General features: G+C 41.6%; 1 protein-coding gene and 1 long non-coding RNA gene across 3 annotated transcripts; one reads left to right on the top strand and one right to left on the bottom strand.

The window, feature by feature from the left end:
* Positions 1-101,132: 101,132 nt before the first annotated feature.
* LOC112585688 lies at positions 101,133-274,092 on the bottom strand. 2 transcript variants are annotated; one of them, XR_003110218.3, is made up of 6 exons: positions 273,872-274,092; positions 270,821-270,886; positions 207,717-207,840; positions 108,258-108,398; positions 102,236-102,384; positions 101,133-101,590 (listed from the first exon to the last, which is right to left on the bottom strand). It is a non-coding gene; the product is annotated as an uncharacterized LOC112585688 (long non-coding RNA). The 2 variants fall into 2 exon arrangements; XR_006542575.2 differs by having other exon boundaries at positions 273,903-274,092.
* On the top strand, positions 208,301-210,976 carry LOC102399924 (U3 small nucleolar RNA-associated protein 6 homolog). The gene is given in 2 exon segments (XM_025273490.3): positions 208,301-210,105; positions 210,200-210,976. Coding segments are annotated over 2 exon segments (1,794 nt in total). The 5' UTR covers positions 208,301-208,365; the 3' UTR covers positions 210,254-210,976.
* Positions 274,093-288,358: the final 14,266 nt, after the last annotated feature.

The following is a 288,358-nucleotide window of genomic DNA, read 5'->3' as shown; positions in this document are numbered from 1 at the left end:
TGGCATGATTTCATTGTTTTGTGGAGGGGAAGTATTGTATTGCATGCATGCACCACACCTTCTTGATCCGCTCATCTGCTGACGGACATTAAGACTGTTTCCACGTCTTGGCTATTGTAGACAGTGCTGCTACACATGAACAAAGGGATGCGTGGATCTCGTCAAATCAGTTTCCTCCAGGTATACACCCAGGAGCGGAACTGCTGGGCCATATGGTAGTTCTATTTTTGAGGACCTATTTTTATCATGGGAGAAGGCAATGGCAACCCACTCCAGTACTCTTGCCTGGAAAATCCCATGGACAGAGGAGCCTGGTAGGCTGCAGTCCATGGGGTCGCTAGGAGTCGGACACGACTCAGCAACTTCACTTTCGCTTTTCACTTTTATGCACTGGAGAAGGAAATGGCAACCCACTCCAGTGTTCTTGCCTGGAGAATCCCAGGGATGGGGGAGCCTGGTGGGCTGCCATCTATGGGGTCGCACAGAGTCGGACATGACTGAAGCGACTTAGCAGCAGCAGCATTTTTATCACATGAGTTCTAATATTACAGTAGTTTCTTGAGGACCTTCCATACTACTTTCCACAGTGGCTGTACCAATGCTTTCTATGTTTGTATAGCATTGTATATACTTTCATCAAATGAAAGTATTCATATGGAAAATTTCTAAAGAGATGAGAATGCCAGACTACCTGTCCTGTTCCATGAGAAAACCGTGTGTCAGTCAAGAAGCAACAGTTAGAACCGGAGAAGGAAAAACTGGTTCCACATCGGGAAGGAGTGCATCAGGGCTGTGTATCATCATCCTGCTGATTTAACTCACATGCAGGAGACATCATGGGAAACACAGGGCTGGATGAAGCACATGCCAGAATCAAGATTGCCGGGGAAAATACCAACAATCTCAGATATGCAGATGACACCACTCTAATGGCAGAAAGTGAAGAGGAACTAAAGGGTCTTTTAATGGGTGAAAGAAGAGAGTGAAAAAGCTGGATTAAAACTCAACATTCAAAAACCTACAATCATGGCATCTGGTCCCATCACTTCATGGCAAATAGAAGGGGAAAAAGTGGAAGCAGTGACATATTTTATTTTGGGGGGCTCCAAAATCTCTGCAGATGGTAACTGCAGTCATGAAATTAAAAGACACTTGCTCCTCAGAAGGAAAGCTATGAAAAACCTAGACAGCATATTAAAAAGTGTAGATATCACTTTGCCAACAAAGGTATGTCTAGTCAAAGCTATGGTTTTTCCAATAGTCATGTATGGATGTGAGAGTTGGACTGTAAAGAAGGCTGAGTGCCAAAGAATTGATGCTTTCGAACTGTGATGCTAGAGAAGACTCTTGAAAGTCCCTTTGATTGCAAGGAGATCAAACCAGTCACTCCTAAAGAAAATCAACCCTGAATATTGACTGGAAGGACTGATGCTGGAGCTGAAGCTCCAATACTTTAGCCAACTGATGAGAAGAGATGACTCATTGGAAAAGACTCTGATGCTGGAAAAGATTGAAGGCAAAAAGAGAAGGGAATTACAGAAGATAAGATGTTTGGATGGCATCACCAACATGAGTTTGAGCAAACTCTAGGAGATAATGAAGGACAGGGAAGCCTGGCGTACTTCAGTCCATGGGGTTGCAAAAAGTAGGACAGGAATTAGCGACCGAACAACAACAACAAAAACAATTCATCTGCTAAGGGCTTTCCAGGTGGTGCTAAAAGAACCAGTTTGCCAATACAGGAGATGTGAGAGACACAGGCATCTCTTACAGGTTCAATCCCTGGGCCGGGAGGATCCCTTGGAGAAGGACATGGCATCCCACTCCAGTATTCTTGCCTGGAGAATCCCTATGGTAAGGGAAGCCTGGCATACTGCAGTCCATGGGGTTGCAGAGTCAGGCAGGACTTAGTTACTGAACAACAACAATAAAAACAAATCATGTATGTACATTTATTATTATCTTTTGCTTCATTTGTTCAATATTTCTCACCCCTATCTGCCCCATGCATAGTAATGTAGTTATGTGATAATTTCCCACCATTTATAAAGCCTGCCATAGTGCTTGGCAATTAGTTGTCCTCAAAAAATATATCTGAAATAAAGAAAAATATAATTTAGTGCTTGTTATTGAATGAAAATTCACCCATTCTATTATATCTACTACTGTGGGCAGGAATCCCTTAGAAGAAATGGAGTAGCCATCATGGTCAACAAAAGAGTCCGAAATGCAGTACTTGGATGCAATCTCAAAAACGACAGAATGATTTCCGTTCATTTCAAAGGCAAACTACGCAATATCACAGTAATCCAAGCCTATGCCCCAACCAGTGACGCTGAAGAAGCTGAAGTTAAATGGTTCTATGAAGACCTAAAAGACCTTTTAGAACTAACGCCCCCCTCCAAAAAAAAAGACCTTTTCATTACAGGGGGCTGTAATGCAAAAGTAGAAAGTCAAGAAACACCTGGAGTAACAGGCAAATTTGGCCTTGGAGTATGGAATGAAGCAGGGCAAAGGCTAATAGAGTTTCGCCAAGAGAATGCAGTGGTCATAACAAACACCCTCTTCCAACAACACAAGAGAAGACTCTATACATGGACATCACCAGATGGTCAACACCAAAATCAGATTGATTATATTCTTTGCAGCCAAAGATGGAGAAGCTCTATACAGTCAGCAAAAACAAGACCAGGAGCTGACTGTGGCTCAGATCATGAACTCCTTATTGCCAAATTCAGATTTAAATTGAAGAACGTAGGGAAAACCACTAGACCATTCAGGTATGACCTAAATCAAATACCTTATGATTATACAGTGGAAGTGGGAAATAGATTTAAGGGACTAGATCTGATAGACAGAGTGCCTGATGAACTATGGATGGAGGTTCATGACATTGTACAGGACACAGGGATCAAGACTATCCCCAAGAAAAAGAAATGCAAAAAGGCAAAATGGCTGTCTAAAGAGGCCTTACAAATAGCTGTGAAAAGAAGAGAAGCAAAAAGCAAAGGGGAAAATGAAAGATATAAGCATCTGAATGCAGAGTTCCAAAGAATAGCAAGGAGAGCTAAGAAAGCCTTCCTCGGGGATCAATGTAAAGAAATAGAGGAAAACAACAGAATGGGAAAGACTAGAGATCTCTTCAAGAAAATTAGAGATACCAAAGGAACATTTCATGCAAAGATGAGCTCCATAAAGGACAGAATGGTATGGACCTACCAGAAGCAGAAGATATTAAGAAGAGATGGCAAGAATACACAGAAGAACTGTACAAAAAAGATCTCATGACCCAGATAATCACAATGGTGTGGTCACTCACCTACAGCCAGACATCCTGGAATGTGAAGTCAAGTGGGCCTTAGACAGCATCACTACAAACAAAGCTAATGGAGGTGATGGAATTCCAGTTGAGCTATTTCAAATCCTGAAAGATGATGCTGTGAAAGTGCTTCACTCAATATGCCAGCAAATTTGGAAAACTCAGCAGTGGCCACAGGACTGCAAAAGGTCAGTTTTCATTCCAATCCCAAAGAAAGGCAATGCCAAAGAATGCTCAAACTACAGCACAATTGCACTCATCTCACATGCTAGTAAAGTAATGCTCAAAATTCTCCAAGCCAGGCTTCAACAATATGTGAACTGTGAACTTCCAGATGTTCAAGCTGGTTTTAGAAAAGGCAGAGGAACCAGAGATCAAACTGCCAACATCCGCTGGATCATGGAAAAAGCAAGAGAGTTCCAGAAAAACATCTATTTCTGCTTTATTGACTATGCCAAAGCCTTTGACTGTGTGGATCACAATAAACTGTGGAAAATTCTGAAAGAGATGGGAATACCAGACCACCTGACCTGCCTCTTGAGAAACCTATATGCAGGTCAGGAAGCAACAGTTAGAACTGGACATGGAACAACAGACTGGTTCCAAATAGGAAAAGGAGTACGTTAAGGCTGTATATTGTCACCCTGCTTATTTAACTTCTATGAAGAGTACATCATGAGAAACGCTGGACTGGAAGAAGCACAAGCTGGAATGAAGATTGCTGGGAGAAATATCAATAACCTCAGATGTGCAGATGACACCACCCTTATGGCAGAAAGTGAAGAGGAACTCAAAAGCCTCTTGATGAAAGTGAAAGAGGAGAGTGAAAAAGTTGGCTTAAAGCTCAACATTCAGAAAACGAAGATCATGGCATCCGGTCCCATCACTTCATGGGAAATAGATGGGGAAACAGTGGAAACAGTGTCAGACTTTATTTTTTTGGGCTCCAATATCACTGCAGATGGTGACTGCAGCCATGAAATTAAAAGACGCTTACTCCTTGGAAAGAAAGTTATGACCAACCTAGATAGCATATTCAAAAGCAGAGACATTACTTTGCCAACAAAGGTTTGTCTAGTCAAGCCTATGGTTTTTCCAGTGGTCACGTGTGGATGTGAGAGCTGGACTGTGAAGAAAGCTGAGTGCTGAAGAATTGATGCTTTTGAACTGTGGTGTTGGAGAAGACTCTTGAGAGTCCCTTGGACTACAAGGAGATCCAACCAGTCCATCCTAAAGGAGATCGGTCTTGGGTGTTCATTGGAAGGACTGATGCTGAAGCTGAAACTCCAGTACTTTGGCCACCTCATGCGAAGAGTTGACTCATTGGAAAAGACTCTGATGCTGGGAGGGATTGGGGGCAGGAGGAGAAGGGGACGACAGAGGATGAGATGGCTGGATGGCATCACAGACTCGATGGACATGAGTCTGAGTGAACTCCAGGAGTTGGTGATGGACAGGGAGGCCTGGCGTGCTGCGATTCATGGGGTCGCAAAGAATCAGACATGACTGAGCAACTGAACTGAACTGATTGAATGAAAAAAATCAATCTAGTTGTGCATTTTTGTGCCTTTATGAATCTTTGTTCTGGCTTTCTTAGAAAATTGATCTCAAATGCCAAAAGCACGGATGCCATTTCTCAGTAACATATAGTGAGTTTTAATTTGGTTGAACAAATTTGTTTTTAATAGGCTCATTACCTACTACCCTATTTTGGGGAAAAATAATTCAGAATCTCATAAACATGGAAAGCCGAAAGTCTGTATTTTCCCATGACTTAGAAAATTAGATGTAATTATATATTTTAAGAATCAATTGCTGTGTCAATGCTATATTAACACTTAACAAGATTGCATGGACTGGCGAGTAAGATAACAAAATACCCCAGCACGCGTACCAGCCACTGTGTTTTCACACCATGTCTAATGAATGTAAATAATGCCTTTGACACAAATCTAATGCTATTAGCCTTGGATTTCTTTCTGCAGACTGGGGGTGTGAAAGCAAAGCTGCAGGTTGTTTTCTTAAGAAGAAAGAAGGAATGTGTTTATTTGTGGCTAGCAGCAAAATGGCAGGGGCCTGAGCAGACATCACCTCTTCTCACTGCTGACTGGCAGGTGGAGGTGAGAAAACAAACCACAGGCCTTCCCTTCCTGGGGCGCCGGGGGGCCCAGGGACAAAGAGGCAGCAGCTTGTGTCCGAGCTGGGGAGAAATGAGCCTCCCAGAACAGAGGGTGAAATACTGGTCTTTAGCGTCATGGAACCCAACTCCAGTGTGATTGGCAATTCTTACAAGAGGAGAGCAATGGAGAAGTGAGAAGCGCTTCAGCCTTGACCAGGAGGGAGCCCTCCTCCTGCCTCTCTGGGCAGCTACACCAATGCCCCAGCTAAATGGGCAATGTGTGGCTGAAAACTCAAAGGACACCCAGGACACCCAGATATGCCAGGGCTGGATCAGTGGAAACCTGAAACGCTGGTTTTCCTAAGGTCTGCCTCAAAGAAGAAATTTGCACCTGGGATCACTCTAATGTCAGGTAGAAAGGCCAATATGGAGAGATTTGCTTATGTATTTTGAATAAATCACACATGTCCCTTTTTAAAAATAGCCCTGTATGTAGAAAAGTCATGTTTTGGTTCAGAGTTACAGTCAAGTGATAAGATACAGTAAAGTGGAAGTGAGGTCGCTCAGTCGTGTCCGACTCTTTGTGACCCCGTGGACCGTAGCCCACAAGCTCCTCCATCCATGGGATTCTCCAGCCAAGAATACTGGAGTAGGCTGCCATTTCCTTCTCCAGGGGATCTTCTGGACTCAGGGATCGAACCCAGGTTTCCCGCGTTGCAGGCAGATGCTTTAACCTCTGAGCCACCAGGGCAACAGCCGAATTGATTGGAAATTTGGTTTTATCATTATAAGATAAGGGTGCTAAGAACTAAATTATAATCCTGTAATGTCACAAAAAGATAAAAAAGAAAGCCTGAAATTGGATGGCAACATGGCCAGTCACAGCTGGTATAAACAATGGGAGGGGGGGTGAAGAACTGCCCACCTTACGTGCCAGCGTGACCACTAGATGCCCTGGAGAGAGTCCGGATGGTGTGCGGAATGCAGACAAGTCTCTGTCTGATTTGAAGACTCCTGGAGTTTTAAACCTTTTTCTCATCTCCTTATAAACACAGCCTGTTAGTTAGTGCATGGCATGGAGGATGGCCCAGACGTCCTCTGCAACAGGCATTTTCCAACTTTAGGGATGTCACAGCTTTCAGAGACAACACCAGTTTCCAGCGGAAGGCTTCCATCATCGTCCATTTTGGTTCTTCACTATTTAGCTTACTGCGATTTTATGTGTCCACTTGGTAGACTATGGTACCCTCCCAGTAAAGCACCAGTCTAGGTATTACTGGAAAAGTGTATTTTTTAGAGGTAATGAACATTTTGGAGAAGGAAATGGCTACCCACTCCAGTATTCTTGCCTGGAGAATTCTGTGGACAGAGGAGCCTTGTGGGCTACAGTCCATGGGGTAGCGAAGAGTCGGACATGACTGAGCAACTGACACACAATGAACATTTAAATTAGTGGCCTTTAAGGAGAGCTTCCCTGGTGGCTCAGACAAAGAATCTGCCTGCAATGCAGGAGACCTGGGCTCGACCCTCGGGTTGGGAGTAGGACATGGCAACCCACTCCAGTATTCTCACCAGGAAAATCCCATGGACAGAGAAGCCTTGCAGGCTACAGTCCATGGGTTCACAAGAGAGTCAGACATGACTGAAGCGACTTAGCACAGCACATAAGCAACAACAACAAAAGCCCCTGCTACGGAAGGAATTCTGCCTGCCTTTAAGCTGCCATTGGAGTCAAGACTACAACACCAACTCCTGCTGGGATCCCAGCTTGCCAGGATTTCAGACTTGCCATCTCCTATAACCATATGAGGGCTTCCCAGGTGGCACGAGTGATAAAGAACCCACCTGCCAATGCAGGAGACGCAAGAGACGCGGGTTTGATCCCTGGGTCTGGGAGATCCCCTGAAGGAGGGCATGGCAACCACTCCAGTATTCTTGCCTAGGAAATCCCATGGACAGAGGAGCCTGGTGGGCTACAGTCCATAGAGTCTCAAAGAGTCAGACACGACTGAACGACTCAGCACAGCACATAATCATGTAAGCCAATTATTTAATTATTTTATATCTATGAGAGAGAGGGGGAAAGGAAGAGAGAGGGTCTGTTGGGAAGACTCTTGAGTTGTTTGTTTTCATTGTACTTTGCTTTTATTTCAACATAACATGCAGTTAAAAAAATTAACATGATTTATTAGCATTTTCAAGATCTTTCTGTGTTGTTGGATATTGTCATTATAGACATGCCTGAACCGGCTAAAGCTGCTCCTGCCCCTAAAAACGGCTCTAAAAAAGCTGTGACCAAGGCCCAGAAGAAGGACGGCAAGAAGCACAAGCGCAGCTGCAAGGAGAGCTACTCTGTGTATGTGTACAAGGTGCTGAAGCAAGTCCGTCTGGACACCGGCATCTCATCCAAGGCCATGGGAATCATGAACTCCTTTGTCAACAACATTTTCAAGCACATCACTGGCGAGGCATCGCGCCTGGCGCATTACGGCAAGCGCTCGACTATCACATCCAGGGAGATCCAGACCGCCATGCGCTTGCTGCCACCTGGGGAGTTGGCCAAGCACGCTGTGTCTGAGGGCACTAAGGCTGTCACCAAGTATACCAGCTCCAAATAAATATAATATGCCTAGCCGCTGTTAACAGAGAAGGCAATGGCACCCCACTCCAGTACTCTTGCCTGGAAAATCCCATGGACGGAGAGCCTGGTGGGCTGTAGTCCATGGGGTCGCTAAGAGTCGGACACGACTAAGCGACTTTACTTTCACTTTTCACAATGCTTACAAAGAAAAAAGACACTAAAAGAAGGGATTTAGTTCAGATTTAAGAAATAGCTCTAATTACATACTTACAATAAATCCATTTCCAAATGTTCTGTTTGAACCAAAATTTAAGATTGCATTTGGTAGATATTTGTATCTGCTGTTTTTGCAAGATTTTTTATATAATCTCTGATCCACCCCCAGTTTACTCAAAGTTCTCTCTCTCTCTGAAGATCCTTGACTAATGCACTTAACTAACCAGCATTTGTATCCACTTCAGCTAATTAATTTTCAGCCTTTCTAAAGGTAGATTTTCTAAATAATTTAGATAAGTGGAGTTCTTCTCAAAAGGTGGCAACTGAAGTGCCACATGGATATTGGTGCATCCTTTGCCAAACCTAAGTCTCAGATTCAGTGACCTAAAATTGATGGAATTTCCTTTGTAGTTTGCACAGTTTTTTCTGATGGATTCAAATTAATATCAAGCAAAGTTCATTTGATTTGTTCTGCTGTTAACCAAATTTCATAAACTGAGATGAATATAAGAGCCTGGAACTTAAGTGACCTAATGAAGTACATCATTTAGCAAAGAAACGCATTTTGTTTTGTTTTGTTTTGTTTCACTTGAGTGCATTCACATATGTATACATATTTGAAACTAGGAAATTCCCTTTAAGCCAGGAGAACAATTTAAAAATTTGTCTTTAAAAAATTGGTTCAATCTACCCCTCAAAACAGCAGAGTCTGTTATATCTGTGGGGCCTGTAAGAGTATTTTGCCAGGTGAGATATCAAAGTTTGGTTTGTTTTTCTCTTCAACCCTAATTGACTTATACAATCTCAAGCAGTGCTCATAGACTTGTGGATCATGAACTACCTGTATCAGAAACATGAAGATGCTTTTTTAAGATGAAAGTTGTGATGATGGGACCCACAAATCTGCATTTTCTAAAAGTGGCCCCGGTGACTCAATGTACACCGAAGTCTGAAGACAGCTAAGCTAGAGAGAATATTTGGGCTAATTATTTTTGTAGAATAGGGATATTTCTTTAATCCACTATCTAGTGAACTAGATAAGCTCTCTTGGGGTTGAAATGGTGTAGAAATCCTCTCTGAAACAAATGCCTCATTGTGGTGATAGCGAGAGGACCAGAAGGTACGTGGGAAGATATTCAACACCTGGAATCATCAAAGAGACACAAGTCAAACCACAATGAGGTATCGCCTCACACTCGTGAGGATGGCTGTCACCAAAAGGCACACAGATCGCATATGCTGGCAAAGATGTGGAGCAAGGGGACGCTCGTACCCTGTTGGTGAGAACGCAAACTGACACAGCCACTGTGGAAAACGGTATGGAGGTTTCTCAAAAAACTTACAGTAGAACTACCAAATACCCCAGCAGTTCCACTCCTGGGCATACATCTGAAAAAGACAAACACACTAATTCGAAAGATACACACACCCCCAGTGTTCATGGCAGTACTATTCACAATTGCTGAGATATGGAAGCAACCTAAATGTCCATCCAAAGATGAATGGATAAAGAAGATATATATTATATATACATAACACACACATGGAATACTACTCAGCCATAAAAGAATGAAACTTTGCCATCCGCAACAACATGGGTGGACCTGGAGGGCATCATACTAAGTGAAATAAGTCAGATGGAGAAAGACAAATACTGTATGACTTCACTTATATACAGCATCCAAAAAATACAGCACACTTATGAATACAACAAAAAAGAAACAGATATAGGGAGCAAACTAGTGGTTGCCAGCTGGGACAGGGGAGAGGGAGGGATAGAAACATTGGGTATAAAATAGGCTACAAGGATGTATTGTTCAGCATGGGGACTATAGTCAATATTCTGTAATAACTGAAAATGGAAAGCCACCCTTAAAAATTGTATAATCAGTCAGTTCCAATATAGTTCAGAAATCCAAAGATCTGCAGGGTTTGTTGTGGAAATTCTAATGAAAATTTTTTGGAAATTCCAGTATTTAGAATTTCTTTGACTCAAGTGCTGAATAAAATTCTTTTTTCAGCTCACAGAGCCTAGTCTTTGGAAAATACAAACAGAAGCTCTATCAATGAAAAGAGAAAGTGTGGTCCTCAAAGAGAACCAGATATAAAAATCAGAGATAATATATAAACACACAATTTCTCACAAACCAATAAAATACCCTAATTTCAATAAAAATAAAAGTAATTAATAATAAACCAAAATAGATTTTCATCCTTACACAACAGTCCTGAAAATGACACAGTAGTTGCATATCTGGAAAAATGAGAGTTTAATAAAACTAGAAAAAAAATGCTGCTTATACATCAGAGTTGAGTGTTATGTAGTGAAGATAATCAAGAGATTTTTCGTTGAAACAAAGGGGCAGCTAGGCATGCAAATGTTTTGTGGGAGTAACAGTTATTCATTGTGTGGCCTCCCCCATGGTGTCAGACGTCTAAAGAAAACCGGCCCCCACCCACCACGTGCCGTTGCTAATCGTTCCAAGAGCGTCAAGGAGACCCTGTGTTCTTGGACAACGGCCACATCTCTTCCTTATAAAGTCCCTTTCTCCAGGCCCCAGGTCTCTAACAGGAAAGGGACCTCAAAGTCCACTTTCTTCCATCGAGTGCTTGAATCCCTTGTGCAGCAACATCTCCACCAAGTGGCTGTCTAACCCATGTCCTAAAGCTGCCTGTTCACATACCTCCATCACAGGATTTCAGTAATCCAACCCCCTCCTTTCTTGTATCCCTGACAGACATACGGAGGTGGATGTGGACATTCTGTTTACACAGGTCCGCACTAGAAGACCACATCATCTGAACTACCTCTATTGCAGATGGCTTTGGTGAAAATTTCAGTTGCCAAAATCTTGAAACGACTCTGGATATGCTTGAACACATCATATACAGTTCTGGCTGTTTGGAGTGGTAGATTGCCCCCCATGTATGAAGTCATGGGTTTGACTATTTTTTACATATTTTAGTAAACACAATTGTATAAAAAATTAAAAAATAAGCTATGTACCATCTAAAATATCCTGTAGCCCACACTTGGGTACCACTGGTCTAGTCTATCCTCAAGCATTCATGATGTCAACCACAGTTTTGTTAATGTGTTAACCTGAGGGTCTGGGTCCGTACTCTTAATTCTGCTTACAACGCACTAGGGCTGAGTTCATGTACAGACCTGAGGCTGACATTCTGGTGCTAATGCAGGGCCCCTCTCCAGCCCAACAGCCCTTTTCTACAGAGCATCTTACCTCCTGAATCTCTTGAGTCATAAAGAGATGACATCTCCTCCCCAGGCCTGTTTGGGACAGCTCCACCCTCATTTTGAAGGCTCTCTCCTCCAGAATCCAGCTGTTTCTTATGAAGAACATGGGCTCTCTCTGCTCTCTGGGATGGGAACTTTCAGCTCCTCACCCATCACAAGGGAAAAGATGGAGAAACATGACTGGAATTGCTACACAGAGGGACTACCGCCGAGCTTTTTTGTTTACCCCTGAGGCTGCACAGTCACACTGCTTGGATGTGAGTAGAAGTTCAGCATCCCTTTAATACCCGTGACCCTTCCACACAGTGGAGGCATGAAAGATAAGAAAAGCAAAATCTTCCAAATATTTTCCAGGCTTGATATTAGAGTCATGAACTTCTCAGTGATTATTATGTCTAACTGAGGTTATTGGTTAAAGTGGTAGCCGCCACCTTAAGCTCAGACCTCTCCTTAAAGTGTTTCCACTATTAGTAAGATCCCTTTATTGAGTAGTTCTGCTGGGGTGGTATCTTGATCTGCTTGGGCTACTGTACAGAATACTATAGACTGAACGGCTTTTTAACAACAGACAACGACTTCTTACAATGCTGGAGGCTGGGAAGTCCGGGCTGGAGGCATCAGCAGATTCGGTGGTTGGTGAGAGCCCGTTTGCTCACCGATGGCCCTCTCTTCTCTCTAACCTCATGAAGTGGAAAGGGCTAGGGAGCTTTCCGGGGTCTCTTTCACAAGGGCACTAACCCCTCTACGAGGGCTCTGTCTTCATGACCTAATCACCTCCCAAAGGTCCTACCTCCAAATGCCATCAGTTTGAGGGCTAGATTTCCAAATCTGGAAGGACACAAGTAATCAACATAGAGCAAGAAACCCTCTACCAAGATTGCTTCTATGGCGAAACAAGTATTTTTCATCACCAGGCAACATTTGTTAAGTGCCTATTGTATACACATCACAGCAATGGCAGTTGCTCCTCTGGGAAAACCAAAGCAGACAGAGCTTGGAGAAAATGTTTACACCCAAATTATCTGTGGGGGACTGGCTGCTCCTTCAGACATCTAAACAGAGTGGAAAGACCCAGAATACTAGAGACAGAAGAATCTGGGACTCAGGGTTGGGGGGGGTGGGTGCAGAACTCTAAGCAGGGCAGAGTGGAGGGCAGCAAGAAAAATAGAAGGTAGGGGTCACACGCATTCTCTGCAGGGTGGCCACTCATAATCAGAACCTTCCCCGAAGTGATGTGTGTATTTTCTTGAAACTCATGAAACACCTGTTATAAATGGATCTCTTAAGGAAATTATTGGCTTTTCCAGGTGGCTCAGTGGTAAAGAATCCACCTGCTGATGCTGCTGTTTCGATCCTTGGTTGTGAAGATCCCCTGGAGGAGGAAATGGCAACTCATTCCAGTATGCTTGCCTGGGAAAAATCCATGGACAGAGGAACCTGGCTGGCTACAGTCCATGGAGTCACAAGGAGTCAGGCATGACTGAGGGATGGAGCACGCACACACAAGGAAATTATCAGAGCCTCTGCCTTAAAAGCACCTGCAGTGATATGGGGCGAAATACAGACAATACTTACAGGCTTAGAGGCCAGAGACGGAAGTTGACCTAGGGACTGCAAATCAGTTCTTGCCTTAAAAGAGCTTAAAATCCAGCTAAAGGGAAGGGTATATACTCATGAACATAAGATATAATGAAATATATAATGCCAAAAGCACAACAGTGAAATTATAAGTGTTCAGTGATATTCAGAGGAGGAGGAGGGTCTCTGGGGCTGAATGGTGAAGAAAAAGCACCATGATGAAGCACCTGAGCTGGCTTTAGGATTGATTTCTTACTTTGGAAATCAAGGTCTACACCATAATGGATTGGTAGACTGGGGAAAGGGCTTAAAGTATTTAATAGAGTGAATTCTTTGTCTAGAATTATTTAAGTTAAATCATTTCTGTGACTGTGATTTGATTACTTTTTAATATTTATTTATTTATAGTTGATTGATGATTGCCTTACAATATTGGTTTGATTTCTGCCATACATCAACAGAAATGAACCGTAGGTGTTTGGAAGATCTATATGTTCATCACAAACACTAAGACATGAATGTACAAGGACATTTCAAAAAGGGAATTCTCCAGCAAGAGAAATGTTTCCATTTCTCGAGGCTTTCAATACATCAAATACATGAAAAAACTTGGAGAAATGCCCTATTAGATAAAAATAATACACCCCCTGGTGGTATATGTTAACTGCTTACACTTTATAAATTACTGCTTTTACTATAACATACAAATAGGAATAGTTTGTTGTTTCTAGCGCTTAAAAGGTATATTTTCATTGTATCCCCAACAGTTCCAAAAAGGTGCATGTTATTATTCTCCCTATCCTCCCGATAAAGATGAAAATCCTGTCACAGAAAGACTGCATGTGCCCGAAAGTTACACGCCACTGAGAGGAGGCCTAGAACTGGATAGCGGCAGCCTGACTCTAAAACCCACATTTTCAACTACTAAGCCACAAAATCACCTCTCTGTATATCCTTATTTGGAGAGAATATCAAAGCTTAAATTTAAGCTCTCTCAGGAGATGAAGCCACTTCCCCACCATTCCCCATCACTCTTTGTGATAGGCTTTGAAGACGCATGCGCACTCAGTCGTGGCCCCATGCACTGCAGCCCACCAGGCTCCTCTGTCCATGGGAATTCTCAGGCAAGAATACTGGAGTGGGTTGCCACTTCCCTCTCTAGGAGATCTTCCAGACCCAGGGATCAAACTGGTGTCTCCTGTATTGGCAGGCGGATTCTTTACCACTGAGCCACCTGTGAAGCCCCAGGCTTTGAAGAGACACACAAGCAAACAACTTAATATGCGCACATGTCTGCAAGAATCACATTCTTAGAGTCAGGAAGACAAGGAGTTAGGGACCACCCCTGGAGGTAGAGAAGCATCAGAAGAACAGCTTCTCACATCCAGAGAGCAGCAGAGTGTGCCTAAACTTCCTTCCCTGACCTCCCCTTCTCAGGCAGCAACTCCTACAGCCACACAAGCTTGGAATGAAATTATACCAACTAATTGCGTTCTGCAGCCCGGCATAGGTTACTGCAAGTGCAAAGGGACAACTTTCCTGATAATTAAGTCTCAAAATTAACTCCCCATCCAGAAAATGAACAAACATTTATCTCCTACTGAGATTATATTAGTCTGACTGCTGATTCAACAAAATTAGCAGAGATTAATTGACATTCTCAAGAAAGTGGGAGAGGGAGGTGGAAATGCCTCCTTGGAAAAGGAGGCAAATTTAGGTCATGGTTTGACATCTCAACCAAGTGAGCCAAAATATGGTTTATTTATGTCTGTTAACTCCCAATTGCTTAGCCTCTGACCTTGGCACGACAGTCTTAGAATCAGGAAACCTGGGTTGCATCCAGTTTCTGCCACTTAATAGTGTCATGACCCTGAAAAGGGCATTTGACCCCTTTGAGTTTCATTTTTCTCATCATTAAAATGGAGATCCCATGCCAACCTCCCTGTATTGGGAGTGGTGTCCCCATGGATATAATATGTGCAGAAGCCCCGTGGGGACTCCATAGGCCACAGATGATGTAACCTTGTTTATTCCATCATTAATATGAACAGGGCCAACCATTACTCCATTACTAATATTTCTTCCATCTGAATAATTCAATTCAGATGACAAATTTTACAAAGAGCTCAAGCCAAGATCTGAGGATCAGAGTCACTTGGTTCTTATTGCCAGTGTACTTCTGAGCCAAAATTATTAGAACTGAAGTTTCTACTCTTAGAACAAACTCTCCGGCCTTCTATTATCTAGATGAACATGAGCTTCCTAATTCAGACACTGAATTCATTCCCTGAAAGTTCCTTTATAGCTGATGAATATAAATATTTATGTGTGTCTATGACATTAATGCCATAGCAAGAATCAATATACAGTTTTTGAATTAGAAACAGTTTTCTATAATCCTATGCTGTCACTTCAATAATTATTTTACAAACCATGTGTTTACATATAAACAGTGTTAGTCACTCAGTCCAACTCTTTGTGACCCCACAGCCTGTAGCTCGCCAGGCTCCTCTGTCCATGGATTTATGCAGGCGAGAATACTGGTGTAGATTGCCATTCCCTTTTCCAGGGAATTTTTCTGACCCAGAGATTGAGTTCAGGTCTCCTGCATTGCAGGCATATTCCTTATCATCTGAGCCACCAGGGAAGCCATGAACAATACCTTTATACATAAATAGTGATAATCTAGTTTAATTACAACTTGGGGTTCTATTTGTGTATGTAACACTATATTATGCATATTTCCTGGTAAAATTTCTCCCAATAAAATTTAGTAATGGTCATGTATGAAGCAACAAGTAGATTAACCAGTTTTGGAATACTTAAGATACTTTCTTCTTCTAGGGTATTATTTTGAGAACCTGCTGTTGTTCAGTTGCAAAGTTGTGCCCGACTCTTTGTGATCCCATGGATTGTAGCACACCAGGCTCCTCTGTCCACCACTATCTCTGGAGTTTTCCCAAACTCAAGTCCACTGAGTTGGTGATGCTATCCAGACATCTCATCCTTTGCTGCCCTCCTTTCTTCAATTTAAATCTGAATTTTGCAATAAGGAGCTCATGATCTGAGCCACAGTCAGCTTCCAGTCTTGTTTTTGCTGACTGTATAGAGCTTCTCCATCTTCAGCTGCAAAGAATATAATCAATCTGATTTCAGTATGAACCATCTGCTGATCTCCATGTGTAGAGTCTTCTTTTGTGTTGTTAGAAGAGGGTGTTTGCTATGACCAGTGTGTTCTCTTGACAAAACCATGTCAGCCTTTGCCCTGCTTCATTTTGTACTCCAAGGAGAAACTTGTCTGTTACTCCAGGTATCTCTTGACTGCCTACTGTTGCATTCCAATCCCCTATGATGTAAAGGACATATTTGTGTGGGGGGGGGGCTGTTAGTTCTAGAAAGTGTTGTAGGTCTTCATAGAACCAGTCAGTTTCAGCTTCTTCAGCATCAGTGGTTAGGGCATGCTGCTGCTGCTGCTGCTGCTGCTGCTAAGTCGATTCAGTCGTGTCCGACTCTGTGCGACACCATAGACAGCAGCCCACCAGGCTCCCCCGTCCCTGGGATTCTCCAGGCAAGAACACTGGAGTGGGTTGCCATTTCCTTCTCCAAAGCATGACAGTGAAAAGTGAAAGTGAAGTCGCTCAGTCGTGCCTGACTCTTAGCGACCCCATGGACTGGAGCCTACGAGGCTCCTCCGTCCATGGGATTTTCCAGGCAAGAGTATTGGAGTGGGGTGCCATTGCCTTCTCCGGTTAGGGCATAGACTTGGATTACTGTGATATTGAATGGTTTGCCTTGGAAATGAACTGAGATCTTTCTGTCATTTTTGAGACTGTACCCAAGTACTGCATTTTGGACTCTTCTGTTGACTATCAGGGCTACTCCATTTCTTCTAAAGGATTCTTGCCTATAGTAGTAGATGTAAAGGTTGTCTGAATTAAATTCGCCCACTCCCGTCTGTTTTAGTTCACAGATTCCTAAGACTTCAGTGTCTACTCTCGCCATCTCCTGCTTGACCATGTCCAGGTTACCTTGACTCAGGGACCTAACATTCCAGATTACTATGCAGTACTGCTCTCTACAGTGTTGGACTTTGATTTCACCAGCAGACACATCCACAGCTGAGTGTCATTCCACTTTGGCCCAGCCACTTCATTTTTACTGGTATGAGTATGTGCTCAGTCACTCAGTGGTGTCTGACCCCATAGACTGTAGCCTGCCAGGCTCCTCTGTTCATGGAATTTTCCAGATAAGAATACTGGAGTGAGTTGTCATTTCCTACTCAAGGGGATCTTCCTGACCCAAGTTTTGATCCCTCGTTTCTTCCATCTCCTACATTTGTAGGTGGATTCTTTACCACTGTGCTAGATGGGAAGCCCCGTTCTTACTGGATTTGATAGTAATTGCCCTTTACTCTTCCCCAGTAGCACACTGGACACCTTCCAACCTGGAAGACCCATCTTCCAGTGTCATATTTCTTTGCCTTTTCATACTGTCTATGGGGTTCTCCATAGAACCATATGTTCTCCATACATACGGTCATGTATGGCAGAAAGTGAAGAGGAACTAAAAAGCCTCTTGATGAAAGTGAAAGTGGAGAGTGAAAAAGTTGGCTTAAAGCTCAACATTCAGAAAACAAAGATCATGGCATCTGGTCCCATCACTTCATGGGAAATAGATGGGGAAACAGTGGAAACGGTGTCAAGACTTTATTTTTCTGGGCTCCAAAATCACTGCAGATGGTGACTGCAGCCATGAAATTCAAAGACGCTTACTCCTTGGAAGGAAAGTTATGACCAACCTAGATAGCATATTCAAAAGCAGAGACATTACTTTGCCAACAAAGGTCCGTCTAGTCGAGGCTATGGTTTTTCCTGTGGTCACGTATGGATGTGAGAGTTGGACTGTGAAGAAGGCTGAGCACCAAAGAATTGATGCTTTTGAACTGTGGTGTTGGAGAAGACTCTTGAGAGTCCCTTGGACTGCAAGGATATCCAACCAGTCCATTCTGAAGGAGATCAGCCCTGGGATTTCTTTGGAAGGAATGATGCTAAAGCTGAAACTCCAGTACTTTGGCCACCTCATGCGAAGAGTTGACTCATTGGAAAAGACTCTGATGCCGGGAGGTATTGGGGGCAGGAGGAGAAGGGGATGACAGAGGATGAGATGGCTGGATGGCATCACTGACTCGATGGACGTGAGTCTGAGTGAACTCTGGGAGTTGGTGATGGACAGGGAGGCCTGGCATGCTGCGATTCATGGGGTTGCAAAGAGTCGGACACGACTGAGCGACTGAACTGAACTGAACTGAACTGATGGGGTTCTCCAGGCAAGAATACTGGACAGGGTTACCAGTTCCTCCTCCAGTGAACCACAGTTTGTGAGAACTCCTCACCATGACTCATCTGTCTTGGCTGACCCTGCACGGCAAGGCTCATAGCTTCAATGAGTTACACAAGCCCCTTCGCCACGACCAGGCTGTGATCCATGAAAGGGAATTTTGAGACATAGAGCAACACTAACAATAGCGACGGCAGCGGTAACAGCGTCGCGCAGAGCTGCCCTGTGTGCTTGTGTGGGTCAGAGGTGGAATGGCGCGGAAGGCCGCCACTCACACTTCTTCTAATCACCGTAGGTTTACCCTTCCTGTGCCAGCATTACGACAGAGTGCAGGCAAGTCTCAGTGATGGCAAGCTGCTCCTACCAGAACATTGGCACCGTGTGCCACGCTCTGTGCAACAAGCTTTCCCTGAAGCTTTCCCTCACGCGACCCTCTCCACAGTCTTGTGAACGTGGACTTTCTTATTGCCAACCAGCTGTCACAAGCACCGAAACCTTAGTTCGCTCGGCAAGCGGCAGGGTGAGAGTCCATTTCAGCACTTTCTGATTCCAGGGTCTACATCCACCCAAATGTTAAACGTTCTGTTCTACTTCATTGCACTGAATATCGATGATACCTGCATAGTCAAACGTTATCTACAAGCCGCAAGTGATTTTCTTCTCTGAGATTCTTTCCTCAAAGGTAGAATTACAGGGTCAAAGAGTAGATCCATTTTAGGGGTCATATGACTCTACTTCGTCCTTGACAATGTAGCTAAATTCTGCTGTGTCTTTTCGCCCTTCATTCAGAAAGTGTTGACTGAGCCCCTGCCACACTGCAGGCTCTGTTCTGGGATTTGGAGAAGGAACACTGGGTAGGCAGACCGCTTTCTTGTCTTGAAGCAGCTGGAAATGAAGCAGAAAGCTGACAAACCCACCTTGTGTGCTGTGGCTCTTATTTCTGTTTCCTATTTTGATCTGCAAATGTGTGAACTTTACTCTGTAGATTTACACTTTGAGTAAATGGTAATGGTGAGTGTGGATCCCCGTGAACTCAAGTGACTGGTGCTCAGGTGTGCGTGCAGGAGACGGGAAATTGAAGCAGGAAAGGCCAAAGGTTGTTCAGAATTATTTCCACCTTCCAAACACTCATACAGAACTTTGTTTCTACATCATCATGATTTACGATTTAGCTACTTGTAGGAGTGTCATATCTAGAATTCTTTCATGCAGCGTGTGAAACTTTAAAAATTACAGTTTTTTTGTGGACACTCAACAAATCTGTTAAATGAATGAAAACACTACATGAATGACCAGTGATATCAAAGAACTAAATAAAATGGAATAATTAGTAATTTATTCTACACACACACACACCGCACACACCATTTATTGGGTACCCACGTCTTTGTTTTAAAGACAGCCTCAGAGATTGTGACTCTACACATACAATTGAGTGTACCAAGTAGGCAATGATTTGTAATACTCTTTTTCGCTGTTTCCAAATCTCGCCTGATTATAAAATCAGTGTTGGAAAAAAGTCATTCCCAGGTTCCTTCTCATAGTATCTGATCTAGTTGGACTACTACTGCTACTACTAAGTCGCTTCAGTCGTGTCTGACTCTGTGCGACCCCACAGACAGCAGCCCACCAGGCTCCCCCGTCCCTGGGATTCTCCAGGCAAGAACACTGGAGTGGGTTGCCATGTCCTTCTCCAATGCACGAAAGTGAAAAGTGAAAAGTGAAAGTGAAGTCACTCAGTCGTGTCCGACTGTTAGCAACCCCATGGACTGCAGCCTACCAGGCTTCTCCGCCCATGGGATTTTCCAGGCAAGAGTACTGGAGTGGGGTGCCATTGCTTTCTCCGACTTGGACTAGGAATCTATTTTTTTCAAAACAATTTGCAGATGAATTTTATAATCAGGAAAAAAAATTAAACACGAATCTTAAAAGAAGTGAGACATGTCAGAATTTGCAACTGATTAAAAATATGAAGAGCAGAGAGCTCTGAATAGATGAGCAATCTCTACTACCTTCCTTAATGGGCTGTCAGTCCTGGAGATCACCTACGTGCCTCTTAGAGATTGATCGGACACTACATTGTTATGTTGCCACCCTTAGCTTTGAAAATGGGTTCATTCACAATGTGTCGGTATATAGAAGTAATCATTTAAGTTGCTTAACAAGGTCATTGTGATATACGATATACTATAATTAGCTTAGCATAAGGGGTTACCAATTAGCAAATGCTCTCCTGAAAGTGGAATTTGAATTAAATGATACCCAAGCTATGAGAGGGGACATCTTGCTTGTTTCAAGCAATCCTGTCCTGAGTTGTAAATACACAATTCTACTCATAAACATACAAATGCCAATAAAACTCTGTAAACCACAGCAATTTAATTTCTATGTATAATCCAGCAGAAGGTCTTTACATGTCCTAGAACGCAAGAATGCACACACACAAGAATGTTCATAGCAGCCATATTCCTCACAGCCCCAAGCCAAAAACAAAGCAAATGTCCATCCACTATAAACAGTGGACTAAATTGGAGTATATTCGTGCAAGGGAATATTTTAAAGCAATGAAAATATTAATAAACAAAGTATTGCTATAAACAACAACATACGAGGGAATCTCACCCACATAAAATTTGTGCAAAAGAAGCCAGACAGAAGAGAGGACACGCTGCACAATTTCATTCTATGAAGCAGGAGCCCAGGCTACTAATCTACAGAGTTAGGCGGTGGGCAGAGCGGTTGTCTGGGGAGGCTGCTCCCTGGGAGCAGATGCTCGGGGGCTTCTAGCTGCAGTTCCTGAGCTCGTGCTGCTCGCACGGGTGATTTTGTGGAAATATGTTGAGTTGTACACTATAACTTGAGCACATTTCTGAATGTATGCCATAGACTAATGTGCCACTTACTTTCAGGAAAAAAAATATGATTATGTTTTTCCCTCAGTTTTGTGGGGCAGGTAGATTTTTGCTGGTTATCTTCACTGATACACAGTCTCCCATCCTACAAGGAAGAGCTGCAGAGATTCCATACAGGAAACGTGTGGTGATGTTCGGTGCAAAGATTATGCCTTTTATCTACTTTCAGTCTGTTATTTACTCTGAATGTGTTTTCCAATAATGGCCCCACATTTGTGCTGATTCATCCTCTTGACCCTGCCAGATCCCCTGGAAGCAGACAAGGCAGAGAGAAGAAGCCATAACTCATTTAGGTCAGTAGTTCTAATGAAGTCTGGGGAAGGAAAAAAAAACACACCAGGGCTGGCTTCTCGGTCAGCCCCACCCAGGGCAGCCATCCTGAACAGCCGTTCTGTGGCGGTCTCACTACGGCTGGGGTAACAGGCCTCTGAGTCCAGAGAAGGACTGTGAATAACGACACGGAGGCTGGTGCAGGGATCCAGCTGAGGGGCGAGAGAGAGGTGATTACTGGAAAACGGCCTGCAGAGCGAACGACGTGGCTGTCCCTGGTCTCCATCAGTTCTTCTCTGCTGTTTTGGGTACCTGTGCCCCCAACCCTTTCCTCTGCTCTCCCATCCAACAGTGAGCTTCTACAGTTCATCCTCAGATGACCTGGGGGCCCCTAGAGCTGCTCCCCCAGCTTGTAGAGAGCTGGAAATCTGGAATGTCCATCTCCCCCTAAGGCAGCCCGGTGGGGACAGCCCCAGACCCTAGCCTCTGCTCAGGGGAGCCCCAGACAAGACTCGAGCAGGGTGAAAGGAGGGGGACACAAGTTAAGAAGCGCTGAAACACTTGGTCCTCAAAATAATCAGGATTTCCTGCAGTGTTTTTAGAAATCAGGGAGAGTGTAAAAATCCACGAGTCAAAAGAACAAAGTTGTACATAGAGACAGGCTCAACTGCTGCCTACTTTTCCCCTTGCCTCACCGGCCCAAGCGGTTCCACACACGCTCCTGAGGTGTAACGTGAGCAGCACTCCCCACTAGATGTGCTTCCCTCTTTGGGGGACAAGGTCTGATCTGGGGTTTTCTTTTGCCTCACGGAACTTAAACCCTTCCTGGCCCATAATCATGTTTTCAAACAGCTCCATCTGGTTTCCAAAGGGTCCTCTCCGGGAAGTGTGGCTGCCCAGGACACCTCCCAGGACACCTCCCAGGACACCTCCCGGAGGCCTCCCAGGCCTGGCCCCTCTCAGCCCTTCTGGCTCAGTGTGCTGATCCACCAGGACTACTTGTTACTGTCGTTGTACTTTTTGTGGTCTTTCTTTCTTCTGGTGATAATTTTAGCTCATTATCCTTCTTTTCTCTTTTACACAGTGGGACCCAACGTGAGGGAAGGTTTCTGTGGAAAGTGGTATTTAGTTTCCTATCCCCCAGGTAATACACTCAAGTTTTTTTACTATATTAAAGTCTTTGTGTGGATCACAAGAAACTGGAAAAATCTTAAAAGAGATGGGACCACCAGACAACCTTACCTGTATGAACCTTACCTCCTGAGAAACCTGTATGCAGGCCAAGAAGCAGCAGTTAGAACCAGACATGGAGCAATGGACTGGATCAAAATCAGAAAAGGGGTACATCAAGGCTGTATGTTGTTACCCTGCTTATTTAACTTATATGCAGAGTACATCATGAGAAACGCTGGGCTGGAAGAAGCTCAAGCTGGAATCAAGATTGCCGGGAGAAATATCAATAACCTCAGATATGCAGATGACACCACCCTTATAGCAGAAAGGGAAGAGGAACTAAAAAGCCCCTTGATGAAAGTGAAAGAGGAGAGTGAAAAAGCTGGCTTAAAACTCAACATTCAAAAACCAAAGATCATGGCATCCAGTCCCATCATTTCATGGCAAATAGATGTGGAAACAATGGAAAGAGATACAGACTTAATTTTCATGGGATTCAAAATCACTGTGGACAGTGACTGCAGCCATGAAATTAATAGATGCTTGCTTCTTGGAAGAAAAGCTATGACCAACTTAGACAGTGTACTAAAAAGCAGAGACATTACTTTGCCAACAAAGGTCCATCTAGTCTAAGCTCTGGTTTTTTCAGTAGTCATGTGTGGATGTGAGAGTTGGACCATAAAGAAGACTGAGAGCTGAAGAATTGGCACTTTCAAATTGTGGTGTTGGAGAAGTCTCTTGAGAGTGCCTTGGACAGCAAGGAGATCCAACCAGTCCATCCTTAAGGAAATCAACCCTGAATATTCATCGGAAGGACTGATGCTGAAGCTGAAGTTCCAATACTCTGGCCACCTGATGCGAAGAACTGACTCACTGGAAAAGACCCTGATGCTGGGAAAGATTCAGGGCAGGAAGAGAAGGGGACAACAGAGGATGAGCTGGCTGGATGGCATCACCAACCGACTCAATGGACATGAGTTTGAGCAAACTCCAAGAGGTGGTAAAGGACAAGGCAGACTGCAGTCCGTGGGGTCACGAAGGGTCGGACACGCCTGAGCGACTGAAAAACAATGCCTGAGCGACTGAACAACAAAATCCCCAGGTAATGCGAAGTTTGTTCTGCAAATGCATTGGACTTGTGTAATCTTACTTTTATTGTCGATCGGTGTAACCGTGAGGATGTTTGGAGAGATTCGGATTTACTCAGTTGCTATTATATTGGGCCCCAAGAGCTTTTCTGCCTCCACGTTCTGACCTCGTACAGAGGGTCTGGAGAATGCAGAGGCCCCACCCTGCAGCTGCCCCATTTCACCTTTCCCCTGAGCGTACTCTCCTGTCCCCAGGCTGACAACATCAGTAGTAGAAAACAGGCGAAGAAGAGCAGATAGACCTTCATATTCCAAATATTACACAGAAAATAATAACCCTCCCTGAAAACACTGCACAATTCATTACAATTCATGACGCTCTGCTATGAAAATCAAAACCCCATCATGCCGAAGCTCTAACTACACGTGTAAACAACTGCAGACTCTAAGTGAAGTTTAATGTCATATTCTTGCTTTTAAATTTATTTCATCATTCGCTGTATGGTGGCAAATGAAATGCTGGGACACCAGAGGGAGAAGGGATGCTGGTTCGTGAGGTTCATAATGTACATGTCAGATGCCATCTCCTGGTGAGAGTGTGCCTGTACCTCTGAGCCACAGATGCCTTTTATCTCTAATAGTGTGCTGGAACAGGCTGTGATAACGGTATCTGCCCTATTTATTTGTAGAAAACGTAATTTAAAAATTTAAAAGTCGTCCAGGTGTCTCAGTGGTAAAGAATCTGCCTGCCAATGCAAGAGATGTGAGTTCAGTCCCTGGGTCTGGAAGAGCCCATGGAGGAGGAAACAGCCCCTGCTCCAGTATTCTTGCCTGGAAATCCCATAGACAGAGGAGCAACAGTATATGGGGTCACAAAAGAGTTGGACGTGACTTAGTGACTGAGCACATTATTGAATCAGCGTCAAATAGGTGTCTTCCAAATAAGCTCTGTGATTATATGGATGTCAGTTTGCTGGATTTGATAGCATATTACGTGATATATGCTATGTTATCATTGGCAGAAGCTGAGTAACAGGTGTAAGATGCCTCTGTGTACTTATCTTTGCAATGACCCATGTAACTATGTCTCAAAAAGGCATGTTAAACATTTGAATAGCAACAACAAAAAAGGTTTCTTCTAGTTCTCCAGGAAAAGCTTTTGGTTTGAAAGCTAGGACAGTGCTCATTACCTGAGATAAGAGGCAGGCTGTGCAGGTACGTTGCCCAGCAACCTCAGTTCCCTGGCAGACAATGTCATCTATAAATGCCCTGTAAACAGAGCAAGGCTGCATGCACTTTGAGAACCAATCTGCCCTGATACCCACTGCTACCCAAACGGCTGCCTCAGTGCTTCAGCTGACAATCGCCCCGGAACCCCACGTCTAAAATCTTCCTGAGCATACCTCAGGAACTGCGCAAAACTGCCTGGCTGTGTGTGACAGGCTGAGTAAAAGCCCCCTAAGCTATCAAGTTTTAACTCTCAGGAAGAAAGGGGGTCTTTGCAGACGTAAGTACAGGGGGAGTGGGTAGATTATCCTGGATTCTCCATCTGGGCCCTACATGGAATCACAAGTGTCCTTAGAAGAGAGAGACTGGTACAGGTTCCATACAGACACACTCGGAGGAGAGGGCGATGGGAGGACAGAGCTGCCCTTGAAGACTCGAGGGGTGCGGCTGCGAGTGGAGGAAGGCTGGCAGTGACCAGAGGCTGGAAGAGGTATAGGTGTCCACAGGACGCCTCGATCTCAGCCCAGTAATAAGGATTGGGGAATTCCGGCCTGAAGAACTGGGAAAAGACACGTTTTTGTTGTTTTAAACCACTGCCTTTGTGAGACGTGTCGTAGAGTCACAGGACGCTAATACAGCAGGACAGGACGCTAATACAGCAGGACAGGAGAGATTCGCAGGAGCCGCCCTCAGGCTAAAGGTGAGCGGGGGGCCTCTGGACGCTGCGGAGGCAGCGCCTGACACGGAGTCAAGGGACTTCCCTGCTTGTTGCTCTCTGAGGTCTCTATCGGCAGAGATAACAGCATATTACCAAATCTTGCTTCTGTGTAACTGCTGTGCTCGGTAGCGGGGGGGAAAGCAGTCTTCTAAAAGCAAGTGTTCTTTTTTAAATCTCATATTGCAACAGGCACATTCAAATGCTGATCAAAGCCCTTCATTTTGTTCTATGATACCCTGTGTATGTCGTCTAATTTCCTCCCTTTGCTCATTATGTCGTGACTCAAAATGGGATTTGTAGTTGAGCACGGCTGTCAGCAGTTGGAATGGGTAGAAACGCAGAGTTTCAGGCCTCACCCAGACGTGCTGAATCCATAACTGTGCTTTGACAAGACCCTGGGTGATAGTACTGTGCACGTTAGAGTCTGAGAAGCTCTGCTCCAGGACTCGGAAAATCAGTACTATCTTACGATGACCTCACACAGCTAGTTCAGTTCACTTCAGTTCAGTTCAGTCGCTCAGTCGTGTCTGACTCTTTACAACCCCATGAATCGCAGCACCCCAGGCCTTCCTGTCCATCACCAACTCCCGGAGTTCACTCAGACTCACATCCATCAAGTTAGTGATGCCATCCAGACATCTCATCCTCTGGCGTCCCCTTCTCCTCTTGCCTCCAATCCCTCCCAGCATCAGAGTCTTTTCCAATGAGTCAACTCTTCACATGAGGTGGCCAAAGTACTGGAGTTTCAGCTTTAGCATCATTCCTTCCAAAGAAATTCCAGGGCTGATCTCCTTCAGAATGGACTGGTTGGATCTCCTTGCAGTCCAAGGGACTCTCAAGAGTCTTCTCCAACACCACAGTTCAAAAGCATCAATTCTTTGGTGCTCAGCCTTCTTCACAGTCCAACTCTCACATCTATACATGACCACAGGAAATACCATAGCCTTGACTAGACGGACCTTTGTTGGCAAAGTAATGTCTCTGCTTTTGAATATGCTATCTAGGTTGGTCATAACTTTCCTTCCAAGGAGTAAGCGTCTTTGAATTTCATGGCAGCAGTCACCATCTGCAGTGATTTTGGAGCCCCCCAAAATAAAGTCTGACACTGTTTCCACTGTTTCCCCATCTATTTCCCATGAAGTGATGGGACCAGATGCCATGATCTTTGTTTTCTGAATGTTGAGCTTTAAGCCAACTTTTTCACTCTCCACTTTCACTTTCACCAAGAGGCTCTTTAGTTCCTCTTCACTTTCTGCCATAAGGGTGGTGTCATCTGCATATCTGAGGTTATTGATATTTCTCCCGGCAACCTTGATTCCAGCTTGTGATTCCTCCAGCCCAGTGTTTCTCATGATGTACTCTGCATAGAAGTTAAATAAGTACAGCCTTGACATACTCCCTTTCCTATTTGGAACCAGTCTGTTGTTCCATGTCCAGTTCTAACTATTGCTTCCTGACCTGCATACAGGTTTCTCAAGAGGCAGGTCAGGTGGTCTGGTATTCCCATCTCTTTCAGAATTTTCCACAGTTTATTGTAATCCACACAGTCAAAGGCTTTGGCATAGTCAATAAAGCAGAAATAGATGTTTTTCTGGAACTCTCTTCCTTTTTCCGTGATCTAGCAGATGTTGGCAATTTGATCTCTGGTTCCTCTGCCTTTTCTAAAACCAGCTTGAACATCAGGAAGTTCACGGTTCACATATTGCTGAAGCCTGGCTTGGAGAATTTTGAGCATTACTTTACCAGCGTGTGAGATGAGTGCAATTGTGCTGTAGTCTGAGCATTCTTTGGCATTGCCTTTCTTTGGGATTGGAATGAAAACTGACCTTTTGCAGTCCTGTGGCCACTGCTGAGTTTTCCAGATTTGCTGGCATATTGAGTGCAGCACTTTCACAGCATCATCTTTCAGGATTTGGAATAGCTCAACTGGAATTCCATCACCTCCACTAGCGTTGTTTGTAGTGATGCTTTCTAAGGCCCACTTGACTTCACATTCCAGGATGTCTGGCTCTAGGTCAGTGATCACACCATCGTGATTATCTGGGTTGTGAAGATCCTTTTTGTACAGTTCTTCTTGCCGGTGTTTTAAAACACCTTGCCACATGTGTGGCTACAGCATCTACTTCTTCATCGGTTGGGACATAATACATCCCACTAAATAACATTGTAAACAAGTAGTTTCTTTAAGAAATAAAGACTATATCTTCCCCCTACATTTGCTAGAACACAGCTTTTATTTGGGGCTCCCTGACTGCCAGGCTTCCTGTTGTTTTCTTTTCTTTCTTTTTTTTTTTTTTTTAGAGCGGTGTTATTCTGGGCCCAGCTGGGAAGAGCAAGCTCAGCTCTGCTGGGTTTTTCCTTTCCTATTGTCGCTTACTAGAAGTCAACAGTCTCTGCCTCCTTTGGTGCCCAGTTTGAGAGCTACGTGGGTGTTCCCTGGGCTTATAATTGCACAGAGTTTTTTGGGAGCAGTCATGTTTCCATAGTTCCAACTGCTGTTTGTCTGCCTCTCCATAACCAATGTTTTCGATCTCAGGGAGGCTTGGGAGGCCAACTTGCTCCTACTGGTCCCCCTAGTTTACAGCAGTGTAGCACTCTGACCTGATTTCACAAAACCACGCAGTGCTCTTCTCCCCATGTTACCCTAATTCTTTAGTTTATATTATTTAGAGTTTGCCTGTTTTATCAGTATTAAAGCAAAAGAACTGATGCTTTTGAACTGTGGTGTTGGAGAAGACTCTTGAGAGTCCCTGGGACTGCAAGGGGATCAAACCAGTCCATCCTAAAGGAAATCAGTCCTGAATATTCATTAGAAGGACTGATGCTGAAGCTGAAATTCCAATACTTTGGCCACCTGATGCGAAGAGCTGACTCATTTGATAAGACCCTGATGCTGGGAAAGATTGAAGGCAGGAGGAGAAGGGGATGACAGAAGATGAGATGGTTGGATAGCATCACCAACTCTATGGACATGAGTTTGAATGAGCTCTGGGAGTTGGTGATGGACAGGGAAGCCTGGTGTGCAGCAGCCCATGGGGTCGCAAAGAGTCGGACACGACTGAGTGACTGAACTGAAGGCAAAAGTTCGACCCAGACTTTAAGCTATTCTAGCCTAAACTGCATTGACATGAAAGAGGCATTCTTGACGCTAATACATGTGGACACACTCATTTTTTTTCCTATTTGTTTTTAGAGAAAATAATTCTCTGGTCTGTATTTGTCCACAAGAATATCGTCAGTGATCACCAAGATAGAAGGAACCAAAAGAATAGCTAATTGTTCAGAGAAAATCTCTTTACTAATGATATTAAATAAAAGAAACACAGACCTCACATCAAACTGACTTAAATTATGCTTCTTTCCTTTGGAGTAAGTTCTCCTGAGGCTACAGACTATGCCATCAAACCCCAAAACAGCAAATAATCCAGGAAGTCGCTGGGCAGGAGGATAAATATGAGCCAGTCAAGTTTAATTCCCCTCTCTTGGCGAGAAAAAGCAGTTAGAGGAAAAAATCGGAATGGATTCAAATGCTGCCCATTCTTCAAACCAAATATTTATTTAAAATAACCATATGGCCAAAACTCCCCTTTTTGTTTTTTTTACTGATTTCATATTTGTCTCTGCTTTCTCTTTCCTCCTGGGCAAAATACAAAATGAATGGCTATGATTTTAAATAGAATAAAGTGACTTTAAATGGAAACTATACAGCAAAGTTAGATTTATTTCAATGTGAGAATCTCATGCGAGCAAATGAGGGCATTATTTTTGCTCAAAGGGAAGATTTCCTAGACACCAACACCTCTGAAGTTGCTATTTCCAATGAGCATTGCTCCTATTAGTATGATATTTCATAATATATATTGCCAGACACCAACTCTAACTCAAAATTAGGATAGATTCTATTATTCAGATGGTAATCAGCCATCATAAAAGTGAAAATGCCTTTATTGTTGCAGATGAGTATTGTCTTCAAAACAACACACGAAGTGAAGGATGATGTCTAAAAAGTTTGAGTATTTACAGAAAACTGTTAAAAAACCCTGGGGCAAATTCTACAGGACCCAGTTGAGATAAAAAGGAAAAAAATTATCAATGTGACCTTGTCCAGGTTGGAAAACCTTGGGTCAAGCAACCTTTCTGAGACTCTGTTTATTGCAGCATGAAAGTGTATTTTTATCCGCATGCCTGACGGAGTGCTTGAGCAGATGAAATGAGATTCCCCCAGATCAAGCACCCCGTCCTCTGGCCACGGTAGTTTAGTTCCTTGCTTGTTTGGTGTTCTTGTTGTCAGCAACTACAAGTTAAGAGCTTTCCTTCTAGTGGGCAAATTATATACCAATATTAAAAATAATTCTCCATAACCTGCTTCATTTCTATCCCCCAAATATCCACACACAATCCCAGTCCCCTAGGGGCCAGAGCAAATGTTTGCTTGAGTGTGACCGAGATTATCTCCTTTTCTCAACACTCTTACTCAGTTTTGCCCCACTGAGCACCCTGATTCTTCTGGTCCCCATCTCTGAAGGGGAAATCTCTATTTAGCCTGAAACAGAGAGACCTGAGGTTCTGGTCTTGACCAGGTCACAGGGGGCGACAGATAGCCTCATCCAGTGACAGGGTCTTCTGCGTGAGGTCCCACAGGAAACCTGAGCATCTCCGAGACCTACCAATAGTTTGCACTCCTTGTCAATGGGTGCAGTGAAGAACAGGTCACAACACCTTCTTGTGAGTTGAGTCAGTAAATGTAAATCAATGACTCATACAAATCATTTGCAGCTATAATTTCTTGTAGTTTGCATTATTTAAATCTTAAGTATCTTTAGAAACAAGATGCTATAATTATATACCAACTCAAAGTAGTAGCAACAGAAATATTATATACTGTCCCCAAGTAATGTATGCCATCCTATGCCAATCGTTTGATCAGCCCATAGATGTTATATACACATACAGTAAACTCGGATTTTTTTAAGAATTACTGGACTTGTGCATGTTACATAACTTTTTGGGGGATTTTCACTTGAAAACCAAGAATAATAATATCTTCTTTACAGGACTCTTGAGAAGATAGAAATAAGAAATAAAGGAAGAAAGAGGGAAATAAAGGAACTTATACATAGTGGTGGGTTTCCCACCACTATGGACTCAGTGGTAAAGAATCTGCCTGCCAAGGCAGAAGATGCCAGAGACTCTGGAGACATGGCTCGACCCTTGGGTCTGGAAGGTATCGTGGAGAAGGAAATGACAACCCATTCCAGTACTCTTGCCTGAAAAACTTCATAGCCAGAGGAGCCTGGCGGGCTGTAGTCTATGGGGCTGCAAAGAGTTGAAATGACTGAGCATGCACACAGGCATACGCCGTGGTTCTCGAGTATTACTTCCCATTTATTCCCAGTTAACAACTATTTACTGTGTGCCTATCATGCATTAGTTCAGCTTTTGGGTTACTAGGGCCAAGAGAGGGCTCACCTCACAGTAGTGCACATGTGCTTGGTCGCTAGGTTGTACTGAATTCTGAGACTCCATGGACTGTAGCCGCCAGGCTCCTCTGTCCATGGGATTTCCCAAGCAAGAATACTGGAGTGGGTTGTCATTTCTTCCTCCAGGGGATCTTCACAACCCAGGGATTGAACTCATGTCTCCTGCATTGGCCAGTGGATTCTTTACCACTGAACCACCTGGGAAGATCAGTTGACAGTGGTAGAGTCTAACAGATGAATAAATAAACACGATAATTTCAGACAATGATAAGACCTGTAAAGTAGTGACTGTATCAGTTAGCTATTACTATGTAGTAAAGTATCCTAAAATTCAGTAACTTGAAACAATCAGCATTTATTGCTGCTATATATCACCTAGATGACTCTCCTGGACTCAGTCAGCTTCACTTCTTTATCAGTGGTCAGCTTCATGTTGGGTCAATGACTCTGCTAATCTTGACTTCAGTCTTTAACATGTGTGATGATCAGCTGAACTACGCTGAGGGACCTGGGTTCTCCCCCACGTGAACCGTCACCCTCCAGAAGGCCATGCCTGCTCTCATGTCACTGTGGTTTCATCCTATTGGCCAGATCAAAGCGACAAGACCCCACCTCTTGATGGGAGGAGCTGAAAACTTAAGGGGAATGGATACAGACAGGGATGAAAAATTACTGCTACTTTTGAAATCAGTCTATTCTAGTGCCACTTTAAGGACAGCAGTCAGAGAAACCTCTTCAAGTAGCCAAGTTATTCTTTGAGTTAAGAATAACCTGGTTAGCATTACCCTGATACTAAAGCCAGATGAGGACATTACAAGAAAAGAAAATGATAGACCATTATCCCTGATCAATACAGATGTAAAATCGTCAACAAACTCATAGCAAATTGAATCCAAGGACGTTTCAGAAGGATTATACACCATGACCAAGTAGGGTTTATCCTTGGAATGCAAAGATGGTTCAACATATACAACTCAATAAATCTGAGGCACCACATTAATAGAATGAAAAATAAAATTCACATGATCATCTCAATAGATGTAAAAAATGCATTTGACAAAATACAACTACCTTACGTGGTAATAACCCTCAACAGTTTGGAGTAGAAGAAATACACATCAACATAATAAAGGTCACAGAGGACACGCCTACAGCTAACAACACACTCAGTGAAAAATTGAAACTTTTCTTCTAATATCAGGATGAAGAACTCAAGAGAAGAAGTGGAAGAGCTAAAGATCTAAGATTATAGGATCCACAGCTGAGTTGATCCTTTTGTCAAGATCAAAAGCAATGTTGCTGCTTCCACACAGGACCCCTATCTTGTAGATCCTCCCCATCTCTCAAAATCTACACAGGCATTCAAGGTTTGATTTCCATATGTGATGCAAACAGATCATTTGTTATTGCAGAAAACATTAAATATTTCTAAAGTAGATCACTTCCATCCCTTCTCCAAATACCATGGAGTCTTTCATTCTAGGGCAGGATTGTTGAATTTTCCTAAATAGTTGCATTTGATTATGTTTTGCTTGTTTGTTTTATCCTCACAAAAATTTTCCTTCCAGTGACTCAAAGTATAGAAAAGTCTTAACTCAAGGCGCAATGAAAATAGAAAAAGAAACTATAAGAGGTAGAAGGACAGGTCGAAGCAAAGCAAGATTTCGGCCCACCTCCCCATAGCATCCCCATGGTCGGTAGTATCGTAGTTGCTTTAATGTAAAAGAAATGGAGCATCTAAGCTAGGAGAAAGCTTGGTTTCCAACATGCTCTGCAATCTGAAATAGTCCAGCATCCTTCTAACAAATCCAAATTTCTTGTTTAAATTTCTATAAGCCACTTTAAGTTGGATTCTATAACTTGTGACAGAATTCTGGAAGCATGGGTTTTTCTGAAGCATGGGTTGCTGGGGCACAATGGTTTCAGTTCTCCTGGCTCATCGAAAGCTTGTACTTCTAAGATCCACCAAAGTGTGACCCTACTTGCCCTTGCCTCCTCCCTCCCTGTCTTTCCAGCTGCCCAGGCTTAAGCTCGCCAGCAAGGTCCTCACGCTCCCTCCCCAGCTCTGCCTGGATTTCCTCCAGCCCAAGTCCCTGTTCCTTGAGCCAGCTCCTGGGTTTATGATTATCCACACCAGGTCCCATCCACATAGGTAAGAGTCTTGGCTAAACTCGTTATCCAGGAAATCTTATGTTTTTTGTTTAGAAATAAATCTTGCTTATTTATTTAAATGTTTGTTTTATTTAATAACCAAAGTAAATCTTATTTTATTAACATTCAAAATAAGATTTATTTTGGTTGTTCAGTTATAATGGTGTTCTTAAAATTCATATTTTGGGGGAGTTATCAGTTTTCCTGTGTCTCTCTCGTGTATACATGTTATTAAACTTTTGTTTGACTTCCTCTTGTTAAGAAATGTTTTTCATGTAGTGTCTCCAAAATGAATACTCATGCCAAGAATATTCTACTCTGCTGGTAGGCTTTCAAAATTTCAGCAGAATGTTTCAGCTGCCCACTTTCTCTCTTTTGACTTCAGCAGCCCTTGAGTTGGGCGAAAGATATCTAATCTTTACTGGTCTTGATTAAAGAGGATAAAACTTAGGCTCAGGCAGCCAATGGACACAGACCTGGAGGAATCTGCCTCTTTTCTCTCACTAACTCCTACCATTCTTCTGGGAGCTCAGTGTAGATGCTGCCTCCCCTGGGAAGCTTCTTCCTGCCTCAAGACTGTTACTCCTGTCCTGCTGTTGTTCCCACAGCAACTTCTTCTGATCCTATTATAAACTGCTCAACAGCAATAAAATCACCTTTTTAATTTCTGTATGTTCTCCTCTCTCTTCTACACCCTAAGCTTCCTGAGGACATAGTTACTATTTCCCTGCTAACGTTGACAATCCCTTATCTGTTGTTCAGTTCACTTCAGTTCAGTTGCTCAGTTGTCTCCAACTCTTTGTGACCCCATGAACCACAGCACACCAGGCCTCCCTGTCCATCACCAACTTCCGGAGTCCACCCAAACCCATGTCCATTGAGTTGGTGATGCCATACAACCATCTCATCCTCTGTCGTCCCCTTCTCCTCCTGCCCTCAATCTTTCCCAGCATCAGTGTCTTTTCAAATGAGTCAGCTCTTTGCATCAGGTGGCCAAAGTACTGGAGTTTCAGCGTCAACATCAGACCTTCCAGTGAACACCCAGGACTGATCTCCTTTAGGATGGACTGGTTGGATCTTCTTGCAGTCCAAGGGACTCTCAAGAGTCTTCTCCAACACCACAGTTCAAAAGCATCAATTCTTCAGTGTTCAGCTTTCTTTATAGTCCAACTCTCATATCCATACATGACCACTGGAAAAAGCATAGCCTTTACTAAATGGACCTTTGTTGAAAAAGTAATGTCTCTGCTTTTTAATATGCTATCTAGGTTGGTCATAACTTTCCTTCCAAGGAGTAAGCGTCTTTTAATTTTATGGCTGCAATCACCATCTGCAGTGATTTTGCTGCTGCTGCTAAGTCCCTTCAGTCGTGTCCGACTCTGCGTGACCCCAGAGATGGCAGCCCACCAGGCACAAAGTCAGCCACTGTTTCCCCTTCTATATGCCATGAAGTGATGGGACTGGATGCCATGATCTTTGTTTTCTGAATGTTGAGCTTTAAGCCAACTTTTTCACTCTCCACTTTCACTTCCATCAAGAGGCTCTTTAGTTCCTCTTCACTTTCTGCCATAAGGGTGGTATCATCTGCATATCTGAGGTTATTGATAGTTCTCCCAGCAATCTTGATTCCAGCTTGTGCTTCTTCCAGCCCAGCGTTTCTCATGATGTACTCTGCATAGAAGTTAAATAAGCAGGGTGACAATATACAGCCTTGACGTACTCCTTTTCCTATTTGGAACCAGTCTGTTGTTCCATGTCCAGTTCTAACTGTTGCTTCCTGACTTGCATGTAGGTTTCTCAAGAGGCAGGTCAGGTGGTCTGGTATTCCCATCTCTTTCAGAATTTTCCACAGTCTATTGTGATCCACACAGTCAAAGGCTTTGGCATAGTCAATAAAGCAGAAATAGATGTTTTTCTGGAACTCTCTTGCTTTTTCCATGATCCAGCGGATGTTGGCAATTTGATCTCTGGTTCCTCTGCCTTTTCTAAAACCAGCTTGAACATCTGGAAGTTCACAGTTCATGTATTGCTGAAGCCTGGCTTGAAGAATTTTGAGCATTACTTTACTAGCGTGTGAGATGAGTGCAATTGTGTGGTAGTTTGAGCATTCTTTGGCATTGCCTTTCTTTGGGATTGGAATGAAAACTGACTTTTTCCAGTCCTGCGGCCACTGCTGAGTTTTCCAAAGTTGCTGACATATTGAGTGCAGCACTTTCACAGCATCATCTTTCAGGATTTGAAATAGCTCCACTGGAATTCCATCACCGCCACTAGCTTTTTTTGTAGCGATGCTTCCTAAGGCCCACTTGACTTCACATTCCAGGATGTCTGGCTCTAGGTGAGTGTGAGTGATCACACCATTGTGATTCTCTGGGTCGTGAAGATCTTTTTTATACAGTTCTTCAGTGTATTCTTGCCACCTCTTCTTAATATTTTCTGCTTTTGTTAGGTCCATACCATTTCTGTCCTTTATCGTGCCCATCTTTGAATGAAATGTTCCCTTGGTATCTCTAACTTTCTTGAAGAGATCTCTAGTCTTTCCCATTCTGTTGTTTTCCTCTATTTCTTTGCATTGATCGCTGAGGAAGGCTTTTTAATCTCTCCTTGCTATTCTTTGGAACTCTGCATTCAAATGGCTATATCTTTCTTTTTCTCCTTTGCTTTTCGCTTCTCTTCTTTTCACAGCTATTTGTAAGGCCTCCTCAGACAGCCATTTTGCTTTTTTGCATTTATTTTTCTTGGGGATGGTCTTGATTCCTGTCTCCTGTACAATATCACGAACCTCTGTCCATAGTTCATCAGGCACTCTGTCTATCAGATCTAGGCCCTTAAATCTATTTCTCACTTCCACTATAGTCATAAGGGATTTGATTTAGGTCATACCTGAATGGTCTAGTGGTTTTCCCCACTTTCTTCAATTTATCTGTTGTAGGTATTCAAAAATATTTATTGAGCATTGTAGAGACATAAAATTTATCAAGTTCTGTGTGTTAGGGAGTATGATAAGCACTAGGTAGAGCTTGTTTTTGCCTACCCAGCATCCATTTCCCCCTTCTGGTAAATTCACCCTGGGATTCCTTTGGTAAAATAATTTCTCCCAGACTTTTGATTGGTATGCTTTGAATAAGGCAGAATCCACTGTAGGCTCATGAGGAGCAACATATGAACCAAGATTGGTATTTTAAGCATCTTTCACCAAGATTCAGTATAAATTTTCTGCCCAGCTCTAATTAATAAAATGGTTCTCTCATGAAGTATTGAAGTGAGCAATAAGAATTCTCAAAGGGGGTTTTCAACAAAAGGCCTTTATATTTCTGCCCAAAGAGAACTGTCACATAGCCTGAGTCCAGAAATCCTCTGTGGGACGTTTATCAGCCAAATGTTCTAAAAGCTGGCACACCTGGCCAGTTATAAAGCGCCATCCTTCTGACCACAGTGAGTGGTTTGGGAATGGAAATGAGACCCGAGGCTGAGAACTTAGTTGGAACTCTCGGCAAAAAAAGACCCCTCTTCCCACAGAGTTGACTAAGCCTGGAGCTGCCGCTGGCCACCCTTGAGAGGAGCTGGCCTGGGAACTGGAGTGAAAAAGCAGACTGGGAGGAGAAAGATCCTGATGAAACCCTTTGAGCACCTGGATCTAACTGTGTTTGAAGTGAGACTGATCTTAGACTTGTTAAAACTTCTTTTTTTCGTTAAGCCAGTGTGGTTTCAGTTTCTGTTATTTTCAACTGGGAAGTCTTAGCAAATGCCATGTGCAGAATCATGTTGAACATCTTCAGACAGCTGTTGCTAACTTTCTAGTTTAGAGGCTTAGCAACTGGGACCCAGGGACTGACTGCCACTATGTGACCTCTCTCAAGGTCACACCCCAAGGTCACACAATTCATAAGTGACAGAATCAAGAACTAGGACATGGTTCATCATGGCTACAAATGTCAGGTTTTAACCACTGCACACACTGCCACCCACATGGCAGGGGGCGGGGAAATAAAACAGAAAGGCCAGCAAAACCATGAAAACTGTCAGAACACACAGCTTACTAAGAGAACTCATTCTCTGGATCCACATGGTTCCATATGCAAGGTGCAGTCAGATGGAGAAGGGGAAGGCTGGGGGGGTCTGGCATGTTTCCTTGCACAGGCATTCACTGATAGTGAAACTTGAATTTTTACTTACCATGGCCCAGCTCCCTTCTTGGTAACTTTTTGTCCTTCTTGAGATTTCACAGAAGCGTTTTTGTGAAATACTCTCCAACTATTTCTGGGAGACTTTTAGAGATTCTATTCTTATCCAGTTGTATCATATGTAATGAGGGGGCCTAGAAAAGGAAAATGAATTAGTTGTTGCAGGCCACACCAGGAACGTTAAAAAGGGGCCAGGTCTGGAATTCTCCACCCTCCCTGTTTCCAATATGGTTCAGAATCAGAATAGCCATGATTAAAAAATTCTACAAACAATAAATGCTGAGGAAGGTATAGAGAGAAGGGAACCCTCATGCTCTGTTGGTGGGAGTGTAAACTGATACAGCCACTATGGAACACAGTATGGAGGTTCCTTAAAAAACTAAAAATAGAGCTCCCATAAAGTGAAGTCACTCAGTCATGTCAGACTCTTCGAGATCCCATGGACTGTAGCCTATCAGACTCCTCTGTCCATGGAATCTTCCAGGCAAGAGTACTGGAGAGGGTTGCCATTTCCTTCTCCAGGGATCTTCTTGACTCAGGGATCAGACCTGGGTCTCCCACATTGCAGGCAGATGCCTTACCATCTGAGCCACCAGGGAAGCCCCCAGTGATCCAGCAATCCCACTACTGGGCATAAGCCCAGAGGAAACCAGAATTCAAAAAGATACACGCACCCCAGTATTCACAGCATCACAATTTACAATAGTCAGGATGTGGAAGCAACCTAAATGTCTACCAACAGAGGAATGGATAAAGAAGATGTGGTACATATGTTTAATGGAATGTTACTCAGCCATAAAAAGGAACAAAATTGGGTCATTTGTACTGACATAGATGGATCTATAGAGCGTCATAGGGCAGAAAGAGAGAACTGGAATCTAGAAAAATGGTAGAGATGATCTTATTTGCAAAGCAGAAATAGAGACACACATGTAGAGAACAAACATATGGACACCAAGGGGAAAGGGGAAGTGGGAGGAGCTGGGAGACTGGGGCTGACACAGATAGACTGTTGCTCCTTGGAAGAAAAGCTATGACCAACCCAGACAGCATATTAAAAAGCAGAGACATTACTTTGCCAACAAAGGTCCGTCTAGTCAAGGCTATGGTTTTTCCAGTAGTCATGTGTGGATGTGAGTGTTGGATTCTAAAGAAAGCTGAGTGCCAAAGATTTGATGCTTTTGAACTGTGGTGTGGGAGAAGACTCTTGAGAGTCCCTTGGACTGCAAGGATATCCAACCAGTGCATCCTAAAGGATATCAGTCCTGAATATTCATTGGAAGAACTGATGCTGAAGCTGAAACTCTGATACTTTGGCCACCTGATGTGAAGAACTGGCTCATTTGAAAACACCCTGATGCTGGGAAAGATTGAAGGTGGGAGGAGAAGGGGACGACAGAGGATGAGATGGCTGGATGGCATCACTGACTCGATGGACATGGGTTTGGGTAAACTCCAGGAGTTGGTGATGGACAGGGAGGCCTGGTGTGCTGCAGTCCATGGGTCGCAAAGAGTCAGACACGACTGAGTGACTGAACTAAACTGAACTCTTCCTGTGGATAAACTAGACAACCAGTGAGAACCTGCTGTATCTTACAGGAACGCTACTGAATGCACTGTGGTGACCTAAATGGAAGGAAAGCCCACAATGCAGGGGATGTATGTATACGGGTGACTGATTCATTTTGCTGTATGGCAGAGACTAACACAACACTGGAAAGTGACTATACTACAATATAAATTGATTTAAAAAAGGGTTCCTGTTGGATGGGCTGATTCTGGTTGCACTGACGGAGGATTGCTAAGGAAGCTGTACCACTGAGGCGTGGTAGAACCCCTCACCAAGGCACAGGCACACAGGCACACTCAGTCTCTCCACCTTGTGCCCTACTCCTCCCAGTGCAACTCCTAACACGCTCTTTGATGAGACCGTTGGCATAAACTTAACTGCCATCAAGGTCATTGGTTTCCAAACTGTAAAGACAAGTCGTCCGAGAAATCTATCTGTGGGCTTGGGGACCCGGGGGATGGGGGAAAGCAGGTCGACAAGGGAGGGCCTAGCCGGTTGGGTCCTTAATTTGGCCCTGAGACATCCAGTTCACTTCCCACGAGGCACCATGGTATAGAGTGGATCATATTTACACACTGGTGTCTGTTAGGCTTAGGTGCAAATGCTTGCTGTGTGACCCTGGGCAAGTTACTTCACGTCTCTGAGCCTCAATTTGCTGAAGCCTAAAATGAAGTAATAAAAGCACCTGCCTCAGAGTAGTGTTGCAAGGAGTAAATAATTTTCTGACACATAGTAAGGACTCGATACAGATTAGCCATTGTTAGCATGTGTGCATCTCCTGCACATACATGTTGACTGACAGGTAACAAAAGGAGTATCTGAATTATTGGTACCCAAGAGACCATTGTTCCCTGAAATGTCTGAAATTTTAGTAACACTCTGTATCTTTACCTTGTTTGTTAGGGACTTTTCCTCTGTAGATCCAGTCTCTAAGATCCCTCAATAATTTATTTTGTGTTTACTTTTCCCTTTCTTTACTGAGAAAACACACAATAATTGCAGTGACCACTTAAATGCAAATGTGTTTACATGTGGAACTGGCCACAACATACATGAATGCTAGTTAGACATTACTATATCTGTCTGCCTTCCTCCATTCTGCCCAAATTTTAAACCTTACCTATATTCTTCTGGACATTTGTTATATGCTAATCTTGCTTGTGAATCTTTAAATTACTCCTCTGTATCTAAGATGGTGGAATTTTCAGGAAGACCCTCCTACCCCGAGGCCAGCTCCATCCTTTGTGTGATATTGTGATTAATAATATCTGGTCTCTATCCCATTTCGAGAGAGATGAAGCTGTCTTCTGTTATGCTAAAGAGGTGACTTTTAGACCATGCCTAAGGTTTGGAACTGATTGCCAGGGGAACCAACCATGTGACTGGAGGACTGGGACTTTTAGTTCTGCCCTCTGAAAGGGGACATGGGTTGAGGTTGACTTCATCGCCAGTGACCAATGGTAAACCGATTGTGCCTATGTAACGAGGCCTCCATAGAAAACCAAAGGGAAGGGGACCAGAGGGCTTCCAGGTGAGCAAACATGTGGGGGTCATGAGAGGGTGGTGCCCTTGGAGAGAGCGGGGGACTCTGAACCCTCTCCATACACTTTTCCATATGCATCTCTTCCATCTGGCTGTTTCTGAGTTATGCTCTTATCAGCTCAGTTCAGTCCAGTCACTCAGTCATGTCTGACTCTTTGCGACCCCATGGACTGCAGCACACCAGGCCTCCCCGTCCATCACCAACTCCTGGAGTTTACCCAAACCCATGTCCATCAAGTCGGTGATGCCATCCAGCCATCTCATCCTCTGTCATCCCCTTCTCCTCCTGCCTTCAATCTTTCCCAGCATCAGGGTCTTTTCAAATGAGTCAGCTTTTCGCATCAGGTGGGGCCAAAGTATTGCAGTTTCAGCTTCAACATCAGTCCTTCTAATGAACACCCAGGATTGATATCCTTTAGGATGCACTGGTTGGATATCCTTGCAGTCCAAGGGACTCTCAAGAGTTTTCTCCAACACCACAGTTCAAAAGCATCAATTCTTTGGCACTTGGCTTAAACTGCTAATCTAATGAGCAAAATATTTCTTTGAGTTATGCGAGCCACTCTGGAAAATTAAAGGAACCGAAACAACAGGTATAGCTGGTCTGTCAGAAACCCAGGTGACCTGGGCCTTCAGCTGTCATCTGAGGTGGGCTGGGGTGGGGGCAGTCTTGTAGGGCTGAGGGCTCTGTTTGCGGGCTTCACTGTGGGCTCCAGTTAGACAGTGTCAGTATGAGCTGAATTGCAGGACACACAGCCAGTATCCAAGAAAGACTTGTTGGCACGGGAAACCCACAACCCCTCCATCAAAACTGGGTACAGAATCTTTTACTTTAGTAATTTGTCTTAATACAAATACCCTAGCGGCAGGTAATACCGCTTTCAGGCATCACTGCTTTGGTGCAAATAATAGGCTACACAGAATCTAAAAAGGTCTTTTGACTCACTGATCTTACAAGTTTGCTTAAGACCATGAGATATCACTGAAAATTCTATAAAGCAGAAAATAAATAACCTCGAATAGCAAGCTAGAACTTCCAAAGATACATTCCTGGTCCTGGTTATGTATGAGCAATTTTATTTAAATGATATTGAGGCTTCCAGAAAATGATGATGGAGTTTAAGTCTCTTCAAACACTAAGAAATGCTGGTGATATACAGCTTCATTCTCCTTACCCATCATTTTCACTTCCCTTTGCTGATGACTTTTGTAGGTTGTAAACGTCTCTTCCATGTTTTTGATCCTGTAGTATAAAGTCCTTCTCTTGTGACGGCCGCATGCAAGTTACTCTCTTAAAAGCTTGTACAATTTCATTAGAACTAGAAAGGGCTTTTGGAATGTTACCAACCTGGCAGCATTCATCTGGCAATAGACCTTGGCCTTAATAGGACAGGATTGGATTGAATTAAAAGACGAAAACTTCTAAGTGAATGACCCAAAACTTTTGGAGGGGATAGCAAAAGTGCCGGTTAAACTGAAACAGATGCCTGTGGGTCCAGGCAGGTGAAAGGTCCTTTTACTCTGTTCACTTTTTTTTTAAGTAAATGCCGTTTATTGGGTTTCTTGGCTGTGTGTGTTTTTTTTAAGAAATATTTCTTTTTGGCTGTGCTGGGTCTTCATTTCTGTGCTCGAGCTTCCTCCAGTTGTGGAGAACAGGGGCTGCTCTCTACTGGTGGAGGGTGGGCTTCTCATCGCAGCGGCTTCTCTCATTGTGGGGCACGGGCTTTAGGGGCACATGGGCTCAGGAGGTGCAGCTCTCGGGTTCCAGAGCACAGGCGCGGTAGTCGTGGAGCACAGGCTTAGATGCCCCGTGGCATGCGGGATTCTCCCAGATTAAGCATTGAACCCGTGTCTCCTGCATTGGCAGGTGACTCTTTACCACTGAGTCACCAGGGAAGCCCCACTCTAGGCATTTTTATTTGTACATTACTTATTTCAGTGGGAGCCTCATCAAATGTCTTCTTGAAAGGGTTATTACTTGACTTCAGAAATGTCAAAATTGTCATCCAGCCCTCTTGCTCAAAAGAATGATAATGTTGCCTGCTTTTTAATTTTAAAATGCTTTCTTTATCTTACACGGTTAAAACTCAGGGTGTTTTCTGCATCATACTTGCTGAGCCCTGAGAGCAGTGATCCTCAGCTAGGGGCACTTTGCCCTAGAGGACAACTGGAAACAGCTCTGGTTGTCATAACTAGGGGTGGGTTCTCTTGGCGTCTGCTGGGTAGAGACTAGTTCAGATCAGTCACTCAGCCGTGTCCGACACTTTGCGACCCCATGAACCGCAGCATGCCAAGCCTCCCTGTCCATCACCAACTCCCAGAGTCCACCCAAACCTAAGGATGCTGCTAAACACTCTTCCCAGGACATATCCTAACAGAGAACTGTCTGGCCCAAAGTCCGGCAGTGCTGAGGTTAGGAAACTCTGGTGTGGAGCCTGTAGGCTACCAAAAGTACAAGAGAATATTCTGGTCTTGGAGCTCCTTAGGATCAACTTGAGTAAGTCCTCTCAAGGCGTGATGCTTGTATGTGAGCTGTGGAAGCAGTCTCTTACGCTACATTTGTCTGTCCCTATGGATTGCAAACCCTTTGAGGCTGGACCGTCTTTACCATTTCTTTGTCAGAGGTGGTGGTTAGTTAGCTGTTCTCTGGCCTTGGGGGAGACCTGAACAGTAAGGATGTAATTAACTCTCAAATGCTCAGCACGATAAGGAGAAGCAGAAGATCCAAAATCATGATCGAAAATAATGCTCAGGTTTTATGTTAATGTAAGTAAAGTCCTATTCAGTAATTTTAAAAGTACTTACCACTCTAATATGCTCATAAAGTAAAGGTAATCAGTAGCCTTAACAATTAAGAAACACTAGGAATTTCCTGGTGGTCCAGTGGTTAGGACCACACTCTCAGTGCTGGAGGGCCCAGGTTCAATCCCTGGTTGGGGAACTAAGTTCCCACAAGCCTCACATTCAAAAAAAAAAAAAGAAGAAGAAGAGAAAGAAAGAAACACTAAATATAAATTACTTGGTAAAAAAACATTGCCCTAAGTTTACTGAATATTAAAATAATACAGTATCCCCTACTTTTTAGGTGGCCATATCAACCTCATTCCACACCCAGACATTAAAACAGAAGCACAAAGAAGTCAGCAATACAATCTCAAGTATTTGTTCCTTTCCTTCCTCACCTAATCCCTCCACTGCCTGCTGCAGCCGTAGCTCTGATGTTACAGGAACGTATACTTCTCTGCATTCCTCCTTCCCTTCTCTACGTGGCCAGCCTCTGCTCTGGTTTCAGGAGAAGCTATAATCAAAAACAGAAGTGGTACTCTGCCTGATTGTAGAGCTGAAGGCATATCCACAAATTATGGTGCCTACCTTGGACATTGATTATTCTGAATTAATTGGTATTTTGCAACATGGAATTTTTATTTTTTGCTGATTTGTAATACTAACGTTCCCCAAGGTACTTGCCTACCTAAAGATAAAACTTATATTCTTCTTTTACTAAACTTTTTTATTTTGTATTGGGGTATAGCCTATTAACAATGTGAGAGTTTCAGGTGGACAGCAAAGGGACTCAGCCATACGTATACATGGATCCATTCTCCCCCAACCTCTCCTCCCCAAAACTTATGTTAAATTACAAACATATACACCTTCCCTGTATCATCAAAACATGATATCTGTTGTCTTGGGGACAAAATTAATTTAGTTTTTATGTAAAAAAATATAGATATATAACCAGCTGAGAATAAGCTATTAAATCCTGAGAAAAGCATCCTAAAAGCACTTATTAAGGAAATTTCCTTTAAAAAATTCAATAAGCTAAGTTAGGTCCATATTTGTCTGCATGATTTAAAACTGAAGCAGTAGGATGATACACAAGAAAATAAAACACTGCCCCACAGTTCCACAGTTCCATGAACCTCTCTGTGGTTGCTTTGTACAATAATACCACCATGAACCTCCTGGAGCTGCAGTCAGGGCCTGCTGTTGGCTTATTTACCCCTGACCAGAAATGGAAATATTACATTGAGGTAAGATAACACTGTCTTATGAAGAGGAGATGACATATCAGATGCTCCAAATCCCTATCCAAAAAAGAGTAGAATTCCTCTGATCTGAGAAGCTTTCACCTGGTTATGAGTTAAATAACAAAAGCACTGTCCAAATCCAGTCTCAAATCACATCTGTTTAATCTCCCAGTAATGACTTTTGGTAACTTATCCCACTCCGTATAAAGATTCCCAAGAGAACTCAGAATTTTATAATCACATGGAAAATGTCCAATGGGAAGATGATTGTTTGTGAAGAAGACGGGAAATCCCTTTAAGAGAATTAAAACTATGCATAAAAATAGACATTACAGTCAGTTTAAAATGCTTGGGAACATTAACTTTTGCAAATAAAATTAAGAAACTGAACTTCATACCAACTCAAACTTTAACATTTTAAATAATTTTATAATAAAAGAACATAGCTTTAAAATAAAATTTCAGGGCTGTGAACCAAATATGTAATTTCTTATAATGGAAGTTCAGAGGAAAGGCGAGAGAGAATGGAACAAAATATATATATAACTGAAGAACCAGTGAAAAATGTTTTCAAATTGGTGAAACACATAAATGTATGGCTTCAAGAAGTTCAGGAAAGCCAAACAAGATAAATACAAAGAAAATCACCACAGTACATCTTGGTCAAATTGTTAAATTCTAAAAAGAAAAGAAAAATCTTAAAACCAGAGAAAAGTGACATTACATATAAGAGTTCAAAACGTTGCTGCCTTTTCATCAAACATAATTAAAGTCAGAAGAAAGAAAACTTTAGGAGCTAAAAGATAAACTATCAATCCAGAATCTTATGTTCAGGAAAAATATCCTTCAAAAATGAATGTAAAATAATGATATTTCCAGACAAAAGAAAACTAAAAGATTTTATCACCAGCAGACCTGACTGTACTACAATAAAGGGTAAAACAATTTCTTCAGGCTGAATACAAATGATATCAATAGGAATGCTAACTGTCAGAAAAGAAAGAAGCACTCTGGAAATAGTAAATGTAATGTGTTTCTTAAAAACAATTCCCCCTTAATAACTTTAACTTTAACAGGGAGTCCTGGCGTGCTGCAGACCATGGGGCTGTGAAGAGTCAGATACGACTTGGGGACTGAACAACAGCAACAGTTTAAAGCCACAATTATTTATAGAGTGGACTTCTAATGTAATGTGATGTGGTACATATGAAAAACACACAGTAAATGACTGGAAAGGGATAAATGGACATAAAGTTTTGGCATTTTACATAAAAAACTGGTACCACACCAACCCTAAATTGTCTAGGTCAAGTTAAAGCTGTTTATTTTGATCTCTAGAATGACCAACAAAATAAAATTCAGATGTAGTTTAAAAATCAATGACTAAATTAAAGGAGAATAATAAAAATGTTCAATCAATCCAAATGAAAGCTCCAGGAGAAACAGAAAAAAAAAGACGGAGGAGATAAATGAAAGTTAAACTATAAAATGATAGACTTAAATTTAAACATGACAATAATTAGCTTTAAATATCAATGAAATAAACACTAAAGAAAAAAATTTCAAATGAATTTAAAAAGCATGACCAAACTCTGTGCCTCCTACAAATGGGAAGTAAATAGATGGAGAAATATGTACCTTGAAAACAGTAACTTTAAGAAGACTGAAGTGATGGTGTTAATATCAGACAAACTTTTGCAAAGAAAAGAAATAATGATAAATGGGTCAATTTATCAGAAAGACAAAACAATTTTAAATATGCATGTCCCCAATAGCATAGCATCAAAATCCATGAAGAAAAACTGATAGAAACAAAATAAGAAGTAAATAATCCCATCATTATAATTGGAGATTATAACACCTCTTCTCAGAAACCAATAGAACAATTAGATAAAAACATCAGAAAAAAATATAGATCTGAACAACATTACTAACCACTTTGTCCTAACTGTGTTGATAGAACACTAAATCCCAAAACTGTAGAAGTCATACTTTCATTACAAATGTGCACGGTGTATTTCCCAAGACAGACCACCTTCTAGACCACTATATAAACTCAATACATTTCAAAGGACTAAAATCACAATAGTTATGTTTTTTGACAATAACATTAAACTAGAAATGAATGACAATAAGATAGCGAGAATATCCCCAAATATTTGAAAACTAAACCACAAGTTTCTAAATAATCTTTGGGTGAAGGGAAAACAATACAATGGAAATTAAAAATATTCCAAGTTAATGGCAATTAAAATTGTTGTTGTTTAGTCGCTAAGCCATGTCTGACTCTCTGCAACCCCATGGACTGTATCCCGCCAGGCTCCTTTGTCCACAGGATTTCCCAGACAAGAACACTGGAGTGGGTTGCCATTTCCTTCTCCAGGGGGATCTTCCTGGATCAGGGATTGAACCTGTGTCTCCTGCATTTGCAGGCGAATTCTTTGCCACTGAGCCACCAAGGAAACCCTATGATTAAAGTACCGCATATCGAACATGAGGAACGCATTTTCAGTGCTTAGAGGGAAATTTTGAGCAGTAAATGTTTGTATTTGAAATGAAGGCAGATCTAAATTCAAGGATGTGAAGTGCTACCTTATGAAGCTAGGAAAAAGAAGAGCAGAGTGAACCTAAGGTAGGAGGGGGAAATGCTTAAAAAAAAAAATAACAGAATTAATGAAATAGAAAACGGAAAAATAGTGGGGAAATTAGCAAAGTCACACGTTGCTACCTCAAAAAGATGAAAAAAACTTAATAAACCCCTGCCTAGAAATAAAGAGAACACAAGTTATCGCTATCAGGAATGAAAGTAATTTGCTTATTAAAAAGTAAAAGAGCTGAGGACATAAAGTATGATGAATGGACTTCTAATCGCTCTCAGAGTTTGAAACCCTGAAAACATGACGAGCTAGGGCTGCCGTAACAAAATACCATAGACTGTAGGCCTGGTGGCTCAGACAGAAATTTGTTTTCTCGCTGTTCTGGAGGCTGGAAGTCTGAGATCACGTTACCACCATGGTTGGGTGCTGGTGAAAATGGTTTTCCTGGCTTGCAGACAGCTGTCTTTTCGCTGTGTGCTCACATGGGCTTTCCTGAGTGTGTGCTCTTGGGTGGAGGGGGTGGAGTGGGTGGAGAGGTCTCTCTCTTTCTCTTCTTATAAGGCCACCAATCCTATGGGGTTAGGACCCCACCCTTATGACTTCATTATCCAATGCCTGTTCAAGGTGCTAGCTCCAGAGGCAGTCACACCAGGGCTTAGGGCTTCAGCAGATGAACTTTGAAGGGGTCACAATTCATTCCGAGGGGACAGGTTGAAGGTTAACATTCTCAGGAAATAGATTCTGATATGGTACATAAGACATTTCTTAGGGATGCCCTTGGGGTCCACGTCTGTGAGAAGGTGAACAAACGGGGTTGTGTGGAAGAGTTGACTATGTTGCAGTCCCAGCAAAGGCCCCCACTGACCTCATGGGGATCTGGAACTGGATGGCCCTTCAGAATTGCTCCCGGTTAGGACAAGAGATAGTTTACACACAATATGATGAAGGGCCTTTCTTCTAGGACATTGACTGGTCATTGATTGTGGGCTCACTCAGGCAAGGTGACTCTCTTCAGCAGAGACAATTCCTAACACAGGTGAAGGATGACAACCTTCCCAATGGCCGGGTGAATAAATCACTGTCCTGATGGAGGAATGTGAGGCACACATTATGCTTCAGCAGGGTCGTCCCTGGGAAAAGTGGACTGCACACCCTTCTGTTGGTGACATGCCCTCAGCCTAGCAGACTTAAAAGCTCCAGTGCACCAAGGTTGTTCTAACCAAGGATAGAAACGCGACCACACAAGGCTCACCAAGGCTGGTGTATGTAGTTTCTATACTAATTAATTCATTCACAAGGACCTATATATCTGTCAAGGAAAATGGGCGGGTTGCCAATCTATAGCCAGATATTTCTTGCTTGGCATGGGAAGAGGAAAAACCACCAGTCATATAGTTTGGATGCTGAATGACATCAGACCCTGATAACCCAGTGTCCACAGAGGAGAACAGACTCAGATCCGCACCAGGGCTGTACTGAAAGAACAGAGTCACGTTTGCCATGTTATGGAGCCGTTAAATTTCTTTCTCCTCTATTTTAGGCTTTCTCACTTCCTCCTACTTGTCTGCAGTAATTAAAGTAAAAATATTCCATGACCTGACCCTGAGGGACACTCAACACAGTGTTCCCCTGAAGAAATCAAACCAAACGATGAAACCAGCAAAGCAGAAACAAACGACTTCCTTTCCCCCTTAGGGTACCAGGAAGCCCTCGTTCTGGACTCACGAGGATTTCAGTTCCCAGGGCTCTTTCATGCTCCCTGCTAAAATCTAGAGCATCACTGCTTTTCTGCTAGCACCACAAAGTGGAGTCAGAATTAGATTCTGTAATTATATATTATCAGCAGTCTGTCCAAATGAATCATGCATGTAATAAACAGAATAAAATTATTCAGAAAGGACACAAAGAACTGTGTAGAACATGTATATAAAGTATGTTTAGGGGAAATGAATAGTTTCAAGGGGTGAATGTGGTGATATTTTTATTTCTAAAAATAACTCATTCCTTGCCAAGTTCAGGACTATGCTTTAAAATAACATTTTTTTTTGTTCATGTAAAAACTTGGATAAATTTCATCTGCAAAATAGAACATACTGTATTATTCCACTCTATGAAATGTAAAATCTGACTAAATTATTTGATGGAAATTGAGGCTAAATTAGTGACTATTTGTGAAGGGAGATATTAACAGGGATGGGGGCACAAGATCGAGCCATCCATGGTACAGGGAATGAATGGTCACAAGACGAATTAGAAACAGATGCATCACGCTATGAACTTAAGTGCACCTACGAACTGTGCGCTTTCTGCTGTATAACACAGGGAGCTCAGCTCAGGGCTCTGTGGGGACAGAGGAGGAGAGACGGGGTGGGGTGGAGGGAGGTTCAAACGGTGGGAGGGGATATACCTACACTTACGGCTGAATCGCGCTGCTGGATGGCAGAAGCTAACACAACATTGTAAAGCCATTATCCTCCACTTAGAAACGAATTTTAAAAAAAGAACCGTGCACTTTTATTGTGGATAAGTTATACCTCGAAAGGAAGTAAAAGTGAATGAAAGGTTTAATCTATTCTTGTGCATCATGAATAGTTTACAAATTTAAAGGAAATAGCAAGCTCCATGTAAAATTAAGGATAAATGCTCGTATTGGTTTCATAACAACCACAGAGCCCTAGAATCAGAGAATCCGGATTCTCTAGATCATCCATCAGGTGACTGGTGTAGGCTGACTTTCCAGGACGTGGTAGCATTTTGCTGTAACTTACTTGAAAATTCACAGTTATCATCTTCAATTTACAGTTAAAAAAAAAAAAAAGCTCTGCTGTCTCAGCTACTGATTCACAAGGATCCTGCCACCAACCCGATCAGTGACCTCAGTCCACAGTGGTACGGCCCTGGGGTTGTGCGGGAACAGAGGGCCACCCAAACTCTCACAAACATTCATGTGACAATGTGCTTAGACAGACACCTTACAGAAAAGCAGCAGCCACACCATGGTAGCAGATGCTCTGATAACGGGTTTGTGCCAAGGGAGAGGAGGTAGAAGAGAAAGGTTGAGGGGAAGGAGAGTCCCACTGTGCTTTAAAAGGCAGACATGGAAGTTACAGCTGAGATTACCGTGGGTTTAGGAGATGGAAGTATTTGGGGGACTTCCCTGGTGGTGCAGTGGATAAGAATCTGCCTGCCAGTACAGGGGACGTGGGTTCAATATCTGATGCAGGCAGATTCCACATGTCGGGGGCAACTCAGCCTGAGTGCCGAAACTACTGAAGCCCATGTACCCACTGCCCGTGCTCAGCAACAGGAGGAGTCACTGCAGTGAGGAGCCCGAGCAAAGCAGTGAAGACCTGGCACAGCCAGAAAGAAACAAAGAAATATGGTTTTTAAAAAGACGCATTTTTATCACTAACGTCAGCTTGCCCCAGATCCCTCACCAACTTTTAACAAGGATCCTGTTCAATCGCCCTACAGAATTTTCTCTGGGCACAGTTCCGGGCTGGGTAATCCTCACCTGGGATTTCTCACATGGCAGCAGCAAATGACTTTTGAAACGGTGGTCTTCTCAGGGCCCCAGCGGGCTGGACACCCAAGGAGGAGCACCTGCAGGGCTGGCAGTTTCTGCTGCTGCCGGCTGGGGCTGAGCCGGCTCAGCCTCGGAGCCTCCGCGGCCTCTCCAGTACGGCGGCCTCTTCAGTACGGTGGCCTCAGCATCCTTACTGTCGTGGCAGTTGATTCTCACAAGCCTCCTCTGGGTTTCCAGATCTAGGGCCATGCTGTGCTGTGCCGAGTCGCTTCAGTCCTGTCCAGTTCTTTGCGATCCGATGTAGCCCACCAGGCTCCTCTGCCCATGGGATGCTCCAGGAAAGATTACTGGAGTGGGTTGCCATTTCCTCCTCCAGGGGATTGTCCCAATCCAGGGATCAAACCTGCATTTCTTAAGTCTCCTGCACTGGCAGGTGGGATTTTTACCACTATCGCCACCTGGAAAAACTCCAATCCTTTGGCCACCAGATGCGAAGACCTGACTCATTGGAAGAGAGCCTGATGCTGGGAAAGATTGAAAGCGGGAGAAGAAGGGGACAACAGAGGATGAGATGGTTGGAGGGCATCACCGACTCAATGGACATGAGTTCGAGCAATGGACAGGGAGGCCTGGCATGCTGCTGTCCATGGAGTCACAGAGAGTCAGACACGACTGAGCGACTGAACTGCAGGCAATAAAACCCAACTGTCCATAACTGGGAAATGACTCTGATTGTTTAATAAAGGGATGAGGGGAATGCGATGGAATGGGGGCAATATGCAGTTTTGCATCAAGCGCAGAGGACAGGCTGCAGCACGAAGCAGGGGGTATTCTACAGAAAGCACAGTGCGACCTACCCCCTCTAAGGTGCCGAAGAACCCGAACCAGGAAGCACAAGATTCATATTCATATTAGGCAGAAAAATAGATAGCTAAGCTTCTTTGTTTGACTGGAAAGGCTTTTATGTGTCAATAAAATGCTGGTTTGTCAGCCTTATGTGGCAGGTAGGCCCATAAAGAACAGTTGTGGAAAGTCTTTGCACATTTAGGTAAAAATAAAACTGCTGAACAAAAGCTACATTGTACATAGGTCTAAACTTGAATAGCTAGAGGGAGTTTTATATGAGACTTTTTAGTGACACGCACTGAGAACATACCTATCTCTGGTTCAGTGCTTACTGAAGAGCCAGGAGTTTTTACGAGCAAATGTATTTGACTGAACTCTGTGTATTTTCTAAAGGATTGCTTTCTACTTTCAACTGCATTAAATTCATATGTAAAAGCCCAAAAAACAAGTCAGTGAAAAAGACAAGTCATTTAATGTCTTACTTTTTAAAACATTATTTTTGTCCACCAGTCATTTAATGTCTTACTTTTTAAAACATTATTTTTGTCCACCGAGTCAAAAATGCATGTGGAAACCAAGGGCTTTGGTGAAAGAAGAACTCACAGCTTCAATCTGTCCCTGATCTCAATCCAAATCCCAGAGACTTGGAAAATCCTCATTTGACATTATTTTAAGACATCAGATGAAAAAGGCAATGTTAAAATAAAAAGTTAGAAACGTATACGAATACTTCCCTGGTGGCTCAGATGGTAAAGCGTCTGTCTACAATGTGGGAGACCTGGGTTTGATCCCTGGGTTGGGAAGTTCCCTGGAGAAGGAAATGGCAACCCACTCCAGTACTCTTGCCTAGAAAATCCCATGGGCGGAGGAGCCTGGTGTCCATGGGGTCACAAAGAGTTGGACACGACTGAGTGACTTCACTTTAAAAAGAATAACCCATATACAAGATCCCCCTTTATCCACAGAGACGGACCACTCTGAGGACCTCAGAGTCAGGCATGTGCCCTTCCCAGCTCCTGGCCATGGGTCTCCCCAAGCACCCTGCCCCCCACATGCTCCAGAAGGGCGCTGCCACATTTGGGGGATTCACCAGGTAGGTGGCTGGGATCTCTGGATCTAGTGGTGCATTCACAAAGATGAAGAAGGTGTTCAACCCCAGAGTCACTCCCTTAGAGGAGAGTTTCTGCCACCTTCCCGGCCTGCCGATGCTGTATCTTAGGGAACCAGTTTATAAATCACAGCCAGACGTGTGTACCCAAGCAGTTTCATGAGAAATGGGCTGATTTTAGAAGCTGACTTTGTGCCTCTGTAGATGATGAAATTAACACTGTTGATTGTGTCTGAAATCCCTGTAACGCTGTGAAGGGCAGTGGGCCCGGAAACAGAGACCGCAGACCTGGAGTCTCTCTTTCCTTAGTTTTTAACGCCTGCATCCTCAGTTGTGTCCAACTTTTTCCGACCCCATGGACTGCAGCCCGCCAGGTTCCTCGGTCCATGGAATTTTCCAGGCAAGACTAGTGGAGTGGGTTGCCATTTCCTACTCCATTCTTAGCTCTTATCTTCGGCAAATCAAGACACTTTTGTCTCTGTTTCTTGTCCTAGGGTAGATGAATTTTTTATCTAGTTCTAAAATTATATGATGGTAAGAAGGAGAAGGCAATGGCACCCCACTCCAGTACTCTTGCCTGGAAAATCTCATGGACGGAGGGCCTGGTGGGCTGCAGTCCATGGGGTCGCTAAGAGTCGGACACGACTGAGCGACTTCACTTTCACTTTTCACTTTCATGCATTGGAGAAGGAAATGGCAACCCACTCCAATGTTCTTGCCTGGAGAATCCCAGCGACGTGGGAGCCTCGTGGGCTGCCGTCTATGGGGTCGCACAGAGTCAGACATGACTGAAGCGACTTAGCAGCAGCAGCAAGAAGAAGAAAAACAATCCGTTGGCTCTCAACCTGAAGAAACAGCTTCTGCTTAGGAAGCTAGAAGCTTTGGAATAAGGCACTACAAAAACATATTGCCCAATAGCACAGAAAGAACAGTGGTAGCAATTATTCCAATGCCATCAAGGACGTGAGTATGCTGCATTTTTTTTATTCCATCTACACCAATTAGGACTGAGAAAATGAGTTGGAAATTCAGAGTGGGAAAAAATAACACATATAAGGTAAAACTAACAATTTTCAAGCATTCTGTATTCCTTGTCTTCTTTAATGAACTAATTTTGTTTGGTTTTATTTTAGCATGCATAGTTTTCAAGCATTTCCACAAATTTTTTACTAACAATACTGCTACTGCTACTGCTAAGTCACTTCAGTCGTGTCCGACTCTGTGCGACCCCATAGACGGCAGCCCACTAGGCTCCTCCGTCCCTGGGATTCTCCAGGCAAGAATACTGGAGTGGGTTGCCATTTCCTTCTGCAATCACTAACAATAACGACATTTTTAAATGTCTTTTTTCAACTAAGGCTTTTCAAATTAATTTCCAAGCCTTTAGTAGTCATTGTCGCCTTTAATCAAAAATCACGCTCAGGTTTCTCCTGTGTACTGGTTGCTGTTGTGTGTTGAGAAAAAGCACGAGTTAATTACATGTTGACATTCAGTAAATCAAAATGTTCAGTTAACTCTTCCAAGGCGTGCCTTTTACTTTCCTATTCATTTTTTAAATTGCTGGTTTCACTTGAAGACAGGATTCAATAACAGGGAGTCTCTTTTGGCCTTGGTAAATGTACATACTGACTTGTTTCTTTAGGTCTCAGTGGGTCCCAGTTGCAGCACAAAGGCTCTCCGGTCCCCACTGCTGCACGCGGGGTCTTTAGCCGCAGCGTTCAGGCTCTTGGTTGCAGCAAGTGGAATCTAGTTCTCTGACCAGGGATTGAACCAGGGGGCCCTGCACTGGGAGAGCAGAGGCTTGGCCACTGGACCGCCAGGGAAGTTCCTCCTTTGGCCTTCCATTCATTATTTATAATTTGGTATTTGATTTTTCTATGACAAAATCTTCCTCCACTGCTCTGCGACTTGGCCTGAGTTCAAGTGGCAGTGTAATTGCCTGATCAGAGTTTCAGGAGGAAGAGAGAGGACCCTTCTCTGGATCCCTTGGGTTTCCCTGGGTGGCTCAGATGGTAAAGAATCTGCAGGAGACCTGGGTTCGACCCCTGTTCGGGAAGATCCGCTGGAGAAGGGAATGGCAACCCACTTCAGTATTCTGGCCTGGAGAATCCCATGGACAGAGCAAAGAGTTGGATACGACTGAGAGACTAACATTTTTCACTGGGATCCCAAAGGCTGAAGCTCTAGAGATACAGCCTGTTTCAGGGAAGCTGGTGGCTACAGGAGCAGGCCAACAGTTGCCAGATTTTCTTATTTCTTCAGAGAAGGTAGAGATCTGGAATTGTATATAAAATCTCAACGGCTGGGTGGGAGGGCAATTTTTAAAAAATCAGAGTATTTAAGATATGGGTTTAATTTAATTTTTAACAATATAAGTGAGCCTGAATTCATTACATTAATTCCAGGTGTCATAATGGTAATGACCTAATGATACTAGAGAATTAGCCACAAGCTTCAGTGGAGAGGATTCATGTCAAAACGCAATTTTAAGCAGTATTTTCTTCTCTCAATACCTGATTTCAGAGCAACTAGTGATTCCTATGTTTAAATAAATATCCAGCTTCATAGAATTGCGGGTCCTGACTTTCTCTTATGCTTAAATCAAAGATTTGTACACATTCACAACGCCACAGAATTAGCTCAAATTTTAGAAGCAAACCAGTTAGCACAAAGGAGACTCGCTGGTGTATAAAAATAATCATAAGTTGTCACTCTGACCTGGAACTCCAAACAAAAATTTCCAAATTTCTTGCGAGTCTGACTTGATGATTTGAGTAGTAAAGACCTGGAACACAAAACAAACGCCGTGGGAAGGACAGCTGGGGTCCGGGACCCTTGCAGGGACCCGTGTGTGGAGCTCACCACCAGGTGGCAGGAGAGGACAGGGAATCGCAGGCTCGGGCCGCCGCTCCGCTTGCAAGCCAGAAGGAGATGATTTTTAAATAAACATCTGTCTGCTAAGACGTCAGTCCGCGTAGTCTTTCCTCCCTCCTGCCTGCCAGGCGTATGCGGCCCCCAAAGTTAAGTCAAGGCTCAGGGCCTCCTGCAAAATCCTCGGCGGTGGACACAGGACGCCGCTCTTCCTGAGCTGTCCGTGGGAAACAGACGCCAGGAGGCACCACCCCCACGGTGCCGGTCCAGCTGCACCCGCCGGAGGCGGCCTAGGTTTCCGGGGCGTTTCTTTTTAAAGCAAAGAGATCCAGTCCGACATGACGTTTAAGAGGTTACCATTTTAAAGTGAACCGGGGGAGTCTTTGAATACCTTTGCCCCCTCCTTTAAAGCAATATTTTTCCCCAGGCCTGGGCTGCCAAGCAAGCGGCATGAACCAGTGGTGCTCAGGCAGGCTTCGACACTGGCCTCAGAACACAGCCTGCACGGGGCTCCCCAGGAGCTGGTCTCAGCTGCCCCTTCCTGCGGATCGCAGGCCAGCAGCTTTAGTGAGCCAGATTCTCCGAAAGGCTTTCAGATAGCCCCACACTGCTATTCCTTTACAACTGACCTTGGGATTTTTTTTTTTTCCAAAAAGCATGGTGTGTGTGTGCGCGCGTGGGTGCATGCATGACACATACATGACATTGACTTAGAACATCAGAGTGAGTTCTTTACCCCTTTCTTTGCTGAGAGCAGATGAAAGCTGATTACTGAGATCCTGTGCCTCAACTGTGTCCTCTACAAGGTGGAGCTGACCATCATTTCTGCCCTTAAAGTTATGGCGAACATGGATGGGACTCCCCGGGGGCCCAGTGGATAAGAAGCTGCCTTCCATGCAGGGGACAAAGGAGCAATCACGGGTCTGAGAAGATCCCACGTGGCACAGGGCAACCAAGTCCATGAGCTGCAACCACTGAAACCTAGAGCTGTGCTCCCCAAAAGAGAGGCCACAGAAGTGAGAAGCAGGCCCCACTCCCCAAACACAGAGCATCCCCACCTCACTGCACCCAGAGAAAGCCCCCACACAGCAACAAAGACCCATGGCAGCCAAAAATAAATAATAAATAGCTTTTTTAAAAGTCACAGTGAGCAGGGCCATCCAAAGACATTCCTAGCCATCAGCCCTTTGGCAGTCTTACCTTAGGAAAGAGTAAGCATATTTTTCAAAGCCCTAAAACTCATTAAATATAAGAAATCATTTAAAACTATTTAATAAGGTTTATAATTTTATTGTCAAAATGATTACTGTTCATTTCAGCTGTTCAGTTTTTCTTCTGTGCTTTTGAGCCAGTATATTTCTGCCAAGACTCAACCACTTTTACAATTTGCTGCAAGGCCATAGGCTCTAGACATTACTCCTACAGGGGTAATGGACAATACATCTCTTACTGTGAGGTTCAAAGAGACAGTCCACATGAGGTGATTCAAACTGTGCAGACCCATCGAAAACACTTGACAAGTGTCAGCCGGGTCTGCTGATCATCTTGACTGCGTGTCCTCTGAGGCTATCCCGACTCACAGGCAGAGACCAGCCAGCACTGGAGTGCTGACCGCCAGCCACAGCTCTCATGTGGTGTGTCTGAGCCACCCCGCGGGTTTACATCCTCAGATCCAGGCTGCTTGCCTCTCTGCCAGACTGTCCGGGTGGGGGAAGGGACTAGGCATTGGTATTTTTACCACTCCCCAGGTGATCCCAGTGTGCACAGCTGACACGTCTGAGTCAAACAGAGGTGAGTATTCTTCATGTGCCTCTGCCATCATGAATTAATCTCTTTACAGAATTTTTGAGATGGTCAGATGGCATCACTGACTCGATGGAACTAGATTTGAGCAAGCTCTGGGAGGTGGTGATGGACAGGGAAGCCTGGCGTGCTGCAGTCCATGGGGTCACAAAGAGTTAGACACGACTGAGCGACTTCACTTTCACTTTCACTATATATAAAAGTGATAAACAAAAGTCTGCTATATAGCTCAGGGAACTATACTCAATATTTCATAGTCACCTACAATGGAGAAGAATCTGAAAAAGTATATATAAAATCCGGGTCAGGAAGATCCCATGGAGGAGGTCATGGCAACCCACTCCAGTATTCCTCCCTGGAGAACCCCATGGACAGAGGAGCCTGGTGGGATACAGGCCGTGGGGTCACAGAGAGCCGGACACGACAGAAGCAACTGAGGACACACACAGCACAGTCTGCTGTGCACCTGAAGAGAACATAACACTGTAAATTAACGATACTTCAATTAGAGTTTTAAAAAATCTACGTGCTCAGGGTGCAGTCAGACTCTGGACAGATAGTATCATCACAATTGTCTTTCCCCATAGATTCATTAAAGTCTCCCGATCCGTATTCTCTTTTCTCAAGAGCTGAAGCTGTGGTGAGTTGAGTCAGAAGTTCTCCTCCCTCCATAATCGTTTGATTCTTTGATCCGTAAATTCTCCTTCCACAAGACTCTTTAAAAACCTCTCTCTGATCATTCATTAGAATCAGGGCTCATGGGCAGCTCCCTGGACCTCCTTAAACCTACCCCTCTCTCCTTCCTAAGAGTGATACACCCCTCAAAGGCGTTCCCAGACCCCACTGGTGGGGAGGGTGAGCTCTCTGGGCTCCTGGAGGGCGGAGACGCGCGCCCCAACGTCCGCTCCAGCATCACTTCTTGTGCTCTGTTTGCTCTACACACAGCAGCTCCCCTGCCCTTGGCTTCGCGTGAGGACGGCAGAGGCCCTTTGAAAGAACACTGATGCTTGACTCCCAGCTCTAGAAATTCTGGTTTAATCAACCTGCGCTTTGACTAGGATGTCAGGAGCTTTAAAAGGTTCCCCAAGTGTTTCTAGTGTGGAGCAAAACTTAAGAACCACTGGTCTAGAGAGAAACACATGTGACAAGGTGATTCCCATGCCTGTAGACCCGTCGGTCTGCAGGCCCAACTGCCTAGCTCTTTGCTGCCCTCTGCTGGCCTCTCTCAGCCTCACCTGCCACAGAACCCCCTGCTTTAAGAGCTTAGAAAAATAGGTTGCCGGTATCCAAGAAATCCACGTTTGAAGTCCTAATCTCCAGCATCTCAGATGTTTTGAGACAGTGTCCTTAATGAGGGAATTAAATTAAAATGAGGTCATCAGAGGAAGCCCTGATCCATCTGACTCACGTCCTTATAGAAAGAGGGCATGTGGACACAGGTGTGTCCACAGGGAAGATGGTGTGAACACACAGGGAGAAGGCGGCCGTGTACCGACCGTGGAGCAAGGTCTGGACAGACCCTCTGCACGGGGTCCTCAGGAGGACCCAGCCTTGCGGACCCTTGATCTCAGACCCCCAGGCTCCAGAGCCGGGAGAAGTACCTTCCTGTACAGAGCACCGAGTCAGCAGTCTTCCTGACAGCACCCTGGCGAACACAAGGTGATGCCCCAGGGTTCAGAGCCGAGCCTGACCAATTTCAAGCTTTTGCTGAGTCAGCCACACCACACGCATAATCCTTTAGACTATACACTGTTTTACATAAGCTAGTACTGTGGGTGAGCGTGAAGCCTTGTGTCCTTATTTTTATTTCTCATATAATTCCTTTCTGCACCTCGAGGTGGAATTGCCTTTATATAGTACATACTTTCCACTGTACCTTTATATGTATATGTTTTAAATGCTGGCTTTTTCTTTCTGGCTGTGTCACAGAATTTCCCTTTCAAAGCTTGAACTTCTGCACCCCTCAGGTTCAATTCAATCTAAAATTGTTTTCATTTATCTTCCTGAGACCCCTGTTTTCACCTCTATTATCTGATTTCCCTTCCACGGTCACAGTTTCAATAGTTCTTCCCTATTCATGAGAATTCCGAATAACTACCTGTTTTTCATATTAAGAAACAGATAAGCATGTTCCACTGAACTTTTTTCCAATAAACAACTAGATAATTCAAGTTGCCCATGTTAGCCAAGGCTGTGATTAGCTAATAACCTCACAAGGTGCTCAGGTAAGGAGTCATCCATTTTTCTGCTAACTTAAAAACGTGCCTTTTTTGCCTCCTTCTTATATAATAAGCTCCTTGTTGATTTCCACTCTAAGGAATCAATGAAACCCCTATCCACCCTTCTATCTTTTTCACCTTTGTGTATAAAATAACACCTATGTCTTTCTGTATGTCACTTCCTTCTACTTAACCCCTCTCTGGTTCACTGACTTGTGTTTTGAAAAGCTTATGTTAATGCCTCTTTGGCATTTTGAGGCCAGCAAGCAGGATTTATAGATCATGTTTCTATTGCATCATCAGGATGAAAATGCCACAAACATTTCCTGACCCCCACAGCGCACCTGAGGTTTCCTAAGACTCCAGACACCGAGACAGTCTCTGTGAATGATGTCAGCGGGCAGCCACAGGACAAACCTCAGTCCCCACCTCGGAGGAGCAGCTGTCTAGAGGCGCCTCCTCTACGCAACCAAGCAGGCCTTTCCACGGGCTCTGCAGTGAGCTGGGTCCGGGGTTCCTCAGGAGGTGTAGCTGGAACTGCACACATGTGTGGGTTCAGAATGCCCAACCCTCGGAGATGGCGCTTGAAGTGGTATTTGGGATTAATGGATACATACTACTTTTTATAAAATAGATAACCAACAAGGGACTACCATACGGCACAGGGAGCTCTACTCAGGATCTTGTAATGATCTGTAAGGGCAAAGGGGCTTCCCAAGTGGTGGCGCTAGGGGTGAAGAATCTGCCTGCAATGCAGGAGACCCGGGTTGGATCCCTGGGTCAGGAAGATCCTCTGGGGAAGGAAACAGCAACCCCCTCCAGTATTCTTGCCTGGAGAATCCCATGGACAGAGGAGCCTTTCGGACGACGGTCCGGGGGGTCATGACGAGCGGACACGACTGAGCGACTGAGCACTAAGTAACTCTGAATCACTTTGCTGTACACCAGAAACTAACACAGCTGAGAAGCAACGCCACTCCAATTAAAAAAGGAAAAGAGTGCGCCTGTAGGTTCCTTGGTGTCGAATGCAAGCCTCTTGGTTGGAAGAAACAGAAAATGACCTTGGATGATGTAAACAGAAAAACAGTCCATTGAACAGATATTAGGGAACTTCCAGGATTACCATGCAGGCCAGGGAACCGAGCTCAGAAAGTGGCAGGAAACGCGGGCCAGCTGGCAGCGGGCACACCACACCTTGGCACCGACCCTGTCTGGAAGGGGTCGCTTCACCTCAGAATTGAACAGTGTGGCTGCCTCTGGGTGCTGCTTAGCTGCAAAACTGCTTCTTCACCAACTTGAATCCAGACCAAGCAAGTGTGACGGGCCACACCAAAGCCAGGTGCTTGCCTCTTGGTGGCCACGAACGCTGTACAACAGAGCACCGAACCTTTTCAAATCCTAAATAGAAATAGAATCTGCTTCCCATCAGGACCCATACAAAGGGACTTGCCAAACATAGAAGCAGGGGTTGAGGTGCCAGGTAGCTGAGAGCAGAGGTGACCTGCACAGCCCTCTTCTTCAGCAGCTCAATACTCTGCTTCCCAAACTGGATCTGGGTTTTGTAACTGGAGAGATGGCTGAGCTCCATCTCCAAAGGTTCTGACCATCACAGGAAGACGCCGGGTACCATGCTCACTCCTCCAGCTCTCATTACATAGGAGCAGCCCTGTATCTCCTTGATAATCAGTATTAATTATCAAAGCCAACACTGCAACCAACTTTGACCTGTTCACTCAAAAGTCACAGAAGCCGCAATAGCCAGGTGGGCAGCCTCAGTTTACAATTCAAGGGAAGCGTTTGGTATAGAAGCTTTCATTTCTAAGGCGTTAAAACATCTAAACTGTCAGATCTTAGAGAAATAGGGAAAGACAGAACATCTCTTCCAATGGATTCATTAGGAAAAACAGTGATAAACCCACCCCCTCTTCCATCACTTCTGTTGTATGGGTTCTTGAGCCCATATGCAGGCTATGAAGAATCTCTGCATTCTATATAGGTCAGCCACACATACCTATCTTACAAGACAGCACACAAATCCGATAGTGTGTGGCCTCCTGGTTGCTGTCATTAACAGTTCTCAGCAGACCATGCTATCATTCCATTAAGGGCACATTTTCTATACGGAAAAAAGTGTGCATGATCAGACCAGTGATTCTGACACCCATCAGCTCATTGCTTTTCTCCTCTCGCTATAAGCAATTCACACAATGTCACGAGGGTGCACGGCATTGAGGACGTCCTTGGACAGTTAGTGGCGGGGGTGGCGGGGGTGGGGGGGACTGCATCCACCGACTCCACGACACAAAAGGCTGCACAGTAGACCCTGCAGCAGGTAGCGCCCACAGCGAGGGCCTTCCCTGCTGGCCCGGTGGTTAAAAGCCGCCTTGCAACGCCAGGGATACTGGTTCGATCCCTGGTCCAGGAAGATCCCACATGCCAGGAGCAGCTAAGCCCGTGTGCCACAGCTGCTGACTCTGTGTGCCCTAGAGCCCGTGCCCCCCTCCATGGGAAGTCAGCGCGATGAGATGCCCACGCACTGCAAGGAAGGGAGCCCTGGCTGGCCACAGCTAGAGAAAGCCCATGCAGAGCAACGAAGCCCCAGCGCAGCCAAAACATTAAATGGATAAACCAATCTCATACACGCACACAGTGAAAGGCCAGACCCAACACTGGGGCCAAACATTCTTGAATCTGTGGGAGTCACAATCCAAGAACAAAAATAAAACTGCATGCATTCAGATAGAAGGGGAGCTAGGTCCAAAGGTTTGGAGTCCATGGAATGTGCTTAAGATGGTTTGTTGTTTCTCTTGTTTTCCCCCAAGGTGGGATTCAGAAACATGCAACCCATCTGTTCACTTATTCATCCACTCATCACTCATGAACGACGAAGCATGTATCAAACCAGCCATCGTACAGGTAGGGAGGAGCTCAGAGAGGGTCTCAGGGTAGAGAGGACAGCGTGCGGAGGTCAGCCCACCGTGAGGAACTGAATTGTCAGGTGCGAATGAAATGGCCTGGAGAGAAGATCCAGGTGAGAAAAGGAGACACTCTAGGTTCAGACTTTGAGAAAATCCAACAGTTCATGAGATAAATAGAGCTCTGCTGTCTTCCATGTCCCCAGAAAACATCTAAACTAAATATAGCTGATGAACATGGAAAATAGACTGCAAAATGGAAAATATGACACTAATTGAAGGATCAATGTAGAAATGTGGCATGTGCGCATGCGCGCGCGCACACACACACACACACACACACACATTGCTAAAATAATTCTGGGTACCTCCAGTACTACCCAAGGAGAGTCAGTCAGTTTTGCAAGCAATTTGGAAAACATTTTTGCTCACATGGTGCACTTTACAATATTTGATAGAAACAATGGGTAAGGCTTCTAACCGTGTTTTCTGTAACACTAGAGCCAGAAGGGTGACGATGCAAAGATGGGTTTGAAGAGAAGGAGAGACGCACTCCTCCTTTGACCCTGGAGGGACAAAAGGAGGAATACACGTGTCTAGAAGAGTGTGTAGGCCTGGGGCAGACAGAGGAGGGAGCCCACACACGAGGAGCCCACACACAGGTGGTAAGTCCTGATGCACAAGATGGGCGTTGGTTGAATTAGGGGCTTAAGAGGAATGAGGAAATTGTGTTCTTTGCTAATTAAGTGAACAGACAATTGGCAGAGAATAAATAAGGAGTCAGACAGGTGCCAATGAGGTTTCTGTTCAAGTAAATGGCCATGGATTTTTAAATAGGGTTGTTTTATACAAATCCAGGGCTTCCCTGCTGGCTCAGATGGTAAAGAATCTGCCTGCAATGCGGGAGATCCGGGTTCAGTCCCTGGGTCAGGTAAATCTCCTGGAGAAGGTAATGGCAACCCACTCCTGTATTCTTGCCTGGAGAATCCCAAGGACAGAGGAGCCTGGCGGGTTACAGTCCATGGGTTTGCAAAGCATCAGACATGACTGAGAGACTTGGAGAGAGAGAAAGAGAGGTACAAATTTAAAACTGCCTTAATAACTTCAGTAGTATCTTGAAATTGGTAATTGACACCCAAGCAATCAGGTATTTCCATTTTTTAAAACAGGAAACTGAGAATTTGGTGACTCACAGATGACATTTTTGAATTGCCAAAATCCTACTTTGGAGCCAGTTGTTTTGATGGTGAAGACACTCCTTATTTTTCCTCCCACCAAACTAAAGTAATGAATGTGCTATTTCATTGATCCTCTAAATAAGTCATAGAGAGCCAGGTAGAGGCTGGGAAGGCTCCCCCCAAAAAGCCTTTGATATGAAGGATATCCACCCGTTAGAACAGATCAGATTCAGTAGCCAGGAAGAAACACTCAAGACCTTGCCCTTCCAGATAATTAAACCATTGGCCTTCTCACTGTCTATCTGGAGGAGTAACTTAGCCTCAGCCCTGATTTTATAGGAACACGTGTGATAGAGGCTAAACAATTACTTAAGTTCTATCTTCTGTAGTGAACAATAACTTCATGCACTTTGTGTGTGTGTGTGTTTCTTCTATAAAATAATTTTGCCAAGTAGTGCACTGGGATTACATTTTCTTTCTTAAAGAGAAAATGTTCATTGTTTATTGTGTCTGAAACACATTTTTTTGCCACATTTTTTTCATTTCCTTAATTGTTCTTGATTTGCAGGCTTAGTTCCAACCCCTCTGTAACATGCTGCTTAATAAAATTGTCTGTACAATTAAAAAAAAAAAAAGAAAAGCTAAGACTGCCTACAACTGTTTCACCCCTTTAGTCTCTTGTCTCCCTTGCCATGGAGCTGACTCCAGGGGGTCTCCACTCCCTCGCGCCCCAGCAGCCACACTTCCCGGCTCTGGAGGGTGTGTTGTGCTCAGTTATGTCCGACTCTTTCCAACTCCATGGACCATGGCCCATCAGGCTCCTCTGTCCATGGAATTTTTCCATGCAAGAATACTGGAGCAGGTTGCCATTTCCTTCTTCAGGGGATCTTCCCGCCCCTGGAATCAAACCAGCATCTCCTGCATCTCCTAACATTGCATGTGGATTCTTTACCCACTAGCATCACCTGGGAAGGTCTGAACTAACCACAAAGGTTTAATCAACAGCCAGATTCTATTACAGCCCACCAGGGGCATCTTCCCATTCTCCAAGAAGGTTAATGAAGTCAAAGCGAAGAGAAAATAATGATCTGAGTGTGATGAATGGGTAAGAAAAAGACCCAGACTCCATCCGCATTGCATGCCTTTTTCTAGGTAACATGGACTTCTTCCTGTGGGTCTAAATACTGTCCTAGCTTCTCTTGAAACTGGATTCCCTTTTTCTAAAGAAATGTTACTGGATCCCAGAGACACAGGAACATTTTTCAGGATATCAGTGCTGTCCATTTTTGTCAAATACACATTAAACAAGCAGTAATGAACCCATTTTTTGAGTGATTTGAGTGCTATTTTGAGAATGTTAAATAAAAATTCCCTTTTCCAGATATGCATTTCTCCAAAATGCTTTAGAGGAAATTATTGAATTATATCAGTACATCGTGTTTTCTACACAATCTTCTAGCCAGCCTCTCCATTAGGGAAATCAACTTGAAAGCCAATGAAATATTTCAGTGAGATAGGAGAGTTTTAATATCAGCTAATGAAATGAATTTCTCAACTCATCTATTTATTTTCTGAGGGCACCTAACAAAACAGGCTTTCAAAAAATTTAATATGTTGTCTTTTTTAAATCAACTCTGAGATGTTGCCCAAAAGCATTCTGGAAGAGTAATGCAGCTCTGCCCTCTAAATTCTGCTGTGTAACCTGACTGAGTCCGATGTTCAAGACTCATCAGAAGGCAGCGGCCTCATTAAGATGCGTGTGAAATCTTCCAGGAAATGGCATATCGCATGCTTTTCACTTTAGTACTGATTTGCTCTCAGTTAAGCTTTATGCTCTTGGTTTCCCTTTTTGAATTGGTAAGTGTTCACATCTTGTCCGAGCAGCACTCTTAGCAAACTGGCTACTGCCGTGTGTGTTCTTTTAAATTTCATAAAGAAAAAGTCTGGGACTTCCTGCTCACTGCCGCACTCTGTCTCCAGAAACGTTGTTCTTAACTTTTTAAAATAGAATTGTTGCATGTTTGTGTGCCATGTGGTTAAGTCGTTCAGTCGTGTTCAACTCTCTGTGACCCCATGGACTGCAGCCCACCATGCTCCTCTGTCCATGGGATTCTCCAGGCAAGAGTACTGGAGTGGCTTGCCATGTCTGGCCCCAGGGGATCTTCCCAACCCGGGGATCAAACCAGGTCTCTTAACGTCTCCTACATTGGCAGGCAGGTTCTTTACCACTAGCATCACCTGGGAAGCCCTGCTATATGTGTATTGTTTATTTTATATTTTTATTGTCGTTTAGAAAACAGCATGCAATACTTACGAATGAAAGTTAAGAACAGGTAAGCTAGTTACTGGGAGAAGGCAATGGCACCCCACTCCAGTACTGTTGCCCGGAAAATCCCATGGATGGAGGAGCCTGGAAGGCTGCAGTCCATGGGGTCGCTAAAAGTCAGACACGACTGAGCAACTTCACTTTCACTTTCCACTTTCATTCATTGGAGAAGGAAATGGCAACCCACTCCAGTGTTCTTGCCTGGAGAATCCCATGGACAGAGAAGCCTGGTAGGCTGCAGTCCATGGGGTTGCACAGAGTCGGACACGACTGAAGCGACTTAGCAGCAGCAGCAGCAAGCTAGTTACTAATAAAATTGCTATATTCTGTCCCCACATTTCTTCTCATATCTTTCAAATGTGTCTGTCGTGCTCTTTCCCTCTGGCCATAACCATCATTCTCTCTGGCCCCGTCTCCTGAATTCTGGATTACTACAACTGCCTTGTGGGGACACAGCGCTGCCCTACCTAGATCCCTGCGGCCCTTCCCCTGTTTTGTGTGTCCTCCAGCATCTTCGTGTTTTCTTGAGACTGCAGTAGCGTGCTGTCTTCAGAGGGCTGCCCTGGCCTGCTGAAGCTATGTCACCCACAAACGAGGAGAGCTGGCAGTGTCCGGGGGGCTACATCTTCCTGGGGATGACCCACAGCTGGTGGGATGACTGGCTAGCCGGGGCATGAGGGCCCAGATGCTTGACTCAGAGGCTGATCACAGACGACAGCAGAGTTTGGTCAAATACCAAAGTAGCTCTCAAAGCTCCCATTGGGATCAGACTGCACCGGGGACTCTGCCTGAGAATGCACCCTCTCAGGGCTCCTTTCCCCTCCTGTCTTGCTTCCCCCACTTCCTTACAGGTCTCCTCAGGCAGCAATGCCTTCACAAATCATTGATACAAAGTCCTCACCTTCCACTTAGCTTCTGGGGTCCAGACCTAAGATAGAAGTAGCATTTTGCAGCAAACTGCCCTTTGCAAGAAACCCCTCTTTGTCTTGTCACCTTAGCAAAGCTATAGTGTCACTAGCTTTTAAATAAGGTGTCTGCACTCATCTCCAGCCCTAGCACAGCTTTCAAAACTTTGCTCACACAATATCTTGCCTAACCTGTTGGTTCTTTCTGTAGATCAAACCAGTAGAAATAAAGAACAAGTAATTAAGAGATTAATTAGAATTAATTATAACTCAACATTCAGAAAACTAAGATCATGGCATCTGGTCCCATCACTTCATGGCAAATAGATGGGGAAACAGTGGAAACGGTAGCAGACTTTATTTTCTTGGGCTCCAAAATCACTGCAGATGGTGACTGCAGCCATGAAATTAAAAGACACTTGCTCCTTGGAAGAAAAGCTATGACCAACCTAGACAGCATATTAAAAAGCAGAGACATTACTTTGCTGACAAAGGTCCATTTAGTTAAAGGTATGGTTTTTCCAGTAGTCATGTATGGATGTGAGAGTTGGACTATAAAGAAAGCTGAGCGCTGAAGAATTGATGCTTTTGAACTGTGGTGTTGGAGAAGAGTCTTGAGAGTCCCTTGGAGTGCAAGGAGATCCAACCAGTCCATCCTAAAGGAAATCAGTCCTGAATATTCATTGGAAGGACTGATGCTGAAGCTGAAACTCCAATACTTTGGTCATCTTCTGTGAAGAACTGACTCATCTGAAAAGACCCTGATGCTGGGAAAGATTGAAGGTGAGAGGAGAAGGGGACACCAGAGGATGAGATGGTTGGTTGGCATCATTGACTGGATGGACATGAGTTTGAGTAAACTCCAGGAATCGGTGATGGATAGGGAAGCCTGACGTGCTGCAGTCCATGGGTTTGCAAAGAGTCGGACATGACTGAGAAACTGAACTGAACTGAATTAAGAGATGACCAGATCTCTTCTCTAGTTTCCTCTTCATAAGCTCACCAACAAACTGTGAACTACACAACATCTAAAGAAAGAGCACAAGTCAGCACACAGTGGGGCCTGGTGACCACTGACCCCCCTCTCAGTGGTTCCCTGTGATTATTTCCCTTATTCCCTTTAAAACTTTTCATGGCCAAGCAGAATCATCAGAGTTGGTCTTTGGGGACAGGAGTCTGCCTTCTCCCCAGACTGCTGTGTTTTGAATTAAAAGCAACATTTTTTTTTTTCTGTTTTTACCAACACCTGCCTCTCAGGCATTGATTTTCAAGTGTTTTCTGAGTCTGGTAACAGAAACAGTCTCCAGAGGCGGCTGTCTCTCTAGCGTTGCCGTCTTATGCTCTTGTTCACTCTGTAATAAGAGCAGCCCTTCGAAATGCAGCGGGTTCCCCAGGCCTTTCAGAAACGTCCCCCTACTCTCAGGGCCATGCTGCCGCCTTAGCAGGGGGGTTGCGCTCCTAGACCTTGCCCTGCACAGCCCTTCGCCCCCGTCTCCTCCCGCCTCTTAGTTCCAGCCCCTCCAGCTCTCCTGCTCCGGCCCTTCCTCGGCTATTCCCTCTCCTTGGATCAGTCCTGCCATCCCCTGCCTGGCCCTGTCCTCTTCTGACCAGGTCAGTGCTCCCAGCTCAGAGAGCTGGACACGCCTGCGTCCGTGCCTGCTCCACTGTCGGCCTCCTGGGCTTGAGTGCCAGCTCTGTGTGCGGCTGAGCCGTGGCTGCCCCCAGGACCTCTGCAGCACGTGGCACAGAGGTGGTGCTGGGTGAGAATGTGCTGAGTGAGTGCCTGCAGTGGCAGATTAAAAGGCAGGCTGACTCAGCATTCGCGTGGAGAGCCGATCGATACAGGATGCTCAGAACCTAGCAAGAAGGAGAGAGTCTCTTTGGTCAGAATCCCCTCAGGAAGAACACTGTGTGTGCCTGGGAGAGGTCCCTGGGTAAGCAGCTTGTTGCCTGCTGAGATCTGTAAGGGTCAGACTCCGTCAGCAGCGGGCGAGTCCACATGGCTTTCCTGAGACAGTGGGTCTTGGGAAGGGCAAGTGGTTGGTACAAATTTGCAGCCAGAGCTGAAAGACTGGGGTCAGCAGAAGATACCAAGAGGCAGCCTCTAGGGGGCCTTCCTCTGCCCTCTCTCTCTCTCTTTTTTTTTTTTCTCATTTTTCATTGTTCAGTCACTAAGTCGTGTCTTACTCTGCGACCCCATGGACTGTGGCCCGCCAGGCTCCTCTGTCCATGGGATTTCCCAGGCAAGAATACTGGAGTGGGTTGCCGTTTCCTTCTCCAGACGATCTTTTTTCTCATAGCTTTTAATAAAAGTTGCCCAAATAAGGAGCATTCATTTGCGAATGAAGCATCAAAATTATTAGCCTATCCAGGGATCCTACAATCTCCTTTTAGATCTGAATAAACAAGTATATATTTTTTCCTAAAATGAAACAGAAAGCCTTTTCCATAACAAATTCTAGTCCTCATTGTAGTTCAGATCCTCAGTCTTCGTTTCTATTTCTGGTGTCACCATCAAAATGATGCTCCGTGACGATAGGACAGCAGCAGCAACCTCAAAGAATTTTTAGCAAGGAGGAAATGTAAAAGAGATAATCCAACAATAATTCAAAAGGTGGGAACCATCTCCCATTCACGCTCAGAACCGGCTGGAGAAGAGATGGTAGAGGTTTCAGAGGAGTACAGTTTCACAAACTGATAAACAAACCGACCCATTTCCCGCTCGATTACTTTAATTCATTCCTGACAACCTTGCCATTAAGTGAAAAGCTGTTAAATTTTAATAGGAGGAAAGCAGAATATGTTCCATCACAGGCTAAGATAACCTAGTAATTTTATAGATGCAATGAAAGCAAGTGAATTTAGGTTAAAAATAATGTAAGTAAGTTGTACATTTTGAGTAAAAAGAGTGATCTGACTAAAGTTTATCATGCTCTTTCTTTTTTTGACAACACTTTCTTCATTAATTTTTTAACTTTTTTCTTGCTAAAAATTATCTTGAACTTAAGAGTAATGTTCTCTCACAGGTAATTACCTTTACAGACAAATGTAAGCTAAACACAAGTGAGCCCTCAAAACACGGGGAAACAGCCATCAAGTGGCAGAGAGATGATCCCCATTCACCGTTCTGCTTGGCATGTAAATACAGATTAAGATATTGGCCAGCATCCAAAGACTGGAGATAGTTCAAATTGCTTAATCTGGTAGTTTCTGACTTGAAATTGTTCAGTCAAGAAAACTGGTGAGATTTCTTCACCAGAAAATCTAACATTACAATATTACTTCTTATATGTATTTAGTGTGGTCTTGGATGAAAACAATTCACCAAAAAAAAAAAAAAAAAAGTACTCGTTGTTCAAAGAGTAGTGCTATAGACTGAATACTTGTAAATGCCCCAAATCAGTTGCACCCTGATCCCCCAATCTAATGGTATTTGGAGGTAAGCCCTTTGGGAGGTAGATTGAGGGGGGTCATGAGGATGTGGCCCCCACAATGGGATCAGTGCTTTCATACGAAGAGGAAGAAATTCCAGACCTTCTAGTCCCCTCTGTCCACCATTAGTACCTTGACCCTGGACTTCCCATCTTTTTTTCCCAGAGAAGTAAAAGTTGTTGTGTACATCAGCCAGTCTGTTGCATTGTTACAACAACTGAACAGATTAAGACAAGCACTATAGCTCTTCAAGCGCCATTACAATAGACGTCATCAACTGAGTCTTCGTGTGACATGAATCTGAAACACACAGTTTACTTTCTTTTTTCTATTTTCTTGGCAGCAAAGAATTCTGACTTCAGACTACACTGCAAAACTATCGTAATCAAAACAAAAATACGAATATACTTCAATGGAACATGATAGAAAGTTCAGAGATAAACCCATGCACCTATGGTCACCTAATCTATGACAAAGGAGAAAAGACAGGCTCTTCAATAAGCAGTGCTTGGAAAACTGGAAAACTTGAAAAAACTGAAACTAGAACATTCTCTAACGCCATACACAAGAATAAACTCAAAATGGATTAAACACCCAAATGTAAGACCAGATTCTATAAAACTCCTAGAGGAAAACATAGGCAAAATACTCCCTGACATAAATTGCAGCGAGATCTTTTTTGATCCACCTCCTAGAGGAGGGAAAATAAAAAACAAAAACAATTTGGCTTAATTAAACTTAAAGCTTTTGCACAGCAAAGGGAAACATAAACAAAAAGACAACCCACAGAATGGGAGAAAATAATCTGCAAATGAACCAACTGACAAGGGATTAATTGCCAAAATATCCAAACAGCTCATGCAGGTCAATATAAAAAAAAAAAAATCAAAACAACCTAACCAAAAAAATGGATGGAAGATCTAATTAGACATTTCTCCAAAGAAGACATACAGACAACCTCAAAAACATGAAAAGACTCTCAGCATCACTAATTATTAAAGAAGTCCAGATTGAAACTGCTGCTGCTGCTGCTGCTGCTAAGTCGCTTCAATCGTGTCTGACTCTGTGTGACCCCAAAGACAGCACGAGGTTATTACCTCACACTGGTCAGAATGGCCATCATTAAAAAAATCTACAAATAATAAAAGTTGGAGATGATGTGGAGAAAAGGAAACCCACCTGCAATGTCGGTGGAAATGTAAACTGCTGCGGCTACTACGGAGAACAATCTGGAGGTTCCATAAAAAACTGAAAATAGAGCTACTGTATGATCCATCGGTCCCACTCCTGAGCACGTATCTGGAGAAAACCGTAATTTGAAATGATGCAGGCGCCCCAGTGTTCACTGTAGCACTATTTGCAACAGTCAAGACACAGAAGCTGTGTGTCCGTCAGCTGATAAAAGGATAGAAACGTGATACATACGCACAGTATAGTTCAGCCGTTAAAGTGAATGAAGTCATGCCATCTGTAGTGACGTGGACGAACCTCGAAATTACCATAAGGAGGGAATTAAGTCAGACAGAGAAAGACACTCAGTTTGCTTGCCATTCCCCTTCCCTTCTCGAGGTTTTCCTTGGAGGTGTTGACTGTGAGATGGCCTGGCAGAAAGATGGAAGGGAATTCCCTACTGACTTACAAAAAACTCTCTGGTAACAAATTTGATGTCTCATCGTTTTCAGTGATTACAGTTGCTTACTTTCTTATTATTGGGTTTCAACGTGTGTGTGCATGTGCTAAGTCGCTTCAGCCGTGGCCGACTCTTTGTGACCCCATGGACTGTAGCCCAGCAGGCTCCTCTGTCCATGGGATTCTCCAGGCAAGAGTACTGGAGTGGGGTGCCATAGCCTCCTCCAGGGGGTCTTCCCAACCCTGGGATCTAACCCCGTCTCTTTATGTCTCCTGCATCGGCAGGCAGGCTCTTTGCCAGTAGCATCACCTGGGAAGCCCATTGGGTGTCAATACTAAACACCACTAGTCTGTGGAAGTTACTCACGTCCATCAAAAGTGAAATTTCAGAATGTCAGTCCAAAGTTCTATTTCTCTGTGGCCTGAACCATCTAAGCAAAGGATCTATCTGTACAGCAAACAGCCCTGGAAGCTAGAGATAATACATTCCTCTGGAGAGACCTGGAGACACCCTAAGACAGAAAAGACTGATTGTTTCTCTTTCCTCTCTGGAGAGATTTGCTTCTATTCCCAGGGGTTGAGTAAGCTTTCTCTCCAAACGGAAAGACGGGCAGATGTGCCGGCAGCCCCATAAAAGCTTCAAGTCTCCTAATTTCAGGCTGTTCTGGAGATCCGCGCCTGACAAGCACCACGTTGTCTTGCGGAAATCAGGGCAGGGACATGGGAAAGGCTGCTGGGTCAGTGGGTGTCTCGGACTGACTGACCTGAGCATGTGGTCTCCTCGGCAGCAAAAGTACACAAAAGCATGAGGAGCTAATTTGTTTGCAGTTAGGGCAACATCTCAGACGCTCCACAGTATCTGCTTTACCACCCAGTGTCTAGGAAAAAGTCTAGGAAAGTGATTAGGCGTCATTCTGACACATTCTCCCACAAACATAGCTCTGGGATATGATATGGACTATAGTGAAATATACTCTTAATTTTAAAATAATGTCTTGTATTGAGAAAAATGTGTTTCCCTGGTGGCTCAGTGGTAAGAACCTGACTGACAAGGCAAGAGAAGCGGGTTTGATCCCTGGGTTTGAAAGATCCCCTGGAAAAGGAAATGGCAGCCCATTCCAGTATTCTTGCCTGGGGAATCCCATGGACAGAGGAGCCTGGTGGGCTACAGTCCACGGGTTTGCAAAGAGTCCTACATGACTTAGTGGCTAAACAACAATAACTGAGAAAAATACAGCATCAAATATCACCAAGAGTTTATTCAAGACTTTTTTTAAAATGGAAACTGGCCAATTTAGCTTTAGCGTCATTTTATATAGTCTTAGTTCAGGATTTCTTGACTGATGCAGACTAATGATATGATTTATCTTTTATAACAATCATTTGGTAAGATGTTATCTCTTTACCTATTTCCTTTTGTTTGCAAGAACAAAAATGTTACGTTTCAAACTCCAAGCGTTTGGCAAGTATTTATATGAATCTATTTCAACAAGGAAATGATGCTCTGATTCAACTGATATTCTAAATCCCTTAAAATAGGTTTGCCCTTTGTGGATGATGGTGTTTATTGCTCACAGCCACAGCACCACTTTTATGTTGATGGAGTGGGTGGAGAATTCTTGATCCTGGGAAGCGAAGCCTCTCCCAACCTCTGGGGACAAAACCAGAGATGATGATTCCTCGTTGCCAGTGATGGGCTGGAGAGACAAGTGATCCACTTCTGGCTAAAGAGATGTAAGGAAAAGTTTACTGGGAAGAGGCATGCAATTCCAAACCGAGTGAAAAGAGCCAGCCTTCTCAGGAGAAGGCCTTTGTGCTTTTGATCATCCTTTGGAATAAATTAATAACATATTAATAACATAATAAATAAACACAGACTTGAGGCTGTGTTTGTCATGGCCACGTGTGGACAAGTGTTCAGCATGTGAGAGCAGAGTGTTAGGAAGAGCTGAGCTCCCGAGAGCCCTGTGCAGTGGCTGAGGCAACCGAAACAACCCTTACCAACCAGCTTCTCACTCTACAGAAAATATAAACTTTTGCTTATTGAAACCACCCCCCAAATCAGAGTTTCTGATTAGCAACTGAACATGTTCATAATTGATATGCAAAGAGGGCTTATGGACAAGATATTTTGGTAAGAAAATAACCCAGTAAGTAATTTACTTACTACCTCAGCATTTTCATTTTAAAGTATTATATTAGTATAAAATAGTTTGTAATATTGATTTTTTTTAACCCAAATCTGACACAAAGACACATTTAACTGTTCTTTTGTTGCAGGGTTATCACTAATGAATCTAAAACTTGGCTTTTCAACTACGTGGGTACATTTTATAAACAAGATTTTTATGCCAATTTTCCTTCAGATGCAGGAATAATATTGTTCCTTTACATAGTCTTCATTGTCTAGTGGTATTTGGAATAAACAGATCAACCTGCTTCTCTAAATAATTAATGAGTTCTAAAAGAAATATAGTTAAAAAAAAACTAGTAGTTTACCAAGGCCACTTGCTCTGAGCAAGACAGAGCCTCAGTTTTTGTTTTTCTGAAAAATATAACAAAATAAAATTTTAAATCTTCCTATTGCAGACAGCTGCCACCACCAATCAAATCTGGCACATACTATAAAACATGTATAACCTTCATCCTGTGGTTTAGAAGTTAATACAAACTGGATTATTTACCTTCACTTTAGTCAATTAGCAGTTAATTTAAGCATGAGCCTTTTATTTCCCTTATGATCTCCAGGTAAAAAAGTTAAATAAGGCCACTACTGCTAACAACTCATTGATGTCATAATCACACTGATTCTATGACCACACAACAGAAAAAGCTTTCCATAACACCATTAATTTACCAGCTGAATAATAAGTTTGCTACTTAATGTCTTTTGCTATAACAACTGCAAATAATTAACTGAAGATGCAAATAATTTCAATTGACTTATTATTTATATATTTGAACGTATATGTATTCATGCCTTCCCAGGTGGCGCTAGTGGTCAAGAACTCGCCTGCCGCTGTAGGAGACATAGAGACACAGGTTTGATCCCTGGGTCAGGAAGATCCCTTGGAGGAGGGCATGCCGACCCACTCGAGTGTTCTTTCCTAGAGAACTCCGTGGACAGAGGAACCTGATGGGCCACAGTCTCTAGGACTGCACAGAGTTGGACATTACTGAAGCAACTTAACACGTAAGCATTCATACACATATATGTATGTATGTGATCTTCATATACAAATGTATATTATACATATACATTTTCAAGCTCCTGAATAGCTCAGAGGAAAGGAAGATAAAAGAAAAAAAAAAGTCTTTTCAGCGATAATTTAGAAACTGGCAATCAAATGTGGAGCTGATCAGTGCGCAAGGATGCAGGGGCAAGAATGCCAACTTTGCAGTTGGATTTGAGACCTGAGTTATGATATTTAACTTTATGGAGTTACCATGAGGTTTAAGCAACATCTTGTTAGCTGCCAGAACATGACAGACCCTCAGTAAAGGCTGGTTCCCTTTTCTTTCTAATAGAATGAGACTGTAAACTCTTAAGGGCAGCAATTATTCCCTGACATCTCTATATCCACAGACTTCAGCATACATACAAAACAAATGTTCACAGTTAATAAAACTAATGGTCCATCAGCCACTTTGAAAGGGCAAGGGTGCTATGACTGGCCGGCAGTGCCCGTGATGGACAGACTTCCCTCTCGGCAGGCTCTGAAGCGTGCCTCTCGGGCGCCTCCAGACTATGACACGTGGGAGGAGACGGAATGAAACGCCCACCCATGATGAAGACCACTGGGGCGGCGGCACTGTCAGCTCTGGCAGCAATGTTCTATATGCCAACCCCCAGAATCCAGCTCATTTTCAGACCTCAAGGTGAAATTTTGCCTGGAGTTGAATAAACAGAAATACCTCCTCTGAGGATTTTTTAAAAAATCTATATACAAATTCAAGAAATGGTCTGGTACATTTTTTCTTCAGAATTGCTCTGAATGATGCAAATGCTATTAAAAGAAAGAAGTAGAGACAGTGATTTCTCATTTGACCGTAGAGGCAACCTCATGAAGGAAAATGCTTTATTCTTTGACTTGGATGCTAAACACAGTATAAATACCTGTCCCAACCTATAGAAGAGTGAGAAGTAAGGAGATTCTAAGCCTCTGCAGCACAACTTTGAGAGGAAAGGAGAGAGAATCTGAATCCTTCAGATCTTTTGGATCTGGGTCATTCATTTCATCTACCTTCATATTCTGTCTATGCTTCTCTATGTGTGTGTGTGTGTGTGTGCGCGCATGCATGTGTGTGTGTGTGTGTATGTATGCATGTGTAATCTTAGCTGCTATAATCATGGCAGCAACCTCTGCCATAGCCCTGGGTGAAGGCTGGGGGCTAGACAGACAGCAGTCTGCCTGCCTTGGTCTCTTTTCAGCAAAGCTGGTGGGAACTAATCAGCTTGCCAAAGGCTCCCTCAGTATGGACATGAGTGTTATCACTTGTCACCTCTAATATTTTTAGTGACTCATATCTGAAATTACATCAAAGGCCTGACTCATTTACCTCTGGTGCATTGCTGGCAGCTGAGACTTGATAGAAAACTCGCAGCTTTGGCTTATTGCAGTGGGCTGATTATCACGATTATGTAAAAGTCACGATGCAAACGATATTAAATATTGTCTTAGAATGAAGGAAAGTGTATAAGGCACATTGTGATTATAATAACCGTATAGAGAAAGAGATTGTGATGTATTAAGAAAAAAAATTACTGCCAATAGAGGAAATATTTTATAAGTACTTTTTAAAATATTGAACATTAGATTTGCAAGCATTTTCATTTCTGGAAGGATATTGGATTAGATATCTAAAATGTTCTTTTACTAAAGAACTAAAATGCTGGGGGAAAAAAGTTCAAGCCTTCTAGGACTGCCCTGGTGGTACACAGACAGGAATCCACCCGCCAATCTGGGGGACACAGACAGGAATCCACCCGCCAATCTGGGGGACATGGGCTTGATCCCTTGTCCAGGAAGATTCCACATGCAGCCCAGCAGCTGAGCCCACATGCCACGACCACTGGAGCCTGCCGTCTCCAGGGTCCCCACATGTCAACCACTGAGCCCCCGTGCTACAACTGCTGAAGCCCACAAGCCCTAGAGCCATCAAATTGCAACCACTGAAGCCTGTGTGCCGAGAGCCCGTGCTCAGCAAGAAGAGAAGCCTTCACAGTGAGAAGGGCATGCGCCACACCTAGGGGGGAGCCCCTGCTCCCCGTAACTAGAGACAAGTCAGAGCATGGCAACGAAGACCCAGTGCAGCCATAAGCTAATCAATTAATTAAAAAATTTAAGCTTTCTAAATGTGTCATGGAACTAGCAAAATAAATAATAAATTAAAAGGAATCCACAAAGCAAAAGCAGAAATTGGGGAAATCAGTGGCAGGGGTGGTTAAGTAAGCCCCCAGGTCTGCTACTGACCTTGGCAATCTGGTGTTTCATGAGGACACAGGAGCCTGAGGCATAAGCAAGGACCTCAAAGGGCTCATGTCAGTGAGAAACACATCTGCAACACAGAGGAGGCAATGATGCTCGCCCGTCTCCTCTTGGCCCCCCGGGAAAAGTCTTCCTTGAGGATTAGTAACACGCCAGCCAGGTGTGGACCCAGACCTGTGGGGCCCCAAGCTTTAGTCACTTATAGGAGGAGGCCTCTTTAACAAAAAGATCACAAGATTATAAAAGTAAGGTTAAATATTCAAAACCTCTACTGAGGATAAGAAATCATGACAAAATATAAACTTTCAAAAGGTGGCAACTATCACGAAGATCAGAGAAATCCAAGACTTCCCTGGCAGTCCAGGGGTTAAGAAGCCACCTTCCAATGCAGGGTATGTGGGTTCCACCCTGGTCAGGGAGCTAAGACCCCACATGCCTCTGGACAACTGTGCCCAGGGCCCACAGTGAGAGAGGAGCCCATGCGCGGCAACGGAGAGCCTGCACATTGCAACTAAGACCCGGCACAGCCAAAAATAAATATTTTAGAAAAGAAAATCCAGAAACATATCAGATGTTCTATTGAATAATTGCTTAACACATCACTTTAAATGTTATTTTCTGACATTTTTTTGGCAGCAAATATCTTGATCTCCTCTTTATACAACAAAAGTTTTGTCTTATCAATTCTATTCAGAGATTAAAAAGATAATTTAGTGTTTTCCAGCATGTTTGATCAAAAACAAAGTTTTTAAAATTAATGCTCTAGAAAATGTCTTCTGTTTCATAATTTGTCATTGATAACATGGAAATTTTTAAGATCATTGTCAAGCATGGGAAAGCTTCTCTTGTTTCTTTGTTTGTGAGGTGGAAGTTTACAGGGCATTTTACATTTTCATATGCAGTGACCAACCTTAGACATTCTTTGAATTGATGAGGACCGTTAAGAAGTTTGTCAGCTCTGGTATTACACTGACATATTATGAGTTTTATGTTTTCACCTTCAATGTTAATATCTCCTGTCCAAACAGCAAGGAGCTTAAAATTTTTCCCAATCTGTTTATATGTCTCATTTCTTCCACCTTTCATCAGTTAGATAATAAAACAACTTAAGATTCTATTCTCAACTTCTATTTGAAATTTACCTGTGCCCCTTAATGAAGTACTGCTACTGCTTCTGCTACTGCTTAGCAGTAGCTAAGCGACTGCTAAGGCGCTTCAGTCGTGTCCGACTGCGCGACCCCATAGACGGCAGCCCACCAGGCTCCGTCGTCCCTGGGATTCTCCAGGCAAGAACACTGGAGTGGGTTGCCATTTCCTTCTCCAATGCATGAAAGTGAAAAGCGAAAATGAAGTCGCTTGGTCGTGTCTGACTCTTCGCGACCCCCTGAACTGCAGCCTACCAGGCTCCTCCGTTCATGGGATTTTCCAGGCAGGAGTACTGGAGTGGGCTGCCATTGCCTTCAAGTACTACCTTGGGTTTAAGGGCTTCCCAGATAGCTCAGTGGTAAAGAACATGCCTGTCAACTCAGGAGATATAGATTGGATCCTTGGGTTGCGAAGATCCTCTGGAGAAGGAAACGGCAACCTGTACCAGTATTCTTGTCTGGGAGATAACCATTGACAGAGGAGCCCCGAGGGCTACCGTCCACGGAGTCGCAGAGAGTCAGACACGGCTTAGAAACTAAAAACAAGAACAACTTTGGGTGTGATAGATTTCTTTTTTTTAATTGTTACAATTTACTTCTTGATGTCAGGACAATTTCTTTTGATTTCTTTGCTCATCTTTCTTACTTTTGTTCAAATTTAATTTTCTAATCTGAATTCTATCTCACTTCTTTAGGAAATAAATTTAAAGATGACAAAACAAATCTAACTAGAAGCCCATAATTAATGACCTATTTTTACTAAAGCATTTCAAAATATCTTCTCAAACGGCAGTGAAAATGTTACATTCTCAATTCACTTCTTACTCAGATCCCAAAAAAGCCTGAGGCTACACCATCACCAATACAAAGGGAAGTGTGACAGGTAAGGTGTTGAAAGGCAGAGTGCCAGCAGTCCGCAGTGACTCCAGTTTGAACAGCACAGTTTGACAACACTGAGAGAACGTACGCCCGTGATCACCGTGCAAGGTCCCCTCCTGAGTCTGGAGGAATGCTGGGCAGGCGAGGAGCACCGCAGGAGACTGTAACTAAGCTTCATTATTTTTCAGGAAAATCCACTTTCCGGGCCAACGTCTTATCCACTGAAAGCTGGGCTTCCCGCTACATGTGAAGTACAAAAATACTCAAGTGCAGATTTAAAGTAGCCCCCAAGTGGTCATGCCCCCACGCAACTGAAAGGAGGTTTAAAGAAATTTCAAAAGTGTATCACAGAGAGACTAAGAGAAGAAAAATACGAAATGTTGTGAGGTACAGAGGCTTTATTGAGAAGGGATACATATGTTGAATAAATATTCCAGAATAGATTACAGAGAGAATGTTGAAGAAGCACTACTGAAGATGGGATGGCTGAGAACATTCCAGACTTGCTGGTAGGCAAAAGTCCTCATACTTAGAAAGTCCAATAAATCCCAGAGAGGACACAAAAAAACATGTACGTAGACAGAGCAGAGTCAAGCTGTAAAACAGACATGAAAACAAAGTCAGAGAAAGAAGAAGATTACCTAAAAAAAGAGCAGTAAGCACCCTGATGGCCAAGTTATCAATTAGAACAATAAAAATCAGAAAAAAATGTAAAACTACATCTTTGAAATCTTGTGAAAAATACCTATCAACTTAAATTTAAATACCCAAGGCAATTACCTTTCAAAAATGATGATGAAATAAAAATACTTTAGAGAAATAAAAACTGTGAGTTTACCACTAATAGCAGTAAGCCTCACTAAAGTAGAATATCTAAAGCATGTAGTTCAGGGAATTCCCTGGCAGTTCAGTGGTTCACTTCAGTTCAGTCACTCAGTCGTGTCCGACTCTTTGCAACCCCATGAATCGCAGCACGCCAGGCCTCCCTGTCCATCACCAACTCCCGGAGTTCACCCAGACTCACGTCCATCGAGTCAGTGATGCCATCCAGCCATCTCATCCTCTGGCGTCCCCTTCTCCTCCGGCCCCCAATCCCTCCCAGCATCAGAGTCTTTTCCAATGAGTCAACTCTTCGCATGAGGTGGCCAAAGTACTGGAGTTTCAGCTTTAGCATCATTCCTTCCAAAGAAATCCCAGGGCTGATCTCCTTCAGAATGGACTGGTTGGATCTCCTTGCAGTCCAAGGGACTCTCAAGAGTCTTCTCCAACACCATAGTTCAAAAGCATCAATTCTTTGGCACTCAGCCTTCTTCACAGTCCAACTCTCACATCCACATATGATCATAGCCTTGACTAGGCGGACCTTTATTGGCAAAGTAATGTCTCTGCTTTTGAATATGCTATCTAGGTTGGTCATAACTTTCCTTCCAAGGAGTAAGGGTCTTTTAATTTCATGGCTGCAGTCACCATCTGCAGTGATTTTGGAGCCCAGAAAAATAAAGTCTGACACTGTTTCCACTGTTTTCCCATCTATTTCCCACGAAGTGATGGGACCGGCTGCCATGATCTTCGTTTTCTGAATGTTGAGCGTTAAGCCAACTTTTTCACTCTCCACTTACACTTTCATCAAGAGGCTTTTTAGTTCCTCTTCACTTTCTGCCATAAGGGTGGTGTCATCTGCATATCTGAGGTTATTGATAGTTCTCCCAGCAATCTTGATTCCAGCTTGTGTTTCTTCCAGCCCAGCATTTCTCATGATGTACTCTGCATATAAGTTAAATAAGAAGGGTGACAATATACAGCCTTGACGTACTCCTTTTCCTATTTGGAACCAGTCTGTTGTTCCATGTCCAGTTCTAACTGTTGCTTCCTGACCCGCATACAGATTTCTCAAGAGGCAGGTCAGGTGGTCTGGTATTCCCATCTCTTTCAGAATTTTCCACAGTTTATTGTGATCCACACAGTTCAGTGGTTAGGACTCTGCAATTTCACTACAGGGGCACAGGTTCAACCCCTGGTCATGAACTAAGATCCCACATCCCACATGCCATATGGTGTGACTAAAAAAAAGTATGTAGGTCAGGCCTAAAGAAAATTATTTTTGCAACTGTTCTAACTGCAAGAAAGAATAGTAGGAAAATGTATCAGAAAATATGTGGGTAAATGAAACAAGCATTGATGTATGAAATACTGATGGTAATAATGATAATGAGTAATTATTTGTGAGGTAAAATAAAAGCAAGATAAAATTAAAATAGTAGAACACAATAGCATTTAAATTGGTGGATGGTGTTTAAAATGTACTAAGTTCCCTCCCTCCATTTTCAGTAGGAGGCAAAAATATTAACAACTGAATTGATCAGGCATACATATTATACAGGGTGGGCTTCCCTGGTAGCTAAACTGGTAAAGAATCCACCTGCAATGCAGTAGACCCAGGTTCAATTCCTGGGTCAGGGAAGATCCCATGGAAAAGACATAGGCTACCCACTCCAGTATTCTTGGGCTTCCCTTGTGGCTCAGAAGATAAAGAGTCTGCCTTCCATGCAGGAGACCTGGGTTTGATCCCTGGGTTGAAAGATCCCCTGGAGGAGGGCATGGCAACCCACTCCAGTATTCCTCCCTGGAGTGTCCCCACGGACAGAGGTGCCTGGCAGGCTACAGTCCACAGGATCACAAAGAGTCGGACACAACTGAGCAGCTAAGTGCTGCATAATGCAGCACATTATAGAGGATGAACACTAAAAAGCAGATGCAGAACACATAATTTCCAAAATAGGAAGAGGGGGGAAATGCAATAAAAAAGAGAAACATTCAAAAGGGAAAAACACAAGGATAAGCCAAACAAATAGAAAGTATAGATGAAATAGTAAAAACAGCCACAGAAGCCAACATGAGCGCTTACACTCAGGGAAAGCTGGCTAGACACTCAGGTTAATCCGTTAGACTGGATTAAAACGTCAGATCTAGCTATTTGTTGCTGGGGACACATGCAATATATCAAGCCACAGAAAAACCCGAAGAACAAGGGTGGAAGAGTTATAAGGCAACTGATGACCAACACAAATGAAACATTTAAGACAAATGATATACATTCAGTTTTTTATCAGATTGAAAAAAATGCTCTGAAGTATTTATTCAAAATGTTTGCCTCAAAATCATTTTCTAATTGACAGAGTTAGAAGAAACTGGAAAATGCTATTATATGGTATTGTTTAGCATAACTCTCTGTAATTAATAGATTAAAAGAAAGATAGTCATTGAGGATATACATTTGAAATATCTAGTTGCAAATTATTTTATAATGTAAGGAGAAAAACTTCTATGTCCATGAAACACTTTGGTGTTTTCACAACAATTGGGCAGTAAAATCCTTTTAAAACACACATAAAACATTTACAAAAATTGACCACAGAGTAAGCCATGTAGAAGGTGTCAGTATATTTTAGAATACTGGTATCAAACATACCAGGGCTTCCCAGGTGGCGCTAGTGGTCAAGAACCTGCCTGCCAATTCAGGAGACATAAGAGATCAGAGTTTGCTAGCCTGAAGCTTACTTTCATACCCAATATGTATATATAACCTACAATATGTATACATAACCTGAATGTATTACTGATACATAGAAGATGTCTAGAAAACTGAGAAAAAGGCCGAATAGTCAAATAGAGAAAGGATTTCCAAATATCGCATAAAGATATGAAAAAAAAAAGTTCTTAAAAGCAACGCATTTAAAGCCACAATTAAAAATCAAGTTCTACCCAACAGAATGCCTAAAATTATAGAGAAAGCAACATCAAATGTTGTCAGGAAAATGGAGCAGCTAGACCTTTCAAATCCTACACTAAGAAGTACATTAGTACAACCACTATAAAAAATTGCTCGGCAGTGTCTACAAAAGTTAATTGCATTTATAACCCATGATTTAGCAATTTCATCAAAAGATAGAAACAAAAAAAAAACAAAAAAGAAAAACAAACAATTTAAATGCCAATAATAATATTGCCAACAATGCTAACAGAATGGATAAATAAATTGCAGTCCTTCATACAGTAGAACACAGCAATGAAAAAGAGTGAGCTCTTCCCACGTGCTGAGTCTCACGACAGAAAAGTGCCTGCGAGAAGCGAAGCATAAAGAGCACTGGGTGATGCCATGCACACAGTAACGGGCTCCAGATAAGTTTCAAATCTATGATGTTGAATTCAAAGCCTTTATTTTTAAGGAGGCTGGGAATAATGACTAGAAGGTGGCATCGGGTGTCGCCAGGGGTATTGCTAATGTTCTACTTCTTGATCTGACTCATGGTTCCATGAATCTGTTGCCTCTATGAAAAATTCACAGAACTCACTTAAAATGTATGTACTCTTCTTTTTAAATGTTACCTTTCAACAACAAAAAAAATATTATTAAAAAGCTAAATTTGAGATGGTGATGATCAACAAATACTAACATATAAGGAGCAGAAACTTTCAGATATAGATTGTCCCAGGAAGGATATCAGAAAATACAAACCATGCGGGCACCAGATGCCTAGAAACAAGGAACTTATCAGAAATGAGGGTTAGGAACCAAGAACAGGTGAAGCCAGGAAAGAAAGCCAAGATAACAGACAAGGAAGAGGTGAAACCAGAAGACCCCTGAACTACAGTGGCTGAAACATGAGCTCAGAAGCTGAGATGTATTTAAAGATGGAGAAAGTGGTATCCAGGTGAGCATTCAAGACAGGTGCTACTGAGCAAGGAGACCATCTGAAGAGGTGACTTGTTTAACTTTTTATCCCAATCATTTTTTAGTCTTACAGTCTTGGTTCTCAAGTGACACACGGCACCTGGCAATCTTAGATTATAGAACTTAACTTCTATTTGACAATTCTAAAAGGATTTCCAGTACTTTGGCCACCTCATGCGAAGAGTTGACTCATTGGAAAAGACTCTGATGCTGGGAGGGATTGGGGGCAGGAGGAGAAGGGGACGACAGAAGATGAGATGGCTGGATGGATAGCATCACCGACTCGACGGATGTGAGTCTGAGTGAACTCCAGGAGTCGGTGATGGACAGGGAGGCCTGGCATGCTGCAGTCCATGGGGTCGCAAAGAGTCGGACACAACTGAGTGACTGAACTGAACTGAACTGAAAAGGACTTCAGTGGAGGAGGGGAAAGGGAGTTCTCACTATGTCATATACTAAGTATTCAGATTCACCCTTTCTCCATCTCCCTTTGGTCTTTGAAAAACCAAGAATGTTTATAATGCAATAATGAAATAAAAATAAAGTCCTTCATCAAGGGAAAAAAAAAGAGAGAGAGGCCAGAGTTCGATCCCTGTGTCAGGGAGATCCCCTGGAGGAAGGCATGGCAACCCACTCCAGTACTCTTGCCTGAAGAACCCCATGGACAGAGGAGCCTGGCAGGTTATGGCTCATAAGGTCACATGGAGCAGGACACAACTGAAGTGACTTAGCACACACGCACGTCAAACACACCATGTTCACAATACAATGAAGTTAGAAATCAGAAGCAAACATGTAACTGGGAAAAATTCCATTAATCTGAAAATTAAGCAAATACATTTCTAAATACCAAGAAACCCAGGACACATAGACAAGTGTGAATGAAAATTAGAATATATTTAGAACTTAATAATCATGAAAATATTGCTGATATTTGTATAATAAAATTTATGTAATACAGCCAAAGTGGTAGAGGGAAATTATAGTCTTAAATGATTATTAATGAAGAGTAAAAAGACTGAACATTAAGGATCTGATAACTGACCTACAAAGTTGGATGGAAAAGCAGAATAAATACAAAGTAGGGAGAATATAATAAAACAACAAAGACTACAGATTTTAGATGCCAGAATGATGTACTAATTCATTTAAACTAATTCTTTTCCTGTAGAAAAATTCAGATACTAGATAAATTATTTTTAAAAATTATTTCAAAAGCATTAAATTCCTAAAAGAACTAATAACAAATTACTAGGCCAAGAGAGACTGGAAATGTGTAAAGGTTAGCTTGGTATTTGAAGTCACTTTTGTCATAAGGACTACTCATCTACAAGAGCTTCTTAGGAATAGCTGGATAAAGTCAAAGTCCAGGGCTTACTGAAAATGGGGAGCCTGCTAAATTACCCTGTGGTTGCACTCAGCACACTGAACCCTAGAAGTTAGAGCGAGCTGGAATTAGGCCAGTTCTTACAAGGGTTGCAGTCGTTCTTTGCATTATTTCATTACCTGGCAAAAATTATGAAAAATCTCAGAGGAAGAAAATAACTTCTTTAGCCTAAAATCATTTCCACAGATAATAAAGCACAATACTCAGCTCAAAATGATAGATACACAGGCATATTAAACAATAAATGTTAAAATAGATGGCAAGATAATAGCTGAGAACTCTTCAAAAATTTTGAAAGACGCAAGTATACTGGTTCAAGGATACCGACCGGTCACAAGCAGAATACACCGAAAGAATAAAGTCCACACTTGGAAACATGTCAAAACTCCAGCAAGTTCAAAGATAAAAATAAGAAAAAACATGCTGAAACAAAAGCCAATTTACCTTCCAAAAAATAGTGGTTAGAGTGATAGGAATAATAGAAAATTGTAGGGTAATAATCAGTGTGCCTACCTTCACCAAATCTGTTAATCAAGAAATTTAACCCAGCAAAAATATCCTGCAATATTTGAGGTAAAATTCTTAGAAATTAAATCAAACAAAAACTATGTGAATTTACCGTCAGGAGACCAACAAAGAATTGATGCTTTCAAAATGTGGTGTTGGAGAAGATTCTTGAGAGTCCCTTGGACTGCACAGAGATCAAACCAGTCCATCCTAAATAATATCAGCTTTGAATATTCAATGAAAGGACTTTACTGAAGTTGAAGCTCCAATACTTTGGCCACCTGATACAAAGAGCCAACTCACTGGAAAAGACCCTGATGCTGGAAAAGACTGAAGCAAAAGGAGAAGAGGGTGGCAAAGGATGAGATGGTTGGATGGTATCACCGACATGAATCTGAGGAAGCTCCGGGAGATGGTGGAGGACAGTGCAGCCTGGCGTGCTGCAGTTTATGGGGTCACTAAAGATGATGCTGTGAAAGTGCTACACACAATATGGCAGCCGATTTGGAAAACTCAGCAGAGGCCACAGGACTGGAAAAGGTCCATTTTCATTCCAATCCCAAACAATGGCAATGCCAAAGAATGCTCAAACTACTGCACAATTGCACTTATCTCACACGCTAGTAAAGTAATGCTCAAAATTCTCCAAGCCAGGCTTCAGCAATATGTGAACCATGAACTTTCAGATGTTCAAGCTGGTTTTAGAAAAGGCAGACGAACCAGAGATCAAATTGCCAACATCCGCTGGATCATGGAAAAAGCAAGAGAGTTCCAGAAAAGCATCTATTTCTGCTTTATTGAGTATGCCAAACCCTTTGACTGTGTGGATCACAATAAACTCTGGGAAATTCTGAAAGAGATGGGAATACCAGACCACCTGACCTGCCTCTTGAAAAACCTATATGCAGGTCAGGAAGCAACAGTTAGAACTGGACATGGAACAACAGACTGGTTCCAAATAGGAAAAGGAGTACGTCAAGGCTGTATATTGTCACCCCGCTTACTTAACTTATATGCAGAGTACATCGTGAGAAACGCTGGGCTGGAAGAAGCACAAGCTGGAATCAAGATTGCCGGGAGAACTATCAATAACCTCAGATATGCAGATGACACCACCCTTATGGCAGAAAGTGAAGAGGAACTCAAAAGCCTCTTGATGAAAGTGAAAGAGGAGAGTGAAAAAGTTGGCTTAAAGCTCAACATTCAGAAAACGAAGATCATGGCATCTGGTCCCATCACTTCATGGGAAATAGATGGGGAAACAGTGGAAATAGTGTCAGACTTTATTTTTCTGGGCTCCAAAATCACTGCAGATGGTGATTGCAGCCATGAAATTAAAAGATGCTTACTCCTTGGAAGAAAAGTTATGACCAACCTAGATAGCATATTCAAAAGCAGAGACATTACTTTGCCAACAAAGGTCTGTCTAGTCAAGTCTATGGTTTTTCCAGTGGTCATGTATGGATGTGAGAGTTGGACTGTGAAGAAAGCTGAGTGCCGAAGAATTGATGCTTTTGAATTATGGTGCTAGAGAAGACTTTTTTTTTTTTTATTCTTAGAACTTTGAATATATTATTTTTTTTCTTTCTTTTTTTTAATTTTATTTTATTTTTAAACTTTACATAATTGTATTAGTTTTGCCAAATATCAAAATGAATCCGCCACAGGTTTGAGACTCCCTTGGACTGCAAGGAGATCCAACCAGTCCATTCTGAAGGAGATCAGCCCTGGGATTTCTTTGGAAGGAATGATGCTAAAGCTGAAACTCCAGTACTTTGGCCACCTCATGCGAAGAGTTGACTCATTGGAAAAGACTCTGATGCTGGGAGGGATTGGGGGCAGGAGGAGAAGGGGACGACAGAGGATGAGATGGCTGGATGGCATCACCGACTTGATGCACATGAATTTGGGTGAACTCTGGGAGTTGGTGATGGACAGGAGGCCTGGCGTGCTGCGATTCATGGGGTGGCAAAAAGTTGGACATGACTGAGCCACTGAACTGAACTGAACTGAAGAGTCGCACACAACTTAGCAACTAAATAACAAGACCAACACTAATGAATAAAGAAGGTGTATTACTCAGCCATTAAAAAGAATACATTTGAATCATTTCTAATGAGGTGGATGAAATTGGAGCCAATTATACAGAGTGAAATAAGACAGAAAGAAAAACACCAATACAGTATACTAATTGCTGAGGTCCAGCCCCGGCTGATCCAGGGTATTCGAAGGAGAGATGGCGTAGGTGACTATTTAAATATTCATCAAAGATATAAAGAGTAATAGAATGAGGATAGCTCAGTAGGAAAATTCAGCAGAGAAAAGAGGCTGAGTAGCTTGGTTTACGTGGAAAATCAATATAACCTGTGACACCAGGTTAGCTCTGACCACGGAGGCTGCAGGCGCCCTCTCAAATAGCGGAAGGTGCCCCACCTTAGACACCTTCTTGAGTGGGTCTTAGAAGCCCAGGCAAATAAATGGTCGCAGAGGACCTCCGCGCTCCAGATGGAGACTCAGCTGGAAATTGAGGAAAAGAATAACATGGGGAGACCAAGCTTTGGTGAGCAAGGCCCATAGCTTTATTTTCAACAGGGGCTTTTATACCCTAAGTTACACATAGAGAATAATAGGGGATGCAAAGTCAGCAGTCTTTGATGCTTATCAAAAACCAGGGTTTCTTTCCTGCAAATTTATCATATACAAATGGTTTAGGTGATTTACATCATCTTCTGGCCAGAAGGCCTATTAACATTTTATGACTCTTGACAAAGGTTTGTCAACCGTAAGACTTATTTTCTCTAAGAGTAATTATTTTAAGGTTTGGCGCTATCTTCCGAAGGTGTTAGATAAAATTGCATTCCTATAGGGCAGAGGTGTAATGGGTTTACAACAAAGGAAAGAATTTATTACCTTAAGGGTCTAAAGTTGCTAACACCAAGGCCACTACTTATCTTTTCTACATACCAACTATATTAATTAATACACATTCAAGGATACAATACAGGGGATGTGGAAACTTGGCAGCAAGCATTGGCTCATCAATGAAATCTTTTACTAGTTTTATTCTGACAGTTTCTAACTCTCTGAGAGGCTCTAAGCTATTTGAATATCTTAAGCTTCCCGTGCCTCTCGAGGCTGGGAGACTGTAAACAATCGTATGCACAGCTGTAGGAGTCCGGGTAAACTTGTCAGGCGAGTTAGAGAGCTATCTGAGGGGTTTGGATTTAAACACTCCTAATGCCCAGGAACTTTATTAATTGGAGCTGTAAGTTAACTCTTTGTCAGAGAGAGCGAGATGGTGCTGGGGGACAGCCCCCAGTAAAGTCAGAGGTGAGAGCAGAAAGCAATAAAGTAGGCAGACTGGTTTTTTTGGGGGGTAGATGCTCGAGAATATCCGGGGGCACTCACGAGGCTCGATCCCGCCTTTGCGTATGCCGAGCCTCCTTCCTCATGACCTTTGTCACGAGTGGAGTGCCTCTCGCCGGCTCCCGGCACTAATGCATATATATGGAATTTAGAAAGATGGTAACGATAACCCTGTATGCGAGACAGCAAAAGAGACACAGATGTATAGAACAGTCTTTTGGACTCTGTAGGAGAGGGTGGGATGATTTGGGAGAATGGCATTGAAACATGTATAATATCATATATGAAACGAATCACCAGTCCAGGTTCAATGTAGGATACAGGATGCTTGGGGCTGGTGCACTGGGATGACCCAGAGGGATGGTACAGGGAGGAAGGTGGGAGGTGGGTTCAGGATCAGGAACACGTGTACACCCGTGGCAGATTCTTGTTGATGTATGGCAAAACCAATACAATATTGTAAAGTAATTAGCCTCCAATTAAAATAAATAAATTAAAAAAAAAAGAAAACAGAAGGTGAAAAAAGCTGCAAAATTAAAAATAAAAATAGAGCAGAAGGAAATATTAATATAGATTAAAAATAGGTGATACAGGGAGGAACAAAGAATCAAAAATTGGTGAATATATCAATAAACCATATAAAATGTGATGATGTTAATAGTAATAAGAATGGGGCTTGTCCAAAATATAGAAAGAATTAAAAATACACAATAATAACAGCATTGTAAGTCAGGAGAAAGGAAAATGAAATTAAAGAATTCCAAGGTCTTTCTATTGTCTGAAGAACAAATTAACAATGGGTTGATTAATAAAGGGTGCAAGTTGTATTTTTTTTTTGAGTAACTACTGAAAGAATGAGAAAATGTTTAATTTCCAAGTTAATAAAGGGGAAAATAGAAAAAATTAAAAATCACCAATCCAAAAGAACAGGGAAAGGCAAAATCTAAATTAAAACAAAAACATAGAACAAGTGTGACAATAGAAAGCAAATAGTAACACAGTTGATATTAACCCAAATACTTCACTAATTACATCATAAGGAGTATAGACAAAATCTGTTACACTTGTGTGTGTTTGTGTGTGTGTGTCTCTCAGTAGCATTATTTGAGATGCCTAAAATGTAAAGATTCATAAAGGTTAAAAGTAAAACAAAGGAAAAAGATCAGATCAGATCAGATCAGTTGCTCAGTAGTGTCTGACTCTTTGCAACCCCATGAATCGCAGCACACCAGGCCTCCCTGTCCATCACCAACTCCTGGAGTTCACCCAGACTCACGTCCATCGAGTCAGTGATGCCATCCAGCCATCTCATCCTCTGTTGACCCCTTCTCCTCTTGCCCCCAATACCTCCCAGCATCAGAGTCTTTTCCAATGAGTCAACTCTTCGCATGAGGTAGCCAAAGTACTGGAGTTTCAGCTTTAGCATCATTCCTTCCAAAGAACTCCCAGGGCTGATCTCCTTCAGAATGGACTGGTTGGATCTCCTTGCAGTCCAAGGGACTCTCAAGAGTCTTCTCCAACACCACAGTTCAAAAGCATCAATTCTTCAGCGCTCAGCCTTCTTCACAGTCCAACTCTCACATCCATACATGACCACCAGAAAAACCACAGCCTTGACTAGACGGACCTTTGTTGGCAAAGTAATGTCTCTGCTTTTGAATATGCTATCTAGGTTGGTCATAACTTTCCTTCCAAGGAGTAAGGGTCTTTTAATTTCATGGCTGCAATCACCATCTGCAGTGATTTTGGAGCCCCAAAAAATAAAGTCTGACACTGTTTCCACTGTTTCCCCATCTATTTCCCATGAAGTGATGGGACCAGATGCCATGATCTTCGTTTTCTGAATGTTGAGCTTTAAGCCAACTTTTTCACTCTCCACTTTCACTTTCATCAAGAGGCTTTTGAGTTCCTCTTCACTTTCTGCCATAAGGGTGGTGTCATCTGCATATCTGAGGTTATTGATATTTTTCCCACCAATCTTCATTCCAGCTTGTGTTTCTTCCAGTCCAGCATTTCTCATGATGTACTCTGCATAGAAGTTAAATAAACAGGGTGACAATATACAGCCTTGACGTACTCCTTTTCCTATTTGGAACCAGTCCGTTGTTCCATGTCCAGTTCTAACTGTTGCTTCCTGACCTGCATATAGGTTTTTCAAGAGGCAGGTCAGGTGGTCTGGTATTCCCATCTCTTTCAGAATTTCCCAGAGTTTATTGTGGTCCCCACAGTCAAAGGCTTTGGCATACTCAATAAAGCAGAAAAGATACATAATATAAACACTTAACAAAAGCACAAGTATAGTTTTGCTAATACGAGAAAAATAATCTCTAAGGTTAAAAAAAAGAACATTTTTCAGGATCAACAGATAATTTTTCATGGTCTCTTCACAACAATTTTTCAGCAAAGATAACAAACCTGTATTTTACCTAAACTCCATTTAGAAAAATATAAAGGGAAATCTGTGAGAAACACAATGATATAGTAAATAACTGCACAATCATCAGAATATTTTAAAACATTTTTCCATAATTTGTCAAACATGCACCAAAAATATCAATAATTTAATCATAAACCAAATTAACTTAATATGTAAGGAGCATTTCACCAAGCAACCATAGAAACATTTTCTTTCAGAGATGAAATGAACATGTACTCAGTTGATCATTTACTGGGCCACAAAACATGTCTCAAGATATTTCAAAGGGTTGAAAACATACAGACAATGTTTTCTGATCACAATTCACTGAAGCCAGAAATTAAAAGCTTCACTCAGGTTAAAAAGAGAAGGAGAAAATGCCCATCTGGTTATAAATTAGAGCTTAAAGTGTATAAATTACAAATGGTTAAAGAAGTAATCAAAATGGAAATTAGAAAGTATTTTTCACTGAATCACAGCAAAATGCTACATTGCAAACATTAAAAATGCTCTGAAAGAGATTTTCTCAACCTCCACACTGCTGGATAGTTTCTTGTAGTGAGGGCTGGACTGTGCAGGACATTTAGCAGCATTCTTTGCTATTACCGGTTTCCTTCTCCAGTGGACCACGTCTTGTCATAACTCTCCACCACAATCCCATCCGCCTTGGGTGGCCCTACATGGCATGGCTCATAGTTTCATTGAATTAGACAAGGAAGCTCAATGAAAAGGTTGAGTTTCCTTGCTGGGAAAGATTGAAGGCAGGAGGAGAAGGGGATGACAGAGCATGAGCTGGTTGGATGGCATCACCTACTCTATGAACATGAGTTTGAGTAAGCTCTGGGAGCTGGTGATGGACAGGGAAGTCTGGCGTGCTGCAGTCCATGGGGTCGCAGAGTAGGACACAACTGAGCAACTGAACTGAACTGAACTGAACTTTGCTTTTACTTACTAAAGGGTAGTAGCACTTTCCCCCTAAAATGTCTCCAGATAGCGCTAAATGTTTCCTGAGATATGGCCAAATGGCTTCAGGTTGAAAACCACTGTTTTAAGAGATACTGAAAGGAAAAGAGATGGGGGGGAAAATCTGAACATCAAGAGCTCAGCATAGATCTATTCATCGACTTCAAGAAGTTTCAGGAATAATATATTAAAGCATAAGAATGGAGGAAAAAGAAATGATAACTATAAAAGCAGAAAGCAACAAAACAGAAAACAGAATAAAGAAGATCAACAAAGCCAAAATTTTCTTCATGAAAAGACTAACAAAATTTCTATACTTGGGACAAGACCAATCAGGAACAGGAGAAAAACACAAATAACCAATAGCAGTAATGACAAATAATTACAGATCCTCCAAACATCGGTAAAGTAACACATTCTTAACTTTTATGCTAAAAAATTGAAATATTATATGAAATTTTCAAGTTTCTAAAAAATTATATTTTATAAAAAATTCAAAACTTGATTAATCATAAAACCATTAAAATCAATCTATAAATAAATGACCCCACACACGCACACATACAAGGGCTTCCCTTGTAGCTCAGTTGGTAAGGAATCTGCCTACAAAGCAGGATACCTGGGTTCAGTTCCTGGGTCAGGAAGGTCCCCTGGAGAAGGAAATGGCAAGCCACGCCAGTATTCTTGCCTGGAGAATCCCATGGACTGTAGCCTGCCTGCCAGGCTCCTCTGTCCATGGGGTCGTAAGAGTTGGACATGACTTAGCGGCTAAACCACGAGCACCACACACACACAACAAGCAAGCACAAACAACCCTAGGTCCCTAATGTCTATACCAGAAAATGCTGCCAAACATCGGAGGAGGAAATCACATTCATCCCAGAGACTAGAAAGAGAGGGAATGATAGTCACCAATTCATTTTTTTTATTTTATTTTTTAACTTTACAATATTGTATTGGTTTTGCCATATATCAACATGAATCTGCCACAGGTATACACATGTTCCCCATCCTGAACCTTCCTCCCTCCTCCTTCCCCATACCATCCCTCTGGGAAAAGATGCTCAACATCACTCATTATCAGTGAAATGCAAACCAATTCATTTTATGATGTAGCAAAATCTTGATACCAAAAACCCATATAGAATGAGAAAGGAAAACCACAGACCAATCTCATCCACAACCATAAAGGCAAAACCTCCAGGCTCAATGATAGTTAACAGAATCCATCAATATATGAAAAACAAACTATCATGACCAAGTTGAGTTCATTTCAGATACACAAAATTATTTTAATAACAGAGTATCCATGTGCAGCTTAATACATTAACATCAACTTGATACTTTACATTAATAACAAAGTCTTGAAAAAACAAATATATGATTATCTCAATGGATACCAAAAAAGTATTTGATAAAATATAATATCCATTTATGAAAAATGTGTTAAGTAGTTGGAGAATGTAATAAAATTTCTGTAATATGATAAAAGGTAGTTATTCCTCCTCCCAAAATAAACCCTATAGCTATGGATAAAGATTTGGTACCTATATAAATCGTTGTTATTCAGTCACTAAGTTGTGTCTGACCCTTTGTGACCCAATGGACTGCAGCATGCCAGGCTTCCCTATCCTTCAATATCTCCCTGAGTTTGCTCAAACGCATGTCCATTGAGTCAGGAATCCCATCCAACCATCTCATCCTCTGTCACCCGCTTCTCCTCGAGCCCTCAATCTTTCCCAGAATCAGGGTCTTTTCCAATGAGTTGTCTCTTTGCATCAGGTGGGCAAAGTATTTATCTTCAGCTTCAGCATCAGTCCTTTCAATGAATATTCAGGACTGATTTCCTTCAGGATTGCCTGGTTTGATCTCCTTGCTGTCCAAGGGACTCTCAAGAGTCTTCTCCAGCACCACACTGTGAAAGCATCAGTTCTTTTGCACCCACCCTTCTTTATGGTCCAGCTCCCACACGTGTACATGATACTGGAAAAGCCATAAGACTATATGGACCTTGTCACACAGTGATCTCTTTGCTTTGTAATACACTGTCTAGATTTGTCATATGTTTATCATACATAATTTACTGGAATATTACTCAGCCATAAAAAAGAATGAAATATTGCCATTTGTTGCAACAGTATGGACCTAGAGATTATCATACTAAATGAAGTGGGACAAAGATAAATATACAATTTACTTACATGTGGAATATAAAAAAATGATATAAATGAACTTATTTACAAAGCTGAAACAGACTCATAGACCTAGAAAACAAATTCATGGTCATCCACGGGGAAATGTTGGGGAGAGGCTTAAATAAGAAGTTTGGGACTAAGATAAACACATAACGATATACAAAATAGACAATCAACAAGCACCTACTGTAGAGCACAGGCAACTCTTCTCAACAATCTGTATAATCTCCATAGGAAAATTATCTGGAAAAAAATATATATATAACTGAATCACTTTGCTGTACACCTGAAACTAACACAATATTGTAAATCAACTATACTCCAATATAAATTTTTAAAAACCCCTATAGCTAACATCGTAAAGTTGAAAGGCTTTTCTCTGAAACAGGAAGCACGGCAAGAACTGAAACAGAGCAGGCCCTGTGGTCCTTGCTGACTCCCCGCCTCCCATGCCCTCTTTCAGAGTTACAGGTAGAGGTAACTCTGATTCAATAAGTTTAATCAGAACAGTGAGAACATGCAGAAACAAAGGGAAACTGTCAAAGGAGACCAAACAGTGGTAATGTAGTCATTAAGCATAGAGCCATCGGTGATATTCTGGGCCACCTCCTGTGAGCTGTCCTATAGATACTAAAATCCCCACCAGGTAGAAGAAGTTAACTCCATGATGCCTAGACTGTAGCCATGACATAATAAGCTTCCACAGTTCTGAGAACTGATCTCAAAGAAATGGAAATAATCCAATCCTGGAACTGAAGATCAGTCGTACCTAAAACAATCAAAATGACATTGGTCAGACCACCGATGACCAATTTCAAGATGATCAGAGCTGACTGTGCTGCTCCTTCACGTAGCCCCTCCCTCGGCTTCTAAAAGCTCTTGCCCACTGATTGTCAGTGAGGGGAGTCGGCCTTTGGACAGTTTTCAGCTTCTGAAATAAGGCAAACTTTCCTTTCCACTGGGCTTGTCTGGTGGCTCAGATGGTAAAGAATCCACCTGCAATGCAGGAGACCCAGGCTCGATCCCTGGGTCAGGAAGATCTCCTGGAGAAGGAAATGGCTACCGGCTCCAGTATTCTTGCCTGGAGAATTCTGTGGACAGAAGAGCCTGGTGGGCTACAGTCCATGAGGTCGCAAAGAGTCAGACATGACTGAGTGACTAACATTTTCCTTTCCACCAATCCAGCCTGTTTATTGGCTTTTGAGCTGTGAGCAGCCAGACCCCACCTTTCAGTAACAGACTGACTCCTTCTCTTCAACTGTGCAGTGGCGGTGGCCGAACTGAAGTCAAGACACAACAACAGCAACACAACAGATTAAAGAATTAGGAATAAGAAACAAAACTGGTGTTGTTTATTAATTAATAACATGATGGGTACACAGACTACCCAAAAGGATCTACAGACAACTTATTTAATATTAACATTACTAAGGGAGTTTAGCAAAGCTGCTGATGCCAAATCAATATATAAAAATCAACTGCATTTATATGGCATCAAATACAGAACCAAACTTTTAAAAATATTTGTAGTAGGTCTAAACCGCATAATACATAGTTTTAACCTATTTACATGTGTAACTTTGATAAACATTGAGAACAAATCAACTAAATCATCACTCTAAAAAGATGCTAAAAATTTATTTTTACTGTTGTTGTGTGTTTCTCTTCAACGAAAGAAGAAATCCATCACCTATGAAGTGCTTACCCCCCGATGCTCTGCTAAGCAATTTGCTTCATTTACGTACTTCTCAAAACAACGTCATAGAAGCATCATCCTTGTGGGTAGGTTAGGAAATGTCACTACAGTGTGGGAATCTTGACTGGAACTCAAGTCTTTCTGACTTCAAAGCCCACACTCTTCACACTTTATTTTTTCTTAGTAATCTATTTAAGAATGTACAGTTTTCATTTATGGAAATACTCAGTCACGCAGAATATCTTTTTGACATTTTAATATGATTTTGCAAAACCAAGATCATTTCCAATCTAAATGACTACAATATTTAAAGGAAATGACAATGTATCAGGAAATAAAATTGTATTCTGACATTTGTTGACAGCTAACCAATATTTTTCCCCAGAAATTATGGTGAGGTCTTCATAGTTTAGTCTTTATTTTAAAGTTACTTAGTATTTAATTAAAAATTTGTTCATAATACTCTGTACAAAGATATCTTGGCAGGAGGTAAGGATAGACACAAGGCTTTAAGTACTAATGCCAGTAGACCATCACTGCCCTGCCTTTTCTACAGACGTTCAGGTTTACCGGGGCTTCCCTGGTGGCTCAGTTGGTAAAGAGTCTGCCTGCGATGCAGGAGACCTCCTGCAATACAAGAGACCCAGGTTCAATCCCTAGATCAGGAAGATCCCCTGGGGAAGGAAATGGCAACCCACTCCCGGTCTCTTGCCCAGGGAATCTCAAGGACATTGGTGCCTGGTGGACTACAGTCCATGAGGTCACAAAAGAGTTGGACACGGCTTAGCAATCAACTTCACAAATAACCCTCTAAGTCTATGTATGAGGCCCTAATTCAATCATTCATTCATTTAACATGTTTTTATCAATGATCCAGTCACTGAACTGTGCTCTGGAGATAAAATTGTGGACAAAGAGACCAGGTCTCCACCCTCACCCTAGTAGGGTCTCATACAGCTGAAAAGGCCACCAAATCTGAGTGTGGCAGGATTTCCAAAGCACAGACGTCATTCTCTGCAGCGCTTTCTGGATGTGCAACCACCTCTCTCACCAACCGGTCAGTGGATGCTGGTACAAATCCTGTTATGTTTTCCAGTTTGGAGTGAAAATTCATCATTAGAAGAATGAACCACGGTTCTACCAACGGATCCTCTGCTTAATCAGAACTAAATGTAAAGTAACGAAAAGGGTTATCGTATCCCCTAAGGGAAAGAGTTACAACAATCACTGTTTCAGACTTCTATTGGTTCCTGCCTGAATATTACCTAAGGAAACCTATAGAATCATAAAGTAGAGCTCATGTTCACATTTCAGTCATTTTTTGTTAAATAACAAGAGAGTGTTAACAAGAAGTACGTTTGAACTGTAAACAAATTCTGAGTTCTAGTCAATGAAAAGGATGCAGAAGTATTTCAAGAGAAGTGCATTGAGGCATCTCAACTTACTTGAAACTACATCAAAAAATACAATGCACTGATGGATGGATGGAGGCTTGGATAAATAGATATATGATAAGCTAAGTATTGACTTGGTCAAAAAGTTCATTTGGTTATTTTGTAAAAATGGTTCTAGTAGTGCTTAGTTGTCTTTAACTTCATTTGAAACAATTTTCTTAGATTGTGTTTTGATAGCTATCATATCAGCATGCATTTTAGAAAAACATAGAAATTGGTGGATTATTGTGTAACCATTTTAATATTGAAGATGGAAGGAAAAAAGCAACAGTTTTGGCATATTATGCTTTATTGTTTCAAGAAAGGTAAAAACCCAACTGAAATGCAAAGGAAGATTTGTGCAGTGTATGGAGAAGTTGCTGTGACTGATCAAAAGTGTCAACGATGGTTTGCTAAGTTTTGTGCTGGAGATTTCTCACTGGACAATGCTCCACAGTCTGGTTGACCAGTGGAAGTTGATAGCGATTAAATCAAGACGTTAATTGAGAACAATCAACGTTATACCACTTGAAGATAGCTGACATACTCAAAATACCCAAATCAAGCTTTGAAAATCATTTGCATCAGCTTGGCATGTTAATTGCTTTGGTGTTTGGGTCCCACATAAGTTAAGCAAAAAAACCCTCTTGACCATATTTCCACTTGATTCTCTACTGAAACATAATGAAAACATTCAGTTTTTAAAACAAATTGTAACGGGAAATAAAAGTGGACACTATACAATCATGTGGAACGGAAGAGATCATGGGGCAACTGATGTGGTTGGCCATCGCCAACCACATCAAAGGTCAATCTTTATCCAAAGAAGGCGATGTTGTGTATATGGTGGGTTTGAAATGGAGTCCTCGATTTCTCGTTCCTTCCAGAAAATCAAACAAGGAATTCCAAGAAGTACTGCTCCTAATTAGACCAACTGAAAGCAATATTCAATGAAAAGTGTCTGGAATTAGTCAAGAGAAAATGTATAAGCTTCCTTCAGGATAACACAAGACCACATGTTTATTGATGACCATGCAAAAACAGTTAGAGCTTTGCTGGGAAGTTCTGATTCATCTGCCATATTCACCAGACCGTACTCCTTTGGATTTCAATTTATTTTGGTCTTTACAAATCTCTTTTAATGGAGAAAATTTCAATTCCCTGGAAGACTGTAAAAGGCACCTGGAACAATTCTTTGCTCAAAAAGATAAAACATTTTGGGAAGATGGGATTATGAAGTTGCCTGAAAAATGGCAAGAGGAAATGGAACAAAATGGTGAACATGTTGTTCAATAAAGTTCTTTGTGAAAATGAAAAACATTTCATTTATTTTTACTTGAAAACTGAAGAAAGACCACTCCAATATATTAAATTATTAATAGTGGGATCTAGGTGGTGATAGTGTTCACTGCTTAATTTTTAAAAACTTCTTTATATGTGTGAAAACTTTTATAATAAAATACTGGAGAAATGTGAAGGACAAAATGTTAACCAAAAAAAAATCCATATTTTTAAAGCATATATTACTACTTTTTCTGAAATTAATGTTTAATTATTGTATAATTATTAAATTATACAATATGCACAAGTATATTCTTATCAAAGATATTCAAACCTTCCTGACAAAATCTTCCTTGATCAACACCCCAAATTCCAGACCACTCTCCAGAAATAAACATTGTTACAAACTTCATATATATGCTCCAGATTCATATACTTATGAATATATATATGAAGATATATATACACAGACATATGCTGGTCTTTCTCTCTCTTAAGTAGGCTGCAAACTCTATAGGAACCATTGCTATGCTTTTCAGTTCCACTTACAGTAGTTAGAATCGGATTTGACACACAGTAGGTACTCTGAAAACATGCATCAGGTGAATATAATGCCTAAGATGAGATTAAATAAACCATAAACTCCAGCAAATAGTGGATGGTAGCAGCACTCTGCAGAAAACCACCTTTTTGTCTGGCTTCCCTGTGCCCATAGCAACTGCACATAGAGTTGAGTACAATACCGACTTGCTGGAGTAATCACTTTCTTAAGTTACGTAATTGTCACTCACACACTCCCTGATTCAAGCAATAAGCATTCAATGCATGTATCTTATGTACAAGGCACTGCGCTGGCATGCGGGTAGTTTACTGCTGAGCCGCCACCACCAAGGAAGCCCAAAGAATAACCATTTCAGTTCTCTATTGCTCCATATTTCTGTAGAATGTTAAAGTGTGACTCATTAAAACTTCATATGTTCATTATGAAAATAGAGTAGAAACATATTCATTTGAGCTTCCGTTGTGGCTCAGTTGGTAAAGAATCTGCCTGCAAAGCGGGAGACCTGGGTTCGATCCCTGGGTTGGGAAGATCCCCTGGAGAAGGAAAAGGCTACCCACTCCAGTATTCTGGTCTGGAGAATCCCATGAACTGTGTAGTCCAAGGGGTTGCAAAGAGTAGGACACGACTGAGCGACTTTCACTTTACTTCTTCACTTTATATTCATTTAAATAGACTTATTACAGGAATAATTTGCAAATTACATTGAGTTTTTACTCTCTAAAGGAAACCACATATTTTATTTATATTGAAAGCTAATTATACTTTTCAAAGTCCTAACCTATATTCTCTATTTTATGATTTTATTTTGTTCAAATCTTTCCAGTTAGTTATCTTTTACATAACAAATTATATCATGCATATTTACCCAGCAAAATTATATTTTAACAACTTACATTAAGCTTGAAATGAAGATAAAAATTTTCAGTACATTCTATATTTAAATTCAAGCTTTTTCCCTCTCTGATTTGTACATTCCTGCCTTGACCCTGGAGAACTGTGAAATCATTTTCTGTTTTTATACGGACATTGTTTAGACTCTAAAATGCAATAAAGAATTCAAGCAGCCCGATAAGCACTTTACATAAAACCCACCATCTAAAGTAGGTTTTAGGTACTTCCTATGTAATAAGACTCATAGCACTGTTTATTACTGAGAACAGACCAGCATAATTTAGCTTCCCAAGGGAAAGAAAATAGCTCCATTTATTACTCACAGAGATGCCTCACGCAATGAAGCCCATCATTCTTTAGCAGGTCTTTGAGAAGCCAGAAGATGTTATTGTTGGAGGAAATTTACCCAAAAAAGCAATTGCAGCAGGTTGCTTAGCTATGGCATCAGCAGAGACTGGCAATGGTTGGGAGTGGGTGTTAGAAGGAAGCAGAGGGCCAGGCTGGCTTCTACAGCTCATCCCTTCCTTGTAGCACAGATCTCCTGTTGAGACAGATGACCAGGAGTTGGAATTCTCAAATGGAAAGACTTGACTTTTTTAATTTTTTGTGATATAGATCCCAGTTTAAAAAAATGTGAGTGGCATTTAAATAGTATTTGGGAACCTGATGAAAGGTTTAATGTTGGGAAAAATCCTGGATGTTAGTGTAACTTAGTAGGTCCTAAACTTAAATAGTAACAGTATAATCTAGGCATTGTTTATAAAGATAACTAAAACCTTAAACTTTGAGTTAAAGCGTGGATGAATGTTCATTGATAGAGAAAGAATAGATGACGTCATTTCTCCCAAGAAGACATACAGACGGTCAAGAGGCACATGAACAGATGCTCACCGTCACTCATTATTAGAGAAATGCAAATCAAAACTACAATGAAGTGCCACCTCACACCAGTCAGAGCGGCCATCATCAAGAAACCTACAAACAGTGAGTGCTGGAGAGTCTGTGGAGAAAAGGGAACCTTCCTCCACCGTTGGTGGGAATGTAATTGGTACAGCCACTATGGAGGACAGTAAGAAGGTTTAAAAACAAAGAAAACAACACTAAAAATAGAGCTACCCTATGATCCCGCAATCCCACACCTGGGCATATGTCTGGAGAAAACCATAATTTGAAAAAATACATGCACCTCAATGTTCATGGCAGCACCATTCACAAAGGCCACGTCATGGAAATGCCATTTGCAAACGCCGTTTGTAGCAACATAGGCGCTGCCGTCTATGGGGTCGCACAGAGTCGGACACGACTGACCTGACGCAGCAGCAGCAGCAGGCAGACCTAGAGATTAACATACTAAGTGAAGTAACTCAGAGGAAGACAAACATCACATGATGTTGCTTTTATGTGGAATCTAAAAAAAAAAAATGGTACAAATGAACATATTTACAAAACAGAAAGAGTCACAGGGGGACCTTTAGAATCTTTTACAATCAATTGTTTATGCAGTCAGGCTTCACAGATGAAGAGGAAAATACCCTGGCAGAGTGAAAGCCAGTTTAATTGCGCTTCTCTCCTGTAGGATTTCATCAAAGTGAAATTTTCAAAGCCTGATTCTTCCAAATAGGAGCAAATCACTTTGCATTTACATAGCTACCTGTTGATTTACTAAAATCCCAATTAGGAGCATACAATAACAAGAAGGGAAGGAGCACACAATTTTCAGATGACAGGAGTAAGGATGGATCCAGCCTGAGAGCTGGATGTTCACGCTCCGCTCCAGGGGGAGCCCTTGACATTGCTCTGCAAGAGCAGGACAGGGACTCTGGTTCCCTTTCCTGTTGTTTCTTAATGTTTCTTTTTATTTCTAAATTGGGAACAGAGGTTAGAATCATGGTGACTGCTTAGCTTTGAATCTTCCTACTTCTCCTGGAAACCAAATAGAGCAACAAGGAGAACAAAAATAAAACCATGAAATACATCTTCAGTGAAAGGAGGAGACAGAGAAATCCACAAACTCCAAATTATGTGTAAGCGTGGCCAAGAGAAACTGAGACCAGCAAATCCTGAGCAGGGAGCTGCCGGAGTGTAGTGGGGATGAACAGAGAGTATAGAGGAAGCCTTTTGGTATCAAATGTTAGAAATCAACAAATAACCCATCCTGGGTGAAACCCATTTAGACAGAAGCTAAATATACCAGGGCATAATTGCTGGAGAAAGGCATGAAAATTAATGAGTGGAACCCAGAAAAGGAAAAATCTCAAAAGTACCCCCTTTTGAAAAGAGAAGAGAGATGTCTTGGAAGAGAAGGGCTATGTGTCCTGGTGGCAGCAGCTGGTGGAAGACGCTAGAGTGGTGTCCAGGTTTGGTAACAGAAGGGTGGATTCTGGAATCCAGTTAGGTTCTGAGGGCCAGGAGAAACAAGGCTACGCAGAGAGCCCTGTCAAGAAACAGTCCATCATGGCAGCGACAAGGGAGGAAGCAGAAAAGCCTGAGATCCCACCTGTCCCTACAGTCAACCCCCACACTTCACATGTACAGGAACCTCCTGCAAAACAGCTAGTCCCAGACAGCGTGAGTCCCTCAAATTTGCTAGCAACAAAAGAATAAACAGACTTCCAGTTTCAGCTATGACATTTTAAAAGCTCAGAAATTATCACTGTTTTTACAAGAAAAAGCAAGCTGAACAAACTGAAAACTAATGGCTTAACTCGGATCTATCAGAGAACTGCGATTGCCACCCCCCTGAAACCTGGAGAAACAGGGACCCAGAGACTCAGAACTGAGATCTTCTTGCTCGGAACAGAAGCTGCTAGAGCTATAAACTGTTAGAAACGCATAAACGGTCGTTTCAGTGAACTGTTAAATGTGGTCTGGCTTGAGAATGAGAAAGCCTTGGGGGCCTCCATCTTACGAGACCCCTTCCTTTTCTAGTTTTTACCTCTAGTAACCCCACCAGGCTCACATAGTGAAGATCCAAGAGGTAGACCCTCAGGACTCTGGGGAGAGGAAGGATGAAAAATGACCTTTGCAAGATACACCCAAAGCATTGTCGGTAACAAAGGCTTATTCTCAGAGGAAACTATATCACCAGAGCTTAACCCCACCTAGGGAAAGGGCATTCTCTGCCTTCATTCCCCTCCGCTGTTTGAGCTGAGCAGCAGGTGTGAGGGTGGGTAGTTAAGAAACAGTTTGACCATGACCTTGACAAGATCAAGGTTACCGGACATGCTTCTAAGTCGCTCCTTGCAACTCCATGGACTGTAGCCTGCTAGGCTTCTCTATCCATGGGATTCTCCAGGCAAGAATACTGGAGTGGTTGCCATTACCTTCTCCAGAGGATCTTCCCAACACAGGGATCGAGCTCATGTCTCTTACGTCTCCTGTGTTGGCAGGCAGGCTCTTTACCACCAGCCCACCTGGGCTCACTACAAGAATGAGATGTGATCACAGATGACAGCATGCTTCTCGCACCTACACCTGACCTCCACACCAACAGGACACCAGTGTAATAATGGATATCAACTAAAAGAGCTACAAGATGCACTCTCAGCGGGAGTTCTTAGAGTCACCCAGAGACAACAGGGAGACAATAACCAGGACATTGAGAAATGTGAAGCCTTTGGCAGGTACAGCGATAATAAACATGAAGTGTGGACCAGTTCCCAGCCAGGGTAATATAAAACCTCACATGCAAAGTCATTTACCTCCATTCTTATTAACTGAAATATTATATCTAACTCTCAACAAGAGACTGCATGGTATGCTGAAAGAAAGAGAAAACAGTCTGAAGAGACAAAGCAAGAATCAAAGCCAGACTCAGATATGACACAGATTTTAGAATTATCAGACAAAATTTAAAATAAATTTCATTACTATATTAAGGAATATGATGGGAAAAGGTAGAATATAAAGACTCAATAAAGATAAAGGTTTTACTTTTATATAGTTATAGACATAGATATAAGCTCATGTGAAGAGTTGACTCATTGGAAAAGACTCTGATGCTGGGAGGGATTGGGGGCAAGAGGAGAAGGGGATGACAGAGGATGAGATGGCTGGATGGCATCACTGACTCGATGGACATGAGTCTGAGTGAACTCTGGGAGTTGATGATGGACAGGGAGGCCTGGCATGCTGCGGTTCATAGGGTCGCAAAGAGTCGGAGACAACTGAGCGACTGATCTGATCTGATCTGATAGATATAAGCTAGAGAAAGACAGACCATTATTACACTAATTAAAAGAAAGTTGGAGTAGCAATATTAATTTCAGACAAAGCAGACTTCAGAACAAGAAAAATTATCACAGATAAAAGAAGCATTACATAATAATAAAATTATCAATTCCTCAAGAAGGCATAATAATGAACCCTCTAAAGAAAAAACATAACATGATTATATCAGTTGATGTTGAAAGGCAATTGACAAAATCCAATACTCATTCAGAACAAAAATCTTCATTCAATTGGAAACAGAGGAAGGTTTCCCAGGTGGTTCAGTGGCAAAAGAACCCACCTGCCCATTTAGGAAATGCAGGAGATGCAGGTTTGATCCCTGGATCGGGAAGATCTCCTGGGGGAGGAAATGGCAACCCATTCCAATAGTCTCGCCTGGAAAATTCCATGGACAGAAGAGTCGGGTGGGTACAGTCCATGGGGTTGCAAAGAGGTGGACGTGACTGAGCGACTGAGCATGCACAGAAACAGAGGAACACCCTCAACGTGATAAAGAAAATCTATTAAAAATCTACAGCTAACATCATTCTTAGTGGTGAGAAACTGGAAGGAAAGAACATCCTTACAGCTTCTCTTGAATTTCATCTGAAAGTCCTTGCTAGTGTAACTAGACAATAAAAGGAAATAAAGGTATACAGACTGGGAAGGAAGAAATAAATCTGTCCTTGTTTGCAGATGACATGATTGTATATGTAGAAAATCCTTCCAGAAAACAGCAACAAAAAAACTCATGCGACTAATGAGTGAGTGTAGCAAGGTCACAGGACACAAAGCTAATATACAGAAATCAACTGCTTTTCCTTATGCCAGCAATGAACAATTGGAATTTGATATTAAGAACATACCACTCAAATAATAGCAAAATATCAAAAGAATTAGGTATAAATATAACAAAATATAGGATCTATATGCTGAAAACTATCAAGCTGATTAAAGAAGTAGAAGGTCTAAAGGGAACGGTTCATGATCATGGACGTAAACCTCAGTATTGTTAACATGTCAATTATTCTTGACTTACCAATTTTATACATATAAGTCTACTTGATTTATAGATTCTACATGACAGAGCTATAGCAATTAAGCCAGTGATGTATCAGTTAAAGGGTAGATGTGCGTCCTCGGTCACATTTGACTCTTCGCAACCTCATGGCCTGTAGCCCATCAAGCTCCTCTGTCCGTGGAATTTCCAAGGCAAGAATCCTAGAGGGGGGTGCCATTTCCTTCTCCAGGGGATCCTCCCAATGCAGGGATAGAACTTGTGTCTCTTATGTCTCCTGCATTGGCAGGCAGATTCTTTACCATGGAGCCACCAGGGAGGCCAAGTAAAGAGGAGACGCCATACACCAAAGGAGCAGAACCGAGTCCAGAAACAGGCCCACACAAATACAGCCAAGTGATACCTGATAAAGGAGCAAAGGCAATAAGTGAAGGAGGGATACACTTTTCAACAAACAGTCATATCCTGATGTAAAACAGGAGCTTAGACCTTACATCTTTCATGAAAAATTAATTCATAATGAATCATAAATCTAAATGTAAAAATGCAAAACTATAGCCCCTGGAAGAAAACCTAGGAGGAAATTAAGATAATCTTGAGTTTGCTAGTGATTTTTTTAGATAAAACATCAAAAGCATAACCCAGGGGGGAAAAAATGGATAAATTGGTCTTTATTCTGCTCTGTGAAAGACACAGCCACAAACTTGGAGAAAATGTTTGCAAAATATGTATCTGGAAAAGAACTTGTATGCAAAATAAGAATTCTAAAAACTCAACAATAAGAAAACAAACTCACCTTAAAAAAGAACAAAAGATCTGAAAACGCACTGCATCAAAGAAGATAGATAAAAAGTATGTATATTAAAAGATGTTCAAATTCTTTATAATTAGAGAATTGAAGATGTAAACAACAAGATACTACACCATAATTTTTACAATGCTAAAATTAAAAATAAGAAAATCCAACAGTAGCAATTGCTGTTGAGAATATGGAGCAACAAGAATTCTTATTCATTGCTAGCGGGAAAGGAGGACTGTACAGCTATTCTGGAAAACAGTTTGGCAGTTTTTTACAATCTAAACAAACTTTTACCAAATGATCTCGCAATCATGTTGGTTTGAAAACATATGTTCACACAAAATCTGCACATGAATATATCATCTTTTTTTCACAATCATCAAAAAGTGGAAGCAACCATAACCACAATGGATTAAAAAAAAAAAAAGTCGTGGCACATTCACACAATGAAATACTACTCAACAAGAAAAAGAAAACAAACCAAACCACAGAAAGGCATGGAAGAATCTTAAAAACACATTGCTAAGTAAAAGAAGTCAGTCTGACAAGGAGACATAGTCCTTGCTTCCAATTAGATGACATTTTACAAAGGCAAAACTATAGCGGTAGTAAATTAGATGATCTTATTTGCAAAACAGAAATACAGACACAGACATAGAGAACACACATATGGACAGCAAGGGGGAAAGGAGGGTGGAGGGAGGCAGGAGGATTTGGAGACCGGGACTGATGTACATACACTGCAGATGACCAGGGAGAGCCCACTGAACAGCACAGGCAGCTCTGCTCAGCGCCGCGGTCCCCTCGGCGGGAAGCAAATTCAAGAAAGGGGTTGCATAGAGCTGACTCACCTTGCTGTACAGCAGAAGCTACCACAGCAGTGGGCAACTCTACTCTAATAAAAATTAATTTTAAAATATCAGCAGTTCAAGAGAAAGGGGCAAGGGTTAAATAAGGCAGAGGGAATTTTTTAGGGCAGTGAAACTGTGTATCATACTTAATGACAGATACATGACACTATGAACTTGCCAAAATCCATAGAATTTTACATCACCAAGAATGAACTTTGTGCAAATTTTTAAAAATTCACTTAGGACAGAATGCAAAATATGACCATAATCTTACTATATGAAAATGCATTAAAAATTATTTAAGGAAGGGGGTGGAAGGAAAGTTACTGACCTGAGTGACTTTGGAAATGAAGAGAAGCTATGAAACCAAGGGTAAAAACAGTTGCCCATCATCATCATAGCCTCACTGATACAGTTGCTTGTCAACAATGGGGGTGCAGATGAACAATTCTGGTACTGCTACACACGCACCCTGAAATCAAACAATGAAGTTCAATGAATGGCAAGTCATGGGAGCCAGGCCTCTCACTGCTGGAATGGAAGGCTACACATCCGCAAGAGAAAGAGCCTAGAAGGACCCATGATGCAACGTGTAGGAGCTGGAGACATCAGCATAAAGTCATGTGCAACTCCACACAGACAGGAGAGTTACATATGGAGACAGTTACAGACGTGCACACCCGTGTTAGTGCACACACGTGTATTTCCATTTCTGTCATTTGAGAAGGACTAGAAGCTCACTTGGTGCCAGGGTCTTGACTTATTTTCATTTTTGAGGGTTTGATTTCTAATAGTAGTTTCCAATAGAAGGACCCATAGCTTCTTGCAGAAACAGTAGGTTCTCAAAGGTGGGGCAAAAAATACACAAGGTGAGCCTGGAGTAACTTATAATGCCAGAAAGTAAGAGTGCAGATAAGTAAACAAATAATCCACAATGATAGGGTTATGCCAAAGGGCCACAGGAGCCAGCGGAAAGAGCTGTCAATGGCCAAAAGTAGAACTGGGACAATAAAATAAGGCAGAATTGAAGTAATAATTAAAGTATAAAATAAATGACCATGAGCCAATACTGATATAAGCAGGTATTTAAAGAAGTAAATAAACAGAGATGAGGAGACAAGTCTCCCAAGCAGAAAAATTCCAAATAATTTGTGTAGCTACTTTGCCCTCCAGGGGCACAGTATGGAAAAGGGGAGACAGAGTAACATTAAGTTACTCTTTTGTTAAAATGTAGAAACTTAAACACACTCCCTTGGCCAGATGATCAAGGCCAACATTAGCAAGGAGAAGTCAGGTGATGTGGTGTGATGCAAGCGAAATGTTACCGCTTTGGTCTTCCTCCCTACACTCACAGCCCACTACAGTCATGAGGAAAATATCAGACAAATTCCGATTTGTCTGCAAAATAACTGACCAATACTCCTCAAAACCACCCAGGTCGACAAACATAAGAGAAGTCTAAGAAACTGTCACAGACAAGGTGAGCCAAAGGAGAATGACAACTGAATGTAATATGCTATTATAGACACGAGTATATATAAAACGTAATAATAAGGACCAACTATATAGGACAGGGAAATCTTCTCAATACTCTGTAATGATCTGTATGGGAAAGGAGTTTTAAAAAGAGTTGGATACATGTATATGTATAACTGATTCATTTTGCTGTATAGCAGAAACTAACACACCATGGTAAATCAACTACAGTCTAATAAAAATTTTTAAAAATTAAAAAAAAATGAAATATGCTATCCTGGACAGGATCCTGGAACAGAAAAAGGACACTGGATTCAAAAAATAAGGAAATCTGAATAACGTATGGGGTTTAGTTAATAGTAGTGTTTTAGTGTTGGTTCATTAATCATGACAGATGTACCACATTAAAGTAATATGTTAATAACAGGGGGAAACTTGTGGTTATATAGGAACTCTTTCTACTATCTTCACAATTATTCTGCAAATCTAAAACTGTTCTAAAAAAGTAGTTTATTTTTAAAAGAGGCAAGGATCAAAGCAGCAAAAAAAAGAAAAAAAAATAAACACACCATTCATACCAATGAATTGTCAGAAAATGAAGTTAAAAAGCAGCAAAATTCCCTACATATGAAAAAGTGGATTGAAGCAAAGTGAAAGTCACTCCGTCGTATCTGACTCTTCGCAGCCTCATGGACTATACAGTCCATGGAATTCTCCAGGAACACTGGAGTGGGTAGTCTTTCAGGGGATCTTCCCAACCCAGGGATCAAACCCAGGTCTCCCACATTGCAGGCGGATTCTGTACCAGATGCACCACAAGGGAAGCCCCCCTACATGTGAAAATGATACTAATATTCCAACATGAAAGAATTATTAATAAGGCAAATCCAAGAATGAAGACCACAAAGCAGGGAGAGGAGTCAAGGAAGATGGGGCTGGACAACAGGGGATGGTGAAACGGCAGCTGGGAGCATTCAGGGAAGACACAGGAAAAAGAGATGGAGTCATCCTGAACCAGCACAAGGAGCACGAAAGACGACAGACACCACAGAAAGCACAGAACACAGAGGATGGAAGAGTGCCATGCGGATAAAATGACACAAAAACAGTAACAGAAGTAAAAAGATTAGAAAAAGGAAAGAAAAAGACAGCTATGGAAGACAGCAAAGAAAACAAAGCATACTCATTAAGTGAAATTTCTGAAGAAGAATATGAAAAATTAGGATTCATTTCAATTTTTCTTACGTTAAAAAACTTAAATTGTATGTATTTAAAAGGAATACCATAACAGGTAAAATTAATTCAAGACAAGCAATGTCAAGATATATACTATTAAAATTATTAAATTTAAAAATAATTCTTTGAGGAGTAAGATAAGATTGCTGCTGCTGCTGCTGCTAAGTCGCTTCAGTCGTGTCTGACTCTGTGCAACCCCACAGACGGCAGCCCACCAGCCTCTGTTGTCCCTGGGATTCTCCATGCAAGAACACTGGAGTGGGTTGCCATTTCCTTCTCCAAAGCATGAAAGTGAAAAGAGAAAGTGAAGTCGCTCAGTCATGTCCGACTCAGCGACCTCATGGACTCCAGCCTACCAGGCTCCTCCGCCCATGGGATTTTCCAGGCAAGAGTACTGGAGTGGGTTGCCATTGCCGTCTCCAAGATAAGATTAATTCCTTTCAAATGGGAAGAAAATTCAGCATCAGAGTTTTCCTCTTCACAGTAACATTAATACCTGAGCACAGAGGTCTAACAACTACAAAACACGGTACCCATGAATGTGATTCAGTTCAGTTCAGTTCAGTCGCTCAGTCGTGTCTGACTCCTTGAGACCGCATGAATCGCAGCACGCCAGGCCTCCCTGTCCATCACCAACTCCCGGAGTTCACTCAAACTCACGTCCATTGAGTCGGTGATGCCATCCAGCCATCTCATCCTCTGTCGTCCCCTTTTCCTCCTGCCCCCAATCCCTCGCAGCATCAGAGTCTTTTCCAATTTGATTAAAAAGTTTCAAATAACCCTACAGCTTCTGGTAACCTGCAATACTAAAATAAACACGATTTATTGCTCTGCACCCTGCCAAGGAATACTCAAGAGGCAAAAAGTCTTGTTTACTTCGGACTCCTGCAAAAAATAAATTGACAGCAACATTTTCTGGATTTGAAAGAGGTCATGAACAGACTTGGATAAGTGGCCTACTTTTCTGTAAGGAAAATATGTAACATATGAAGCAGTAACAATCGCTTCAGTTTTTCTAATAATAAAATCTAACTGTGACTCTTTCAACATTACTGAAGCACAGCAACATCAGAAGGGTTCTATTTTCTTAATTAAAGTATAGTTGATTTACACTGTTGTGCCAGTTGCAGGTATATAAGGATTCAGATATATATACAAATGTACTTACTTTTTTCAGATTCCTTTCCCTTGCAGGTTGTTATAAAATATTGACATATTAAATATCAATAGTGCTATATACTATATAGTAGGTATTCCTGTATTGCCTACTTCATATATTCTAGGGTGTATATGTGAATCCCAAACTCCTAATCTATCCCTCCCTCTAACTTTCCCCTTTGGTTTGTTTGTTTCCTATGTCTGTGGGTCTATTTCTGTTTTGTAAATAAGTTTATTTGCATCTTATTTTTAGATTCACATAAAAGTGATATTATATGATACTTGTCTTTCTCTGTCTGGTTTACTTCACTTAGGATGATAATCTCTATGTCCATTCACATCGCTACAAATGGCATTACTGCATTCTTGTTTATGGCTAAGTAACAGTCCATTGTACATATGTAACACATCTTTATCCATTCACCTGTCCATGGGCCTTTAGGATGCCTCCATAACTTGACTACTATAAGCACTGTTGCTATGGACATAGGGGTGCATGTATCTTTTTTTAAACTAGAGTTTTCTCTGCATATATCCCAAGAGTGGAATTGCTAGGTCATATGGTGGTTCCATTTTCAGCTTTTTAAGGGACCTCCATACTATTCTTCATAGTGGCTGCACCAATTTACATTCCCTCCTACATCGTAGGAGGGTTTCTTTTTCTCCACACCCTCTCCAGCATTTATCATTTGTAGACTGAGTGTTCTTGCAAGTGCTTTGGCAAGATAAAGCAATTTTAGTTTTAAATGTCATTGATTAAGTTCAACTTTGTTTGCAAGTCCAAACCTTTAGATTGGCATCATCAAAACTGGGATTTTCTTTTGTGATTTAAAGTTGAAAGTATCTTCATGAAGATAAGAGTCCATGACTTCTGTCCGAGTAGAAGCCTGATAATCCTCCTGGCTGCTCATCATCACAGCCTCAGCTCGGAAACTTGCGTCTGTGTGCTTTGCTGCTCAGTCGTGTCCGACTCTTTGCGACCCCGTGGACTGTAGCCCGCAGGCTCCTCTGTCCTTGGGGGTTTTCCAGGCAAGAATGCTGGAGTGGGTTACCGTGCCCTCTTGACAGGATGACTTTTTGTCATTGTATACCTAGCATTAAATGAAGAAATACATCCGTGTCCTCATCTTAGCGCTGTTAACAATAGCTCTGTGAAGCATTTATTCTCGAGTCTGTAACTGCAGGGAGAGGAGGGTCGTGTGTGGCCCTCTGAGGATCTGATGCCAGCTGCGAGTCGTCCCCACAGAAACATGGGCTGTTCACATCATCGCAGGAGGGCCAGAGACCCCGATCTCTACACATTTTGGGTTAAGTGTTCTTAATCTAATCCTTCACTAAAACAGAACTGAGAAAAGGGGTTTTAATCATGGATTTTTAGCTCCATGTAGCCACACATTTTAGTAAGCCATAAGGTCCCGTGGTGTGTGAATTTGCACACACCAGTCACTTGAGTACATTCACTTGCTCACTCACTCACTTCACTCCTGACTGTTCGTGACCCCACGGACTGTAGGCCACCAGGTGAGAATACTGGAGTGGGTTGCCGTGCCCTCCTCCAGGGGATCTTCAATTCAGGAAAAGAGCACCTTCTGCCTGTCATGATACTAAAATGGGAAAAGCTTTATGTAAATAACATGAAATGTGAACCAAGCGTGGACAGGAAGTTGTCAGTTCCATCTTGGGCCAAAGACTGGAGAAGAGATTGGGAGAGGTTTGTGCAGCAGACAAAGGGCATGATTATAAGGGGTGGGGTTAGGGTTTTCCATAAAAGTGGCTAAACTGGGTCTGTGTGCAGAGAAGCTCTGCATGAGGGCTGTACTTTTTGCTTCCCCCACATCTCCGCTGCAGCCAGGGCAAAAACATCATGCAGTCTCAAATATGTGTTTGTCCTGCCTAGCCTATCTCATGTTATCACTGCAAGTTTATTTTTGGGTTTCTGCAAAAATTGGCTGGGATCATCATAGCTTCTTTTACTGTGTCTTTCCCTGGCCTCCGCCTACCCGCTCACTCCCTTCCTGTGGAGTTGAGCCCAAGACAATGTGGGTGCAGACCTGAGGATGAACTATCTATATTTACCATGTTTTCTCAGTATTCTTTTTAAGCAATTCTGTGTATTCAAAAAGTTATTTTTAAAAGGATTAAATGCATTTTTATTTTTATTATTTTTTTAATATTATTATTATTATTTTTACTTTACAATATTGTATTGGTTTTGCCATACATCAACATGCATCCGCCACGGGTGTACACGTGCTCCCCATCCTGAATGCATTTTTAAAGACAAAAGCTTTTATGAGAAGATTTTTAAAGTCACTTTATTCAACTGGTATATGCTGACTGTCCTGGGCATATCAATGGGAGATAAAATTTAGAAAGCTATTCACCAAAGTTCTGCCTAAATATTTTACATAGGGATTGATTTTAGTTGTAATAGTAGAGACATGGACAATTTGTAAAAATGAGTTTCAAAATTCTTGGACCTGTCTTTGGATGATGGGCAAAATGAACACTTATAATTGTGTCCAGGAAGATCATTTATGCCACTGCACAGTAATCAATTTGGTAAATGTGATAGATTTTAATGTTGTCTTCATAATGCAAATTTTCAAAAACAATATCTGATATTTGTCTTAGGTACATAAGATTCTGAGGTTAAATACCACGTGGAAGATAAGGATGGCGAATTGTATTCATTTCCGTTTAAAGAGTTCTGAATTAACTAATGCATTGTCATCCCTGTATCAAAAGGCTGCTGCTGCTGCTGCTGCTAAGTCGCTTCAGTCGTGTCCGACTCTGTGAGACCCCACAGACGGCAGCCCACCAGGCTCCCCCGTCCCTGGGATTCTCCAGGCAAGAACACTGGAGTGGGTTGCCATTTCCTTCTCCCAAGACTCTTTTTTGAAAAGTATGCTGTTTCTTTCAAAAATGCCCTTCACCTCACATAGCTGAAACAAATGAGATGCGTTTAAAATTAAAAAATGCATTTCTCTTGTTTCTGGATATGACAGAGTAGCTTGTATGAGACCAACGCTCTCAGTGAGAACATCAGTAAAAATTGTGTAACATGCAAATAAAACAAGACAAAAGACATTGGAAACAAGACAAATCAGCCAGGAATTTGTTAAAACAAGATTTAAGAGCACATTATTTACAAAAGTCACACTAAAAATAAAAGATCAGAAAGACTATAAAAAAAGGATGAAAAAAATAAAAAATATTACCAAAGGAAGGCTCGAAGAGAAATCTTCATATTTGGCAACATTTAATTCAAGGCAAAAAATAGAATTAGAGTTAAAAGGAAATATGCACTAGTAAAAGACACACTAGAACAAGAATTTCAGCCACCATAAACCTATACTCTCAAAACAAAATAGCTTCAGAATATTTCCAGAAATTTAGAGAGAAAATATGTTTTTCAATATTTGTACTTGAGCATATTTATACATTAATATCAGACTTGGAACTCATACAGACAAATGATCTATGAAAATCAGAGCAATTAGATTAATATTCTAGGTATTAGATATATATGGAATTTTGAATTTAAAAAACAAAAAAACAAAAGCAGGGAAAACAAATTCTTTTTGATTACATGAGAAATATTTACAAAAATTGACTGCATATTAGGCCACAAAGGTAATTTCAATAAATTCCACAGACTTACCATTCTCACAATAAAATAAAATCAGAAGTCAATAATAAAAGGCAAGATTTTTAAAATTCACATATTTGTAGAAACTAAATTATGTATTGCGAAATTACCCTTGGACTAAAAAGGGAACAATGAAATGCTTGATATTAAATGGCAATAAAACATCACATGTCCAAATTTATTTGACATAGCTAAGGCAACACAGAGAGATATTTATAGATTTAAATACATTGCCCAGAAAACGAAAGAAGTTAAAAACCACAAACTAAAACTTCAACTCAAGAAGTTAGAAAAATAGCAACAGTGGAAATACAAAGAAATATGATTGAAAGATATAATAAAGAGAAAAGAACAGAATCATATTTTTTAAATCAATAGAAAACACTAACAAAAGTAAAAGGTGGTTGTTCTGTAAGATCAATGACACTTATGGCAAAAGTGATTGGCAAATACTGGAGCATCTGCAAAGAAAGAAGACGGAAATAACCACAGCTTGTTATGTGTGGTCTTTGTGTTTTGAATGTTGAGTTTTAAGCCAGGTTTTTCACTCTCCTCTTTTACCTTCATCAAGAGGCTCTTTAGCTCTTCGCTTTCTGTCATTAGACTGGTATCATCAGCATATCTGAGGTTGTTGATATTTCTCCCAGCAATCTTGATTCCAGCTTGTTATTCATCCAGCCCAGTATTTCTCACGATGTATTCTGCATTTAAGTTAAATAAGCAGGGTGACAATATACAGCCTTGACGTACTCCTTTTTCTGTTTGGAACCAGTCTGGTGTTCCATGTCCAGTTCTAACTGCTGCTTCCTGACCTGCATACAGGTTTCTCAGGAGGCAGTTAAGGTGGTCTGGTATTCCAATCTCTTTAAGAATGTTCCACAGTTTGTTGTGATCCACACAGTCAAAGGCTTTTGAGCAGTCAAAGAAGCAGAACTAGATATTTTTCAGTCAATAAATATGAAACTTAAAACTTAAAAAGTTCTAAATAAAATGTAAATTAAATAAATTTAAAAGTATATGAAAAATAATTAATAATGATCAAGTAGGACTTACCCTGGAAGTAAGAGAATGGTTCACCTTCAGAGTATCCATCAGTGTGATTCTCCACATTAACAGATTAAAAGAGAAAACTATGAATATTTAGAAAAAAAATTTGAAAAATTCAACATCTATTTATGATTAGTAAACTCAAAACTCTCATTTACTTAGTAACATTTGTTAAGCAAACCAAAAATTTAGAGGAAATCTAATAAGTTCATGGGCCAGTTTCAAATTCATTTTCCTATGATGGACAAGACAAGGATGGCCATTGTCATCCCTTTTGCTTAAGTTGCAAGTGATCCTGTGAATGAAAGCTAAGCAGTCTAAGAATTGAAGAGTTAGAGATAATAGCAATATTGTCTGGAGACTATAGTGATGCTGCAGCTAGAAATCCAAATGAAAACTTTAAAGTACCATAAATAATAATAGAGTTTAGTTAGTTGATGGATACAAGATCATCTTAGAAAAACCTCTCTACCTTCTAGATAACCAAATGGAAGTTAAAAATAAAAATAAAAAAACAGTCCTGATAAAAATAAAAATATTAATAACTGGAATAAGAAAATTATATAAATAATCTAAGGAGAAAAAATTAAAAACTAACAAACTACAGAAAATGATCTTAAATGGGAATATAGTCCATGCTATTGGATTTTAAAACATATTATAATAATGTCAATTTAAAATAATATGAATACATGGTAGTTTTATTCATAATAGTAAAAACTGAAAACAGCTCAGGTAGCCACCATCTTTTTAACTGAAATACATTTGACTTATGACATCATATTCAGTTCAGTTCAGTTCAGTCGCTCAGTCATGTCCGACTCTTTGCGACACCATGAACTGCAGCACTCCAGGCCTCCCTGTCCATCACCAACTCCCAGAGATCACCCAAACCCATGTCTATCGAGTCGGTGATGCCATCCAGCCATCTCATCCTCTGTCGTCCCCTTCTCCTCCTGCCCCCAATCCCTCCCAGCATCAGAGTCTTTTCCAATGAGTCAACTCTTCGCGTCAGGTGGCCAAAGTACTGGAGTTTGAGCTTTAGCATCATTCCTCCCAAAGAAATCCCAGGGCTGATCTCCTTCAGAATGGACTGGTTGGATCTCTTTGCAGTCCAAGGGACTCTCAAGAGTCTTCTCCAACACCACAGTTCAAAAGCATCAATTCTTGATTCAATATTTATATTTATTGTGAAACGGTCACCACAATAAGTCTAGCTAATATTCATTACCTACACAATTACCATTTTTTGTGTGTATTCGGAATTTTTAACATTATTTTGATGCAGGTCTGGGGCTGCACAGGTTAGGTTTGTGCATTTGCAATGCTTGTAGAAAAGTTAACCTGCATTTCACTATACTATGTACATCTTACTTAAAAAATATAAGTAACCTTATATTTATATAATTCTAATTAATGATATGCACATTGAAGTTCTTATTGGTAAAAATACACTGATGTATGTAAAAACTTTGAAATGCATTAAAAAATAAGACTGAATAAATAAACAAATAATGAAATAAAATGAATGAAATATAATCCATATAAAAATTATTGGATTTTTTTAAAGAATCTGATAAACTAAACTGTAAATGAAGGAACAGGCACACTAACAGCTGGTTAACTTGGAAGAAGAAAGTAAGCTCATCCTGCCACACACTAAGACTTTGAGGCCAAAATTATAAAGGCAGTATAGTATTGGTTCAAGAACAAAAAAATGACTAACAGAGCAAAATAGGAACTTCAGGAAAAATTTATGTGTATAAGAAAACTTTATTATTAAAATGAAATCTAAAACCAAATGCCAAAAAAAAAGTAAAGTGTAGAAAACACAGACTTATTCATGGAGAAAGTAAGAACGAGGAGTTAGCTAACACCGTATCCAGACATATTCTCTATTTATTAAAGACCAAACTGTGAAAAAAAAAGTTAAAAGTTTTAACTTAACAGAAGATAATGTAGGGAATGGTTGTTGTGACCTGAAATAGAATTAAGGAAAATGATTTCATAATTAAAACCCTAAAAATATGAATCATAGGGTAAAAAGAGATTAATTTGATTGTATCAATATTTACAACTTCTGTTCAATGACTGTGGGAAAACATAATAGTCAATTGACAGACTGGAAAAAAAAATCAAGCCATTTCATTATCTACAGTATACAAGGAATTCCACTAAATGACCAAGAAAAAGACAGGGACTCCAGCTAAAAAACAAGGAAAAGATAGGAAATTATTAATCAAGAATATATTTGGCAAAACTAATACAATTTTGTAAAGTTTAAAAATAAAATAAAATTAAAAAAAAAGAATGTAAAAATAAATTTAAAAGTTTAAAAAAAAAAAAAAGAAAACCTAAAAGGTTGGTTATCTCACTGTTGTGTTTTGATGGCAAGAATTTGAAGGGTATCATAAAGAACGGGAAAAAATATGAATATCTATTATGAAATTTAAAAAATTCAAAAAAGAAAAGTATGCACAGCTGTGATTTTAGCATGAAGCTTAAACTTAATGAGTTTTGTTTCTGAGTCTGAAAATGAGTGGATGTGTATCCCTGAATAAATAAAATACATGCATCCTCCTAAAATACATGCTGTCTCTCTCTCAAGGCATGAAGGGAGAGGACTGTATAAATTGATTATGCTTTGAAGACCATCATAAGAACTTTTACTCAATGCTTCTGTAAATCAGGAAAGTATTCTCATTCCTTGGATTTGCTGATTGTTTTAATAGAGAAGTTTTGATCTGTGATGTCTTAGCTTTTCTTTTTTTCTTGCCTTTATGTTTGATTGATAAAGTTCTATTCATGCAGCAAACATTAATAGTTCTTGAGTGTTACTTTGTGCCAAGTGCTATGCTGTGAAAGTTACAGAGTGAAGTAAGACACAGCTCCTGTTTTTAGTAGGAAGGCTGCCATTGACTGATCTCAATGTGGAGCAAATAGACCATGGCCCACAAAGACCCATTCTCAAAGAACACCAAGTTTGTTCCTCTAAGTTATATTGATGACAAAACTTTGGATATTTAAGAATACATCCTTTCTTTAGTGCTTCACACTTTTTTTTTGGTTTTAAATATTTTTTTTAATTTTTTATTTTATTTTTTAACTTTACAATATTGTATTGGTTTTGCCATATATCAACATGATATATGGCAGCTAAAATCACAGCTGTGCATACTTATCTTTCTTTCATCAAAATTTGAGACAGTCAATTTTGATGGATGTTTTATTTTTCTTTTAAAAATTAAATTTTCAGTCACTTCTTACTAAATTGTCATAAAAGATTTATTTTTAAAATTACAGAATATATGAAATGAAAGGGAGTGGTATGTAAAAGATATATTTAAGGTAAGAAGTGTTCCTTGAAACTATGAAGTATCAAATAGATGCAAGCTGACAAAGCATTAGATAAATAGACCCTTTTTTGTTTGTTTTTTTACAAAATGTAATAAAAGGTTTTTCGTTATGGTCAAAAAAAAATAAATAATAAATAAAAATTCAAAAAAACTCTTAGAAGTTCTAAGGATAGTTAATGGCAGAAAAGATCAGAGGACATAAAGAGGAGTAAGTTGTAGGTTCCCCCAAATTCCAAGTGTGTGAATTGTGTGGAAAAGAAATACAAGATGCATGACTGTAACTCGCATTCACGGCACCTTTAATACACGTTAAGGAAGAGCTCCTACACACCATGTACTAGGGACATAATTATATGTTGGCTGTCAGACTGGTGTTTATAGGGTTTTATGATATAAGGAAAAATATAAATGGATTCTTAGGATTCTCTGCCATCAAGATCATAGTTCTAACTTCAAAAGTTAAAAATATTTTTAAATTTATTGTTTCACTATTTCCTTTTGCTTTTTTCTCCTGATCTTAAGATCAACACATTGATTTCTTTGTACATTTGCATGTATTTGCATGTAACTTCTACATGGTAAATAAGAACTTTGTAAGAGTCTTGAGGTATTTCTTTAGCTGGATTTTAAATTATCAATAACAACTTAAACATTAATATTTAAAATATATATATTATTATATAGATATAAAAACACGCATGTATATGCACTTGTACAGCATACCAAACCTACACAATGTATTAACAAGCAGAGACATCACTTTGCCAACAAAGGTCCATATAGTCAAAGCTATGGTTTTCCTGGTAGTTGTGTACCGATGTGAGAGTTGGACCATAAAGAAGGCTAAGCACCAAAACATTTATGGTTTTATGAACTGTGGTGTTGGAGAAGACTCTTGAAAGTTTCTTGGACAGCAAGGAGATCAAACCTAAAGGAAATCAACCCTGAATATTCATTGCAAAGACAGATGCTGGAGCTGAAGCTCCAGTACTCTGACCACCTGATGCGAAGAGCTGCCTCATTGGAAAAGACCCTGATGCTGGGAAAGATTGAAGGCAGAAGGAGAAGGGGACAACAGAGGATGAGATGGTTGGATGGCATCACTGAGTTAATGACACAAGTTTGAGCAAACTCTGAGACTGTGAAGGACAGGGAAGCCTGGCGTGCTGTAGTTCATGAGGTTGCAAATAGTCGGACGCGACTTAGAGACTGAACAACAACATACTATGCTTTGAAGAGCTTACATTGCTTCACTCTGAAGCACAGGGGACTTTGACGATCGTTTCTAAGTATTTAACACTAAGCTTGACTTCATTGTGAGTCCTGCACCTCAGGTATTTTCAACTTAGCTACAAAAAGAAAAGGTTTGCGATTTTATACTACACACATAGGCTTTTAGATACAAAATATCTCTCCAAGGACATCTTTTCAAGAATGTGTGTGCGCTATTTATTTCCCTAACTTCTTTGCAAGGGTGACACCCGTGTTGGCTCAGGTTCTGTCCTGAACACGGTGCCACTGGACATCTCTGTCCAACTGGACATCTTTGATATCAGGAATATCTTTATGCTTTTGAAAAGTACTCATTATTATCAGGCAATTTTATATCATCATTTTGAAAACTTCTGACAGATGGCAGGAAACTTCTTTTAGCCAAATCAGTATATTTTGCCAGTTTTCTAGTTGGTAGAAATAGAGTGCTTAACTCTAAAAAGGTTACAATTTCTGGAAAACTTCATATTGAAAACATGAAAAGTTACAAAGTAGGAACAAGCTTAGCAATTAAAACACATTGTTGAAATCACAGAGGGAAGTAAGATGGTAGCTGCCTGGTGCTGGAGGGAGGGAGAGAGGGGAGCTACGGTTTAGCGGCCACAGGGTCTCAGGTTTACATCGTTTCTCGAGATGAAGAGAGGTCTGGAGACAGACGGTAGTGGTGGTGGTACAACCTTATGGGCATATGTCACACCACTGACATGTCCACTTCAAAGTGGGTAGGATGGCAACTTTTATGTGTATTTTATCACAATAAAAATGGGAAAGAAAACCTCATAGACCTAAAGTCTCAAGTAACCTGTGCCAGTAAATAAGGACCTGCTTGTTGATTTTCAATGTTGTTATTAATATCAGTGCCTCAGCTATATTTTACATTTCAGGTTGCTATTTATATATTCTGCCATAAATATACATACATATTTATATATGTATACATACCTGAATGGAATCATTGAGTAGTACCAAAATAAAGTTTACAAGTGCCTTGTATGTCACGAAACATTATGTAACCACTGGGAATGTTTACCTTTCAACAGCTATAGACAAACATTACACAGAGAAAACTATGCTAATTATATCTAGTAATCCTTAATGGAAAGTCCACTAGACTAGAAATTAATCACTGTTAATATTAAGTCAGTTCAAATGTTTCAAATTCTAAGATAAAATATTTTTCCTGATGTAAAATAGAAAATTTTGTATAGAATCAGAAAACAGAAAATGGTATGATATTAAAGAGAAGAATGAAAAGTAATAGTTGTATTAAATACATTCGGGGATATATCTGGAAAGCAAAACAAAAAAAGAAATTACAATTACAGCTAATTTCTATTCATTAATTTCCAGAATTTTTATTTTTAGAGATAAAAGCTTACAGTTACATCATTAATGGAGTAAATACCAATTTATTTTCTAACTGAATCTCAAGGAAAACTGTTCAAGAAAAAAAAAAGACCCCATTAAAAATCAGTGTTCTTTCTGCTTATTGAAGTACATGACAGTGACCTCTCGTTGACTGCTATTCACTTCAAGCATGAAATTTTAATTTTCCGAAAGACAGAATTAGATAAACAAAAAAATCAGAAAACATATTAAACAAATCTACTTCTAAGAATTCTATGTGCTAAATTTTGGGGGGATTAAAAAAAGACAAGTTTTGGCAGCAGTATTTATCATATATTCTTAGTAAAATGAAGAATCCAAATGGTCTAGTGGTTAAGAATCTGCCCGTCAGTGCAGGGGACTCAGGTTTAGTCTCTGGTTGGGGAACTAAGGTGTCACATGGTGTGGAGCAGCCAAGCCCGCTGCCACAGCTGAGACCCGATGCAGCTAAATACATAGAAACATATTTTTAAATTTATGCTAACATTTAAAGTAGAATTTTAAAATATCTATTAATGCTACAGAACAAGAAAGGTAAGAAGCATACTGTGTGTTGCTGCTAAGTCTGATTCTGTTTTGCTGTTGTTGTTATACATATAACCTGTATTTTACCATCTCACCCATTTTTAAGTATGCAGTTCATAGTATTAAGTATATTCATTTTGTTTTGCAACTGTCTTAGAATAACGTCAAAAACTACAAGTATTTCTATGTATCATTCTCAACATATGTCATCAACAATATAAAACAGACAAAAATTACTGGCAGAGCTGTGGTTTCTCCAACAGATAAATATTTCATTCTGTGAACACTTGGGGGATTTTGTGCAGCAGAACAGGATGATCATACACACATAATAGTAGATAATTTTTATAACCAAATCTAAACAAAATAATCTATGTTTCCAGAGATACAAAGTGCCACAAATGTATGTGGAAAACATAAGAACTTGTAACAAAAAATCCTAAAAAAAAAAAAAGAAAGAAAAAACCCTATAGGAAATTATTTCTTCATTTTCTGTACAATTCAAAAGTGAACAAGAAAAAAAAAAAAGTGAACAAGAAATCAAAAGTCTTGGCACCCCTCAGTTTTTATAGCTTCTACCAACTATACACCATGATGTATGAGCTGTGGTAAGTCTTTGGAGTATATTGAATGAAAATACTTATTTCAACACTTATGAAACATACCTTTGAAACGGTTACCAAATACACAATGAAACTTCAACTAGAGACATGAGCACTGCTTTTTCTTTACAAATTTTTGATGTTATTTAAAAAGTATAGATAGTAGGCGGAGAAGGCAATGGCACCCCACTCCAGTACTCTTGCCTAGAAAATCCCATGGATGGAGGAGCCTGGAAGGCTGCAGTCCATGGGGTCGCTGAGGGTCATGACTGAGCGACTTCACTTTCACCTTTCACTTTCATGCATTGGAGAAGGAAATGGCAACCCACTCCAGTGTTCTTGCCTGGAGAATCCCAGGGATGGGGAAGCCTGGTGGGCTGCCGTCTATGGGGTCACACAGAGTCGGACACGACTGAAGTAACTTAGCAATTAGCAATAGATAGTAGAATGAATACTTTAGAAAACATGACTGTATTCCTTTTTAAATTTAACTCCTTGGGACTAATTTGGCATAATGACCAAACATTATACACAAATGATGGAAGAATAAGAGTTCAGTATACCTAAATACCTTGAATATATCAAAGAGTTAAGAAATCATTCAAAGAAAAAATAAAGCTATAAGAGTATACTACTGATGATATAGTGGGCTCCACATTGTACTCCATCAGCTGTTGGGGTAGGGATCTATCAGACAACAGCTGCCAGCTATCAGCCCCCTTCCTGGATTGCCTTTGCTGAAGGGACCCACCTTATCTAAGCACAGACTTCCTTCCTGAGGCAGCCGGCACTCCAGCTCCGATCAACAGAGGGCTATAATCACTTCAATTCAGTTCAGTCGCTCAGTCCTGTCCGACACTTTACAACCTCATGAATCGCAGCACACCAGGCCTCCCTGTCCATCACCAACTCCCAGAGTCCACCCAAACCCATGTCCATCGAGTTGGTGATGCCATCCAAGCATCTCATCCTCTGTCGTCCCCTTCTCCTCCTGCCCTTAATCTTACCCAGCGTAAGGGTCTTTTCCAGTGAGTCAGCTGTTCCCATCAGGTGGCCAAAGTATTGGAGTTTCAGCTTCAAAATCAGTCCTTCCAATGAACACCCAGGACTGATCTCCTTTAGGATGGACTGGTTGGATCTCCTTGCAGTCCAAGGGACTCTCAAGTCTTCTCCAACACCACAGTTCAAAAGCATCAGTTCTTCAGTGCTCAGCTTTCTTCATAGTTCAACTCTCACATCCATACATGACCACTGGAAAAACCATAGCCTTGACAAGATGAACCTTTGTTGACAAAGTAATGTCTCTGCTTTTTAATATGCTGTCTAGGTTGGTCATAACTTTCAAGGAGCAAGTGTCTTTTAATTTGATGGCTACAATCACCATCTGCAGTGATTTTGGAGCACAGAAAAATAAAGTCAGGCACTGTTTCCCCATCTATTTGCCATGAAGTGATGGGACCAGATGCCATGATCTTTGTTTTCTGAATGTTGAGCTTTAAGCCAACTTTTTCAGTCTCCTCTTTCACTTTCATCAAGAGGCTCTTTAGTTCTTCTTCACTTTCTGCCATAAGGGTGGTGTCATCTGCATATCTGAGGTTGTTGATATTTCTCCCGGCTTGATTTCTGCTTGTGCTTCATCCAGCCCAGTGTTTCTCATGATGTATTCTGCATAGAAGTTAAGTAAGCAGGATGACAATATACAGCCTTAACATACTCCTTTTCCTATTTGGAACTAGTCCGATGTTCCATGTCCAGTTCTAACTGTTGCTTCCTGACCTGCATACAGATTTCTCAAGAGGCAGGTCAGGTGGTCTGGTATTCCCATCTCTTTCAGAATTTTCCACAGTTTATTGTGATCCACACAGTCAAAGGCTTTGGCATAGTCAATAAAGCAGAAATAGATGTTTTTCTGGAACTCTCTTGCTTTTTCAATGATCCAATGGATGTTGGCAATTTGATCTCTGGTTCCTCTGCCTTTTCTAAAGCCAGCTTGAGGGCTATAATGGTCAGCCATAATAAGAACCATGAAGAACCATTCCAGCTCCAGATCCCACTGTGCGGCCAGCTAAGGCCCATGGAGACAGCATGGAGACACAGCTTTCCGCTTTGCCCAATCCTGCCTTCTTCCTCTTGTTCTCTCTTTGAGTCCTTTCCTGCCCTGCCTTTTCCTTTCTTCTTTCTCTTCCAAAAACATTAATCTCAGGAGTGTTCGCCAATAAACATTTTGCATGCTAATCTGTCTCAGAGTCTGCTTTCTAGGAAACCCAACTTAAAATACATGCTAAACAAACTGTCACCCCGACATTGACGTCTGCAGTGTAGAAAACACTAGAGGAAAAGAGAAAGATAACTCAGTTCTGCTGCAAATCTGATTATCACCTGATGTATGATACAACAATATCACCTTAAAAAGAAAAGTTTAAGAAACTAAGAGGATCTTCATGCCCTTTCTCATGTTTAACATAACATGTAATGTGAAGAATTAGAGTGAAGGTGAGCTATTACAGCTATGTAAAAATGCAATTTTAGTTGATTAGCATACTGAGGAATGCATAGTTAGGAGATATTGAATGTATAAGAAATAAACTGATATGGTGGTGTTCTAAAATCGAATATGATGCTTGTTAAAATACTACAGTACATTTAGAGCAAGAAGTTAAATGAAATATTAGTGAATATTTTTTCACAAAAAGAATTGTGAATATAACTTTCAGGGTATATTTAACTTCATCAGGGGATGATGCAGCTTCTCAAATTTGAAATATATTAGAAATTATATAAGTTCTACTATTATTGTACTATTACTTTACAATAGTTCTACTCTTACATTACCTAAATAAAATCCTTTATGATTATACAGTGGAAGTGACAAATAGATTCAAGGGATTAGATCTGATAGAGAGAGTGCCTGAATAACTATGGACGGAGGTTCATGACATTGTATAGGAAGCAGTGATCAAGACCATTCCCAAGAAAAAGAAATGCAAAAAGGAAAAATGGTTGTCTGAGGAGGCCTTACAAATAGCTGAGAAAAGAAGAGAAGCTAAAGGCAAAGGAAAAAGGAAAGATATACCCGTTTGAATGCAGAGTTCCAAAGACTAGCAGGGAGAGATAAGAAAGCCTTCCTCAATGATCAATGCAAAGAAATAGAGGAAAACAATAGAATGGGAAAGACTAGAGATCTCTTCAAGAAAATTAGAGATATCAAGGGAACATATCATGCAAAGATGGGCTTGATAAAGGACAGAAATGGTATGGACCTAACAGAAGCAGAAGATATTAAGAAGAGGTGGCAAGAATACACAGAAGAACTGTATAAAAAAGATCTTCATGACCTAGATAATCACGATGGTGTGTTCACTCACTACAGCCAGACATTCTGGAATGCGAAGTCAAGTGGACCTTAGGATGCATCACTGTGAACAAAGCTAGTGGAAGTGATGGAATTCCAGTTGAGCTATTTCAAACCCTAAAAGCTGATGCTGTGAAAGTGCTGTGTTCAATATGCCAGCAGATTTGGAAAGCTCAGCAGTGGCCACAGGACTGGAAATGGTCAGTTTCATTCCAATCCCAAAGAAAGGCAATGCCAAAGTATGCTCAAACTACTGCACAATTGCACTCATCTCACATGCTAGTAAAGTAATGCTCAAAATTCTCCAAGCCAGGCTTCAGCAATACGTGAACCGTGAACTTCCAGATGTTCAAGCTGGTTTTAGAAACAGCAGAGGAACCAGAGATCAAATTGCCAACATCCACTGGATCATCAAAAAAGCAAGAGAGTTCCAGAAAAACATCTATTTCTGCTTTATTGACTATGCCAAAGCCTTTGACTGTGTGGATCACAATAAACTGTGGGAAATTCTTCAAGAGATGGAAATACCAGACCACCTGACCTGCCTCCTGAGAAATCTGTATTCAGGTAAAGAAGCAACAGTTAGAAATGGACATGGAACAACAGACTGGTTGCAAATCGGGAAAGGAGTAGTTCAAGGCTATATATTGTCATCCTGCTTATTAAACTTATATGCAGAATACATCATGCAAAATGCCAGACTGGAAGAAACACAAGCTGGAATCAAGATTGCCGGGAAAAATATCAATAACCTCAGATATGCAGATGACACCACCCTTATGGCAGAAAGGGGAAAAGAACTCAAGAGCCTCTTAATGAAAGTGAAAAAGGACAGTAAAAAAGCTGGCTTAAAACTCAATATTCAGAAAACTAAGATCATGGCATCTAGTCCCATTACTTCATGGCAAATAGACGGGGAAACCAGTGGAAACAGTGGCAGAGTTTATTTTGGGGGGCTCCAAAATCACTGCAGATGGTGACTGCAGCCATGAAATTAAAAGACACTTACTCCTTGGAAGACAAGTTATGACCAACCTAGACAGCTAATTAAAAACCAGAGACATTACTTTGCCAACAAAAGTCCATCTAGTCAAAGTATGGTTTTTCCAGTAGTCATGTATGGATGTGAGGGTTGGACTCTTAAAGAAAGCTGAACACCAAAGAATAGATGCTTTTGAACTGTGGTGTTGGAGAAGACTCTTGAGAGTCCCTTGGACAGCAAGAAGATCCAACCAGTCTATCCTAAAGGAAATCAGTCCTGAATATTCATTGGAAGGACTGATGCTGAAGCTGAAAGTCCAATACTTTGGCCACCTGATGGGAAGAACTGACTCATTGGAAAAGACCCTGATGCTGGGAAAGATTGAAGGTAGGAGGAGAAGGGGACGACAGAGGATGAGATGGTTGGATGGCATCACCAACTCGATGGACATGAATTTGAGTAAAGTCCGGGAGTTGGCGATGGACAGGGAAGCCTGGTGTGCTGTAGTCCATGGGGTCACAAGGAGTTGGACATGACTGAGCAAGGGAACTGAACTGAACTGATTACTTTAGAAAAAAGACTGCTATATCTAGTCACTTCAGATGTTAGAGTAAATAAATTCTGAAACTATCATAAGGAAATTTTATTTCCATGAAAGTAAGACATGTAGATGTTTTATAACAAATTGTCAAATCATAAGACTTTGAATGCCTAATTGTGACTAAAATTTTGCATTTTATGATCAGTTCGTGTTTAATGATTTGGTCTATATAATTCATATATAATAACATTGTGTGTTTTCTAGTTATTATTGGTAATGTGCCAATATTTTCAGGTGTTTGGGACTAATAGTGATCTTGGTAATTTCTAAGTATTTGAGAATTTTTAAGGGGCTAATTTGAAATCTTATTCCAAATGAAGTACTTAAATTGGTTAAATTTTTAAAAGATAAAAAATTAATTCCCACAAATCATACAACTCCAAGCTATGTTATCGATAGCAAACTTCATTCTGATACAAGCAAATAATGTCACAGAAGTTGAGACGAGTTAACTGCAATGGATTGGTAACATATGAATCACAAAACTTCAAGACCTTTTGTTCATTTAGTCCTCACTCACATATTTATTTAGCACTGAATGAGGTATCTATTAGTGCTTAATAAATTACCCCAAATGCAGCAGCTTAACTCAACAAGTATTTATTACCACACAGTTTCTGGGGATCTGAATGAAGACCCTGAGTCAGGGTCCCTCCAGAGGATACAATTAGTGGTCAGCCTCCAGTCTTCTCGACTTTCAACTTAGGCTAGAGAGTTCAGCTCTAAACTCTCTCCAGCGGGCAGGCCTCAGGCTCTTGCCACATGGGCCTCTGCACAGGGCCTCTGACAACATGGCAGCTGGCTTTTCACAGAGAAGAAGGAAGAAGTGAGAGCCCAGGCAGCAACCGCAGCGCCTCAGCCTCTGATTTCCGCAGGGACATACCATGACCCAGCAATATTATACTGGTCACACAGACCAAGTCCGCCACGTGTGAGAGAGGATTGGCCAGGATGTGGATGCCCGCAGGCACGGAGCCTGGGGGGTCCTGGAGGATGGGTCACACATCCCTTCCTATGGCCGAGCAATGCACGAGGTCTAGAGAACAAAGCCATGAGCCTGTAGGGGAGCAAAACCTGCCCCCTTACGGTGTCTCGTTACTATGAGAGTTAATCTAGGATGATTACAGTTAAGAAGCAGAAAATTCAAGACATTTTTCTTATTACCTCCTCCTTAACTGTCTAAGAGAATTTAGATACAGGGCCCCTTCCCAGAATAGAGCTACCACCAGAGACAGCTGCAAAGAATATGGGCTACGTATCCTGGGGACGTGGCCCAGAAAACTTTTGTTTACCAAACATTTGTTTTTCCATCTCCATATGAACTTCCTCCCTCCCCTTTAGAGTCCCCCAACATCCTCTTTTGTCTTTACCTGAAGATGATACTTAAGGTGAGAATTTCAGCCATTTTGGTGACTTACTCACCTTCCCTGGGTCTCTTCCACGTATGCATGTAATAAAACTTCTCTTTGCTTTTCTCCTGTTAATCTGCCTCATGTCAGTTTAATTATTAGACCAGCCAGAAGATCCAAGCAGGGTAGAGGAAGAATTCTTGCTCCCTGACAAATCTTTCTTTCATGAGGTTTCTGTTTTGAAAGCAGAAGTGATCTTAAACAAATAATTATGGTTCTACTATTATAGAACTTATCTGAAAGAATGAGCTTATGGTCCTATCGGCAAGTATAACAGGGCTTCACTCAAGGCTTCACTGAGGAAGTGGCATCTCAACTAAGCCCTGTAGGATAAACAGGAGTAGCTGGGAAGAAGCTTTAAAAGCAGTATGAGGAAGTAAGTCAGAAAGAGAAAAACTATCGTATATTAATGCATATATCTGGAAGCCAGGAGAATGGCACTGATGAACCTATTTGCAGGACAGGAATAGAGCCTCAGACACGGAGAGCAGACTTGTGGACGCGTGGGGGAAGGAGGAGCGGGACAAACTGGGAGAGTAGCTTTGAAACATGCGCATTAACATGTAAACCGGGAAACTGGTGGGAAGCTGCTGTGGAGCACAGGAAACTCAGAAACGGATGGGACTAGGTTAGGAGAGAGCTTCAGGTGGGCGAGGATTTACGGACACGTCTGGCTGATTCACACTGATAAATCCAGAAACCAACACGGCACTGTACAGCGATTACCCTCCAATTAAATAAAAATTTAAAAAAATAAGTAGGAAGATTACATTATGAAATGTTGTTTAAAAAGGAATATGAGGGATTTAGTTTTGAGGGAAGATGGTGTTGAAATGAGCTTCAAAGCTGAGAGAACATAGAAGGAAAGGTTCTATGCTCTTCTTTAGAAAAATATGGGATGAGAAATAGTTTCTCTACTAAGAATGGAAGCCAATTTCTGAACAATAAAGCGTTTGGGAGCTAGATTTTGAAGGCTGAGAGACTCAGAGCAGCTACAGGTCTGATTTGAATAAATTTGCTCATCTCAAGCTCTGGACTCCCAAGGACAAGAATTTTCCCAGTGCCAATAAACCTGTAAATTTATGATCTCCCTACACACCTTAAGGCCCTCGATATAACCAGTTGTTTAAAATGGTTGTGAAACATTGTTTAGTTAATTACTTGAGTCATAAAGCAACAGCTATTGTGAAAATTAATGATGGGTTAAAAGCTGTAGCCGTGTTGTAAATGATTCACAAGTAAGCTTACTCATCTGTTTCTAAAGGTGTGTTACACGCAAAGACTATAAAGAGAATTTGCAAATATGGCATAAAAGAGCCATGCTATAGTTCTTGCTACAGCAGAAATTTTTTATAAGGTAATTTCTAAAATCTTTTTATCTACAAAATTGAGACTTGATGCTGGGTGAGAGGTGGGGAAGGTAAGAAAATTTTTTCTCTAACATATAAATCTTGGCAGTTTTTCCTTGGAAGGAAAGTTATGACCAACCTAGATAGCATATTCAAAAGCAGAGACATTACTTTGCCAACAGAGACTCGTCTAGTCAAGGCTATGGTTTTTCCTGTGATCATGCATGGATGTGAGAGTTGGACTGTGAAGAAGGCTGAGCACCAAAGAATTGATGCTTTTGAACTGTGGTGTTGGAGAAGACTCTTGAGAGTCCCTTGGACTGCAAGGAGATCCAGCCAGTCCATTCTGAAGGAGATCAGCCCTGGGATTTCTTTGGAAGGAATGATGCTAAAGCTGAAACTCCAGTACTTTGGCCACCTCATGTGAAGAGTTGACTCATTGGAAAAGACTCTGATGCTGGGAAGGATTGGGGGCAGGAGGAGAAGGGGATGACAGAGGATGAGATGGCTGGATGGCATCACTGACTCAATGGACGTGAGTCTGAGTGAACTCCGGGAGTTGGTGATGGACAGGGAGGCCTGGTGTGCTGCGGTTCATGGGGTCGCAAAGAGTCGGACACGACTGAGCAACTGATCTGATCTGATCTGATACTTTTAAAATGAATATCTGACCTCCTGAACTCTCCAACCACATGAAAATTCTGCCCTGTGCGCACGTGTGTGTGCGTGTGTGCACTGAGAGAAAGCAATAGTTTTCAAAGCATGATCCTAGGCCACCAGCAACAACCTGGGAATTTATTAAAAATGCAAGTTCTCAGACTCACCCCAAACTTACTCAGAAACCTTGGTGGGGAGTGCAGGGGTCTGGCTTTTAACAAGCGAGGTGATTCTAATGCACTGGGCTGTGCTCAGTCTCTCAGTTGTGTCCGACTCTTGGCGACCCTATGGCCTGTAGCCCGCCAGGCTCCTCTCCAGTCCGTGGGATTCTCCAGGCCAGAAGCCTGGAGTGGGTCGCCATTTGCTTCTCCCTCCTTCTTCTAATGCACTAAAGTGTGGGAATCGCTGCGGTGCTGTGCCACTCACTGCTGTCAACTCTGTGCTCACGTCGGTGGCTCACCAGGGACGGCTGTGACTCAGCAGCTCAGAGACTCACACCCTCCCCAAGGGCAGGCTCAGGGAGTCAGGAGCAGCGGGCCTCCCCGTCTCCTGGGGCCCCGTCCATGTACACCGGCCATACATGTGTTAGCAAATGGCAACTTGTTTTCCTCTCCAAAAAAGGTGATAAAAATATCAGAAATAGACTCACAGACAGTGACAACAAACATGGCTACCAAAGGAGAAAAGGGGGGATAAATTAGGAGTGTGGGACAAACAGCTACACACTATTATATATAGAACAGATAAACAACAAAGCCCTACTATATAGCACAGATACACTCACTATCTTGTAATAACCTATAATGGCAAAGAACCTGAAGAGGAATATATATATAATCATGTATATATGTGTGTGTGTGTACATATATATACATATGAAGAGCTTCGCTGCATACCTGAAATTAACACAACATTGTAAACCAACTATACATCACTTTAAAAAAAGAAAAAGAACAGAGATGTGCTAACAACAAAGGATTATTCATGACTCTCCCATGCCTTTCACATAGTTAGCGTTAAATTTGGGGAAAATACCATTTCTCACACATGATGATTTAATCAATGTTTCCAGCCTTGGAAGCAAGGGAACTGAAGAGGAGCCTCCGGGCTGATGGCCAGGCCCTCTGGACAGGCGAAGGGGGACCCTGACTCCACAACTCCGGAGGGCCCTGTGCAGTCCTCCTCTGAAGGCCACCGTTTAGACGTCTGCATTTCATTTAAATATTCCTATTTGATTCTGAGTTTATTCCAACTTGATATCAATTTTTCTAAGGACCTTTAATTTTAAAAGGAGGGGATTTGTTTTGTTGTTTTATTTTTTAAAGCTATAGATTGAATTAAAATTAAGGCAGATGGTGACTGCAGCCATGAAATTAAAAGACGCTTACTCCTTGGAAGGAAAGTTATGACCAACCTAGATAGCATATTTAAAAGCAGAGACATTACTTTGCCAACAAAGGTCCATCTAGTCAAGGCTATGGTTTTTCCTGTGGTCATGTATGGATGTGAGAGTTGGACTGTGAAGAAGGCTGAGCACGGAAGAATTGATGCTTTTGAACTGTGGTGTTGAAGAAGACTCTTGAGAGTCCCTTGGACTGCAAGGAGATCCAGCCAGTCCATTCTGAAGGAGATCAGCCCTGGGATTTCTTTGGAGGGAATGATGCTGAAGCTGAAACTCCAGTACTTTGGCCACCTCATGCAAAGAGTTGACTCATTGGAAAAGACTCTGATGCTGGGAGGGATTGGGGGCAGGAGGAGAAGGGGATGACAGAGGATGAGATGGCTGGATGGCATCACTGACTCGATGGACATGAGTCTGAGTCAACTCTGGGAGTTGGTGATGGACAGGGAGGCCTGGCGTGCTGCGGTTCATGGGGTCGCAAAGAGTCAGACACGACTGAGCGACTGAACTGACTGAAGGCCATTTCAGCACTGAACCTTTAAGGCTCAATATTTAAACCTAAATATAACATTAAAAAAATCATATTTAGATTTGGTAACAGTAGCGTGACTTTTTATGACTGTCTTCTCCAGTCAGTTTGGAAATTAAGCCCTATTCTACCAAGGAGTGTTCATGATAATCGCTTAGTCATGTCCAATTCTTTGCGACCCCATGGACTATAGCCCACCAGGTGCCTCTGTCCATGGAATTCTGCAGGCAAGAATACTGGAATGGGTTGCCATTTTCTTCTCCAATACACACAGATATTAGGGTGACTAGCCTCCTGGTTGCCCCTGATGCCCCCCATTTTGGTACTAAAAGTCCTGAGTGTGAAGGTAGTTGGTGACCCCATCAATATATTTGACTGTTGAGGAATATGATCTTAAGTTTTGAGCTGAAAGTTCTCTTTCTTTTTTTTTTTTAAAGTCCAATTAGCTAATTATGGTCACTTTCCCTTTAGTTAATTAGACTTTAAACTAGATAGAGTGGAACGAAAATGTTAAACACTATGACTCAGAAGAGTGGTTTTGGAATACTTCTCTTACTCACAATCTTTGATTGCAGTCAGAAAACTCTACACTGTTGGTGGGAATGTAAACTGGTGCAGCCACTATGCAGATTTCTTAAAAAACTAAAAATAGAACTACCAATGATCCAGCAATTTCACACCTGAGCATATATCCAGAGAAAACCATAATTTGAAAAGATATGCGCATCTCAGTGTTCACTGAATCATCGTTTACAATAGCCAAGACATGGAAGCAACTCAAATGTCCACTGACAGAGGAATGGATAAAGCAGACATGGTGTGTATATATATATACATATATATATATAAATATAAATTAATTAATATAAATAAATTTTAAAAAGTAATATAAATAAAGTAATATAAAATAAACATATAAATATATAATATATAACACATCAATATATTATTACATTATTTTATATTATATATTATTTATATTATCTTTATTATAATAAAATACAATGTATTATATAATATATGAATAAATATAATTATATATTATATAATATTTAATATATTTATTATATTAAATATATAATATCATAATAAATATAATAATATGGAAATAATATATAATATAATATACATATTATATTATATATTTTTATATTACAATATACAATATTATAATATATTTATTATATAATATTAATCTATAGTATTATAATAATATATTAATATATTGTATTTATTCATAATAAAATAAATATATAAATATTTATTATAAATATAAAATATATTTTATATTATTTTAATATATATAACATATTATATTATTATATTATATACATTATATACATTAATACATATATATTACATATATTATATACATACAATACATATTAAATTATGTATATTATATAATATAAATGAAATTATATAAAATATATGATTTTATATATATTATCTGGAGAAGGAAATGGCAACCCACTCCAGTACTCTAGCCTAGAAAAATACATGGATGGAGGAGCCTGGCGGGCTACAGTCTATGGAGTTGCAAACAGACACAACTGAGCAACTTCACTTTCACTTTATAATATATATTATATAATATAATTATATAAACATATATAGTTATACAAAAATATTTTATATATAATATTTTGTATATATTATATATTTTATATACTTTATATATTTTATATTATATATAATATACATATTTATAAATTTATTATTATATGTATAATATATATTTATAAATTTATATAGAATTTATATAATATATAAATTTATATGTTTATATAATTATACATTATAGATATATAATATATAATACTATAGCATTATACTATATAATACTATTTAATATTATATATTATTTTATAATTTATTATTATTACATATTAGATATAAAAATACATTTATATATTTAATACTATATATTATTTTATTATATAATATTATATGTAATATTAAAATATATTTTATATATATATTAAATATACTTATATATTTTATGTATATTAAATATACTTATATTTTATATATATTACATATCAGATCAGATCAGTCGCTCAGTCGTGTCCAACTCTTTGCGACCCCATGAACCGCAGCACGCCAGGCCTCCCTGTCCATCACCAACTCCCAGAGTTGACTCAGACTCACATCCATCGAGTCAGTGATGCCATCCAGCCATCTCATCCTCTGTCGTCCCCTTCTCCTCCTTCCCCCAATCCCTCCCAGCATCAGAGTCTTTTCCAATGAGTCAACTCTTCACATGAGGTGGCCAAAGTACTGGAGTTTCAGCTTTAGCATCATTCCTTCCAAAGAAATCCCAGGGCTGATCTCCTTCAGAATGGACTGGCTGGATCTCCTTGCAGTCCAAGGGACTCTCAAGAGTCTTCTCCAACACCACAGTTCAAAAGCATCAATTCTTCCGTGCTCAGCCTTCTTCACAGTCCAACTCTCACATCCATACATGACCACAGGAAAAACCATAGCCATGACTAGATGGACCTTTGTTGGCAAAGTAATGTCTCTGCTTTTGAATATGCTATCTAGGTTGGTCATAACTTTCCTTCCAAGGAGTAAGCATCTTTAATTTCATGGCTGCAGTCACCACCTGTAGTTATTTTGGAGTCCAGAAAAATAAAGTCTGACACTGTTTCCACTGTTTCCCCATCTATTTCCCATGAAGTGATGGGACCGGATGCCATGATCTTCGTTTTCTGAATGTTGAGCTTTAAGCCAACTTTTTCACTCTCCTCTTTGACCTTCATCAAGAGGCTTTTTAGTTCCTCTTCACTTTCTGCCATAAGGGTGGTGTCATCTGCATATCTGAGGTTATTGATATTTCTCCCGCCAATCTTCATTCCAGCTTGTGTTTCTTCCAGTCCAGCGTTTCTCATGATGTACTCTGCATAGAAGTTAAATAAACAGGGTGACAATATACAGCCTTGACGAACTCCTTTTCCTATTTGGAACCCATCTGTTGTTCTATGTTCAGTTCCAACTGCTGCTTCCTGACCTGCATACAAATTTCTCAAGAGGCAGATCAGGTGGTCTGGTATTCCCATCTCTTTCAGAATTTTCCACAGTTTATTGTGATCCACATAATATATAATATATAGTCTATAAAATTATATATAATATCTTATATATTATTTCATAATATAATACTATATACAGTATATAATATATAAACATATATAACATATATTATATATTATAGTATAGTATAGTATAACATATATTATATATTATATATTATGTTATATATTATATATTATACATATTTATATAATATTATTTTATATAATATCTATTTATACATAATTTATACAATTTATTTATATAATTTATATATTTATTATACAATAATTCATATATATTTATTATATATATGTATGATGGAATATTACTCAGCCAAAAAAAACAGATGAAATAACGCCATTTGCAGCAACATGGATGGACCTGGAGATTATCAAACTAAGAGAAGTGAGCCAGACAGAGAAAGACAAATACCATGTGATATTGCTTATATGCGGAACTTAAAAACAATGATGCAAATGAACTTACTTGCAGAACAGAAACAGATCCATAGTCAGACAAAACAAACCTGTGGTTTCTAAAGGGGAAAAGTGTGTGTGGGGGGGGGTATAAATTAAGTGGTTGATTAACATATACACACTGCTGCTGCTGCTGCTGCTGCTAAGTCGCTTCAGTCATGTCCGACTCTGTGCGACCCCATAGACGGCAGCCCACCAGGCTCCGTCGTCCCTGGGATTCTCCAGGCAAGAACACTGGAGTGGGTTGCCATTTCCTTCTCCAATGCATGAAAGTGAAAAGTGAAAGTGAAGTCACTCAGTCGTGTCCAACTCTAAGCGACCCCATGGATTGCAGCCTACCAGGTTCCTCCATCCATGGGATTTTCCAGGCAAGAGTACTGGAGTGGGGTGCCACTGCCTTCTCCAATATACACACTGCTAAGCTGCCACCGCTGCTAAGTTGCTTCAGTTGTGTCCAACTCTGTGCGACCCCAGAGACGGCAGCCCACCAGGCTCTGCCGTCCCTGGGATTCTCCAGGCAAGAACACTGGAGTGGGTTGCCATTTCCTTCTCCAATGCATGAAAGTGAAAAGTCAAAGTGAAGTCGCTCAGTCGTGTCCGACTCTTAGCGACCCCATGGACTGCAGCCTACCAGACTCCTCCATCCATGGGATTTTTCCAGGCAAGAGTACTGGAGTGGGTTGCCATTGCCTGAAATCAGAGAACGAAATGGCAACCCACTCCAATATTCTTTCCTGGGAAATCCTGTGGACAGAGGAGCCTAACAGCCTACAGTCCATGGAGTCACAAAGAGTCAGATACAACTTAGTGACTAAATAATATATATTAATAAAATAGATAAGAAGGACCTACCATATAGCACATGGAACTATACTCCATATCTTGCGAAACATATAATGTAAGAGAATGTAAAAATATTATATATATATATATATAATATATATAACTGAATCACTTTCCTATATACCTGAAACTAATACAACATTGTAAATTACAGTTCAACCAAAAATTTTAAAATATGTGACAAATCAAATAAAAAGTGACACCCAGGGAGAAAGGGAGAGAAGCTAATACCAACACCCAGGCTGCCTGCAGAAGGTCCCCGCAGCTTGGTCTCAACTCTCAGGAGCGGTTGGGGACCACAGCTCTCAGAAGTGGAGATACTGCTTGGTGCTGGCCCATCTTGGGTGGCCTGCTTAAAGTTTTATTTCTTAATGGAGACACGTAATCAAATGCTGCAAACCCTGAGCTCGGTGGTAAAATTCCTAGTTCCCAAGAGTTGGGGTGCCATGTGATGTAGGTTTCATCTTGGCCGATGGCAGCTGTTTACTCCTACTTTTGGTCGTTTCTAAAATGAGTGTGTCTTTCTTCCCCATGTACTCTGACCATGTAAATAAATTTCTGCATTCAGTTTCCAATTATTCATAATGTTCACAGACTGTATTCAACCCTCATAATAAACCCTTTTAAATCGACGGTGAAATTAGTGCATGGCTCTGTGAATAGCTGGAGGAGATCCTGGTTGTGGTAATTTCTTCACAAACTGCCTTCCTCACAGCACTACACCCAGTGCTGGGTATTTTTAGTGAAGCACTGCTTCAATTATGCTAATGGATGAGTCATCTAATTTAAACTGGGCATGACAACTGATAGCTGGCCTGGTAGAAAGAACACTTAACTCACAGATCTGAGGTTTTATTCTGATTTTTCAGGTCATTTAGCCAGTTTACATTGGCAAGTCATTTCATCTCACTGGGTTTCAGCCTATTATTACAAAATATTAAAATTAATCTTGGCTTTCATGCCCAGATATTATAGTATGAATTGGAGGATATATACTAGAAACAGTATAAACATTAGGAAATTATTAAAACTTAGAATGATTCCAAGCAAGGAAATTTAAGATTATTGTGTTCCTTTTGTATATGTGGAAGTCCTAATCTTTAGAAGTAAGGCAAAATAATCTGTTACTATTTGATGGGTTTTCTAAAATCTAGCTAATTGGCTCTACTCCAATACTGCTCCTACAGAATGAAGTTACAGTGTCAACTTGGACAGAATATTCTTGTTTGAGCATCTCTTTGAGGTAGAGGAAAAAATGCACATCGCTGGTGCCTATCCACTCTGTTCGCAATTTCTTCTGGTTCATTCTTCCTCAAGGCAGTACCTATAGCTTAGCCCATGTTATTTTAAAGTCTGCAGCTCTAATTTAATAGAGGCCATGTATATTGGGAAGGGGGAACCTCACTCAGTAAAAAGCTCACTGAGTGTGTCTGTTTCTTATCGTCAGCACTGACATGTGTTCAGCCTCCCTTGACTTAATTGCTCTATCTGTTTCGGGTTAAAGTTTCCACTTGAAGGTGCAGCCACCCCTGTTTTTACGTGGTAAGCACTTACTAAGACTGGAAATAACTACAGTTTATTCTCTTGCTGTGGAACTAAGCCTGAGCTTCAAGCGAGGTTCCCCCACTACGGTTAGGTCCCCTACATGCGAACCTTCAAGCTGTGAACCTTATGATGTGAACGTGCGTTCATATGTCCGGTCACAAGAGTGAGTTCAGGGGTCTGGCGTGCATTGTCGCGTGCGTGCATCCTCCGCAAGTGGTTGTGCTTCTGTGTGCTTCTGTGCAGTCCTGTGTGAAGTACAGTAATGCAGTATCTTTGTTCCAAGCCCAGGATGTCCAGCAGCAAGGGTAAAAGTAGCCATGATGTAGCTGGTACTGGTGTACTTTTCAAGGTACGTACTGTAAGATTTAAAATGTTTTACTTGTTTTTTTTGTTTGCTTTTTATGTATTATTTGTGTAGAAAGCATTGTAACCTATTACAGTACAGTACTATACAGTCGGTTGTGTTAGCTAGGTACTTGGCATAACTTTGTTGGACTTAACGAACAAATTGGACTCAATGAACTTGCTCTCGGAATGGACCTCCTTCATATGCGGGGGACTTACTGTACCCGCAGAAGGTAAAGTAGGACTTGAGAAGTTTCTCTCGGGACTGGACCGGGTTGGGAAGGGAAATAGTCAGGTAGGTACAGCCCACGACTCCTCCAGAACCATGGCAACTTCAGACTCTGCCGTACCAGGTAACCCAGCCCTGACTACCTCTGTCCTTGTGTGTCTCCACTCAGGAGTCTCATTCCAGACAGAGGCCATACGGTTGGTGGGGTGGTGTGGTGAGAGGCTGGGGACTGTGGGTGGCAGCCCCACATGACTGACAGAGGCGTGGGATGGGGTGGAGGTGCCGTTGCTCTAAGCAGGGTATGATGGAGAAGTTTTACCAAGCTTCAACACTCACTTTCCACTCAGATTATTCCGCAAAACATGAGACAAGCATGCAGACCCTCCCAGGCAATCCTGGATCCCAGATCTTGAACCTCAGTTGCAAAAGGGAGAAAAGTCATCATTCTTATTTCCTTCAAGGACTCTGTCCTTAATTTTGGTAGATAAAAGTAAAAGAGGAAAACTTCTTGGTGAATTTCAGGAAAAAAAAAAAACAACCACATAGATCATTCTTTACAGAATACAAAGGATGAGAAAAAAGTTAACACAGATTTCGAGGGGAGAAATACTAAGGATGCTGACACCGAATGGTTTCCATTTTCACATTAAACTAAGGAGTGATTCTTCAGCTGGGACGGAGGTGTGATGAGATGAGTGAAGAACATTTGTAAGACCTACTATTTTCCACCAGGAATATCATGAAGCCTTTGTCCAAGCGTTGGAAAGGACAGAACATCCAAATTTAGAAATATGCACTCTAATGGGCCTAATTATCCACAGGCACATAATGGTTAGTTGAAATCTGGGATTTATGCTTGAAATAATTTCTGTTTACTTCATTTCTGATTACAAAATTAGTATGTGTCCTCTCTAAGAAATTAGGAAAATACAAACAAAGTCCTAATGCTAAGAAGTAACTATCATTACCATTTTGTCTTATATCCTTTCAAGATTTTTATTCATATGTGCAAATATTAAAATTTAAAATATCTGTTTTTATTTCATGGTACTATATTCCCATTGTCTAAAAATTAGAAAAACACCAAAACACAGATAGTATAAAATAGACAACACTCACCACCCAACACTTAATGTGCAGACAGGGGGTTTTCTCAAATAGAAAGAGGATCATCGTGTGCATCCTTTCCCACTTACGGATATCTTCTCACTTATAAACTATCATCTATCGCTCCTCCAGTGGGTCTCAACCAATGTGATTTTGTCTGGGGAACGTCTGGCAATACTGGAGACCCTGTCTGCTGTCACATTGTACTGGCAGCTAGGGGAGAGAGACCAGAGATGCTGTGGAACATCCCACAATGCACAGGGAAGCGCCCACAATGCTCAGGGAAGCCCCCCACCGCTGTTGAGAGAAAAGAATTACTCCCTCAAAAATGTCAACAGTGCTGAGGTTGAGAAACCCTGCCCTGTTCCCCGAGGTCTCCCTCTTTGCAGGTATAAGGTATCAGAGAACCATTTTAGCTGAAGGGTCAGGATACATATATATGTATCTGAATCACTTCGCTATATACCAGAAACGAACACAACACTGTAGATCAACTACAATTTAAAACAAAAGGCAGCAGGGAAAAGAGTAAACGACTGGAAAGGGTAATTAATGGTAGAAAAAACTCAGATTACCAAAAGCCAGCTGGTTACCAATAACTCAATAAATAACATGCTATGCTATGCTTTACTAGTATTCTCAGGGAGACAGAACCTAAAACCGCCTGGAGCACTAAGTCGCTTCAGTCGTGTCCGACTCCGTGACTCCATAAACTGTAGCCCCCCCAGGCTCCTCTGTCCCTGGGATTCTCCAGGCAAGAACACTGGAGGGGGCTGCTATGAACTTCTCCAAAAAAAAACCGCCTGGAGAGACCACAGTAAACACCAAGTGTGTGTCAGAAGGCAGGCGCTGTCCCTCACTGTACCTTTATCACTGAGAAGTGGTACCACCACTTGACAAAACGATTTAGCATCACTCGAACCTTGCAGTCCTACCATCAGGCATCTGTACAAACACGTGTGCATGTGTCCACCAGGAGTTGCACTCCAAATGTCCACAGCAGCCTTACGTGCAATAAGCCAAGTACTAGAACCCAACCCTGGCTTCATCAACACTAGAAGAAACAGTCACACAATAGCATACTACCCAGTAGTGAAAAACACATGAATTACAACCACACGCACACATTTCACAAGGTGGTGATTTTAGTCCCTAAGTCATGTCTGACTCTTGCGACCTCATGGACTGTATAGCCCCCCAGGCTCCTCTGTCCATGGGATTTCCCAGGCAAGGATACTGGACTGCGTTTCCATTTCCTTCTCCAGAGGATCTTCCCAACCCAGGAATCGAACCCATGTCTCCTGAATTGCAGGTGGATTCTTACTACTACTGAGCTACCAGGGATTTACATAACATTATGCAAAAGACAAGACACAAAGGAAGAACATGATGTGTTTATTATATAAAGTATAAAAATAGGAAAAATGAAATAGTATTTTTAGATATACATATATAGATGATAAACTATAAAGAAAAGCAAAAGAATGATTATGGACTATTCCTAAAAGTAGAATGCTAGTTATTCTTAAAGGAGAATAAGAGGAAAGCACTGCAAGACAGACATGGGGCTCGTAGACTATCAGTCATATTCTTCAGGCTCATTTTCAGCAATGGTGAGATGCATGCTCACTTTTTTATAATTCTTTAATGGCCAAATACATTTTACGTGCTTTCCTGTATATGTTTTACATTTTGCAATTTTTTTTACTGAGAAAAATCAAAGTACCCAGCCCACCACAACCTTCTCCAAGCATCTCATCAGATGGGAGGCATCTGTTTCTTCCACCTTCTCCTTCACACATGGAGTCAGAATTTTCAATCTAATATAGAAGAAAAAACAACACCCCAAATAATTAACGCCTAAATCTGGGTAGTGTATGCATGGTTTAAAGAAAGGCAATGGGAAGAGGATTGGCATCTCCAAAGTAAGTATCTCCTGGGCCCATAAACTTTCCAGATTTGGGGAACACAAGATATTTGTAGCAAGATTATTTATTTATTCTCAGTGAAAAGGCTTCTAGAGCTCTGGATGCAGGTCCCTCAGTCACTCCATAGGACAGCTTCTGAGGGTCCTTTTGAGGTCCCAGGGAAGATCTCTAGTTCAAGGCCTTTCTCCCCTAGAGGCAGTTTCAGCATCTTAGACCTCTTCTGTCCGATTAAGTTTATTCATGACATAGACCAGCTACAATAAGCCAAAATATTTCCACTTCCCATATACATAAACAAAGGCCATGGGTGTTTTCTTACTTGGGATTCTTATTTGCAAGCCTCAGAGGCTGCCTCTGGTTTATATAACAGCAACGGAGTTTATGAAAACATACTGTATCTCCCAGCATCGTTGTCAGGAATGGAGACCCACATCCGAGCTAAGCTTCCAGGATCAGCGCCCAAAAGGCTGCAGGAGAGCTGGCCTGGTGAGGAGCGCAGGACCCCTCCAGGGCCACCGGTCAGCGCTACCCCATGGACGGAAACTCAGGCTCGCAGTTCCGGCCACCCCAAAGCCGGAAGCCGCTGCTGTGTCCACGGCGGAGCGAGATGGCATTGCCTTCTCGAGACCCTCAGTCCCAGGTGGGGGTCTCATACTCAACGCCTCTGGCTGGTGGCCCTGAAGCACATACACCAGCCATGACGGAAGCTAAGAAAGAATGTTCTGGGTTCCACCGATGGCCTATACATTCAGAAATCATAACGATGTCTACTTGGTGGTCTGTGGTCTTTTGCTTAAGAAACTTTCTGTCTGGTAATGACTTATGGAATCACAGAACTTCAGTGACTGCCAATTTCTAAGTACATGATTGATGATATTTTTAACTCTCCAGAAAAAAAGCATGAAATTGCACCATCTGCTTTGCTCTTTTGTCCCTGGTGGGCAATCCATTTCACAGAGTCCCCGTGATTCAGAGGAGACAGAGGTGGGGTCTTTTTCTGAGGCTGCCTATTTTATATCCACTTCCCACATCACTTAGAAGGCGTTGGGTCACCAGCCATGTCCCATTCAGCCATTTGAAGGAAGAGGTTGGTGTAGAAGAGCCGTGCTGTGGTGAAAACCCACGTTCCAGTGATTCTCAGGTCCTGGAGTCTCAAGGGGGGGGGGTTATTGGGGAAAGGTCACAGGCTTGATTGGACGCCAGGTGGGGACAACAGCCATGTTGCTCCCGCACCAGCTGCTGTGTTTCGAAGCTGTCTTCAGAGAATTTCTACTACATTGGAGAGGGATTTGAGAGTGTGAAGTCAGGCTACTTTTTTTTTTTTTTCCCTCTTCTTGTTAGCAATTTGCGACATTTGCTTTCTACCCTGGGACCTTCAGCTTCAGAGCACACCATCTCTCTGCACACTTAAAATCTATTTTTACGTAGGAACCTTAAGATACCTGGTGGGAGTAAGGTGGGTGGTAAGTGGCAGGGGGAAGAGAGAGAAGCTGTGGGGATTTTTTTTCCTTACTTGAAAACAATTTAAAGCAATTTTATTCATCTTGGGGCATATTACTATTATCATCATTATTACCAATATTACACTTTTTTTTTTTTACCTTAGAAACTGGAGTTCAGAGGTGATCATCAATTTAAGTTGTAAGACGTTTTTCACAGGAGGGCTTCAGATACTTGGGGAATTTTTGCTTTATTCCTGATTTAACTAAGCTTATTTTTTGTGGGCTCCTTACGTTCTGTCATGTCTGATTGATAGGGGACAGCTGGACCAGGGTGGGTTGTATGGGTGGCTGAGAGGACTTGTGGGATGCACAAGACTTCAGATGCAGATCAGGGACCAATACGAGTAGGGTAGGCCTGGATGCGGGAAGGGAGAAGACAGATGGAATGAGGGGTTTGACAGAAGAGACGGTGCCCTGCCACTCATTTTCCTAAGAGGAAATCTCCCTGTCTTCCTTTTTCAGAACACTGACATGGAAAGTCAATGTTTATCTGAAGTTACAGGGAAGTAGAGGGCTTTGCGCAAAACATATGTTTACATTCCTAAGAAATACACTGAATCCAGATGGAAATGAGAAAATGTGTTACCTAATGAGGCCATCCATGAAACAGGAGTTAGAAGTCAGAAGAAGCTTCTACTCTGGAGACTTTTAAGAGGAGGAAGCTACCAAATGAACCGCTGAATTGATGGGTGGCACATGAAGAGCTCAAAATTATATCCTATGATATTTAGGAACTTAGTATATGATAAATCTACTATTCCAATTCATTGGTTATTACACTAGATGCCTATCCATCTGGAAGAAATAAAAGTATACCCCTTCCTTACACCACATGTGTACTAAAATAACAGGTTAAAGATCTAATATTTTAAAATGAAAGTATAAAAAGAAAGCATAGACAACAAGGTGAGTGACACAGAAATAACACAAAAACAAGACTCACAGAAGAAGCTGACTAGTGCACATCAAAATGAAAAACTATACAGCAAAGACACTATAAACAGAAACGTTCAAATGCTGGATGGGAGAAACTATTTGTCACCTGTATGATCAATACTCCTGATACATTAAAAGCTGAGATATATTGATAAGCAAAATATAAAAATGAGCAAAAGGTATGCAATACAAATAATGACTAAGCCTACAAAAAAATGCTCAGTGTTACTCTAGTTTGGGAGATTAAAAACAACAACAACAACAACAATAAGATGAGACTTTTTACAAGGAAAAAAAAGCAAATTATGGCTTTTTACTTTTTAGTATAATATTTTTTCAAGAAAGGAAGGAAGAAAGGTCCAATCTATAGGCATAAATATATTTTGAAGGATAAGGATACTGAGGAAATACTGAACCAAAAGACAAGAGATTTGATTTTTCTGTTCATGTATCTTTGCAGTGTTTTACTTATACTGATGAGGACATTACTTTTGTGATTTAAAAAAGTCCAACAATGAAGCATTGTCTTAAAATTAACTGTTTAAATGAATTAGGACAAATAAAGAGTCAAGAAAAATTTCTAGACTCTGGTCTGGCCAATTGATCCACTATGTTGTAACTTTCGTTGACATAAAGACATTTTCAGTGACAATAAATAAACATTTCCACATAATAAATACTTGTTTGTTTATACTAAAAGTAAATATCAGCTTACAGGCTAAGATTCAATAAATGTTCATTCTTTCAAATCAAGGTAATTTTGACTGTGAGTTCTTCCTCACATGAGGTGTGGGGATATTCTGTCTCCGTTACGATTGGGCCCTGATCTCACCCAAGGTCTCTCCAGACACCTGAGAAATGGCAGCAGTCTGGAGACAGAAGATGTGGGTTGAGATCGGTCTTCCACCCTCTGATGACCCCGGGCATGCAGATGCCATTCTTTGAGCCTTGGGTTCCTCATCTACAATATAGGGTTGGTATCATTGTTCTGGGGGGTTCACAGAGGCATCATGGGATCATGGCTCTTTAATTCAAACCCCAGGGTCCTCATGATCTGGTGAAAATGCTCTGTGCTGAAGCTCAGGGTAACCTAGAACTTGGTGGAATGATTGCCAACTGCAATGTGTGAAGAAAGCCAAGTCTTTGAGAGGATAATGTGTTTACAGTTAAATTTTAGAGAATGGGGCAAGCTGAAGGAAGTGGGGAGGAAAGAGTCACCTGGAATTCAGGTCTCAGCAAGTTAAAGCATCAAACACGTCAGCAGACCTTCCTGGGACAAGATCTCTGAATATCTAAGTCAGCGCTTTCTCCAACAAAACTGTTGGATGGAATGGTTTAATTTATGGTTTTAAATTAAATGATCCTTGCTTTTTGTGCTCATCACAGAAAAATTCTTGCAGAATGACTCGACTTCATTAAATATCTTGGATAGCTCTTTAGAGACATGTTTTTCATCCAGATACTTGTCGCAAAAGTCTGAGAAAACAGGGAGATGGTTTATGAAATGTTTAATGAACGTCTGTAATAGCAACAGGTGTGTTTACAGCCACGAATCCGTGTCCTTCAGCGAGTGTTTCCTGGATGAGGGGCACCTGTGCTACAGTACTTGAATACTGCTTTCTCTATCCTACGGGGACGTGATGTCAGGGGAAGGTAATGTGCTGTTTAGGAAATAAGAGGCTGGTTTTCTCCTAACTCGGTCATTGAACCAGTGACTTTCCCTAGGCCTTTGTTTACTCTTATGGTAAATAAGGCAATTCTACAACCTGACCTGGCATTCAGATCATTAGTTCCTGCTGTCACGTGATAATTGAAGGCGCCAGCTCGTAGAGAGGTTTTGGCTTTTGAGTTGATTGTCTAGGTGTTGTATTTTGTGTTTCTTGGCAACTTGCAATTTCTGTGTTTCATGGTTTGATTTCAATATCCATGAAATGTAACTTCGTATTGTATGTATTAGAGAATCACTGCTTTTAAATTGAAACTAAACCAATTATCCTAATGATTAACATTTACCTCCTTGATTAGTAATGACTAATAATAAGGATAGCTGAAACATATCCTAAGCTATACTAATCAGCAAGTTGCTTTACTTGAAGCCCTCTTACTCACTGTGACCCCCTAGTGCAAAGGTCAGAAAACCATGCCCCATGGGCCATATCTAATAAGACACTTGTTTTGTGGACAAAGTTTTATCAGAACACAGCCACACTCATTTCTTGACATACTGTCTATAGCTGTGTTCATGCTACATCAACAAATGAGTCGTTGAGACAGAGACCTGATGGCCCACAAAAGTCTGAAATATTTACTATCTGACCCTTTACAGAGAAAGTTTGCCAAACCCTGGACTAATGTATTTCTCACCTTAGTTGGAAGGCCTGCTCTATAGAGGAAAGACTATATCTCCTGGGCTGACATTTGGGGCCTGACTGGCTCAGCCAATGATATTCCAATTTCTTCTTATGTGAAGACTCTATTCCATCCAGTCCATCCCAGTCGCTTGTCTATTCCTCGCAGGTGAAGTATCCTCACCTCCCCACTCCTTGGCTTAAGCATACAACCAGCAAAGTGGCTACATTAATTCGCAGAGTCCTTGCCTCTCGAAGTACAGTCCATGAAACAGCAGCATTGATATCATCTGGACATTTGCTAGAATTACAGAATCTCAGGCCCCAACCCAGACGGACTGGATAAGAATTTGTATTTTAATGAGATCCTCGGATGACTTGATACGCTGACCTAGAGCAGTGCTAGCCAATAGAAACTTCTGTGGTGATGGAAATGTTCCCTCTCTGCAATATCCAACATCACAGCCCCTTGTGACCCTTGGGCAACCTACTTGTGGCTAGTTCAACTCAGAGACTCCATTTTTAACTTTTACTTATATTAATTCAGGTTTATAAAGCAGGAAGCCACAGGCAGCTGGTGGCTACCACATGGTAGAGTACAGCTCTAAACCATACTGAGAAAAGGATCCCAGGGGGACAGTGGTAGTTCATTTCCGTCAGCCTCCAAAGTCACCTGGAGCATTCCAACACTGGTCTGAACCTGGAAGAGGAGACACCTAGAGGGATGTCCTGCAAGGCCCCTGTGGGGTTCTTACGGCTGAACTGCTCAAAGGGTCCCCCAAAGCCTGAGACAGGCAAGGTTGTTGACTCCCAAGACAACTGTTGGTCCCAGTTAGTAGTTGAGATGTGGAGAGGATCAAGCCTGACGATCGATCACAGGGAGGTGGTAGAGGAGGAAATACCTCCATTCAACCATCGTATCCAGCTGAGGGAACCCGTCCAGGAGACAAAGGCTAGCAGGCTCAGACCTGACTCTCCCCTTATCTTAAACACACAGGCCTAAGGACCAGAAGGCTGCAACCACAAGGACCTGTAGAGGTTATCTTACGCAATCTTTTTAATACACGGTTACTATTGCCGAGGCCCTTAGAGCGTGGGCAGGAAGGACGTGGAGGGACTCAGTGAGGGCTGAACTCAGGCCATCTTTTCACAGTCTCACAGTTCAGCATGTCCACCTTAAGTAGGAGCAAAGACCCCTTCCATCCAGTCTGCTCAGAGTCTGTGTCCTCACTGAGCCTGAGGTCTCCTGTCCACCTGATCCCAGGGCTCATTGCCTCACGCCCTTTTGCTCTGAGTCTGGGGTTGCTATTAAAGAAGGAAGCAGGCTTCCTATCTCTCCCAAGAAGAGCCCTGACTGTCATAACCCCAACATTTAGTTTCTTAGGACTTCCTTAACAGATTACCATAAACGTCTTGGCTTAAAACGGCAGAACTGCATTCATCATGGTTCTGGATGTCAAAAGTCCAAAATCAAAGGCTGTGCTTTCCATCAAGTTGCTTCAGGAGATCCTGCCCTTTCTCCCAGCTTCTGGTGTTCCTTGGCTCGTGGTAGCAAAACTCTGCTTCTATCTTTATGGGTCTTCTTCCCCATGTCTCTCTGTATTCTTCTTTCCTACCTCTTAAAGGCTTCTTAGAGTGAACGTAGGACTTATCCGAATCAAAGATAATCTTGTCTTGAGATCCCTGCCTTACTTACACCTGCAAAGATCATATTCAAAGGTAACAGAGTTTAGAACATGGACATTTCTTTCTAAAGCCATGATTCAACTCCCTATATCCAGTGTAGGATCCTTTCCAGACAGTCTTCACGCCTCCCCTCATGTGGGTTTCAGCCTCATTCTCTTCTGTGCTGTCCTGTCTGTCCTGCAAACACCCTGCAGAGGCTCGACAAAGCTTGCTCCCTGGAGCAGGGAAGCTGGAGCACCCTGAAAGTGCTCTCTGGTTTCCTTTGCTGTGCAAAAGCTTGTAAGTTTGATTAGGTCCCATTTGTTTATTTTTGTCTTTATTTCTATTGCCTTGGGAGACTAACCCAAGAAAGCATTGGTACAATTAGTGTCAGAAAATGTTTTGCCTATGTTCCCTCCTAGGAGTTTTATGGTGTCGTGTCTTGTATTTAAGTCTTTGAGCCATTTTGAGTTATTTTTGTGCATTGTAGAGGGTGTGTTATAACTGCGTTGATTTACATGCGGTTGTCTAACTTTCCCAGCACCACTTGTTGAAGAGACTGTCTATTCCCATTATTCCTTGCCTCCTTTGTTGAAGATTAATTGACGGTAGGTGTGTGGGTTTACCTCTCTATTGTGTTTCACTGATCCGTGTGTCTGTTTTTATATCAATACCACACTGCTTTGATTACTATAGTTTGAGGTCTAGGAGAGTTATGCCCCCAGTTTTGTTTTTTCCCCCCCTCAGTATTACTTGGCAATTCTGATTGTTTCATGGTGCTCTATAAATTTTTGGATTATTTGTCCTAGTTCTGTGAAAATGAAAGACTTCTCTGAATGCTGGTGTTCACTTTATCTGTACACCTTAGAGGCAGGGGAACCTCCAGGGTTCTGCCCCCTCTTTCCTGCTCTGCCTCCCTGCCATATGCCTCCATGGCACAGTGTCGTGTGCAAGCCATCCCTCCCACTGCCCCCTCAGTTTGGTCCTGGTCCCACAGCCCCCACGCAGAAAGTGTCTGTACCCACCAGGAGGATGCTGAGAGGATGCCGCGTAGTCACCAACGTGATAGGTGCTCTTCCAGCGCCTCCCACCTGCACTCCCGGCATTCATAGAACATCTCCAGCCTCTGGAGCTCAGGCCCAGGGAAGGCACACCGACTGTGATTGGGCCAGACTTAGACACTCAGCCTTGGGAAACAGCCATAGATTGAGCCAAAGACCTTTCAAGAAGATACGAATTCTGAAGCCTAGAGACAGCAGACTGAGTGGGAAGGGACACTGAAGCTTTGCTGCTTCTGAGCTGGTGATCCTGTAAGGGTGGCTGCCATGTGGGGCTGCATGCAAGCAAGACAAGCCCGATTACCCAGGACCGACGTGCAGAGGGCTGCAGACATGAGGCTGTGTGGTCTGAGAGCTCAAGAACAAGAGAGAGGTGCCTCCTCAGTTGCCACTTTCCTTACTTCCTACACTGTACTTTGGAATGTATCTGTCAGTTTCCCAATAATCCCCTTTTAAAGTCAACAAGCCTGAGTGGGTTTCTGCTCTTTGTGACCGATAATCTTCCCCCACACTTGTCGGGGTTTAAAATCTGTTACACTGTGAAAACCAGCATGGTGGGAAGAGTATCTTATAAGAAAGTCACTCAACTAGTTTGCTATTGAAAGACTAAAGGGCAAAAAGAAACAAGATCCAACGAGCAAATTCTTTCCGGGCCATTGTAATTAAACAGATTGGCATTATGATTTATAAATCAATTGCTTGTGCGTTTTTGTCAATGCAAATTATTCTTCCCCTCAAGAACCTGATCCTTTGTGGCTAAGTTGATAAAGTTGTGCTTTTGAATCTGAAATTTGAGGTGACAGCCACAACAATCACAAGGACTTGATTAAGCATCTTGGCAACTCTGCACATTCTCAGTACATCTGCTGCTGGCAGCTTTGCCAGAGAACAGATGAAAACCGGGAGGAAAGAAAGACAGAACGTGCTTGATCCTGGATGAAACTGACCTGCCGAAGCTTAGACTTAGACTTTTACATTTGGATTATTATTTGGGTTTTGAGGATGCAGGGGGGTTTAGATGCCCCGGCAATATTTTGTCTGTTCATCATCCTCCTCGGAGCAGAAGATTCAAGGGAGATACTCAGCCATAGTAATGGTAGATATACAAGAGCTCATACTGTACATTTTTTTAATGAAAGAGATTGAATGTCAGAGAAAAATGGCTTGAATTTTTCTTTTCTATAAAGTTAGAAAGCATGTGGAGAAAACGGAAATGTCCATGCCGCCTTTTTGTGCCCTGTTTATAAAGTTCACTGATTGGGCAGGTAGCAAGGAGGAGAGAAGGTTTGATACTGCAGTTCTGGCTTTTTCAGGGTGATGTTATGTAAGCAAGTAAGATACTTTAAGCTTTCCCTCAGGGCAAATGTATAGCACTTCAGCGAATTTACTCAGCCTTAAATAAATCTTCTAAAAATGGAAGATTTTTAGCCTAACCACTAGAATTGAATTTTATTTTCCTTTTCTCTCACAATAGTTATGAGCATCTTTCTATGAAAACTCTTTGATCTCACTAAAAGTCTTAAAGAAATCTGAACTGATGAGAAAAGCAAAGAGTTAAAAATCCTAAAGACATGAATTCAACTCTTAGTGTTAAACTGAATGTCAGTTTTTTGATATGCAAAACTGTAAGGGGAAAGCCTTACTAAGGTGATGAAAATGAAATGAGGTAGCTTTCATCTGTGGTTCCCAATCTCAGGTTCTCATTACAATCACCATTTAAATATAAGAATGCCTGTTCCTGCTCCTGCCCAGTTGACACAGACTTTGTGAGACTAGGCCTGGGAATCAATATATACTTTTAAAACATTTTGGGTTTTAGAATGTTCAGGCAGCCAGTACAGGGCAAGAACAAGGAACCAGTGTTTAAATCATCTGTAACTTGAGATTTTTTTAGAAGAAAAAAAAGTGTATGTGTGTGTGCATAGTCTTTCTTGATTAATTAACCCATACTGAGGGAACAGGCTGCCAGGGCCTACCAGTGGGTGAAGGTGGGAGTAATTTATCCCATTCACATGTTCTGCTAGCAAGATTGTATCAGGTGGTAATTTCAGCTGACACAGAATATAATTAATGATGTAATTTCAGGTTGGTCCAGTTTAATTCCCATAAAATTACATCAGGAAACTAGAACATTATGACACATTTCTGACTAAACAACAATAGACGGGACTGCAAGAAGATCCAACCAGTCAACCCTAAAGGAAATCCACCCTGAATATTCACTGGAAAGACTGATGCTAAAGCTCCAATACTTGGGCCACCTGATTCAAAGAGCTGACTCATTGGAAAAGACCCTGATGCTGGAAAAGATTGAAGGCAGGAGAAGGGGGTAGCAGAGGATGAGAAGGTCAGAGGCATCACCGACTGAATTGGAGCAAACTCCGGAAGATAGTGAAGGACAGGGAAGCCTGCAGTCCATGGGGTCACAAAGAGTCTGAAAAGACTTAGTGACTGAACAACAACAACAAAACTCTTAGGGATACTTCATTTCCATTTGTAAGCAGCTTTTGGCAGGAAAGAGCTCTCTGCAGCAAGCCCCTTTGTCTTGTCACCAACCTTAAACCAGGCACCCTCCACTCATCTCTGGCCCTAGCACACATATTCAATCTTTTGATCACACAATACTTTGCCTAACATGTTAATTCTTCCTGTAGATCCAACAGAATTAGAAGAACAGAAGTAGACATTTCAAATAGAAATGAATTTCAAGTAGAAATGAATTTCAAGTAGTAATTAACAGGTGACCAGATCTCTTCCCCAGCTCCCCCTTTAGTAATCTTGTGAACAAACTGTGCGAACAAGACATCTAAAGAAAGATCACAAGAAGTGGACCTGCCTGCATGCAGATGGGGTGGCGATGACTCAGACCACTCATCTCAATGATTAACTTAGATTACTTCCCTTTTTACTTTTGAAAACTTTCATGGCTGAGCAGAATCTTTGAAGATGGTTCTTGGGGGCCATTAAATCCACTATCTCCCCAGGTTGCTCATATTCTGATCAAAAGCAACTTTCCTTTCTACCAACATCTTTGCAAGCAGTTAGACATGCTTCAGAGAAGGCAATGGCACCCTACTCCAGTACTCTTGCCTGGAAAATCCTATGGATGGAGGAGCCTGGTGGGCTGCAGTCCATGGGGTCGCAAAGAGTCGAATATGACTGAGCGACTTCACTTTCACTTTTCACTTTCATGCATTGGAGAAGGAAATGGCAACCCACTCCAGTGTTCTTGCCTGGAGAATCCCAGGGACGGGGGAGCCTGGTGGGCTGCCATCTATGGGGTCGCAAAGAGCTGGACATGACTGAAGAGACTTAGCAGCAGCAGTAGCAGACATGCTTCAGTAACACGCTGAGGTCATGGGTTGTATTTCTTCACTAAATATGGGATCCTTTTAACATCATAATGCGTGCATGTGTGCTAAGTCGCTTCAATCCTGTCTGGCTCTCTACGATCCCATGGACTATAGCCCACCAGGCTCCTCTTGGATTCTCCAGGCAAGAAAACTGGAGTGGGCAGCCATTCCCTTCTCCAGGGGATCTTCCCAATCCAGGTCTCCCACATTGCAGGTGGACTCTTCACCAGCTGAGCCACAGTGGCCAGTTTAAAATCTCATGCAGCTCCTGCACAGGTGGATTTCTGATCCTATGAACTCTGCTGACAGTGGGTGGAGCCCCCAGGTTAGACATCAAACGTTTGACGCCATGTTGTTCTTTCCCACACAGTCTTTGACCTCGTATAAAGCAACAGATACTCTCATCACGGACCTGAGAAGGACTATCTGGGGGCTCTAAGTCTAGTTACTCATCACCAGAACTGTATGAGGTCCAACCCAGAGTCATCTTGGTTTGTGATTTCTCTGAACCTTCAAGACCTACAGTTCAGCAAGGTGTCCCTAGAACATAGATTACACAAAAAAGAACTGAACTGTGGATTTTGATGAAGTTCTTGTTTTTTCTCTATTACCAAGTTTTAAATGTTTCTGAAGCTTTTAGTTTTTGGTTTTTTTTTTTCTCTTTCTCTCTCATTTTTACCAAGCCAATAGATTTTTCTTTTTTATACCCTGGGGGGAAAAAGCACAGTCATTGTCTTCAGGAATACTGAACTTTTGCATGCACTCTGGTACAGAAATGATTCCAAAAGCAAAGCACAGACTTAAAACTGGCTCAAGTCCTGCACATCACACATGATTCACTAATGCTGTTTTTGAAGCTTGAAAATTTTTAAAGGAAATTCAAAAACAAAAATAAAATTATTGCCAGAGATATCCATCCATTACTAACAGCTAGTCAGTATACTTATATGACAATTTGATTCAAGTGAAAAAAGATTTAATTTCATAAATCTATTGTCACCACTCAAGGGATATAAAATACCAGAGCTTGAATTTTCTAAAACAAATAGTTTTATAATTTCAGCTGCTAGGATAAGACTATGTTTATACAGCCACTTATTACCTCAAAGCAATCTGCAAATTATTTTACAGCTCTGTTAGTGAATGGATCTGATTAAAAACTCACTGTCATGATAAACACTCCATATTATTCTCACATTTATTTACTGAAGGTGTTACTAGCAAATTACCTAATCGAAACTCCTGTTCCTCTATAAACATCACCTGTGCCTTGACCCTTATCCCAGTGCTTGTAAAATGATTCCATTCTCATGAGCAGTATAGCAATTGCTAAAGGAAAGAAAGAAGGAAGGGAGGGGGTATACAGAGGAAAAGGTGGAAGGGAATGAAAGAAGAGAAAGAGAGAGAAAGAGAGAAAAGGGTAATTGCTGTATTTTCCCAGCTACCTCTTCTAATAACTTGTTAACTTATCTCTAACTTTGTAGTCTCTGGTGAGCTTTTCAGAAAACACCTTTCTTCCTTACATCTTTGTCCGTGTGACTTTGTTTTTATTCTCTGCCTGACAACATCTCTCAGCGTTCTACACCATCTCCATCTTACATCCAAGGCTTTTTGCTGCCTTTTTCCCCCTGATTTCTATTCAACACCTTCCATTACTAAGTCCTCTTAGCTTCACTACTTGCCCTCAATAAATGACATAATTAATAGACAATCAAACACAAACTCAGGGTAGTCCATCTGACGATGGTATCAGCCTCAGTGATGAATTCCTCAGTTCCTGTGCCCAAATACTTGACATTAAAATACTCAATCTCACAATAGTTTGCAGATATTTCTAAGACACTGGCCAGCAACAGTCATCTTGTATGACTGTTGGGTTAAAAGCTTAATATCTGAAGCTTAGACAAAAATGTTTAATGAAACATTATTATGTGCTTACAGAGACCAGACACTCTGCTAGAAGGTGGGAAACGGTGGCAAATAAGAAAGATCCAGACTTTACTCTCATGAAGTTAACAACCAAGTGTAGGAGACAGACTTTAAGAACCAATTCCTTGATACAGTTATGGGGGTTCAGTTATGGGGGTGCAGTTATGGGGGTTCTGGGCAAACGACAGTGCCATGAAAGCTTGTAACCTGACGGCTGAGCCTCCGCTGGTATCATGGAAAGTTGCTCCAAGAAACTGACATTTACACCAAGCCCTGAAGGATGGTTACCAAGTGAAAAGTGAGAAAAGAAGGGTTCCATCTGGAAGAATAGCAAGCCCCCAGGTCCTGTTGAAAGTCAGGAAGGAAGGGATGGTGAATTGGACTATGTGGGAACTGTAGAAACAAAAAGAAATAGAGTATTCAGGAGATGTTTAAGAAATTAAATAAGCAGAAGCAAGTGGCAAATATTTGATTCATTTTCTGAGCTTCTCTGATAGCTCAGTTGGTAAAGAACCCACCTGCAATGCAGAAGACCTGGGTTTGATCCTGGGCTGGGAAGATACCCTGAAGAAGGGAAAGGCTACCCACTCCAGGATTCTGGCCTGGAGAATCCCATGGACTGTATGGTCCATGGAGTCACAAACAGTCAGAGGCAACTTTCACTCTTTTTCTTACAGAAATCTTTGTCCACTTTTTATTATTTTTTTCTGTGTTTTATTAAATTTAAATTTTATTTTCTATTGGAGTATAGTTGATTTATAATGCTATGTTAATAGTTTCAAGTGTACGGCAAAGTGATTCAGTTATACATATATTTGTATCTATTCTTTTCAGATTCTTCTGAAGTACTCTCTTTTATCAAAGACATATAAACTATGGATTACCAGCTTTCCAAGAATAAGCACATAACGAAATGTGGAATTTAAGTACTCCTGAAATACCAGAGAACACACAGATACCTTTTTTTCCCACCATAGGATCTTGGAAAAATTACTTTTAATTTCTCAGAACACCATTTTTCTTCATCTGTAAAGTGAGGATAAAACAACCTATTTCTTTCTGCTACTTAGTAGAATCCTTCTGGTACTTAAACAAGATGGGATGAAAGTGAAGAAAAGTGAAAGTCACCCTGTCGTGTCCCACTCTTTGTGGCCCCATGGACCAAACAGTCCATGGATTCTCCAGGCAAGAATACTGGAGTGGGTAGCCTTTCCCTTCTCCGGGGGATCTTCCCAACCCAGGGATCAAAACAGGATCTCCTGTATTGCAGGCAGATTATTTACCAACTGAGCCACAAGGAAAGCCCAAATAAGATGGTATATTACACTAGAAACGATATTAAGACTTCTGGAATACAATAGGTATAAAAGAAAAGTTAGCTAAGACTTTTATCCTGAGAGTCATCACTGTGAATATAATTATCACCTTATAATTTTCCAAGCTGCTTAAGAGCTCCAGGTGGCTAAACGTTGGATCCCCCAGCTTTTGTGTGTGTGCGTGTGTGCACGAGTGCGCTCAGTCGCTCAGTCGTGTCTAATTCTTTACGACCCCATGGACTGTAGCCCACCAGGCTCCTCTGTCCATGGGATTCTCCGAGCAAGAATACTGGTGTGGGTAACCATTTCCTCCTCCAGGGGAGCTTCCTGACGCAGGGATCGTGTCCCAGTCTCCTGCGGCTTCTGCACTGGTGGGCAGATTCTTTACCACTGAGTCACCTGGGAAGTCCCCAGCATTTATCACATACATTTTCATCCCTGATTCTGGTATTTGGGAATAACAAATTTTGGGAAACTAGAAATCTGGTTGTTTAAAGCCAAGTTTGTGGTACATTATTGCGAGCACAACATATGAAATGCTTGGCTGGATGACTCACAAGCCGGAATCAAGACTGTCAAGAGAAATGTCAACAACCTCAGATATGCAGACGATACCACTTTAATGGCAGAAAGTGGAACTAAAGAGTCTCTTGATGAAAGTAGAAGAGGAGAGTGAAAAGCTGGCTTAAAACTCAACATTCAAAAAACGAAGATCTTTGTGCCTGGTCCCATCACTTCATGGCAAATAGATGGGGAAACAATGGAAACAGTGTCAGATTTCATACTTTTGGTCTCCAAAATCAATGCAGATGAAGACTGCAGCCATCAAATTAAAAGACACTTGCTCCTTGAAAGAAAAGCTATGACAGACCTAGACAATGTATTAAAAAACAGAGATACCACTTTGCCAGCAAAAGTCCATCTAGTCAAAGTTTTTCCAGTATTTATGTACGGATGTGAGAGTTAGACCATAAAGAAGCCTGAGCGCAGAAGAATTGACACTTTTGAATTGTGGTGTTAGAGAAGACTCTTGAGAGTCCCTTGGACTGCAAGGAGATCCAACCAGTCAATCCTAAAGGAAATCAGTCCTGAATATTCACTGGAAGTACTGATGCTGAAGCTGAAACTCCAGTACTTTGGCCACCTGATGCAAAGAACTGACTCATTGGAAAAGATTCTGATGCTGGGAAAGGTTGTGGGCAAAAGAAGGGGATGACAGAGGATGAGATGGTTGGATGGCATCACTGACTCAATGGACATGAGTTTGAGCAAAATCAGGGAGATAGTGAAGGACAGGGAAGCCTGGTGTGCTGCAGTTCATGGGGTCCCAAAGAGTCAGACATGACTTAGCCACTAAACAACAATAACAACAACAATATTTGTGAATTCTGGTATGTCCCCACATTTTCCTAAAGAATCCTTAGAATTTTGATTTTCGTCTTTGCACTTTCAGTCGATGTCAAAAGCTACCAAACATCACAATTTATGGAACTTGTGTAGTGCTAAAAATGTTTCCACTAGAAATTATGCTACTGAATGGGGTTCTTCTTAAAAGATGTAACAGGTCTGAACAAAAAATTTTCAGGATGTATTACTATATTTGGGACTTCCTCAGTCCCAGAAGTAAAGAATCCACCTGCAATGCAGGAAATACAGATTTGATCCCTGGTTCAGGAAGATCTCTTAGAGGATACCATGGCAACCCACTACAGTATTCTTGCTGGGAGAATCACATGGACAGATGAGCCTGGCAGGCTACATACAGTCTATAGAGTTGCAAAGAGTTGGGCATGACTCAAGTGAATGAGTACACATTACTATATCTGATGTAAAGATCATGTATGTATGTGTAATATATGTCACTAGTCTGCTTATATAGTCAAGAGGACAGCTTATGACAGTTTAAACCAATATACATAGTTTATACTCTTTAAAAGCCATATATATATATATATATATATATATATATATATATATATATATAAAGTAGTTATGTTTTAATAGGGCTTCTCAGGTGGTACAAGTGGTAAATAACCTACCTGCCAATGTAGAAGACATAAGAGATGCAGGTTTGATCCCTGAGTAGAAAAGATCCCCTGGAGGAGGGCATGGTAACCCACTCCAGTATTCTTGCCTGAAGAATCCCATGGACAGAGGAGCCTGGCGCCTACAGTCCACGGGATTGCAAAGAGTCAGTCACAGCTGTGGTGACCTAACACAGCACAGCATATATACTTAATAGCACACATTTAGCTATGAAACATTAAACTATCTCATACAGTTACTAAATTATTAAATTATAAGTATTTCATAATTATTTCATGTATTTTATTTGTAGAAATAAAAACAATAATCACAACTTATATTGGTATTTATATTCTGAAATTTAATGTTTGAAGTCACATTCAAGTAAATAAATGCATTTTTGAAATTGAAGAATATACAAAAATTTGTGGATATCCTTTAAAACCAGTGTCTACTACATTATTTTTTCATGCTTTTCTCTACAATGGCCATTTTCACTCCTTTAATTATAGAAAACATATAGCATAATAAAAATAATATATAATCCAATTTAGATCAGATCAGATCAGATCAGTTGCTCAGTCGTGTCCGACTCTTTGCGACTCCATGAATTGCAGCACGCCAGGCCTCCCTGTCCATCACCAACTCCTGGAGTTCACTCAGACTCACGTCCATCGAGTCAGTGATGCCATCCAGCCATCTCATCCTCTGTCATCCCCTTCTCCTCCGGCCCCCAATCCCTCCCAGCATCAGAGTCTTTTCCAATGAGTCAACTCTTCGCATGAGGTGGCAAAGTACTGGAGTGTCAGCTTTAGCATCATTCCTTCCAAAGAAATCCCAGGGCTGATCTCCTTCAGAATGGACTGGTTGGATCTCCTTGCAGTCCAAGGGACTCCCAAGAGTCTTCTCCAACACCACAGTTCAAAAGCATTAATTCTTCGGCGCTCAGCCTTCTTCACAGTCCAACTCTCACATCCATACCTGACCACAGGGAAAACCATAGCCTTGACTAGATGAACCTTTGTTGGCAAAGTAATGTCTCCGCTTTTCAATATGCTGTCTAGTTTGGTCATCACTTTCCTTCCAAGGAGTAAGCGTCTTTTAATTTCATGGCTGCAGTCACCATCTGTAGTGATTTTGGAGCCCAGAAAAATAAAGTCTGACACTGTTGAGAGGGGTAAAAATAAACATAAAGTGATTTTTAACCGGAATACATAAATGTTTATAAAATCATTTGGCTAGGTGAGGATTACCCAACAAAATAATACACTCATTTTGAATATAAGCTATTTCCACAAAGCAATAAATTCTGAGTCTCCTTGTTATGTTTGTAAGCATCCTCCTATGTCCTGTCCACCCAACCCTGCTGCCCAAGCCTATTCTTTCACAGGTGACCGAGACCTCACCTCTAATTCCCCACAGGCATCAAAAAGCCCATGTTCCACTCAGCCACAAAGAAAAGAACAAAATAATGCCATTTGCAGCAAAATGAATATAATCAGAGATTATCTTACTAAGTGAAGTCAAGAACAGAAAGACAAATACCATATTATATCACTTATATGTGAACTCTAAAATGTGGCAAAATGAACCTATCCACGAAGCAGAAAGAGACTCACACAGAGAACAGACTTGTGGTGGCCAAGGGGAATGTGGGAAGGAGAGGGATGGATCCGAAGAGTGGGGCTAGTAGTTGCAAACTATTACACCAGTTCAGTTCAGTCACTCAGTCATGCCCAATTCTTTGTGACCCCATGGACTGTAGCACGCCAGGCCTCCCTGTCCATCACCAACTCCCAGAGTTTACTCAAACTCATGTCCATTGAGTCGGTGATGCCATCCAACCATCTCATCCTCTGTCATCCCCTGCTCCTCCCGCCTTCAATCTTTCCCAGCATCAGGGTCTTTTCCATTGAGTCAGGTCTTCGCATCAGGTGGCCAAAGTATTGGTGGCTTTGGCCAATACATCAGGTGGCTGAAGTATCAGCTTCAGCATCAGTCCTTCCAATGAATATTCAAGACTGATTTCCTTTAGGATGGACTGGTTGGATCTCCTTGCAGTCCAAGGGACTCTCAAGAGAGTTCTCCAACACCACAGTTCAAAAGCATCAATTCTTCGGTGCTCAGCTTTCTTTATAGTCCAACTTTCATGTCGAGAAAGAATAAATAACAGGGTCTTATTGAACAGCACAGAGAAATATATCCAATCTCCTGAGAGAAACCATAATGGAAAAGAAGAGCAAAAAAGAATGTGTGTGTATAACTGAGTCACTTAGCTGTACAGCAGAAATTAGTACAACATTGTAAACCAACTATATTTCAATTAAAAAAAAAATCCCATGATCCATGCTCACAAGATTCTGGCCTGGGAGGTAGTGGGTGGCAATGGTTATTAATCAGGTAAATGTGTTCCTTATGTAAGATGTATCAGCCAGCCAACATGTGACCCCCTCCCAGGTGGCAACATGCACACTCCTCTTTGGGAGAATTCTAAGACATGAAGCTGATGTCACTTTCAGATAATGGGGCAGGCCACAGAAAGAAACACTTGGAGTCACATAGGTGACAGTCCAGTTCCGGAGAATATTTTGCCTTCTCTTGGAATCTGCCTGAGTCTTCGCCATCTTTAGGCCTGAACTGGCTACCTTCTCCCCTAAGCTCAACCTGCAGGCATCCGCTATTCCCCAGACCGCAGTCATTCTCTTATGAGCGTGATACCCAATCCTTGTCTCTAAGTCTACCTTCCATGTATGTTCCAGTCTCCAATTTCTTACCACTTGCTGAATATTTCCACATACGTGTCCTCCTGGCATTTCAAACCCAGAACATCTAAAATGGAACAACCCTTCATCTCCTCATCTTCATTTATTCTGTATTAACATTATCTCAGTTTTCTAGACAGTTAAGCTAGCTTGGTGCAACCACTATGGAAAAGAGTACAGAGGTTCCTTTAAAAACTAAAACCAGAGTTGCCATATGATCTAGCAATTCCACTACTGGGAAAAGAGAGAAACTCTAATTTGAAAAGATATGTGCACCCCAGTGTTCATAGCAGCACAGCTTACAACAGCCAGGATGCGGAAACAACCTCAACACCCACTGACAGACACATGGATAAAGGAGATGTGCTACATATATGCAGTGGAAAACTACTCAGTCATAAAAAGAACAAAATAATGCCATTTGCAGCAGCATGGATAGACTTAGAGAATATCATACTAAGTGAAGTAGGTCAAACAAAGAGAGAGGAATACCATATGATATCATTTATATATAGAATCTAAAAAAAATGATACAAATGAACTTATTTACAAGACAGAAGTGGATTCACAGGCTTTGAAAACAAAGTTACGGTTACCAAAGAGGAAAAGTGGGGGGAGGATGGATAAACTAGGAGGTTAGGATTAACAAACACACACACTGCTTTATAAGGAAGGAAGCAACAGGGCCCTACTGTATAACACAAGGGGCTATGTTCAATGCCCTAAAGTACGCCATAATGGGAAAGAATAAGAGAAAGAAGACGTGTGTGTGTGTGTGTGTGTGTGTGTGTGTGTGTGTGTGTATACCTGAATCACTTTGCTGTACACCAGAAACTAACACAACATTGTAAATCAACTACACTCCGTTTTCTAAAAAGATTATACATTTATTGATTCCTCCTTTCCCCCCCCTTTTTTTTTCTTTCCCACATACATTCAACTGCCAAGAGCATTAATGAAGTTACACACATAGGGGACAGAAAAATACCGCCTTAATAAACTCTGCACTGGGAGAGCCTATGTGGAATTCTGTGTCTGATTCTAGGTACCTTATTTTAGGTAGATTATTCACAAATGAGAAAGCATCTAGAGATTGGTAAAAATTCAGAGACCATATTACATGGAAACAAGATGCTTATCACAGAGAAGAGAAACACAGAGATACACCGCAGTTCATGAGATGCCAAATTTAGTTTTGAGCACAGCCACTAACATGTAAATTTTCAAAAGAAATATCTGGAACTGGTTACAGGATATATGGCCCTTCACCCAGACTGAGAAGTTAAAGGAGTTCAATTATTGACTAAGGATAGAGGAATTGTGAAGCAATTTCTTGCAAGAGAGTTATTCTGTCCGTTTTAACCACTCCTTCCAATCCTAAGCCTAGTGTGTGATTTTCAACAGCTCCACGGGGAGACCCCTACATGCACTCCCTACATCTGGGGGGCAAGGGGGTGGTACCTGCTCCGTCATGGAAAGCTACAGTCCTCTGGGGCTGAGCAGCAGATGTCTAGGAAGTTAACTGTATTCACGGTGAAATGAAGGTCAGAGGTAGGTATGCAAAACCGAACCTGATGACATATTGAAAGGTATTCTGACCAGGGGGGTGATCTATCACTTCCCCAGTAGTAAAAGGCAATGGTTTTTTAATTTTTTATTTATTTATTTTTTTAATTTATTATATTTATTTACCACCTTTTTGTTTTTTGTTTTGTTCTTCAATTTTATTTTATTTTTAAACTTTACATAATTGTATTAGTTTTGCCAAATATCAAAATGAATCCGCCACAGGTATACATGTGTTCCCCATCCTGAACCCTCCTCCCTCTTCCCTCCCCATTCCATCCCTCTGGGTCGTCCCAGTGCACCAGCCCCAAGCATCCAGTATCGTGCATCGAACCTGGACTGGCAACTCGTTTCATACATGATATTTTACATGTTTCAATGCCATTCTCCCAAATCTTCCCACCCTCTCCCTCTCCCACAGAGTCCATAAGACTGTTCTATACATCAGTGTCTCTTTTGCTGTCTTGTACACAGGGTTATTGTTACCATCTTTCTAAATTCCATATATATGCGTTAGTATACTGTATTGGTGTTTTTCTTTCTGGCTTACTTCACTCTGTATGATAGGCTCCACTTTCATCCACCTCATTAGAACTGATTCAAATGTATTCTTTTTAATGGCTGAGTAATACTCCATTGTGTATATGTACCACAGCTTTCTTATCCATTCTTCTGCTGATGGACATCTAGGTTGCTTCCATGTCCTGGCTATTATAAACAGTGCTGCGATGAACATTGGGGTACACGTGTCTCTTTCCCTTCTGGTTTCCTCAGTGTGTATGCCCAGCAGTGGGATTGCTGGATCATAAGGCAGTTCTATTTCCAGTTTTTTAAGGAATCTCCACACTGTTCTCCATAGTGGCTGTACTAGTTTGCATTCCCACCAACAGTGTAAGAGGGTTCCCTTTTCTCCACACCCTCTCCAGCGTTTATTACTTGTAGACTTTTGGATCGCAGCCATTCTGACTGGTGTGAAATGGTACCTCATAGTGGTTTTGATTTGCATTTCTCTGATAATGAGTGATGTTGAGCATCTTTTCATGTGTTTGTTAGCCATCTGTATGTCTTCTTTGGAGAAATGTCTATTTAGTTCTTTGGCCCATTTTTTGGTTGGGTCATTTATTTTTCTGGAGTTGAGCTGTAGGAGTTGCTTGTATATTCTCGAGATTAGTTGTTTGTCAGTTGCTTCATTTGCTATTATCTTCTCCCATTCTGAATGCTGTCTTTTCACCTTGCTAATAGTTTCCTTTGATGTGCAGAAGCTTTTAAGGTTAATTAGGTCCCATTTGTTTATTTTTGCTTTTATTTCCAATATTCTGGGAGGTGGGTCATAGAGGATCCTGCTGTGATATATGTCAGAGAGTGTTTTGCCTATGTTCTCCTCTAGGAGTTTTATAGTTTCTGGTCTTACATTTAGATCTTTAATCCATTTTGAGTTTATTTTTGTGTATGGTGTTAGAAAGTGTTCTAGTTTCATTCTTTTACAAGTGGTTGACCAGTTTTTCCCAGCACCACTTGTTAAAGAGATTGTCTTTAATCCATTGTATATTCTTGCCTCCTTTGTCAAAGATAAGGTGTCCATATGTACGTGGATTTATCTCTGGGCTTTCTATTTTGTTCCATTGATCTATATTTCTGTCTTTGTGCCAGTACCATACTGTCTTGATAACTGTGGCTTTGTAGTAGAGCCTGAAGTCAGGTAGGTTGATTCCTCCAGTTCCATTCTTCTTTCTCAAGATCGCTTTGGTTATTCGAGGTTTTTTGTTTTTCCATACAAATTGTGAAATTATTTGTTCTAGCTCTGTGAAGAATGCTGTTGGTAGCTTGATAGGGATTGCATTGAATCTATAGATTGCTTTGGGTAGTATACTCATTTTCACTATATTGATTCTTCCAATCCATGAACATGGTATATTTCTCCATCTGTTAGTGTCCTCTTTGATTTCTTTCACCAGTGTTTTATAGTTTTCTATACATAGGTCTTTAGTTTCTTTAGGTAGATATATTCCTAAGTATTTTATTCTTTCCGTTGCAATGGTGAATGGAATTGTTTCCTTAATTTCTCTTTCTGTTTTCTCATTATTAGTGTATAGGAATGCAAGGGATTTCTGTGTGTTGATTTTATATCCTGCAACTTTACTATAGTCATTGATTAGTTCTAGTAATTTTCTGGTGGAGTCTTTAGGGTTTTCTATGTAGAGGATCATGTCATCTGCAAACAGTGAGAGCTTTACTTCTTCTTTTCCAATTTGGATTCCTTTTATTTCTTTTTCTGCTCTGATTGCTGTGGCCAAAACTTCCAAAACTATGTTGAATAGTAATGGTGAAAGTGGGCACCCTTGTCTTGTTCCTGACTTTAGAGGAAATGCTTTCAGTTTTTCACCATTGAGGATAATGTTTGCTGTGGGGTTGTCATATATAGCTTTTATTATGTTGAGGTATGTTCCTTCTATTCCTGCTTTCTGGAGAGTTTTGATCATAAATGGATGTTGAATTTTGTCAAAGGCTTTCTCTGCATCTATTGAGATAATCATATGGTTTTTATTTTTCAATTTGTTAATGTGGTGTATTACATTGATTGATTTGCGGATATTGAAGAATCCTTGCATCCCTGGGATAAAGCCCACTTGGTCATGGTGTATGATCTTTTTAATGTGTTGTTGGATTCTGATTGCTAGAATTTTGTTAAGGATTTTGCATCTATGTTCATCAGTGATATTGGCCTGTAGTTTTCTTTTTTTGTGGGATCTTTGTCAGGTTTTGGTATTAGGGTGATGGTGGCCTCATAGAATGAGTTTGGAAGTTTACCATCCTCTGCAATTTTCTGGAAGAGTTTGAGCAGGATAGGTGTTAGCTCTTCTCTAAATTTTTGGTAGAATTCAGCTGTGAAGCCGTCTGGACCTGGGCTTTTGTTTGCTGGAAGATTTTTGATTACAGTTTCAATTTCCATGCTTGTGATGGGTCTGTTAAGATTTTCTATTTCTTCCTGGTCGAGTTTTGGAAAGTTGTACTTTTCTAAGAATTTGTCCATTTCTTCCACGTTGTCCATTTATTGGCATATAATTGTTGATAGTACTCTCTTATGATCCTTTGTATTTCTGTGTTGTCTGTTGTGATCTCTCCATTTTCATTTCTAATTTATTGATTTGATTTTTCTCCCTTTGTTTCTTGATGAGTCTGGCTAATGGTTTGTCAATTTTATTTATCCTTTCAAAAAACCAGCTTTTGGTTTTGTTGATTTTTGCTATGATCTCTTTTGTTTCTTTTGCATTTATTTCTGCTCTAAGTTTTAAGCTTTCTTTCCTTCTACTAACCCTGGGGTTCTTCATTTCTTCCTTTTCTAGTTGCTTTAGGTGTAGAGTTAGGTTATTTATTTGACTTTTTTCTTGTTTCTTGAGGTGTGCCTGTATTGCTATGAACTTTCCCCTTAGGACTGCTTTTACCGTGTCCCACAGGTTTTGGGTTGTTGTGTTTTCATTTTCATTCGTTTCTATGCAAATTTTGATTTCTTTTTTGATTTCTTCTGTGATTTGTTGGTTATTCAGCAGCGTGTTGTTCAGCCTCCATATGTTGGAATTTTTAATAGTTTTTCTCTTGTAATTGAGATCTAATCTTACTGCATTGTGGTCAGAAAAGATGCTTGGAATGATTTCTATTTTTTTGAATTTACCAAGGCTAGATTTATGGCCCAGGATGTGATCTATCCTGGAGAAGGTTCCATGTGCGCTTGAGAAAAAGGTGAAATTCATTGTTTTGGGATGAAATGTCCTATAGATATCAATTAGGTCTAATTGGTCTATTGTATTGTTTAAAGTTTGTGTTTCCTTGTTAATTTTCTGTTTAGTTGATCTATCCATAGGTGTGAGTGGGGTATTAAAGTCTCCCACTATTATTGTGTTATGTTAATTTCTCCTTTCATACTTGTTAGCATTTGTCTTACATACTGCAGTGCTCCCGTGTTGGGTGCATATATATTTATAATTGTTATATCTTCTTCTTGGATTGATCCTTTGATCATTATGTAGTGACCATCTTTGTCTCTTTTCACAGCCTTCGTTTTAAAGTCTATTTTATCTGATATGAGTATTGCTACTCCTGCTTTCTTTTGGTCCCTATTTGCATGGAAAATCTTTTTCCAGCCCTTCACTTTCAGTCTGTATGTGTCCCCTGTTTTGAGGTGGGTCTCTTGTAGACAACATATGTAGGGGTCTTGTTTTTGTATCCATTCAGCCAGTCTTTGTCTTTTGGTTGGGGCATTCAACCCATTTACGTTTAAGGTAATTACTGATAAGTATGATCCTGTTGCCATTTACTTTATTGTTTTGGGTTCGAATTTATACACCGTTTTTGTGTTTCCTGTCTAGAGAATATCCTTTAGTATTTGTTGGAGAGCTGGTTTGGTGGTGCAGAATTCTCTCAGCTTTTGCTTGTCTGAAAAGCTTTTGATTTCTCCTTCATACTTGAATGAGATCCTTGCTGGGTACAATAATCTGGGCTGTAGGTTATTTTCTTTCATCATTTTAAGAATGTCTTGCCATTCCCTTCTGGCTTGAAGAGTTTCTATTGAAAGGTCAGCTGTTATCCTTATGGGTATTCCCTTGTGTGTTATTTGTTGTTTTTCCCTTGCTGCTTTTAATATTTGTTCTTTGTGTTTGATCTTTGTTAATTTGATTAATATGTGTCTTGGGGTGTTTCACCTTGGGTTTATCCTGTTAGGGACTCTCTGGGTTTCTTGGACTTGGGTGATTATTTCCTTCCCCATTTTAGGGAAGTTTTCAACTATTATCTCCTCAAGTATTTTCTCATGGTCTTTCTTTTTGTCTTCTTCTTCTGGGACCCCTATGATTCGAATGTTGTAGCGTTTAATATTGTCCTGGAGGTCTCTGAGATTGTCCTCATTTCTTCTAATTCGTTTTTCTTTTATCCTCTCTGATTCATTTATTTCTACCATTCTATCTTCTAATTCACTAATCCTATCTTCTGCCTCTGTTATTCTACTATTTGTTGCCTCCAGAGTGTTTTTAATTTCACTTATTGCATTATTCATTATATATTGACTCTTTTTTATTTCTTCTAAGTCCTTGTTAAACCTTTCTTGCATCTTCTCAATCCTTGCCTCCAGGCTATTTATCTGTGATTCCATTTTAATTTCAAGATTTTGGATCAATTTCACTATCATTATTTGGAATTCTTTATCAGGTAGATTCCCTATCTCTTCCTCTTTTGTTTGGTTTGGTGGGCATTTATCCTGTTCCTTTATCTGCGGGGTATTCCTCTGTCTCTTCATCTTGTTTAAATTGCTGAGTTTGGGGTGTCCTTTCTGTATTCTGGCAGTTTGTGGAGTTCTCTTTATTGTGGCGTTTCCTCACTGTGTGTGGGTTTGTACAGGTGGCTTGTCAAGGTTTCCTGGTTAGGGAAGCTTGTGTCGATGTTCTGGTGGATGGAGCTGTATTTCTTCTCTCTGGAGTGTAATGAAATGTCCAGTAATGAGTTATGAGATGTCTATGGTTTTGGGGTGACTTTGGGCAGCCTGTATCTTGAAGCTCAGGGCTGTGTTCCTTTGTTGCTGGAGAATTTGCTTGTTATGTCTTTCCCTGGAACTTGTTGGCCCTTGTGTGGTGCTTGGTTTCAGTGTCGGTATGGAGGCGTTTGATGAGCTCCTGTCAATTAATGTTCCTTGGAGTCAGGAGTTCCCTGGAGTCAGGGTTTGGACTTAAGCCTCCTACTTCCAGTTATCGGTCCTATTTTTACAGTCGTTTCAAAACTTCTCCTTCCATACAGCACCATTGATAAAGCATCTACGTTAAAGATGAAAAGTTTCTCCACTGTGAGGGTCACCCAGAGAGGTTCACAGCATTACATGGAGAAGAGAAGAGGGAGGAGGGAGTTAGAGGTGACCCAAATGAGATCAGGTGGAATCAATAGTGGAGAGAGTGGGCTAGCCAGTAGTCACTTCCTTATGTGCACTCCACAACTGGACTGCTCAGAGATGTTCACAGAGTTATACAGAGAAGAGAAGAAGGAGGCAGGAGACAGAGGTGGCCAGAAGGATAAAAGGGGGAAATGAAAAGGAGGGAGACAGATCCAGCCAGTAATCAGTTCCTTAAGTGTTCTCCACCGTCTGGAACACACAGAAATTCACAGAGTTGGGTAGAGTAGAGAGGGGTTAGGGAGGAGATACAGGCGACCTGGTGGAGAAAATGGAGAGTCCAAAGGGAGAGAGAGCAGTCAAGCCAGTAATCTCGTTCCCTAGTGAAAAATGGGTCCTGAAGATTGGGTTCTTAAAGGTACAAAATTGGTAACAAATACATAAAAGCAAAAATTAAAAATCTAGAGTAGAGTTTGGAATTTCAAAAATGCGATGTTAATGAAAAGAAGAAGGAAAAGAAAGAGAGAAAAAACGAACAAAGAAAAACAAACAAGGTTGCGAAAGTTATAAAGAAACTACAGGTACAAAATTGATAACTAATACCAAAAAGCAAAAATTAAAAATCTAGAGTAGAGTTTGGAATTTCAAAAATACAATGTTAAAAAAAGAAGAAGAAAATAAAGAGAGAAAACAAACAGACCAACAAAAACAATGTCGCAAAAATTATAAAGAAAATACAGGTACAAAATTGATATCAAATACCAAAAAGCATAAATTAAAAATCTTGAGTAGAGTTTGGAATTGCAGATATATGATGTTATACAAAAGAAGAAGAGAAAGAAACAGAGGGAAAAAAAAGAAAAAAAAAAGTCACAGAAATTATAAAAAAAAAAAAACTATAGGTACAAAATTGATAACATATACCAAAAGGCTAAAATTAAAAATCTAGAGTAGAGTTTGGAATTTCAAAAATACGATGTTAAAGAAAAGAAGAAGGAAAAGAAAGAGAGAAAAAACGAACAAAGAAAAACAAACAAGGTTGCGAAAATTATAAAGAAACTACAGGTACAAAATTGATAACTAATACCAAAAAGCAAAAGTTAAAAATCTAGAGTAGAGTTTGGAATTTCAAAAATACAATGTTAAAAAAAAAGAAGAAGAAAAATAAAGAGAGAAAACAAACAAACCAACAAAAACAATGTCGCAAAAATTATAAAGAAAATACAGGTACAAAATTGATATCAAATACCAAAAAGCATAAATTAAAAATCTTGAGTAGAGTTTGGAATTGCAGATATACGATGTTATACAAAAGAAGAAGAGAAAGAAACAGAGGGAAAAAAAAGTCACAGAAATTATGAAAAAAACTATAGGTACAAAATTGATAACATATACCAAAAGGCTAAAATTAAAAATCTAGAGTAGAGTTTGGAATTTCAAAAATACAATGTTAAAGAAAAGAAGAAAAAGAACAAAACAAAACAAAACACGGTCAAAAAATTATAAATATATATATATGAAGTTTGCTGAAGATGAAAAAAAAAATAGGGTCTTTTTTTTTTTGCAAAGTAATAGTTATAAAAGTGAAAATTAAAGGACAATAGAGGACTTAAAATTTTTTTTTAAAAAATTAAAAACAAAAGAAAAAAGAAAGAAAGATTGATCGTAAAAATAGTAAAAATATATCTAGGTCTTTCTCTGGTTTTGTTGTGAGTATTGTGGGTTCAGTTCATTTTTGGCTAGTTCCTTGGTCCGACTTATATTTCTCAAGATCTATAGGCCCCTTCCTATGTAATCCGTAGTAACCACAGGGTTTTAATCTATGGCCTGTAGCTTCCAAGGCGTTTCCCTCTGTTATAGCTTCTTCTGTTTGCTGGTCTCTTCAGTGTCTGGTTCCCGCCCTGACACAAAGGGGACGGTGGAGGACACTATTTTTTTTTTTTATTTAGGCTCACTTGTTCAGCCGCGCTGTGGGGAGGGAGGGAGGGATGCTGCAGACAGATAACACTGGCGTGCGCTCGCAGTGCCTCAGCCACACTGGGTCTGCCCCCGCTCATGGCGCGTGTAGCCTCCCTGCCCACCCTGCTCGGGCTCTAGGTTGTTCCGCCGGGAACCATCAGAGGCCGGCCCTGGGCTGAGCTCCCAGGTCCAAGCCGCTCAGGTTCAGGCACTCGGGTAGTCCTCAGAGGCGCAGACTCGGTTGGGCCTGCGTTTTGTGCTCTTCCCAGATCCGAGCAGCTCAGGTGATGTGTTTGGCAGGCGCCAATGCTGCGACTTATCGCCTCCCCGCCACTCGGTTATCTGGGTGTAAAACCGGCGCACCTTCTCAGGCAGATGTTGACCGTCCAGACCCCCAAGAAGTTTTAGTTAGCAAAGAAGCCTGCTTACAGTTTTATAGATAGTGTCTCTCTTGGGCTGCGAATGCCCCCTTCCGGCTCTGGCTGCCTGTCACCGGAGGGCGAAGGTCTGCAGCCGGCTATCTGTTCAGTCCTTTGTTCTGTGCGCAGGCCTGGTGGTGTCTTAGGTTAGGGCTGGCTTTTCGCGTGGTAGATATCCCACAGTCTGGTTTGCTAGCCCAAATTATTTCGCTCAGATAGCGCTCAGGACATTCGGGCCAATTCTTACTCTAAGGGACACAGCCCGCGCCACGCTTCCCTGCCCAGCCCCCGCTTACTAATGCCGTGTGCAGGCGTCTGCGCTGCTTCTCCGCTGGGGGAGTTACCGTAGGGCTCACAATCTGTGATTTTTAATTGCTTATTTTTTTTTTTTCTCCCTTTTATGTTGCCCTCTGTGCTTCCAAAGCTCGGCACAGATTCGGCAGTGAGAAGGTTTCCTGGTGTTTAAAAACTTCTCTCTTTTTAAGACTCCCTTCCCGGGATGGAACTCCGTCCCTCCCTCTTTTGTCCGGGATGGAACTCCGTCCCTCCCTCTTTTGTCTCTTTTTTTGTCTTTTATATTTTTTCCTACCTCCTTTCGAAGAGTTGGGTTGCTTTTCTGGGTGCCTGATGTCCTCTGCCGGCATTCAGAAGTTGTTTTGTGGAATTTACTCGACGTTTAAATGCTCTTTTGATGAATTTGTGGGGGAGAAAGTGTTCTCCCCATCCTAGTCCTCCACCATGTTGGCTCCTCCTGCAATGGTTTTTTTAAAGCAAAGTAGTAAAAGCCCCAACCGGGAGCTATAGCTGAAAGAGAGTTACTGAATTCAAGGAATCACATTAATTAGCTGCATCAAATGAATTGCAGGGGAATCTCTAAATCCTTGTTACTCAAAATATGATAGCGCTCAGGACATAGCTTAGCATCATCTGTGTCGCCTGGGAGCTTATTAGAAATGCAGAGGCTTAGAGGTCACCCTAGGCCTACTGACTCAGAATCCTGATTTTAATGAGCTCCCCCTGTGATTCATGAGCTCATTAAACTTTGAGACTTAGTAAAAAAAAAAAAAAAAACAAGGACCTACTCCACAGCACGGGGGACTCTATCAAATATCCTGTGATAAACCATACTGGAAAAGAACATAAGAAAGAATGTAGGGACTTCGCTGGTGGTCCAGTCGTTAAGAATTCACCTTCCAATGCAGGGGATACAGGTTCAAACCCTGTCAGGGAACTAAGATCCTACATGCCACAGGGCAACTAAGCCCACTCACGGCAAGTACTAAAGCCCAGGTGCCCCGGAGCCCAGGCTCACAACTGGAGAGAAGTCCGCAGGCCCAAACAAAAGATCTCACGTGCCACCATGAAGCGCCCGCATGCCGCAACTAAAATCCCATGCAGCCAAATAGATATTTTTTAAAGAATATACATGTATGCATAACTGAGTCACTTTGCTGTACAGCTGAAAGTAACACAACACTGTACATAAAGTATACTTGAATAAAAAGCCAAAAACAAACCAAAAAAAAAAAAAACACCCCCAAATCTTTGAGACTTAGGAGCCAGTATAGGGTGGCAGCTGTCAAGTAAGAATGCTCCTGTCTCCCTTAGCTTTTCTTCCTCTCCCTGCTTAGAGCTCCGGGTCTGGAAACAGCAGGTACAGATCGGGGAGGTGAAGAGAGAGGAAGAGCCGCTCCTCCCAGGCAGGAGATGGGAGGGCGGACTGGAAGACTTCCTTCCAGCGGAAACTGAAGGACCGATGAACTGACTTGACTAGACGCTGTGCCTCTGTTTACAGGTTAACAAGAAGGGGGCAAAAGAGGATGAGACGGTTGGATGGCATCCCTGGCTCAATAAACCTGAGTCTGAGCAAACTCTGGGAGATGTTGAGGCACTGGGAAGCCTGGCGCGCTGCGGAGTCCACGGGGTCCAAAGAGTCAGACACGACAACAGCAGCAACATGCAAAAAGCTCTGAACAGCGGGCAGCTGGCAGCCGTGACTCCAAGACTTTGCTGAACTGAGTGTAAGAATCTTCTGTAAATGCCAACAGCTTCTAATCCGAAAAAAGATGTGCATCGTCACGCTCCTGAAATGGTTCCTGTAGACACAGGAGTGAGCCTCTGGTCCGGGATGTTACATGGATGCTTTGTCCTGTAGGCGGGAGACGGCGTTTACCTTGACTCCTAGGGCTACAGCTGTAATACAGCCATGCCTTCAAGAACCAGTGGAGTCTGGGGCTGTCTGCCCCTACGTTAGTGACCAAAACAATGACTGCCGCTTCTTGACTTCTACATCTCGGGCTCTCTTTACATCGTCCCATCTCGTCCCTTGAAGTCAGCTTGTCAGCTATGAGATCTCACTTGCTTCCCACTCATTCCTGACATGTTTTTAATCGTGTGTGGGCTGCAGAAACATATGGCCCAGCTGGAGAGAATTGTATACAAACAAAGTCAACCAGGATCTGCATATTACATCTTTTTTTTATTTTTTATTTTTCCAGAGAATTAGTGTCATCTACCCGGTCACTCAGAGATCTTCTCTGCTTGCCCACTGGTTCTAGTGACCTCATTCAGTGGGCAAAGCATGTAACTGGAGAAGGCAATTGATCATCTACCTGTACATTCAGCAAACTTGGGGGGAAGTAAGTGGTAGATTAAACTCCATCAGGCATCCTTGAGGTCCAAGTAGTTGAGTATATGAATCACCCATCTTTGGATGAAAATTCAGATTCTGCTCATTGTAGCTGACAGAGGAGTTCCTTAGTCTCCAGGGCTTTATTTTTTTCCATTTCTAAAACAGAGGTAATAATACTTAGTTTGCAGGATTGTGGTAACTAAATAAACCAATGTTTGTGGTGCCCTTGGCATATTTAGGGACCCAGTAACTTTTAGGTCTCTTTCCCCACTCCACCCCACCTTTTCTTTAACTCTTGGCACCGCACTGCATGTGGGAGAGAACTCAACCAAGTACTTAACAGAGAGAGAGATGCAAAACCATGGCATGTGAACAGCAATTCAAAGACCTGGAGAGACTTTCTTGGTTGCCCAGCAGTTAAGACTTCTTCCAGGGCAGGGGTTGTGGGTTTGTTCCCTGGTTGGGGAGCAAGATCCCACAGGCCTTGCGGCCAGGAAACCAAAACATAAAATAGAAGCAACATTGTAACAACTCAATGAAGACTTTAAAAAGGTCTACATAAAAAAAAAAATTTTTTTTTAACAAAACAAATTTAAAAAAGACCTGGAAGTGTTTGCTCTAACTACGACTCAGCAAAGAACCGTTGTCTTCAAAAGGTTTGAGGGAGAAGTTGGTGGCGCAGAGAAAAGACTTTCCTCCTCTTGTTTCGGACTCTGTCCTGAGTGTCCCCCGGCCACCACCTCCTGGCGCCACCTGACATCACCGCGTCTCCGCTGGGCCACCGCAGCCGCCTGACCCTGGTCTCCCCAGCTCTTCGGTGGCCCCGGCTCATCCTCCACACTCCAGCCAGAAGAACCTCTTGAAAGCACCAAGCTGGCTGTGTTTTTCCTCCATCTAAAATTCTTCAGGCCCCTTTGACACAAGCCGAGCTCCCTAGCACTCATGGGGCATCCAGATCTGTCCTCTGGGTTCCGACCCACCTAATGGTCAACAGTCCCCTCTGCCCCGCCCACTGCTTACATTCACCAAGACCAAACCACAAGAGTTTCCTTAAGAGAGGTTTACACGTCTCAGTGTTTTCATGTCTGTCTGCCTGGAACAGCTTCTGACTTGCCCACAGGGTGAAATTCTTAAAATCCAGTCATCTTCTCTGGGAAGCCGTCCTCTGCCCCACCTTCCACCCACGGAACGACTTGTGCTTCTGTCCGACTTCTGCATCTCTGCCGGCAACGGTGTGTCGCGTGTGCACAAAGACCGGCGTGTCTCTTTGCCCATGAACTGCCTCACCACACGCCCACCACGCTGCACTCCCGGGACAGCGCCAGGCGGTCACTTCGTCAGCACCGCTGCACTTAAAACCTTGAGCACAGTCTGAGCTGCCAGCGGGATGCCCCGCAGTAAATGCAGCCATCCTGGTGCTTCTGCCTTGGGGAATTCACTGTCTTCCAATTATCACGGTATTTTCTTTTTTGTTGTCTAGTCACTAAGTTGTGTCCGACTCTTTGCAGCCCTACAGACTGTAACCCGCCAGGCTCCTCTGCCAATGGAATTTTCCAAGCAAGAATACTGTACTGGTTGCCACTTCCTACTCCGGGGGACCTTCCCAACACAGGGATCTCACCCGCGTCTCCTGCATCGGCAGGCAGATTCTTTACCACTGAGCCACCAGGGAAGCCCAGTACCTTTAGATACCATAATTTATAAAACCGAACTCTGAGTTCATTTTCTTTGGAAATTCTACCATAAGGTGGAAGGACTAGGTCAGAATTGAGTTTCTCAACTTCAATGTGCACAAGGTTCACCTAGAAGTTTTGTTAAACAGCAGCTGCTGGTTCTGTGGGTCGGGTGAAGCCCAAGATGCTGCATTTCTAACAAGTTCCAGGTGAGGCTGATGCTGTGTGTTTATCCGGTTGGGTTCAGGATAAAATTAAAGCAGAAAAACTGACAGTCATTTTAAAAAGCCAAGCCAAACAAGATCAGTTCAATGACAATATCCATGATAGAGAAATGGAAACTGCTTTCCAAAAATGGTATTTTAATGCAACATTTCAGAAATCCAAATATTGTGTGCGACATAAAATTTAAAACATGTATATATAATCTGTAAACTTGTTGCAAAAGCACTTTTGATTGATTGAGTTAAATATTCCTTTCTCAGGAGTTGGAAGACTGTGTAGAGGTGAAAGTTCAAAGAGACAAAAAGCTGGAAAAAAAAATAAGTTACTAAATGATAATTTCCAACTATTAAAGCCTTTCATTTGACTAGAAAAGATGTTAAGTGAATTACTTGTTTTTAAAAAGAAATGAAGCTGCCTCTCCTCCAGAGGTTTCTATGGTTTCATTTAATACTTTGACTATTAATAAACACATAAAAAGGGTTTTTAAACACAGTGGACACTAATTAGGCAGAGTGTAACAAAAGGTTTAAATGACTTAAAACTGAAAAACTGGTTTATGCTCCTGGGGTCAATGACTCATACACAGAAAAGCTGTGCAAAATAGTATTCATTCATGTTGCCAGGCATTCAAGTGATGAAGAAGCATTTCCAGATCTTCTGTCTTGGAAAATGTTTCAGTTCAGTTCAGTTCAGTCGCTCAGTCGTGTCCGACTCTTTGCGACCCCATGAATTGCAGCACGCCAGGCCTCCCTGTCCATCACCAACTCCTGGAGTTCACTCAGATTCAAATCCATCGAGTCGGTGATGCCATCCAGCCATCTCATCCTCTGTCATCGCCTTCTCCTCCTGCACCCAAACCCTCCCAGCATCAGAATCTTTTCCAATGAGTCAACTCTTCGCATGAGGTGGCCAAAGTGTTTGGCTAGGTATAAAGAAACCGAGAATCAGAGGCTAGAGAGAGTATAACTTGCCAGGCTAGAAAGACAGTGGCATTAATAAAACCATTCAGAGTACAAGAGTCTACATGACGTTCATCAACCACATTTCTATTAATGAACTCTTATAGCAAACATCTCTCATATGGAACCAGGGCTGACACAAGAGGTTGGTCAGTAATACCGAACCACAAGGAACATCATCTGTGACGTCCTTACAAGGATGTAAGAACACCCTAAAATACCCAAAGAACAATGCCAAGCACTTGATGGGGAAATGCCACAGGCTGCCACCAACCATGAGCAGCAGACGTGAACTTCTTCATCGGAAGACGTGTACTTTGAACGCTGCTCTGAAAGCTGAGAGTTTTTAAAAGACATTACTATTGTTCTGGTCTTTTTCAGATCAACAAAGCCTACAACAGTTCTCTGTTCCAGGAAGAAGAGATTTGTTTACTCACTCGAGTCATGTATGTCTTCTCAAATGGTCTGCTGACATCCACAAACACATTCACTATTGGATTCTAAAGAAAAATCCTTCTTCCTTGAGCTGAACTCTACTCTGTGCCCATAATGAATCCCTTCACCACTATGTCAAGTGGGATTCTATGCCAAACATCTGTCATCTACTTTGAAAACCCTTCCAAATCCTGGGCCAGGAAACAATGATTATTTCTAAAGAGACTGAATTTACTTAATAGTGTCTTGACAGATGGAAAAGCCAAGAATGTTTACATAAGACCACATGAGATTTGAAGTGCAGATATCACCAAAAACACTGATTTTAGAAAAAAATTGAAAATAATATTTCTTTCCAACACAAATGCAAACAACTCTTCTTGATTTTTGCCCATCATCTAAGTCCGGAAACTAGAACATTGTTCCTCAAACATCTGCTCCCAAAGGTACAGTCGATGGGAATTGAGAACATAGGAGCCCTGTTTCTGCCACCTAGAGTGTTATGCTTACCCAGGTCATGTTTTTCCCATTAGAAAACTCGAGTGCATTTTATTTTTTGAAAACTATTTTTTCATCTTTCCAGCAGAAGGGATTAGGTTGAGTCTTTGTCACTCCTTAGAATAAGTGCTTATTAGTTAAGTTAGCGAGAGCCAGCTGATGAGCTCAACACTGTGGATTCAGTCCTGGGAGAGGCAAGGAAAACTTACATTCAACCTTTGTAACCTAAACTCTCCTGCCAAATTTGAACACCCAAACCTGCTGTTCTCAAGCTTCTGTACCTAGGAATCACTGGGCCTCTCCCCAAAGTTGCACTGAATCAGTCAGTGGTGGTCTGATTTTCAAACACCATCCCACAGGGTGCTAATGCAGGTAGTCTAGGACCTTGCTCTGGAAAATTCTGCAAAGTCATTGATCTGTTCAAAATGACATGTGCTGGGCACAAGAATGACTGAGGAAGAGTAAATACAGCTCACAGCAAAGCTATGGTCCCCGTTGAACAAGAAGTTTGAAGAATGATCAGCTTGGAGTACAAACAACATGTAGGATAAATCAGAAAGAAGATAGCTCTTGATTTACATCCAAAAGTACCTGCTTAGAAATGAATTATATACTCTTTCTACCCAGTTCTTTGCCTTGGAGACTTTTCCAATTAGAGAACCCAGAGAAAGCTGTCAGTTTTGTTCGGAATTACAGCAGTTGGTTTAAGCGTCAGGCCTCCACAGTTCCAGGAACTGGTGGGCTAGAGGTATTTATAGAAAGCAATCACAGAAGCAATATATCAGAATTGTAAAAGCAAAGTATTTTAAACAGTTTATTATCTTCGAGTCAGGGGAAGAGTGGGTGGTGGATGTAGAATCAGAGACTTGCTCTGCTTACTTTTATCAAAGCTGCAACAATCCGAGGAAATGTCTGGGTTTCCGGATGTTCCTCAGACATCCTGGGCTGAGGATGGGAAAGGTGCATAGTGACTTCCTACATCCAACCTGTCTTTTCCAGCTGCTATTTTATCAGTTCAGCTTCATTTGTTTACAGCAAAAATTAGCAATTCTTTTCATCCTCTCCAGGAGGAGTGTGGGCTTACAGGTGGGGGATTAGGAATTGGGTCCAGGGAGGGAAGGACGAGGGAGTGGGTTTCAAGTGGGACTTCAGTGAACATGAGCTAAAAGAGAGAGGGCAGCCAAGGGCTCTGTTTTACCTTATGCTCCCGAGATGATTGGAGCGGGGAGACAGGTGGTGGAATGGGTGAAATTGGGCCTTGTATGGATATCTTAGGTTGGGTTCCCCAAAACCATGTCCTGAGACAAGGCACAAGAGTTGATTCAGCAGGTAGCCCCAGATTAACACGGCAGAGAACAAGAGACCAGTCCTTTGGGGAATTCTCACCATGCCGACTCACACCAGCACCATTCTAACCAGGGAGCCGGGCAGTGGGGTTATTTTCCCACCAGCCTTCTGCAGTCACTGGATGAGGGTGGCTCCAGAAAGCGTTACCTCCTAGGCATTTCTAGCCGGGCTTGATCATAGATTAGGTAGACCCTTGTGGCTGGACAAAACCCCCAAGGAAGGAGTCTCAGGAGTGCTCAAAAATGTGGGAGCTGAGGCTACGTGGGCAGAACAACAATGGTGCCTGCTACTGCAGAAGATACAGGATGGATTGTGCGTCAAAGATCGAACAAGCCAGAGAGGGGAGTCCATTTGCCTGCTGCTGCTGCTGCTGCTAAGTTGCTTCAGTCGTGTCCGACTCTGTGCGACCCCATAGACGCCAGCCAACCAGGCTCCTCTCTCCCTGGGATTCTCCAGGCAAGAACACTGGAGTGGGTTGCCATTTCCTTCTCCTATGCATGAAAGTTAAAAGTGAAAGTCAAGCCACTCAGTCATGTCCAACTCTTTGCGACCCCATGGACTGCAGCCTACCAGGCTCCTCCGCCCATGGGATTTTCCAGGCAAGAGTACTGGAGTGGGGTGCCATTGCCTTCTCTGAATCCATTTGCCTAGAAAGGCAATAATGTCTTTTGTTGAAAGTAGGTTTTCAGGTTAAATTCATTTTTTTCCCACTAATTTTTTTTTTCCTTAGAAATAGAAAATACTTTCTCTGGTCAACCTGCCCTCATAGTTTTCCCTTGGTGAAATTCTGTAGCCAGCTATATAATTTTAATATGGTATAAACTATCACACTACAATACAAACATAGTGTAATATTTCATTAACTGCTGCCATGATAGAAAATGAAAGCCATATTATTTTGTTGTTTGACTGACATAGCTCCTTTATTACCACCATCATTTAAAAAGCTATGTGGATGACAGTAATATTTGATAACAAGTTAAATTATTATTTAATGACAAGTTTCAAAAAGTAGCTGAGGATATCCTCCTGGTACTTTCCTGGTGGAGAGGCATTGCTTCTTCCTGGAATGGCTGCCTACTAATTGTTTTCATATTTTGCGTCTGTCATATTAGCTTTGTAATTTTAGCCCAGGAAGCTGTTTCAGCTTCTTCCTTCTTTCTTCTTTTATATGTTTGTTTTTACTTGCTTTTAGGTTGAAGGTGTTGGGGAACTGGAAATCTTTGGAAATTTAAAGCATCTTTGAATTTCTCTGGGTTTCTGGTTTCAGTCTGGGTTTGCAATGCAGATGCCATTCCAGGACTTCAGCCTTTTCCACTGGCCTCCTTGGACTGTCGATGAGTTTCCTGACTGCTATTATATGACTCATTTCTAACAGGTGTATGTAAGGTGCTGAGGGGAGCAAAGCTGGCCACTCTGGTGACTGCTGGGAGTTTTGTGTAGATTGTAGAAGAGACTGTTTCTGGAAGCATCCCTAGACCTTGTTACCAAACTGTCTGCCAGAGTAGCTTCATGGCTGAGATGGGTAGAGGGGAGATGAGCCCAAGGACAGGACTCACATAACCCCGCACCACAATGAGAGGACCCCAGAGGATGCGAGGAAGGGAAGAAATCACACCAGATCCCCCTAAGTGGCATTTCCCAAAGGATTTCATTTATCAGTAACTGCTTGGGTCCCCTGGAAACTCCCCAGGACACTGAGGGGCTTGATGGAGGCCATATCAATTGGAGGGTCAGATTTTAGAGGGATGAAGGACCCTGTCATCAAAGCCAGATCTCAGTAGTTTCTATAACTCCTTGCAAAATCCAGAATGTTGAAAAGATGAAATGGTTATGATGACTACAACTGCCCCTGGTGCCCAGGTGTGAAGCAGCCTTGATGAGCCAAGTGTATCGAGAGTCAGTTATTCCATATCATTTCTTTTTTTTTTCTTCTTACAATTTTTTTTGCTCTGTTTCAACACTTTACTTTTTTTTCCATTTGCTTCTCAATAAAAATCTCAAGGGTAGACATTCATGTAATTTCAGTGGTTAGAATGGATCATTCTGTACATATTTTTCACCATCTAGTACTTTTGATGCAATTAGACAAGTCGATCTGCATGTTAGATTCTGAATAGACACCAAAATCAGCTTCTTATGCATTGTTATTTCTTTCACACTCTAAACTCTAGGCAATTCAGGATTGTGATGAGTAAGGATGCAAGGAATTGGGGTTTTGCTGTGGTAACATGGTCCTTCGTTGATTTATCCTTGCTTGTGAACTATGTTAGACGTGATTTTAAGAGTTTTTCACTTGCTCACTGCTTCACTGATCAGGTGCCTTGATGGCGAGGCTCTGACTTTCTTGTTGGTGGTGTTGCCTCTGTTGCTTCACAGGCTTTCTCTGGCTGCAGTGAGTGGGGCTCCTCTCTGGTTGTGGGGCATGGGCTCCTCATTGCAGTGGCTTCTCCTGCTGGGGAGAAGGGCTCTAGGCATGTGGGCTCAGTAGTTGTGGCTCCCAGGCTCCAGAGCATAGGTTCAGTGGTGTGGCACGTGGGCTGTCACTTTGCAGCACGTGGAATCTTCTCTGACCAGGGATTGAACCTGTGTCTCCTGCAAGCAGATTCTCAGCCATTGGACCACCAGGGAAGCCCAATGCTCGGAACTGAGTTCAGCACCACAAGTGTGTCCTGAATGTCTGCTTGCTGGGCACTGAGCTCATCCCTCCCTGCCTGCCCGTCTCATAGTGCTTGGTCTCTTGGGGTTTCTACACGTGTGACAGGCACACGTGTGAACCATCTGCACTGTCCCACAGTGTCAGTGACTTGTCACGCTGTTTCTTTCATGTTCACTTCTGAACATCTCCCCAGGTCCAAACATGACCCAGACTGCTCTTCCGTTCTCTGCTAGAGAGGTCAGCATTTTCAACTTTTAAACATGGTGACGCTTTTGGATGCCCAGGATTAATGGCCAGCCCCAGAGGAATCTGTCTGCATTGCCCAGTGAAACCGTGGAGGCACATGGGTGTGAATGCTCCAGAGGAAGGAAATGTTTGGTCCCTTTTATAATGTCCTCTGGTGCAAAGATGGGGTAACCAGTATTGAGTCAAACTTTGTAAACCTTTTTTTAATATAAATTTATTTTAATTGGAGGCTAATTACTTTACAATATTGTATTGGTTTTGCCATACATTATTAACATGAATCCGCCACGGGTGTACACGTGTCCCCCATCCTGAACCCCCCTTAAAAACTTAGGCAAATGTTTCTTTTATCCCTTATTCTCTAAAACCAATGTTAAAACTGTGAGTCAGTGTCATATCATAAACTCACAACGTATAGCAAGCTCCCTTCTCTGAATTACGCATGAAATTCTTTTGAGAAGAGGCATTCAGACTCCCTTAGCAATAGGTGAGAACATAATAAATCCATCTCTGCCCCAGGGAAAGGAAGAATAAACACATGGGCCATATTATAAAACCCCTTTACCTGTAAAGGGTGTTTTCAAGAGTTTTCACAGTGATAAATCAATCATGTGGAACTTGAAACATGTTTTCCTATAAATTAAGTACAAATAGCAGTGGTTTCAGGTAGGAATTCCTTCCCAGAATTTCAGGAGAATGGTTTTACAAGTTCCAAAGTTAAAAAGAAAAAAAAAAAACAGTTGAGAAATCGGGAGAAATAATTATAATTCTCCTGTGAGAATTAAATCTTAATAATCAAGGTAAAAACCTTATTGGTTCTGAAAGGAGTCAAGATGGCAGAGGAGTAGGTAGATGTGAGGTACAATTCTCTCCACAGATGTATCAGGAATATATCTTCAGATGCAGAAGATCTTGCAGAGCACCAGCCAAGAGCTGGCAGGAGTCCCTGACCATTGGAATGGAAACACACACTGGCTGGAAGCTGGAGGGTAGAGATTGAAGAGCAATCCCAGGATGAGGACTACTGTTGACTGCAGGGAAATGGTCCAAGCGGACAGGAGGGAGGAGATTGCTGTGGGGAATGCCTTTGGAGGAAAGCCAGGCAGCCATGGAGGCAGGGCGCTACTGCTGAGTCACACAGGGTGGAGGGTGCAGCCACCACGGTAGTCTCTCTCCCCATGCGGCAGGGCCTGCAGCCTACAAACAGAGAAAGACTCCAGAGAGGGCAGCCCTTTGAGTGGCTGATGTGCCAAGCAATAGAGAAGGACCCCGGCCAGGGGTGCCCTTGGAACACTTGGCATGCCAAGCAGTAGAGAAGGACCAGCCAGTGAGGCCCTTTGAATGCCAGGTGCCAGAGGCTAGAAAAACATTCTAATAGTGCCAGATCTTCTGCACCTGTGGCTTCTGGCTTCCCTGCACACTTGGTGCCACCAGGGTCCCTGCAATCCAAGCAGCTATGCCAACTCTTCGCTTGGTCCTAACCAGGGAGAATGGCCAAGAGTTACCAAAAAACCCTAATAGCACCATACCTCCTGCACTGCTGGCCACTGGCTTCCCTGCACACCTGGTGCCGTGGGCGTCCATGCGATCCAAGCAGCTGCACCACCCTCACACCTGGTCTTCACAGAAGCAGACTCAAGTCCTCCAGGGCTGCCTCAGGAGCAGACTCCTGTGGATGACCCATCAGCAGAGGTGGGGATAAAACCACAATTGAGCTCCACAAGCAGAGTGGCTAAGGAAGGGGATTGAAAACATTTCCACCAGCTGTACAAGCTAGAGATTAAAGTCACACGATCAACTATGTAGACTCTGTGTCAGTGGAATATATAAAAGGAGAATGAGTGTTCCCACAAAAGAAAACACTCTCCCTCTGGCAGCCATGGACATTGGAGGCAAGAACACTCAGGAGCAGGGCCAGATTAGTCTGAGGTGTCCCCACAACAGGTCCAGAGATCAGCACACACACACACCCCCCGCAGGTATTGGAGGGTCTCCTAGGGAGGCACAGGTGGGCTGTGAATCACGGTGGGGAAAAGATGCTGACAGCTGAGACCTGAGAAAAACATTTATTGTTATTCTTATATTTTGATTTGTCCTGTAGTTGATTCTGGACTTTTTCCCTCTTTTTTCCTCTGTTGCTGTGGTTATTGTCATCATCATTATTATTATATAGTATTATATCTATCTAAGCTTCTAAGAATGTTTTTAAATCTCAATTTCCATTTTCTTTATATACCTGTACCTCTACATTGGCAGTTCCATGGGGGGTTTTTGGGTGCATTTTTTTTTTGGTATTTTTTTTTGTTTTGTTTTTCTTATTGCTCTTTTCTTGGTGTAGTTATTTTTTAATATACATAAAATATTTTTATGTACGTCTATTTAACTTGGCTTTTCTATTTTTGCCTTTATTTTTTTTCACCATGTTTGTTAGTTTCTTTTGTTTTCTTTGCATCATTTCCTCATTGGCTCTCTGCTTTGGTCTTGTTTTCTGTTTTGGGTTTTAGTGTTGTTTTTAATTGGTTTATACCATTTTTGGTTTCCTTTGCTCACCAGATCACTCTCTTATACTTTGTCTACTTTGGACTGTTTTGGTTTTGTGTGTGTGTGTGTGTGTGTATGTGTGTGTGTTCCTTTGACTTTACTACTATATGACTGATTTTGCATTTACCATTTGCCAGGGGTTCATTTTTTTCCCCTAGGTTTCTGTTTGTTTTTTCTTTTTAGAGTGTTCATTTTAATCCTCTTTATTGCCATAACAAATGCTTGTGGGATCTTGGTTCCCTGATGAGAGATCAGTTCTGAACCTCTGGGGGTTGGAGCACTCAGTCCAGCACACTGGACTGCTGGAGAATTCCTGACCCAAGGGAATATTAGTGAGAAGTCCCGTGAAGGCTTCCACCTGTATCCAAGACCTGGCACCACCCAGCTGTCAGCAGCACCCAGCACAGGATGCCTCACCCAAAGAACAAGCAAGACAAGAACACAAACCCAATCATTAGCATAAAGGCTTCCCACGGAAACCCCAAGATGCAACACCTCACACAGCCCTACCCATCAGAGGCAAAAAAAAAAACCTCCTCCTCCTCCCAGGAGAACATAGGCACCAGTCCCTCCCAACACAAAACCTACACAAGCCACTGTACCAACTCCATTTAGCAAGGGCAAGACCAAAAACAACTGGAACTATGACCCTATAGATGGGGGAAAGGAGACCTCAAACACAGAAAGTTAGATCAGATGAAAAGGCAGAGAAATAGTGTGCAAATGAAGGAACAAGGTAAAAATCCACAAGACCAAATAAGTTAAGAGGAAATAGGCAAACTACCTGAAAAAGAACTCAGGATAATGATAGTAAAGGCCTTCCAAAAATCTCAAAAATAGAATGGATAAAATTCAAGAATCATTTCACATATATAATGAGGACAGAGAAGAAATAAAGAATAAACAGTGATAAACAACACAATCACTGAAATTAAAAATACTCTAGAAAGAATCAATAGCAGGATAACTGAGGCAGAAGAATGAATAAGTGAGCTGGAAGACAGGAAGATGAAAATAACTGCTGAAGAAGAGAGTAAAGAAAAAAAGACTGAAAAGAATTGAGGATCGTCTCAGAGCCGCTGGGAAAATATTAAATGCACCAACATTTGAATGTCCCCCCCAAAAAAAGAAGAGAAAAAGAAAAGAACTGAGAAAACTTTTGAGGAGATTATAGTCGAAAACTTCCCTAATAAGGGAAAAGACATAGTCAAGGCCAAGAAGCACAGAGAATCCCATACTGAATAAACCCAAGGAGAAACATGCCAAGACACATTTTAATCAAACCAACAAAAATTCAACACAAATAAAAAATATTAAAAGCAGCAAAGGAAAAGCAACAAATAACATACTAGGGAAGTCCTATATGGTTAACAGCTGACCTCTGCAGCCCTTAAGGGAACGGCAGGAAATAGTTAAAGTAAGGAAAGGGAGAAATCTACAACCAAGATTACTCTATCCAACAAATCTCATTCAAAGTTGATGGGGAAATCAAAAGCTTTACAGACAAACAAAAGTTAAGAGAATTCAGCATCACCAAACCAGCTTTACAAGTGCTAAAGAGGCTTCTATAGGCAGGAAACACAGGAGATGGAAAAGACCTAAAAAAGCAAACCAAAAACAAGAAAAAGACAATAGGAACACATATATCAATGATTACTTTAAATGTAAATGGATTAAATGCTGCAACCAAAGGACATGGACTGTCTGAATGGACACAAAAACAAGACCCATATATATGCTGTCTACAAGAGACTCACTTCAGATATAGAGACACATACAGACAGGAAGTGAGAGGATGGGAAAAGATATTCCATGCAAATGAAAATCATAAGAAAGAGTAACAGTTTAACAGTTCTTCTATCAGACAAAATAGGCCTTAAAATAAAGGATACTACAAGAGATAGGGACACAACATAATAATCAAGGGATCAATCCAAGAAGAAGACATAACAATTGTAAATATTAATGCACTCAACACAGGAGCATCTCAATACATAAGTCAAACACTAACATTCATAAAAGGGGAAATTGGCAGTAACACAATAATAGCAGGGGACTTTAACACCCCACTTACACCAATGGACAGATCATCAAAACAGAAAATTAATAAGGAAACACAAGCCTTGAGAGACACATTAGACCAGATGGATAAGATATGTTCAGGACATTCCATTCAAATGCAGAAAACAATTTCTTCTCAAGTGCACACAAACATTCTCCAGGATAGATCACATCTTGGCTCACAAATCAAGCCTTGGAAAGTTTAAGAAAACTGAAATAATATCAAGCTTCTTTTCTGACCAAAACACTATGAGATTAGATATCAATTACATGAAAAAAGCTGTAAAAATACCATGACATGGAGATTAAACAATACATTTCTAAATAATAAGCAGGTTAACTGAAGAAATAAAAGGCAAAATCCTAAAATACCTAGAAACAACCGACAATGAAAACATGATGACTCAAAACCTATGGACTGCAGCAGTTTATAGCAATAGAATCCTACCTCAAGAAAGAAGAAAAACACCACATAGACAACCTAACCTTACACATAAAGTAACTGGAAAAAGATGGAAAAAAAAAAAACAAACCAAAGTTAGCAGAATAAAAGAAATCATAAAGATCATAGCAGAAATAAATGAAAAAGAAATGAAGGAAACAATAGTGAAGATCAATAAAACTAAAAGCTAGTTCTTTGAGAAGATAAAATTGACAAGTCATTAGTCAGACTCATCAAGAAAAAAATGGACTCAAATCAACAAAATTGGAAATGAAAAAGGAGAGGTTGCAAGAGATAACACAAATACAAAGGATCATAAGAGACTATTATGAGCAAGTATATGTCAATGAAATGGACAACCTGGACAAAATGGACAGATGCTTAGAAAAGTTCAACCTTCTAAGACTGAACCAGGAAGAAACAGGAATTTTGAACAAGCCAATCACAAGCACTAACATGGAAACTGTGATCAAAAATCTCCCCAAAAGATGAAAACCCAGTGCCAGATAGCTCCACAGATAAGTTCTATCAAACCTTTTGAAAACTGCTAATACCTATCCTTCTCCAACTCTTTCAAAAATAGCAGAGGAAGGAGCACTTCCAAACTCATTCTATGAGGTCACAATCACCCTGATACCGAAACCAGACAGTTCAGTTAGGTTCAGTCACTCAGTCATGTCCGACTCTGTGATTCCTTGGGCTGCAGCATGCCAGGCCTCCCTGTCCATCACCAACTCCCGGAATTTATTCAAACTCATGTCTATTGAGTCGGTGATGCCATCCAACCATCTCATCCTCTGTCATCCTCTTCTCCTCTCACCTTCAATCTTTCCCAGCATCAGTGTCTTTTCAAATGAGTCAGTTCTTTGCATCAGGTGGCCAAATTATTAGAGTTTCAGCTTCAGCATCAGGCCTTCCAATGAATGTTCAGGACTAATTTCCTTTAGGATTGACTGGTTGGATCTCCTTGCTGTCCAAGGGACTCTCAAGAGTCTTCTCCCAAAACTCTTCAATGATTACTTTAAATGTAAATGGATTAAATGCTGCAACCAAAGGACATGGACTGTCTGAATGGACACAAAAACAGGACCCATATATATGCTGTCTACAAGAGACTCACTTCAGATATAGAGACACATACACACGGGAAGTGAGAGGATGGAAAAAGATATTCCATGCAAATGAAAATCATAAGAAAGAGTAACAGTTCAAAAGCATCAATTCTTCAGCACTCAGCTTTCTTTACAGTTCAACTCTCACATCCATACATGACTACTGGAAAAAACCATAGCTTTCACTAGATGGACCTTTGTTGGCAAAAATATGCCTCTGTTTTTTAAAATGTTGTCTAGGTTGGTCATAACTTTTCTTCCAAGGAGCAAGCATCTTTTACTTTCATGGCTGCAGATACCATCTGCAGTGTTTTTGGAGCCTAAAAAAATAAAGTCTGTCACTGTTTCCACTGTTTCCCTGTCTATTTGCCATGAAGTGATGGGACCAGATGCCATGATCTTGGTTTTCTGAATGTTGAGTTTTAAGCCAATTTTTTCACTCTCCTCTTTCACTTTCATCAAGAGGTTCTTTAAGTTCTTCTTTGCTTTCTGCCATAAAGGTGGTGTCATCTGCATATCTGAGGTTATTGAAACCAGGAAAAAACATCACAAAAATAGAAAATCACAGGCTAGTATCACTGATGAACATAAATATAAAAATCCTCAATGAATTTCTAGCAAATAGAATCCCACAATCTATTAGAATGATCATACAGAATGATTAAGTCAGGTTTATCCAAGGGATGCAAAGATTCTACAAGATATGCAAATCAATCAATGTGATATGCCATATTAGCAAATTAAAAGATAAAATCATATGACAATCTCAATAGAGGCAGAAAAAGCTTTTGACAAAATTCAGTACCTATTGATTAAAAAAAAAATTCTCCAGAATATCAGCATAAAAGGAACCTACCTCAGCATAGCTCAATGTTAGAAAAACACACAACCCAATCAAAAATGGGCAGAAAACCTAAACAGATAGCCCTCCAAAGAAGACATCTGGATGGCTAATAAACACATGAAAAAAATGCTCCACATCATTTAATTAATAGAGAAATGCAAATAACTACTACAATAAGATATCACCTCACACTGGTCAGAATGGCCATCAAAATCTACACACAATAAATGTTGCAGAGGATGTGGAGAAAAGGGAATCAACCCTCTTGCGCTGTTGGTGGAAATGTAAACTGATGCAGTCACTATGGAGAACAGTGTGAAAATTCCTTAAAAAAAAAACACCTAGGAATATAAACAACCATACGACCCAGCAACCCCACTGCTGGTCATACACCCTGAGAAAACCATAACTGAAAAAGGCACATGTACCCCAGTGTTCCCTGCAGCACTGTTTACAATAGCCAGGACACGGAGGCAACCTAGATGTCCACTGACTGATCAATGGATAAAGGAGTGTGGAACATATGTGCAATGGACTATTATTATTACTCAGTCTTAAAAAGGAACACACTTGAGTCAGTTCGAATGAGGTGGATGAACCTACACCCTGTTATGCAGAGTGAAGAAAGTCAGAAAGGGAAGAAACAAATGTTGTATATTAACGCATATATTTGGAATCTAAGAAAACAGTACTGATGAGCCTATTTGCAGGGCAGGAATAGAGAGTCAGACGTAGAGAACAGACTTATGGACATAGAGGGAGCAGGAGAGAGTGGGCTGAATTGAGAGAGTAGCACTGAAATACACATATTACCATATGTAGAATAGGTGGCTAATGGAAGTTGCTGTATGACACGAGGAGCTCAACCTGGCGCTGTCTGACCACCTAGAGCGGTGGGAGGGAGGGGGAGGGGGAGGCAGGGTCAAGACGCAGGGAGCATGTATGTGCCTACGCCTGATTCATGTTGATGCTTGGCAGGAACCAACACAGCACTGTACGGCAGTTATCCCCCAATCAAAAGTAAATGGAAAGAAAAGAAAGCTTACTGGTTCTAAGAGATTCACAGACGTGAAGTTGATTTACAGACACCAAGTTGAAAGCAAGAGAAGTCAGAGCTTACACTTACAAGTCAAGGTTGGCTTTTCCAGGAACAAGGACATTCGCATTAAAAAAATATATCCGTCTAGGACTTCCCTGGTGGCCCAGGGACTAAGGGTCCACCTGCCAGCGCAGGGTATATGGGTTCGGCCCCTGGCCTGGAAGGATTCCACATGCCACGGGGCAACTAAGGCTGTGTGCCATAACTACTGGGGCCCAAGCACCGACAGCCTGTGCTCTGCAATAAGAGGAACCTCCACAGTGAGAAGACCACGCACCAGAGAACAGCCTCCACTCACCACAGCTAGAGAAAGACTGCGTGCAGCAACAAGGACCCACTGAAGAAAAGAACACATCAGTCACTCAGCCACTCTGCCTTGTATCTGTTGCTAGAGTACATGTTCACAGCCTGTACGCACAGCGTACTTACAGCTTCTCTGGAAGGAGTCCCAAAGGACAGGAAGTACAAGAAACAAAACAAGGCCTTCATGTAGCAATTCAGGCGTGTGATTTAGTGGGGTTGGTAGCCTTGCTAGAAGATCTGGATGTTACATTATTGGAATGCTGTGCTGTGCTTAGCCGCTCAGTTGTGTCCAACTCTTTATGACTCAACAGACTGTAGCCCACCAGGCTCCTCTGTCCTGGAATTCTCCAGGCAAGAATATTGGAATGGGTTGCTATTTCCTTCTCCAGGGGATCTTCCCAACCCAGGGATCGAACCCAGGTCTTCCACACTGCAGGCGGATTTCTTTACTGTCTGAGCCACGAGGAAACCCAACGTTATTGGGATACTACCTAATAATGCTTGCTAGCATTTTCCAGTGTTTGTATATTCACTGCAGGCTATGATTCTTGGTAAATAGCTTCTCAGCTTAATTTCTTATTAATCTCAAGTATTTTAGATATCTATAATAATGAGTTTTAAGATATGAAGAACTTTGGATGTATTTTTAGAATAATTTATAATTTTGGAAATTCCCAAGAATTGTAAATTCTTTTCGTGAATCCAAATATTAATATAAATCTGGAACTTGGAAACCATAGTGGTTTGCTTTCCAGGCATCACAAATAGACATTTATAATATCATGTGCCCATCACTCCCGCCCTCACCTGGGAGATGCCCTCTTCCCACCTCCATCATGTGGCCATAGTGGAAGCTGCCCATCTGTCCCAGGACCGCAGGTGATTGGTCTAGAAATGATAGCTGAATTCTTCTCTGAGCTCTTCCAGATTGCCAGTGGGAAACAGTCTATCGCTGCCTGATGGCAAAAGCTGTACACGACATAAAAGCACAGAGAAACCACTAGGAAAGGCATGGAGAGGAAGGGAAAGAGGGACACAGCCAGGGACTGAGCTCCTGACGTCCGTGAATCTGCCTCCACCTCTGTCTTTCCCTTGGGTTGATGGTCCAACCTTGTTCTCAGCTCCATGGTTTCCTCCTCTTTGCTTAAGCAGTTCAGGCTGGATTCTGTTTCTTACAACCACAGGAAGTTCCAATTAACATAGAGAGTGAATTTATTTAATCACAATGTAGTTGGTATATTTGACCTCTGAAAAGAGGTAATCATAATAGCTAACCTAATAATAACAGTGATTCGTTTAATAGCAATGCCTGTGGGAGCTGAAACACAGTAACACCAAGTATTAACGCCTTGGGGTAAAGTATTAGAACTCCAGGTTAGCAGGGTAAGCTCCAGGTTCCCTGAGCATTCTGTCTTTCTTCTTCAAAACAGGACTTGGAGCCAAGTTAGATGTTGGGTTTACAGCTCTCACCTCCAACGCTGTATCCCCAGGGTCTCACACAGTGCTGGACACACTGCAGTTGCTCCGTAAATATTTCTGGAGTGAACACAATTAAACACACGAGCACAGAAAAGTGTGAGGGGTCCAGCATGTGAACAGGAGAGAGGTGGAACTGGAGACTGGACTTGACCCAGATATCTGATTGGAAAGGGGACGGAAGCAGGCCTGTGCACTGATCAAACTGAGCCAAAGCTCAGACAGCCAGACAATATCAGCTGCCTGAGACCCAAGGTCCATGGTCTTGAAAGAAGAGATGAAAGCGCTGCCCAGAGAGCTGTCCCCGACTCCACAGCCATCTGGACCAGCCCCTGGGTCCAGGCCACTGGGGGTCCAGACCACTGTGGGGTCCAGACCACAGTGGGGTCCAGGCCTCTGTGGATCCAGACCACGGTGGGGCCCAGGCCGCTGTGGGTCCAGGCCTCTGTGGGTCCAGACCACGGTGGGGTCCAGGCCTCTGTGGGTCCAGACCATGGTGGGGTCCAGGCCACTGTGGGGTCCAGACCATGGTGGGGTCCAGGCCACTGGGGGTCTAGACCACTGGGGGTCCAGGCCACTGGGGGTCCAGACCACGGTGGGGTCCAGGCCACTGGGGGTCCAGACCACTGGGGGTCCAGGCCACGGTGGGATCCAGGCCACTGTGGGTCCAGGCCTCTGTGGGTCCAGACCACGGTGGGGTCCAGGCCTCTGTGAATCCAGACCACGGTGGGGTCCGGGCCACTGGGGGTCCAGACCACTGGGGGTCCAGGCCACGGTGGGATCCAGGCCACTGTGGGCTCCAGTAAATCTCCTTTGGGGAGGTGGAGGAGCTCTTCCCTCAGCTCCCGACTCCAACCCACTGCACGTTGAACTGGACCAGGGGACCCAACAGAAGGGCAAACAAATTCTGCCAACAAATCCCCTTGGATTCATTTGAAAGCAAAAGCCACGGGAGGGCAGGATGGATGCTGAGGTTGGAATCAGCTGCCTAGTGGCCTCTTAGTGACAGAATGAGGAGGGCTGACAAAAAAAGTCTGGTAATTTTAAATATGGGATTTCAGCTTAAGTGAACTTTCTTTTCACACACATGTTGAAGCTGACTGGCTTAGGTTGGAGGGTGTAGAAAATAGATAAGCAGCTTCAGCAGATTGGAGATGAAGGAAGATATGTTTTAAGGCTGAGACCTAGAGAGAGGCTGGATCAGTGTATGCCACTCTAGGGGGTGTGTACCTTATCCCCTACAAATCTCCTACTGAAAATGTGGTAGGGGCAAGCAAGAACACAACCATCTCTCAAAATATAGGGGCCCAGACCTACCGAACCAGAATCTGCACTTCACAGTAGCCTCAGAGTATTTGAATTCACATTAAACTTGGAGAAGCGATGTTCTAAGAAATATGGACTTGTTAAAATTTTGTATGGGCAAGTGCCATAAATACACATGTGCTTCAGAAAGAGGGGGGAAGATTAGGGAACTAGTAAGGAAGCAAAGACCAGTTGTAAAAAAAAATGATGATGGTTTAGGCATGAAATGACCTGGGCTTGACCATCAAGGTAAGATGAAATAAACCATCTAGAATGAATATATATTTTAGAGTAGAATCAGTGGAGCTTGGTGATACATCAGATAAGGGATTTGGAAGTGAGAAAGGGAGGAGATGAGGCGGGTTGGTAGGTAGGTTGTCTCCCAGGCAGGCGGATGGAGCAATTGCTGGTTCACCCCTCTCTATGTTCAAGAATACCAAGACAAATAAAAAAGCACAGAAAGGAAGAGTCATCATTTTAGCTTTGAACATACTGACACCTAAGTGTACTGTGCAGAAAGTGGAAACAGGGGTTGGAGAAGTTCACAGATCACTGTGAAAGCTAAATAAAGTACTGCAGCAAAAAGACATGGAAAGCCATAAAACACTATATAAATATAGTAAATAGTTCTCAAACAAATTGTAGCTTTTCCCTCTTGGTGCTTTTTTTATTATTATTATTCTGATTTTGTCAAGGTAAGAAATGATTCAGAGGGATAATTATTGTCCTTGTGAAATCCTCATTTGGAGCCTAACAGTGGATATAAAATTGAAAGAGCAGCGATGAAGGCAAGAAGTAAGAAACCTGGACGACGGGGAACAGTAGATGGGTGGTTTAGTGATGACTGAAAGAGGTAATGTGAATGCAACCGTAAGTCGCTGATAGCGTACAGTATAGACCTACACTGTTTAGCACGGGAGCAACCAGCTACCTGTGGTTAAAGTATACGAAGTGTCATCAAACTGAGATGTGATGTGAATAAAAAAATACGTGCTGGAATCCCAAGACTTGATGTTAAATAAAGAATGTAGCATATAGTTCATACAATCTCACCTGTGGCATTCTGTATATGTAGCTTGCATTTAGGTTTTGTGTTATATTTCCATTCAACAGCACTGGTGTAGAACATGACTACGGGGCTTCCCCAGTGGTCCAGTGCTTAAGAATCCCCCTTCCAAAGCGGGGCGTGTCGGTTTGACACCTGGTCAGAGGAACTAAGATTCCACGTGCCGTGGGGCAACTAAAGTGATGCGCTACAACAGGAGTCCACGAGCCTCATCGCAAAGACTCCTGTGTGCTGCCATCAAGATCCTGCATGCTGCAACACAGCCAAATACATAGACAAACATTCAAAAAGAAAAGAATACGACCGTGAAACTGCCTGATACTGAGTCCTTGGTTCTTGCCCCTCATTTACACACACTTCCCCTGTGTCACGTGGACTGGCTCTCCAGACACTCCTGGTTCCACCTTGACCCCCCTTTTGCTCATTGCTTAACACGAGAAAGCAAGGTAAGCAACGGAAGGAGCTGGTCTCTGACTGCATGATTCTTTTGGACAGATCTTCCCACACAGCCTGTCCTTTGCCACGAGTGGTCTCTTGAAACTGGTTCCAGATGCTAGGATTGGAAGTAAACCTGAAGATAATCCAACCCGACACCTTTCATTTATGAATAAAAAAATCCAGAGGTCCAGAAATGCCAGTAAGTACACCTAAATTATGTTTTTTCCACTACCCAACACTTCACCTCCAGAGGGGCTAGTGGACCTAAAGCCGAGTTTTATCTTCAAAAACATATATTTGCACAAAGATGTGGGAGGAGATACAATGCCAATTTGAACTCTTCCTTGAAGAGGATAAGAGAAGAGTTGAAGGGATTCATTTTATGAATCTTCTGTTTTATAAAAATGAGTAGGAAGACAAGTCATCTGGAATCAGTTTGCTTGAAAGAGAATAAACTAATAATTTGCAGAGCATAAAAGACACTTAGGGAAAAAACGTAGGAAAATGGAAAAGGATTCAACAAGAGATGAACCAGGTTTCCAGGCAGCAATGAAGGCTTTGTCTCTAACCATACATTATGGTGAGTAGGTGTCCAAATAGAAAATGTTATCAAAAGAAGCATGTGGAAGGCTTACAGTCCTGTGTTCCCACCTCTAAAAATAATTGTTCATGGCTGGTAAAAATTAATTGGGTTATAGGCTTGGAAAATATGTGATACTTCTGTGATCCATCAATAGTTCAGTTTCATAATCTGACCATCTTTCCTCTGGCCAGATGGGATTTTTTAAATACAGGGTGTATTAGGTTTCTGGAGCTGCTGTAACAAAGTACCACAGGCTGGGTGACTTAAAACCACAGAAATCAATCGTCTCACAGCTCTGGAGGCTAGACTCTCAGATCAAGGTGTTGGCAGGGCCGCACTCCCTCTGAAACCTGAAAGGGACAATCCTTCCTCGTGTCTTCCTGCCTCTTGTGGTTCACTGGTGCCCGTGGCATCCTTTGACATGCAGCTACAACACTTTAATCTCTGCCCGGGTTGTCACATAATGTTCTCCCCTAACGTGTCTATATCTTTGTGTCTCTTCCCCTCTTCTCAGTGACCCCAGTCATATTGGATTAAGGGCTCACCCTACTCCTGTAGGACCTCATTGTAAGTAATTATAACTGCAACACACCTATTTCCAAATAAGGTCACATTTTGAAGCACTGGGGGTTAGGCTTTTAAGAATCCTTTTGGAGGATAAAATTCAACCATAATATTAGGTATTCCTTCTTTGCATACACAGTACATTTGAATTAAATGTTTACCTAAAACTTTGGGTCCAAGCAAGATGTTGTAAAGCCATGTCTCTCTGCTCCTCCCTGCCTAGTAAAATTATAAACTCTGAAGATAACAAAAAGAGGCAACAAAAGCAGAACTCTAAAAGGTGACAAGAAGAAGGCAAACTGGTTTGAGACCCCAGAACCTGGAGGAAAAACACATCAGCAGTATGTCTCACATTCCTCCACCCAGAAGAGGATGATGCAGACTCAACATTCCCTGACCTCAAACTAGCACAGGAAGACAGTCTAGGTAGGCTTATTCCTCCTGAGGGTCAAAGACCCTCTGTCAACACCAGCTGAACCTCCGGCCCCTCTAGAGCGGGGAACCGGTTGAGAGCTCCACTCACCATCAATGGCCAGGACGAGCGCTCTCCTTTCTGGCGGGGCCTCACCTCCCCCAGCCAGAAGATGCGGAGGGCGTCCAGCGGCTCAGAGACGGGTCTCAACACAACAAGCCTGGCCAGAAGTCGCACTGTCTCCCCAGGCCTGAGACTCCCTCCCCTGCCCAGAGACACAGGGGTGGCCAGGGGGCCCCATTAGGGGAGATCCGGCCACAACAAGCTCCTGGCCCGAGAAATGTTCCGCATCTCCCGCAGCAGGGATTTTAATGCCGTCACTGCAGGAGTCTGGCCAGGGAAGCCTCTTTGACATGAACCCGAGACTCCATCCCCTACTAAGAGAAACCTCGGGGCCCAGTACGGAGAAACCTTTTCCACTCCTTAGGCAGTATCAGTAGGGGTGCAGGGGGTCCCAGTGGCACCAGATAAGCCAGAAGACCAAAACAACACCACAAACGCCTTAAAAATTCAACTGTCATTGGGACCACAGCCCACAGATGTAGGCGGGCTCTACAAATCAACCTAACCAGAGTGACTGAATGCGAAATTAAAAGAGTTGAACAGGACCCACAGCTTCTTGACATAATAGACAAAATGTCCAGGATACAATAAAATAAAATTACTTGTCATACCAAGAACCAAGAAAATTGCAACTTGAATGAGAAATGACAGTCAGTTGATGCCAACACTGAGATAAATTGGATGCTGGGATAATCTGACAAGGGTTTTAAAGCGGCTGACATAAAAATGCTTCCACAATCAGGTACAAATTTTCTTGGCCTGAATAAAAAATTAGAAATGATCATCCAAGAAAGAGAAGTTATTTTAAAAAGTATCAACTGTAAATCACAGAACTGAAAAATATAATAACAGAATTTTTTTTTAATCTGCATGGATTTAATAGTGGAGCAGAGATGACAGAGAACAGAATCTATGGATTTGTGGACAAAAAAAACCTGAATTTTGCAATCTGACCACACAAAGAAAAAAAAATGAAGAGAACCTAGGAATCTGTGGGTCAATAAGAAAATATTCAACATCTGCATCCTCAGAGTTCAAGAAGGAAAAGAGAAAGAGAGTGAAGGTGAAAAAATATCCAAAAAGAGACTGAAATCTTCCCTAACTTAGTGAAAGATGCAAACCTGTAGATTCCAGAAGTTGAGCAAATCCGAAATAAGATTTCTTTCCCAAAGAAATCCATGCCAAGACATCATTATTGAATTTCTGAAAACTAAAAACAGGGGGAAAAAATCTTAAAAGCAGCTGAACACAACATATTATCAATAGAGAAAAGCCTATTTGAATAACAACAGATTTCTCATCTGAACCCATGGAAGCCAGAAGGAAGTGCTGCAACAATTTCTACACAATGAAAAAAAGAACTGTCACCTACGAAATTTTTATTTGGCTATATTAGTTTACTAGGGAAGCTATATTAAACTGAGTGGTTTACAACAACAGAAATTTATCCCTTGCAATTCTGGAGGGCAGAAGGCCAAAATCAAGACATAGATAAGGCTGTACAGCCTCTGAGTTCTAGAGGAGAATTCACTCTTTGCTTCTCCCAATTTCTAGTGGCACCAGGCGTTCTTAAGCTGCAGCCTCTTCCTCTATCTTCACATCTGTCCCTCTGCCCCTATTCTGTCTCTTACAAGAATAACTGTCACTGAAGGTAGGTTTCACTTGAATGATTTCATCTCACAATGCTTACCTCAATTATTAATAATCTGCAAAACATTTTTTTCCAAATTGGGCGACATTCACAGATGCTGGGTATTAGGACATAAACACCTTGTAAGGACCGCCATTCAACCCACCACACTGGCAAAACCACCCTTCATGGATAAAGGGGAAATAATGACATTCTCAGAAGAAAAAAAAATTAAAATATTTTGTTACTAGCAGATCTATCCTTAAAGATCAAAGGACATTCTTCAAACAAAACTGAAATTAGAAAATGAACAAAGTTTTCTTCTTCGTCAGAAGCAAGAACCACAGAGACAAGAAATATAGGTACATACAGTAAGCTATCATTTACTTCATGAATTTTATGAATTCTATTTGATGATTAAAACAAAACACCCAAACCACCTGATATTTAATGTAATGATATTTAAAAGGAAGGAAGGAAAATGAATCTAAATGCAAGTGAGCTCCCCATACGTCTCTCACAGTGGTAGAATGTTGAGACCAGTAGCTGTTCTCAAACATATGTATCATAGTGTACCCAGAGCAGCCCTTCTGAAAGCTCCACAAAGACACCCAAAACGCTATAAGTAAATATAAAAAAAATTAATTCTAAATATGTTCAAGTTACTTATAAGAAGGCAAGAAAACAGAAACATGGGAATGGGAACTAGAGGCAAAAACCAAAGGGGAAAAAAAGTAAATAAAACACTGGGCAATTCTATCACATCACTAACTACTGGGATGTCAAGTATTTAAATACATCAATCAAAAAACAGAGAGTAAATAGTTGATTCAAAAAATAACCCAACTTTATGCTGTTTACAAAAAACTCACTTCAAATTCAATACAGGTCAGTTGAAATTTTTAAAAAATAGTAAAAGATATCAGGCAAACATCAATTTAAACAGTAATAAAAGAGCAGGGGTGACTTTATATATGTGATAAAATTGTACAGAAGTAAACATACACATAAAAAATCCAAGTACAAGCTGAGGAATCTGAGTAAGGCAGGTGGGCCATAGCCATAATCAATACCCGGGTTGTGGTATTTAACTAGAGTTTTGCAAAGTATCTTCATTAGGAGAAAGAAATTAATAAAAGATGCACAAGTTCATTCTATAATTTCCTACTGCTGTATGTGAATCTACAATTATCTGCATGAAATTGTCAATTAGGAAAAAAGTTTCCCTCAAAATAAAACAAACCTACAGAACTGAAATGAGTGTTATTCTAGCTCAAGTTTAGAACAAAAAGGGCAAAAGTGAGTGTTTACTTTCTCTCCCTTTATTTAAAAAGTCACACAAATCATATGGAGTTAACATTTATCTGTTGCTTATATGCAGCATCACTAAGAAAACATTTTTACTTTAAAAGTAAGCCTCTTGATAAAATACCAATGACTTTATAAAGTATAACTGTCTTTGTGAGCTAGATAAGTTCCAGTGACATTATTAATAAACAGACCCAGAAAGAGAGACTGAAAAGAAGCCCAGTCTGTGAGGATTTCTCAGGTTCCTAGCACATCACTAATTTTGTTTTAAAGGATTCAGACCAAAACTTGCTACCTAGACATGATAAGGACTGAAAGATTAGTATCTGCTTCTGTGTAATGCACTGAAATACAGATATCCATTTTTTATTCATGACATGAACCCAGTCCTGTTTTTTCTCCAGGCATAATTCATGATTGAGCACCATCTTCACTTCAAATCAAAATTAATGGGAAGCTAGATACTTTTGCTTATGAATATTGACACAATCTGTTCTACACGGCAAGTAGTTACATCTGTAGTATCACTTTATGGATTTTGTTTCTTTAAATTATTACCCTATTTAAATTACAGTATTAACACAAGCACATAACTAAAAATACTCTAAAGATGTAAATAAAATAAACCCTGAGAAAAATGTGTGCTGTCATTACTAATGAGAGAGCCTGCCTTTGGGAAATGTTATTTACAACAATGCACAGAATGAATGAGGGACAGTGAACAAGGACATAATCCCACATAGGCCTCACTAGAAGGACATGTGCAGTGGGTCAGGGAGTCCCCACCCCAAAGCTATGGACTCAGCATAGCCTGAAACTGCTCCACAGCCATGAAGCAGGGCTGTCCAAGGGAGAGATGGCAAGTCTGCATTTTGCTTTTCTTAATTTTGATGTATATGTTCTACTGAGAAAATTAGAGAAATCAGAATACTAAATCAGAGTCAGCAAAGTTTTTTCTGGAAAAGTACAGACAGTTCCTATTTTGAGAATTGAGGTCAAATGATCCCTCAGCGATCAATGCCAAGAAATAGAGGAAAACAACAGAATGGGAAAGACTAGAGATCTCTTCGAAAATTAGAGATGCCAAGGGAACATTTCATGCAAAGATGGGCTCGATAAAGGACAGAAATGGTATGGACCTAACAGAAGCAGAAGATATTCAGAAGAAGTGGCAAGAATACACAGAAGAACTGTACAAAAAAGATCTTCATGACCCAGATAATCATGATGGCGTGATTACTGACCTACAGCCAGACATCCTGGAATGTGAAGTCAAATGGGCCTTAGAAAGCATTATTATGAACAAAACTAATGGAGGTGATGGAATTCCAGTTGAGCTATTTCAAATCCTGAAAGATGATGCTGTGAAAGTGCTGCACTCAATATGCCAGCAAATCTGGAAAACTCAGCAGTGGCCACAGGACTGGAAAAGGTCAGTTTTCATTCCAATCCCAAAGAAAGGCAATGCCAAAGAATGCTCAAACTACCACACAATTGCACTCATCTCACACACTAGTAAAGTAATGCTCAAAATTCTCCAAGCCAGGCTTCAGCAATATGTGAACCATGAACTTCCAGATGTTCAAGCTGGTTTTAGAAAAGGCAGAGGAACCAGAGATCAAATTGCCAACATCTGCTGGATCATGGAAAAAGCAAGAGAGTTCCAGAAAAACATCTATTTCTGCCCTATTGACTATGCCAAAGCCTTTGACTGTGTGGATCACAATAAACTGTGGAAAATTCTCAAAGAGATGGGAATACCAGACCACCTGATCTGCCTCTTGAGAAATTCGTATGCAGGTCAGGAAGCAACAGTTAGAACTGGACATGGAACAACAGACTGGTTCCAAACAGGAAAAGGAGTTAGTCAAGGCTGTATATTGTCACCCTGCTTATTTAACTTCTATGCAGAGTACATCATAGAAACGCTGGACTGGAAGAAACACAAGCTGCAATCAAGACTGCCGGGAGAAATATCAATAACCTCAGATATGCAGATGACACCACCCTTATGGCAGAAAGTGAAGAGGAACTCAAAAGCCTCTTGCTGAAAGTGAAAGAGGAGAGTGAAAAAGTTGGCTTAAAGCTCAACATTCAGAAAACGAAGATCATGGCATCTGGTCCCATCACTTCATGGGCAATAGATGGGGAAACAGTGGAAACAGTGTCAGACTTTATTTTTCTGGGCTCCAAAATCACTGCAGATGGTGACTGCAGCCATGAAATTAAAAGACGTTTACTCCTTGGAAGGAAAGTTATGACCAACCTAGATAGCATATTCAAAAGCAGAGACATTACTTTGCCAACAAAGGTCTGTCTAGTCAAGGCTATGGCTTTTCCAGTGGTCATGTATGGATGTGAGAGTTGGAGTGTGAAGAAGGCTGAGTGCCAAAGAATTGATGCTTTTGAACTGTGGTGTTGGAGAAGACTCTTGAGAGTCCTTAGCCTGCAAGGAGATCCAACCAGTCCATTCTGAAGGAGATCAGCCCTGGGATTTCTTTGGAAGGAATGATGCTAAAGCTGACACTCCAGTACTTTGGCCACCTCATGTGAAGAGTTGACTCATTGGAAGAGACTCTGATGCTGGGAGGGATTGGGGGCGGGAGGAGAAGGGGACGACAGAGGATGAGATGGCTGGATGGCATCACTGACTCGATGGACGTGAGTCTGAGTGAACTCCGGGAGTTGGTGATGGACAGGGAGGCCTGGCGTGCTGCAATTCATGGGGTTGCAAAGAGTTGGACACGACTGAGCGACTGAACTGAACTGATCCCTCTTGACACTATTCAACTCTACATGAAAGCTGCCACAGAAGTGAAAGTGTCAGTTGCTCAGTCATGTCCAACTCTTTGGGACACCATGGATTGTAGCCCACCAGGCTCCTCTGTCCACGGAACTCTCCAGGCAAGAATACTGGAGTGGATAGCCATTCCCTTCTCCAGGGGATCTTCCTGACCCAGGGATCAAACCTGGGTCTACCACATTGCAGGCAAATCCCTTACCATCCGAGCCACCATGAAAGCTGCCATAGATAATGTGTAAACAAGCAGTTGAGACTGTATCCAATGAAACTTTATTTACAGATGCTGAAATTTGAATTTCATATAATGTGCACATCATGAAATGTGCTCCATTTGATTTTTTCCAGTCATTAAAAAATAAAAAACACTGTTAGGTCTCAGACTGAACAATAAGTTGTAGGCAGGTCTGTCCTGCAACCTAGATTTGCCGACTCCTGTGCGAAATTATCAATGATATTAATATTTCCTTCATGAGTAATGATGATAATTTATTTAATATTGCTTCAGATCAACCAGAAGAACTCAGTATCCATTATAACTTTTCCCCCCCTTTTTGAGTTAATATTGTCAAAATAGCTCAAAATCCTGTGTAACTTGAAAGTTAAAGATAGAAAAGATTGAAATAAATCTGTCTACATAAATGTTGATTCCCAAACTCCCTAACTATAAATGGTTAACTAACAAGGACTTACTGTATAGCACAGGGAACTCTGCTCAAAGTTATGTGGCAACTTGGATGGCAGGGGGTTTTGGGGGAGATTGGATATATGTGTAAGTATGGCCGAGTTACTCTGCTGTGCATGTGAAGCTATCACAACATTATCAATTGGCTATGATCTAATATAAAATAAAGAGCTTTAAAAACAAACAAAATGAAAAAAAATAAATAATAAAGAAAAAAATTTTAATAACAAAGAAATCTGTCTATACACGCAGCATGGCCTACCAAGGCAGTATCTGAGGTCTTTGAATGACAAATAAGAGGTACTTAGTGGGTAACTCAACCAATTTAAGGAACTTCACTGACAAATTTTTTTAATTCTATTCAGTTGATTGTATTTGTATGAAGTTACTGCATAATGTATGATGGCCTATTTTATGTAATGGAACTTTAAATGGTGTTGGTTTAATTTGAGTAGCTTTTTAATTAAAATAAACCAACATTTGCTGCTTTATAGCCTAACAAAATTAATTGGGAGTGAGCATTATGCATGAATATGAAAATATGGATAATTTAAAGATAACTCAAGATCTTCTCCCATATATTTTCTCTTCCACAAATGAGGCTTTGAACTGTTGTGTATAACCGTGGAGTAGGGCTTAAGCTATCTCTTAAATATGCTACTATCGGTAAATATCTGGGCTCCTCAGGTGGCAGTAGTGATAAAGACCCCACCTGCCATTGCAGAAGCTGCAAGAGATGCAGGTTCAATCCCTGGGTCAGGAAGATCCCCTGGAGAAGGGCATGGCAACCCACTCCAGTATTCTTGCCTGGAGAATCCCACGGACAGAGGAGCCTAGCAGGCTACAGTCCATGGTGTCACAAAGAGTCTGACACGACTAAAGCGACTCAGCATGCACGCAACGCAGGTAAATATTTAACCTTGAAGAAGGAATTCAAATCACCAGTGCACTCTCATCTGTAGCTAAATGGCCTAGATAAATTAAAAATCCCAACAGGTAGCAGACGACAGAGGATGAGATGGCTGGATGGCATCACTGACCCAGTGGACCTGAGTTTGAGCAGGCTCAGGGAGTTGGTGATGGACAGGGAGGCCCTCTGTGCTGCAGTCCGTGGGGTCGCAAAGAGTCGGACACGACTGAGCAACTGAACTGACTGACTGAGGGGACTTGTAATCATTGAAAAGCCATTTGGTTTTTGTTAACAGAATTCATATTATTAAATCCGAAAAGGTATTCGACAAGCACTTATTGAATGCCCACTATGATTTGGACAGAGTTACAACACAGCTGAACTCTCTCCATATAGATATTCCGTTCTAGTCTAGAAAGAGGAAGATAACAAGCAACAATCAAATAGACAGCTTATCATATGGTGATAAATATTATTGAGAGGGGTAAGGTAATATGGTATAGAGATGGCCACTATTTTCTATAGAATAGTCAAGAAACAGATTCTGCAGAAGTGATGCTTGAATGTAAATGAAGTGAGGGAGCGAGCTGTGTGAACGTTTGGGAGAAGAGCATTCCCAAACAGAGAAAGCAACAGACACGAAGGCCAGAGACGGGAAGATGCTTCGAAGGCTTCAGGAACAGCAAGGAGACCACTGTGGATAGAGAATTGTGAGCGGGAGTGGCCAAACTCCACAAAGACAGCGTTTTTCTTCACTTTGGTCACTTATTCTCTGCATACGAGACAGTGCCTAGCACACAGTACACACTAAGTAGATACTTGCTGAATGAATGGACGAATGAACAAATATTTAAGAACAGGGAGCGAGAAAGCAGGTGTGCATCACATCAGGCATCATAAATCATTGTAAGAACGCTGGGTTTTACTAAAGTAAGAAGAGTAGACACCAACTGGTTCCAGGTAGAGAAGTGTCATAGTCTGAGGGATTTTTAAAGGATCACTTGATTTCCAGTTGACTAAACTGTAGAAGGAAGGGCAGAAGCAGGAAGAGGAGTATTTCAATAATAAATAGCACTGACAGAAGTATCAGCAGATGTTGTGCAACAGTTACTTAAGATCTGAGTTACACAGGGACACATAAAACTGGAGTGGTGTTATAGGATTAAACACGTGGTCCAATGGCACCCCACTCCAGTACTCTTGCCTGGAAAATCCCATGGACAGAGGAGCCTGGTGGGCTGCAGTCCATGGGGTCGCTAAGAGTTGGACACGACTGAGCGACTTCACTTTCACTTTTCACTTTCATGCATTGGAGAAGGAAATGGCAACCCACTCCAGTGTTCTTGCCTGGAGAATCCCAGGGACGGGAGAGCCTGGTGGGCTGCCGCCTATGGGGTCGCACAGAGTCGGACACGACTAAAGTGACGCAGCAGCAGAGCTGTATAGTGAAGAACTGGGCCAGCTGAGAATTCCAACCCGATTTCTACTGAAGTGGGAGTGCAGCGGGTGAGCTGAGATTCAGAGTGTGAATTTAGATTCTTAATCAGTCACACATGGCAAAGACTCTTGAACTCAGGTTAACCAAGTTCCCACCGAGAAGACTGTCGACATACCTTGCAGCAGCCAGTATGGGTTATCAGCATGAGGAGAGCCTGAGTAAGGAGGAGGCCAACCAGGAGGTTTCTAAGGTGCCGACTGATAAGGGCTGCAAAAGCATCACTGGGATTACAGCAGGATTGAAACAATTGCTTTCATCTAACTCCTCTCAGAGAGACTAGTCTCTAAGGACACTTAGTGAGCCATGCCCTCCCAGTTCATGACCTTGTGTATTCATCCACCCTTTCTTTAGATCCGGACTGGGCCCATGACTCGCTTTTTACTAATAAAGTTGCTGCTGCTGCTAAGTCGCTCCAGTCATGTCCGACTCTGTGCAACCCCATAGAGCCCACCAGGCTCCCCAATCCCAGGATTCTCCAGGCAAGAACACTGGAGTGGGTTGCCATTTCCTTCTCCAATGCATGAAAGTGAAAAGTGAAAGTGAAGTTGCTCAGTCATGTCCTACTCTTAGCGACCCCATGGACTGCAGCCCACCAGGCTCCTCCATCCATGGGATATTCCAGGCAAGAGTACTGGAGTGGGGTGCCATTGCCTTCTCTGACTAATAAAGTTAAGTGGAAATAATCCTGGGTGACTTCAGGGACCGGGTCAGAAGTCTGCCTCTTTCTTTCTTCTTCTCTCAGAACACTCATTCTGGGGAAGCCATCAAGTATGTAAGAAGTGCATCTACCCTATCATAGTGGCCATGTGGAGGGCTTAGCAGGACCACTCTGCTAAGGCAGCTGGCATTCTTAGACCCTCAAGGCCACCAAGTGACTCTGGTCAAGTGTCAGCTCAGAAATGCCCCTGCTGGTCCAGTAGTTAAGAATCCTCCTTATTTTACCCCTATGTTAGGGGACGTGGATTTGACCCCTGGTGGGGATTAAGCCCCTACATGCCATGGAGCAACCAAGGCTGTGCACCCCAACCAGAGAGACCCGGCACCACAACAGAAGATCCACGGGCCACAACTAAGACTCAAGGCAGCCAAATAAATAAATAAATACTTTAAAATAAGAATCAGCTCTCTCAGTCCTGCCTACATTTCTGGCTCATAAAAGTCATGAAAAAAAAAAAGGGTCATTCTTTTCAGTTTTGATGTAATTTGTTACACAGCAACAGCTAACCAGAATAACAGTATATGTAATTGATAGGAATAGTTTAATAAACCCCTTTAGTAGAGGTGGGCTTCCCTGATAGCTCAGTTGGTAAAGAATCCACCTGCAACGCAGGGGACCCTGGTTCGATTCCTGGGTCAGAAAGATCCGCTGGAGAATGGATAGGCGTCCCTAGTGGCTCAGCTGGTAAAGAATCTGCCTGCAATGCAGGAGACCTGGGTTCAATCCCTGGGTTGGGAAGATCCCCTGGAGAAGGGAAAGGCTACCCACTCCAGTGTTCTGGCCTGGAGAATTCCATGGATTCGATAGTCCATGGGGTTGCAAAGAGTCGGACACAACTGAGCCACTTTCACTTGAGTTGCAGTAATATCCCTGTGGGCATAATCAAATGGCCACTGAGGACCATTAACCAGCTTCTGATGGAGAGGGCTGGGTGCAGGCACCTACTCACAGGGCGGCAGAAGAAAGGAGACTTGCCACCAGCAGTCTTCACGCATCTTTCCTTCACAGCACAAAGTGTCCTCCAGTGCAGGTCTCACCCAGGGCCTCTGCCCCTGCTTCCCCAGTCAGGAGACCTGTGCAGAAGAAAAATAAATCAGGCATCAGAATGCTGCTCTTGGAAGAATGGATTAGCACAGGGAGAGTAGATATCTCTACAGAATAATTCCTCCATTTAGTCATTTGAGGTCGAAACTAGATGTTTGAGATGGAAACATGATCTTTGAAACTGCTGGAAGGACAAAATTCTGACTTCTCTTTAACAAGAGCTTATATCATGTTTTTTCTTATTGGTTTAAGATGGAAAATACTAAGAAATGGCTATTGGTTCCCATATCCAAATGCTATATGTACTTTCATTCTCAATATAGGAAATATAACACGATCACAATGTGATTTGGCAATCTTCCTCTAAGATTTCAAGAAGCAGGTATGTTTTATGATTTTCTAAGTCCCTTCCAAGACATCCTTCAGCAAAACTAGTTAAGCTTTGCTTTTTTTCCCTCACTTATGGGCTCCAGTGTATAGAAATGTTATTAGGGCCATTTCCTTCGCATGTAGTCAGTGAGAGGAGCTCTGGTGGGTTGTGGCATTCGGCTATCATGGCGGAAGTAATTCAGGAACGTGTAGAGGATCGACTTCCCGAATTAGAACAGCTGGAGCGCACTGGACTCTTTAGTCATGCGGAGATTAAGGCAATCATTAGGAAGGCTTTAGAACTAGAATACAGAATACAGCGAAGAAGTCTTTTAAAGGATGACTTTATCAGATATGTTCAGTATGAAATTAATCTTTTGGATCTGATTGAGAAAAGGAGAGCTCGTGTTGGATATACATTTAAGAAGGATGAGATTGAGGATCCTATAATACATCGGATACAGAGTGTCTTCCGACGTGCATCAATTAAGTGGAAAGATGATGTTCGACTTTGGCTGTCTTTTATAGCCTTTTGTAGGAAGTGGGCTTCCAACGTTCACCTTAGCAAGATATTTTCTTCCTTGTTGGCCTTTCATTCGAACAAGCCAGGTTTGTGGATTTTGGCGGCCAAATGGGAACTGGAAGACCGCATTTCTTCAGAAAGTGCAAGACAGTTATTTCTTCGGGCTCTGTGCTTTCACCCACGTTGCCCGAAACTTTATGAAGAATACTTTAGGATGGAGCTGATGCATGCTGAAAAATTGAGGAAGGAAAAGCAAGAGTTTGAAAAAGCCAACATGGATGTGGGGAGTCTCTAGCATGCTGAAGAAATCCTTACGGGCGAGTTGGCACGGATCATCTATAAGAATTCTACAAGTGTAATTAAAAGTGCAAAATTTCATGTGTCACTGCTTTCAATTGCACGGCTGTTTGACTTTGCCAAAGATCTGCAAAGAGAAATTTACAATGACCTTAAGGCTCTGCACGCAGATGACCCCGTCACTTGGAACTATGTGGCCCAGCAAGAATTAGTGATTGAATCACAGCCAGTAGAAGAGCTGCCTACAACCAAACAAGCCAAAGCGAAGGAGATGGGCCGCCGGGAGGAGAGGTGCTGTGCTGTGTATGAGGAGGTGGTAAAAACTGTGCCCACAGAGGCTATGTGGAAGTGTTACATGAACTTCTGCATGGAGAGGTTTACTAAGAAGACAAGCAGTCGCCTCCTCAGAAAGAAGAGGCTGGAAAGAACCATGGTTGCATTCTGGAAGGCACATGAGCTCAAACTTTTACCAGAATTCCAGTACAGGCAGTTGAGCAAGTTGTTGCTGCATCGCCAGTTGTTAAAGGAATCCCTGGAGGTGGCAGATGCTGGGGTGAAATTGTTCAAAAAATCAGTGGAGATGTGGCAGGTGAAGCTGGAGGCCCTGATTATGTCAGAGAGCCACGAGATGTCCAAGGGTTTTGAGCAAGCCTTTGAGTACCTGAAACCTCAGATTTGCCTTCTTCCATTGTGGCTTACTTGGGCCCAGTGGAGTGAAGATGCCGGAAAGCAAGAAGAAACTGAAGCAATCTATAAGAGAGCTATCTTTGATCTCCCAGGAGCTGACTCAGTCCCTGTGAAGGAAATGTACCTGAATTGGGCTTATCGAAGTGGTGGTTACAAAAAGGCCAGAGATGTGTTTAAAAGTTTACAGGAAAACCGTCCATTTTCAGTTGATTTTTTTAGGAAGATGATCCAGTTTGAGAAGGAGCAAGAATCCTGTAAGATGGAGAACTTAAGAGAGTATTATGAGAGGGCTTTGAGAGAATTTGGAACAAAAGATTCTGATCTCTGGATGGATTACATCAAAGAAGAATTGAACCACCCGCTTGGTAGACCTGAGAACTGTGGACAGATTTATTGGCGACCTGAGAACTGCGGACAGGTCTATTGGCGACCTGAGAACTGCGGACAGGTCTATTGGCGACCTGAGAACTGCGGACAGGTCTATTGGCGAGCCATGAGAATGCTGCAGGGAGTCAGTAGAGCAGTTTATGACTCAACATGCTTTGTATCAAGCCGGCCGTTTGTGAAAAGAGGAAGAGCACAGTCACCTTTGTGAAATAGTGCTATAAGCCCTCTGGGCAGATTTGTTTTATGCAGTCATCTGCAGTTTGCTGAGATAGTGTCTCGTTTTGAGGCCTGCTTTAATTTTGTTGACGTGTTAATCTTGAATTCCAGAAAAGAGAGCTGCTGTTTAATGGCCAGAAGCCAGTTGTTAAGGCCAGACCTATGGAGATCCCCAAATGTTTTTCAGAATACATGGAAACGATGTAACTGATCTTGTTTTACTACACCTTGTCAGGCTTGAGTAGCTCTAATCTAGACCTCAGGTTCAGTTAAAATGGAGAGGAAAATACAGTTCTGTTTATTTTCTCCTTATAAAAGTATATGTGGTGTGCATTTAGTGTAAAAGTATGGAGGGGACAGAGTAATGTTGCAGTCTTGTCATCTGGACTTAAACTCACTGGTATGATTTCCTTTGTTAGAATTGGATTTATACTGTTAGATCATTTATTCATTCGTTCATTGAGTCCCTGTCGTGGGCAAGAAAGAAGACAAGCTTTTGGGATGGAAGTGGGGGTTAAAGGAATAGAGCTGATGTCCTGAGTTGGTTGAAGCAGCAGAATAGGATGCTAGGTATTAGGGGGAAAGTTGTCCTTTAAGAAGATTATAAGAAATTACAAAAGTGTTTTTGTCTCTGGGACTGATCTGGAGAGAAATGTTTGCACTGCAGAGACCCAGTAACAAGGAAAGGCAGGGCTAGGGAGGAGCTTAGAAAGAGAAGGGCTTCAGAGGCAAGTATAGAGGGTAGCTTACAGCAGAGATGGGCATTTTTGGAGCAAAAGAAGCGGTTGTTTGAGTTGTATATCCTTCAATGTAACATGATGTTACTGAGAGAAGCATTCAGTACAGTTTTACTTACAATGTTTCACTTAATATTATGTTGTTTTCCATGTTATTTCCATGTTATAGCCTTGAAAATGTGAAATAAATCCATAGCATTCCATTGAAAAAAAAAAAAGAAATGTTATTAGTATATATAATCATTTGGCTTGGAAAATGCTATTTAAAAGATAAAAAGTAAAAATTTGATTTAATCTTTGTTCACAAGGACAGTAATACTTAACAGTAGCCAGCTTTTAAGGAATGTTCGTTTATGGCAAGCACAATGCTAACTAAGTCTTGTATGAACACTATAAGGTAGGTTTTATTATAATTTACATTTTATGTATTACAACACTAAAATTTAGAAAAGCTTTAGTTATTCACTCAAGGTTAAACAGAGTGCCTGATTCCAAATCTTTGTTCTTAAAACACTATACTATATATCATTCATTGCATGCTTGCGTGCTAAGTTGCTTCAGTCATGCCCGACTCTTTGCAGCCCTGTGGACTGTAGCCCACCAGGCTCCTCTGTCCATGGGACTCTCCAGGCAAGAATCCTGGAGTGGGTTGCCATGCCCTCCTCCAGGGGATCTTCCAGACCCAGGGACTGAACTTGAGTCTCCTGCAGCTCTGCACTGCAGGCAGATTCTTTACAGCTGAGCCACCGGGAAGCCCACCATGGGTCATGACAATAAGGCAAGTCCTTCCGCACTACAAGAGTTTATCAAGAGAAATTTCGAACCCTAAAAAGATGGAGCTTTTTCAGTTTAGAGAAACACTATCTCAGTCTTCAAAATATGAAAGATAAAATCCATTTGTATAAATTGTTTATTATCAACACTAGAAACTATGGAAATAATAATTTTGTAATAGATTGCCATCACAAAATACCATATGTAATTGAAGAAGAATTTCTATTGATCAAAACCACAAAAGAGTTCACTATCCAGAAAGCATTTAACAGAACTATTGTACTCTTGAGATAAATAGAGAAAAACACTAAAATCTTGAAAAACATCCAAACCCATTTCAATATCATTTGTCATTCTGGCAGACTTCTCTTCATTTATTTGGCCTGTAGAATTTTCATAGTACTGATGACATACACACAAAAAAGAAAAAAAAAATAGCTATGATTGAAAATATGGATTTTATTTAAACACTCATAAAAATTCCTATTTCAACACCCAGTATCCTGGGTATTTTGTTTTGAGATTTTTTGTGTGTGTGGCCAAAAAACATAAATTTACTTCATATGAAAATGGGTAAATTTGGGCATTTCCATTTAAAAGCGTCTTGAGCTAGCCCCTTTGCCTTCCAACTAAATATCTTTGAAGTTAGAAAAGCTTACAACAATGCTGAAAATGAATACAACTGATTTAAGCCCAGCATCTGGAAGAAGTTCCTAACCATAAAGCTGATGGAACTGGATGGGGAAAAACCAGAGTGTGATCAACTGATGCTTTGCCCTATGAGAGAGAGCAACCTCTTCCTGCTAAAAGAGTAGAAAGAGTGGCATGAACACTTCATCCGTTTTCCACTTTTCCCAACTGGGCCTGGAGCAGTAAGAAAAATGAGCAAAATTCTCCTGCCCTGTCCTGCACTTTTGGGTTTCAAAAGGAATGCCCTTCAAGCACTTTCACAACCATACTGAAATGGAGCTGCCACAGCGTGGTAGGATGAGGACAAGGAGGAGTTCCGCTTGGGGAGCGAGTCGTGGCCGGGCAGGCTGTGCTGCCTTTTATCTCTAGTTCCAAGGAACAAAGAGCTACCAGGGGAAGAGCTTGGGATGCTGTGGCCTGAATTGTGTTCCCCAAACCCATATGTGGAAGCCCCAGAGTCCACGGTGGTTACATTTGAAGACAGGGCTTTTATGGAGATAATTCAGTTTAAATGAGATCATAAGAGAGGGGCTGTGATCCTAGAGGATTAGTTTCCTTTTTTTCTCTCTCCCTCCCACTCCATCCCTCTTCTCCCTCCCCTCCTTCCTTCTCTCCCTGCCCACCACAGGCATAAGAAGGCAGCTGTTCGAAAGCTAGGAAGAGAGCTTTCACCAGAAATCAAATCAGCTGGCACCTCTGTCTTGAACTTGTAGCCTCCAAAAACGGAAAGGAAACAAGCGTTTGTTGTTAAGCTACCCAGTCTATGATATTCGTTATGGCAGCTCAAGCTCACTAAAGCACACTGTATATAGGGGGTCATCTTGTAGTGTATTTATCACTTTAGCCCTACAAAAATGAGGCATTGATGGCAGGAACAGACTCCAGCTCAGTGCCCTAAGTGATGATTCCTGGTATGCAAAGAATTACAGAAACTTAGTGAATAGCATTGGAGCATACCGCAGCACACGAGGAAAACCGCCGTGCACGTGCACACGAGGTGCCGTGCAGGCAGTGTGCTAGTCTCAGGCATTCCGAAAGGAGGCCGCGAGATTTTCCATAGCTCAACAAGCTTTTTCTAAAACTTATATGGCAGAACAAAGGATCAAGATACAAAGAACGTTCAGGAGGTAAAAAAAAAACAAAAAACAAGGAGGACTTGCTGTACATGATATTAAGACTCGCTATAAAACTAGTAAGTAAGACCAATGTATTTGGAGCAAAGACAGACAAACAGAAGTGACTAGGAATCCCAGAACCAGTACAACATGTGTATGGAAACATGTTATTAAATAGAGCTGACATTTCAGATGAGTGATGGAAACAGTAGATGGCTGACTCGGTGGAGAAAATATGAAATTAGGTCCCTATATCACACTATATATAAATATCAATGCCAGATGGATTGATGATTTACATGTAAAAGGCAGAATTTCACAACTGTTAGAAGCAGTGTAGGAGAGTACCTTTATGAAGATGAGTTTTATCAAGATTAATTAAGCAGAGAGCAAGTCAAACGAAAGCCTGAGTAGCAATGTTAATATTAGACAAAATAAAGGTCAAAGCATAAAAGATAAGGAAAAAAAATATGTGGTAGAAGAAGGAAAAGCATGAACATATGCACCTAAGAATATAGACTCAAAAAATGTAGAGCAACAACTGTGAAAAGAACAGGAAAACTAGATACAACAGCAATTGCAACTGGAATTGAAGATTTCAACATGTCTCTCTCAGATCAAATAAATAAAACAGCAAAAATGGGGGAAATTGCTATAAAACTAACTTATAGATTGATATAAAAATTGACACAGATTTCTTGTAATAGACAATAGTCACAAAATTAACTATATCAAGTAACAAAATGAAAACCTCCATAAATTAAAACAATTAGTATCAGGACATGAATGGGATGAGTGAAGTAGGTGAGAGAAATTAAGGGGTACACACCCCCTGTTACAAAATAGTCACTGAAATGAAATGTACGTCATGACGGATATAGTCAGGTCAGTTCAGTTCAGTCGCTCAGTCGTGTCCGACTCTTTGCGACCCCTTGAATCGCAGCATGCCAGGCCTCCCTGTCCATCACCAACTCCCGGAGTTCACTGAGACTCACATCCATCGAGTCAGTGATGCCATCCAGCCATCTCATCCTCTGTCCCCTTCTCCTCCTGCCCCCAATCCCTCCCAACATCAGAGTCTTTTCCAATGAGTCAACTCTTTGCATGAGGTGGCCAAAGTACTGGAGTTTCAGCTTTAGCATCATTCCTTCCAAAGAAATCCCAGGGCTGATCTCCTTCAGAATGGACTGGTTGGATCTCCTTGCAGGCCAACGGACTCTCAAGAGTCTTCTCTAACATCACAGTTCAAAAGCATCAATTCTTTAGCGCTTAGCTTTCTTCACAGTCCAACTCTCATATCCATACATGACCACAGGAAAAACCATAGCCTTGACTAGACGGACCTTTGTTGGCAAAGTAATGTCTCTGCTTTTGAATATGCTATCTAGGTTGGTCATAACTTTCCTTCCAAGGAGTAAGCATCTTTTAATTTCATGGCTGCAGTCACCATCTGCAGTGATTTTGGAGCCCAAAAAAATAAAGCCTGACACTGTTTTCACTGTTTCCCCATCTATTTCCCATGAAGTGATGGGACCAGATGCCATGATCTCCATTTTCTGAATGTTGAGCTTTAAGCCAACTTTTTCACTCTCCTCTTTCACTTTCATCAAGAGGCTTTTGAGTTCCTCTTCACTTTCTGCCATAAGGGTGGTGTCATCTGCATATCTGAGGTTATTGGTATTTCTCCCGGCAATCTTCATTCCAGCTTGTGCTTCTTCCAGTCCAGCGTTTTCTCATGATGTACTCTGCATAGAAGTTAAATAAGCAGGGTGACAATATACAGCCTTGACTAACTCCTTTTCCTGTTTGGAACCAGTCTGTTGTTCCATGTTCAGTTCTAACTATTGCTTCCTGACCTGCATACAGATTTCTCAAGAGGCAGGTAAAGTGGTCTGGTATTCCCATCTCTTTCAGAATTTCCCACAGTTTATTGTGATCCACACAGTCAAAGGCTTTGGCATAGTCAATAAAGCAGAAATAGATGTTTTTCTTGAACTCTCTTGCTTTTTCCATGATCCAGCAGATGTTGGCAATTTGATCTCTGGTTCCTCTGCCTTTTCTAAAACCAGCTTGAACATCTGGAAGTTCATGGTTCACATATTGCTGAAGCCTGGCTTGGAGAATTTTGAGCATTACTTTACTAGCGTGTGAGATGAGTGCAATTGTGCGGTAGTTGGAGCATTCTTTGGCATTGCCTTTCTTTGGGATTGGAATGAAAACTGACCTTTTCCAGTCCTGTGGCCACTGCTGAGTTTTCCAGATTTGCTGGCATATTGAGTGCAGCACTTTCGTAGCATCATCTTTCAGGATTTGAAACAGCTCAACTGGAATTCCATCACCTCCACTAGCTTTGTTCGTAGTGATGCTTTCTAAGGCCCACTTGACTTCACATTCCAGGATGTCTGGCTGTAGGTCAGTGATCACACCATTGTGATTATGTGGGTCGTGAAGATCTTTTTTGTACAGTTCTTCTGTGTATTCTTGCCATCTCTTCTTAATATCTTCTGCTTCTGTTAGGTCCATACCATTTCTGTCCTTTATCGAGCTCATTTTTGCATGAAATGTTCCTTTGGTATCTCTGATTTTCTTGAAGAGATCCCTAGTCTTTCCCATTCTGTTGTTTTCCTCTATTGCTTTTCATTGATTGCTGAGGAAGGCTGTCTTATCTCTTCTTGCTATTCTTTGGAACTCTGCATTCAGATGCTTATATCTTTCCTTTTCTCCTTTGCTTTTCACTTCTCTTCTTTTCACAGCTATCTGTAAGGCCTCCCCAGACAGCCATTTGATATAGTCAATCACATTGTAATAACCGGTGACACATGGTAAGCAGGCATATTGTGGTCATCATTTTGTAATGTATAGAAATATTGAATCACTGCACTGTACACCTGAAACTAACATAGCGTTTTAGGTCAATTATACTTCAACGAAAAAAAAAAGTAACTATATGAGGTCGTGGATGTGCTAATTAACTTGATTGTGGCAATCATTTCACAATACATACATACATACATTAAATCATGTTGTACGCCTTTAAAAATCACATTGTACAACTAAGTATAAACAATTTACTTGTCAATAATACCTCATTAAAGCTAGAAAAATTAAATTTAAAAGATTAATATCTTACCTATTGTATTATCTGGACATTAGGGAAAAACTGGAGAACAATAACAGAATAAGTTTAAAAGCCATATGAATGTACAGAAACGAAATAATTTGTTACTGAATAGCCCCTTCAAAGGAAAAAAATCCTAAGGGAAATCTAAACTCACTAAGAGGTAGAGAACTATGTAAACATTTAATAAAAATGTCTGTGTCATGGCTAAAGCAATATGCAGTGGGAAATTAATAGCCATAAATGCATACAGCAGAAAACAAAAAAGTATTTTAAAAAATTAACACTGAAGGAAGTTGGGAAAAGAACAGCAAAGAAAATCCAATGACACTAGAAGGAAGGCAATAGTTAAAAATAAGTTAAATGATAAATAAAAACACACCAAAAGAATCATAAAGATTAATAAAGTCAAAAGCTAGAATTTTGAAAACTTTAATAAGATAGGATGCAAGATAATTAAACATTTCATTCACTTATGAACATGGAACCAAAGTTAATTAAATAGATGACAGAACAAAACCTTCTGGCTAATGTGATCAAGAATATTATAAAAAGAAAGTCATGCATAAGTAGGGTTTATTCCAATAATGCAAGAATGTTTCATATCAGGAAATCTATCAATGCAATATACCATAGCACCATAGTAAGGAATTAAAGAAGGAAAATTACATGATTATTTCAATAGATGCTAAAAAGTAATGGTAAATGCCTATTACCAATTTTTTACTAAAACAGCCAAAAAGCTAGAAATAGATAGAAATTTCCTAAATTTGTAAATATCTATATATTTTTAAAACTGTAACAAGCATTATACCAAAATGGAAAAACCATAGACCATAGACACATTTTAATTAAGATGGTAATTAAAAAAGAATGCTATTACCACAACTATCAAATATAGGACTAAAGTCTTATCCAATGGTATATGCAAAGCAAAAGAAATAAGAAGCATAAGCATTATTTCAGACGATTATTTCTATTGAAAACACAGATGAATCAACAAATACTTAAATTAGTAACAGAGTACAGCCAGGTTGTAGATATAATGTCATTCTTCTAACTCTTTTATACTGTTGATGGGAATGTAAATTCGTGCAGCTACTGTGGAAAACAGTACAGCTGTTTCTCAAAAATCTAAAATAGAACTACCATATGACCCAGAAATTCCACTCTGGGGTATATATCCAAAAACACAAACACACTAATTTGAAAAGATACACGCACCTCCATGGCTCATAGAAGCAGTATTTACAATAGCCAAGACATGGAAGCAACCTAAGTGTCCATCTGCAGATGAATGGGAAAAGATGCGGTACATGTATACAATGGAATGTTACTCAGCCATAAAAAAGAATGACATCTTGCCATTTGCAGCGACACAGATGGACTTAGAGGGCATTATGTTAAGTGAGATAAGTCAGACAGAGAAAGACAAGTACTGTATGGTATCACATGAGGAATCTGAAAAATATAACAGAGTACTAGTGAATATAACAAAAGAAGAAGCAGACTCACAGATACAGATGACAAAGTAGTGCTTACCAGAGGAGGAGAAATTTAAGGGTGGGGAAGGGGAAGTGCAAACTATCAGCTATAAGATAGGACCAAGGATTATGGTACAACACAGGGAACGTGGCCAATATTTATAATAACTGTAAATAGAAAGTAACCTTTAAAAACTGTATACAAAATTTAAAAATTCAAGTCATTCCTCTGCACCAGCAATAACCAAATAGATAACGATACAGACTCTAAATAGTGCAAGGAAAAATAAGACATCTGTTCGAAATAGCAATTAAAAGTATAAAGTATCTATCAAGATCCAACAGGGAAAGACAAACAATTTTTCATTTTTTAAATAGAGAGGATGAAAGCTGTGGGCTGGTTTTAAAAGTGATGGAAGAGCTGAAGAGGACCTGGGTGCAGTGAGCTACTCAGAGACCAGAGTGAGAAGGAGCCCACGCCCCCGCTGAGTTGGGGGAGGGGCGGCCCACCAGGCAGCAGCTGCGGCCAGGAGGGCCCACCCAGAGGGAACTGCAGCCTCAAGGGGACAGATGGACTCACTGGGGCTTCTCCCTGCTCTCTCCGTCAATTTCCCACACTGAGTCAGGTCCCCCTATCCAAGCAGGAGGCCAGGTGACACCAGAGCTGAGAAAACACCTCTTCTAGCACTGGGAGCCACCTCACGAGGCTTGCCTCCCTGGTCACCTCCAGCTTCCTCTGATCGCCCAGGTCCGGGCAGGCTTCCAGCTCCTGCCAGTATCTTGCTGCTGCTGCTGTTGTTGTTCAGTTGCTCAGTCGTGTCCAACGCTTTGTGATCCCATGGACTGCAGCATGCCAGGCCTCCCTGTCCATCACCAACTCCCGGAGCTTGCTCAAACTCATGTCCATTGAGTCGGAGATGCCATCCAACCATCTCATCCTCTGTCGTCCCCTCTCCTCCCGCCTTCAATCTTTCCCAGCATCAGGGACTTTTCCAATGAGTCAGCTGTTCACATCAGATCACCAAATACTGAAGTTTCAGCTTCAGCATCAGTCCTTCCAACAAGTATTCAGGGTTGATTTCCCATAAGGTTGACTGGTTGGATCTCCTTGCAGTCCAAGGGACTCTCAGGAGTCTTCTCCAGCACCACAGTTCAAAGGCATCTATTCTTCAGAGCTCCGCCTTCTTTACAGTCCAACTCTCACAACCATGTGTGACCACAGGGAAGACCATAGCCTTGGCTTTATGGACCTTTGTCAGCAGGGTAATATCTCTGTTTTCCAAACACTGTCTAGGTTTGTCATCGCTTTCCTGCCAAGAAGCGATCTCTTCTGATTCCATGGCTGCCGTCACCATCTGCTGTGATTTTAGAGACAAGAAGAGGAGCTTTGTCACTGCTTCCACCTTTTCCCTTCTATTTGCCATGAAGTAATAGGGCCAATGCCATGAACTTAGTTTTTTAAATATTCAGTTTTAAGCTGGCTCTTTCACTCTCCTCCTTCACCCTCATCAAGAGGCTCTTTAGTTCTTCACTTTCTGCCATTAGAGTGGTATCATCTGCACATCTGAGGTTGTTGATGTTTCTCCCGCCTATCTTGGTTCCAGCTTGTAACTCACCCAGCCCAGCATTTCTCATGATGTGCTCAGTGTATAGATTAAACAGACAGGGTGACAGCAGACAGCCCTGTTGTATTCCTTTCTTGATCTTGAACCAATCAGTTGTTCCATACAGGGTTCTAACTATTGCTTCTTGACCCACATACAGGTTTTTCAGGAGACAGGTAAGATGGTCTTGTATTCCCGTTTATTTAAGAGCTTTCCGCAGTTCCTTATGATCCACACAGTCAAAGGCTTTGGCATAGTCAATGAAACAGAGGTAGATGTTTTTCTGGAATTTCCTAGCTTTCTCTATGATCCAGCAAAACTTGGCTTGATGCTTCCCATATCTCTTTTGGTTTTCCTTAACCCTGTCTGCATTCATGCTAAGTCACTTCAGTCGTGTCCAACTCTGTGCGACCCTATGGACTGCAGCCTGCCAGGCTCCTCTGTCCATGGGATTCTCCAGTCAAGAATACTGGAGTGGGTTGATATGCCCATCTCCAGGGGATCTTCCCAACCCAGGAACTGGACCCATGTCTCTCTCCTGCATTGGCAGGGGACAATGGAAGGTGCTTCCAGAGGAAAACACAGTTTGGGAGCACAGTGCAAGGAGACTGTGATTTATTAGTGGAGTATGTGTTAGCTAACTTTTCTTACTTAGCATATATAAGTCAGGATGGTACCCTTAGAGGGTTTAACTGAAAAGTTTAATGAAGGGCCAGAAAAAAAAATTTATACCCCAGAGGAACAATGAGAGGATTTGTTCCTAAAATTTGAAATAAGATATAGTTTAATCTATTAAAAATGCAACTCTCATTTCAAATCTTCTTCCTCCAGTAGGAAAGTACTTCAACAGCAGTTTTACACTTGTGTTTCCTTAAGTAGCCTGGAGGGGGTGAAGAGCTTTAAAACCAACCAAAAAATAAAATTTAAAAAGCCCTTTGTAGGATACACTATACGAAGTGCTTCCAGTCACTGGTTTCCAATAACTATCAAACAAGAATTCTATTTAAGTTCTTTCTTTTTCTTTTTTTATCTTCTTGATGCTGATTTTTTTAAAAAAAATGAATAATTTAGAGAGAGCTGAAGTTGTCATTAGTAAATTTTATTGTTCCTTGTTAAATAACTATACTACTTGGAATAAGGGCATTCATAATAGATATTTTGATTTCACTATAGATATTCTCAATTTCTGAACAAATGCCTTGAAAAGAGTCATGTGTCAATTTCACAGAAGACACTGTGAATTAAATCATTTCTATATGCAGGAAAAAACCCAAATCTACTAATATTAATGCTGTTAGTAGCAGTATTAGAACTCTACTCCTATTATTGAACTATTTCCCTCTCTATTCTCAAAATCTTGATACTAACCCAGTCAGGTTCCTTGTTTAAATTTACTTTCTACCTGTATCATTGGCTATTATATTGATTTTCAATTTAGAAAAAAAATGAAATTAATTTTATAGAGTTTGGTGGTACCTGTTCAGGCTTTTCCTGACAGAACTTTCATTATATACTCTCTTGGTGAGACTTAAAGTTACTTGGGTCATAAGAAGGACAGAGAAAGTCTCTGGATCCCTTGTGAGTCTCTTTATTTCCTTTAAGGAATACTCTCAAATGCCTTTTTCATTGAAAAAAATAATAAATTGATCATTATTAAAAAAAAAAAAAAACTAATGCAGTAACTCAAAAGCCTCTTGATGAAAGTGAAAGTGGAGAGTGAAAAAGTGGGCTTAAAGCTCAACATTCAGAAAACGAAGATCATGGCATCTGGTCCCACCACTTCATGGGAAATAGATGGGGAAACAGTGGAAACAGTGTCAGACTTTATTTTTCTGGGCTCCAAAATCACTACAGATGGTGACTGCAGCCATGAAATTCAAAGACGCTTACTCCTTGGAAGGAAAGTTATGACCAACGTAGATAGCATATTCAAAAGCAGAGACATTACTTTGCCAACAAAGGTCCATCTAGTCAAGGCTATGGTTTTTCCTGTGGTCATGTATGGATGTGAGAGCTGGGCTGTGAAGAAGGCTGAGTGCCAAAGAACTGATGCTTTTGAACTGTGGTGTTGGAGAAGACTCTTGAGAGTCCCTTGGACTGCAAGGAGATCCAACCAGTCCATTCTGAAGGAGATCAGCCCTGGGATTTCTTTGGAAGGAATGATGCTAAAGCTGAAACTCCAGTACTTTGCCACCTCATGCGAAGAGTTGACTCATTGGAAAAGACTCTGATGTTGGGAGGGATTGGGGGCAGGAGGAGAAGGGGACGACAGAGGATGAGATGGCTGGATGGCATCAATGACTCGATGGATGTGAGTCTGAGTCAACTCCTGGAGTTGGTGATGGACAGGGAGGCCTGGCGTGCTGCGATTCATGGTCATAAAGAGTTGGACATGACTGAGCGACTGAACTGATGTGATGTGATCTGATCTGATCTTCATTAAATGTTGTAAAATATCTAAACTCCGAGCCACACTCTTCATCACAAGCTGTATTTTCATAATTTGATTTGTATAAGAGCAGTTATTGGATATGGGCTTCCCAGGTGGTGCAGTGGTAAAGAATCCACCCGCCAATGCAGGAGATCCTACATCGATCTCTGGGTCAGGAAGATGCCCTGGAAAAGGAAATGGCAAGCTGAACATTTCTTTTAAATATGTTGAATAATTCAACCTTGCAAGTTACTCTCCATCATCATGATGAAGAATTTTATCCAAGATTTCCCCTGATGATATTTCATTACTTTTCCTCCCAGAAGGAAAATAATTCAATTCTGACTTGAGAGATTGCAAGTAACTCCTTCAACTGTCTCTGCTAGTTACAGAATACAGGAAGAAGTTAAGGTTATTTTCTATTTTACTAGAAATGTGTTGTTGTGTGTGTGTGTGTGTGTTAAAAATATCCTACTAAACACTCTGAGAAGACAGAGAAGCAAATGTTTTGGACAAGGTGTCTCCTTGAATGGTGCCATATCCATTGATGTTTTCAAGGGCACCACAGCCTCGTGGTGGGGAATCACACCCACAGTAAAGCTTTACAGATCTCACCATATCTGTATAAGCAATCTATTTTTTACTTGATTCTATTATTTCTGGAAAATATGCATATATTGTAAAAAGTTATGCGATTGGACTTCAAATACATCTTTAATAATGTTCACTTCAAATAGCTATCACCTGGTGTTTCTCAACACAAAAATCAGCAAGGATAATTTTTTATCTACCATACTTAAACAAATGTTTAAATATGTATCTAAGTTCAAGGTCATAGGCTTCTGTGGCTAATAATCAAGTCATAAGTGGAATGAGAGAAGTGTTCCCAGATGTTTCATTCACTTCCAAGCTCATTGTGATGAGCTCAGGGGAAAACTGATTCTGTTAAAGATCTTAATTATTTTGGGTGAGTCATAATTTTCATCATCATCATGTGTTATTCAGTGATATGAGTGGAAATGAAGGAAACTAAGCCAACAAGCATTGACTGTCATCCTAAAAGATCATGAAAAAGTAGGAGACAGAGGAAGGAAAAACTCAAAGAAGTAAACACAGTCGTAAAAGCACTTCAGTTTCCTGGAGGGGCAAAATTTTGGTTTAAATTAGGCTTAGAGCAAGGTTCTTCCACTATGGCCCTAATGATATTTTGGGCTGGGTGGTTCTTTGCCAGGGGTATCTGCCCTGGACATTGTAGAATGTTGAACAGGATCCCTGGTCTCTAGTCAATAGGAGACTATAACACCCCATGCCACTGGTTGTAACACAAACACACCTCCACTCATTGCCAAATATCTCCTGGAAGAATGGCTCACTCCACATAGGGAATCACTAGCTCAGAGAACAGAATATTTCCTTAGATAAAGGAGTAGGTAAATCCAAGAAGCTGACCATGAAAGAAAAGTAAGAGGTGGAGCAGGGTTAAAAACATGCAGATGAGACCAAAAGTGCTCATACAGGAACTCAAAACTGATAGAATGAGAGAGGAACAGAGACGGAAGGGAGAGGATGGGAGGATAAGGGAAGGGGTTTAAGATGAGAGAGGAAGAAGAAACTTCTTACTTGAGAAAAGTAGACACAGGAGGCCCAGGTGGGAATCAGGACTTGAGATAGGCGTCGCCCCTCCTGGAAACTAAGGAGGAAAAGGAGAAATAATTGTCGAATAGGTCATGGCTCCATGAAAACATGGAGGCTCTCTAGACAGGAGTCAATCGGGAGAAACTGGTTTACCCTCCTGGGACGCTCAGCCAATCATAACTGTCCCCTCCTGGGACGCTCAGCCAATCATAACTGTCCCCTCCTGGGACGCTCAGCCAATCATAACTGTCCTGTCACCGTCTCCAGGAAAAACTCAGCTTTGAGACGCACAGCTAACAGCACTTGTTTTGTTATTCACCAGAAATTGGGAATTAGCAAAGATCAAAAGCCAGAAAGTCAAAGGAGAAACTATTTCTGTATAGCTGTTGCAACACTGCAGAGAGGCAGCAAGGCTCAGGTAAGCAAGCGAGTGGTGGAAAATGAGGGCGGAAAGGTTTCTCAGTGAGAGAGAAGGGCAGGTCCTGAACAAGTAACAGTGAGAGACAGAAATGGACATCATGGTCCAAACACTGGATTTCTGAGCTAGGAATCTTTACGAGTTCCAGATGAAACAAAAAGCAGAGAAGCTGTTAGAAACATGAGGAGGAGTCACCATATGGGAAAAGCCATAAATACTGACACCAAAGTAACCGACCAACCAAACAGACAAAAGATTAGGGAAAGAAGGCTAGAAATACTTCAAGAACAAATATAAATGATAATAATAAAAACAGTGCCCTTAATTCAAGAATCTTGTAAATTTTCAAATCATTAACTACATTGACTTTTAAAAGAAGGAATTTTAATCCATCATCTGTATCCAAAAACACTAAATCAAAATGTTCTATAAAGTTCCCACAAAATAAATTACTCAAACTTTAAATACACTTAACAATTTTTCTTCAAATTTGGCTTCCTTTTCCCTTCTCATTAAGAGCTGAAATTCTGCCAAAGTTGAAATGTATAGTTTTACCTATTTTTAGTTGAAGTTTAAAAGATATTTTAATGTTTTTTTCATTATCTCCCCATGCAAAGAAAGATTTTGGATAACCTGTTCAAGGTTCCCTCAAGCAGGCAGGATTTTGTGAAAGCATGAAAATTTTAACCTCACATCTATTCTTGAGTTAATTTTTCCAGTAAAAATGTTTCTTTCATTATTTCTGACCCTTTTCATCAGTGAAGAGGAGCAATGTGGGAAAAACAGTCTAATCTACTTCTTTAAACTTACTCCTTTACATTTAGGTTAAACTACTTAGTATTTTAACTACTTTTAATGCAACATTAAAGACTAGGTATGGATGAGATTTAGCTTATAGAGGAAAGAACTGATCTCTAAAACTAGGCAGGTAGAAAGGAAGCTGCTAGTCTGATATTTCTCTTTAAACTGTGTCTATAAATGGCAAACTCATACTCATACTTCAAACTCATACTTTGGCCACCTCATGCAAAGAGTTGACTCATTGGAAAAGACTCTGATTCTGGGAGGGATTGGGGGCAGGAGGAGAAGGGGATGACAGAGGACGAGATGGCTGGATGGCATCACCGACTCAATGGACGTGAGTCTGAGTGAACTCCGGGAGTTGGTGATGGACAGGGGGTCTGGCATGCTGCGATTCATGGGGTCACAAAGAGTCGGACACGACTGAGCGACTGAACTGAAGTTAGGCTCTCTCACTCTTAAGAAATGATTCCAGTGTTTACTTTCTACAGTTTGTTAGAAAAACAGTCTATTGACTATGCTTTTTAAAGCTAAATGTTTTCCTCCCCTTATTCTGAATCTTCGTTATTACCTGTCTAACATCCTTATTTAACTTATATGCAGAGTACATCATGAGAAATGCTGGGCTGGATGAAGCACAAGCTGGAATCAGGATTGCCAGGAGAAATATCAATAACCTCAGATATGCAGACACCAACCTTGGGCAGAAAGCAAAGAAGAACTTAAGAGCCTATTGATGAAAGTGAAAGAGGAGAGTGAAAAAGTTGGCTTAAAGTTCAACATTCAGAAAACTAAGATCATGTCATGTGGTCCCAGCACTTCATGGCAAATAGATGGGGAAACAGTGGCAGATTTTAATTTGGGGGGCTCCAAAATCTCTGCAGATGGTGACTGCAGCCATGAAATTAAAAGATGCTTATTTCTTGGCAGGAAAGTTATGACCAACCTAGATAGCATATTAAAAAGCAGAGACATTACTTTGCCGACAAAGGTCCATCTAGTCAAAGCTGTGGTTTTTCCAGTACTTATGTATGGATGTGAGAATTGGGCTCTAAAGAAAGCTGAGCATTGAAGAATTGATGCTTTTGAATTGTGGTTGGAGAAGGTTCTTGAGAGTCCCTTGGACTGCAAGGAGATCAAACCAGTCCATCCTAAAGGAGATCAGTCCTGAGTGTTCACTGGAAGGGCTGATGTTGAAGCTGAAACTCCAATACTTTGGCCACCTGATGCAAAGAACTGACTCCTTGGAAAAGACGCTGATGCTGGGAAAGATTGAAGGTGGGAGGAGAAGGGGATGACAGAGGATGAGATGGTTGGATGGCATCACCAACTCGATGGACATGAGTTTGGGAGCTGGTGACAGACAGGGAGGCCTGGTGTGCTGCGGTCCATGGAGTCACAAAAAGTCAGACACGACTGAGTGACTGAACTGAACTGAACAGTCCTGAACACTCATCGTGTTAAATGTAGTCTTTTGTAATCCTTTCCATTTTTTTAATTTTGATAAATACCAATTAGTCATTAATAGATTGAGGTCATATCTCTAAGAAATAACTCAAGCTGGTCATTACTACAATCAAAGTATGGAAAAAAAACAAATTATCCAAACTGACATAGAGTTTTATTGAAGGTATGTTGACTATAATATGACCCAGAAATTGCACTCAGAGGTATATATCTGAGATCATGAGTATCTATGTCCACCAAAAAGCATATTCAAAAATGTTCATAGTAGTATTATACAGAATATTCAAAAACTGAAAAGAACCCAAATGCATATTTTTTCCAGCAGTAAAAATATTGAATAATAAATTCAGCAGTGTGGCAGGATATAAGAAAAATATTTTTCAAAATCTTATAAGGCATTAATAACCAAAAGATACAATTAACTCATACATGTTGACATCAAAATCAACAACCCAATTTTAAAATGGGCAGAGGATCTGAATAGACATTTTTCTTAAGAACAAACGGCCTAAAAGCACATGAGAAGATTTCAACATCACCAATCCTAAGGGAAATACAAATCAAATCTGCAAAGAACACTCCTATCTGATAAACCGGCCCTTCAAAAAAACAATGAAAAACAAGCGCTGGTGGGGATGTGAGAAAAGGAAATCATCACACACTGTTAGTAGCATTGTAAACTGGTGCAGCCCGGAGAACAGTATGGAACTTCCTCAAACAATTAAAAATAGAACTATTATACAAAGTAGCAATTTCATACATATACAGCCTTGACGGTACTCCTTTCCCAATTTGGAACCAGACTGTTGCTCCTTGTCCAGTTCTAACTGCTGCTTCTTGACCTGCATACAGATTTCTCAGGAGGCAGGTCAGGTGGTCTGATATTCCCACCTCTTTAAGAATTTTCCACAGTTTGTTGTGATCCAAACAGTCAAAAGCTTTGGTGTAGCCAATAAAGCAGAAGTAGATGTTTCTCTGGAATTCTCTTGCTTTCTCGATGATCCAACAGATGTTAACAATTTGACCTCTGGTTCCTCTGCCTTTTATAAATCCAGCTTGAACATCTGCAAGTTCATGGTTCATGTACTGTTGAAGTCTGGCTTGGAGACTTTTGAGCATTACTGTGCTAACATGTGTGATGAGTGCAATTGTGCAGTAGTTTGAGCATTCTTTGGCATTGCCTTTCTTTGGGATTGGAATGAAAACTGATTATTTCCCAGTCTTGTGGCCACTGCTGAGTTTTCCAAGTTTCCTGGCATATTGAGTGCAGCACTTTCACAGCATCATCTTTTAGGATTTGAAATAGCTTAACTGGAATTCCATCACCTCCACTAGCTTTGTTCACAGTGATGCTTCCTAAGGCCCACTTAACTTCACATTCCAGGATGTCTGGCTCTAGGTGAGTGAACACACCATCGTGATTATCTGGGTCTTTAAGATTGTTTTTGTATAGTTCTTCTGTGTATTCTTGCTACCTCTTCTTAATATCTTCTGCTTTTGTTAGGTCCATACCATTTCTGTCCTTTATTGAGCCCATCTTTGCATGACATGTTTCCTTGGTATCTCTAATGTTCCCTTGGTTTTCTTGAAGAAGAGATCTCTAGTCTTTCCCATTCTATTGTTTTCCTGTATTTCTTTGCATTGATTGCTGAGGAAGGCTTTCTTATCTCTCTTTGATATTCTTTGGAACCTTGCATTCAAATGGGTATATCTTTATTTTTCTCCTTTGCTTTTAGCTTCCCTTCTTTTCTTAGCTATTTGTAAAGACTCCTCAGACAACCATCTTCCATTTTTGCATTTCTTTTTCTTGGGGATGGTCTTGATCACTGCCTCCTGTACAATGTCATGAATCTCCGTCCATAGTTCTTCAGGCACTCTGTTTATCAGATCTAGTCCCTTGAATCTATTTGTCACTTCTACTGTATAATTATAAGGGATTTGATTTAGGTCATACCTGAATGGTCTAGTGGTTTTCCCTGCTGCTGCTGCTGCTGCTGCCACTAAGTTGCTTCAGTCGTGTCCGACTCTGTGCGACCTCAGAGATGCAGCCCACCAGGCTCCCCTATCCCTGGGATTCTCCAGGCAAGAACACTGGAGTGGGTTGCCATTTCCTTCTCCAATGCATGAAAGTGAAAAGTGAAAGTGAAGTCACTCAGTCGTGCCCGACTCTTAGCAACCCCATGGACTGCAGCCTACCAGGCTCCTCCGTCCATGGGATTTTCCAGGCAAGTGTACTGGAGTGGGCTGCCATTGCCTTCTCCTAGAGTTCCTGCTCTGAACCACAGTCAGCTCCCGGGCTTGTTACTGCTGACTGTATAGAGCTTCTCCATCACTGGCTGCAAAGAATATAATAAATCTTATTTCGGTATTGACCATTTGTTGATGTCCATTTGAAGAGTCTTCTCTTATTTTGTTGGAAGAGGGTGTTTGCTATATACAGAGTATATCATGCAAAATGCCAGGCTGGATGAAGCACAAGCTGGAATCAAGATTCCCGAGAGAAATATCAATAACCACAGAAATGCAGAGGACACCACCCTTATGGCAGAAAGTGAAGAGGAACTAAAGAGTATCTTGATAAAAGCAAAAGAGGAGAGTGAAAAATTTAGCTTAAAACTCAACATTCAGAAAACTAAGCATGGCATCCTATCCCATCACTTCATGGCAAATAGATGGGGAAGCAATTACAGGCATTATTTTGTGCTCCAAAATCACTGCAGATAGTGATTGCAGCCATGAAATTAAAAGACACTTGCTGCTTGGAAGAAAAACTGACCAAAGTTAGATAGCATATTAAAAAGCAGAGACATTACTTTACCGACAAATGTCCATCTAGTCAAAGCTATGCTTTTTCCAGTACTCATGTATGGATGTGAGAGTTGGACTATAAAGAAAGCTGAGCGTTGAAGAATTGATGCTTTTGAACTGTGGTGTTGGATAAGGTTCTTGAGAGTCCCTTGGACTGCAAGGAGATCAAACCAGTCCATCGTAAAGGAACTCAGTCCTGAATATTCATTGGAAGGACTGATTCTGACGCTATAGCTCTAATACTTTGGCTACCTTATGCGAAGAACTGACTCACTGGAAAAGATCCTGATGCTGGGAAGGATTGAAGAGGGGAGAAGAAGGGGACAACAGAAGATGAGATGGTTGGATGGCATCACTGACTCAATGGACATGACTTTGAGAAAACTCTGGGAGTTGGTGATGGACAAGGAGGCTGGGAGTGCTGCAGTCCATGGGGTTCCAAAGTGTCAGACACTATGGAGCGATTGAACTGAACTGAACTGATATTATGCTACAATAAGGATGAATCTTGAAAGCATGATGGTAAAGTGAAAAAAGCCAGTCACAAAGGACAACATTATATGTACATCCATTTTATCGAAATATGCAGAACGGGCATAACTATAGAGATGGAAAGTAGATAGATTCATGGGTTTGGGGGGCTTTGCAGGCTTGGGAGGGGAATGGGGAATGACTGCTGATGTGTATGGGATTTCTTTGATGATGTTAAAAATGTTTAAAGTTAGATTTTGGTGATAGTTGCATAACTCTTTGAATATACTAGAAAATGCTGAACTGTGTACTTTAAATGGATGAATTGTATCCTTTGCAGAATAAATGTCAATAAAGCTGTTTTTTAAAAAAGAACAAGACCTTGAAATGATATACACAACATTATAAGTGAATCTCACAGACATTTTTATGAGCAAAAAAAGCCAGACATAAAAGAGTATACATAGTATGAGTGTATCTACATAATGCTCAAGACCTGATCAAGTTGATAATAATATAAGCCAGAATATTGGTGACGTCTGGGAGAACAGTGGAGAAGGAAATGGCAACCCACTCCAGCATTCTTGCCTAGAGAATCCTGTGGACGGGGGAGCCTGGTGGGCTGCCATCTATGGGGTCGCACAGAGTCAGAGACGGCTGCAGCGACTTAGCATGCATGCACGCATTGGAGAAGGAAATGGCAACCCATTCCGGAATTCTTGCCTGGAGAATCCCAGAGACAGAGGAGCCTGGTGGGCTTCAGTCTCTGGGGTCGCACAGAATCAGACACATCTGAATCGACTTAGCAGCAGCAGCAGCAGCAGTAGCTGGGAGAATAAATGTTGACCAAGAAAGGGCACAAAAGAAGCTACTGGGCTGCTGGAAATATTCTGTATCTTGATTTGGATGGTTGCTACACAGTCACAGCCAGATATAGTTCATCAGTCTCTACTGAGTCCACATTATGCTCTTCACAGTTTATTAAATGTTAAAAGGAATAAACAACTGTGTTAGTATTTTCTTGGTCACCTAGATGTAGCTAATGGAGACTGGTAAGTTGTTAAGAAGATAATATCTAGAGTTAAAAATTCTTTATTCCAATATTGGTTTCCCATTTCTTGGCTAGGATATCTTGTGTGAATTATTTAATATGCATGATTCTCTGTGTTAAAAAGATGAGGATAATGACAACACCCACTGGAAAGTTGCCTTAGTCGAGAATGCATATGAAAGAAAGTATTTTGCAAACTGAAAATATTGGTAGATTTATTATAACCTCACAGAGAATGAAAAATTCACATATTTTTAAACAAATATTAGAAGGGTTTTCTAGAATTTTCTTAATTTAGACTCCTAGTATAACACTCTTACTAAATTATACCTTGCGCTAACACAGTTGGACTATAGTAAAGATGTAAGAAAAAGTAGTCCAATGGAACTCACTCTTGCATTTTCTTTAAGAGAAAGTCAAAGTGTAATGTTTACATAATTCTCTTTCTTTATTTCTGGCCGTGCGGGGTCTTCACTGCCGCACGGGGGCTTTCTCCAGTTGCTGTGCGTGTGTTTCTTGCTGTGCTGGCTTCGCTTGTCACAGAGCACAAACGCTAGAGCACAGGCTCCGCAGTTGTGGCACAGGAGCTTAGCTGCTCTGAGGCACGTGGGATCTTCCCTGAGCATGGATCAAACCCGCGGCTCCTGCACTGGCAGGCAGATCCTTTATCACTGAGCCACCAGGGAATCCCTGTGGTTTTCTGTTTTTCAGTAAGGAAGTTTTTCACTCCATTTCTTAATGAAGATCCTTTTGTGAAGATCCACAGGCGAAACTTCCATATTTTATGTGCGTGAGCGCTAAGCTGCTTCAGTCCGACTCTGTGTGACCCTATGGACTGCAGCCCCCAGGCTCCTCCGCCCATGGGATTCTCCAGGCAAGACTGGAGTGGGTTGCCATGCCCTCCCGCAGGGGATCTTCCCGGCCCAGGGATCGAACCGGTGACTCTTAGGCCTTCTGAACTGACAGGCAGGTTCTTTACCACTAGCGGCACCTGGGAAGTGCCTGTATCACCTAATAACTGATTTTTTTGACTTCTGGAAATCAATGATGTTTTTCCTTTAAAATACCAAAAGAAATAGAGGGAAATTCGTAGTCTGTGCCTAACGAGGAATGGGTCTTGTCTACATGCATTTTGTTCATTGTTGTCAGTCTTAGCTTTCTTCTATTTTCCTACTTGTATTCTTCCTCTGCTTCAGTGCTCTGACTTTAACTTTTTTTTAAATCACCTTTGTATGTACCTTGGAAGCCTATTTCAAGTCATCTTTAGAAGTGGATGTTATAATCAACAAACAACAGCAACAACAGGAAAATTTAAATAAATCTGAATACAATGTTAATCTCTCAGCTACAGAAGTCAAAAACACAGATACAAGAAGAAATACCCACAGGTATAAGCACAGGTGCCCTATTTCACAGAATTTACTGAAGGAGTTTTTGGTGCCTTTTATGTTGGTTTTGATATCAGAAGCCTGCTGCCTGGCATGGAATCCTCAGAGGGCCAGGGATCTGGGTCCATTCTGTTTCAGAACAGTGCCTGCCTCGCGGTTAACTCTCAGTTAAGGCTTGTTAAATTAATTAGTACTGCCTCTAAAATGTATTCTTTCACTTCCTCAGAGGCATGGTGGCAATTACGCCAAATTTCTTTCTAACTACCATGAAGACCTAAGTTATAAATGCACGGTTTATGTGAGAGGCAGAATGAAGAGAAAAGTGGCTCATTGATATTGGGTAAACCAGACACTCTTTTAGTTCTTTATTTTATTTTTTTCACTGCAGATAATAAAACCATATTATTATTCCATCTGCTTCCATATGGAATTTTCCATGTGAAATGCTTGTTACTTTAAAGCCTACAAATGAGATGCCTGATTATTCTTCCCTTACATAAGTATAAAGTATTACTAAAATGTAATATATAAGTTAACTTTTTATAAAATAAGTCATTCCTTTAAATCAGTGATCTTGATATTTCAATTTCACATGAAGTATCCTCGCTGTACTTTACGGAAAAGATGAAGAGGTTTCTCACAAACACATGTAGGAATGGGAGAACAGGAGAAGGGAGGATAACAATAAAGATATTGCACGCCTGGAAGCAGATGGCTGAGCAGTCACTAGCTTAGCAGGACTGGAGCCTGATTGGCAGCGGGAAACACTGAGAACCCACTTCATCCCTGCACAGAGTTCTCAAAGGACTCAGACACTGGTAGCAACAGGCACTTCTGGAGCAGGGGGAGAGAGGGAGGCTCCAAATTAAAATGCCCAGGTAAGGGGACTGAAAGAAGCAGTCACACACCTCAGGGGAGACCCTACCCCTCCGGAGGGAGAATCCTTCCCTCGTCCTGGTGGAAGACGTCAATCGATTCTCAAGAGAGGGAAAATGTACCAGGGATGCTAGGCAAAAAACAAGGAATCAAAAAATGGGGATTAAGTGGAAAAATGTGTACTGATTTTCCTGAAATCCCCAACCTCCAGAACACTGGCAGCCAGAACATTATGGTCTAGACAGATTAGAAAACTTCTCTGAGGAATCAATCAGCCCAAGAGTAAAGATATAAAATATTTATAATGGGTTGTCCCTGTAAACAACCAAGACTACCTTATACTGAAGCTAAATGTCACCCAGTCCCTCTTTCATGCAAAAAGGGTATGGTCAGCTTTCAGTATATAAAAATGCAATTTTTTATACATTGACATTTTACCCTATAACCTCTCTAAATTAGTTTAATAGTTGCAGATAGCAGTTGTTTATAGATTTCTTATAATAGTCTACATAGTCAATCATGACATCTTCAAGAAGAGATAGTTTTACTTACTTTTCAGATATTTTTGCATTTTATTTCCCTTCATGCTTAAGTGAAGGCTACGCTTTCTGGTAAAATGTTGAACATAAGGGGTGCTAATGATCACCCTTGCCTTGTTCCTGATCTCAGGGAGAAAGCATTTAATTTTGAAACATTACGTATAATATTAGCAATAAGTTTTTCATATGTACCCTTTATCAGAACGAGGAAGTCCCCTTTTAATTTGATTAAATGTTTTATCATGAATGAATATTTTCAAACATTTTTCTACATTGATTGAAATGATAATTTTTTCCTTTATTAAGTGAATTATACTGATTGATTTTCAAATATTAAATCAACTTTGCCTTCCTGGATTTATTTGTTAGCATTTTGTTCAAAATCTTTGGGTCTCACGAGGATTACTGGTATGGATGGATGGATTTTTAGTGCTTTTCTCTGGCCTCATATTTGGGTGATATTGACCTCAAAAAATGAGTTTAATAGAACCATCATTCTCTATATTCTGAAAGACTGTGTATAAAATAGTGTATTATTTCTTTTTTAAATGTTCAATAGAATTCACCAATTGAATCATCTGGGCCTGAGTTTTCTAGTCAGTTTTCCAGTCTTCCTTGCTTAAACAGACACAGATACAGAGACATCCAAGGGCTGACTCATTTGAAAAGACTCTGATGCTGGGAAAGATTGAGGGCAGGAGGAGAAGGGGATAACAGAGGATGAGATGGTTGGATGGCATCACCAACTCAATGGACATGAGTTTGGGTGGACTCTGGGAGCTGGTGATGGACAGGGAGGCCTGGCGTGCTGTGGTACATGGGGTCGCAAAGAGTCAGACATGACTGAGCAACTGAACTGAACTGAACTGAACTGAAGGATTCCCCAGATCTGAACAGAGATCAACTAGTAAGCTTTGAAGAAATATGTCCCAATAGCAGAGGTTTGGATTTTATTCATCTGTGGTCCTGAGCATCAGTATTTTTTTAAAGCCCTCTAGGTGTCTTTGGTTATATTCAGAGTTGAGAACCTTGGCTACAATATAAAAGGCAAAAACAAAAACAATCAGAAAAGAGCAAAGTGGAAAAAATGGAGTCTGTAAAAAGAAATGATAATTCTAAAGAAACTAATAGTGATATTATCAAAGACATCAGAGATGACATTGAGACCATAAAACAATAAAAAATAAATTTAAAAAAACAGCTTGTTAGGACTAAGAAGTTAAACAGAACTGATTTCAAACACTGGATGTCCATATCTACTGGCTTTGTGAAAAGTGAAAGTGAGAGTCACTCAGTCGTGTTTGACTCTTTGAGACCTCATGGAGTGTAGTTTGCCAGGGTCCTCTGTCCCTGGAATTCTCCAGGCCAGAATACTGGAGTGGGTAGCCTTTCCCTTCTCCAGGGGATCTTCCCAATCCAGGGATTAAACCCAGGTGTCCCACATTGCAGGTGGATTCTCTACCATCTGAGCCACCAGGAAAGCCCAGGTTACTGGCTTTGTTCATTGAGCTATTCACTTAAGTTCTTGCAGACACTATTTCCTCATCTCCAAAACAGAAATAACAACACAGCACCTTCCTCATGCTTTCCTGTGAACAGTAAGATGATACTCGGAAAGTAGTTAGGAGAATGCCTGCCACGTGAATTAACTAGTCCATAGCAGTCATTCTATTAGGAACTCTTTCCATTGTTATCCGTTATACTCAGTCAATATACTGAGTCAAGAGCCATTGACAGCATTCAATTAAATAAGCTGTCGAAGTAGGGAAATTAATATCCAGATCTGAAAAGCAGACAATGCATCAGTCAATGGAGAAGAGTGGATCAGGGGAAAGGGTGTAAATTTAAATTAGTTTAATGTAGTGACTATTCATTTCTAAAAAGTGTCTTCATTTATAAAAATTAGCTTGGAAACGCTTGCTCACATTTCCTCAACGTTTGGTACAAGTTCAAATTTTCACAGAACCATGGGCACGTGACAGCGTCTGTGCAGGGATCAGAACAGACTAGAAGGGCGGTTCTACGGGTGCTTTTCTCAAGCTTTAGTCTGGCTTCATTTTCAGGATTCTCTAATTCAGCAATATTTCAGTTTTAAAATAAACCACCATTAAACCTACAATTCTCTACTTCTGCTACAGATTATTTAGACCTCTCAAAACTATAAGGAGGATTAAGTAACAGTACAGTGATTAATAACACTTTGATTATACCCTCAATAAATGTTAATTGACATCATCAGCATCAACATTACAATTCAGGGTAAGACTAGCTAACAATGAACTTAAAATCCCTCACAGGGAACGTGAGAACGTTAGCTTGGAACAGCTCTGTAACTCCTCAAGAAGTTCACACAGAGCAGCGACTAAGAACTTGACAGTCACTTATTCCCGGGTATACTCTGTTTATGGCCTCTCTGCAGTGTTCATTGTGTTACCAAATGCAAGCTCACATGCCTGATGCACAGTGAGGCCAAATAAATCGAAATGCTGGAGTGTGCAGCAGAGGAAGGTTTTTGCAGAGCTGAGCAAGGAGAAAGCGTGGCTTGTGCTCAAAAAACCCCAAACCCTCTGAACAGTTCTGGCAAAGCATTTTAAAAAATATTTAGTTTTATTTGTGTATTTATTTGGCTGTTCTGGGTCTTAGATGAGGCACACATGATCTTCTAACTTCACTGCGGCCTATGAGATTTTAGTTGCGGCAGGTGGGATCCAGATCCCTTACCCAGGGTTTGAACACAATCCCCTTACCCTGGGAGCATCACATCTTAGCCACTGGACCACCAGGGAAGCCTCAGCAAAGCATTTTTTAAAGACACATTGAGGGAGGGGCATCGAGTGTATGTGATCAGCTCACGCACAGCTCTCTGATCAATCCTTAGCCGCAGGAAGTTCTGGGGGCTACCTGCCCATGATCATCAGGTAGTTAATTTCTTCCATTTGGTGGTGGTTTTAGCAGCTGAAAAACTGGGAAATACACATGGGATACTGTTATTCAGGTCCTTCAGAGAGGAGCAAAAGCAGGAGACATGGGGAAGGTGTCTGTCCCTGGAAAGCCCCTGTAGGATCCTGCTCAGTTACAGTTGTACTAATGATATGCAGCTTGGGGCCAGAATCATTTGGTCAGTCCCCATTCACTACTTCAACATACTGCTTTTGGAACCAGCCAAAAATGTGAAAAATAGCTTGTTCAAGAGTTAACTAAACTAAGAGAACAGATTCTTAAATAGACTTAAATGGCAAGGTGCATTTCCCTGGTAGTTTTTAATCTATTGAAACTTTGGGGATGAGAAGAATTAAATTTCCCAAGGTGGCATGAGTCTTAGCGCTGGTGTCATCTCACTTAAATTGACTACTTTCTCAGGAATCTATGTACCGCCTCTCATCTCTCCACGGGATGTTAGACAGATTAGACATCAGTAAAGCTCCATAAAACTCAGAAAGAGACTTGACTGTCAATACACTTCATTTGGAATTTTCAGACCTGAAATTAATAGTGCTTAGATAATCAACAAAATGTGTTTCAGAATCGTCTTTCCCAGAAATTGGCAATAAAGGAAAATAATAAAATTTCTCAGGTTACAAAATACTAACAGGAAATGGCCCACTTTTCACGCTCCAACAACTATGACTTGGGAGAATATGTAAAGTCTAGAAATTGTCTGTTCCAAATCATCTCTGCTGGCAATCAAATAAAATTGTCGCTCATAAAGAGACATACTCTTAACATCTTGGTTAGTGCCACTTGCAGGAGGTGCCATCAGTTTAGCAGAAGCACCTTCAAAAGGCAAAAATGATCAGTGGAGTGAGGCCATTACACAACAGGTATCTGGGCAAGTGAAGGAAATTTTCATCTTTTCTTTATCTTTGTATTCTTAGGAGCACCTGGCCTATTTAGAAAAAGTAAAACAAAAATAACACCAGGAATATAACAATCATTCTAACATCAGGTGAAAGGCCTGAAACAATATTTTTAGAGCTACTCAAATGAAAAATGCAATTGTACATTCTCACATCAAGAACCCTAACTTTGAGACTGCATTTCTACTTAGGAAATGTCTCTTTGGAGACTCAGATTTCTCCTTCTTTGGAGGGAGACTTGTTAACTTTAGATCCAGCACTTTCCATTCGTGGACCCCCCTCCCAATGCTTTTGGAGGCCAAACAGGTCCTGCAAAGGCTCCCAGGGGGATATGCCCACCAAGATTTATCCAAAACACTGGAAAGTTCAAGGACCACTGTTTTCACCCAAAGGTTAAAAACCGTATGACTATTTTTTCCCTTCTACTCCTGTGGTGCTTTATGTATTCCTTCTGTGCTTTCCTTTCCTCAGAGAATCTCTAAGGAGAGATTTCACCAAGATGAGTGATTGCCGGGCCATTTGGAAGATTCCTTCCCAGTGGGGAGGGAAGACCAAATCTGGGCAAAACCCGTGGCTCACATGACTTCTCTCATTGATAGTGCTTTCCCTGGAAAATCATTAAGTAGATGACTTGACTCTTTGTACCGTGGATACATCAAACATTGCCATACTTTCAGTTGTCCAAGAAGAAGAAAAATCTTAATAGAAAACTCAGAAGGTGTTTGTTGCTTTAAACACTGGTGGTTTTGTACAGGGGCTGTAAATCATCACGTAAAATGATTCTTAATGGGAGGTTCCTTGCAGAATGACTTCCTGTTTTGCTCCTCAGATAAATAGCAACTGTGTTTCACATGGGTTTGGCCAACAGCGCAAGGATTCCTTATGGCACTAGGTTGTACTTCGTTTCTTCCACGCTTGCTACTCCTAGATACCTCCGAGACTGACCAAAATGACAAACGAATTTCCAAACACAGGCTTATAGTTTACAGGAGTAATTTTTTGATTTTTATTTTTAGAGAAGACAGAAGGGCATACTCCCACCTAAAGAGAGGTCAGCTGGCCTGAAAATTAGCCAACTGCTGTTGTATAATGGAAACTGACCCTGGCTCAGAAGGCTCACTTGGAGGTTTCCAGCAAGATTTCATCACTACGTGGGTTGTGGCATTTAAAGGGATGGGCTGGTTTAATGAGCTGTTTCACCAGCTTCTTAACTTTCACTGCAAATATTTCTCCAGAAGCCAAAGCCTCCAGTCCCCTCATTTTGTGGACTTGAAGTATTAATTAAGGCTTAGATTCTATAAAAAACAAGTGGGAGAGTCATAAACTTCTAGGTCTATTGGCTCCATAATTGCTTAGCCATGACTATTTTTTAACGCTGTGTTAGCCCCAGTTAGCAGTACACTCAGTGTTTTAGAAAATCAATATAATCTATATTGAAGTTTTCCATAAATCAAATTCCTTAAAGGTCCATTTGTGTCATTTTACAATATATGCCACTGGTTCAAGTTTAAAAGCACCGTGAAGAGGAAAATGAATTACTCTGTATGCATAGACTAAATATATCTCCAATCTCTATTTAAGTCACCTAAAGGTGACTTTTATGTCAAACTATTTTTGTGACTTGTTGTTTTAAAATTTGTATGTCAAACATTTATTCCTTTTATTAAAAGAAATAAACAAGAAATGTTTTACCATCTTGCCCCAATTATATGAAAATAAAGTTTTTTCCTAAACCTCCATTGTTATATATTTATGCTCATAATCACTGTGTCCTTACTATATGATTGCTATTTATTATTTAGCAGAGTTTTCTGTGTATCTCTAAAGTCCACATATTGTCAGATCTATAGGTAATAAAATGTTTTATTGATATACCACAGTTAACTAAGTCACTTCCCAGTATTTGGGCATTTGTCATGATTTTTAAATAATCATGACTGCTCTATGATTATGACATGTGGCCAGTTCTTAGGGCTGCTGTAACAAAGCGCCACAAGTTGGGTTGGCTTAAGACAACAGAAGTGTATTCTCTCACTGTTCTGGAGACCTGAAGTCTGAAATCAAGTTGCTGGCAGGGCCATGATCCCTCTGAGCCCCCAGAGAAGGGTCTTTCATTGCCTCTTCCAGCTTTTGGCATCCCTGGGCATTCTTAGACTAGTGACATCTTAATTCCACTCCCTACCTTGGTCTTCACGTGGCCATCATCCTTCTGTGTCTCTTCTCTTCTTTTTATCAGGACACCAATCATAGGAACTAAGGAGTCACCCTATCTCCAGCATAACTAATTATATTTACAACCACCCTGTCTCCAAACGATGTCTCACTTGGAAGTCCCTGGAAAGACATCAAATTTGGAGGGACACTTTACATCCCAGTGCAGGTACCCTAAACCATTATTTAAACATATGTAACAGTCTCTGTTTCTAAGGGACAGGAAAATAAAATGCTCTCACACTTTCAAAATACATGATTTAAAAAAAAAAACTTTATGCATATGTGTGTGTGTTATTTGTCTTAACTCTCTAATCTGTAATTTCCAAGAGAAAATGAATTCTACTTTTCATATTATTTCTCAAAATCCTGATTATCCCACAAGCACAAAAATTCAACACTATATATTTGAGGAAATAAAAATGTTTTATAGAGATCATGAATTTACTTTCATGTCCTATTTCTTCCCAGAGACAACAAATTTCCCCACAGAGTCCTATCTTTGATGAGGATTTCTAGCAAAATAAATAGCTTTCTATTCCTCAAAGTCTATAGAGGGGATCCCACAGTCCAAAAGAGAAGAGGAGCTTACAAACAGAGGAATAGAAAAGGACTTCCCTCATGGTCCAGTGGTTAAGACTCCAGGCTTCCACTGCAGGGGGTGTGGGTTCGATCCCTGGTCAGAAAACTAAGATCCCGCATGCTGCACAGAGTAGCCAAAAACAAAACAAACAAAAACCTGTGGAAAAAACATTTGTGTTTCACCCTTCGCTATTATTCAGCATTCAGTGGTATTTCTTGATCTTTAAGAAACCCCCATGCACGCTTGTCAGGAAAGGGAACATCTGTGTAAGAAGAGGCAGCAGACTCTTCAATGTGGAGTCTGACAAGGTGAAGTGCCCGAGCCCTATCCGCTTTGCAAGCATCCCATGAGAAAGTAGGTCCACCACATGTACTTCCATTCAGTTCAGCTCAGTCGCTCAGGCGTGTCTGACCCTTTGTGACCCCATGGACTATAGCACGCCAGGCCTCCCTGTCCATCACCAACTCCTGGAGTTTACTCAAACTCATGTCCATCCAGTCAGTGATGCCATCCAACCATCTCATCCTCTGTCATCCCCCTCTCCTCCTGCCCTCAATCTTTCCCAGCATCAGGGTCTTTTCCAATAAGTCGGCTCTTCACATCAGGTGGCCAAAGTATTGGAGTTTCAGCTTCAACATCAGTCCTTCCAATGAATATTCAGGACTGATCTCCTTTAGAATGGACTGGTTGGATCTCCTTACAGTCCAAGGGACTCTAAAGAGTCTTCTCCAACACCACAGTTCAAAAGCATCAATTCTTCAACACTCAGCTTTCTTTATAGTCCAACCCTCACATCCATACATGACCACTGGAAAAACCATAGCCTTGACTGTCTTTAAAAAGGAGCAGACATGGAACACCCCCATTCCTTTCTCCCCGACTCATCCCCTGTCAACACATCAGAACACGTTTTCAAGGGTCTGGAAGGAGCACAGGATGCTGTATGAGGGGAAAGGAAGAGTGACACCATAGTTACTCTGAAGATCAGATCACTGGTAAAATATTACATTTGTTGGGTTTTTTAATTAAGACTTTATTCATTCAGCTGAGCCAGGTCTTCCTTGCAGCATGCAAACTCTTAGTTGCAGCATGAAGGATCTAGTTCCCTGATCAGGGATCGAATACGGGCCCCCTGCATTGGGAGCACAGAGTCTTAGCCATGGGATCACCAGGGAAATCCCAAGACTTTACTTTTATAAAGCAGTTTAAGGTCCCTGCAAATGTGAGGGGCAGATACAGAGAGTCTCCTGTACCCATTGTGTATCCATGCACAGCCTCCCATGGTCAGCATCACCCACCAGATAGGACATTTGTTACAACTGATAAACCTACCTTGTCACCTCACAGTCGCCCAGAGTTCATAGTTTATACTAGGGTTCGCTTTTGATATTGTATTATACATCCTATGTTTTGGACAAATGTATAATGACATGAATTCATCATTGTGGCATCACTCAGGCTGTTTTCTGCCCTAAAATCCTCTATGCCCTGCCTATTCATCCCTTCTCCCACCCTCCAATCCCTGGCAGCCACTGGTCTTTTCACTGTCTCCTTAGTTTTGCCTTCTCCAGAATATACCACAGTTGGAATCAAATGGTAGCTCACCTCTTCCAACTGGCTTCTTTCACTTAGGAATACGCATTTTAAAGTTTCCTCCATATATTTTCACGTCTTTTTTTTCTTTTTGGCCATGCCACGTGGTATGTTGGATCTTAGTTCCCCAACCAGGGGTTGAACCCAGGGCAGAGTCCTAAGTGCTGGACCACCAGGGGATTCCTCTGTCCATGCCTTGATAGTTCATGCCTTCTCAGCACTGAGTAACATCCCATCGTCTGGATGTGTCACATCCACTCACCTGAAGAACACTGAATTGTTTCCAACTTTTGGCAATGTTGAATAAAGCTGCTATCATCACCTCTGTGTAGGTGTTTTGGTGGATAAACCTTCTCAGTTCCTTTGGGTAAATACAAGGAGCATGACTCCCAGATCATGGCAATAGGAGGTCGAGATTGTAACATTAAGCCCCTGGCTTGCTCTGACCACACTGGGAAAGGAATACCCCCACGCATGGGAGCATATTCAGGTCTTCACAGCAGCTGTTTCCCAGATAATGCTAATGATGTGTCATAGAGGATTACATCCTATAGCTTTAAGCTGTCCTTTTTCCAAAAAGAGGACTTCCTTAGTGGCTCAGAAGGTAAAGCATCTGCCTACAATGCAGGAGACCCAGGTTCGATCCCTGGGTTAGAAAGATCCTCTGTAGAAGGCAATGGCACCCCACTCTAGTACTCTTGCCTGGAAAATCCCATGGACAGAGGAGCATGGTAGGCTACAGTCCATGGGGTTGCAAAGAGTCGGACACGACTGAGTGACTTCACTTCACTTTTCCAAAGAAATAAAGTTCTCCCGTAGCCGTGTATAATCACTGTGCATATGCTTGTTCTACATATCTTATTCCCAGGAAGCCCCACATGTGAAACATATATGATGCTCATAATAGTTTCGATTTCAAAATAATGGAATAACTTTCACCGGAAGACATTTTTTAAAATGCATTTTAAAATGCGCCCTTCCCCAAGGGACACCTGTGACCCTTTCAAAGACAGAGCACTTTTAGAATGAGAGGTCAAGATAAGACCTGCTGCTCTACAAGGAACTGGAAAAATGAAGCTCTGCACAGTTATTCGGGAATCTGGCTGTCCAAGAACAAACAGCCAGTCTCTTTTTATTTTCCCGTCTCAATGAGGAAAGGGAATGCTCGGCTTTGAGGTGTACAATGTTCTTTTTGTTTTGGAGGAGTTAATGTAAACTTTTCCACAGTTGCATTGCTAAGATGAAATAGAAAAATAGGAATCAAGAGTTCACCAGTAAATAGACTGCTTACAATCAGAATTCTATAAAGCTCAGAAGTAACTGTTTTCCTAATATGTCAGACCAATATGGAGCCCTTTTCTTAAATTATGGGGGGTAAAAATGTATTCTTGAGTTATTCTGGTCAATTTACTAGTTCAGCTGGATCCAGTGTAGTAGTGAAATAAATAGTGAAATAAATTACTTTCTGATCAGCAATTATGGTGGCCAAAAAATTCAAAGAACCAAAAAGCAAGTTTCTTCAGCCAAGAATGTGAGGTCCTGCCTTCCCCTCTTGTTTTGTGGAAGATTGTCTCTCCACTCTGACACCACTTAAGTTACGACATCAGTCTCTGGTTCTCTTCACTTTATTTTGAGACTTTTTCCTTTCCTGTCAATTTGGTTTCCCACCGTTCTCCTCAAACTGCTCTTAAAAGATGCCAGGGTCCTGGGATTCTCAAAGATGCCCTGTCACTGATGCCTGCCCCTCCTGAAAGCTCCCTTCTCTCCCAGCTCAGTGCGTCCTCTTCAGATTTCCCTGAGGACTTTCCCTGTGTGCTCTGCCGAGGACTGGGTTCCTAGGCCCACATTTCTTGGGTTTATTTCTTCATGCATTCCACACATAACTGTCCAGTGCCTTTTAAGTGCCTGGCAATGTCTTAAGGTTCTGACTTCAGCTCCATTTTCTCTCTTACAGCATTTTCTCTGTGTAGCTTCTCCCTCTGCCTGTCAGCCAGCCTCCAGGCTTCATCCGCCCTCCTCACCCTTCCCTTTTGGGCCACTGCTTTAATATACATTCTTTTTGTCTCTTTCCTGAGCTTTGACAAATCTGCCTAGATAATCTTTCTGCTGACAATTATATTAACTACCACTCATCATACAGAAAGTATCTTTCCCCTGTCTTTCCTTCATTGACTTCTCTTATATTTAATATAAAATGTTTCAAAATTTCCCCAAATTTAGATAACTAGGAAGATGAGAAAAATGGATGATAAGCCCACACCCAAAGTCAACCATTTCACCTTTACTGCGCTTTCTGCCAGAATTTTTGCAGGTACACTTTTTTTTTATAAAGGAGTTGAGAGGGTAGAAAAATTATTTCAACCTTCAAAAGTTACCAAAACGTGAAGAAGAAATCTTTCAAATACCTTTCCTGAAGCCCGCAAAATGCTGAAAAGAAACTTGATATAGATATCTCACTCTCCAAAAATTAAAAAGAAAAACCAAATAAAGATCAATCTCACTTCTAGAAATTATGCAGCGACTTCACTTTCACTTTTCACTTTCATGCATTGGAGAAGGAAATGGCAACCCACTCCAGTGTTCTTGCCTGGAGAGTCCCAGGGACGGGGAGCCTGGTGGGCTGCTGTCTATGGGGTCGCACAGAATCGGACACAACTGAAGCGACTTAGCAGCAGCAGCAGCAATAAATAAAACATGAGCAAATATAATATAGTAGAAAAATTAAAAATGGTAAATAAAATACTGAAAAAATAGCTAAATAGTAATAACTTTATTGTATTAAAACGGCATGTTACAAGGACAAGGATAAATTTTAATCACTTATTCAAATAATGCCGAATTTGACTTCTGATAAAATTCAAATTGCACTTCTAACTTAAAAGAAGTTTGAGTAAAAATAGGAACAAATGATATGTTCTTGACATGATACTAATTTCATTTCAGCTTAATAGTTAAAAATGAGAAAAACTTCCCTTGATAAGGGAAACAATAAAAGAAATTTCAATTTATTCTTGTTTGCAAAACACCAGACAATGCATTTAGAAAAGAGAAATATAAGGTATAAATACAAGAAATAAAGTAAACCTATGGCTATTTGCAGATGATTTGCTAATATCCATGGAAAACTTAAGATTATCAACTAAAGTAATAGAAACATAAGCTCTTATTCAGTATTTTTTGCATAAATTTCACAAAAAAGACTATCGGTTTCCTTCAGAGGAGCAATCTATGAAACAGTGCTTGCTGGCATTGCAAATAGAATTTGGAAGTGATTCTTCTTTTTATTTTGAAGCCATTCAAATAAACTGAATTTATCTGATCTTTGAAGGTTGAACAATTAACATGTTAAAAATGAAAAAAGCAAAATCCTAAGTCTGGTAAAAAGTTTGGTAGGAAGCTAGTAAAGTAGTTACAAAACAACTATACAAAAGACAATAGCTTTTTAATAAATAAAAATTATTAAATTTTTATTTAATAAATAAATAACAATTGCCTTTTAATAAAAACAATAAGCAGACAATAGAGTACATTTAAGGATACTATCTATAATAGCAAAAGATGTACAGATAAATTTAAAATGACAAATGCAGAGTGTAAAAAAGAAAATAAAACTTTAAGATTCTGCTGAGATCCATAAAGGTCATGAATAAATAGAAAAGCATATCTTAATATTGGATAGAAAATGTCAAAAATAATAAAGAATGCTAATAATTGAATTTCTAAATTTGATGAGACCCTAATGAAAACTACCGAGAAGCCTGGGGAACAGCAGGGCTTTAAAAATACTGGGTGTGCAAACGAGATGTCTGATGGGGGTCCCTGTCTAAAAACATATATCATACAACTTAATAGCAAAAAACTATATATAGTTAACCCTTGAACGACATGGATTTGAACTGCACAGGTCCACTTACACTCAGATCTTTTCCAATGTTGCTACTGCTAAGTCGCTTCAGTCATGTCCGACTCTGTGAGACCCCACAGACGACAGCCCACCAGGCTCCCCCATCCCTGGGATTCTCCAGGCAAGAACACTGGAGTGGGTTGCCATTTCCTTCTCCAATGCATGAAAGTGAAAAGTGAAAGTCAAGCCACTCAGTCGTGTCCAACTCCTAGCCACCCCATGGACTGCAGCCCACCAGGCTCCTCCGTTCATGGGATTTTCCAGGCAAGAGTACTGGAGTGGGGTGCCATCGCCTTCTCCGTTTTCCAATAAATACTACTATAATACTACACAATCTATGGTTGGTTGAATCCAAGGATGCAGAACAGCAGATATGGAGGGCCAACTGTTAAGTTACACATGAATCTTCATCTGTGTAGGAGTCTGTGTCCTTAACCCTCTTGTTGTTTCAAGGGTCAACTGTCATCTAATTAAAAATTACACAAAAGATCTGAATAGACATTTTTCCAAAGAAGTCATACAAATGGCCAACAGGTATATGAAAAAGGGCCCAACACTGCTAATCATAGAGAAATACAAAGCAAAACCACAGTGAGATATCAAGTCTCACACCTGTTAGGACAGCTTTTATCAAAACATCTAGAGATAACACATTTTGGCCAAGATGCAGAAAGAAGAAAGCCCTCATGCACTGTTGTTGGGAATGTTCATTGGTGTATCCTATATGGAAAACACTAGAGAGACTACTCAAACACTTTAAAAGAAAAAAATAAAAGACCTACCACATGATACAGGAATCCCACATCCAGGTATATATCTGAAGCAAACAAAATCAGTAAGTACCTCAAGAGATAGCTGAGCTCCCCTGTTTATTGAGGCATTACTCAAATAGCCAAGATAATTTAACAACCTGTCTATTGATGGATGAATGGTTAAAGAAAATATGAAATATGCATACGATGGAATATTCAGTTCAGTTCAGTTCAGTTGCTCAGTCATGTCTGACTCTTTGCGACCCCATGAATCGCAGCACACCAGGCCTCCCTGTCCATCACCATCTCCCGGAGTTCACTCAGACTCACGTACATCGAGTCAGTGATGCCATCCAGCCATCTCATCCTCTGTCGTTCCCTTCTCCTCCTGCCCCCAATCCCTCCCAGCATCAGAGGAATATTATTCTGCCTTAAAAAGATTCTGCATTTTGTAACAATATAGATGAACCCGGAGGGTATTATGCTAGGTGAAATAAGCCAGAAGGAAAAAGATAAACACTACATAATCCCTCTCATATGTGGGAGGGAAAAAAGCCTAACTCATAGAAATGGAAAATAAAGTGGTGGTTGCCCGGGGCTAGGAGCGAGCAATATGGGAAGATATTGGTCAGAATCCTTTAAGTTGTTAAGATGATTAAATTCTGAGGGTCTAACGTACAACATAAGGACTGTAGTCAATGAGACTGTATTGTAAACTTGAAATTTGCTAAGACAGTAAATGTTAAGCATTCTGACCACACAAAAAATAAATAAAGAGGTAATTATGTGAGGTAACAGGTATGTTACTTTTAACATGACTATGGTAAATAATTCACAATGTATATTTGCATAGTATCATCACATTGTCCACTTTAAATATATGCAATTTTATTTATCAGTATACCTTTAAAAAACTGGAAAAAAGAAGAAATTTTTTTCAATTTTAAAAATAAAAATACTAAATTACTCTGAAATTCATTTGGAAAAAAATGAATATGTTAGAATAGCTAAGAGAAACCAGAAAAGACAGGAGTGATGATGAAATAATATATATGAAACTATAGATAGATAGATAACTGAATCACTTCTGCTGTACACTAGAAACTAACACAACATTGTAAATCAACTATACTTCAAGTTAAAAAAAGACAGGAGTAATAAGAAAAGACAAGCACCGTCAGCATTTTAAAATCTTTAAAATCATAATATTTAAAATAGCGTTACACAGGTGGAGGACTGAACAGACACAGCAATGAAACAGAATCCAGAAATGGATACAAATGCATTGGGTGATTTTGTCAGTAAAGACAGAATTTTTAGTTAACGGAGTAAAGATGCATTATTTAATAAAAGGTGCTTGAAAATAGGCTAACCGTTGGAAAACTTAACTGGATCACTGCTCAATTCCTTATAAAAAATTAAATCTAGAAAAATAAAATTTTCAACATTTTTTTTAAAAAAATAAGACTTTAAAATATCTAGTAGAAAACTGGTGAATACCCAAGAGTCACATAGGCTGGCTGTTCTATTTGATTAAAAAAAAAACACATTTTATCATTTTTTCAGGCGAAAATGACAGTGAACAAAGTCAAATGACAAACGAAAAGTCAGTGTCTTTACAATACACTCAGCGGAGTACTAGCTCTAAAGATCTATTTGACAAAGTACCATTTTAATAGGAAAAAAATGTTATTTTTGTTTGAACTTTCATTCTGTAATTATGAGTGAAGTTGAACTTCTCTCCATGTGTTTACTGGCCATTCGCATGTTTGACCTGTTCTGATAACTGGCCCACTTTATGCCGTATATTTTTACTGATGTGCAGGAGCTCTTTGTCAGCGGTATTGTTGGTCTGCTAGATTTAACTGCTTGTCTTTCTGTACCAGCGTATAACAGTACAGAACTGTAAATTCTATCAAATCTACAATCTCTTTCCTCATGGATTCTAGATTTCATACCTGTTTTAAAAGGCATCTCTTCCTATCCAAGTTAACAATATAATATTATAGCAGATGTGTGATATACATGCAATAAATTTATGTGTCTTGTGATGTAGGAAGGTCTACATTTATTTTCTTTGCAAAAAGCCAAGCATCCTAACACAATTTACTGAATTATCTGCCCTTGCTTCACTACAGGCAAACTTTTGATATATTCAGTTGCTACACATCCTTAGATCTGTGTAGGACTCTTAATACTGTTGCATGAAATTATTTGTCTGTTTTCATGCCATCATTATAAACACCAAATTACAATAACTTTTTGTCTTCTATACTGTCCAAGAGGACAAGTGCCATATGCATTCTTATTTTTCAAAATATTCTGGTCTATTTTCACACAGGTTTGTTATTGGAGTTTTTTCCTTGTCGTTTGGTTTTTGCAAATAAATATTTGAATCAGTTTGACAGATTCTCCCAAAATTCCACTGAAATGTCATTGGATTTAAGAGTTTAATTGAGAAGACTGACATTGGTCCAATATGGTCTTTCTAACTAGAAGCATCACTTGTCTATGCATTTACTCAGATCTTCTTTTACATCTCTCTGTAATGTTTTATAGTATTTTTTTTCCCCAGAAAGGTCTGGTACCTTAAATTAATTCATACATATTTGGTGCTTTTGTGGTCAATACAAATGAGCTAATTTTCATTTCATTTTCTGAGCATTTATTCCAAGCATAGAAGGAAGCCTATGATTTTGTATATTTAGATTATGCCCCTTTAGGGAATTGTCTAGTTTTAAATAAATTATCCTTCCAACATCTTGTATCCAGTGCGTGGGTGCTTATCAGTTGCTTCAGTCGTGTCCGGCCCTTTGTGATCCCCCAGACTGCAGCTTGCCAGGCTCCTCTGTCCAAGGGATTTTTCAGACAAGAAGACTGGAGAGAGTTACCATGCCCTTCTCCAGGGGATCTTCCCAACCCAGGGATCAAACCAACACCTCTTCTGTCTCCTGCATTGCAGGCAGATTCTTTACTGATGAGCCACCAGGGAAGTTCCTTGTATTTGGTATATTACAACAATTAAACAAGTATATTAATCTATCTGTAATATTTCTGTGTCTTCCACAAATAATGTCTGATTTGCCATTGTGTCAGTAACACACAGAGCTGTTAAATAAATATTGGTTTAATGGGTAGTGCTTCCTGAATGTATATTCCAATCCTGTCCATAAGTTGCAGACTGAATTTCCAACAGCGTGCTGAACATCTTCATACTGGTTTTCCTCTGGCACCTCACATTCAACGACTGTCACTAGACATCTCAACATCCTCTTTTCTTCTCTCTTCCTACCTCCTCTCTCACATTCAATCATTTATTACAGCTTCAAAGTTCTACTTCTGGACTTCCCTGGTGGCTCGATGGTAAAGAATCCACCTGCCAGTGCAGGAGACACTGGTTCGAACTCTGATCTGGGAAGACCCCACATGTCACAGAGCAATTAAGCCCGTGAGCCACAACTACTGAGCCTGTGCTCTAGAGCCCGGGACTCAAAACTGCAGAGCCCACGAGCTGCAACTACGGAAACCCTTGCTTCCTAGAGCCCACGTTCCACAGTGAGAAGCCCAAGCACCAGAACTCAAGAGTGGCCCTTGCTCGCCGCAACTAGAGAAAGACCCGAACAGCAACGAAGACCCCACAGCCAAAAATAAATCATAAAAAAAAGTTACACTGCTGCAGTGTTTTCACCTCATTTTCATATAAAAGAAGCAAATCCCCCTCCTATTTAAAAACCTTCCGTGGTCAGTTCCCCACTGCCTAAACGAAACCTAAACTCGGGACAGAATCCGAGACCCTCCCCACGCCGGTTCCGCCTACCTGCCAATTGCATCCATGTTCACTCTGACTGCCTATAAGCAGAGACTGAGACGGGGACTCAGATGGATTGGGGAGCTGGTGCTCCCAGGAAAAACGAATGACGGGAAGTAGGATGGGGAGGGAAAGGAACTAAGCTCGGGCATGGCCTAGCTGGAGTCTGTGTCAGCCGCGTCCCTAGGCTGCTGTCGACCAGAAAATTCATTTGGTCCCCCTGGAAGGGGCTTGCTCTTTTGTACCCTGCGCCAGTCAGTCACGTGAGCCGAAGATGCGGCAGAGGTGCAGGTGAGATCTCTGTTGAGGGGCGTTCCGTTCACCGGAGGGTGATTCTCTGAACAAGGGCAGACCTGTGGCCTCATTAGAGCTGGGAGAGGGGTGACCTGCCAGCAGGGATGTAGGAAGGGCAGCAACAGCATCTCTGGCCAGCTCGAAACTGTGTCCCCTTGCTGCCCTGAGCTCCAGCCACTCAAGAACACTCATGTTTCCTAAGTATGTCCAGCACCTCCATCATTCCACGCCTTTTCCTGGAACAACCTTTCTACCTTGTCCAACTATCAAAGACCTATTCAAATTGCAACATATTCCAAACCCTTTCTCATCTGAGATAATCTCGTGTCTCCTCTCAATTCATTAGACTTGTGTCTTCCTTGGAAGTTTCTTTGTACCTCTCCTGTAGCATTTATTTGTGTGCTTTTTAATATAGTTTAATGTTCACAATTTTTTTTCCTCCAAATCAATGTAGAAGTCATTCATTTCACCTGATCTCATTTTATCCTCCTGCTTATAACAAATAATTAGAAGCATCTGTTTCCTCAAATTTTATAAGTGCCTTTGGTGTGAAAATAGTCAAAGCCATCTTTTTTTTTTTTTTTCATTTTGTAAGTACCTAGCGTGAAACCAAAGAAATGTTGAATTGAGTTGAATGCAGAATAATATAAAAATAAATAAATAAAAAGCAACCTTTTTTCTTTGTGCCCCACCTGGCAAGGAAATAAAGAGAGTTGTTTTTGGCCTTTTCATTCTGCTTCTCTCCTCCATTTTATGATTCTACTAAACCTTCACTATAAACATTTTATTCACTGTCTAGATTTTTTTATGTACTGATAAATATCATAATGCAGTTGACTACCTTCTATTATATGTCAATCTTTTATATCTTTTAATGGTGATAATTGAGAAATCAAAGGTTTTGTGTTCTGTTTTTTGAGTTTCACCATCAATTTCCTTTATTATGTTGAGATCACTTTATCTCTCAGAAAAATATGTGGTTCAAAACATTGTTTGAAAAGCATTATCTTTTCAAGGACCTCTTATATTAGGCATTTGACACTGGCTTTTGATATAGATACAGACTTGAATCCTCATGTAAAAAGTAGACTCATTTATTAGAGACAATCGATGCCATTGTTTCCAACATGCTCATTCTACAGTCAGGGAAATGGAGATTCAGAGGTTACGATCAAGTTTCACAATCGCTTAAAATCCTTTAATAGCTTTCCAAGGCCATAGGATAAAGTGAAGACGTCTCAATATGACATGCAAGGCCCTCCATGACTTGATTAATCATGCAGTATAATTCCAGACAAAAAAAAAAAACCAAACTTATATTCTGCCAAAGTGTGCTCTGAGCCTCTCCCCAATCTTGAAACACACGTCAACACTCTCACTCCTATCCCATCAACCAGTTAGCTCCTACTGATCCTTCAGCTCTTTAGCAAGATACGACTTCCTCCGTGCGGTCTTCCCAGACACCCCTGGATGGTTTTAGGTGACCCTTCCTCTTCAGATGCTCAATACACTCTCAACTTATACACATCACGCTGAGCTGTAATGCCTGCTTCCTGGTCTACGACTCAACTCTGTGCCTCCCTCACCCAGCATTATCCAGCCTCCTTACTGTGTTCTATTTATTTATTTTTAATGCTCATTTTATTCTGTTTTTCCCCTCTTTTGATCAAACCAAAAGGTATGTGAGATCTCAGTTCCCCAACCAGGGATTGAACACACTACCCCTGTACTGGAAGCATGGAATCTTAACAACTGGACCTCCAGGGAAGTGCTTCTATTATTTCTTTCATAATACTACCTTCTAACATCCATCTCTAGTCTTTCCAATTCTGTTGTTTTCCTCTATGCACAAAGACTTAGGTGTGCAGGACAGGGTACTAGAGAAGAGGGAGCTCTGCAGAGAAGGAGCTCCATGAGGTTCCAGGTGGAGAAGGGATGACAGAGGATGAGATGGCTGGATGGCATCACCAACTCGATGGACATGAGTTTGAGTAAGCTCCTGGAGTTGGTGATGGACAGGGAGGCCTGGCATGCTGCAGTCCATGGGGTCGCAAAGAGTCGGACACGACTGAGTGACTGAACATACCATCTAATTACTCAGTGTTCACTGCTGGTCATGATGGAGTAACTCGTCTTGAATTAGCACTACTGACATAAACAGTTAGAAAACTGGAAAAAAATATTACACAAATATGTTCAGATATTGGACAACAGGCAGCACTGGGTTATGGTCCCTGGGAGAAGGAGAATTCCAAAGCAGGCCCCACAACAGCCCTGGCTTCCGCCTGGAGTCCCTGTCCAGACTGCCGTGCAAGTGGAGTGCAGCCCAAGCAGACCTTGGGGGTCTTGCTGACCTGAGGAGAGAGATTAGACGTCAGGGCTGCTGCGGGGACTTGGGTTTGCAGGACAGAGTACTGGAGAAGAGGGAGCTATGCAGAGAAGGAGCTCCATAAAGTTCCAGGCATTTCCAGCAGTCATAAACTGAATACTAGGCTGTGCATGTGAGGACAAGACCCCACAAAGCTTGGAAGAAAGAAGCGTGCAAGCGATGAGCTGAGCACAGCCTGCAGAGCAGCACAGCACGGGGCGTCACAGGGATTCTGCCAGCGAGTGGCCCCTGAGAAACGGCAGCCAGGCAAGCACACCTGCAAACAGGTCTGCAGAAGAAAAGGAAGAATGAGGACAAAAAAGCTTTTCAGAAAAAACAATGGCTAAGAAAAAAGTGTTGCTGTTGTTTAGTTGCGAAGTCATATCTGACTCTTTTGTAACCCCATGGCCTGTAGCCTGCCAGGCTGCTCTGTCTGGGATTTCCCAGGCAAGAATACTGCAGTGGGTTGCCATTTGCCTCTCCAGGGCATCTTTCCCACCCAGAGATCAAACTTGAGTCTCCTCAAGTATTGGTAGGAGGATTCTTTACTGCTGAGCTACCTGGGAAGCCAAGAATAAAAAAACACAAAGCTACCAAAACAAAAAGCTCAGCTAATCCTAAGCAAAATTTTTAAAAGTAAGGAGAAACAAAGAAGAACAAAAACTACATCCAGGCACATTCTACTCCAATGTTCAAACAAATGCAAAAAGAAAAATCTTTAAAAGTAGCCAGAAGGAGGGACAAAGACACATTTCAAACAGAAACAACGTAAGGCAGAAGACAATGGGACAGCATCGATAAAGTGCTGAAAAGAAAAAGCTGGCACCTGGGAATTGTCTAGTGGCTCAGACAGTAAAGAATCTGGCAGCAATGTGGGAGACCTGGGTTCGATCCCTGGGTTGGGAAGATCCCCTGGAGAAGGGCACGGCAACCCACTCCAGTATTCTTGCCTGGAGAATTCCATGGGCAGAGGAGCCTGGCGAGCTATAGTCCATGGGGTCGCAAAGAGTCAGACATGACTGAGCGACTCACACTTTCACTTGCTCACCAGAAACAGAGCAAGGCAGAAGACAAGGCAACATCAATGAAATGCCAGAGGAGAAGGCTGTCACCTGTGCATCATCTATTTAGAAAAAAAGCCCTCCCAAACGAAAGCAGAGTAAAAATATTTCAAGATGAACAGATGCTGAGAGAATTTACTACCATCAAATCTGTTCTACAAAAAATTTTAAAAGAAGACTTTTCAGGCTGTAGGAAAGTGATGGTGTGCAGAAACTCAGCTCTGCGAAAGGAAGGAAGAGCACTGGAGACTTCGTGACTGTGACTGAGTGGGAGGAGGCCCCAGAGGAGCTGATCCTAGGATGTGAACTCAGCAGCTGAGTGAAAGACGGAGAATCCAGGACAAGAAAAGGATGGTTTCCAAGACTGGACAGAAGAAATAATAGACAAACTTGGAACTTTTGTTGTACCAAAATCAAGGACATGGTCAAAGTAAGATGGGGACATGTCAAAAGGACTCAGAAGCCAACTAGAAAGTCAACAAAATAATTCTTAGTGGCAAAATGAATCATGGCAAACATTAATTGTATCCTGTTGATTAAAATGTGAAGCCATGAGTCCATACTGATATAAAGAAAAGAACGAATGAATTCAAAGTTTATGAAGAGCTGGAGATCTGCTGAATACCCAAGTACATCCTTGTAAGATGCTTTTGAATCATGAAGGAGAGAAAGTATAACTTCACATAGCCACCAGACATCATCATAATCAGGTAACCAATGCGAACATCACCAGTAAGGGACAAACTGAAATTGTGTGCCACTTGATATAATACAGTCAGAACATAGCATCACCTCTTTGGTATTCTTGCCTAAGATGCATAATCTGAACCATAAGAGAAAACATAAGGAAAAAAATCAAATAGCAAGTCTACAAAATAAACATAACGACCTTTCCTCTTCAAAAGTATCAAGGTTACAGAAATCAAGGAAAGACATAAAAACTAAAGACAACAGATGATACTGAAGGGAAACTTTTGCTCTATATAGAGGATACTATTAGAACAACTAGAAAAACTTGATTGAGGTTTGAAGGTTAGGTGGCAGTAATAAATCAGTGTTAACATCCTGATTCTGATGGTGGTATTGTAAGTGTGTAGGAGGATGTCCTGGTTTGTAGGATTTGTGCAACAATGGAAAGTATAATTGTACTAAACCCTCCTAAAGGTAGAGATTGTCATTCAAGATAAAAAACCAAGATCCTGCTATACCGTACGGACTAGAAACACACTTTAAATATAAATAATGCCTTCAAATATTATGTTCACTGTTAGCTTTCCCCCAGTATTTTGTAAAGCTCATGAAGACAGGGATTTGGCACACAGTAGTCACTTTAAAAAAAAGTTTGTCATATGAATAATTAAGTACTCCTCTTAGGCTGTACACTTGAGGACACAGCCCATGTTTCTGGAATCACTGTTTCTCCATGGCCTGGCAAACAGAAAGCCCTTAATAAACACTGGTGGAATTGTAACTGAAAGTGAGGTCTGGCTGCTTGCTGCTCAGAAGCCAGTGAAGAGGTAAGGTTGGTGGAAAGGAGAGTTTGTTTTATTTCGGAGGTGATAACCTGGGGCAGAGGGGGGATGCTACTCCAAAGGCTGACTCCTCCCACCCCCACTGTCCCCAACCACTGACAATCAGGGGGTAAGAGCTCTTAGTGGAGGTGGGGTACTGCCTGCAAGCAGCCATGCAGTCAGCTCTGACAGTCAGCTTGAAACTGGTCATGTGATGGTCTGACCAGCATCATCATGAGTGTTTCAAGTTCAGCTAGTCTTTAGTTCCAAAGCTGATGTGCTCCAATTTCTTTGAAGCCAGCTATTGAAATTGAGGCAGCTCATGTCATGGATACAGTCTGGTCATTATGTAGTTAACTTCCTCCATCTGGTAGGGGTTTCAGTATCTACAAGACAGCTCAAAGGATACGGCTCAGGATACTTTCCATAGCCCTTGAGAAGGGACTAAAAGTCCTTGACTTTGCTTAATCACTAAACCATAATTATTTAGTCTTGTTGGAGAGTTTTCCCTTGCTTCTGCCTTTTCTCATTTCTTTGGTTAAGCTCATGGTTTGGCAATTTTTTTTTTTCATGACAAAAACAAGGCTGAGGACGTGGAGGGAAGGACCATATGGCCCTGCTCTGTTTCACTCCCCACTTTTCTTTGATGCTCCTCAATCTTGAAGAGGGACAGGTACCAAACAAGGGAGGAAATAAAGTTTTGCATAAAGGTTATTCATGAACTTGGCAGAGAACTTGGCTTCTGTTTCACTGCTGTTCCAATTTTCCCCAGTTATTTGAGAGAATGGTGCTCATGTGACAACTGCTGGCTACTTTCTATGGAAGCAGGGCATGGTCCTGCCTAACTGGGCAATGGACCCAGAGTTGGAAATAATCTCAAGTTCCAAGCTTAGCATCAATATTTTGTATTATGAAAATATTCTCTCTCTCTGATTACTTTGTCATAGATGACTTGGACAAATATTTGAAAACTAGTAGACATACTGCAGTGAGAATAATCATCAAAATGTGTCCTTATACTATTCTCTGAATTTATTCCCCCCCTCCCCAGTAATGGTCAAAGCAGGTGTACAATGTTTGTTTAATAGGCCACAAACAGGCTATCTTTGTTATCTTAAAATTCAAATTAAATTATATATATGCCAGAACAACTTCCCCATGCCTCAATATGTGAACATTTCTTCCATCATTTGGCCCTTTTAATTGCAAATCTTTCCACAGAAAGCATTGATAATATATTTTCCAGTGTTGCCAGAGTGGCTTGTTGCCTACTCTGAGTTCACTGATGGCCCTTGGTGCTAGGCTTACTACTTGTTCATACATTGGCCGTGTTATCCACACTGCAGGAAGACTAATCAGACACAGCAACCAAGTCCAGAGGTGTGCTGATGGGGACACGCTTGTACAGGCCGTTCACTTAATCACGTATGCACACACGCCACGCAAGCACGGAACATGTGCTTTTAGTTCACTTTATCACGTATACCACACGCCACACAAGCACTGAACGTGCGCTTTTAGCAGTAACCTTAAAGCCAGCAGTGATACATAAGTCATTATATTTTGTGATAACTTTACTAGACATTTTTCTCCATCTGAACTCTGGAGTCAAAAATAGTCCAAAGCAAAACAATAGATTTCCATTAGAAATTTTTTAAATTTTTTAACCAATTCAGCAGTATGACCTGAAAGTTCTCAGATGTTTTCCATGTAAATTAAAACACCAAATAATCCTAGTTACTTTCATATTTCTTCCAAGATGCCTAGGGGCCGTTTGAAACACTCAGAGTTAGCTCAAGAGAGAAACTTACAATCTGTTACCAAAAGCAGCTTAATCTTCCAGGAAAATTTTATTCTCTTGACAGGGAGAAATAAAACCAAACTCCAGTCTTGTACCAGCTTACTATTAACAACAAAGTTCATTTACCTAATTAAATCCAATCTAATTTTAATCACTCCTGACAATATACAAAATTTTTTTCTCAAAGTTCCCTTTACTTTCACAGACTTTTTATCACTTTCTGGATATTAATTTGTTTCTTATTTTCCCCCAAACACAAGCAACCAGCTCTAGGATAAAATTATTCTCCTTTTTTTCCTCAATATAAATATCTCCAGTCTTTTTTACCTCTCTTGCCAACAAAACATATCCCACTTGCTTTACATACTGAAATGTTTCCCTTATAATTCTAGTAGTTTTAATTACATATCACAATAATTGTCCTTTAAAAGACCCTAATAAGTGCTAACTGACAAAGGATTAACTTCCAAAATACATAAGCATCTCATACATCTCAGTATTAGGAGAACAAAAACCCAATCAAAAAATGGGCAGAAGACCTAAACAAACATTTCTCCAAAAACATACAGAGATGGCCAATTAACACATGAAAAGATGCTCAGCATCACTCATTAGAGAAACTCAAATCAAAACTACAGTGAGGTGCCACCTCACACCAATCAGAATGGCCATCATCAAAAAACTACATGCTGGAGCGGATGTGGAGGAAAGGGAATCCTCTTGCATTGCTGGTAGGAGTGCACATTGGCACTGCCAGCGTGGAGAACAGTCTGGAGATTCCTTGACAAAGTAGGACTAAACCACCACGCTGCTGCTGTTTACTCCCCAGGCTGTACCTCTTTGCCGCCCCATGGACTGCAGCGCGCCAGGACTCCCTGTCCCTCAGCATCTTTTTCTCAGACTATATCTGCATCAGTGGGACTGCTGGTCATAGGGCAGTTGTTGGTGTTTTTTTTTTTTACAGTTTTTTCTTTTAACTGTATATAAAAAAACTACCACATGGCACAGCAACCCCACTAATGAGGATATACTCCGAGAAAACCACAATTCAAAAAGGCACAGGTACCTCAGTGTTTATAGCCGCACTATTTACAACAGTCAGGGCATGGGAGCAATCTAGATGTCCATCGACAGACGAACGGATAAAGAAGAAGTGGCACCTACATACAATGGAATGTTACTCAGCCATAAGAAGGAACAGATTTGAGTCAGTTGTAATGAGGTGGATGAACCTAGAGCCTGTTATACAGAGTGAAGTAAGTCAGAAAGAGAAAAACAAATATCATATATTAATGCATATGTCAGAGAAGGCAATGGCACCCCACTCCGGTACTCCTGCCTGGAAAATCCCACGGATGGAGGAGCCTGGTGGGCTGCAGTCCACAAGGTCGCGAAGAGTCAGACACGACTGAGCGACTTCACTTTCACTTTTCACTTTCAGGCACTGGAGAAGGAAATGGCAACCCACTCCAGTGTTCTTGCCCGGAGAACCCCAGGGACGGGGAAGCCTGGTGGACTGCCGTCTATGGGGTCGCAGAGAGTCGGACACGACTGAAGTGACTTAGCAGCAGCAGCAGCAATGCATATGTATGGAATCTAGAAAATGGTGCTGATGAACCTATTTGCAGGGAAGGAAGGGAGACGCACACAAAGAATGGACTGCGTACACAGGGTGAGGGAGGCGGGGGCAGGACGACTGAGACGGCGGCACCGTCACGTGTGAAATAGCGAGCGGCGCGCTGCCGACAGAGGCCCCGCCTGGCGCCCTCTGATGACTCAGGGGGGTGGACGAAGCTTGGAGGGAAGGTCAAGAGGGAGCGGATATATATAATTATGGCTGATTTGCACTGCTGTGTAGCAGAAACCAACACAACATTGTAAAGCAATTATCCTCCAATTAAAAAATAAATAAATAAAAATATATTAAAAAGTCCTTAACTAAACCGAGAAACAAGCAATTGCACTGTTATACCAGTATTTTCTGAGTGGCAAACTTAAGAACACCCTCCATAACCTCTAAAAACATACATTTCTTTCATAGCACAAATTCTCTTTAATGGGTACAAGATGCATGTTTAGTAAACCCAAACACCTTTTAAACTTCTACTAATTAACCCAAAGCTGATGTCTCAGGCAAAGTGGCCTGTGTTTGTGTTTCAAGGACATGATAAGAGTTGACTTCAAGCTTTCTCATAAGCATATTTTTGTTCTCTTGGGGTCAAAATTCAGAAAGCAGTTTTATCAAGTTAGCTTTCTCCAAATGCATATGCAAAAAGATCTAGTTTTGGAATTTCAAGAGTTTCACCGTAAGCAATTTTCTCTGGAGAATACTGCTGCCATACATTGTTTTAAAAAAATCTTTTTCCCTAATCATAATTGCGTAACTCTGCATCCAGTTGGGTATATTCTTCCCTCTCTCTTTTGCCTTTTGCTTTCTTCTTTTCTCAACTTTTTGTAAGCCCTCCTCAGACAACCATGTAGCCTTCTGTCATTTCTTTTTCTTGGGGGTGGTTTTGGTCACCACGTCCTGTGCAGTGTTACAAACCTCCGTCCATAGTTCTTCAGGCACTCTGCCTACCACATCTAATCCTTTGAATCTATTTGTCACCTCCACTGTAAAATGATAAGGGATTTGATTTAGGTCATACTGGTGTGGCTAGCCTATCCCTTCTCCAGGGGATCTTACCGACCCAGGAATTGAACTGGGGTCTGCTGCATTCCAGGCAGATTCTTTACCAACTGAGTTATCAGGGAAGCCTCATACCTGAATGGCCTAGTGGTTTTCCCTACTTTCTTCAATTTAAGTCTGAATTTTGCAATAAGAAGCTGATAATCTGAGCTACAGTCAGCTCCAGGCCTTGTTTTTGCTGACTGTATAGAGCTTCTCCATCTTCAGTGGCAAAGAATATAATCAATCTGATTTCAGTATTGACCATCTGGTGATGTTCATATGTAGAGCCATATTCTGTATTGTTGGAAAAGGGTGTTTGCTCTGAGCAGTGTGTTCTCTTGGCAAAACTGTTAGCCTTTGCTCTGCTTCATTTCGCATTCCAAGGCCAAATCTGCCTGTTACTCCAAGTATCTCTTGACTTCCCACTTTGACATTCCAATCCCCTATGATGAGAAAGGAGATTATGCTCAAAATCCTTCAAGCTAGGCTTCATCAGTACATGAACCGAGAACCTGCGGATGTACAAACTAGATTTAGAAAAAGCAGAGGAACCAGAGATCAAATTGCCAATACCTTTTGGATCACAGAAAAAGCAAGGGAATTAACTCTGCTTCATTGATTACACTAAAGCCTTTGACTGTGTGGATCAAACAATCTGTGGAAAAGTCTTACCAGACCACTTTACCTATTTCCTGAGAAGCCTGTATGCAGGACAAGAAGCAACAGTTGGAACGGGACATGGAAGAATTGATTGGTTCAAAATTGGGAAAGAAGTACATCAAGGCTCTATATTGTCATCCTGCTCATTTAACTTATATGCAGAGTACATCATACCAGGCTGGATGAGTCACAAGCTGAATTAAGGTTGCTGAGAGAAACAGCCACAACCTCATGGCATCTGGTCCCATCACTTTATGGCAAATAGAAGGGAAGAAGTGCTAACAGTGACATATTATTTTCTTGGGCTTCAAAATCACTGCGGATGGTAACTGCAGCCATGAAATTAAAAGAGGCTTGCTTCTTGGAAGAAAGACTATGACAAACCTAGGCAGCATATTGAAAAGCAGAAACATCACTTTGGCAACAAAGGTCCGTCTAGTCAAAGTCGTAGTTTTTCCAGTAGTCATGTATGGATGTGAGAGTTGGACTATAAAGAAGGCTGAGCACTGAAATTGATGCTTCTCTAACTGTGGTGTTGGAGAAGACTCCCGAGAATCCGTTGGACCACAAGGGAATCCAATTAGTCAATCCTAAAGGAAATCAGTCCTGAATATTCATTGGAAGGACTGTTACTGAAGCTGAAGCTCTAATACTTTGGCCACCTGATGCAAAGAGCTGACTCATTAGAAAAGATCCTGATGCTGGGAAAGATTGAAGGCCGGAGAAGGGGGCAACAGAGGATGATGTGGCTGGATGGCATCAATGACTCAAAGGACATGGGTTTGCATGAACTCCGGGAGATGGTGAAGGACAGGGAGGCCTGGCGTGCTGCAGTCCATGGGGTCACAAAGAGTCAGATACAACTTAATGATTGAACAACAACAACTTGCATAGCTAAAATTTTTCTAATGAATTGAACCTGAATTTCCCATTTTACAAAAGAAGACAAAGTTACCAATCCTACAAATGGAACAGACGCTCACAGAAGACAGACCTGCCATAAATCCCCCAAGAGGGTGAGTGACAGGGTCCTAAGCAAACATGTCCCAACACAAATGGTCCTCAAAGTCAGAGACATAATCAGAACCAGCAAGCAAAAACGCCCAAACAGCACTTTGTGCCCCAAAGAGAAGTTTGCCGGCGTGCACACCGGAGGACTTACTGGGTCTCCTGTCCTCAGCTCGTCCAGACGCATGTTTCCATTCCACCAAGGAAAAGCGTCAGCTGGCAGCCAGTGCCAAGCAGGGGAGACACGGGGATGATCCCTGAGACAAGTGGTTGAGGCAGCTGCTCAGAACATGCCGCCCAGCCCTCCACTCAGGGCGAGCGAGCCACCAGCGTCGGGACCCTCACAGCATCCCAGCCAGCGGTAGTAACGGCGGAGGCTCTGCTGGTGGGGGTGGGTGGGGGACTCGGGAGCCAGGTATCGGGAGAGTGCAGCGGCCTCACGTTGGGCACCAAAAAGACTGTCACGGACAGTGGGAGTCCATCTGCCTGTAGTTTTGAAGCCAATACAGAGGCAAGGTTGGTGGAAAGGGAAGTCTGTTTTATTTCAGAGGCTAGCAACCAGAGACGGAGAAGGCAATGGAACCCCACTCCAGCACTCTTGCCTGGAAAATCCCAAGGATGGAGGAGTCTGGTGGGCTGCAGTCCATGGGGTTGCTAAGAGTTGGACACAACTAAGCGACTTCGCTTTCACTTTTCATGCACTGGAGAAGGAAATGGCAACTCACTCCAGTGTTCTTGCCTGGAGAATCCCGGGGACAGGGGAGCCTGGTGGGCTGCCCTCTATGGGGTCGCACAGAGTCGGACACAACTAAAGTGACTTAGCAGCAGCAGCAACCAGAGGGCGGGGGGAAGGGAGGGTGGGGGGGCGGGGGGGTCTCCTATCCAAAGGCTCACTCCCCCCTCCTCCGCCCACCCCCACTGACAATCAGGGGACAAGAGCTTTTATAGATGGAGGCTACATGCAGAAACGGCACAGCCGGCTCTTACAGTCATCTCGATATTGGTCATGTGGTGGCCTGATCAATATTATCTCGATTTTAGGTGCAACATGCAGGATCTTGGTTCACTGACCAGAGATGGAACCCAGGCGCCTTATACTGGAAGCATGGAGTCTTCGCCACTGGACCACGAGGAAAGTCCCAACTGTTGTTTGTTTAAAGTACAGTCAGTCTTTAGTTTCAGGGTCCGTTTTTTCCCATTTCTTTGAGGCCAGTTCTCAGAACTGTGGCAGCTCAGGTCATGGCTACACTCTGGTCGTCATATAGCTAACTTCTTCCACCTGGTGGGGGTTTCAGCATCTATAAGACAGCTCACAGGACATGGCTCAGAATATTATCTACAGCCCTTGAAAAGGAACTGAAGGCCCTTGATTGTGCTCGATGAGCACATTATTATTATTTGGTATCCTTTGACTGTTTCTCTTTGTTTTTACTTTTTCTCACTTCTCCGATTAAACTTATTCTTTGGCTAAAATTTTTCTATGGACAAAAGACAGGCTGACGACACAGAGGGGAAGAACCATAGCGTCCTGCTCCATTTCTCAATGAATACACAAATTAAGAACTAAGTCATCTGCGTCGATGCTATGGAATGAGGCTAAATTCACATGGAATTTCTTGCCATTAAAAAAAAAAAGAAACTAAATTAAAAAATTAACTTAAGCCATTATTTATTAAAAACTGTAAGGCTCCTGACCCATGAAGACATACATTTACTAAGTTATCTATTATCTACTGCCACCTCTCAAGAAAAAAAAAAAAAATCCTATAAATGGAAACATTTTACCAAGGTTTTTATTTCTGCTGGAGTAGATATCCCAGGTATTCATTACCAGATGGTCATGATAACGGCTGTGAAATGTCATTACCACTAAAAGTGCTGGGCCCAGCAAAACCTTGCTCACAGAGGTTTTAGGTTTCTTATACGATATACTGATAACATGAATTAAAATATCTTCTTTTATTTTTGCCCTGATTTTATTCTTGCCTGGACTTTCATGCATGAGAAAAAAGGATTCACTTTCCCACTGCAATCCAATATATAGTAAACCATTTTCCTTCCATTGAAAATGCAACTGTTTTAAAAACCAAAATAGGAAATAATCTCAATTTCTTTAATTAAAAAAGATCTTCGGCTGACTCTGTATTTTGTCACTACAAAGCTAATATTTGACTCAAAAATGCCTCACCCACATTCACATTTATTCATATTTATTTACCACTCTTCTTTCTGGTATTGATTCAGATACTGAGAAATAGAGTAGTTAAATCAGACTATAATAAAAGCATTCACACCAGGGCTCAGCAAAGTGACCAGCAACACTTCACCGAGACTTTGTCTCCATTGTAAACCATTCTACCTGAAAATGATGGGGGACCCATCACATGATACTTTGTCAACCCTCTGGATACTTCATTGCTATCTGGTGTTAGATTTCAAGCTGGTTCTTTGCAGCAAGAACTATTTCTCCGTGTATCACTCAACATATACACTCTACTGGGCCATCTCTTTCACTCAGCTGTCACTGATACTATGGAGTTGTACAGATTACAAGTTCTGCCTAAAGCCCCAGTCAGCTCTTACCCAGTAATTGGATAGACAGATTTGGCCCAGCTCAGCAAGTCTGTACTTCTGAATGCAGAAGCAGCCCTGAATTGAAATGCAGCAGCCTTGCCGGTTCAGGATAAACAGACTTCCATGTGGGAATTTAGAAAATCGCCTTAAAGAGCACATTGAGTCCCCTTTCTACATTTTTACCAGTTGAATTTCATAATTTATGAATACATATGCACCCTTACATATTAAAATAATAATCCAGAACATCAACTTTGTTGAAAAGGATTTCTAAACTTTAAATTTCAAAATGTTGGCTTAATTAAAAGTAGATGTTCTCTAACTTTCTGCATCCAGGTGTGTACAGACTTGAAGCTGATTTTCACACCATGATTTTTTGTTGCTGTTTTCAGGACAAAGCATTGCTATAAAAGAGAAGCAAATTACATGGATGCTGCAAGCCACTATTTAATTTCAAGAATCCTAAAATCTAAAGTTAATGTGATCATAGCACGCTTGCTCTATAATGAAGCTTAAATCTGGGCTATTCTAAGTAATAAATTTATGTTCAGTATGGGTACACTAGTACTTTGGCCACCTCATGCGAAGAGTTGACTCATTGGAAAAGACTCTGATGCTGGGAGGGATTGGGGGCAGGAGGATGAGATGGCTGGATGGCATCATTAACTCGATGGACGTGAGTCTCAGTGAACTTCGGGAGTTGGTGATGGACAGGCAGGCCTGGCGTGCTGTGATTCATGGGGACGCAAAGAGTCGGACACGACTGAGCGACTGAACTGAACTGAACTGATGACACCGTGAAAAACTCCACTTTTTCACTTCATAAATATACTGCTATATTGATCCTAATATAAGGTTCTGTTAAGGCTGCCTTAATTTTCAAAAGGGGAAAATTTCAACTTGCAAAATAAACTCTTGTCACATAAAACTTTCCATTTCTAGCGGGTAGGCAATGGAAGGAGGGGAAATGTGTCCTGACACCCCTTCCTTCCTTCTGCTTTAGGTGGTTCCAGCCAGCGTTACTGATACTGAAATTTAAATACAATTGATACCTTAGCTTGCCAGTCAGTCTGTTAGAAGCTGCATTCTGTTTCTCTCAGTTCAGTTCAGGGGTAAGGTCTCTCACAGAGTCAAGTATTGTTAGAAACAGAAAGCCTTTGGAAACAGAGATCTTAGAACAGATTTAAGGTGATTTAATCGCCTCTCTCCTCAGAGTCTCCAGGGGGAGGCTTGGTGAGGAAGGGAGAGGGAACAAGTCTTTGCAAAAGTGGGGAAGGCATTTGTGAGCTGTTGTTTTTTGCTCCCTGTCCATGTCAAATCTTTAGCTTGAAGAAGAATCCTGACCCTCTAGACAGGCACCATTTTAAGTGTGAATCCTGGCTTTCCACTGACTGTGCAGCTTTAAGTTCTCTAATCTCTCTAAACCAGTTTCATCATCTGTAAAATGGGATTACTGCTCCCTACTTTACAGGCTTGTTGTGAGGATTAGGTGAAAAAATGTATATGAACCTTTCCCTCAGGAGAAGCACTAAGTCATATTAGCTATTATGACTACGATATCTGAAGGGACAAGGTAGTGTATCCCAGGTTTACTGTCCACTGCAACTCCATTTCCTCTTCTCCACCACACAGCTAGGCTGTTTATCCAAGGCTTCCCACAGGAGGAAGGCGCATGGCTGAGTTCTAGGAAAGATGTAAACAAAAGGAACGTGTGCCTTTAGCTCAAAGCTTTAGGTCCCTAGCTCCCTACCGGAAAAATGCTGGAGGAGCCCGGTTGAAAGACACTGAGGCTTGTTCAGCTGAAAGATGCTAAGTGGTTAGGGAGGAGGCTGACCTGATGTCTTTCCTCAAATTAGCTACCTTGAAAATAACTTGTTGGGATAAAAGTGAAAATATTACACGTGAGTTGTTGGCTCCAGAGAAGGGACATCACCTTCCAGCCGACAATGGCTTTTCCAGGCAACTGAGAAATTAGCAAGAGTGGTGAAGATAAGTCCTCGCCGCTTCCAGCCATCATCCCTGTAGAGAAACTCACCCATTTTTATCTTAAAAACTTGCTCTGCCAGGTACACAAGTAAGAACTGGTCACTCCATGATCTGAGCACCCACAGTGGTCTCATACAACCAGAATCAAAACACACGAAAGGAGCTGAAACAATTTTAAGGTAAAAACCTAGAGGATTTAAGTTCATGAGCAGCATACTGGCCCACCACACAACTTCACTAGTGAATTTTATCCCAGACAAATTCAACTTTAAAATGGGAAATAAATCTCTAACAGATATGAGGGGCATCAGAAAGTTAGCCTATAGCTAACATCCTGGCCAGATTCATATAAATATATACATATATATATAGATGGAGCTCTTTTTTGCAAGTACCCACTTCATTGGGAATTAAAGGAAACCTTGCCCTGAAAATGACTAAGATGGGGCTCTTTTATTGCATATGCAGTAAAGTGGGAGAATGCCCGCTTGATAAAACATCTTTTCAGAATTCTGACCTTAAAGAAGCAAAGCTCTTCCTGGGAACTTGCACCATTTCTCTTCATGTGTCTGAGATGTAAATGTTCTACTAGATCTTCTGCATTTTGTCTATGTATGTGCGCTTTGAGAGCTTGGTCTGTTCCATCTGGAAGGCACACGCATGGTGTTCATTTGGCAGCCAATCAAATAAGCTGGGGCTCTGAGCAATCTTCTGTCTGATTATAACAATTCTCAGGGGCTGTTTACCACCTTAACCTTCTTTGCATCAGCTTGTGCAACAAAGGCCTTTACTTTCTTAGACTATTTTGGGGAGCAAACTTTCTAGATCTTTGAAAACTACATCCTTCACACTCTCTGGTAGGAAGACTCTTGGAACTTACTGGTTTGAGTCACCATTAAGATATACTTTATCAATAACCAGATAGATCCTTTAAATTGGAGAAACTCCTAAATTAGTAAATGTTTGAGAGCTTTCATTATCAACAGCTGTTTTATTGGTAACTATTGGGGTGAACATAGCTTGTCTTTTTCCACCTTCTAGCTGGTTCGTCCCCATATAGTTACCAACAAAACAGCTGTTGATAATGAAAGCTCTCTTTTCTCAGGGGATAAAAGAAAGGAAAGCTTCTAGGACTCTTTTTGAAAAATCAAGACTTGTTGGTTGGGTCCTAATGAAAACCAAAGTCAAAGGTATAAAACTTGACAGAACTGAGATGAACATTTATAAAAATTGGCATATATAAATGGACTTTGTATAAGATTCTTACATCTCTTTGGCTTAATTATATTAGGGGATAGATATGCTTTGCTGGGAAATATTTCCCCTGCCTGGTATTATAAGACAGGGCATATATGTGTCTCAGGAAATATACTTTACAATATAAAGTAAAACTGGGGACTAACATTCAGCGGCTAATAAAGGTAATAATGGAGATTTTGCTCTGGGTCTAACCTGTGCACTCAGAAAGAGGGCCTTTGTTGAAATGCCAGCATTTGAAGGCATGATAAATCCTAAAGTTCTAGAACACGGAACTCTTAAGTTTCAGTTTAGTTGGAAGTCTCACTGATATAAAAAAGCAAATTAAGGAAAATATGATACACTAAATCAATCTTTTAATATCATTTAAGTGACAAAAGAGTTCTATGGAGAATTAAAAGCAACTACCTTTGTCTTGCTAATCTCTCCAAATCAGAAATGTAAATATAAACCACAATAATCTGAGACTGAGCCTAATTAGCTCAATCAGGTAAAACCTGAAACCAAGAGGGAAAAAAAAAGAGAGAGAGAGAGAGAGAAAGGCCTTTTAAAACTCAAATTGCTGAAAAGGCTCCTTCACCCAAAATCTTCCATAACCTCCTTGGGGGTTTATCAAGGAAAAATACAAATCTTAAAACTCTTTTCCACAGCTAGTAGAGCCTTAGTCATCTGAGCAAATAAATTTAACTTATTTCAACTTTCAAAATAACTAGTAAGTTTATATTGTAATATATTATAATTCTATGACTGCATTATTATCTTAAAAAGTTATATGTCACAAGAATATCCAAGTTTTTTGTAAACTGCATTGTAATCAGATCTCTAACCATGTCATTTTAAGCCTTCTGTCATTTATAGACAGTTTACTAATTTAGTAACTGTTTGGTCCAGGAGACAGAAAGGCAAGCACACATCTCCAGGAGCTGTGCAGTGTAGATAATATTGGAGGAAAATTCAGCTCAGGAGAGGAACTACATGGAGATGCAAATGTGGAAACCAGACCTTTCATGAATTAAAAATTTCTTATTTGTTTTATAAATAATAATAATTTATTTGTTTAAACTTTTTTTAGTAAATTGTTTTACCCTGATGCTTTCATACAATGAAGATATTTAAGAAGGTTTGTAAAAAGGACTTCTTGACAAATACAAGTTTCTGATAGCTTTTAGAAAATACCACTGACCTGGGTAAAAAATTACAAAACTCTACTGGAAAACCTGATGACTTCATCCAGATTAACAGAGATTAACTTCATGGGACTGAATGAACTGATAAAAATAATTTACAATTTTATGACTTTTTCTGAAATATCCTGGCTTTAATCTTTGTTTTCCAGAAAAACCTTTCTTCTTACACTCTGACCTACAAGTTCAAGCATACCTTTGTGAATAAAGATAAGACATTTATCTTTTTCTCTTTACCTGATCTTTCCATATCTTGGCTTCTGCAGCTGGTTCCCCTGCAGACCTGAAGTCTTACTGTGACCAGATTACAACTAAATTATACATTAGTATTGTTTTAATTTGCTCTCTCTTGTTGCTTTCGAATTATTTATGCTTTGTGTATCTCTCCTCTGCACTATGATTTTATTAATGTTACTAGCTGTATTACTTATACCCTGTTTTATAAGATTGTTTCTTATATACCCAAATGTAACCACATCTTTGACAAAATTTATGATGACTTGATGTTTTCAAACTGTGGTGCTGGAGAAGACTCTTAAGAGTCCCTTGGAGAGCAAGGAGATCAAAACAGCCGATCCTAAAGGAAATCAGTCCTCAATAGTCATTGGAAGGACTGTTCTGAAGCTGAAGTTCCAATATTTTGGCCACTTGATGCAAAGAGCTGACTCACTGGGAAAGACACTGATGCTGGGAAAGATGGAGGACAAGAGGAGAAGGGGACGACAGAGGATGAGATGGTTGGATGGCATCACCGACTCAGTGAACATGGGTTTGAGTAAACTCTGGGAGACAGTGAAGAACAGGGAAGCCTGGCGTGCTGCAGTTCATGGGGTCACAAAGAGTCAGACGCAGCTTAGAGACTACACAACAACAAGTGTTTTGAGACAGTTGATCATATAAATAACTCTACACAGAATAACTGTTAACAGAGCAACTCTAGATATGGAAAGAAGCAACAAGGGAAAATATTGTCTGGATTATAATAGACTAGTGAAACAGGTGATCCAAGAATTTTGGATTATCTATAGGACCTGATGCAAAAATTAACACATTGAGTGGCCTATCGGTAGAATCTTCACATGATCTAGGAATAAGTCTTCCTAGCACATTGGGACAAAATTGGGCATGAAATGCCTCACAAGTATCAAAGTTCTGAGCAAAAGGAGGCACTGTGGATGAAGAATGTGCCTGCCATATCAATAAACAAAGGCTACTGAGGCCATCAAGGCAGGGGCCACTGCAGCAGGCCCCAGACTGTGCACCCTGAAGGTGTCCAGAATGGACAAAACAGGATCTGGCCCTAGATAGTTGAGTTCCATGTCAAAGAAATGATTTCAATGAACTCAAACTTTGCATCTTCCCATACACAGAAAGGCACTAAATTCATTTACTTAATATGTCTAGTTTTCTTTAATTAATAGTAATCTTTTGATGTTCTAACTACCTGGGATTTTTTTGTTATTGTTTGATTGCAAAAACTCCTATATATCCTGGCTCCTCCCTTTCCTCTTCAGAGCGGTCCTTCCGAGTGATATGAGAGGTTCTTTTCTGGGCTGCGTTCTCAGAAAATCTGCCAAATAAAACATAATTCCCAATTCTTAGGTTGTGCATTTTTGCCACTGGACAAAAGTTAGCACCCCCTCCACTCTGCTTTCCCCTTTCACCTGGTTGTAGCTGTTCAGTCACTCAGCTGTGTCTGACTCTTTGTGACTCCATGGACTGCATCACCCCAGGCTTCCCTGTCCTTCACTATCTCCCGGAGTTTGCTCAAAATCACGTCCATTGAGTCAGTGATGCTATGATGCTATTTAACCATCCCATCATCTGCTGCCCCCTTCTCCTTTTGCCTTCCATCCTTCCTGGCATCAGTGCAAAAACGTATAAGCCCCTAGGACATAAAGAAGCCACAAGAGGCAGAAGCCAGAGTCGCAGAAAAACTGCGTGGAGGATTACAGGCACCATTACACCGCAGCCAAGGCCAGCCCCCTGCACTGCTCTTTTGTGCCATGATTTGGGGATCTATGTGTTACTACAACTTACCTTGACGACTAAAACAGCTACATTCACATTTAAAACACTCTTCATCCGGTGGGTCAGGAGTTCTCACTATAAAACAAATAAAATTTCAATTAATAAAAAGCCAGCTTAGCCTTTCACCTTCACATGTCCACGTAGTTTCTATACCCTTCATCAAAATGTCAGACCTTCTTGGCCATAAAACAAAACATTGTCAGCGGTGGAACTGTTCAGCCTGACTACAGATTAATAAGTATCAACTATTTAGCAATCACAAGCCTTAAGTGAAATGTAAGAACTCAAACAGTATGGTATTTCTGTAGCATGTCATCAATGACAATGCTAAATCAAGGTTGTTTTTTCAGTGTAAAATACTTTGGAGCAAAATAGCAAAAGCTGAATTTCATTACCCAAGGCAAGTGCTCCTGTCCTCAGCCTTTTAGAAAAGTTAAGATTTCCCAAATGCCAGATGTGGTAGATACAAATGGCCTCTGAGCCCACGCATAGCTGTGCCAGTGATTTGAAGATAGCAGAGTGAGGCAGTCCACAATCAACAGAAAATTCAAATTTGAAGGCAAGTTTGGATGCTTTAAGCAACTGCCCAAGACCAATCTGAAAGCCACTTAGGCTTTAGTATATTTCTAGTCTCAGTGGTAAAGAACCTGCCTGCCAATGCAGGAGACACTGGTTTGATCCATGGGTCAGGAAGATCCCCTGGAGTAGGAAATGGCAACCCACTCCACTTTTCCTGCCTGGATAAATGCCATGGACAGAGGAGCCCTGGCAAGTTACAGTCCATGGGGTCACCAAGAGTCAGACATAACTGAGTGCACACACACAGACACACACACAGCAACAGCAAGCTAAGATCACAACCCAATATGCAAAAAAAAACCCAGTAGCTTTCTAATGTGCTATTAACATCCAGGAATAAAACCCTGAAAGCGCATAACCAACAACATGGAGGAAGCCATTATCTGAGGTTTAAGTAACTGCATCGTGCTATTTTAATTATGCATCATGGGCAAACTGTGATTGTGTCCTTGCCAGTATTTTATTAGCATGTCAATTCAATTGCATTACATCCCATGGGAAAGATTAGCAAGGATTTTAGCACGGATGTGTGAAAGTGTTGCTGTGCTCAGGCCAACTTTTAAAAGTTGTGTGCTAATTAGAGTGAAAATGGAAAGAGAAGTGTGAGTGTCTCAGGTCCAAGAAATCTATAGCCGCTCTTTCCACCATTCCACCATTCCGTGGTAATTCTCACTGTGTTTGCAAATGGTGCAAACTGAACACAAAGCCTGCCAGACATCAGCACTGCACTGTGAGCATTAGGAGGGGATAAGAGGGATTTTAGGATGAGGAAATGTATGTTCAGACATCTACTCCTCAGCTTAAAGTGGAGAGGGAATTAAATATTAAGCCATACACCTGGTGGAAATTCATTTGAATCAATTCTTTTAATCTCTCTCAAGAGAAACTTGGAATAGCAGACTTTGAGATCTGGGGTCACCTGTGGTAACACCCATATTTTACTAAAGAAACAGAAGCAGAGAAAACGGGATCACCTGACAAGTGAATGAGTGGCAAAGGGCTCAGATCCCCCCAGAGTCGCTCCGGCACCTTTCTTTTCTACCATCATTACAGCAGTTTCTGGACGGGGCCATTTTGTCTTTTTTTTTTTTTTGAAACCTGTAATTAGGGGGGAAATCTGAGTACATAATACAGGCAGATGAGTATTTTTTATTGGCCTATTTTCAAGTAAAAATAGGACCAAGTAAAGGAAATGGGTAAAAATAAGGGAGGGATGTATTGGTATACTCTTTTTTTCCCCCTCCACCAGACCAAACAATGCTTATAGGTTCAGTTCAGTTCAGTCGCTCAGTCTCAGTCGTGTCTGACTCTTTGCGACCCCATGAATCGCAGCAGCCAGGCCTCCCTGTCCATCACCAACTCCAGGAGTTCACTCAAACTGGAGGTTACTCATCCCCAAAAACTGGCTGAGCCAGTCCCTAGGAAAAGGCTGTGAGACTCTCTACCTGCCGCCCTCCACCCCCTGCAGGCTTCTCTGTTTTTAATCTTTGGTATCTTCAGGAGTTGTCCCTGGCTGCCCAGATGAAAATTATAATCAATTGAGAAAAACTCTGGTAAAGAATCCCGCCTGCAGTGCGGGAAACCTGAGTTCGATCCCTGGGTTGGGAAGATCTCCTGGAGAAGGGAAAGGCTACCCACTCCAGTCTTCTGGCCTGGAGAATTGCATGAACTGTATAGTCCATGGGGTCGGGTCGCAAAGAGCTAGTGACCGACTTTCACGTTCTTTTACTTTCAAAATAGGGTCCCCTCCTTTGTGATGACTGGGACATTACTTGGCCCTTTGATGATGCTTTCAAAATTAAAGTGGACACACCAGAACCGGCGACCTCGGCGGAGTACCCAGCCTCTGCACTCTCCCCTCGTACTGACCCCGGGAGAGAGGGAAATCTGGTCGGGGGAGGGGAGGTTGACCCAGAGAAAGAGAAGCTTCCCCGTTTTTAGAAAGAAACTCGGGGTGTGCCGTTGTTCAGGCCGCGAGCTCCAGCAATTCCCGTCCGCCCCCACCTCCCTGCCCGCGCCCCCGGACCGCGGTCCCCAGCCTGAAGCACAGGTGAGGGCCCCTCGCCCCGCGCCGGGCCCGGCGAAGGACCAGGTAAAGGGCAGGTGGACACAGCGGGGTCGGGCCGGCAGCGCGCGGACGAAGTCAGGCCCGTGGAGAGGATCAGGGCTCCTGCGTCCGCGCAGACGCCGCTCGCCCACCGGCGGCCGCGGCTTCGGGAAGCCTGGGGGCATTAAAGCCCAACTTGGCAACGCAGGGACTCTCCGCGCGAGACTCCCGGCCGGCCCTTCCTCCCCGTCCCCGGCCACGCCACCCCGACTCCGGGTTCCATAGCTTCACCTTTCCCTCCCACCCAGCCCCTGGTCTCCAGCCCGCGGGGTCCCCCAGTCCCGCAACCACCCTCCCTGATGGGCTAGAGGAGCGCTCTCCCCAGACGTCCCGCGCACTCCCGTCCTAGGCCCGGGCTCCGGGGAGCCACCCACCCTTTCACCCGCCAGCGCCGGTCTATGGGACCTCCAGCCCCGGGCCGTCCCCGCAGCCCCGCGCCCGCCCGTCCTCCGCCGCGGGGTCACGCAGGGCCAGGCGCCGCCCGGCCCTCCCGCGGCTGAGCGGGGTCCAGCCCGAACGCCGGGCAAACCCGGCGCCGACCCCCGGCCCTGGGAGAGCCGATCCCTGGGCCCCGACTAGGTGGAGGGGAGCGCGGGGCACGTGGCTCCCCGGACGCCGGGGGCGGGGCCGGGGTTCGAGGCTGAGAAGCCCGCGGCTCCGTAGGGCGCGCACCCCGGGCAGGCATGCCCTGAAGCTCCCGGGGCCCCCCGAGCGCCCTGCAGCCCCTGGAGGCTCAGCATCTCTGTCCCCGCGCGCTTGGGCCGCTCTGAGCGCAGGCCGCCGGGAGCAGCCAGGGTCCCCCGGGCGGACGGACCCACCCGCCCTGAGCGAGCCCTACTCCAGGGCTCCAAGCCCCCGGCACTTTTTAAAAAGTAGTTATTATTGATTGCTCCCACACTCTCCCGGGCAGTCCCCCTGCGATCGTTTCAGTGTCGATTCCATTCTCTTCTGGACTGTGTGAAAGGCGCGCAGCTGGACCGACGTTCCCGAAGTGCACATACCGGTGTGAATAGCCGCCAGACCAAGACACAGAGCAAGACAGCACCTCTGACGCCCCCTCATCTCCTCCTAGCTCCTCCCCCATCCATCCATCCCCCGCAGCGGCGACCTCTCTCCTGATTTCTAAGGCTGAGAGTTTTGCCAGGCTTTGTACTTTACATACACGTGATCCTAGACTGTGGGTTCTGCTGTGTCTGGTTTCTGCTCGTTCAACAGCACATCATCTTGTTAGTGGGAGTTATGCCTAGTTTTGCTCTGGTTGAGGGCTCTCGTTTCTGTATAGTATTTCTTTGTATGGATGTACCACAATTTGTCCATCTATTCTGTCTGCATGGAAATTTGGGCAGCTTCCAGTTCGTGGTTCTTAGGGAAAGTGATACTGTGAACATTCTGGTAAGTGCCTTTTGGTGACACATTTGCACTCTGGTGGATGCACACCTCTGAATGGAATTGCTGAGTCTTGAGAAGGCTTGTGTTGGGCGTTATTAAACGTGGCCAAAGGGATTTCCGAGGAGTTGTACCTCCCACCAGCAACGTGTGAGAATTCCTAGGGCTCCAAGACCAAGGATTTATGGAAGACCTGTTAAAGCACAAATAGAAATGAGTCAGCAGCCTTTGGCACATACCAGCCAAACAGGCCTGTGAGAGTTAAACAATCTTGGTTTTTCTTTACCTCTTACTACTAACAAACACTTATAGCTGGACTTGTCCTTCAAAAACATAGTTACTCTCTGACTCTATATAGATTATACCCCACACCTGGCATTCTCCTCCCCCACACACTCCTTTGTAAGATTCTGCATTTCAGAAGGAAGGTCACAGGCTGATAACTTCAGGGATACCAGCGCAGGTTGCTGAGCCACCTGAAGTCAGCTTTTCACTCTCAACTTGCTTAAAAAAAATGCAAGACCTTCATGAGGATATAAAACCTCTCCATATTTATGAGAGAGGGGAGCACAGTTCTTGAGGCACTAGCCTGCTCTTTCCCTTTTGCCTGGCAAAAATAATAAAGCTACTCTTTTCTATTTCCTCCAAACTTTGTCTCCTTCTTCCTATTTGGCATCAGTGGTCAGGGAGCCAAGATTTTGGCCACAGACCTACTGTGTGCAGTGAGCGGAATACACTGAGCCCCTATGCTGAAGGAGTTCTAGCAGAGACAAACAGTGCCCACATTGACAACTACCTGGACAAGCTAATGCCAATGGTTAAGTGCTGAGAAAACAGTAAAACTGGGCCATGCCATCGGACAGGGCACTTAAGATGGACTTGTCAGAGAGGCCTCTGTGAGGAGGTGACAGCTGAATCCAGACCTCAAAGCCAAGAAGCAGCTCTGCGTGGAGACAGGCCACAGGCATCAGGCACACAAACTCCCTCCTTTTTCTGCTTCCAGGTGATTCCTCCAGGCTTGGGGAGCCCAGGTTGCAGTTTCCAGGGGCCTCATGTTCACAGTGCTGCTGTTTGGGCAGGAAAGTCCCAGGAAAGGCCCTGGCTGGACCACCCATCTCTCCTGGCCTCTGAACTCCCAGCTGCTTCTCTCCTATGGCAGTTCCACCCTCGGTTGTACAATTAATGTTCATTATGCTTTATGCTTGCACTCGGGTTTTTGCCAAGGACTTTACCACTTGAAAAATATTTCTGACTTCCAGTCATTGATGAGGCAGTCGGCTGTTAGACACACACGGAGTTCCCACAAAGGAAGGAGACAGAGCAAAAACATTAACATGCCCAAGGCCAAAGGGCAAGTCAGGGAAAGATCAAAGCCTGCTGTGGGCAGTTCAGCCCAAGCCCCAGGCGCTGTTCGGAGTGCTCTTTAATTCCCACAACACACCCGCCACCTGAGCAGCAGTAGCTCCTTTTATCACATAAGGAAACTGAAGCATTTACCTAACTCACCTATAGTCCCTTAGTTCATTAGCAGAATCCAGTTATAGCCCCAGAACTGTCTGATTCTGAAATCCAGTGTCTCAAGTCTAGAAACAGTCTGTGACCATGATTCTGGTTGAAGCAGTTTTTGTGCAAAGAGCTTTCAAGAGAAGAGGAGGAACACCATTGATGGGAAAGTAAGTTGGTAAAGCCACTAGGGAAAATAGTATTTGACGGTTCTTCAAAAAACTAAAAATGGAGCTATGCAGCAGTCCACTCCTGGGCACAAGTCCTGATGAAAATACAACTGAAAACCATTCAGGTGCCTCTATGTTCACAGCAGCACTCTTTGCAGTAGGCAAGACATGGAAAGAACCTAAAGGTCCATCAACAGATGAATGGATAAAGAAGAAGTAGTGTGTGTGTGTGTGTGTGTGTGTGTGTGTGTGTATAATGGAATATTACTCAGCCATTCAAAAGAACAAAATAATGCCATTTGCAGAAATATGGATGACCTAGAAATTATCATACTAAGTGAAGTCAGAGAAAGACAAATACCATATGATATTGCTTCTATGTAGAATCTAAAATATGACACATAAGAACATATTTACAAAGCAAAAACAAACTCACAGACATAGTGAACAGACGTGGTTGCCACGGGTGGGGGTGGGGGAGGGTTGGATTGGGAGTTCGGTATTAGCAGATGCAAGCTGTTACATATAGAATGGATACCATAAAAGTCCTACTCCTGTATAGCACAGGGAACTATATTCAATATCCTGAGATGAACCATAATGAAAAAGATATAGAAAAGAGAATGTATATATGTATAACTGAGGCAGTTTGCCGTACAGCAGAAATTAACACAACACTGTAAGTCAAGCAAAAGTCAATGAAATAAATTTTTAAATGTTAGAACAGTGGGAAAATGTCAGCTTTCTATGGTTGTTTGAATTAACCATGTGGTCTGAAAAAATGTTAGAAATAAGTATCACTTTTTTTTAAGGAGACAGACAAAACAAACACTTCTTCAACTACAAATCTTAATTAGCCACATTTTTAATGGTGAGTAGAAAATCAGAAATTATTCAACATTATAAACACCCCCAAATCCATCTGATTTTAGACAGTTGGGTAGCAGGTCAGGTTGTCTACTCTGCTTTTTTGGTCTGCCTGTCCTAATAATGTTTATTGTTCCGTGTAACAGTGGTTAACTCCAGTTTTTAGGCTGAATCCCCTAAAGTAATAGTAGAAGATAACCTATTAAAGTATTTATAATTGGCCCAAGATACACCACAAAGTAGATAATTTTTAATGCAAGTTATCCAGCCCTGACCTTGGTCCCTAGACTCGTCATAAATCTAGCTGGCCATAGAAAATAGCCAAATGATAACATTGACTCTAATTCCAATTTTCTATTGAATTAATTGAGTTAGTATTAGAGCACGATATTTCCCATTTAATTTGTATGCAAAACTTTTCTGATTTGATTTGCTGCAATTAAACACTTCCAAGAACTGTTGGCATAAAATAGCGTTCTACCTGTTTCCCATCAATTAGTGGTTAATTCTGTTAAAATTTGCTTAAGGAATATTAAAAAGAAGGCATTGAAAGTATAAATTTTATGAAAGCACTGTTTAAATTATGAGACACATTTCCTGTTAAATTTATTTAAATACCAAATTTAGCAAACAAAGTACCTATTCTTTAGAAGTATCTTTTCTCCTCAAATAAGAGTGATTTGAAAATTAGCAGAAGACATATTTTCAAATTTACCTCTTTTCATTGCTTCTCAACCTAAAATTCAGGCAAAAGGCTTTTAATACAAGTGTGTGTGTGTGTTTTGTGTATATATATATATAAAGCAATAGAAATGTAAATATTTTCACCTATTTTCCTGCATAAGGTTATTTTCACTGTAAGAAAGCATGGTTTATATCAATTTGTTTGACCTTTGAAATAACTTTTAAAATGAGATAATTTGAATACAGCTGGTTTAAAAACTGTTACCTTTCTGATAACTTCACCAATGCAGTAGCAGATGATATATTTTATGAAGTACAAGTTGTCAGCTTTTAAGATATGGGTTGAACTTGCTTGTTCAGATTGGGGCATAGATAAGAAACCCAAATGTTTAAGCAAGACCTACTCCAGTTTTACAGTTGCTCAGAGATTTATAGAAGGCGGGATGATTGTCTATTGCAGCTCATAATAATGCTCTTAAATTTAGAGCTCCAAATACCCCCACTCACCAGTCGGCATGCTTCTCAAAGCTTCCAGACTGAGAAACTGCAGCTGTGTTTATGCGGTAATTTAGAGCCCCTATTACATATGCAAGCAGCCAGGCTCCATGGCTCAATCACAATGCATTCAATTTGCTTTTTTTGTACCAAAGAAATAAAATCAGAGAACTATATAGCATTATGACCAGCTTTAAAAAAAAAATCACAAAAATCAGGAGATTGAAAATTATAGTCTCACAAAAAAAACACCAATCCTTTCCACTCCCTATTAAGTTCACAACAGAAATTCCTGATATGAGTAGCTAAGGTGTGGTAGTCAGCTCAGCAAACATGTATTAAGGCAAAAAACCCATGTTACAGTCACGAGAGAAATTAAAGCACGAATAAGGCAGGCCTCTTACCTTGAGGGTCTTGGAGCCTAACAGAAGATACTTGGAATCAAATACTGTGTGTGTGTGTGTGTGTTCATGCATGAAAATCTCCATAAAGGCAATATTCTTTATGGAAAACACCAATAAACAGACTAATTTCATTTCCAGATATAAATAAAATTCTGGACTATTTTCCTTTGCGGATATTACAGAACTGTGCGATTGCACTACTTTCGGATTCATACAGCTACAATTTCTAAAGTGTCTGTTTACTATCTAGATGCACAGTGACCCCAGCACAAATATATGCAGTTCATTTCACTATACGGGGCAGCCCTGTTGGCTCAGCGGTACATAATCCACCTGCCAATGCAGGAGACGTGAGTTTGATCCCTGGGTTGGGAAGATCCCCTGGAGAAAGAAATGGCAACCCACTCCAGTATTCTTGCCTGGGAAACCTCATGGACATAGGAACCAAATTCTGAAAAGTTGTGTAAAATGTGCTTTTGCATAGATAACATGCTATTTTAATAATGCTTAATGATTAACTCAAATTTAAATTTTTAAAAATCATTCTAATTTAGATATTTTTCTAAATCCATGCTTTCTTATACTATTTTTGCTTACCCAATATATGTGTGCATGTAATAAGATGAATGCATTGGCTTAGTGCAAGAAAAATTTTATTCTGAAACATTCAAATACTTGTTTAAAGGTGCTCTGGAGAAGTGAAACTTTTATAATTATATTAGAATGTCACAAAGACTGTTTCCAGTTTACTCTTGGGTTACATTTCAGATGTGAAGATGATTGAAATACAGAAATTTCTACTGGAAACAACCTTTTGCATGCTGGCTTTTCAAGAAAACCACACAAAAGCAATTCGTTTATCTAAGGTCCTCAGTGGTGTTCTGACAGTTTGTGACCCCATGGACTGTAGCCCGCCAGGCTCCTCTGCTCACGGGACAGTTTCAGGCAAGAATGCTGGAGTGGGTTGCCATTTCCTCCTCCAAGGGAATCTTCCCAACCTAGGGATCAAACCCTTGTCTCCTATACTCTTGCATTGGCAGGCGAATTCTTTACCACTGAGCCACCTGGGAAGCCCAGTTTATATAAGGTATCAGTACAGTTCAGTTCAGTCTCTCAGTCGTGTCTGACTCTTCGCAACCCCTTGGACTGCAGGACACCAGGCTTCCCTGTCCATCACCAAATCCCAGAGTTTACCCAGACTCATGCCCATTGAGTCGGTGATGCCATCCAACCATCTCATCCTCTGTCGTCCCCTTCTCCTCCCACCTTCGATCTTTCCCAGCATCAGGGTCTTTTCAAATGAGTCAGTTCTTCACATCAGGTGGCCAAAGTATTGGAGTTTCAGCTTCAGCATCAGTCCTTCCCGTGTATGTTCAGCACTGATTTCCTTTAGGATGGACTGGTTTGATCTCCTTCCAGTCCAAGGGACTCTCAAGAGTCTTCTCCAACACCACAGTTCAAAAGCATCAATTCTTTGGTGCTCAGCTTTCTTTATAGTCCAACTGGTGCATCCATACATGACTCCTGGAAAAACCATAGCTTTGACTTGACTATCTAAGGTATGGCTCAGTAATAACTGTCCTCAGTCCTTGTTTTCTTCAACATTTGAGTGCTCTGGGGAGGGAGATGGATCCACTGCCTTCTTATTCCTCCACTTTAGTTGTCAGGGGTGTCACAACCTCTTAAGTGCAGAGAACTCGAAGCCAAAGCTCCTAAAGTGATGAGAGAGGTGATGGGGAAGAGATCTGAGAGGTAGGACGACTGAGCTGCAGGGCCTGGAAGGATGGTCAATGGTAAAGGAACTTTTGCTTGCTTTTCCAAGTAGCTATTGAACTTATTGTTACCAAATTGGTCTGGTCGAACCTGCACTGAGGTCCTAGCCCAGCCCAAAAGCCCCTCATCTTGGCCAGAGAGGTTCTTTTCCCAATCAGATTTGCACAGCCAGTAACGAAACTGATGCTGAGACAGGAACAGCACAAGCTTTATTCAGTGGCCAGAGAATGGAGAAGCAGGAACCTAGTTCACAGATGAACTTCTCAACCCAATTCAGGTGAAGGCACCAAATCTCTAGGAGAGTTAAGGTAAAGGGGAGGGATTTGGAAAGAGTGGGAGGAATAGTCATGAGTTATCCAAGAACAGGGGTGTGGTTTTGACCTGGAACTAATGCAGCTCTCCTTTTCAGTCCTTGTAAGGGCTTTTCCATTGGAGAAGGAAATGGCAACCCACTCCAGTGTTCTTGCCTGGAGAATCCCAGGGACGGGGGAGCCTGTGGGCTGCCGTCTATGGGGTCGCACAGAGTCGGACACGACTGAAGCGACTTAGCAGCAGCAGCAGCAGCAGCAAGGGCTTTTCCAGTTGTTGTCATGGCAACAACTGTCAACTGTCTTGGTGCTGGTGGGTGTGTCATTTAGCTAATGAATTTCAATGAATAAATATATCATGAGACTCAAGGTCCACTGGAAGTCAAATCCTCCACCACCTTGGGTCTGGTAGGTTCTAGCTAGTTCTTGTTTTTTTCTCTTTGCGCTTTCCTTCTGAAACTTAAATAGGAGTGATTGGTTTCTATTTAAGGGAGGGGCTGGGGTATGATTCTGGGGTGACAGGCTTGGTAACACTATCACTGAGATGAATGAAATTAAAGAGACATCAAGCAGAATGCCTCCATCTTATGCACTTTCTGATCTTCAAACAACTAATGGATGATGAAGAAGATAATGATGGTAGAGCGATAGATGGATGATGGCAAGGCAGAAGCTTTGTGACTCAGAGGAAAAGACAAGGATATACATGCAGTATATATCTGACAGCTACAAGCCTGATTTCAAAGTCGGACTATGTGAATTCTAATCTCTGATTCACTACTTGGAAGTTGCATGATTTGGGACAAGTATTTAAACCTCTTTAGGTTTCTGGTTCCCAATCAGGAAAAAAAAAGGAGGCAAAACTGCTACTGAACTTTCAGGATGTGGTAAAGGATCAAATGAGACACTCCATGTAAAGTGATGAGCACACGTTCAGAACCTAGGAAGATCTCAATAATCAGAGCGGCAGCGGCAGGAATAGGGTTGGCATAGTCGAAAGCTGCAGGGATCTGGAGAAAAGCAGATTTCTTTTAACAGGATCAGATCCGATTTAACTAGATTTGTGACCCTGCCTAGGTCATTCAGTTTCCTTGGGTCTTGGTTTCCTCAGGTCAAATAAGGGGTTATTTCTAAATAAAAATAGTGCTCCTCGGATTTCAGTGTGCATAGAATCAGCTGAGAATCTTGTGAAAATGTAGATTTTGGTTCAGCAGGGGTTGGGGTGAGGTTTAAGATCCTGCACTTGTGAGAAGCTTCCAGAATGCGATGCTACAGGCCTGCATATCGTGCATGTGCGTGCTAAGTCGATTCAGTTTTGTTCGACTCTTTTGCGACCCTATAGACTGTAGCCCACCAGGCTCCTCTGTCTATGGGCTTCTCCAGGCAAGAATACTGGAGTGGGTTGCCATGCCCTCCTCCAAGGGATCTTTCCGAATCAGGGATTGAGCCTAACCCATGTTTCTTGTGTCTCCTGCATGGGCAGGCAGGTTCTTTGATCTTTCCGAATCAGGGACTGAGCCTAACCCGTGTTTCTTGTGTCTCCTGCATGGGCAGGCAGGTTCTTTGCCACTAGTTGGTGCCACCTGGGAAGCCCCCACGGTTATCATATTTGGTAGCAAAGGTGTAGGCGGTATCCAGCAGAGTCTCTTCTAGCTTCAGAACTGTAGTTTATAATCGTGATAGTGGCTTGTTTGTACGTAAAGAAGGGATAAAGCACTGGGTTCATTTGAGAGGAAAACCAGTCTCAGTTTATTCTGGGTGTTATGTCTTTAGACTTCCAGTGGATCTTGGAAAGAAGGGATGGGCAGAACAAAGCTGAGGGGCTGGCTGGGGGTGGCTGCTGAGAAAGGGTTTTCCTGATGTGGCCTTCAGGATAGACATCGTAGGAAGTGGAGGTAAAGAGGGAGAGAAGCTTGAGGGAGCTGAAGTTGGGAGAGGCATCATGGCACACAAGTGAAGAGTGAGAACTTGGTGTGTGCGTGTGTGTGTGTGTGTGTGTGATCAACCAGACTTGGGCTAGTACCCCAGGTCTGCAACTAATGGCTGCCCTGGTGCAAATTAGTTAACTTTTCTTGACTTCATTCTCTGATCTGTACAATGGGATAATAGTACTTCATTGAGGTTTTGGGAGAATTAAAAAAGATAGCACCAGGCTTCAATGCACAGAAGTGAAAGAAAGGATTACTTGCTCAGTCATGTCTGACTCTTTGGGACCTCATGGCCTATAGGCCGCCGGGCTCCTCTGTCCATGGAATTCTCCAGGCCAGAATACTGGAGTTGGTAGCCATTCCTTTCTCCAGGGGATCTTCCCAACCCAGGGATAAACCCAGGTCTCCTGCATTGCAGGCAGATTCTTTACCATCTGAACCACCAAGGAAGCCCTTCAATGCACAGAAAGTGTTCACAAAAAGTTATCCATTAAAACTCTCATCATTGTCACCATTTTCATTAAGTCAGGTGCCCTAGAAGGCTGAGCTTTACTATCCTAATTCTGTTTTCTTTTCTAAGGCAGTGGTTCTCAAACTTCAGCACGCATCAGAATCAACCAGAGGGCTTGTTATAACACAGATTACGGGGCTGCACCCTGCAGAAACTCTGATCTAGTAGCAAGGTCTTGGGGGCACCTTTCTAACACGTCTGAAAACAAACATTTCTAACATATCTGAAAACCACTGATCTACAGAATTACTTCCTGTACCTGTAATAAGCCGATGAAGAATCCCTGGCAAGTGAATTTTCCATGTAAATGAAGCCGACCTCACATGGGATGCATTCTTATTTCTACCCATTTCTGATGAAAGTTTTTTTTTTAAGTGTCATTTTTATCTTATCTTTGTGAGCAAGGGCTGTTGTATACAAGTTAAATTTTCTTTTTGACCAAAGTCATCAAGTAGTTCATCTAGATTTCAGAAGGGATGAGAAAAGTGTGGCCTTTGACTTATGAACATAAAGTGAACCTGAACGTTTCTAGAGTGTATTTCTGAAGGAACCGTCATAGATGATCCCTTAAAGAGACAGTGCCATTGCTTATCAATCAGCATTAGTTCCCAAAGAGGAAGTATCTCAGGCTAACCTTATTTCCTTTCTTGTTGTGACTGCTAGGTTGCAAAATTGAACAAGTGATGCAGGTATAGAAACTGGACTAGCCAGTAATATAAGCCAATATCAATGTGATTTGAGGCAGAAGGGTATGGTCCTGAGTAGATGTCCCTCGGAGAGTACCAGCCAGTTCTGTCCTCCACCTTTCCTTGTTGTTATCATCGTTGTTGTTTAGTCACTAAGTCGTGTCCGACTCTTTTGAGACCACGTGGACTATAGCTGGGCACCTCTGTTCATGGAATTCTCTGGGCAAGAATACTGGAGTGGGTTGTTACCATTTCCTTCTCCAGGGGATCTTCCCAACCCAGGGATTGAACCCACGTCTCCTGCATTGCAGGCAGATTCTTTACTACTGAGTCACCAGGGAAGCCCTTGCCTTGCCTTACTCTTTCTCAATTAGATTTAACAATTCTGAGCCAGATTATAACGTATTACCATTCCCCATGGGGTTAAAACATTGAGGAGAAAACTGACGGGAACAATGAAGGGTTTGAAAGTCTGGAAGGGGAGGGCAGGGTAGACTTCGAGTCCCCTTCCCCGCCCCACCCAGAAGTCTGTGATTCCCTGGTAGTCGGGATCGCTTCTCGTATCGACTGTGGCATCATATCCAGTAGGTAGGCCGCCGCCTTAGACTACGTGGTCTTTGTTGACAGCACGAACCCCCAGTAACAGCCTCCTTGCTGCCTGCAGTTTTTACCCCTCACACATGCCTTCTCTCTTCAGCCTGTTCTTAGATTGCTCTTTCCACTCTACAGAGGTCTGTGAACCCAGCAACAAAACTTGGTAAGAAATGTAAGCACAGTGAGAGGAAGAAGACCAACGAAGAGCATAAGCGACCGTTTGTGGGATTTGGCTTGAGGGTCTCAGAGGGTGTTTTCCCTTCTGGATCTGTTCCAGAGGAAAGAAACTACCCAGACCTTGGCCTCCAGAGCCGTCCTGTGTCACCAGGAGACTCGGCCGGCTGGTCAGTGGTCAGTCACATTTCAGAGACGACTGTGTTCATTGTATTCAAAGGTGACTCTGAAAAGGTTGCTGCAAACGAACAGAAGTTGAAATAGCATAATGCTATATATTCTGCTTGAATACATTTGTTGTTCAGTTCAATTCAGTTACAGGACTTCCCTGGAGGTTCAGTGGTTAAGACTCCAGGTTTCCAATGCAGACAGCACAGGTTCAATACCTGGTTGGGGAGCTAGGATGCGCATGCTGAGCGACATGGCCGAAAAATTAAAAAAGAATAAAGAATTAAAAAAATTAAATTTGGCTAAAGCTCAGTGTTAACGCCAATGTGTACGTATATGTGTACACACCCTACAGTCCCAGTCTCTCATTTGCTATTGCAAGGTGTTGACTCCTAATGACAGATGGGAAGATGTTTTAACTAGAAAAGAGTTCAGAAAACAAACACTAACAAGGCGTTACTGTAAAGCACACAGCACCCTATTCAATATTCTGTAAAAGCTGTATGAGAAGAGAATCTGAAAAAGAATGGAGACGCATGTGTATGCAGAACTGACTCACTTTGCTGTACACCTGGAACTAACACAGCTTTGTAAATCACCTGCTGCTGCTGCTGCTAAGTCGCTTCAGTCGTGTCCGACTCTGTGTGACCCCATAGACGGCAGCCCACCAGGCTCCCCCGTCCCTGGGATTCTCCAGCTACACGCCAATAAAAATTAAAAAAAAAAAAAAGAAAGGAAAAGAGTTCAAAGGAAACAAGTGAACCATTCACATTTGATTGACTGCTTTGATCCCCTTCTGCTTCCCCTGGGTGGCAGCCTGTCAGTCAGGACCCCCTTAACCACACGTCAGCTTTCGCTGGTGGCTTGTCTGCTGGCACTTATGTCCTTTGGTCAAGGAGTGTCTTCAGTCAAGGCTAGGTTGGGGTCCGACGGGTCTTTATTCCTAGTGACCTGTGGAGTAGCTGCCGAACTTGGGCTTTATTTCTGGGGTAAACAGTTTGCTAACTAGCCATCGGTCAAGTGGGCACTTTATAACTCCCTCCTTGTTTATCCTAATTGGGCAGCTGCCCTGCACTGGGTAAACCACGTCCTTTTCGCCCTCGTGATTTCGTGATGTCGGTCAGCGCTAGCAATGAGTATGCCTCACTTTCTCTAATCCACAGCCTGAGAAAAGGAACTTCTTTGTAGAGTCCCTCGAGTAGGTTATTTATCTGCTGATGTATTCTGAAAAGATGAATTGTTTCATGTTGCAGTGTTTCCACCGAGTAATGGGGTAGCGTGTGAGCAAGGCAAGAGAAAGTCTAGAATGACAAATTTGAATGCACAGTTTCTGTATTCAGAGTCATCTATGCAAGGGGATAAGATATTCAGATCCATTCTGGGGGTGCTCTGTATTTCCTAGGTTATTAATTTTCTTTCCTACATTTTTAGGAACTTCCTGTCAAACAAAAGAATTGCAGGTGATTATAATTAGTGAATGTTTTTTCAAAAACGTTGTGGCAACATTTGTAAAATCGTATCATTTTTTGCTATGTTTATTTCTGTCTGTTGGGCAGTTTGTGAGACATATATTACTTAAAAGTGTCAGCTTGCTGATTTTTTTTATTTTCCCGTATTTTGAGGAAAACGTTAAGTTTTTGAGTCAACTAAATGGCTTTAGGATAGAAATGGATTAAATAATATGTTCTTAGTAAACTTCACATTTTCTCTCTTCTCTATCATGCCAGTAAGCAGTTTCTTAATCTAGAAAATCATTTCAGCAGTGGTCAAACTTTCTGACAATAAGGGAGAAAAATAGCTCTCAGCTGGGAATGAGTCTGCTCCCTAGGGCACCTGTGGCAAAGTCTAGAGACAGTCTTGATCGGCACAGCCTGGGGAGGGGCAGGCAAGGGAGGATAAGGCGGATGGATACTCTGCTGGCATCGAGGGAGTTCAGGCTAAGGCCGCCTCTGCCTCTCTGCTCCTCGCAGTGCAAGGCATGAGAAAGGTTCACCGACCCAGAACAGTGCTGAGACTGAGAAAGCCTGGCTGCAAATCTTGTTTTAAATGTAATGGCAACGGAAAACCGTTGAGAGGGTTTGAACTTGACATGCTGGATCAGGATTCTTTTTGAAGGGGAGGATGTAGCAACCCTAAAGGTGGAACTCAGTCTTGGAGATAAGAAGGAGACTTCTATTCCTTTGGGTTCAACTAAATGGCTTTAGGCTATAAATGGATTAAATAATATGAGATATTTTTAATATCTCATTAAAAAATGCAAGCGCGTGAACATTTCCATGACACTTAACCATAACCACTTGTTCATTTACTTCCTATAAATCATTTTATTTGTTATTCCCAACTTTAAGGTTCTGTAAAATCGGGGTACGGCATAATCACACACCAGGAAATTTGTTTTTTCCTTTTCTAACATTGAATAAATGTACAGTTAAATATGGTCTTGCACTTATAAAAGTATATGCTACCCTTCTGTTTTTTTATCCTGTTTATGGAGCACAGATTTTAAAACAGGGTGATAGTTAAAAGCAAGTGTTCCTCTAAATTATGTTTTGTTCAAATCCAGCAATGTTATAAAACAAACAAAAAAAACCAGGGAAACCTTGATGGGGCTTCAGGATAAAGGGTTCTACGTAAGGCACAATGATTTGAGTGTTGGTTCTCTTCTTTTTCAGGATACTTCCTGGAGGATTCTCTTGCCATTTCCTTCTGTCTTACCCATTGCTTTACCCTGACTCACTCCTGGTTTCTCATATTATATGTTATACATGTATTCTACTATGCCTGATAGCCTTTCCTTAACATTTCCTCCCACTGCTGCTGCTGCTGCTAAGTCGCTTCAGTCGTGTCTGACTCTGTGTGACCCCACAGACGGCAGCCCACCAGGCTCCCCCGTCCCTGGGATTCTCCAGGCAAGAACACTGGAGTGGGTTGCCATTTCCTTCTCCAATGCATGAAAGTGAAAAGTGAAAGTGAAGTTGCTCAGTCGTGTCCGACTCTTCGAGACCCCATGGACTGCAGCCTACCAGGCTCCTCTGTCCATGGGATTTTCCAGGCAAGAGTATTGGAGTGGGGTGCCATTGCCTTCTCCTTCCTACCACTAGATACTGCCATATATTATAAAACCCTTTCTTATAGCTTAGAGATTAAGCAAATTATCTTAGGCAGTTTGCTTAATTTCTTACAAGTTTCAATTTTCCCATCTGTAAAATG

The sequence above is a fragment of the Bubalus bubalis genome, chromosome 1, assembly GCF_019923935.1.
Source record: "Bubalus bubalis isolate 160015118507 breed Murrah chromosome 1, NDDB_SH_1, whole genome shotgun sequence".
Taxonomy (NCBI): Eukaryota; Metazoa; Chordata; class Mammalia; order Artiodactyla; family Bovidae; genus Bubalus; species Bubalus bubalis.
The sequence above is the reverse complement of the archived record's forward strand: the minus strand, read 5'-3'. Positions and strand labels throughout refer to the sequence as shown.